Source organism: Nerophis ophidion, linkage group LG14 (genome assembly GCF_033978795.1).
Source record: "Nerophis ophidion isolate RoL-2023_Sa linkage group LG14, RoL_Noph_v1.0, whole genome shotgun sequence".
In the NCBI taxonomy this organism is placed as follows: domain Eukaryota; kingdom Metazoa; phylum Chordata; class Actinopteri; order Syngnathiformes; family Syngnathidae; genus Nerophis; species Nerophis ophidion.
The window spans coordinates 26,617,942-26,882,941 of NC_084624.1; the positions used below are offsets into that span (position 1 = coordinate 26,617,942).

At 40.9% G+C, this 265,000-nt stretch overlaps 5 protein-coding genes and 3 long non-coding RNA genes across 15 annotated transcripts in view; 4 read left to right on the forward strand and 4 right to left on the reverse strand.

Annotated features, from left to right (window-relative positions):
- Positions 1–25,136: 25,136 nt before the first annotated feature.
- On the forward strand, positions 25,137–30,299 carry LOC133568379 (insulin-like growth factor-binding protein 1). 2 transcript variants are annotated; one of them, XM_061920278.1, is made up of 4 exons: positions 27,100–29,101; positions 29,196–29,314; positions 29,381–29,509; positions 29,589–30,299. In XM_061920278.1, the coding sequence occupies exons 1-4, from the start codon at positions 28,765–28,767 to the stop codon at positions 29,712–29,714; spliced, it is 711 nt and encodes a 236-aa protein (XP_061776262.1). In that variant the 5' UTR covers positions 27,100–28,764; the 3' UTR covers positions 29,715–30,299. The 2 variants fall into 2 exon arrangements, with proteins under 2 accessions (XP_061776261.1, XP_061776262.1); XM_061920277.1 differs by having other exon boundaries at positions 25,137–29,101; positions 29,196–29,509.
- A 150-nt stretch (positions 30,300–30,449) lies between these two features.
- Positions 30,450–41,138, forward strand: LOC133568381 (uncharacterized). The gene is made up of 4 exons (XR_009809583.1): positions 30,450–31,295; positions 34,626–34,647; positions 34,766–34,923; positions 39,578–41,138. It is a non-coding gene; the product is annotated as an uncharacterized LOC133568381 (long non-coding RNA).
- On the reverse strand, positions 30,541–57,607 carry LOC133568378 (insulin-like growth factor-binding protein 3). Its single transcript, XM_061920275.1, has 4 exons — positions 57,084–57,607; positions 52,354–52,583; positions 39,562–39,681; positions 30,541–34,895 (listed from the first exon to the last, which is right to left on the reverse strand). Exons 1-4 carry the CDS (start codon positions 57,469–57,471, stop codon positions 34,770–34,772), a joined length of 864 nt encoding a protein of 287 aa, XP_061776259.1. The 5' UTR covers positions 57,472–57,607; the 3' UTR covers positions 30,541–34,769.
- Positions 57,608–86,097: 28,490 nt separating this feature from the next.
- LOC133568383 (tensin-3-like) lies at positions 86,098–171,976 on the reverse strand. Its single transcript, XM_061920279.1, has 27 exons — positions 171,709–171,976; positions 143,908–144,075; positions 143,687–143,737; positions 141,152–141,274; positions 139,032–139,096; positions 138,101–138,184; positions 135,368–135,480; positions 133,590–133,650; positions 133,428–133,503; positions 133,224–133,353; positions 132,974–133,039; positions 126,999–127,100; positions 113,869–115,017; positions 111,263–111,417; positions 111,048–111,180; positions 102,380–102,466; positions 101,252–101,369; positions 100,648–101,171; positions 100,477–100,563; positions 100,271–100,402; positions 98,740–98,835; positions 93,217–93,294; positions 93,041–93,118; positions 92,791–92,959; positions 92,656–92,724; positions 87,170–87,199; positions 86,098–87,102 (listed from the first exon to the last, which is right to left on the reverse strand). Exons 1-27 carry the CDS (start codon positions 171,721–171,723, stop codon positions 86,958–86,960), a joined length of 4,104 nt encoding a protein of 1,367 aa, XP_061776263.1. The 5' UTR covers positions 171,724–171,976; the 3' UTR covers positions 86,098–86,957.
- LOC133568384 (uncharacterized) lies at positions 115,907–151,573 on the forward strand. The gene is made up of 7 exons (XR_009809584.1): positions 115,907–116,003; positions 116,112–116,260; positions 138,586–138,685; positions 143,729–143,795; positions 143,877–143,910; positions 150,827–150,973; positions 151,494–151,573. It is a non-coding gene; the product is annotated as an uncharacterized LOC133568384 (long non-coding RNA).
- An 8,432-nt stretch (positions 171,977–180,408) lies between the features above and the next one.
- LOC133568385 (uncharacterized) lies at positions 180,409–183,038 on the reverse strand. Of its 7 annotated transcripts, XR_009809590.1 has the most exons (9): positions 182,903–183,038; positions 182,581–182,705; positions 182,261–182,398; positions 182,029–182,122; positions 181,862–181,930; positions 181,420–181,666; positions 181,129–181,315; positions 180,915–181,042; positions 180,409–180,808 (listed from the first exon to the last, which is right to left on the reverse strand). It is a non-coding gene; the product is annotated as an uncharacterized LOC133568385 (long non-coding RNA). The 7 variants fall into 7 exon arrangements; XR_009809589.1 differs by having other exon boundaries at positions 182,029–182,398; XR_009809591.1 differs by lacking the exons at positions 181,862–181,930; positions 182,029–182,122.
- Positions 183,039–194,176: 11,138 nt separating this feature from the next.
- On the reverse strand, positions 194,177–223,936 carry LOC133568386 (desmoplakin-B-like). Its single transcript, XM_061920280.1, has 24 exons — positions 223,558–223,936; positions 221,455–221,539; positions 221,176–221,294; positions 220,298–220,445; positions 213,427–213,552; positions 213,253–213,312; positions 213,005–213,172; positions 212,824–212,928; positions 209,895–209,990; positions 209,692–209,817; positions 209,361–209,519; positions 209,114–209,268; positions 205,693–205,819; positions 205,427–205,613; positions 205,153–205,343; positions 204,874–205,055; positions 204,658–204,796; positions 203,257–203,450; positions 203,008–203,170; positions 202,826–202,909; positions 202,633–202,740; positions 200,261–200,359; positions 198,370–200,184; positions 194,177–197,843 (listed from the first exon to the last, which is right to left on the reverse strand). The coding sequence occupies exons 1-24, from the start codon at positions 223,818–223,820 to the stop codon at positions 194,646–194,648; spliced, it is 8,097 nt and encodes a 2,698-aa protein (XP_061776264.1). The 5' UTR covers positions 223,821–223,936; the 3' UTR covers positions 194,177–194,645.
- A 37,484-nt stretch (positions 223,937–261,420) lies between these two features.
- Positions 261,421–265,000, forward strand: part of LOC133568389 (solute carrier family 22 member 23-like) — a 102,899-nt gene continuing 99,319 nt past the window's right edge. The window contains exon 1 of the mRNA XM_061920282.1: positions 261,421–262,275. Within this exon, the coding sequence (XP_061776266.1) occupies positions 261,580–262,275 (696 nt within the window). The 5' untranslated portion in view covers positions 261,421–261,579. The remainder of the gene's footprint in view (positions 262,276–265,000) is intronic.

Below are 265,000 nucleotides of genomic sequence, written 5' to 3' on the forward strand. Positions count from 1 at the left end.
GAGGACATTTCTGCACGGTTTGTTCAACAAAGTGCATGAACGTGACAGAATAAAAATAAAAAAAGTCTATTTACTCTTAAATACATACATTTAACATTAATACCCTTTTTTCAGGTAAACAGAGATTTGATTGGCTGCTGCCTTGTCGTTGGCCTGCACAGATGATGTCAATCACTAATCAAACTTGACCGGAAACAAAGCAGCCACCTTTCAGTAGGATTGTTGAGGCCTCCATTATGGACATTCACCAGTCACATGTGAGTTTTTATTTTTTTGCAAGCCTTCTGTTATACTTTTGTGACCATTCACAATCAGCTTGGCATATTGAAGCTGCAGTATGAAAAAATATTTGATAAGTTAGGCCATTATTTGGTGAAGCAAGGATATGGCAGCTGGCCAGCCTAAAATACGGTGGCTAATAAAGAAAATGTCATCTTACGCTGAGTGATATAAAAATAAGAATACAAGTGTCCTTACTAATTCTTATACCCCTAATAAAAGGTTTAGTTCTCTCTGCAGTTGAGTAAATATTAGTTAATGAGGAAATATTTTACAGTATTTTAAGAAGTAAGCATTTATAGCATGTACCATATTTTTTGGACTATAAGGCACACTTAAAATCCTTTCACGTTCTCAAAACTTGACACTGTGCCTTATAACCCGGTGCGCCTAATATACGGAATCATTTTAGTTGTGTTTACCAACCTCAAAGCTATTTTATTTGGTACATGGTGTAATGATAAGTGTGACCAGTAGACGGCAGTCACACATAAGAGATACGTTTAGAGTACAATATGATGGCAATCACACATAAGAGATACGTGTAGACTGCAATAGGACTCAACTAAACAACACCAAAATGTTATATGTTCCATTGGAAAATATAGAGCATTACACACAGCGTTCAAAAATCTCTCTAAATATTTTAGTACGACTTTGGTAAGCTATGAAACCGCACCGCTTGATGGATTGAACTGTGCTTCAATATAGGAGTATTATTATGGTGTGTGTACAAGGTAAGACATATTATCTGGCGTTTTGTTTCGCAATATTATACAACAGCAACTTTTCTTACCTTCTGGTACCTGCTGATCTGTAATTGGGATCTGCATAAAACCTGAACATTTGCACTCGTCCGCCTCTGTAGTCTGTGGTGACACTGTAGTCGATAAGCTTCTTCTTTTTCTCTATCTTCTTATTATGGGACATTCATTCTCCGCTGTTGCCATTTCTAATATTAAGTACTGTAAAGTTGTAACTTATATCTGTCAGTAAACTCGCCATGTAAGTGTTAAAACATACTGGTGTCGTGAGTTTACATTATTCACCCGAAGAACTTTAGTTATTAGAGCGTTCCGGTTGGACACATTTCCGACCTTGTTGTTGCACTAGTGAGCCACGGATGAGGAGAAGCTGATCCGTTATTGATTGAAGTAAAGTCTGAATGTCATTAAAACAGTTAGCTCCATCTTTTGACACTTCTTCCACTAGCGTCCTTGCACGCTACACTGCTACACCAAAGATGACGGGGAGAAGACGCTGTCGAAGGTGAGCCACGTAAATAAGACGCATCCTGTAGCAACTTTCAGAAAGCGACTTGAAGATGATCTGTAAAACATAATCCATGCAACATTTTGACCAGAGAACCACCATTACATGTTATGTAGACCACAAGGAAGTGTTTTATATGTAAAAAAAAATTACCCCTTTAATGCGCCTTGTAATCCAGTGCACCCTATGGTACGGAAAATACGGTATATTAATTTCGTGCTGATGAACAAATATGCTCATTAGTGTCTCGGTGAACTAGTAAACAGAAATACAAAAGCAATTATTTGTTACTGTGGCTTTAATTTCAACAAAGTATCAACAGGTTTCAAACCTGGCGACCATCCAGGAAGAATCTGAGTGGGAGGAAGCGGCTGAAAGCGACCAAATTCCAGAAGAAAGTGACAAAAGAGAGATGCCAGGCGGTGAGAGGGAGGAAGACGTTGAAGGTGTTGTTCCGCCGAGGGGCCGAAGGCTCAGTCGACTGTTCCTGGACAGCTCGCAAAATGTTCAATGTGGCAGGAGTCATCTTGAACACGCATCTCTTCACGACTTTGAGTTTGATGACAACAGCCGAGCAAGTTTGAGCAGCACAAAAGCAAGTACTCGCACACGGAAACGTCGCAAGGAGCACGTCAGAACATCACGGAGGAGGAAGACAATGACATTTGTGAGTTTTCACTGCTTTATCAAGCTTTATTTTCAATTAGTAAAGTATCAAATCACATCTGTCAAAAATTATTCCCATAGAAATGCGATTAATCTGTTCCAAAATAAAAATATGGCCTTCATTAGAATGAATTAACATTTTTTTAAACCCTCGTAAATAAGTTAACCACTGTTATCTTTGACAGATAATTACTGCTTGGGAAGCGAGTCACCTCACCTTGAGACCTAAAATGTTTTCATTTTGAAATATTTGTAAATGTCATGTGAGCAGAGTTGGATAGTAAGACACTACATATACTCTGTTCTATAAAGTAACTTTCTGTATGTATTGTGCTTGTCACTGTAGTTTTAAATGAAACATACTTTTTACTTTGTTTTATTCCGATCGCTATATATTTTAAGTGGCTGTCAAAATTAATGAGTTAGCTCATGTGATTAATCACAAACATTATTGCATTAATAATGTACACACTGGGATTAATCATGCCATTCGTTTTGCCCGTACAAGCCCTTTTACCCTAACCGCTATACCTTGGTCCCCAAACTTTTTGACTCATAACATTTTGCGCATTTGGTCATGTTAGAGCCTTATTCCAAAACTTAATAAATTTGTTTTGTTCACAAAATTCTATAGACAAATACCCCATAATGGAAAAGTAAAACACTTTTTTTTTTTTGTTGTTGTGGGGTTTTTTTTCAAATTGATTAAACAATTAAAAAATCGCCAATCTTAGGGGGCTTCACGGTGGAAGAGGGTTTAGTGCGTCTGCCTCACAATATGAAGGTCCTAAGTAGTCCTGGGTTCAGTCCCGGGCTCGGGATCTTTCTGTGTGGAGTTTGCATTTCCTCCCCGTGAATGCGTGGGTTCTCTCCGGGTACTCCGGCTTCCTCCCACTTTCAAAGTTGATTGGCAACACTAAATTGGCCCTGGAGTGTGAATGTTGTCTATCTGTGTTGGCCCTGCGATGAGGTGGCGACTTGTCCAGGGTGTCCTCTGCCTTCCGCCCGATTGTAGCTGAGATAGGCACCAGCGACCCTTAAGGGAACAAGTGGTAGAAAAATGGATGGATGGATGGCCAATCTTAGGGCACCACTCATCACCAGGCCAATACCATCCCTATAGTGAATCATGGTGGTGGCAGCATCATGCTGTGGGGATGTTTTTCAGTGACAGGGACTGGCAGACTACTCAGGATAGAGGAAATATGAATGCAGGAATGTACAGAGACATACTGGATGAAAACTAACGCTTCTCATCCAAACTGATGGATTTTGAGAGGTGCTGCAAAGAGGAATGGCCGAAACTGCCCAAAGATAGGTGTGCCAAGCTTGTCGCATCGTATTCAAAAAGACTTGAGGCTGTAGTTGCAGCCAAAGGTGCATCAACTAACATTTGCAAAATAAAAAAAACAACTCATATTGTCATTATTGGGTATTGTGTGTGGAATTTTGAGGACACAAATAAATGTATTCCATTTTGGAATAAGGCTGTAACATACTGTAACAAAATGTAGATGCGCTGTACATAAACTATGATTTGACTAACCAGCTAAACAAGACAGATTGGGAAAAATAGAAATTTACATTTTTGTGTGTGTGTGTGTATGTATATATACATATATGTGTATCTATGTATATACACTATGTTGCCAGAAGTATTTGGCCACCTGCCTTGACTTACATTTGAACTTGAAGTGCCATCCCATTCCTAACACATAGGGTTCAATATGATGTCGGTCCATCTTTTGCAGTAATTACAGCTTCAACTCTTCTTGGAAGGCTGTCCACAAGGTTGTGGAGTGTGTTTATAGGAATTTTTGAACATTCTTACAAAAGTGCATTGGTGAGGTCACTGATGTTAGTGGAGAAGACCTGACTCTCCCCAGAGTCAAAATTGACAGGTGTGTGTTAATCGGCTGTTAAAAAATGTGTGCCGTAAATTAAATTAACTTTGACAGCCCTAATATACGTATGTGTATGTATGTGTGTGTACATGTATGTGTACATGTGTACATATTTATGTATATGTGTTTATATTTGTATGTATGTGTAGGATTATATGTGAACATATTCATTTATATGTGTGTATATATGTATTTATGGACAGTATGTGTACGTATAGGTATATATGTGTACATATTAATGTATGTGTGTATATATGTATATGTATAAATGTATATACATGTATATCTGTATGTATATATGTGTACATATATTTATATATGTGTACGTATATATGTATGTATGTGTACCTAGATGTATATGTGTACATATTTATGTATGTGTATGTATGAATGTGTACGTATATGTATGTGTGTGTATGTATATATTTGTGTGTATACATGTATGTGTGTACGAATGTGTATACATGTGTGCGTATATATATGTACATATTTGTGTATATGTATATTTGTGTGCATATTTGTGCGTGCGTGTGTGTGTGTGTCCATCCATCCATCCATCCATCCATCCATCCATCCATCCATCCATCCATCTTCTTCCGCTTATCCGTGGTCGGGTCGCGGGGGCAGCAGCCCAAGCAGGGAAGCTCAGACCTTCTTCTCCCCAGCCACTTCTTCCAGCTCTTCCCGGGGGATCCCGTGGCGTTCCCAGGCCAGCCAGGGAACATAGTCTTCCCAATATGTCCTGGGTCTTCCCCGTGGCCTCCTACCAATGGGACGTGCCCTAAACACCTAGAATATATAACAATTTGGACCAAGCTATATTTCTAACAAAGACAAATCCGTATTTCTATTTGATTTTCCAGAACAAAAATGTTAAAAGAAATTCAAAAGACTTTGAAATAAGATTTAAATTTAATTCTAAAGATGTTCTAAATTTGACAGAATAGTTTTTTGAATTTTAATCATAAGTTTGAAGAAATATTTCACAAATATTCTTCGTCGAAAAAACAGAAGCTAAAATGAAGAATTAAATTAAAATGTATTTATTATTCTTTACAATAAAAAAATGAATTTTCTTGAACGTTGATTTAAATTGTCAGGAAAGAAGAGGAAGGAATTTAAAAGGTAAAAAGGTATATGTGTTGAAAAATCCTAATAATTTTTAAAGTTTTATTTTTTCTCTAAAATTGTCTTTCTAAAAGTTATAAGAAACAAAGTAAAAAAATAAATCAATTTATTTAAACAAGTGAAGACCAAGTCTTTAAAATATTTTCTTGGATTTTCAAATTCTATTTGAGTTTTGTCTGTCTTAGAATTTAAAATGTAGAGCATAGCGAGACCAGCTTGCTAGTAAATAAATACAATTAAAAAAAAATAGAGGCAGCTCACTGGTAAGTGCTGCTATTTGAGCTATGTTTAGAATAGGCCAGCGGGCTACTCATCTGGTCTTTACGGGCTACCTGGTTCCCACGGGCACCGCGTTGGTGACCCCTGCTGTGGACCATATACATTGGCGGGCCGAGTTTGGGGACCCCGACGCTATACGGTCAGTGGTCAGATCAATGCATACTTCATTACAAAAATGAGTGAGGAGACTGGTGTGCTTGCTGGTAAATTTCACTCCAAAATACAGCCTGAAAGAAGTTTAGATAAAACTTTTTTTTTCTTTCTTTTAATGATTGTCAAACAAATGACATGCATTTGAGTAAAACATAAACAAATGTTCCTGGATGACACTCGGACAATAAAATTGAATTTCTGTACAAATATTGGGGTGCATTGTAATTATGCATTGTAATTAATCAAGTATTTAATCACCTGTGATTATTCATGATTAATCCAAATTCCAAAATGTGATTAATCTGCTTAAAAAATATTAATTTGACAGCCCTAATTTATTTATAATCCATTGATTTGCTTTTTGGAATGACTCATTCCTTTAAATCCTTAGAGATTTCTTCTACCGGCACCAATCTAGCAAGCTCTAGTGAGGTTTTGACTCTGTTTCAACAATCAAACGGAACCTGGTAGTCACAATACAGCACTCCTTCTACACACTGTAAAAAGTCACCTGACGTCAGATGATGCGGCACAACTATTACCTTGTAAACAAGTGAAATGATCGTTTATATTCCGCGCTGTCATTTGTGTCAGTAGAAACTACTAGGCCAGTCTGCACTCAATGCTGACGAGCTGTTGCATCAAACTCTATTTTACAAATAATCTTAGGTCTTAAAAAAACTATAATTGTGACGGGGCGCCAAAAAAAAAAACAGTTTGTTAGTTTTAAAGCAAGTAAATATGTTAAGTCTGTTTTCATCAATCTTTTGTTTTGTTTTTGCAGAATGACTTCCCCCAGTGGCTGCGTGACTTGATGGTCAACATAGAGGAGGCCAAAACTCATCGGCTGGTGATTGAGTGACGTGAGCAACCTTATTCCAATCTCTTTTCTTCATCTCCTTAAATATCATTGACAATGTGAAATATGTTTAGCCTTAAGTCTCTGATCCAAAAATCAATTCTATCACAATAAATTTGGTCCCCATGTGTAAAGGTATGTGTAAAGATGACCTTTTCGTTTCTGTTCTTATGAACTCTGGGGCTGAGACTCTTGATGCATGATTGGACAACATAGTAAGGACCAACACTGATTTGTCTTTTTGCCACTATAAATTTTCTAAATATTTATTTGTGGTCTATTTATTTTAACATAATTAATATTTTTGCCTAAATCTACTATAGTAAAGCATAGTGTCTTCTTTTTTTGGCAACCAACTTTTTTATGTTTGAATCTATAAAGCAATAATATATACAAATGTCAATTTGATTTAGTTAATAAAAAAACAAGTCTGAAATTGAATGCAAAGTAACTATTAAATGATTATTTGTGATCTGCTTGAATGATTTATGAGGAATAACTGCAGTTATCTGGCCAAACTGCATAGGTTTAGTCTGTACAACCGTATTAATGACAACGACTGTCTGTTTTATAACCCAATTATGTTCAGTTTTATTTGTCATTGCTTTTTGTACTTGTTTAACATGCGAGCAGTGGTGATTATAGCGTTAATGGGCTCCTTGACAAAGCCACCTTCTGCGTTTGAATGCATAAAAAACACCAAATAGAAAAAGACAAACTGCTCTTCTTCAACTTGAACACAAACATCTATACCAGGCCTGGGCAATTATTTTTACTCAGAGGGCCAAATTTAGAGGAAAAAATGTGTCTGGGTGCCGGTATCTCTATTTTTAGGAACACCAATACAAAACCTCACAATTTTGTCTGATTGTATGCTAAAAAGACATACCACCCTAAAAACGGAATGGATTTGTACATTTTTTTACTGACTGAAACACCCAGACTGTACATGAAAATAAAGAATGTGGGATTTACAACATTAAATATGAACAGTAAAACACTGAATATTGACAACATAATAAACCCCACACCCACTCTTGATCACATATTTTACAATCAAGCAAAACGCAACAAAAATGCAACTAACAGAGCGAAATATGAATGTGAAGGGTAAAAAGAAACACCTACAATCTGTTATATCTGATACATCACTTAGCTTTACAACTTTGTTGCAAAAATCTCTGACACCCGCGTTTCAGGCTGGCCGCTCTGGAAACACTCTGGAGGCAAGGATTAGTGATTTTGAAGTAGCTAAAACACTGTCGATTGTGGATGAACATTAGTAGCTAACTAGCTAGCCACGTCTTAAAGCACCTCTTCCTGTGGGCGTTTCAGTGTTATAACTTCACCTTTATCTTTAGTTTTTAAGCCAAAAATCGTCCATTCACCCTTTTCTGGCTACACACCTTGTCTTCCTGTAAGTATTCCGTGGTTGTGCGCTGCCGAACATGCTCCTGCACTTGTAAAACCTGCAATGTCACGACGTGTAAAAAAAAAAAAGGCGAACCAGTACTTTTCAATCAGAGTATAGTATCGTTTTTGATTCATTATTACTGCGGTACTATATTAGTACCGGTATACCGTACAAAACTGCATAACCTGTCGTGTCAAAAATTCTGCCTGTACAAAAATATTTATGTTCAGTTACATATTTAACAGTGTTTATTATTGTTGTTGTAATTTTTGTAATGATGACGGTATTTTCCGCACCATAAGGCGCGCATGAAAACCTCAAATTTTCTCAAAAGCTGACAGTGCGCCTTATAATCCGGTGCGCCTTAAATATGGACCCATATTGAGCCACAACAGGTCTCACAACTACGGTAAGCAACCATCGACTTCATTTTCCCCCGGAGAAGAAGCGTGTTTCTTCTACGGTAAGCAGCCGCCGACATCATTTTCCCCCGTAGAAGAAGAAGCATGCAGTGCATGCTGGGATATATGACTGCGGAAGGCGTGCCGTTTCTGTGTGTTTATGTGAAGACCCCAAAATGGCTCCTATTAAGAGACACGCTTATGACGCAGAGTTTAAACCCAAGGCGATCAGTCACGAATAGAGCAGCAACGAGAGAATTTAACATTAACAGCAGTGACACTGACTCGTTTAATGACGACTTCGACGAGACCCCCAACTGTTTAATTCGAACACTGAAGAAGAAGAATTTGAGGGATTCGTGAATGAGAAATAACTAGGGGTGTAACGGTACACAAAAATTTCGGTTCGGTAGGTACCTCGGTTCAGAGGTCATGGTTCGGTTCATTTTCGGTACAGTAAGAAAAAAACAAAATATACATTTTTTGATTACTTATTTAACAAATTTGCTAAATCTTCCACCAAAAATAATTTTCTTAGTGGAATATTTGATGTGAAGTAATCGGGAACTTGGATAGGTCAATAATTCATAATAACATTGATTTTGATTCAATATTATGTTTTAAACAATGACAGTTTGAAAGAAAAAAAAACAGATTTGTTTTATTAGTCAACGTTGCAAGTTTTTCTAAATTACATTTAACCTTTAAGATTTTTTATTTCACTTTTGTTTATGTTTTTATTTATTTTAATAGTATTTTTAGAAAGTGCCTTGGGCCTTTAAAACATTAGCTGTGGGCCGCAAATGGCCTCCGGGGCACACTTTTGAAACCCCTGCTATAGATAATAAAAAATTAAATCTGATTAATCAAAGGATAAAAAGCAGAGCCTGGCGACGCATGCGCGTTTATCATAACTCTCTGGCTCTCTCTGTCTCTGCCCCTCCCTCACGAATGTTAACGCTGTGTGCGCCACTTTTTTTTTTTTTTTAACCCCTTCTTAACCTGAACGTACATTAAAAATACACACAACCATAACTTAAAATGCCGGACATTCGAGGCATTTAAGAAACTCCACCTGGACAGCTCCGCAGAGAGGACATATCCCGTGAAAAGAGGAGGTGTGGTCAGTCTATCATAGCCCAGTCGTTGCTAGCATGCCGTGTGTTGTTGTTTTTTTGATTGATTGAAACTTTTATTAGTAGGTTGCACAGTACAGTACATATTCCGTACAATTAACCACTAAATGGTAACACCCCAAAAAGTATTTCAACTTGTTTAAGTCGGGGTCCACGTAAGTTAATTCATGGTGCCTCGGTGTGCATTGTTTACACTACGTGCGGTGCGCTACTTATATGTCCGTGTCGTTCGGTTCACCTGCGAACCGAACCGAAACCCCCGTACCGAAACGGTTCAATACAAATACACGTACCGTTACACCCCGAGGAATAACATAATAAAGTGAACTTTACATATTTATTTTGTGTGTTGTGTTGTGTGACATTATCGTTTGAGCAACGTTGAGTTATTGATATATTATTGCTTTGCAGTATTTCGAGTGTTACTATATTGTGATTGCACTAACGTTTGATTTACCGTAACAGTATCAGACTGCTTTTTAAGTGTTTATTGAATCGGGGAAAATAATAAAACAGCTGTTTATTCATTTTGGGAGTGAACAGAGTTGTCAGAACGCTGGTTTGTAAACTATTAATTAAGTTTGACTGACCTATCTGACTGTTTTGTTGACATTCCCTTTAGCGCAGCTCCATCTAAAGGATGCATAACGTAACCCCAGCCTCTACTGTAGCATCTATTCTATGCGCCTTATAATGCGGTGCGCCTTATATATGAACAAAGTTTTAAAATAGGCCATTCATTGACGGTACGGTACTTCATTAGTATTAAATATTTTAATCGACAAATTTGTGTCTATATTTTAAGTATATTTTATCTTTAGGGCTATTTAAGACCAGGAATGCGAAACGCTTTTTCCTTTTTTCTAATTGCGACAAACGGATAATATATATTTAAAGACAAAATTTTGTGTTAGAAGTGACAAAGTATACTAGTTTTAGTAAATAGTTTAAAAATGTTAGCTTCTTCTCATTACATTCCGATTTTTTTTGCACTCTTCTTCTTACATATTTAATGTTGTTTTTTGTTTTTTTTAATGTTAATTACAACTTTTTACATTTGAGCAGACATATTAGGCATATTTGTACAAAGTATTGGTATAGGATCTGTATCGCCGGTACTAGCCTAAATTTTACTCAGTATCAGATCGGGAAGTAAGTGAGTGGTATCGCACATCACTAATTATAATTTAGAGACAGTGGTGTTGTCCTGTAACTAATAACTTTCCAATTGTAGTTACTTATTATATTAAAACTACATTTTTAGAGGACAAAGCTGAGATGTGCTTAGTTTTTTAAGTTTAAAAAGAAGTGAACCATAAAATGTAAATAACCTATAACATTAATTTGAATAAGAAACTATAGTGCATGTTGATTTTTTTTGTTCTTTACATTAGAGGTGTCTAAAGTGTTACCGACAGGTTGTTTTTTAGTGGCTTGCGACACCTTTTACAGACCAAATAAACATGTTTTTAATGAAAAAACAAACAAACAAACTGAACAAGCTGAAAACTAAAATGGCCGTTGACCTGTTCGTCTTCTACATGGTGTGTAATGAACATATGTACACACCTTGCAAGATATGGTAAGATTCTGAGTGGACAAAAGCTTTGATGTAATAATGATACTAACATTATTAAGAATAATTGATTAAACTGTATTGTATTGGTTTTTGTTACGTTTTGTTGTCTGGACCCCAAGATGCACAACTGGCAGGCAGGTGCCGAAAAGATTCCTTTATTAGGAAAAAAATGGCAACACAAAAGAAAATGATGTGCAGCAGGATAGTGCACCCATGAAAAACAGCTGTATGATAAGAGCAAAGGTGCAAAGCAAAATGATCCAGTCTCAAAAAACATCCTGATTGGAAATCAGGGACAGATGACAAATCCTGTGCTCACACCAGTGGAATGATGGAAAATGGAGGCAAGCAGGAAGTGGTATGAAAAATAAGGGTGCTGGACAGGAAATAATACAAGAACCTAATAATAGTCATGTGGGATAATGACAGGTTTTAGGATCTTGAATGTACAAAAAAGTACAAAATGGTCCCTACAGTCTTCAACTTTTCTGTATGTGGCCCTCGCTGGAAAAAGTTTAGACAGGCCTGCTCGCCACAATTGCTGTTTTAAAAAGCCAAAGTTTTGTTCTCGTGCCAAGCACAAATAAATATTAGGGCTATCAAAGTTACTGCGATAACTATAAGTTAACTATAAGGTCCTTTAATTCTGCTAATCTTTTAACGTTGATTAGCGTGCATGCAACCTGAATCATTTTTTACTCTCAGGCCATTCCGTAGCTTGAGGAAATGTCATGGCGTCATTTAGCGAGCAGAAATGCACAAAGAAAGAGGGACATTCTGGAAATCTCAGATTCAAAGCCATTGGAGCAAAAGCCTGCTGGTGTGTTGTGCTGCTTGTAGAAAGGAGGAGCTTCACGTCCATGTTTGGATTACAGTTTATTAAATGAATAGATTGTAACCGTAAATGCTTTAGTAAAATGGAATAAAAGCTCAGCAGAAAAAAAGACTGTAGACAGGAAGTCTCGAGTCACTTTTATCTGAGTCAAAACATGTCAAAACACCTTCTCATATCAATCACACACTTCCGTTTTCACAATTACAACGCTACACTTCACATCAGGTCAAAACAATGAAGAATCATCTTTCATTTCGATCACCCTTTGCCAAATATGTTTTGGAATGTAATCTGTGATATTTCTAACTCAATAAATGTTCTATGGCAAATTGAAATGAGTCCTCAATTACAGAATGTTGAACAGGCTGAATATTACATTTTATTAATAAATAGAGAAGGTTAAAACATGGTCATGCAGAGATATGAATTCTATTAACTTGTACAACATGTAATGTACGGATTATCAGAAGCATTTATTCGGGTAGAAATAGCACAGATTAAATTACCAAATGTCATTGACAATCAAACCATGATCGTGGAAATCCCGGCTTTGTGTTTTTAATGTGTTAAATTGGTATCTAAACGTGGAAGTGTAGCTCCTTTTCTGAATGCAAGTGCTTCTAGAGCAGGAATACAAATTCTGAATTCCTACAAAATACAAAATCTGGCAACGTGCGCTGTTTAGAAAATATTTCATTAAGCAAACTAATAGTCAAGTCATGGTATTATTACCTTAGAAAAGTCTAGGTTAAACTTATTGACGAAAAATTATACATCTGTTGTTGATCGTGAATATTTTAAATTAAATATGAAGAAACTGTGATTAAGCACGATTAAATATTTGAATCGTTTGATAGACCTCAAAAATATGAATCCTTTATTTTCCTCCCTCCTTCAATAATTGCCCAAGGAGGGGTCAACAAAATGAGAAACTGAATTGCAACTGCCAGTGCCCTCTGGTGGGCCAATAGGATACTTCGGTTGTACTCAAGTTCGAATTTTGCGGTTTTGTTTTGTGGTGAATATAACTGAATCCCTCAAAAGTAGTCGAGTAACTAATTACTTTTCAATTACAGTAAGTGATACAATCAAAACTTCACGATGAAGGTGAGTTAGGTCTCATTTTACAACCCTAACCCCCCCCCCCCCCCCCCCCCCCCCAATCAGGGTGCCCGCTTAAGAATAATGCCCTAAGGAATTGCCAATGTAACGCAAACAAAAAAAACAATGTGATTGTATTTACTGTAAGTTCTACTCAAGTTAGAACGTTAGTGAGTTGTGTCTCAATTTAAAAGTGTAAAAAGAAACTAATGTGCGAATCGATACTACATCTTTATGCCTTTATGTCGATCCTTAAATCAAGATAGCCATACTTTTGATACTTAAGTTCCGGGGTGTCAAAACTTTTTCCACCAAAGACTGCACACTAAAAAGTCAAAGTATGTAGGGCCATATTGATATTTTTTATTAAAAAAAAAAAAAAGATAAATACTGATATTGTGTTAGTTAGATACTATTGGTGACTAAGTATATTATCAATTATTAGTAAGAATATTTCAGCTTTTTCTAAGTACATATTTTTGCTCTTTTTTTCTTAGTTTTTTTTCCCCAAGTAAGAACAGATTAAAATTAATATGATTGTAGCTGAGATAGGCGCCAGCGCCCCCCGCGACCCCGAAAGGGAATAAGCGGTAGAAAATGGATGGATGGATGGATGATTGTGTAACTACATAACCTAATGTGTCAAAAATTCTGCCTGTACGACAATATTAATGTTAATGTTAAGTCAACAAAAGCACCTTGAAGATTCTAGCAGGAACTCTCATTCAACTCTTTTTCGATTACGCTTGCACTTTCTGGTACCCCAGCACCTCCAAAACCCTCAAATCTAGATTCCAAACATCCCAGAACAAGCTAGTCCGGTTACTTTTAGACTTCCACCCCAGATCACACCTCACTCCAACCCACTTCTCCAAAGTGGGCTGGCTCAGGGTAAGGGACAGAGTAAAACAACTTGCACTGAGCCTAGTCTATAAAATCCGCTACACCTCCCTGATACCGAAGTACATGTCAAACTACTTCCTTAACGACTTAATGACTGCCATAACCACAACACCAGGGGGAGCTCCACAACCACGTTAAACCCAGATTCCGATCTAACAAAGGTCTTAACTCATTCTCTTTCTATGCCACATCAATGTGGAAAGTACTCCCAACAGGTATAAACGTAAGTGCATCTCTATATTCCTTCAAATCCACTCTAAAACATAACCTCCAGGCAACTTCAACCCTTTACTAATACCCTCCTCCATTCACATCCCATGTCCCCAGATTATAAATAACCTAATGTAAAAAATCAAATGTACTTCTAATGTATATACTTGTTCTTATGCTATCTGAACTCACTATGTTCTCTGCTCGCTGTACATATCCTACCAAGAAAGACCTACACTGTTTCAAAGTCCATTTCTCTGTTGATGCAATTGTTGATGACTGAAGTACTGATATCAACCAAAGCTCCTCATCCCACCCCCCGTATTGTAAATAATGTAAATAATTCAATGTATATACTATGATGATTAACCTGTGTGATGACTGTATTATGCTGATAGTATATATTTGTACCATGAATTGATTAACGTGGACCCCGACTTAAACAATTTGAAAAACTTATTCGGTTGTTACCATTTAGTGGTCAATTGTACAAAATATGTACTGAACTGCGCAATCTACTAATAAAAGTATTAATCAATCAATCAAAAAAGTTACACAGGCTTGTGATTTTTCTGTCTATAATCGGAAATCCGTCTCTTTTTATCTCTTTTTAAAATATATTTTTTTTAATTCCGACCTACAATGTGTGTTTAAATATTTATCCGTCTCTTTGTCATACTTGCCAACAACTACGGTTTTCCCGTAATGAGCACGGTTTTTGATAATCCATTTTGGTTTATGGCTGCAGTGGTAAAAACTACGGTTTCCCATTAAAACTTATTGACTTGAAAATCAAAGCTACATAGTGAAACAAATCCACGGGCATGGAACAAAACATACGGGAAACATCAATGATGATTGGTTGGTTTACATATAAGAACATTCATGATTGGTTAGTTGGTTTACTATGATGAGTCACAATTGGTTAAGATTAGGGCAAAACATTACAGACAGACCAATCAGAGGCAAGATAGGGCGGGTCATGGAACCAGGAAGGAAAATACCTGCCAACAACTATGGCAGTAGTTCTCGAACTTTTTTTGTCATCCCCCACTTTGGACAAGGGGGAGTTTTCAAGCCCCACCTGCCCCCATCGCCCGAACAGAACGCTAATGCCAAACTTAACATTTTCAAATTAATTGAACATCAAATAACATCAAGTTATATACATTCAAACTCAATAACATAAAATAACATCAAGTTCAATAATAAAATAACTGTGCAGCTGTGGTATAACTTTCATCAAGTTCAATAATAAATTGAATCAAGTTCAATAAGTGAAAAAAAAAAGTGACGTGAATTGTGAAGTGAATTATATTTATATAGCGCTTTTTCTCAAGTGACTCAAAGCGCTTTACATAGTGAAACCCAATATCTAAGTTACATTCAAACCAGTGTGGGTGGCAGTGGAAGCAGGTGGGTAAAGTGTCTTGCCCAAGGACACAACGGCAGTGACTAGGTTGGCTGAAGTGGGAATCGAACCTGCAACCCTCAAGTTGCTGGCACGGCCACTGTACCAACCGAGCTAAACCGGTTGGTAGAGTTATAAAGGGTTATAACTTGCATCAACTTCAATAATAAATCACATAAAAGTGCCACTTTGCAATCTTTGCAATTAAAAAGAAGAGGAGCTATGCATTTGAAAATCCTCGCACAGTGACTCGCCATTCACAAAGCGGACGTATATGTGATGAACAGGCAGTCTTTATTGCTGTCAGTAGCTTTGTCCACTTGTAAAGCTAAACGACTTTTTTTTTTAATTTGTCTACGAGTTGTTCCTCAAGATCACTTGCAATGTCGCATATACGTCTCGCAACTGTGTCGGTGGGACAGCTTTTAATTTTGCTGCGCTTGTCTCGTCAAGCATGACTGACACCGTGTCTATTGCAGCGGGGAGAATGAGCTGCTCAGCAATTGTGTGTGGTTTTTTGCATTGTGCAATTATGTATGCAACTCTAGATGAAGCCATTTGAGCGTTACTGTTTACTGATGCAGCTTTTACCATGCGCTTCTCCTGTTGACGGTACTCTGCCAGTCTTCTTTGAAAGAAATCAAGTGGCTTATTGACGTGATTGGGGTGTGTGGTCTCGAGGTGTCTCTTTAATTTGTTGGGTCTCATGCTGTCTGCTGCTAGCGGTTTTAGACACAGAACACACAGGGGTCTCTCCTCTGCCCCCACCACCGCTGCCGTGAATCCAAGAGCAAGATACCCTTCATCATATTTCCTTTTCAGTAGGCTTTTTGGATGATTAGGCCCGTCAGATTTTTGTTTCTCTGCAGGCGCTGGCTCTGGCTCGACGACCTTTGAGGTGCGAGTCATAAATTTATCCATTTTGTGTAATTGTGGTCCACACATTAGCCTGCTACCCATCCGCGCGAAAGTTTGTTCCGCTTAGCCCCGGCCCCATTAGTCACTGTTGCTATGTCTGTCAAACTTTCGCGCCTACCTAGAAATGTATAGCCTACAGGAAAAATAAGTAATTTACATTTATTTACAAAGCGTATTTCACAGACAGAATCACAAAGTATTTACAGTGTGTATAGAAAATGAAAGCATGGTAAAAAAAATAATCTAAGAATATAATAGAAAAAAAAAACATTAAAGTGAAATTTCCTCTCGTTCCTCGTGCCCCACCTGTCATGTCTCTATTCCCCACCAGTGGGACGCGCCCCACACTTTGAGAAATGCTGAACTACGGTTTTCCCGTAATGAGTACGTTTTTTGATAATCCATTCTGGTTTACAGCTGCAGTGGTAAAAGCTATGGTTTTCCATTAAAGATTATTGACCTAAAAATCAAAGCTAGTAGTGAAGCAACTCCACGGGCATGGGACAAAATATACATGAAACATCAATGATGATTGGTTGGTTTACATATAAGAACATTCATGATTGGTTAGTTGGTTTACTATGATGAGTCATGATTGGTTAAGATTAGGGCAACATATTACAGACTGACCAATCAGAGGCAAGACAGGGCGGGTCATGGAACCAGGAAGGAAAATCACAACAGACATCCCAAATGACATCCCAAATGACGAGAGAGTCGTAGAAGAGAAGAAGGAATATTCAAGTGGTCGATTTATATACCGTATATTACCAAGTTAACGCCCTTGAGCAAATAACCGCCCATGTCCTAATAGCCGCCCGGGGTCTGAGCCCATTTTGTGAATTAAACGCCTATTCCTAATAATAGCCCATGTATAGCGGCACACAACAACTGATGGACGGGAATACTATAAGGGGGAAGAAGAACAGAAAGTTTGACTTAAAGTTCAAGCTAGCGGTTGTGAAGTATGCGGAGCAGAATTCTGGTTTGGCAGCGACCAGGCAGTTCAACGTTGACCCAAAACATGTACGCGAATGGAAACAAAAAAAGGGAGAACTACTATCTCAGTCGGTAATCGTTGGAAAACGGGCTCGCTTATCTGGCGGAGGTAGGAAGAAAGTGAGCGACGGGCTTGATGCTAATTTGTGTCAGTGGATACATCACCTTCAGGAACTGAACCACCGTGTGTCCCGCAAAATGATCTGCATTAAGGCCAAGGAGTTGTATGTCACAGCGAGTGACACGAGAGACACTGAAGTGGTGTTTGGTGCAACGAGTGGCTGGCTTAATCGATTCCTGCGTCGGAACAACTTTACCCTCAGGAGGAGAACAACTGTTGCACTGTGGCAGATCCTCTCTGAGCTGCCACCTTATCGTGGTAGAGGAGTTTGCGTGTCCCAATTATCCTAGGAGCTATATTGTCCGGGGGCTTTATGCCCCCTGGTAGGGTCTCCCAAGGCAAACAGGTTCTAGGTGAGGGATCAGACAAAGAGCAGTTCGAAGACCTCTATGAAGAAGACAAAACATGGACCCAGATTTCCCTCGCCCGGACGCGGGTCACCGGGGCCCCCCTCTGGAGCCAGGCCCAGAGGTGGGGCACGATGGCGAGCGCCTGGTGGCCGGGCCTGTTCCCATGGGGCCCGGCCGGGCACAGCCCGAAGAGGCAACGTGGGTCACCCCTCCAATGTGCTCACCACCCATAGCAGGGGCCATAGAGGTCGGGTGCAATGTGAGCTGGGCGGCAGCTGAAGGCAGGGCACTTGGCGGTCCGATCCTCGGCTACAGAAGCTAGCTCTTGGGACGTGGAACGTCACCTCACTGGGGGGGAAAGAGCCTGAGCTAGTGCGCGAAGTGGAGAAGTTCCGGCTGGATATAGTTGGACTCACTTCGACGCACAGCAAGGGCTCTGGAACCACTTCTCTCGAGAGGGACTGGACCCTCTTCCACTCTGGCGTTGCTGACAGTGAGAGGCGACGGGCTGGGGTGGCAATTCTGGTTTCCCCCCGGCTTAAAGCCTGCACGTTGGAGTTCAACCCAGTGGATGAAAGGGTAGCCTCCCTCCGCCTTCGGGTGGGGGTACGGGTCCTAACTGTTGTTTGTGCTTACGCACCAAACAGCAGTTCAGAGTACCCACCCTTTTCGGGTACACTCGAGGGAGTACTGGAAAGTGCTCCCCCGAGTGATTCCCTTGTCCTACTGGGGGACTTCAACGCTCATGTTGGCAACGACAGTGAAACCTAGAGAGGCGTGATTGGGAAGAATGGCCGCCCGGATCTGAACCTGAGTGGTGTTTTGTTATTGGACTTTTGTGCTAGTCACAATTTGGCCATTACAAACACCATGTTCAAACATAAGGGTGTCCATATGTGCACTTGGCACCAGGACACCCTAGGCCGCAGTTCCATGATCGACTTTGTAGTTGTGTCATCGGATTTGCGGCCTTATGTTTTGGACACTCGGGTGAAGAGAGGGGCGGAGCTTTCTACCGATCACCACCTGGTGGTGAGTTGGCTGCGATGGTGGGGGAGGATGCCGGACAGACCTGGGAGGCCCAAACGCATTGTGAGGGTCTGCTGGGAATGTCTGGCAGAGTCTCCTGTCAGACAAAGTTTCAATTCCCACCTCCGGAAGAACTTCGAACATGTCACGAGGGAGGTGCTGGACATTGAGTCCGAGTGGACCATGTTCCGCGCCTCTATTGTCGAGGCGGCTGATCGGAGCTGTGGCCGCAAGGTAGTTGGTGCCTGTCGGGGCGGAAATCCTAAAACCCCTTGGTGGACAGCAGCGGTGAGGGATGCCGTCAAGCTGAAGAAGGAGTCCTATTGGGTCCTTTTGGCTCATAGGACTCCGGAGGCAGTGGATAGGTACCGACAGGCCAAGCGGTGTGCGGCTTCAGCGGTCGCTGAGGCAAAAACTCGAACATGGGAGGAGTTCGGGGAAGCCACGGAAAATGACTTCCGGACGGCTTCGAAACGATTCTGGACCACCGTCCGCCGCCTCAGGAAGGGGAAGCAGTGCACTATCAACACCGTGTATGGTGCGGATGGTGTTCTGCTGACCTCAACTGCGAATGTTGTGGATAGGTGGAAGGAATACTTCGAAGACCTCTTCAATCCCACCAACACGTCTTCCTATGAGGAAGCAGTGCCTGGGGAATCTGTGGTGGACTCTCCTATTTCCGGGGCTGAGGTCGCTGAGGTAGTTAAAAAGCTCCTCGGCGGCAAGGCCCCGGGGCTGGACGAGACCCGCCCGGAGTTCCTTAAGGCTCTGGATGCTGTGGGGCTGTCTTGGTTGACAAGACTCTGCAGCATCGCGTGGACATCGGGGGCGGTACCTCTGGATTGGCAGACCGGGGTGGTGGCTCCTCTCATTAAGAAGGGGGACCGGAGGGTGTGTTCCAACTATCGTGGGATCACACTCCTCAGCCTTCCCGGTAAGGTTTATTCAGGTGTACTGGAGAGGGGGCTACGCCGGATATTCGAACCTCAGATTCAGGAGGAACAGTGTGGTTTTCGTCCTGGTCGTGGAACCGTGGACCAGCTCTATACTCTCGGCAGGGTTCTTGAGGGTGCATGGGAGTTTGCCCAACCAGTCTACATGTGCTTTGTGGACTTGGAGAAGGCATTCGACCGTGTCCCTCGGGAAGTCCTGTGGGGAGTGCTCAGAGAGTATGGTGTACCGGACTGTCTTATTGTGGCAGTCCGCTCCCTGTATGATCAGTGTCAGAGCTTGGTCCGCATTGCTGGCAGTAAGTCGGACACGTTTCCAGTGAGGGTTGGACTCCGCCAAGGCTGTCCATTGTCACCGATTCTGTTCATAACTTTTATGGACAGAATTTCTAGACGCAGCCAAGGCGTTGAGGGGCTCCGGTTTGGTGGCCACGGGATTAGATCTCCGCTTTTTGCAGATGATGTAGTCCTGATGGCTTCATCTGGCCGGGATCTTCAGCTCTCACTGGATCGGTTTGCAGCCGAGTGTGAAGCGACCGGAATGAGAATCAGCACCTCCAAGTCCGAGTCCATGGTTCTCGCCCGGAAAAGAGTGGAGTGCCATCTACGGGTTGGGGAGGAGACCCTGCCCCAAGTGGAGGACTTCAAGTACCTAGGAGTCTTGTTCACGAGTGAGGGAAGAGTGGATCATGAGATCGACAGGCGGATCGGTGCGGCGTCTTCAGTAATGCGGACATTGTACCGATCCGTTGTGGTGAAGAAGGAGCTGAGCCGGAAGGCAAAGCTCTCAATTTACCGGTCGATCTACGTTCCCATCCTCACCTATGGTCATGAGCTTTGGGTCATGACCGAAAGGATAAGATCACGGGTACAAGCGTCCGAAATGAGTTTCCTCCGCCGTGTGGCGGGGCTCTCCCTTAGAGATAGGGTGAGAAGCTCTGCCATCCTGGAGGAACTCAAAGTAAAGCCGCTGCTCCTCCACATCGAGAGGAGGCAGATGAGGTGGTTTGGGCATCTGGTCAGGATGCCACCCGAACGCCTCCCTAGGGAGGTGTTTAGGGCACGTCCAACCGGTAGGAGGCCACGGGGAAGACACAGGACACGTTGGGAAGACTGTCTCCCGGCTGGCCTGGGAACGCCTCGGGATCCCCCGGGGAGAGCTAGACGAAGTGGCTGGGAAAAGGGAAGTCTGGGTTTCCCTGCTTAGGCTGTTGCCCCCGCGACCCGACCTCGGATAAGCGGAAGAAGATGGATGGATGGAAAAATAAGTAATTTACATTTATTTATAAAGCGTGTTTGACAGACAGAATCACAAAGTATTTACAGTGTGTATAGAAAATGAAAGCATAGTAAAAAAAATTATCTAAGAATATAATAGAAAAAAAAACATTAAAGTGAAATTCCCTCTCGTTCCTCGTGCCCCACCTGTCATGTCTCTATTCCCCACCAGTGGGACGCGCCCCACACTTTGAGAAACGCTGAACTACGGTTTTCCCGTAATGAGTACGTTTTTTGATAATCCATTCTGGTTTACAGCTGCAGTGGTAAAAACTATGGTTTTCCATTAAAGATTATTGACCTAAAAATCAAAGCTAGTAGTGAAGCAACTCCACGGGCATGGGACAAAATATACATGAAACATCAATCATGATTGGTTGGTTTACGTATAAGAACATTCATGATTGGTTAGTTGGTTTACTATGATGAGTCATGAATGGTTAAGATTAGGGCAATATATTACAGACTGACCAATCAGAGGCAAGATAGGGCGGGTCATGGAACCAGGAAAGAAAATCACAACAGACATCCCAAATGACATCCCAAATGACGAGAGAGTCGTAAAAGAGAAGAAGGAATATTCAAGTGGTCGATTTATATACCGTATATTACCAAGTTAACGCCCTTGAGCAAATAACCGCCCATGTCTTAATAGCCGCCCGGGGTCTGAGCCCATTTTGTGAATTAAACGCCTATTCCTAATAACAGCCCATGTATAGCGGCACACAACAACTGATGGACGGGAATACTATAAGGGGGAAGAAGAACAGAAAGTTTGACTTAAAGTTCTAGCTAGCGGTTGTGAAGTATGCGGAGCAGAATTCTGGTTTGGCAGCGACCAGGCAGTTTAACGTTGACCCAAAACATGTACGCGAATGGAAACAAAAAAAGGGTTAACTACTATCTCAGTCGGTAATCGATGGAAAACGGGCTCGCTTATCTGGCGGAGGTAGGAAGGAAGTGAGCGACGAGCTTGATGCTAATTTGTGTCAGTGGATACATCACCTTCAGGAACTGAACCACCGTGTGTCCCGCAAAATGATCTGCATTAAGGCCAAGGAGTTGTATGTCACAGCGAGTGACACGAGAGACACTGAGGTGGTGTTTGGTGCAACGAGTGGCTGGCTTAATCGATTCCTGCGTCGGAACAACTTTACCCTCAGGAGGAGAACAACTGTTGCACAGAAGGACGCTCCCGTCGAGAAGATTGTCAACATCCTCGTTTTCTCTACTAAACAGACAAGAAAATCCAGCCCAAGAATATCATCGCCATGGATGAAACAGCCGTCTGGTTTGACATGGTTGGTTTTAGTACGGTCAATGAGAGGGGTGCCCGCTCCATCTGCCTCAAAACCACCGGCCACGAGAAGGCATGCGTCACGGTGGCTCTTGCAGCCAAAGCAGACGGGACAAAGCTGAAGCCTTACATTGTGTTTAAAGGTGCTGTCCGTGATGTAAAGGCTATGCAGAGCATCCCCGGGGTGATCATAGTTTCCTCCAAGAATGGCTGGTTTAATGATGACCTGACAAAGGATTGGCTCCAGAGGGCAGTGGGGAAATTTCACTTAGGACCGAGGCTACTTGCATGGGACTCGTACCGATGCCATATCAGCGAAGCCACGAAGGCAGAGCTCAAAAGGGGCTTCAACCTTACAATAGCTGTTATATCTGGAGGTTGCACAAAGTACCTGCAGGCCCCCGATGTTGTGTGGAATGGTCCTTTCAAAGCGCAGCTCCGTGACTACAATGATAACTGGATGGCTGGTGATAAAGACAAGACCTACACCAAGTCAGGGAACCTGAGAGCCCCTTCCCGCCGCCTCCTGGTCGACTGGGTCCTGGGACCCTGGGATGCTCTGGATCGGGACACTCTGATCAACTCATTCAAGGTAGGCTGGCTGGCTGTGTGTATGTGTGTGTGTGCGTGTGTTGCAAACAGTAGCCATGGCTGATTGTTGCTTTCTGGTATCCTACAAGGTGTGTGGGCTGACGGTGGCAGCTGATGGGAGTGAGGACCAGCTCCTTTACTGCCTCAACGAGGGACAGCCATGTCAGGCAGGCAGAGAGATACTGTTGAGGGATAGACAGCAGGGTGCTGCTGTGGTTCAGGAAGAGGAGAGTGATGAGGAACAGCAGTTCCTCAATGAACTTGTGATTGAAGAGGAGGATGATGATGAGGGGGGTGAGGGACAGGAGGGGGAGGAAGAGGAGGAGGAAGAAGGGGAGGAGGAGGATGATGAGTGGGTTTGAGTGTTCATTAGGGGTTGCGTTTGCTGCAGTATTATTGTTTTGATGGTTTTATAGAGAACTTGTTACCATAATTTTATTTTTCCTGTATGCTGCTTTATTTAAAACTTGGAATATTGTCGCCTTTATTTTATTTAAGTGACACTATTATTGTTCTGTTTTGATGGTGGGTTTTATACTTGAGTACTTGGTACCATAATTTTATTTTTCCCGATAGGCTGCTTTATTTAAAAACGTTATTTATTTTCAGTTGTTAGGAACTGGTCAAGGGGGGACCCTGGGATGCAGAGACGGGAGGCAAATTTGAATAACAAAAGGGAATACATTTAATCAGTCCAAAAAGTGCAACAAAAAGCGATGGGGCAGAAAATGCACACCATGAAAACTAAATGAAGCCAGTTCCTCAGAGGTTGGCAGTGGAAAAGCCGGGACACACTAGCGCGCTGGGAAAAAGTCTCCACTGCCTCAGGGAGGCTAGAAAACAAAATACAACAAGGTTAGGAAATACCAGAATAAGGAAAGTCAACATACCGGTCTGACGGGGCGAAGCGGGTACATGCACGTAGGAGGTGCAGGATAAAACATTAACCGACAAGGACCAGTTGTGGGTGACGAGCTTATATACTCCTCGGTCGAAAATGGTTGCAGGTGTGTCTAGTGTCCGCCCCTCGCTGGAGGCTGACGAGCTGAGGAAACAAATCACAACAAAAAAGAAGGCAGGGAAATAAAAACCTCACATTCAGTATTGGTATTCTATTTGACAATTGTTGCAATTTACTGCTATGTTGAGGCCTTGTTGATCATTTGTCTTTTGATAGTCTTGTTTTTTTTGTTTGTATGTTTACAATAGCTTTTACATTTAAAGTTTTTTATACGAAAAAAAAATACTGGACAGTAACCATTGCAACCAAATAATGGCCTGGTGCAGCCTGGTGCAAAAATAAATAAAAGCCTTGTGCAAATAACCGCCTGCTTCTTTTAAACGCCCGTCTCCAAATATGATTTTGTGAAATAAACGCCTGGGCTACTATTTGGTAATATACGGTATTTTAAAAAACTAGTGGAAGATGGCAAAGGGATTGTTTTCCTAAGATTTTTCTTTTAGTGATGTAGACCAGTGGTCCCCAACCACCGGGCCACAGAAGAATTTTTTATTAAAAAAAAAATATATATATATATATATTATTTTATTAAATCAACATAAAAAACACAATATACACTTACAAATAGTGCACCAACCACAAAAAACTCCATTTTTCATGACAAAAACGTCCCCTTTTCATGACAAAGAAGAAAAAACGAAAAAAAAAGGACACCCGGGACAAATTATTAAGCGTTGACCGGTCCGCGGATACAAAAAGGTTGGGGACCACTGATGTAGACGACATCCAGGAAACACACAATGCGTATACTTGGCCACATTTGGACAAATGTATGCGTCTGGATGAAACAATGCCCAACACATTCGTTTTATTTGTTTAAGCCCATATCAAAACTGATCTCGACATGGAAGACGTGAAATACACATTTAAGAACACACATAGTTGTGACAGACATGTGATGACTTTTGCTACAGTATAGCCTAAATGCTACATTTAATTTTTATTGCCGTTTTAGAAAAAGACATTTTGTCCATTATTTCTACTGTTTATATTTTGACATTGAATTGTTGAATCATTTTGAAACAAACATGACTGCAATATATTTATTTCATGCTGTAAATCACAAATGGCCGTTCAGATTAAGGAAGTTGGCTAATAGAATAAACATTTTTGTACTCTTTATGATTTTTGCATTTGGAGTAGTTAGACGTGGAGAGGGAGTCAAAAAGACCAGAAATTGGCTATACAATCCAAGGCATAGTCCACTAAAGCAAAGTTCGGTCCTTGGCCCTGCACTCTTCAGCATCCACATGCTGCCGCTAGGTGACATCATACGCAAATACGGTGTTAGCTTTCACTGTTATGCTGATGCCCCTAAAGCTGACCAACACGCCGGACTGTAGTCAGCTGGAGGCGTGTCTTGATGAAATTAAACAATGGATGTCCGCTAACTTTTTGCCACTCAACGCCAAGAAAACAGAAATGCTGATTGTTGGTCCTGCTAAACACCGACTTCTATTTAATATTACAACTTTAACATTTGACAACCAAACAATTAAACAAGGCGACTCGGTAAAGAATCTGGGTATTATCTTTGACCCAACTCTCTCGTTTAAGTCACACATTAAGAATTTTACTAAAACTGCCTTCTTTCATCTCCGTAATATCGCTAAAATTTGCTCCATTTTGTCCACTAGTGACGCCGAGATCATTATCCATGGGTTTGTTACGTCTTGTCTCGATTACTGTAACGTATTATTACAGGCTGCTAGACTCTTGACAAGAACAAAAATGTTTGATCATATTACGCCTGTACTGGCTCACCTGCACTGGCTTTCTGTGAACTTGAGATGTGACTTTAAGGTTTTACTACTTACGCATAAAATACTACACGGTCTAGCTCCAGCCTATCTTGCCGATTGTATTGTACCATATGTCCCGGCAAGAAATCTGCGTTCAAAAGACTCTTATTAGTGATTCCCAGAGCCCAAAAAAAGTTTGCGGGCTATAGAGCGTTTTCCATTCAGGCTCCAGTACTCTGGTAACAGTTCGAGATGCTACCTCACTAGAAGCATTTAAGTCTCATCTTAAAACTCATTTGTATACTCCAGCCTTTAAATAGACCCCCTTTTTAGACCAGTTTATCTGCCGTTTCTTTTCTTTTTCTCCTCTGTCCCCCTCTCCCTTGTGGAGGAGGGGAACGCAGGTCCGGTGGCCATGGATGAAGTACTGGCTGTCCAGAGTCAGGACCCAGGATGGACCGCTTGTCCAGAGTCGGAACCCAGAATGGACCGCTCGCCTGTGTATCGGTTGGGCACATCTCTACGCTGCTGATCCGCCTCCGCTTGGGATGGTTTTCTGCTGGCTCCACTTTGGACGGGACTCTCGCTACTATATTGGATCCACTTTGGACTGGACTCTTACCGTTTTGTTTGATCCACTATGGATTGGACTTTCACAATATCATGTTAGACCCGCTCGACATCCATTGCTTTCGGTCCACTCCAAGGTTTCTCATAGTCATCATTGTCACTGTCACTGACGTCCCACTGGGGTGAGTTTTTCCTTGCCCTTATGTGGGCTCTACCGAGGATGTCGTTTTGGTTTGTGCAGCCCTTTGAGACACTTGTGATTTAGGGCTATTTATATAAACATTGATTGATTAATTGAAACAAAAACTAAAGAGCAAGCTGCTCAGAAATTTTCCCGGAAGGCTCATGTCAGAGCCATCCAAGCAAAAATGCTCAAGTAATGGGTAAATAACTTAATGAATCATCTGTGGCTGTGAAGTAAACACTATCCATCCATCCATCCATTTTATACCTCTTGTCCCTTTCTAGTAAGGTTGTAAGTACTGTATAGAGTATGCTTACCCATGTGTTCCTGTGGATGTGAACACAAGTCGTAATTACTGTAGTGACTAAATAACATAGTGACTGAAACACACATAGTAATTCATTTGGATGAATGGGGTATGTATTTATGTAAACTCTGTGGATCATTTGTCAATTCTTTAAACACTAAAACACATTTAAATGGTGCCTTTTTTTTTTTGGGGTGCAAATTTTTGCATGTTCAATTGCTGAAAAACCAGGAGCTTCGGGGGCAGGGCTTTGATTACTGTTTGGTACACTCTTGGCATTCTCTCGATGAGCTTCAAGCACACCTGTGAAGTGAAAACCATTTCAGGTGACGACCTCTTGAAGCTCATCGAGAGAATGCCAAGAGTGTGCAAAGCAGTAATCAGAGCAAAGGGTGGCTATTTTGAAGAAACAACAATATAAAACATATTTTCAGTTATTTCACCTTTTTTTTGTTAAGTACATAACTCCACATGTGTTCATTCATAGCTTTGATGCCTTCAGTGACAATATACAATGTAGTGAAGTGAATTATATTTATATAGCGCTTTTCTCTAGTGACTCAAAGCGCTTTGCATAGTGAAACCCAATATCTAAGTTACATTTAAACCAGTGTGGGTGGCAGTGGGAGCAGGTGGGTAAAGTGTCTTGCCCACGGACACAACGGCAGTGACTAGGATGGCGGAAGCGGGAACCGAACCTGCAACCCTCAAGTTGCTGGCACTCTATCAACCGAGCTATACTGCCCCAATGTAAATAGTGATGAAAATAAAGAAAACTCATTAAATGAGAAGGTGTGTCCAAACCTTTGGCCTTTACTGTATATTTGCACAACATATCGGCTCGGTATCGCCAATACCAACCTGAATTTCACTTGGGATCGGAAAGAAAATCAAAACTGAATCAGTGTAAAACAAACTGACCGTCATATCAACTTGAATTTAAGACAAAGGTGCATATATGTGTCTCCTTTTGGAATAAGTGTCACCCAAGATAGTTTGTTTTCAAAATGTCATGGTTTTTGGCAGCTCTGTACATCAAAATATACACAAAGCAATTGGAAAGAGGTTATCTTGTAGTGTTTGGTCCACCAGGTCAGCAATGATTCAGCGGGTCAGTGGGACCTGTGTCGCCAGCAGTGGTCCAAAATTTAGTTCAGTCATCTACCTGGCTTCAAGCCTTGTCCTGCTTTAGCCCTCTCAAGGTCCAAAATAACTGGACTATCTCACTACTTTATTGATATCATGTCTGAAAGGGACAACATGGTTTAGTTCATATTGAACACATGTTTACACCGGCTTGGAAAAGAGACCGGGGTTCAAAGCACGAGTGTTGTTTGTGCGTCTGACTGTATCAAGGTGTGTGCCACTTACCACAAATACTACACCGAAGGAAGCGACCAATTACTGATGGCTTTCTTCAGACAAACATGTTATGATCCTACTAGCTGGAGGGGGAGAGTTATGCAATGCATGGCCTTGTTTATCTCCCGGCCTGATAAGATGAGCCGTCACCAAGGAGACGGAAGGAACAAATAAGGTTTTGGGTGTCAAAACAGGATAAAAACGCTGATTAGTGGCGAAACAACCTTTTGATCGTGATGAACACATGTTCTTAACAAGACCCGAGCATCACAGATGAGTCAGTGGCCGCCCTAAACAAGCTTGTTTTGCTCGCCAATCGTTTTGTTCCAAAGTCAATATTGACGGCAGACCTTGTGAACCCGCAGCCGCGCACGTCAAGCGGGGTCAATACTGTTTACCGCGGCTTTGTCACAAATATTTTATACGTGTAGGCGTCCTGTCAATCAGTAACGCCCTCCGCGGAGGCATAAATAGGACTGCACGCCGGGGAGACCGGCAGAGAAAGAAACCCAAAGATGTGTGGATTACACCAGAAGATGCTGCCATTGCTGGCTTTGATGGCGGCGGCGGCCATGTCGTCCCCGGTGCTTGGACCGGAGCCCATCCGCTGCGCCCCATGCACTCAGGAGAAACTGAACGAGTGTCCCGCCGTCCCCGCCGACTGCAGGCAGGTGCTGAGGGAGCCCGGCTGTGGCTGCTGCATGGCGTGCGCCCTAGAGAGAGGGAACTCCTGTGGGGTGCACACGGCCCACTGCGCTGAGGGCCTGCGCTGCACGCCCAGACCTGGGGAAGCCAGGCCTCTGCACGCTCTGACACGGGGCCTGGGGGTCTGCACTGAGGAGCTGGCCCAAGGTAGTCTCGGCATACTATAATAATAGTAAAAATAAATATATTTAATAATAATGCCATTTAAAGTGCGTTACAAATCAAATGTTTTATTATTCAGAGGACACTGAAGGGGTCTCGGACCACAGCTCTTTGCAGTACCTTCTCGGGGACACAGCCGAGCCCCAGGAGAGCTTCAAAGCCAAAGTGAACGCCATTCGGAACAAGCTGGTGCAGCAGGTGAGAGGACAAAAAAAAAATATATATTTTACCTTCCCGTCACTAACTTGCCCGCTTTCTCCACAGGGCCCTTGCCACATCGAGCTCCATGCCGCCCTGGAGGTCATAGCCAGCGCCCAGCAGAACATGGGGGAAAAGTTCACCACCTTCTACCTCCCAAACTGTGATAAGCACGGCTTCTACAAGGCCAAGCAGGTAATGCCCCGGTCCCCGACCCCACTTTCATCACCGAGAACGTTGAATTGAGCTCTATCCAATCTTCCTCCGTCCTCAGTGTGAGTCATCGCTGGTCGGACCACCCGCTCGCTGCTGGTGCGTCTCCTCCTGGAACGGGAAGGTCATCCCAGGAGCCAGCGAGCTCCCCGGTGACGCCGAATGTCACCAGGAAGTCACCCACTAACACGTTCATGCAGGAATTGTAAATTATTTTATGTACGAAGATTTATTTATTCATTCCTTGTATATTCTCAACAGATTTTTAAGTTTTGCTGTTTTTCCCCTGTTCAATTGTAAATAGGGCAGCACTGTCTACATTTGTATTCCTGACTAAATAACTCCATTCCTCACAAACCACAGCTCCACGGTCCTGCCAAGCCCATTTCAGGGTTTTTTTTTTTCTTTCTTTCTTTCAAATGTGGATCGCGGCGGTGCACGCCACCACCAAACAACACAGCCGCTCATTCATGCAACATGTTGACATTGTCTGAAAGCATCTTCATTTCCTCAATGGGGGATACTTTGAGCACCGCAAGTATGTGCACGTTGGCCAAACGCAAACAAATCAAGGCTCATCCGAGCTGCCTGCCAGCTTCTTCTGACATGGCCTCTTCTTACATTTGTCTACCTCAGATCACCTCTACAGTTGTTGTTTTTTTACTTTTTCCAACATATATTCTATTTATTATTATTATTTACTCTTGTGTATCTGATGTTTTCTGTGTTCCATTGTTTGTTTGAATGTATAATATAAACTACTGTGCAAACATTTCGGGCCAGTGTTGTTTTTCCACCATTTTCTCTATCAGAATCCAATCAGAACACAAACATATCCAACTACTCAGCAGTGCCATTTGTAGGATACAACTATTTTGCCTGCATAGTCATTTTATGTAAAAAAAAAATACTACTTTTGCTCTTTTACTTCACAGTTCAGCCATACATTGTGTATGATAATGTAACTTTTAACCCCCATGAATATGTGAACATATACAACTACAAAATAGAAATCATTTTATAGTGCCTTTATTATGCAAAATACTTTTGAGGCCTGCATTTTAATGTACATACAAACTTACCTTAAAGGAGGGCTTACCACATTTGTCAAAACATATACTGTATATACATTACGGGCCATTCCACTAAATCGGTCTATTTTTCTTTTTTTTTGACAAAGTGTCCAGCACGTTGATTCAAATGGCATATTTAAAACATGGAACACTGGGGCATGTCCATGCTTCCTACAATTAAAAACAATTTAAATCCTTCCTTTTTTTTCACATATTTGTGTCCCTCCTTATCACAACTACTTTTGAGGATTTTTTTTCCTTATTTTTAAGGTTACAATTCACTTTCAATGTGTCCCTGGGCCAAACTGGCCACTCTGTCCTGTTACCCCCTCTGAAAAATGTCACATGGTCTGCCGTTGCGTCATTTGAAAGGGCAAAAGTAAGTCCACTCTTATTTTTATCTGTATGTCCATCCATTTTCTACTGCTTATTCCCTTTGGGGTTGCGGGTTTATCTGTATGTATGTAATGTATATGTATGTCAATGATATTTCATGCATGATTTTAAAATATGTTCTTGTGTTTATATTTCAGAATTTTTTGGTTGAAGAACTATAATGTGCTTTGTGTGCTGTGACGTATTGTTCATAGTTTGCTGATTGTGTGCTAAAAACTAACTCATTAAAAACAAACCGTTACTTTCAGTCCTGCTACTCCCTCTGAAAAGTCACACGGTCCACAGGAAATTGTACAAAAGTAAGTTAACTTTGTTATTTATCAGTATATTGAATATTTCAACAATGACTTTAGCTAACACTCACAATGTCATATGACTACAATTCATGGATTTGCCGATTTTTTTCCTACAAACGTACTCCTATTACTTACAGTCCTGTTACTCGTCATTGGAACAAAAGTACTGTATTCTTCGGACCTTAAGGCGCACTTAAAATCCTTTAGTCACGACCTCGAAGCAAATTTATTTGGTACATGGTGTAATAAGTGTGACCAGTAAAAGGCAGCCACACATAAGAGATACATAATGTATGGACTACAGGTTGAAGCCTGTTTGATAAATGTACACACAGTGCTCAAAAATCTGTCAAGATGTTTTAGTACCACTTTGGTGTAGTACGAAACCGCACCGCTTGAAGGAACGCGTAACATTATAGCTACCATAGTCAGACATACTGTGCTTCAACATACGAGCAGTATTATATTGTCTGTATAAGCACCTCAAAATGGCACCTATTAGGAAAAAAATATTGTTAGCTATATTATGCAAAAGCAACATTTTTTACCTATAGGTTCCTGCTGATGTGTATTTGGGATCTGCATAAGTCCCAAAAATCTGTGCACATCCGCCACATCAGATGACTTTAGCTAACACTCACAATGTCATGTGACTATAATTCATGTTTTTTTGCAGATTTTTTTGCAAAAACTTACTCGTGTTATTTTCAGTCCTGTTACTTGTCATCAGAACAAAAGTACTGTATTGTTCGGACCTTAAGGCGCACTTTAAAAATCACTGTGTGCCTCATAACTCGGTGCACCTAATCTACATATTAATTCTGGTTATGACCTCTAAGTTATTTTATTTGGTACATGGTGTAATAAGTGTGACCAGTAAAAGGCAGCCACACATAAGAGATACAGAATGTGTGGACTGCAGGTTGAAGCCTGTTCGATAAAGGATGCTAGCAAGTGCAGCATTGTACACACAGAGCTCAAAAATCTGTCAAGATGTTTTAGTACGACTTTGGTAAACCATGAAGCTGCACCGCTTGATGGAATGCGTAGCATTATAGCTACCATAGTCAGACCCACTGTGCTTCAACATACGCGTATTAATATGGTGTCTAAGGACCCGAAAATGACACCTATTAGGAAAAAAATATTATTCGCAATATTATGCAAAACCCAACATTTCTTACCTATTGGTTCCTGCTGATGTGTATTTGGAATATGCATAAATCCCGAAAATCTGTGCACATCCGCCATTGTAGCTTGCGCCGTAGTCAAAAGGCTGCTCCTTTTTCTCTATCCTCTTGTTGTGGGGAATTCATCCTCCGCTGACGCCATTTCTAATATAAAGTAGCATACAGTTGTAATGTACATCTATGAGTAGACTCGCAACGGAAGCGCTAAAAACTACAACAAAGATGCAGAAGATGAGAAGACGTAGTCTTAGCATGTAAATAAGACCACCCACAAAACGGCACATCCTGAAAATTTTGACCAAGGAACCACCATTACATGTTATATAGACCACAAGGAAGTGTTTTCCATGAAGAAAACATAATCATAATATGACCCCTTTAATGCGCCTTGTAATCTGGCACGTGTTTTGTATGAAAAAAGACCCTTTCATTGTTCCGGTGTGCCTTATGTTCCAAAACACACGGTAGTCTGAAACGGGCTAATACACATTTTAAGTACCATTATTTTTGGACCATAGGGCACACCGGATTAAAAGGTACAATATTGAACGGGTCTATTCAGGTCTTTTTTTTTTATACAAAAGGTGCACCGTATTATAAGGCGCTTTAAAGGGGTCATATTATGAGTTTTTTCTAAATGTAAAACACTTCCTTGTGGTCTACATAACATGTGATGGTGGTTCTTTGGTCCAATTTTTTTACAGATCATCTTCAAGTCGCTTTCTGACAGTCGCTTCAGGATGCACCGTTGTGTGGGCGGTCTTATTTACATGGCTCACCTGCGACATTGTCTTCTCCCCGTCATCTTTGTTGTAGCGGTGTAGCGTGCAAGGACGGGAGTGGAAGACGTGTCGAAAGATGGCGCTAACTGTTTTAATGACATTCAGACTTTACTTCAATCAATAACAGACCAGCATCTTCTCATCCGTGGCTCACTAGTGCAATAACAGCGCCGGAAATGTGTCCCGTGAAAATCCGTCCGACCGTAACTCTCTAATAACTCTAATAATGCTTTCATAGCGAGTTTACTGACAGATATACTGTCAGTAAGAACTTTACACTACTTTATATTAGAAATCGCAACAGCAGAGGATGAATGCCCCACAACAAGAAGATAGTGAAAAAGGAGAAGCTTATCGATGACAGGGCGGTATAGCTCGGTTGGTAGAGTGGCCATGCCAGCAACTTGAGGGTTGCAGGTTCGATCCCCACTTCCGCCATCCTAGTCACTGCCGTTGTGTCCTTCGGCAGGACACTTTACCCACCTGCTCCCAGTGCCACCCACACTGGTTTAAATGTAACTTAGATATTGGGTTTCACTATGTAAAGCGCTTTGAGTCACTAGAGAAAAAAAGCGCTATATAAATATAATTCACTTCACTTCACTTCACTTCACAGTACTTATACACACACCATAGTAATACTTGTATCTCTGACTACGGGAGCTGTAATGGGCCGACAATCCATCAAGTGGTGCTGCTTCAAAGTCTTACTAAAACATTTTGAGGGATTTTTGAGCGCCGTGCATAATGTTCTTTATTTTCAGTGGACCATTTAAAGTTTTGGTGTTTACTGGCGTCATATTGCAGTCTACACGTATCTCTTACGTGATTGCCATCTATTGGTCACACTTATTACACCATATACCAAATACAATTGCTTCGAGGTCGGTAAGCACAACCAGAATTATTCCGCACCGGGTTATAAGGTGCACTGTTAATTTTTGAGAAAATTTAAGGATTTTAAGTGCGCCTTACTATATAAAAAAATACGGTAATTTATTTTAAGAGTTGTAATAAGTCAATAGAACTGATTTGGTCTAATGGCCCGTTAAATCTAACATAATAAAACACACACGAGACATGAAATTCTTACAAACATTAATGTCTTTGTTGAGAAATGGATGAATAAATGTCTTTTTACTTCCATGATGACCCAGAAAAAATGCACCCGTGACCCTTTTCGGGTCCTGAAGCCACAACTTGGGAACACCCACCTGACTGATGATGATGACGATGATGTATTTCTGTGTTTAAGGAAGCAAACCTTGAAAGCATAAACAAAGTTATGCCTACACTGAGAGAATGCATGTCTATAATAATAATAATAATGAAGTGCATCTCTCTTTCTCTCTCTCTCTCAGCTTTCGAGATCAATTACTCGAGGTGAGTCTTTGTCAGGAGAGTTTTTGAAGAATCCATCGTCTTTTCAACAAGCCGAACCGTCTTGACCCATCTCCTGATATCCTCAGCGTCTCTGGTTGTTTACGGATCTTGTTTACAGGCTCCTATTGGCTCTCTGAGTGGTAATGCCGGGCGACTCCTCGCTCCCTCCCATCGAAACCTGGCAGAGGCTGCCCGAATTTGTCCACGCACCAACAGAAGCCTCGCTTTCTGCCCTTGGACGGACGGCACTGCGAGTGAAGAGGAGGGACAGGAAAGGTGAATGTGCAGCATTATGGGAGCACTTTAGTCAATGAAGGAGAACGGCGATAGTTAGGCGGCATTAATGGGCAGATTGTGCCCGAGTGGACGCAGCCTTGGTATTTTCAGCTACTTTTATGGTCTGCCTCCTGTTACGCACACATATAGAGGCCTTAAAGGTAAACAGAAACCTGCTCAAATATTTGCTTAGGGACGTTCGTGAACAACTGAGAACCGAGATCTATTTTCAGGAGCCGGTGGCAGCACGAATCATCTGTTGCTGATTATACCCCACAGCTCCAAATTATGGGTACTACAAATGACTTACAGAGTCTGCGTGGAGAAACCCGAGGGCTGTTATTTTACTGCCAATTTTACTAAAGGTCAACCTCCGCTGGAGTAAAACGTGCAGCCGCCGTGTCCAAGGGCGCTGATCGGCATCCCGTATAATCCCTGGTTCGTAGCGCATGCATCGCGTCAAGAAGTGTTTTGCAGACCGGTGGACGCTATTAAGGGGTGGCCCGGCTCCACATGTCCAAATCAGGCTGGCCCACATGAAAAGTCAGCCACTCCTTGAAGCGCCCCGAGGGCTGTAGAACAGTCCTCTGCGTACGCTCGAGGTAAACAAAGACAATGAGGCTGGCGTTCGCGTGGCTGCTCATGCCATGATTGCGGGTCAAAGGAGAACGCGGCCATTAAGCAGGAGGCTATGCAATACGTGGGGCCTTAAGTGCCTCCATATGAACGCGTCAGAGCCGCTCATTTATTACAGAGGGACGCGAGAGGAGGAGGAGGAGGGGGTAGATGGCTGCCGCTCTATTTCTGGGCCCTCACTTCTGAAAAGTCCAGCAATTATGGGGCGAGTACGTCGGGTGCCGGCGGCCACCTTGACGTCTGTCTCGCTGGAAAAGGTTCCCCGGCGTCGGCAGGGCCACTGAGGGTTTGGGCCCTGTGGTTTGGTGTCTCCAGTGCCAATGTGGCTCGGGGTCTACCTCACTCAGTGCGGCGGTGCAATGATGAGGCTCTAATAACTACCGATGACTACAGGAGGGCAGATTCACGTCTATAATTGGTGCTGCTGCAGTTTGACTCACTGCGCTCTCAATCTTTATTCATGCGGCGTGCACTCAGCGAGACGCCAACGCTTCCTTGTGAGAATACTCAAACATGTTTTGAGACGCTGTTCGATAAAAACAAAGAGGAGGAGCGGACATGTTACAATATTTCTGGTCATTTCTATGCACTGCTTTCTTCTCCAGGGTTTCCGTGTGGCATTAATAGATATAAAATTGATTTTTCAAAAATCAAGGCATTAAATGGTATTGAAAAGCCTCAAAAGTGACGTCCGTGTTTTTAAGAGTGAGCTTAAGACCCGCCTTTTTGATTTGGCTTTTACCTAATATTAATTATTTTGATTTTTATCTTATTAGTTATGAACATTTTTTTTTTACCTCTATTAGGGTTGTCTCGATACCAATATATTTGTACCAGTACCAAAATGTACCGTATTTTTCGGAGAATAAGTCGCACATGCCGAAAATGCATAATAAAGAAGGAAAAAAACATATATAAGTCGCACTGGAGTATAAGTCACACTTTTTGGGGGAAAATGTATTTGATAAAATCCAACACCAAGAATAGACATTTGAAAGGCAATTTAAAATAAATAAAGAATAGTGAACAACAGGCTGAATAAGTGTACGTTATATGACGCATAAATAACAACAGGCTGAATAAATGTACGTTATATGAGGCATAAATAACCAACTGAGAAGGTGCCTGGTATGTTAACGTAACATATTATTGCAGGAGTCATTCAAATAACTATAACATATAGAACATGCTATACGTTTACCAAACAATCCGTCACTCCTAATTTGCTAAATCTGATGCAATCTTATGTCTAGTCTCTTACGTGAATGAGCTAAATAAAATTATTTGATATTTTACGGTAATGTGTTAATAATTTCACGCATAAGTCGCTCCTGAGTATAAGTCGCACCCCCGGCCAAACTATGAAAAAAACTGCGACTTATAGTCCAAAAATACGGGTATTTTGATACTTTTTGATACTTTTCTAAATAAAGTGGACCACAAAAAATTGCATTATTGGCTTTATTTTAATAAAAAATCTTATTGTACATTAAACATATGTTTCTTATTGCAATCAAAGAACAATTTTGTCCTTAAATGAAATAGTGAACAAACGAGACAACTTGTCTTTTAGTAGTAAGTAAACAAACAAAGGCTCTTAATTAGTCTGCAAAAGTATGCAGTAATATATTGTCATTTATCATTCTATTATTTTGTCAATATTATAAAGGACAAGCTGTAAAAATTGTATTATTAATCTACTTGTTCATCCATCCATCCATTTTCTCCCGCTTATTCAAAGTCGGCTCGCGGGGGCAGCAGCCTAAGCAGGGAAGCCCAGACTTCCCTCTCCCCGGCCACTTCGTCCAGCTCCTCCCGGGGGATCCCGAGGCCTTCCCAGGCCAGCCGGGAGAGATAGTCTTCCCAATGTGTCCTGGGTCTTCCACGTGGCCTCCTACTGGTCGGATGTGCCCGAAACACCTCCCGAGGGAGGCGTTCGGGTGGCATCCTGACCAGATGCCCGAACCACCTCATCTGGCTCCTCTCGATGTGGAGGAGCAGCGGCTTTACTTTGAGCTCCTCCCGGATGGGAGAATTTATTTGTTCATTTACCTTGAATATCCGCTTATTTTCCGTTTCAACATGTTCTATCTGCACTTATGTTAAAATGTAATAATCCCTTATTCTTCTTTTGTTTGATACTTTACATTAGTTTTGGATGATACCAAAAATTTAGGTATCGATCCATTACCAATTAGTTAAAGAATCATACATTGGTCACAATTTAAGTTCTCGTGTGTCCAGGGACTTATTTCCTGGGTTTATGAATATATTTTGTGACAATAAAAAATATTGATGCAATCATAGTAGTATCGACTAGATACACTCTTCTACTTGGTATCATTTCAGGGGATGTCAGGTGTAGATCCACCCATGGCATTTGTTTACATTGTGACGCCGGTGTGCTATTGTATCCCCTTATGATGTGTAGTGAAGCATGTTTAGCTATTCCTTGTCCTGCAGGGATGATTAGTGGGAGGATTAGTGATTTAGAAGTAGCTAAAACACTGCTGATTGCGGATTGACAATAGCCGCTAACTAGCTAGCCATGTTTTAAAGCACCTCTGCCTGAGGGCGTATCAGTGTTATAACTTAACCTTCATTGATAGCTTTTAAGCCAAAATGCATCCGTTCTCCCTTTTCTGTCTACACACTGTGTCTGCTTGTAAGTACTCCTGCTGAACATGCTCCTCTGCTCGTAAAACCTGCAATGTCACAACGTGGCAACGTGCCGTTATTCCTATTTAAAAAACGGTGTTACAGCTGCTGTTTATTAATTTCATTTGTATATTTTTTATTTATTTGATTTTTTTTTTTCATTTTTGTAATCTTCATATGTTTTATTTGTATTTTATCCTGTATCTCTACTCATGGTTCTTACTATTTTACAAGTTTTATTATTTTTACTTTCCAACCTTCTTCAGAGGGAGCCATCTGGGGTTATCGGCCATGCTGTGGGGGCGCTTTGTGTCAGAGACCTGCTGCAGATGGCTCCTGTGATAGTGTTTACTCACCTGTCTCCACTGTACTCATTCATATTGTTGCATATATGTGTGTTTGTGTTTGGTATCTGTGTCCGTGCGTGCGTATCTGATAAGGGTGGATATTCATCGGGGTATTCTTTTCAACTTTGTAAGGATCTGTAAAGCCTACTCAGTGGCCTAGTGGTTAGAGTGTCCGCCCTGAGATCGGTAGGTTGTGAGTTCAAACCCCGGCCGAGTCATACCAAAGACTATAAAAAAATGGGACCCATTGCCTCCCTGCTTGGCACTCAGCATCAAAGGTTGGAATTGGGGGTTAAATCGCCATAAATGATTCCTGGGCGTGGCACCGCTGCTGCCCACTGCTCCCCTCACTTCCCAGGGGGTGAACAAGGGGATGGGTCAAATGCAGAGGACAAATTTCACCACACCTAGTGTGTGTGTGACAATTATTGGTACTTTAACTTTGCGTTGCATTTCTTTAATGTATGAAAATCGCTTTATAAATATATTTATTGATTTAAAAAAATAATTAGATTGCAATTGGTAACAAAAAAGACAACAAAACAAACCACCCAACCCAGTATTTCCAATTTGGGGGGGAAAAGTGCAATTCACGATGTTCAATATTTACTGAATATTTTCTAAGAAATATTGAGTCTACTTTATTGTTTGTTTACCTATTTAGGATATTTAGGTGACCTTCCAATTACAAAAGTTAAAATATTGCAGTAATTAAATGTACTTTTATTGCGTTTAAAAGGTTTACTCGCTTTATTAGTACATTTTAGGATTACATGTGTGCTTAATTTGGCTAACCTTTCAACTATTCTACATTATTATTGCTAAATGCTTATAAGTTTGTCCAAGCAGCCAATTGTATGCTTTTTAAATATAGATAATAACCATCTGCAGTCGGACATGGGCATTAAAAATGTTTTAAATTGCATTAAAAAGCATTCAATTAGATTTGGTGATACCTGCAGAAACCCTGTTCTCTAAATGTACTTTTGTGCTGTACCTGTTTTTTCTTATAGAAGCCCTTCTTGTCACAGTTTGGTATGCGGAAACCACGGGGGTTGAGGGTGTCTGTAATCTTCAGGCTGCTGAGAATGCTCTCGATCTCTCGCCGACAGGGACCCTGCACAACAGATAAGCATTTACTGTATCTTCTCTCAACATTGTCACAGATATGCCGATTAAGTGGCTGTATCTGATCTTTGTTGTGTATACATGTGTGGTGTTTCCAAGCGACCCGTAGCTGCTATGGCTGTGTTTACATTTACTAAATATGCAAAGCAACCACAGTCCATGTCGACAACTGCTGTCAACATTAGGCAGTGACAAAACAAATTTGTACACCTCCATGTAATGTAAACCAGAATATATCATATTTGGATGATATTTCATTGCCTGGTCACCTCAAAACCATGTTGCTTGGATTCACATGACGTCACATCCTGATGGTTAAATACTGTAGTCAAGCCAGCGCCTGTTCTCAATGGGTACTAGGCGCCATTTAGCCGTTCTTAAAAAAAATTGCCCTATGCTTGCCTTCTTTTCGGCTTTACGAACCGTACGAATCGCGAAAAGGATAAACGTAACGTATTTTCGGGACTACAGGGCGCACCAGATTATAAGGCGTACTGTCGATGAATGGTCTAGTTTCGATCTTTTTTTCATATATAAGGTGCACCGGATTATAGGGCGCATTAAAGGAGTCGAATGAAAAACACTTTTTTGTGGTCTACATAACATATAGTGGTGGTTCTTTGGTCAAAATGTTGCATAGATTTTTTTACAGATCATCTTCAAGTCGCTTTCTGACAGTCGTTTTATGATGCGCCTTTTTGTTGGAGGTCTTACCTAGGTGTCTCACCTTCGATAGCGTCTTCTCCCCGTCATCTTTGTTGTAGCGGTGTAGCGTGCAAGGACGGGAGTGGAAGAAGTGTCAAAAGATGGAGCTAACTGTTTTAATGACATTAAGACTTTACTTAGGGCCAGATCTGGCCCACGGGCCTTGAGTTTGACACCTGTGGTCTACACAAATGTGTCGGAGTACATGTGACAACGGGACTAAAATCAAATATGGTGAAGATCCAGCAATTGTTGGTTTGTTCAATGGATGTGCTCGTTGTGGTAGTTTGTTTACATGAACGCGTCCTCGCAAGACGCGTAGTTGAATCATGAAATGCAACCTCACCCGAAAAAAAACTATGCATATTTATCCGGGAGAGTCCTGATACCAACTTTCTTGACTTAGCCCCACAGAAAGAAGTTGTAGACCTCCATCCTTTTTCAAGTTTCCGTCTGTTTTGTCGTGTAGAAGGACGCCTGCAGCACAAAGTAGTTCAATATGTATGGGGAAACTCCACCGACAAATGATCCTAAATATCACTCGACAAATATGTTTTTTTTTTGGATGAAGTGTAATGATCTATTCCATCGAGTAATTAGATTTTTTTTCTCGTATCTGCTTTTTGCAGGAAGATCTAGGCTCTTTGCGTACTCAGATAGTTGTGGAGAGCACTGCTTGCTGCACAGTAACCATACTGGTTTGATTGACAACCGTTTTTTTTTCCATTTCTGGGAAGTAGTCGCGTGACGTGGGTGGAGTTGGGGGGGTGGTGGCGGTGGCTGGGACCATAAGGTTCTCTTTGGCTGGCTTGACTTGGCTGACGTGGAAGGTAGGATGGGCACAGAGCGACCTAGGTAGACGTAGGCGTACTGCTGCAGGGCCGATGACCTTGGCGATTGGGAAGGGGCCCACAAATCTTGGCGCCAATTTCTTGGAGGGGACCTTGAGGTGCAGGTCTTTGGCGGATAGCCATACTCTCTTTCCTGGCCGGTAATCAGGGGATGGACGGCGCTTTCGGTTGACTGCTTTGTTGGCCCAATCTCCTTGGCGAGCGAGCACTTTTCGGGCCGCGAGCCAGATGCGACGGCATCTGCGCACCAGGGCATGGGCTGACGGCACGGAAACCTCTGGCTCAGAGTCTGGGCCACCTTGCAGAACAGGTGCAACTTCTGCTCACTCAAATGACCAGGCCCGGTCCCGCACCCCCTGTGCCCGAGCCGCAGCAAGCCACTATCATTCAGGTACCCCCCACCATTCATAGTGGAGTGGGAGTCCGATTGGCCCCTCCTGAACGCTTTGCAGGCGAACCCAGACAATGTAAAGAATTCATCATAGACTGCGAGATGCATTTTGAATTTTAGCCCCACGCACCGATTGTGCTTAAGTGTCGTTCATTATCTCCTATCTGGCTGGGAGAGCAAGGAAGTGGGCCCTGGCCGAGTGGTCCAGGGGCTCTCACATATGCAGCTCACTCAGAGACTTCACAGAGACTCTCCAAAAGACTTTTGACCCTGTCTCTTCCGAGCGAGAGAGCTCAGCAGGATTCGTCAGGAGAGAGAATCAGCTTCAGATTACGCAATTCGTTTTCGAACCCTGGCTGCAGAGAGCGGATGGAACTCTACAGCACTCCACGACGTCTTCGTCAAGGGACTGGCCGGCCCTGTTCTGGATCGACTCCCACCCATAGACCTACCTGCAAACCTGGACGACCTCATCGCCCTCGCCATCCGGACAGACCAACGACTACGGGAGTTCAAGTTTCTCCAAGGAAGACGTCCGGATCAAGATCACCAGTCGCAGTTTTCCCTCATTGCTAGTTATGCTCCAGGTACTCAACCAACAGTACGGCTTCCCCATCCCCTGCCTGAGAGCAGAGACAATCCCATGCAGTTGGGCCGGGCACGACTACCTCTGGCAGAGCGCCAGCGTCGCTTCAAGGAGGGGCGATGTTTCTATTGCGGGGAGGTGGGGCATCTCGTGGTCGCCTGCCTTTCCAAGCCAACCCAGGTGAGGGATCCAAATCCGGCCTCAAGTGCTACCTCGCGTGCCTCGACACCAATTAAGGTAACCAATGAGTCAATTAGTATAGTATTAGATGTTTTAATTGACTCTGGGGCCGATGATAGCTTGATGGACTGGGGTTTAGCCAAGAAATTGGGAGTAAAAATAAGGGTCTTCACACCACCCCTTAAGGCTAGCGCTCTTAATGGTAGCGCTTTAATCACGATCACCCATATCACAGAACCCGTAGCCATAGACATTGATAACCACCACGAACTATTGAACTTTTTTTGGTTTTACTCACCAGCATGCACCCTGGTACTGGGACATCCATGGCTCGTTTACCACAACCCCCACATAGACTGGCCCATAGGCAAAATCAAGGGCTGGGAAAGGAACTGCGTGGGGAAGTGTATGAGGGTTAGTGCTCCAGCAAGAACCACCACGAATATCAACTCTGTTTCTGCTCATTTTGCGTCAGAACTACAGCTCCCAGATTTGACTTTCGTACCTGATGTGCAAACATCCAGCGATCCATGTCCACAGCCATTGCCATGTTTTTTTGTACCCTTTTTGTCAGGTAAGATTAGTTGTTTAGCATTGCCTCCCTTGGACCACCTTTTGTTATATTTTTCATATTGTTATATTCGCACCCCTTTTCCCTCTGCAGCTGGAGCGTTTTGAGTTCAATGAGATTTTGTTAGTTTAGAGGTTAGGTAAGCTCTGCTTTTGATAACCTGTTTAGTTTCTCCCTTTTTGGACCCTTTGTTTGAAATATATATTTGTTTTCAAACTACTGCATCTGTGTGCAGAGTCCTGTTCAAATCATGACAAGTTGAATAGACTGCAAAGACAAAATACTTCATTTTCGAACTGAGAAACTTAGTATTTATTTTGCAAATTATCATTCAGTTAGAATTTAATGGCAGCAACACATTGCAAAAAAGTTGTCACAGGGGATTTTTTACCACTGTTACATGGCCTTTCCTTTGAACAACATTCAGTAAACATTTGGGAACAGAGGAAAATAGTTTTTTAAGCTTTTCAGGTTGAATTCTTTCCCATTCTTGCTTGATGTACAGCCCAAGTTGTTCAACAGTCCGGGGTCTCCGTTGTGGTATTTTAGGGTTCATAATGCGCCACACATTTTCAATAGGAGACAGGTCTGGACTACAGGCAGGCCAGTCTAGTACCTGCACTCTTTTACGATGAAGCCACACTGTTGTAACACGTTCAGAATGTGGCTTGGCATTGTCTTGCTGAAATAAGCAGGGGTGTCCATGAAAACACATTGCTTGGATGGCAACATATGTTGCTCCAAAACCTGTATGGATCTTTCAGCATTAATGGTGCCTTCACAGATGTGTAAGTTACCCATGCCTTGGGTGCTAATATACTCCCATACCATCACAGATGCTGGCTTTTCAACTTTGCGCCTACAACAGTCCGGATGGTTATTTTCCTCTTTGGTCCGGAGAACACGACGTCCACAGTTTCCAAGAACAATTTGAAATATGGACTCGTCAGACCACAGAACACTTTTCCACTTTGCATCAGTCCATCTTGGATGAGCTCAAGCCCAATGAAGCCGGTGGCGTTTGTTGATAAATGGCTTTCGCTTTGCATAGTAGAGTTTTACCTTCCACTTACAGATGTAGCGACCAATTGTAGTTACTGACAGTGGTTCCCTTAAGTGTTCCTGAGCCCATGTGGTGATATCCTTTAGACACTGATGTCGGTTTTTGATGCAGTGTCGCCTGAGGAATGAAAGGTCACGGGCATTCAAAGTTACGTGCAGGGATTTCTCCAGATTCTCTGAACTATTTTGATGATACTACTGACTGTAGATGGTGAAATCCCTAAATTCCTTGCAATAGCTCATTGAGAAACTAAACTGTTCGACAATTTGCTCACGCATTTGTTCACAAAGTGGTGACCCTCCCCCATCCTTGTTTGTGAATGACTGAGCATTTTATTTAAGCTGCTTTTTTGCCCAATCATGGGACCCACCTGTTCCCAATTAGCCTCTTCACCTGTGGGATGTTCCAAATATGTTTGATGAGCATTTTTCAACTTTCTCAGTCTTTTTTGCCACTTGTGCCAGCTTCTTTAAAACATGTTGCAGGCATAAAATTCCAAATGAGCTAATATTTGCAAAAAATAACAAAGTTTCTTATTTTGATTGTGAAGTATCTTGTCTTTGCAGTGCATTCAATTGAATATAAGTTGAAAATGATTTGCAAATTATTGTATTCTGTTTTTATTTACCATTTACACAACGTGCCAACTTCACTGGTTTTGTGTTTTGTACTATATAATGACCATATTGAATGGTCTGTGCACTTAAAGGACATGTTTAAGTGTCGGAGCACTTGTAACTATACTATATTTAGACCATATTTAATGGTCTGTGAATGTCTAAAGCAGTCGTTCTCAAACTTTTTCACCAGGTACAACCTTAGAAAAAACTTGGCTTTCTAAGTGTGACCATAATGACCAACATTAAAATACAGTAGCGTAGTAGGTTTATGTTTTCAATAAAACAAGGCAGAGGTTTCATTTAACAGGTCAATTTAATGTTTTGGGAATAGTCAGATTACATGCAAATTGAGCAGTAACACTTTGTTTTAATATAAAAAAATAGAACACTGTACTATAATCAAGTGATTTTTTTGGCGTACTACTAGATGAAGCCACAGTTTGAGAATCACTAGTCTAGACCAGTGGTTCTCAAATGGGGGTACGCGTACCCCTGGGGGTACTTGAAGGTATGCCAAGGGGTACGTGAGATTTTTTTAAATATTATAAAAATGGCAACAATTACCACAAATCCTTTATAAATATATTTATTGAATAATACTTCAACAAAATATGAATGTAACTTCATAAACTGTGAAAATAAATGCAACAATGCATTATTCAATGTTGACAGCTAGATTTTTTGTGGACATGTTCCATAAATATTGATGTTAAAGAATTCTATTTTTGTGAATAAATGTTTAGAATTAAGTTCACGAATCCAGATGGATCTCTATTACAATCTCCAAAGAGGGCACTTTAAGTTGATGATTACTTCTATGTGTAGAAATCTTTATTTATAATTGAATCACTTGTTTCTTTTTCAACAAGTTTTTAGTTATTTTTATATATTTTTTTCCAAATATTTCAAGAAAGACCACTACAAATGAGCAATATTTTGTACTGTTATACAATTTAATAAATCAGAAACTGATGACATAGTGCTGTATTTTACTTCTTTATCTCTTTTTTTCAACCAAAAATGCTGTGCTCTGATTAGGGGGTACTTGAATTAAAAAAATGTTCACAGGGGGTACATCACTGAAAAAAGGTTGAGAACCACTAGTCTAGACCATATTTAATGGTCTCTGCACTCAGTGTACTATATTTTGACCATATTTATCCATCCATCCATCCATCATCTTCCGCTTATCCGAGGTCGGGTCGCGGGGGCAACAGCCTAAGCAGGGAAACCCAGACTTCCCTCTCCCCAGCCACTTCGTCTAGCTCTTCCCGGGGTATCCCGAGGCGTTCCCAGGCCAGCCGGGAGACATAGTCTTCCCAACGTGTCCTGGGTCTTCCCCGTGGCCTCCTACCGGTTGGACGTGCCCTAAACACCTCCCTAGGGAGGCGTTCGGGTGGCATCCTGACCAGATGCCCGAACCACCTCATCTGGCTCTTCTCGATGTGAAGGAGCAGCGGCTTTACGTTGAGTCCCTCCCGGATGGCAGAGCTTCTCACCCTATCTCTAAGGGAGAGCCCCGCCACACGGCGGAGGAAACTCATTTCGGCCGCTTGTACCCGTGATCTTATCCTTTCGGTCATGACCCAAAGCTCATGACCATAGGGGAGGATGGGAACGTAGATCGACCGGTAAATTGAGAGCTTTGCCTTCCGGCTCAGCTCCTTCTTCACCACAACGGATCGGTACAACGTCCGCATTACTGAAGACACCGCACCGATCCGCCTGTCGATCTCACGATCCACTCTTCCCTCACTCGTGAACAAGACTCCTAGGTACTTGAAGTCCTCCACTTGGGGCAGGGTCTCCTCCCCAACCCGGAGATGGCACTCCACCCTTTTCCGGGCGAGAACCATGGACTCGGACTTGGAGGTGCTGATTCTCATTCCGGTCGCTTCACACTCTGCTGCGAACCGATCCAGCGAGAGCTGAATATCCCGGTCAGATGAAGCCATCAGGACCACATCATCTGCAAAAAGCAGAGACCTAATCCTGCGGTTACCAAACCGGAACCCCTCAACGCCTTGACTGCGCCTAGAAATTCTGTCCATAAAAGTTATGAACAGAATCGGTGACAAAGGACAGCCTTGGCGGAGTCCAACCCTCACTGGAAATGTGTTCGACTTACTGCCGGCAATGCGAACCAAGCTCTGGCACTGATCGTACAGGGAACGGACCGCCACAATAAGACAGTCCGATACCCCATACTCTCTGAGCACTCCCCACAGGACTTCCCGAGGGACACGGTCGAATGCCTTCTCCAAGTCCACAAAGCACATGTAGACTGGTTGGGCAAACTCCCATGCACCCTCAAGAACCCTGCCGAGAGTATAGAGCTGGTCCACAGTTCCACGACCAGGACGAAAACCACACTGTTCCTCCTGAATCCGAGGTTCGACTATCCGACGTAGCCTCCTCTCCAGTACACCTGAATAAACCTTACCGGGAAGGCTGAGGAGTGTGATCCCACGATAGTTGGAACACACCCTCCGGTCCCCCTTCTTAAAGAGAGGAACCACCACCCCGGTCTGCCAATCCAGAGGTACCGCCCGCGATGTCCACGCGATGCTGCAAAGTCTTGTCAACCAAGACAGCCCCACAGCATCCAGAGCCTTAAGGAACTCCGGGCGGATCTCGTCCACCCCTGGGGCCTTGCCACCGAGGAGCTTTTTAACTACCTCAGCGACCTCAGCCCCAGAAATAGGAGAGTCCACCACAGATTCCCCAGGCACTGCTTCCTCATAGGAAGACGTGTTGGTGGGATTGAGGAGGTCTTCGAAGTATTCCTTCCACCTATCCACAACATCCGCAGTCGAGGTCAGCAGAAAAACCATCCGCACCATACACGGTGTTGATAGTGCACTGCTTCCCCTTCCTGAGGCGGCGGACGGTGGTCCAGAATCGCTTCGAAGCCGTCCGGAAGTTGTTTTCCATGGCTTCCCCGAACTCTTCCCATGTCCGAGTTTTTGCCTCCGCGACCGCTGAAGCTGCACACCGCTTGGCCTGTCGGTACCTGTCCACTGCCTCCGGAGTCCTATGAGCCAAAAGGACCCGATAGGACTCCTTCTTCAGCTTGACGGCATCCCTCACCGCTGGTGTCCACCAACGGGTTTTAGGATTGCCGCCCCGACAGGCACCAACTACCTTGCGGCCACAGCTCCGATCTGCCGCCTCGACAATAGAGGTGCGGAACATGGTCCACTCGGACTCAATGTCCAGCACCTCCCTCGTGACATGTTCAAAGTTCTTCCGGAGGTGGGAATTGAAACTTTGTCTGACAGGAGACTCTGCCAGACGTTCCCAGCAGACCCTCACAATGCGTTTGGGCCTCCCAGGTCTGTCCGGCATCCTCCCCCACCATCGCAGCCCACTCACCACCAGGTGGTGATCGGTAGAAAGCTCCGCCCCTCTCTTCACCCGAGTGTCCAAAACATGAGGCCGCAAATCCGATGACACAACTACAAAGTCGATCATGGAACTGCGGCCTAGGGTGTCCTGGTGCCCAGTGCACATATGGACACCCTTATGTTTGAACATGGTGTTTGTTATCGACAAACTGTGACGAGCACAAAAGTCCAATAACAAAACACCACTCGGGTTCAGATCCGGGCGGCCATTCTTCCCAATCACGCCTCTCCAGGTTTCACTGTCGTTGCCAACGTGAGCGTTGAAGTCTCCCAGTAGGACAAGGGAATCACCCGGGGGAGCACTTTCCAGTACTCCCTCGAGTGTTCCCAAAAAGGGTGGGTACTCTGAACTGCTGTTTGGTGCATAAGCACAAACAACAGTCAGGACCCGTCCCCCCACCCGAAGGCGGAGGGAGGCTACCCTTTCGTCCACCGGGTTGAACTCCAACGTACAGGCTTTGCGCCGGGGGGAAACAAGAATTGCCACCCCAGCCCGTCGCCTCTCACTGCCGGCAACGCCAGAGTGGAAGAGGGTCCAATCCCTCTCGAGAGAAGTGGTTCCAGAGCCCTTGCTGTGCGTCGAAGTGAGTCCGACTATATCCAGCCGGAATTTCTCGACTTCGCGCACTAGCTCAGGCTCTTTCCCCCCCCAGTGACGTGACGTTCCACGTCCCAAGAGCTAGCTTCTGTAGCCGAGGATCGGACCGCCAAGTGCCCTGCCTTCGGCTGCCGCCCAGCTCACAATGCACCCGACCTCTATGGCCCCTGCTATGGGTGGTGAGCCCATTGGAGGGGTGACCCACGTTGCCTCTTCGGGCTGTGCCCGGCCGGGCACCATGGGAACAGGCCCGGCCACCAGGCGCTCGCCATCGTGTCCCACCTCCGGGCCTGGCTCCAGAGGGGGGCCCCGGTGTCCCGCGTCCGGGCGAGGGAAATCTGGGTCCATGATTTTTCATCTTCATAAAGGTCTTCGAGCTGCTCTTTGTCTGATCCCTCACCTAGAACCTGTTTGCCTTGGGAGACCCTACCAGGGGGCTTTATGCCCCCGGACAACATAGCTCCTAGGATCATTGGGACAAGCAAACTCCTCTACCACGATAAGGTTGCAGCTCAGAGAGGAGTGACCATATTTAATGTTCTGCAAACCTCTAATGGACTATACTTACATCATATCTAATGGTCTGTCCAACTTTAGACAATATTTAATGGTGTTTGCGCCTAATATACTATATTGAGATCACATTTTTTTAGGCCATATTTAGTAGTCTGTACACCTAACGTGCTACAACACAGGTGTGAAACTCAAGGCCCGGGGGCCAGATCTGGCTTGCAAAAGCCTTAAAATACTATGCATCAATAAAGTTATCTTTTTTTTACTAAATGTATTTGTTCTATTTTGACTTATCTTGCATATCTTTTAAACTATTATCTAATAATGCAACAAATATAATACTGTAGCATACGTTTCAACCGTTTTTTTAATAAAAATAAATATGATAACAATAAATATCTGAATTATGATTTCAAAACAAGTTTTTTGTAAAACTGACAATATATTTTATGGTCAAAAACTGGCAGCTCAGTTGCCAGAATTTTACTGTAAAAAAAAAAAATAGTACCGATTTTTCATCTTCATTTCATCAAACCATCGGAAATTATACGGCGAAATTGTGGCAACTGAGCTGCCAGTTTTTTTGTTACTGCAAAAAACTGAAAAGTTGTTTTTTTTAGTGTATGTAAAAAAAATAAAATATTAATCAAATGGATAGGTAAATGTATAATAATATCATTTATTTATTTATACTCATAAATTATTATGCACCGTTACAAGCGGCTCTTTGATGGCAGCCATAACTGTGATGTGGCCCTCAATGAAAACAAGTTTGACACTTCTCCTTTACTAGAGTTAGATAAAGATAAGAAGATAAGACCTTCTGGAGGAAAGTTTTGTGGTCAAATGAAACAAAAATTGAGCTATTTGGTCACAATACCCAGCAATATCCCAGGAACACCACCCCTACCGTCAAGCATGGTAGTAGTAGTATTACATTCTGGGCCTGTTTTTCTGCTAATGGTGCTTTACAGAGAGTAAATGAGACAAGGAAAAAGGAAGATTACCTCCAAATTCTTCAGGACAACCTAAAATCATCAGCCTGGAGGTTAGGTCTTGGGCGCAGTTGGGTGTTTCAACAGGACCATTACCCCAAGCACACGTCAAAAGTGGTAAAGGAATGGCTAAATCAGGCTAGAATTAAGGTTTTAGAATGGCCTCCCCAAAGTCCTGACTTAAACCCCATTGAGAACATGTGGACAATGCTGAGGAAATAAATCCATGTCTGAAAACCAACAAATTTAGCTGAACTGCACCAATTTTGTCAAGAAAATTGGTCAAAAATTCAACCAGAAGCTTGCGGAAGGCTATCAAAAGGGCCTTATTGACCCGCATGAGCCTTGTCGACTCATGCGGGTCAGCAACCCGCATGAGGCTCTCTAGAGCCGCCCTATTGGCTCCTAGGAGCCTTTTCAAAAATTTATAAAAATGGAAAAAAGATGAGGGGGAAAAAGTATATTTTTAGTTTTGATATGGTTTCTGTAGCAGGACAAACATGACGCAAACCTTCCTAAGTGTTCCCACTGTTTATATTAAACATGCTTCACTGATCCGGGTATTTGGCAAGCGCCATTTTGTCTTACTAAATTCGGCGAGTTTGTTTACATGTAAAACGTTCTCCGACACTGCCTATAGAAAGACGTGTTTTATGCCAGTCCTTCTTTGTCTCATTTAGTCCACCAAACATTTTATGTTGTGTGTGAATAAACAAACATGAGCTTTGTTATATTATTGACTTGTGTGGAGTGGTAATCAGGCATATTTGGTCACTGCATTACTGCAAGTTAATCAATGCTAACATGCTATTTAGGCTTGCCGAATGTACATATTGCATCATCATGCCTTGTTTGTAGGTAAATTTAAGTCGATTTAATTTCCTTTACTTTCAGCATTGTCTCTGTATATTTTATGTATATTTTCATGTCTCATGACACATTATCTTTATGTAATATTGTCTGAATTTCTGATAGTTGTTTGTTTGCCAAGTTGTTCCAGACCACAGCAAACTGTACCCAGCTTGCAAATAATTTAAAAAGTTCATTAGAAGAAAACAGATTGCAGTTTCCTTTAACTTGGACCGACACATCTACACCTTTGCCCATTCTAAGCCAGTATTTTCCAGGAGTTATCTCACCCTCTGAGAAGCCTCCGTTTTACTAATGTTTCCCAATTTTGTAATAATGTGTAAAATAAATATTAGATTGCAAAATTTCTGTCAACGAAGATTAGTGTCATACCTGCGACACATACAGTAAACATTTTGATAGTAGGCTATTAAAGCTGATATAGACGCTTAAGTTGCCTTCGTTATAACACTTAAACAAGGCTTTTAATTTGTAAATTTGGTCCAACATGACTCAATATTTTGAGTTGGCGACCCCCAAGTTAGACCATATGAAATGGTCTGGGCTTTCTCTGTAGTTTTGATTTGAAGCGAATGTTTTTTAAATGTGAGCACTACATTATCAGGGTTGTTTTGGGCAGACATACACGTGCATACATCATGGATTAGGTTATTTGAGTACCGTAAGGTTCACATTGACGGGGCAGACAGCTGAGCTTCATCCACCTTTGTAGACATTCCGATTGTATCACTTGCACCATTTGACATTACTTGCCCTGTGATTGACTTATGACCATTTCAGGGTGTAGTCCACCTTGCGCCTGAAGTCAGCTGGGATAGGCTCGAGCTCCCCGCAGGATTAGCGGAATAGGACATTGATGGATGATTGGTTGCATGTGGGATTGGGGGAAGCTTAAAGGCTGAGCCAAAAAGGCTTGTCTTAAAGTCCAAGCACTCCGCTCGCTAATCAAAGCGTCCATGCAGCCAAAGCCCGGCAGTAGTAGTGGCCAAAGAAGGGATGAAAATAGTAGCAGGGCTTCCCAACAGCCACTCACACCAACCAATCCATCATCCGTTGGCTCTTGCTGCAGCCGGCACGCGGACGCCTTGTGGCCAAACAACCGCCTGACCCAGGTCAACCGCAGGGCCACGGTCCCTGCTCGTTGCCGCCGTGCCATTCTATTGGTCGCAAGGTCTGCCAACCGTCAGCAACGGTTCCCCCCAAAGCATTTCATCACCCGCAGGAAGAGAAAAACACCAAAAGCTCAGAGAGAAGGGAAAACATTCCAACTGTGTGCTCCGGAGGAAGGAAAATATTGGTCGTGGTACTTACATACTCAGGCTCCGGTTTGATCTCCAGGGAGAAGTTCTGTTGGTCTGTCATGAGTGGTCCCGGAACCTCCATTTTAAAGCTTCTTGTTCTCTTTTGCTGCTCCCGCCGGAGGATTTCGGCCTTGGCGGAATGGAGGAAGGGGTGAAGTGGAGGTCTCAGGGGTGCCACCGGTCTGTGGGTCTTCTGGAAGCCGGTGGAGTTACGCTCCTCGTCCACAGTCTCAATCATTTCTGTCCGGAACATGTGGTTTGGTCATTGTGCGGCTTTTTCAGGAACATGCTTGCTGGACATGCACAAATATATACAAAGGGTGGAGAATAGATGCATCTCAAAAGTTCTATATTTAGATTATATTAAATGGTCCGTGCACCTCTAATGTACCGTATTTAGATCATATTTAATGATCTGGGCTGCACAGTGGTCGCGTGGTTAGCATGTCAGCCTCTCAGTCTGGGGAGCATAAACCTAATGAGGACAAGCATTATAGAAAATGGATGAATGTTTTCAACAGTCTGTGTACTGTATTTAGACAATATGGAATGGTCTGCACACCTCTAGACCACATTTACCCTCCAATGCAATGTTGGATTAGATTTATATGGCGCATTTCTAGACACTCCAAGCACTTTACAGTGACAACTCATTCATTCACTCCACATTCACACGTGGTGGTGGTAAGCTACATTTGAAGCCACAGCTACCCTGGGGTAGACTGACAGAAACGTGGCCAGCAATTTGTGCCTACGGCCTCTCCGACCACCAACAGACATTCCTTCATGTTTATACACCAGTGTCATGCTCAAAGACACAACAGCAGTGAATAGGATGGTGGAAGCTGGATTCGTTCCATCTGAGCTACGCCGCCCACCTTTACTGATCATATAAGTTGATCTGTGCACCTGAAATGTACTACACTTACACCATATTCAAAGGTCTGTTTACCTTTAGACCAGGGGTCGACAACCTCTTTGGCTGAGAGTGCCATGAAAGCCAAATATTTTAAAAAGTATTTCCGTGAGAGCCATATAATATTTTTTTTAAGACTGAATACAACTAAAGGCGGGCATTTTTAAGTAAGACCAACATTTTTAGAGTATAATAAGTCTCTTATTCTTTTTAATAACATTGTTATTCTTAAGCTAACCAACAGTAAATAAAATACTTCTTACCATTAATGCGAATTCTTGATTTATCTGCGAGCCAGGTGCAGTCATCAAAAGAGCCACATCTGGCTCTAGAGCCATAGGTTCTCTACCCCTGCTCTAGACCATATTTAAAGGTCCGCACTCCTCCAATGCACTACTTTTAGATCATATTTATTGATCCTTGCACTTCCAACGTGCTGGATTTCAACAATGTTAATGGTATGTGCCTCTCTAATCATACATTGTGGTCTGTTCACCTCTGATGTACTACAGTTAGATCATATCTATTAATGTGTGTACCTTTGATGTTCTCTATTAAAACCATATAGAATGATCCATACACCTTTTCTCCACATGTATTGATCTGTGCGCCTGTAATGTACTACATTTAGACCATTTTCAGGGTTCTGGACACCTGTAGACCACATTTAATGATCTGTGCACCTTTAATGTACAACATTTGGATCATATTTATTGATCTTTGCACCTCTAATTTACTGTATTTCAACAATATTGAATTGTCTTGTGTCCCTAATGACATGTGTAACTTTAATATCAGGGCATTTAGACCATAATAAATGGCCTGTACACCGAACTGTGCATCTGTACTGTACTGCAATCAGATCACAGTCTATGGTCTGTGCCTTTCTAGATCTTATGTAATGGTCTGTGCACCTCTAATGTGCTAAATTTAGGTCACATGTATTGATCTGTGCAACTCTAATGGGGTATACTCAGTATCTGAAATTCTAGACCAGGAGTAGGGAACCTATGGCTCTGGAGCCAAATATGGCTCTTTTGATGAATGCATCTGGCTCTCGGATAAATCCCAGCTGGGAAAATGAAATAATTCCACAGGTAATCAGTGTCAAAAATAACGTTCAAATTATAAAACATTCTCATGCATTTTAATCCATCCAACCGTTTCCTACCGCACCTGTTAAAGAAGTGGCATTAAAGGTAAAAGTATTTGATCTATTATTGGTTAGCTTCAGAATAACAATGTTATTAAAAAGAATAATAGACTTATTATTCTCTACAAATGTTGGTCTTATTTAAAAATGCACGCATTTAGTTGTATTCAGTGTTAAAAAAAATATTATATGGCTCTACAGAAATACATTTTAAAATATTTGGCTTTCATGGCACTCTCAGCCAAAAAAGTTCCCGACCCCTGTTCTAGACATATTGAAAGGTCTGTATAACCTACCAGATTTAGATCACATTGATTCCTCCTTGCGCCTCTAATGGACTACATTTAGATCATATTGATTGATTGATAGTTTGTGGTCTGTGCCTTTTCTAGATCATATGTAATGGTCTGTGCACCTTTAATGTGCTATATTTTGGTCACATGTATTGATTTGTGCAACTTGGTCTCTGAAATTCTAGACCAGGGGTGTCAAACTCATTTTAGATCGGGGGCCACATGGAGAAAAATCTACTCCCAAGTGGGCCAGACTGGTAAAGTCATGGCACGATAACTTAAAAATAAAGACAACTTCAGATTGTTTTCTTTTTTTTAAAAAATACAACAAGCACATTCTGAAAATGTACAAATCATAATGTTTTTGGGTTTTTTTTTTTACACTTACATGTTGTGGTTAATAGTATTCTTCTATCTGTTGTTATTTATACTTTCTGAATAAAGGATGTGCTAATGTTCATCAGTCAAGACTATATAAATGGGACCCATTACCTCCCTGCTTGGCACTTAGCATCAAGGGTTGGTATTGGGGGTTAAATCCCCGAAAATGCTTCCCGGGCGCGGCCACCGCTGCTGCCCACTGCTCCCCTCACCTCCCAGAGGGTGATCAAGGGTGATGGGTCAAATGCAAAGAATAATTTTTCCACACCTAGTGTGTGTGTGAGACAATAATGGGTACTTTAACTCATTGGTGTTCATTTTCAATCTATCAAGATACGAAGAATAATATCAAAATCAAAATGATGGGTCAAATGCAGAGAATAATTTTGCCACATCTAGTGTGTGTGTGACAATCATTGGTGCTTTAACTTTAACTTAATGCATTGTTATTTATGTAAGTTGCTAATTTTCTTCGACTGGCACACTAACATGTGGTTTATTTTATTTGTTTTACATATTTAGCATCATCTACAAAGATACAAAAAATTGCTATTGCGACATCTAGTGGACACATTTGGAACAGCACTTTCTTTCATTCAAAAATTTCGGCTCTTTTTTATACTTAGAAAACTCGGCCCACGGGCATTACGTTTGATACCCCTGTTCTAGACCAGTGTTTTTCAACCTTTTTTGAGCCAAGGCACATTTTGGGTGTTGAAAAAATGCGGAGGCACACCACCAGCAGAAATCACTAAAAAATGAAACTCAGTTGACAGTAAAAAGTTGCAATTTTTTGGATATGACTTTAAATCATAACCAAGCATGCATGACTATAGCTCTTGTCTCAAAGTAGGTGTACTGTCACCACCTGTCATAACCGTGATTTATTTGGACTTTTTTTTATTATTTTCATTTGTGTAGTGTTTTAGATCATGTCTTGTGCTCCTATTTTGGTGGCTTTTTCTCTTTTTTTTGGTATTTTCCTGTAGCAGTTTCATGTCTTCCTTTGAGCGATATTTCCCACATATACTTTGTTTTAGCAATCAAGAATATTTCAATAGATTTTAATCCTTCTTTGTGGGGACATTGTTGATTGCCATGTCATGTTCGGATGTACTTTGTGAACGCCATCTCTGCTCCACAGTAAGTCTTTGCTGTCGTCCAGCATTCTGTTTTAGTTCACTTTGTAGCCAGTTCAGTTTTAGTTCCGTTCTGCATAGCTTCAAAGCCTTTTATTAGGGGCACTCACCTTTTGTTTATTTTTGGTTTAAGCATTAGACACCTTTTTACCTGCACACTGCCTCCCGCTGTTTACGACATCTACAAAACAATTAGCTACCTGCTGCCACCTACTGATATGGAAGAGTATTACACGGTTACTCTGCCGATTTTTAGACAGCACCGACATTCAACAACAACACATAATTTGCAAACTTCAATTACCCATATAGGTGAAATTAGATAATCTCCCACGACACACCAGCCGCGGCACAGTGGTTGAAAAACACAGTTCTAGACCATATTGGACGGTTTGTATAAAGTACCAGATCATATTTATTCTTCCTTGCACCATTAATGGACTACTTTTAAATCATATTGATTCTCCCCTGCGCCTCTAATGGACTACATTTAGATCATGTGTATTGATTGGTCTGTGCACATGGAATGTACTGTGCTGTATTTAGCTCGCCTTTAATGGTCGGTGCTGCACTATATTTCGATCATACGTAATGGCTGGTGCACATCAACACCATATTTACTGGTTTGTGTTTATTTCGATCATATTCAGCGGTCCGCGCACCTCTAATGAACTATATTTAGAAGATATTTGTGAAGACCCTCCTACCTCCAACACTCAATTAGAAGCTTATAAAGGTCCACTATGAGCCATAAAGACAACTCTGTGCTCATTTGTGTGCAGTTCCACAGCCCTCAATGCAGTCTACTGTGTGGATCACGCATGCAAATTCCAGGTGCACACATCACCTATTGCCTACCTGGAAGGTCATTGACAGGGGGCGATTGTCTCTCCGCGAGTCTTTTGCTCGTCGTCGTCGTCGTGGCGTTCGCGCAAATCCCGCGTCCCTCCAGCAGAGCCTGCAGCGGTCGCGTCTCGCCGGGCTGATGCTGGCAGGAGAGCCGGGAGCCGCATCTGCCGGTGTATACGCCGCAAGGCTGGCCGAAGCTGAGCGCGCACGTCAGGCAGCAGCCGCAGCCCGGCTCGCGGACCTTCTCGGCGCAGTCCTTGGGCAAAGGCTTGCAGGACAGACGCGCGTTCTCGTCGCAGGGCTCGCACCTGATCACCGGACCCAGCGCACCTGACCCACGGCTGAACGACGCCAGGACAAAATAAGTCATGCAAAGTGCGCGGAAGATCGAATCCATGATGGCGTGTAATAATCCTGCGCTGTGGGGACTTCTTCGTCTTCTTCTCTCATTCACGTAAAGCCACCGGACAAAACATGTGAATATATAGACCCTGGGACTTAGTCACTCCCCTCGCACTACTTCTGCTCCGCTGATGAATGACCTCCACTCTCGCACCACACCTTATCACAGTGGTTCTCAACCTTTTTTCAGTCACGCACCCCCTGGGAACATTTTTTTATTTCAAGTACCCCCTAATCAGAGCAAAGCATTTTTGGTTGAAAAAAAGAGATAAAGAAGTAAAATACAGCACTATGTCATCAGTTTCTTATTTATTAAAGGCCTACTGAAATGAGGTTTTATTATTTAAACGGGGATGGCAGGTCCATTCTGTGTCATACTTGATCATTTCGCGATATTGCCATATTTTTGCTGAAAGGATTCAGTAGAGAAAATCGACGATAAAGTTTTGGTCGCTCTTAAAAAAGCCCTGCCTGACGTCACGGATTGTCGGACTCCCCACATCCACCCATTGATTACAATCATGGACGCCAGCAGCACGAGCGATTCCGACCGAGAAAATTAGAATTTCCCCATTTATTTGAGCGAGGATGAAAGATTTGTGTTTGAGGATATTGATAGCGACGGACTATCCATCCATCCATTTTCTACCGCTTATTCCCTTTCGGGGTCGCGGGGGGCGCTGGCGCCTATCTCAGCTACAATCGGGCGGAAGGCGGGGTACACCCTGGACAAGTCGCCACCTCATCGCAGGGCCAACACAGATAGACAGACAACATTCACACTCACATTCACACACTAGGGCCAATTTAGTGTTGCCAATCGACGGACTAGAAAAAAAAAAAAAAAAAAGCGACAACTCCATGGGGCCGGTAGTGTGAGCGTTTCAGATGTAATTAGACACATGTACTAGGATAATTCTGGAAGATCCCTTATCTGCTTATTGTTTTAATAGTGTTTTAGTGACATTTTAAAGGCCTACTGAAACCCACTACTACCCACCACGCAGTCTGATAGTTTATATATCAATGATGAAATATTAACATTGCAACACATGCCAATACGGCCTTTTTAGTTTACTAAATTGCAATTTTAAATTTCCTGGGAGTTTTTTCTTGAAAACGTCGTGTAATGATGACGTGTATGCGTGACGTCACAGGTTTTTAGGAAGTATGAGTGCTACACACACACATAGCTAAATGTCGTCTGCTTTAACGGCATAATTACACAGTATTTTGGAGATCTGTGTTGCTGAATATTTTGCAATTTGTTCAATTAATATTGGAGAAGTAAAAGTAGAAAGACTGAGTTGGGAAGCTTTATCCTTTAGCCACACAAACACACGGTGATTCCTTGTTTAAAATTCGCGGAGTTGAAACTTTACTATGGATCCCAACCACTTGTCAACCAGCAGGTTTCGGTGAGAACATTGTTGTTAAAAAGTCGGCACTTACCGTATATCAGCTAAGCTTGCGCCTCCCGTACAGCTGCCGCCGACTTCCCCGAGACACTGCGCGTCAACACCCTGCTGTGGACGTACACTTCCGACTATCAGGTACTGTTAAACTCACTAAAACACTAGCAATACAATAGAAAAATAAAGGGATTTCCCAGAATTATCCTAGTAAATGTGTCTAAAAACCTATGAATCCGTCTCAATTCAACGCGATTGCAATCGTGTTTTTTTTTCTTTATTGTTTTTTTTCTTCTTTTTTTTTCTAGTCCGTCGCTATCAATATCCTCAAACACGAATCTTTCATCCTCGCTCAAATTAATGAGGAAATTGTCGTTATCTCGGTCCGAATAGCACTTTTTGTTGGAGGCTCTCATTAAAAACAATGTGAATATGTGAGGAGCTCCCACACGTGAGACGTCATCATCTGCGACTTCCGGTAGAGGCAGGGCTTTTCTCCAGTTGCGAACTTTATCGTGGATGTTCTCTACTAAATCCTTTCAGCAAAAATATGGCAATATCGCGAAATGATCAAGTATGACACATAGAATGGACCTGATATCCCCGTTTGAATAAGAAAATCTCATTTCAGTAGGCCTGTAAAGATAGTAAAGTAAAGATTGTAAAGACATACCTTCGAGGTCGGATGGCTGCGTTGAACACACTGTGTCTCAGAGAGAAGACGAGGAGCGAAGCTCACAGCTGCTGCAGAACGACGAATAATCCATGAATGTCTTCGGTAAGATATATATCACAATTTCCCCATCCAAAAACATGCTAGTTGACGTAGACAAAACATGTTCGCTTGACCGCTCTGCTTTCACAACAAACAAAGAAACAACGGCTGTGTCTCGGTGCTAAAGACAGCTGGAATCCACCGCTTACCACCAACAGCATTGTTCTTTATAGTCTCCATTATTAAATGAAGAAATTGCAAAAGATTCAGCAACACAGATGTCCAAAATACTGTACAATTATGCGGTTAAAGCAGACTACTTTTAGCTGTGTGTGTGCACAGCGCTAATATTTCCTCATAGTCCGTGACGTCACGCGTACACGTCATCATTCCGCAACGTTTTCAACAAGAAACTCCCGGGAAATTTAAAATTGCAATTTACTAAACTAAAAAGGCTGTATTGGCATGTGTTGCAATGTTAATATTTCATCATTGATATATAAACTATCAGACTGCGTGGTCGGTAGTAGTGGGTTTCAGTAGGCCTTTAAATTGTATAACAGTGCAAAATATTGCTCATTTGTAGTGGTCTTTCTTGAAGTATTTGGAAATAAAATATATAAAAATAACTAAAAACTTGTTAAAAAATACTGTGTTGGGATGGCAACTTGTCCAGGGTATACGCCGCCTTCCGCCCGATTGTAGCTGAGATAGGCACCAGCGCTCCCCGGCGACCCCAAAAGGAATAAGTGGTAGAAATGGATGGATGGATAAAGATTTCTGCACATAGAAGTAATCATCAACTTCAAGTGCCCTCTTTGGGGATTGTAATAGAGATCCATCTGGATTCATCAACTTAATTCGAAACATTTCTTCACAAAAAAAAAACCTTTAACATCAATATTTATGGAACATGTCCACAAAAAATCAAGCTGTCAACACTGAATATTGCATTGTTGTATTTTTTTTCACAGTTTATGAACTTACATTCATATTTTGTTGAAGTATTATTCAATAAATATATTTATAAAGGATTTTTGAATTATGGCTATTTTTAGAATATTTAAAAAAAATCTCAAGTACCCCTTGGCATACCTTCAAGTACCCCCAGGGGTACGCGTACCCCCATTTGAGAACCACTGCCTTATCACCTCATTCAATTGTTGTCCCCATACCAATATTTTGGTACCGGTATCGATACTTTTTGGTACTTTTCTAAATAAAGGGAAGCACAAAAAAGATGGCATTATTGGCTTTATTTTAACAAAAAATCTTGGGGTACATTTGAACCTGTGGTTCTTAACCCGGGTTCGATCGAACCCGAGGGGTTCAGTCAGTCGGCCTCAGGGGTTCAACGAAGCCTCTGTCCAAACCTGACTAAATAACAAGTTCAATGTTTTATTATTATAATCAAATGACAGCAATAATTTCCATGAGATTATTTTCTAATATAAGTGTTTTGGCTTACTTACAATGACAAAAAACAACAACATTGTTTTTCATGAGTGTACAAGGTGGGGTTGGAAATAATTTGTACCCTTTTCAGATATCGCATTTAGGTCCCACTAAAACATTCACATGTTGCACAATGAGATGTAAACATGGGATCATGTGTACATTCCTTTAACTTTCTGTTTGTAAAATATATCTAATATAATATAGTAACATCATTAAATTAAGAAAAAACATTTTATTTTTCACTAAAGAAGGGTTCGGTGAATGCGCATATGAAACTGGCGGGGTTCGGTACCTCCAACAAGGTTAAGAACCACTTATTTAAACATATGTTTATTATTGCAATTTAGTCCTTCTTAAATAAAATAGTGCACATACTATTCCCGGACGCGGCCACCGCTGCTGCTCACTGCTCCCCTCACCTCCCAGGGGGTGATCAAGGGTGATGGGTCAAATGCAGAGAATAGTTTCACCACACCTAGTGGGTGCGAGACAATCATTATGTCAATCATATTTGATTATTTCCAATGATTTCAATCTACTTGGACTCCATCTATTATGAGATTAGTTATTTTTGCAGCGCACTTGTGTCGACTAAGTGTTAAAGATCATGTCATCGAGACCATTTCCCTGAAAAAACACAACACAAATAGTTTAAAACAGAGGTGTCAAAGTTGTTTTCACTGAGGGCCACATCGTAGTTATGTTTGGCCCCAGAGGGCCGCTTCTAACAATGTATTATTATTATAATAATAATACACTAATAATAATAAAAATAATATTGATAATAATAATAATACACTGTGGCCCCTAATATTACACAATTTTATTACATGCATTTTATTAGTAGACTTTTTTTAAAACTAAAGTGTAAAAAAATATGGTAAGTTGCAATCATTTCACTTTGAAATTTAGTGTACAGTCGTGGTCAAAAGTTTACATACACTTGTAAAAAAACACAATGTCATGGCTGTATTGAGTTTATAAGATTTCTACAACTCTTGTTTTTGTGATAGAGTGATTAGAGCACATACTTGCTGGTCACAAAAAACATTCATGAAGTTCGATTATTTTATAAATTTATTATGGGTCTACTGAAAATGTGACCAAATCTGCTGGGTCAAAAGTATACATACAGCAATGTTAGTATTTGGTTACATGTCCCTTGGCAAGTTTCATTGCAATAAGGCGCTTTTGGTAGCCATCCACAAGCTTCTGGTTGAATTTTTGACCACTCCTTTTGACAAAATTGGTGCAGTTGTGCTAAATTTGTTGGTTTTCTGACATGGACTTGTTTCTTCAGCATTGTCCACACATGTAAATTAGGAGTTTGGGAAGGTTATCTAAAACCGTAGATCTAGCCGGATTTAGCCATTCCTTTACCACTTTTGACGTGTGTTCATGATCATTGTCCTGTTGGAACACCCAACTGCGCCCAAGACCCAACCTCTGGGCTGATGTTTTTAGGTTGTCCTGAAGAATTGGAGGTAATCCTCCTTTTTCTTTGTCCAACTTAGTCTCTGTAAAGCACCAGTTCCATTGGCAGCAAAACAGGCCCAGAACATAATACTACCATCACCATGCTTGACGGTAGGAATGGTGTCCCTGGGATTAAAGGCTTTTCTCCTCCAAACATACTGCTGGGTATTGTGGCCAAACAGCTCTATTTTTGTTTCATCTGACCACAGAACTTTCCTCCAGAATGTCTTCTCTTTGTCCATGTGATGTCAGATGAAACAAAAATATTCACCATCGAATTAATCATTTTTGGTAACTCAAGGCAGCCATGACATTATGTTCTATACAATTGTATGTATGTAAACTTTTGACCACGACTATATGTACACATAACACATGTTTTAAACCACAGGTGTCAAACTCAAGGCCCGGGGGCCAGATGTTGTTCTCCATTTCATTTTATTTCGCCCCGGAAAGCCTGGAAATATGTATCAATAAAGTACTAAAACTTTTCTTACTAAATGTATTTCTTTCTATTTTGGGAGAAAAACAATATATGTACTTAATGTAATCGCAAATTATGTTAATTTAAATGTCTAATGATGCAAAAGTATATTATCAAACATTCAAACCATTTTCTAAATATAAATTAATACTAATAATAATGATTTCAAAGCAAGTTATCCATCAAATTGTGCAATGTAAAAGTAGAAATACATTTCATGGTAAAATTGTGCAATTTACTGTGTTTTTTACAGCATTTTTCTATAAATAAATAAAACAGTACATTTTTTACTTTGCACCTGACCTGCCAGTTGGTTTTTTTTTTTATGGCAAATCAACAACTGTAGATTTTTCAGTGTATTACTTTAAATGCCAAAAACGGCACCACAGTTTATTAAAGAAAAAAAAATTATTGTTTTTTTTTTCATTTAGAATTTAATGCAGTAAAAAACACAGTAACTTTCACACGTTTACCATTAAATCTATTTCTAGTTTTACATTGCCCAATTTGATGGATAACTTGCTTTGAAATCATTATTATTAGTATTTATTTCTATTTAAAAACATTTTTTGAATATTGTATCATATATTTTTGCATAATTAGACAATAATTAAGTTAACATAATTTGTGATTACATGGAGTACATAGGCCCTGCGATGAGGTGGTGACTTGTCCAGGGTGTACCCTGCCTTCCACCCGAATGCAGCTGAGATAGGCTCCTGCGACCCTGAACAGGACAAGCGGTAGAAAACGGATGGATGGAGTACATTTTTTTTTTTCAAAAGTAGTGTCAAAGCGCTTTGAGTTCCTTGAAGGTAGAAAAGCGCTATACAAGTACAACCAATGTATTATTTATTTAAATCATTTACTGTGATTATTCATGATGAATCAAAATGCGAAAGTGCGAATAATGTGATCAAAAAGTCCTGGGTCTCCGTTGCGGTATTTTAGGCTTCATAATACGCCACACATTTTCAACCGGAGACAGGTCTGGACTATAGGCAGGCCAGTCTAGTACCCGCACTCTTCTCCTATGAAGTCACGCTGTTGTAATACATGGCTTGACATTGTCTTGCTGAAATAAGCAGGGGCGTCCATGAAAAAGACGTTGCTTGGATGGCAACATATGTTGCTCCAAAACTTGTATGTACCTTTCAGCATTAATGGTGCCTTCACATATGTGTAAGTTACCCATGCCTTGGGCACTAATACACCCCAATAACATCACAGATGCTGGCTGTTGAACTTTGCGCCTAAAATATACCGGAGGGTTCTTTTCCTCTTTGATCACGAGGACACGACATCTACAGTTTCCAAAAACAATTTGAAATATGGATTCGTCAGACCTCTGTACACTTTTCCACTTTGCATCAGTCCATCTTAGATGAGTTCAGGCCCAGCGAAGCCGGCAACGTTTCTGGGTGTTTTTGATAAATGGCTTTCGCTTTGCAGAGTAGAGTTTTAACTTGCACTTACAGATGTAGCGACTAACTGTAGTTACTGACAGTGGTTTTGTGAAGTGTTCCTGAGCCCATGTGGTGATATCCTTTACACTCTGATGTCAGTTTTTGATGCAGTACCGCCTGAGGGATCGAAGGTCACGGGTATTCACTGTTCGTTTTCGGCCTTGCTGTGATTTCGCCAGATTCTCTGAACCTTTTGATGATATTACAGGCTGTAGATGACGAAACCCTAAATTCCTTGCAATAGCTTGTTGAGAAATGTTCTTAAACTGTTAGACAATTTGCTCACGCATTTGTTCACAAAGCGGTGACCCTCTCCCCATCCTTGTTTGTGAATTTGTTTGAGCATTTCATGGAAGCTGCTTTTATCCCAGTCATGACACCCACCTGTTCCCAATTAGCCTGTTCAACTGTGGGATGTTCCAAATAAGTGCTTGATGAGCATTCCTCAACTTCCTCAGTCTTTTTGCCACTTGTGCTAGCTTTTTTGAGACATGTTGCTGGCATAAAATTCCAAATGAGCTAATATTTGCAAAAAAATATCAACATTTCAAACATTAAATATCTTGTCTTTGCTGTCTATTCAATTGAATATAGGTTGAAAAGGATTTGCAAATCATTGTATTCTGTTTTTATTTACCATTAACACAACATGCCAACTTTCCTGGTTTTGGGTTTTGTATTTGTCTTCAATGTCATTTATTTAGTAAGATATACTTGTTGGCATTTAATGTGAATTTGGATGTTAGATTGGCAACACTCCAACTTCTATTGGGCCTTTTTTGCGACAGCACCTCGTCACTTCTTAACAGCTTATGTTAAACGAAGCCTCCTAACCAGGAGGTTCCGCAGCACGGTTGGAATGCCAGATATTTGTTTCATATTCCGGAAGAGATTTCCCTCAGAGGGGGGTCTTTGAGCCACCTGCACATTTTCAGCATAGCAGCTGTAGCCAGTTAGCATCGGGCCACTTCTTGCAGGAATGTCATCCTGCTGAGCAGCCACTCAATAAAGAGAGTGTGTGGAGATTTCTTGGCGCACAGAAAAATGACTGTACATGTGTTTAACATAACCTTGCTGTCAGAGCAGTTGGCACTTTTTAATCTGGAGACATTTTTTGTGTGTGTGTGTTTTTCGCACTATTTGGCCAGACAAGTAAAGCTAAATACAACCTCGCTATTGGACACATGCCAGTCTCAATAAACCACATAGGGCCCTGGGTAATAACGCCTTTTTATACAAACTTTTTACATCCAGCATTTAAGTATTGTTTTACCCTAATGACGTGTTAATGATACAGCTGGATTGTGCAAGAGAGAATACACCAATAACTGCAAGCCTAATAACAATGGAGGTCGGCAATGGCAGGGGGGAAATTAGTTAATAATAATAATAATATTAACAGTTAATGTGATTTTCTTTAATGGGTCACATAATTCATTGTTGTTATAGCAACAATTTTAGTGTATACAGTGATAGTTGTAAAGTAAAACTAGCCTTTATTTGCCTGTGCCAATAAAAAAAGGACAGGTACCAAATGGGTATTTTTGTAGGTACTGAGTCACTCACCCAACTTGGGCGAGCACTCGTCCGTCTCCGCAAACGAGAATTACGCACGTCCTTACCTGGTAGCTTTCTCTCCAACGTCCGCTCACTTCCCAACAAGATGGGTGAGCTAGCGGTGCTATTGAGAAAAAAAAAGGACTTTTCCTCATCTTGTGTTCTGTGCTTCGCGGAAACGTGGCTGAGCGCGAGTGTCCCAGACAGGCTGTTCTACTGGAGGGCTTTCATCTTCTCCGCGCGGACCGAGACCCGGGGCTCTCCGGCAAAACAAGAGGCGGTGGAGTCTGCTTCTTCATCAACAACAACTGGCGGACAGACGTGACGGTAATAACCCAACACTTTCTCCTGCTCTGGAATACATTTTCATTCACTGTAAGTCCTTTTACTCACCGCGTGAAATCATTTCATTCATACTAGTGGATGCCTACAGTACATACCGCCCAACGCACGCGTGCAGGCCAGATCTTACATGTGAAACGGTCTTTTCCGGACTCTCTTGTTATCATGCTTGGTGACTTTAACAAGGGAAATTTGAGCCAGGAATTACCCAAGTATTGGCACATTATTAAATGCCTGACCAGAGAGGAGAACACTTTGGATCACTGTTACACCACAAGCAAGGCATACCATGCAGTCCCACGTGCTGCTCTCGGACTACCAGATCACGTGATGGTGCACTTAATCCCTTCATATAGTCATAGACTGAAACTGGCTAAACTTGTTATGAAGACCATTAAGACGTACACCGCTGAGGCTGTGGGGGAGCTGCGCGCATGTTTGGAAACGGCAGACCGGGAGGCAATTTAAGGGGACACAGACAATCTGGACGAGTATATGGACACTGTGACATCATACGTACAGTTCAATAATGCGCGCATCATTCCAACGCGCACCAGGGCTTGTTATGACAACAACAAGCCCTGGTTTACACCCAAGCTCCCAAAGCTGCACAAGAAGTAGGACACTTTGACTACAGAGAAGCAAAGTACCACTACAACAGGGAAGTGGAGAAAGCTAAATCTGTGTACTTTAACCGTCTACAGGAACAGTTCAGCTCCAATGACTCTGCGACCGTGTGGAGAGGACGAAGGGCCCTTAAGAACTATAAGCCCAAAGCCTCACAGGCCCTGAATGACCTGACTCTCGCTCAGGGCCTCAAGACACATTACTGTCGTCATGAACGGCCTTTAGCTCATTAAAGCTCAGCTCCCCCCACCATCACCCCTTCACCAACTCCAGCACTTCATTAAAGGACTCCAAGAACATCACAGGACTTCATCAAAGGCCCTCTCCATCTGAGAGGAGGATGTATATGGGCAGGTCTTGAAGCTGAACACGCAGAAGGCCCCCAGGCCGGATGGTGTCTCCACCTCCATCTTGAGACACTGCGTGGATCAGCTGGCTCCTGTCTTCACTGACATTTTTGACACATCTCTGGAGCTATGCCGCGTGCTGTCCTGCTTCAAGAGCTCCACCATTGTCCCTGTCCCCAAGAAAGCACGGATCACAGGACTTAATGACTACAGGCCGGTGGCGCTGACGTCTGTGGTCATGAAGTCCTTTGAGCGCTTGGTCCTGCCCCACCTCAAGGACATCACCGGCCCCCTCCTGGACCCACTGCAGTTCGCCTACAGAGCCAACAGGTCTGTGGATGATGCTTTGAACCTGGCCCTCCACTTCATCCTGGAGCATCTGGACTCCCCAGGAACCTACGCCAGGATCCTATTTGTGGACTTTGCTCTGCCTTCAACACAATTCTCCCTGGACTGCTACGAGACAAGTTCTACCAGCTCAGCGTGTCCGACTCCCTCTGCAGTTGGATCAATGACTTCCTGACGGACTGAAGACAGCACTTGCAGCTGGGGAATATTGTCTCGGACAGTTGAACCACAAACACGGGTACTCCTCAGGGCTGTGTACTTTCCTCCTGGCTCTTCTCTCTTTATACAAACTGCTGCACCACCAGTCACCAGTCTGCTGCTCAAGTTTGCCGACGACACTACCCTCATCGAGCTCATGTCGGATGGCGACGAATCCACCTACAGGAGAGAGGTGGACCGGCTGGCATCCTGGTGCAGCCTCAACAACCTGGAGCTGAACGCCCAGAAAACAGTGGAGATGATCTTGGACTTCAGGAAAGTCAAAGCCCCAACATCCCTCCTCACCCTGATTGACTCTCCCACGCTCGTCTCCATTGTGGACTCCATGCGTTTCTTGGGAACCACCATCACCCAGGACCTCAAGTGGGAGCTGACCATCAGCTCCCTCATCAAGAAGGCCCAGCAGAGGATGTACTTCCTGCGGCAGCTGAATAAACCTAAGGTGCCGACCGAGATGCTGGTGCAGTTCTACTCAGCCATCATCGAGTCCATCCTCACCTCCATCACCGTGTGGTTCTCCGGCGCCACAGTCCGGGACACGCATCGACTGCAGCGGATCGTACGCGCTGCTGAGAAGGTGATTGGCTGCAAACTTCCATCCCTCCAGGACCTGTTCTCCTCCAGGACAAGGAGACGTGTGGGTCGGATCACAGCTGACTCCTCTCACCCTGGACACAAACTATTCTCCTCTCTCCCCTCAGGTAGGAGACTATGGTCCATCCAGACCCACACCTCCAGCTGCCTGAACAGTTGTTTCCCCTTGGCCATCAGGCACATGAACAATTACAAGATCTCATAGCTCAGTTACAGCTCATCTTATTACCTATTCTGTGTTATGTCTTTTATGTTGCACGATTGCACCAAGTAAAATTCCTAGTTTGTGAATCTGTTCTCAAACAATGGCCTTTAAAACTATCCTGATTCTGATTCAGTACAGCCCAAAAGTTTGGGACACACCTTCTCCTCATTCAGTGCGTTTTCTTTATTTTCTTGACTATTTACATGGTAGATTGTCACTGAAAGCATCAAAACTATGAATGAACACATGTACAGTCATGTACTTAACAAAAAAAGGTGAAATGATTAAAACCATGTTTCATATTCTGGTTTCTTCAAAATAGCCAGACTTTGCTTCAAGAGGTTGTCACCTGAAGTGGTTTTCTTTCACAAGTGTGTTTGAAGCTCATCGAGAGAATGCCAAGAGTGTGCAAAGCAGTAATCCAAGCAAAGGGTGTCCTAGAACCGATTTTACAGTACTTGGTACATGGTGTGTTGATAAAAGTGACCAGTAGATGGCAGTCATACATAGAAGATACGTGTAGACTGCAATATGACGGCAGTAAAAAATACCAAAACTTTAAATGTTCCATTGAAAATATAGAACATTACAGACAGCGCTCAAAAATCTGTGCAAAGGATTTTAGTACGACTGTGGTAAGCTATGAAGCCGCACCACTTGATGGATTGTCGGCGCATTAAACATACGAGTATTATTATGGTGTGTGTATGAGGACCGCAAAATTGCACCTATTAGCAGACATTATCGGGTGTTTTGTTTCGCAATGTAGAATAGAATAGAATTAAAAGTATTTTATTGATCCCTGGGGGAAATTCAGTATTGATATCAGTATTGCAATATTATGCAAAACCAACTTTTCTTACCTTCTGGTACCTGCTGAAGAGTATTTGGGATCTGCATAAGTCCTGACAATGTGCGCGTGTCTGAAATTGTAGACTGTGCGCAGTAGTCATAAGCTTCTTCTTTTTTTACTATCTTTTTTGTTACGGGACATTCATCTTCCGCGGTTGCCATTTCTAATATAAAGTAGTGTAAAGTTCTTACTTATCTGTCAGTAGACTAGCTATCAAAGTGCTAAAAGCTGTAGTGAGTTTACATAATTCGCCAAAGGAACTTTAGTTATTAGAGTTCCGGTTGGACAGTTTTTCATGTTGTTGTTGCACTAGTGAGCCACTGATGAGGAGATGCTGCTCTGTTATTGATTGAAGTAAAGTCTGAATGTCATTAAAACATTTAGCTCCATCTCTTGACACTTCTTCCACTAGCGTCCTTGCACGTTACACCGCTACAACAAAGATGACGAGGAGAAGACGTTGTCGAAGGTGAGCCACGTAAATAAGACCGCCCACAAAACTGTGCATCCTGAAGCGACTTGAAGATAATCTGTAAAACAATCTATGCAACATTTTGACCAAAGAACCACCATTACATGTTATGTAGACCACAAGGAAGTGTTTTACACTTGGAAAAAAAAAAAAGACCCCTTTAATGCGCCCTATAACTTGTTGCGCCTTTTGTATGAAAATAGACCTGACTAGACCCGCTCGTCTGCAGTGCGCCTTTTAATCTGGTGCGCTCTATGTTCCAGAAAATACAGTATATTAGTTTTAACCAACTTCACTGTATGAGTTGTTATTTCTTCCTCAAATTGATGCATTGAATGCAGAATTTTAGTCTATGAGCTGGATGTAAGTTTGCTGGAGTGTGTGAATTTATCTGACACATCTGGTAAATTCACTGTCCCCCCCCCCCACTCCCACCCTTTATGTAGGTGATACATTCGAGCGTGATTGACTGCATGCTAATGACTCTAATAATACGTGAATCATCATACCCATTTAGTCATGGTTTGGCCATTTAATCATGTTGTCGCAGGCCCAACATTATCTGGTGATTGTTATACAACAAAAAGGAGCAATGGCCAACTTCCAGAGGTCAGTTCAATATTTTCCTGGGTGGGTTGGGGGGGTTCTGCGCCATTTCTGGCAAATAGCCCCCTCAAGCCTCCTGTCTAGGTGGTCCAAGGAAGAAATTAGGGCTCAGCAAAGTAGTGGACTGAGAGAGACGAACTGGTTGCGTTCGCCAATGACGGATTGCTGAGTGGGCTGCAAGTGGCGCCGCTCGCACCGGGCCTTATACCACCCCCACCAACATCACTTCCTGTGTGTATTTCTCCGTCTGGAGCTCTTTTCTAACACGTTTTCACACATGTATGGACGTACTCCGCCAGTAGCTGGTGCGGCGAAACGCACACAAAGTAGCCCTTTCAGTGCTGCATTTATTAGTACAGTACGTCTGCAGCAACGCTACACTTGGAAATGTACAGTAAGCGAGTGCGTGTCCGGTATGGTGACGGACACGTCATTAGTCGTGGTGCACAAAGACTAAATGAGACCTTATTATAACGCTGTATTTGTTTTACAAGCGCTGGTGGTCTGTGGTTGTTTAATGTGCTTGTGTGCGGGTGGGGTTATCACTGCTCAACGTCAATAGCAGTCAGTATAAACCTTTTCTACATATCTGTGGCTGCAGTAGACATAACGGGGTGTGATACCCTGGACAGAAAAAAATAGTTTATTCTATGTAATATAATACACCAAAATATAATATATTAGCAGTTACTACCCCATAGTTCAGGGGTCGGCAACCCAAAATGCTGAAATAGCCATATTGGACAAAAAATACAAAACAAAATCTGTCTGGAGCCACAAAAAAAAAATTAAAAGCCTTACAGTCGTGGTCAAAAGTTTACATACACTTTTAAAGAAAATGTCATGGCTGTCATGGTGGTGGTAGTATTATGCTGCCAATGGAACTGGTGCTTTACAGAGAGTAAATGGGACAATGAAAAAGGGTTACCTCCAAATTCTTCAGGACATGTTAGACCCGCTCGACATCCATTGCTTTCGGTCCCCTAGAGGAGGGGGGTTGCCCACATTTGAGGTCCTCTCCAAGGTTTCTCATAGTCATCATTGTCACTGGCGTCCCACTGGGTGTGAGTTTTCCTTGCCCTTATGTGGGTTCTTCCGAGGATGTCGTAGTCATAGTGGTTTGTACAGTCCTTTGAGACATTTGTGATTTAGGGCTATATAAATAAACATTGATTGATTGATTGATTGATTGATTGATTGATTGATTGAGGACAACCTAAAATAATCAGCCCAGAGGTTGGGACTTGGGCGCAGTCGGGTGTTCCAACAGCACAATGACCCCAAACACACGTCAAAAGTGGTCAAGGAATGGCTGAATCAGGCTAGAATTAAGATTTTAGAATGGGCTTCCCGAAATCCTGACTTAAATGTGTGGACAATGCTGAAGAAACAAGTCCATGTCAGAACACCAACAAATTTAGCTGAACTGCACCAATTTTGTCAAGGGGAGTAGTCAAAAATTCAACCAGAAGCTTGTGGATGGCTACCAAAAGTGCCTTATTGCAGTGAAACTTGCCATGGGACATGTGAGCAAATAGAATAGAATAGAATTGAATATATTTTTGTTGTCATTATTGCAATGAACAGGTTCAAAGAACAACGAAATTGGAGCAGATCCCTTAAGGTGCATGTACAATATAGTAATATAAATAGTAAAAAAAAGATAGAGATGAGAGATGTATCCATGTATATGTATGTATATCCACACAGATGCATATATGCATGCATATGAATATATATACACATACATATAACATTATTGCACATTGTTGTCCGAAAAAATTTTTTAAACATTACACATGAGGACATGATGGACATATTGTGCTCACTCAGTGTCTGTTTAATGCTACTATGGCTCTTGGGTAAAAGCTGTTTTTTAGTCTATTGGTGCTCGCTTTTAGCACCCTGTAGCGTCTGCCTGAGGGTAGCAGTTCCAGGTGGCTGTGCCCAGGGTGGAATGGGTCTTTCAGGATGCTCTGTGCTTTCCTGAGACAGTGGGAGCTGTACAGGTCAGCCTATTAACATACATTTACTATTAACTACTATTAACTTAAATACTATCAACATTATATTATATAACATTATATTATTAACATTAACTATTAACATTGCTGCATGTATACTTTTGACCCAGCAGATTTGGTCACATTTTTAGTAGACCCATAATAAATTCATAAAAGAACCAAACTTCATGAAGGTTTTCTGTGACCAAGTATGTGCTCCAATCACTCTATCACAAAAAATAAGAGTTGTAGAAATTATTGGAAACTCAAAACAGCCATGACATTATGTTCTTTACAAGTGTATGTAAACTTTTGACCATGACTGTTTGTCTTATGAAGAAGGCAACACAGGATGCAAGTGTCTATATTAGCTACAATAGCCTACTGTCAAAGGCTGACGCAATTAGTAAAATTGAGGCTTCTCACAGGCTGCGATAAGTTTGGGAAATTACTGGCTCAGAATGGCCAAAGGTATATGTGTCCAAGTTAAGTTAAATGAAACTGCAGGCTGTCCTCTTCTAATGGATTTATTACAATCTTTGCAAGCTGGGTAACATATGTTGTGGTCTGGAACAACATGGCACACAAAAAACTATGAGAAATGCAGCCAATATTACAAACAGATAATGTGTCATGAGACATGCACATAAAAATTAAATAAACAGAGGACATAAGTAGAGGAAATTAAATGAGCTCAAATATAGCATTGTGGTAAAAGAACATGTCAAATAAATGTTACACAACATCCACACAAAAAATGAATAGTATAAATTGAAGAGCAGAAAAATAAATAAATAAATACTTTAAAAAAAAAAAAAAAAAAATAAATAAATATATATATATATATATATATATATATATATATATATATATATATATAATGCATATATATTATGCATACGTTGTATGCACAATTTCAATGTGGATTTCCTATTGAAAAAAAAAAGGTTATGGCAGGCAGATTTTAAAAATGTTGTCTAAAATTCACATTTAGGCTATATTGTGTGTTTCATCCGGATTAACTGACCAAACTTATCGATACGTTACTCCATTACGGAAATAAACAGCCGCAGCCCGAGCTGGGTTAGTGTTTGGTGGTATTTGACACCGAAAGCTATGATATGTCAGAATTCACTAATAACACGGTTAAAAAAATATTTTTCAAAGCCCACATCAAGTCACCCCTCAGATTAAAGGTTTTGAGGAGACCGTTTTATTTATGTTATTCATTTGTCAACCTGCACTCAATGGGGTGAAGTTAAGACCAAAAACATATTTTTGTCTGTCTTGCTACACCTTTAACTAGGAGGCTTGTGTGTATACTGTATGTATGTATTTAAATACATTTATGTGTATACATCTATATCAATCAATCAATCAATGTTTACTTATATAGCCCTAAATCACTAGTGTCTCAAAGGGCTGCACAAACCACTACGACATATATATATATGTATATATATATATATATATATATATGTATATATATATATATATATATATATATATATATATATATATATATATGTATATATATATATATATATGTGTGTGTGTGTGTGTTTATACATATTTGTATATATTTATGTGTATATATTTATATATATGAATTTATATATATATATATATATGTATATGTATATGTATATATATATATATATATAAATGTATACATATTATATGTACATATACGTATGTATATATATATTTGTATATGTTTACGTGTATATATGTGTATATACTATATGTATGTATATGTATATCTTTATTCATATATATGAACGTATATGTAAGTTTGTGTATGTATGTATATATATATATATATGAATGTGTATGTGGATGTGTATATGTATATATATATATGTATATATATATATGTATATATATATATATATATATATATATATATATATATATATATATATATATATATATACATATATATATATACACACACACACAAAGGTGGGTAGTAACGCGCTACATTTACTCCGTTACATCTACTTGAGTAACTTTTGGGATAAATTGTACTTTTAAGAGTAGTTTTTATGCAACATACTTTTACTTTTACTTGAGTATATTTATAAAAAAGAAACGCTACTTTTACTCCGCTCCATTTATCTACAATCAGCTCGTTACTCGCTACTTTTTTTAAATCGATCTGTTAATGCACGTTTTGTTTGTTTTGATTTTGTCGGACACGCATTCAAAGTAGGAACTACGCATGCTTGCGTTTCACCAATCAAATGCAGTCACTGGTGACGTTGGACCAATCAAACAAAACCAGGCGGTCACGTGACCGTCACACGTCGAATCCGACCTAAAAAAGTTGAAAAACTTATTGGGGTTTTACCATTTAGTGGTCAATTGTGCAGAATATGTACTGCACTGTGCAATCTACTAATAAAAGTTTCAATCAATCAATCAAAAGTGTAAAGGAAAAAAGACACTTTTTATTTCAACCGTACTTCACGTCACAAGCCTAAAGACTGATCGCACAGTTCCTGTCTTCACAATAAAAGCGCCGTTCCATCGCGCCAGCGCAAACAAGCAAGCAAGCTACGGAGTTTGCCGCCAATGTATTTCTTGTAAAGTGTATAAAAACGAATATGGAAGCTGGACAAATAAGATGCCAAAAACCAACAACTTTTCTTGTGGTATTAGACAGAAAAGAGGAACTTTTTTTCTCCTCCATTTGAAAATGTGGACATTATCAGCACTATACGTCTGATTCCAATCAATGCAAGTCATCAGAATCAGGTAATACACCAACTTATATTCTTGTCTTCATGAAAAATAGGAATCTATATGTTAAACATGCATGTATATTCATTAAAACACCTTTAACATTTCAACAAAAACGGCAAAATAAAAAACTATAAATTATATACTGTATATATATATATATATATATATATATATATATATATATATATATATATATATATATATATATATATATATATATATGCATATATATATATATATATATATATATGCATATATATATATATGATATGTGTGTGTATGTATATATGAGGTAGATCACCTCGACTTGGTCATTTATTAAGTAATAGATTAATGTTGAAAAACTTATTGGGGTGTTACCATTTAGTGGTCAATTGTAGGGAATATGTACTGTACTGTGCAATCTACAAATACAAGTTTCAATCAATCAATCAATAAATGCCTACATAGCTTATGGTGCTGTTAAGTTATTGTGGCTCAATTTGCCTTAATTTTTTATTTTAATGTATTATTATTTAATATATATTATTGTTTTAGTTGCTTAAGAGATATTCCTGGCTATGAATAGGCTCATTGCTATTGTTATGTTTTTGTGCATTATCTGTCGCCGTAATTATTAACTCCTCTCTGAGCTGCTACCTTACCGTGGTAGAGGAGTTTGCGTGTCCCAATGATCCTAGGAGCTATGTTGTCTGGGGGGTTTTCATGCCCCCTGGTAGGGTCTCCCAAGACAAACAGGTCCTAGGTGAGTGATCAGACAAAGAGCAGCTCAAAGACTTCTATGGAATTACAACAAAATGAACTCAGATTTCCCTCGCCCGGACACGGGTCACCGGGGCCCCGCTCTGAAGCCAGGCCCGGAGTTGGGGCACGATGGCGAGCGCCTGGTGGCCGGGCCTGTCCCCATGGGGCCCGGCCGGGCACAGCCCGAAGAGGCAACGTGGGTCATCCCTCCAATGGGCTCACCACTCATAGGAGGGGCCATAGAGGTCGGGTGCATTGTGAGCTGGGCGGCAGCCGAAGGCAGGGCACTTGGCGGTCCGATCCTCGGCTACAGAAGCTAGGTCTTGGGACGTGGAACGTCACCTCACTGGGGGGAAGGAGCCTGAGCTAGTCCGCGAGGTAGTGAAGTTCCGGCTGGATATAGTCTGACTCACCTCGACGCACAGCAAGGGCTCTGGAACCAGTTCTCTCGAGAGGGACTGGACCCTCTTCCACTCTGGTGTTGCTGGAAGTGAGAGGCGACGGGCTGGGGTGGCAATTCTCGTTGCCCCCCGGCTCAAAGCCTGCACGTTTGAGTTCAACCAAGTGGACGAGAGGGTAGCTTCCCTTCGCCTTCGGGTGGGGGGACGGGTCCTAACTGTTGTTTGTGCTTATGCACCAAACAGCAGTTCAGAATACCCACCCTTTTTGGGTACACTCGAGGGAGTACTGGAAAGTGCCCCCCCGGGTGATTCCCTTGTCCTACTGGGGGACTTCAACGCTCATGTTGGCAACGACAGTGAAACCTGGAGAGGCGTGATTGGGAAGAATGGTCGCCCGGATCTAAACCCGAGTGGTGTTTTGTTATTGGACTTTTGTGCTCGTCACGGATGGTCCATAACAAACACCATGTTCAAACATAAGGGTGTCCATATGTGCACTTGGTACCAGGACACCCTAGGCCGCAGTTCCATGATCGACGTTGTAGTTGTGTCATCGGATTTGCGGCCTCATCTTCTGGACACTCGGGTGAAGAGAGGGGCGGAGCTTTCTACCGATCACCACCTGGTGGTGAGTTGGCTGCGATGGTGGGGGAGGATGCCGGACAGACCTTGCAGGCCCAAACGCATTGTGAGGGTCTGCTGGGAACGTCTGGCAGAGTCTCCTGTCAGAGAGAGTTTCAATTCACACCTCCGGGAGAACTTTGAACATGTCACGAGGGAGGTGCGGGACATTGAGTCCGAGTGGACCATGTTCCGAACCTCTATTGTCGAGGCGGCTAATTGGAGCTGTGGCTGCAAGGTTGTTGGTGCCTGTCGTGGCGGTAATCCCAGAACCCGTTGGTGGACACCAGCAGTGAGGGATGCCGTCAAGCTGAAGAAGGAGTCCTATCGGGTTCTTTTGGCTCATAGGACTCCGGAGGCAGTGGACGGGTACCGACGGGCCAAGCGGTGTGCAGCTTTAGCGGTCGCGGGGGCAAAAACTCGGACATGGGAAGAGCTCGGGGAAGCCATGGAAAACGACTTCCGGACAGCTTCGAAGCGATTCTGGACCACCATACACCGCCTCAGGAAGGGGAAGCCGTGCACTATCAACACCGTGTATGGTGCGGATGGTGTTCTGCTGACTTCGACTACGGATGTTGTGGATCGGTGGAGGGAATACTTCGAAGACCTCCTCAATCCAACCAACACGTCTTCCTTTGAGGAAGCGGTGCCTGGGGAATCTGTGGTGGACTCTCCTATTTCTGGGGCTGAGGTCGCTGAGGTAGTTAAAAAGCTCCTCAGCGGCAAGGCCCCGGGGGTGGATGAGATCCGCCCGGTGTTCCTTAAGGCTCTGGATGCTGTGGGGCTGTCTTGGTTGAACATATACTCTCGGCAGGGTTCTTGAGGGTGCATGGGAGTTTGCCCAACCAGTCTACATGTGCTTTGTGGACTTGGAGAAGGCATTCGACCGTGTCCCTCGGGAAGTCCTGTGGGGAATGCTCAGAGAGTATGGTGTACCGGACTGTCTTATTGTGGCAGTCCGCTCCCTGTATGATCAGTGTCAGAGCTTGGTCCGCATTGCTGGCAGTAAGTCGGACACGTTTCCAGTGAGGGTTGGACTCCGCCAAGGCTGTCCTTTGTCACCGATTCTGTTCATAACTTTTATGGACAGAATTTCTAGACGCAGCCAAGGCGTTGAGGGGCTCCGGTTTGGTGGCCACGGGATTAGATCTCCGCTTTTTGCAGATGATGTAGTCCTGATGGCTTCATCTGGCCGGGATCTTCAGCTCTCACTGGATCGGTTCGCAGCCGAGTGTGAAGCGACCGGAATGAGAATCAGCACCTCCAAGTCCGAGTCCATGGTTCTCGCCCGGAAAAGGGTAGAGTGCCATCTCCGGGTTGGGGAGGAGACCCTGCCCCAAGTGGAGGACTTCAAGTACCTAGGAGTCTTGTTCACGAGTGGGGGAAGAGTGGATCGTGAGATCGACAGGCGGATCGGTGCGGCGTCTACAGTAATGCGGACGTTGTATCGATCCGTTGTGGTGAAGAAGGAGCTGAGCCGGAAGGCAAAGCTCTCAATTTACCGGTCGATCTACGTTCCCATCCTCACCTATGGTCATGAGCTCTGGGTCATGACCGGAAGGATAAGATCACGGGTACAAGCGGCCGAAATGAGTTTCCTCCGCCGGGTGGCGGGGCTCTCCCTTAGAGATAGGGTGAGAAGTTCTGCCATCCGGGAGGAGCTCAACGTAAAGCGGATAAGCGGAAGATGATGGATGGATGGATGGATGGACGTAATTATTAAACGAACAGGTTACTCATCAGTTACTCAGTACTTGAGTAGTTTTTTCACAACATACTTTTTACTTTTACTCAAGTAAATATTTGGATGACTACTCCTTACTTTTACTTGAGTAATAAATCTCTAAAGTAACAGTAATCTTACTTGAGTACAATTTCTGGCTACTCTACCAACCTCTGTATACACATACACACATATATATATATATATATATATATATAATATATATATATATATATATATATATATATATACACACACACATGTATATATTGGGGCTGCAACTAACGATTAATTTGATAATAGATTAATCTGTGGATTATTACTTCGATTAATAATCGGATAAAAGAGACAAACTACATTTCTAACATTTCCAATACTTTATTTAAAAAACAGCATACTGGCACCATGTCCTTTCAACTTGCCAAATAAAACAAGGCAAGTGTTACAAAAATGTTTTTGTTTTTTTTATAAAGTGCACCGTTGTCCTGCACAATAGCAATAATTTTGCTTAGGGGAATTTCAAACCTTGCTATTACCTATTCCAACCATTCTGCAATGTTGGATGCTGAATGTCTTTCCTCTAGTGGCATGGTGGTCATTGGGGCCCGAAATCTGTCCTAAAGAAGACGCCGGACAATGTGGGGGTGTATCACCTCCCCCACACAAAGTAAAGCTAAGTGGTAGCTGGTTAATTAACTTATAGTTAAAAAGGTAAGTTTGGGTAATAATAATAAATAGTCTATAGTCTAAAAGTCTAAGGGTAACCTCGGGGGTTAGCTCCTCCTGTGTGCTGAGGCTAAAGTTGGTAAGTGTACCATCGGTAATTCCTGGCTGGGATGGGTGGGAATAGGAACATGAATAATTGATCATTGTGAGTGTTGACCAATCAGCTCTCCTCGGTCCGACCAACAAATAGTCAATTAGTTAATAAAAAAAAAGTACCAATAAGTACAACAAATTTGAATAATTGAAGAGAGAAAAAATGTCAATCTGATAATGAAAAAGAAAAAAAAAGATTGGATGGATACTATTAAAAACACTATTAAGAAAAGTTAATTGCATATCATTTATTAAAATTATGCTTTATCTTTTTGTCTTCATCCAATTATTCATCATTTATATTTTTTATTATTCAATTCTAGCTAGTCAGGACGATTCGTCCACCCATTTATTTTTCTTTTGTTTTTCGTTATCCAATTAGAATTTTTTCTCTCTTCAATCATTCCAATTTGTTGTATTTATTTATTTTTTTTTTTTAATTAACTAATTGACTAATTGTTGGTCAGACCGAGGACAGCTGATTGGTCAACAGTCACAGTGATTAATTATTCATGTTCCTATTCCCACCCATCCCAGCCAGGAATTACCGATGGTACACTTACCAACTTTAGCCTCAGCACACAGGAGGAGCTAACCCCCGAAATTACCCTTAGACTTTTGGACTATAGACTATTTATTATTATTATTATTACCCATACATACCTTTTTAACTATAAGTTAATTAACCAGCTACCACTTAGCTTTATTTTGTGTGGGGGAGGTGATACACCCCCACATTGTCCAGCATCCCCACTCCCCTTATTCTTTGGCAAGCCGATCGACCTGACTGGCATTGAACCCAGGATCCTTTGATTGGGAGCTAGCTGTTTAACCACTCAGCTATTCTTGGTCTTCTTAAGGACAGATTTCGGGCCCCAATGACATATTCAATTGATAACCTGTCTCAGTAAACTATGATACAAAACAATAGCTTTCCTAGTTACCAATCAACTTGCCTGGGATTTGAACACAGTGCCCTTTGATTGGGAGTTAGGAGCTTTAACCATTCAGCTATCCCTGGTCTTCTTTAGACAAGATTTTGGGCCCCAATGACATATTTAATCGCAAACCTGTCTCAGTGAGCTATAATATAAAACATTTACTCTTGCTACCGGAGTTTTCATAGTTACCAGTGAACCTGGCAGGGATTTGAGCCTTGCACTCTTGGATTGGGAGTTAGCTGCTTTACCATTCAGCTATCCTTGGATGTCTTAGAAAGAGATTTCGGGCCCCAATGACATATTTATTTGCGAATCTGTCTCAGTAAACAATGAGACAAAATATTTACTCTTGCCCCTGGAGCTTTCATAGTTACCAATGGACCTGGGTGGGATTTGAAGCCAGACCCCTTTGATTTGTAGATGGCTGCTTGAACTACTCAGCTACCCTTGTACTGCATACAGACAAATTTCGGGCCCCAATGACATATTTAATTGCGAACCTGTTGTGGTAATCTATGATATAAAATACTACCTCATCCGGCTGGAGATTTCCTAGTTATGGATGGTCATGACTGGGATTTGAACCCTGTACCCTTTGATTGGGAGGTAGCTGCTTCCACTACTTAGCTATCCTTGGCCCACTGAAAGTGAGATTTCAGGCCCCAATAACATATTTAATTGCAAACCGTTCACGGTAAACTATGATATAAAACTGTGACTGGAGATTCCCAAGTTACCGATGGATGGACCTGACCGATGAACTCCCTTCCCTTTGATTGGAAGATAGCTGCTTTAACCACTCGGCTTGAGAACCGGTTACACTAAACCACAATGATAGTGAAACAGAACACTTGCTCTTTACCAGAGGTGGGTAGTAACGCGTTAGATTTACTTGAGTAACTTTTGGGATAAATTGTACTTCTACGAGTAGTTTTTATGCAACATACTTTTACTTTTACTTGAGTATATTTATAGATAAAAAACGCTACTTTTACTCCGTTCCATTTATCTACATTCAGCTTGTTACTCGCTACTTGTTTTAATCGATCTATTAATGTTTGTTTTGGTTAATGACAGAGCTTCAAAGTAGAATCTACGCATGCCTGCGTTTCACCAATCACATGCAGTCACTGGTGACGTTGGACCAATCAAACAGAGCCAGGCGGTCACATGACCCAACTTAAACAAGTTGAAAAACGTATTGGGGTGTTACCATTTAGTGGTCAATTGTACGGAATATGTACTGTACTGTGCAATCTAATAATAAAAGTTTCAATCAATCAATCAATCAATCAATCAAAAGTGTAAAGGAAAAAAGACACTTTTTATTTCAATCTTACGTCCCGTCAAAAGCCTAAAGACTGATCACACAGTTCCTGTCTTCACAATAAAAGTGCCGCTCCATCGCGCCTGCGCTAACAAAATAAGAGTCTCCGAAATCCAGCACTGACAAGCGAGCAAGCCACGGAGTTTGCCGCCAATGTATTTCTTGTAAAGTGTATAAAAACGAATATGGAAGCTGGACAGATGAGATGCCAAAAACCAACGACTTTCATGTGGTATTAGACAGAAAAGAGGAACTTTTTTTCTCCTCCATTTGAAAACGTGGATGTCTGATTCCAATCAATGCAAGTCATCAGAATCAGGTAATACACCAACTTATATTCTTGTCTTCATGAAATATAGGAATCTATATGTTAAACATGCATGTATATTCATTAAAACACCTTCAACATGTGAACAAAAACGGCAAAATAAATAAATTTAAATTATATACTGTATATATATATATAAATGTATGTATATATATATATATATATATATATATATATATATATATATATATATATGTATAATATGTGTGTGTATAAATAATTTGTGTGTGTATATATGATATGTGTGTGTATAAATGATATGTGTATGTTTATGTATATGTATATATGAGGTAGATCACCTCGACTTGGTCATTTACTAAGTAATTGATAAACGTTGAAAAACTTATTGGGGTGTTACCATTTAGTGGTCAATTGTACGGAATATGTACTGTACTGTACAATCTACTAATACAAGTTTTAATCAATCAATCAATCAATCAATCAATCAATCAATCAATCAAATCAATGAATGCCTACTGAGGCTATGGTGCTGTTAAGTTATTGTGGCTCAATGTGCCATTTTTTTTAATTTTATTTTAATGTACTATTATTTAATATATATTATTGTTTTAGTTGCTTAAGAGATATTCCTGGCTCTGAATTTCCTTATTGCTATTTTTATGTTTTTTGTGCATTATTTGTTGCCGTAATCAGGTTACTCATCAGTTACTCAGTACTTGAGTAGTTTTTTCACAACATACTTTTTACTTTTGCTCAAGTAAATATTTGGGTGACTACTCCTTACTTCTACTTGAGTAATACATCTCTAAAGTAACAGTACTCTTACTTGAGTACAATTTCTGGCTACTCTACCCACCTCTGTACATATATATATATATATATATATATATATATATATATATATATATATATATTACGGGTGTGGGGAAAAATCGATTCGAATATGAATCGCTATTCTCACGTTGTGCGATTCAGAATCGATTCTCTCTTTTTTTTTTTTAATCAATTTAAAAAAATTTTATTTTTTATTTTTAGTAATCCAACAAACCAATACACAGCAATACCATAACAATGCAATCCAATTCCAAAACCAAACTTGACCTAGCAACACTCAGAACTGCAATAAACAGAGCAATTGAGAAGACACAAACACGACACAGAACAAACCAAAAGTAGTGAAACAAAAATGATTATCAACAACAGTATTAATATTAGTTATAATTTCAGCATAGCAGTGATTAAAAATCCCTCATTGACATTATCATTAGACATTTGTAAAAATAAAAATAAAAAAGAACAATAGTGTCACAGTGTCTCATAAGCTTGACAACACACTGTGTCCAATGTTTTCACAAAGATAAAATAAGTCTTTTTTTTTTCTTTTATTAGTTAAAACTAATTTACACTATTGCAATCAGTTGATAAAACATTGTCCTTTACAATAATAAAAAAGCTTTTTTAAATAAATCTACTACTTTGCTAGCATGTCAGCAGACTGGGGTAGATCCTGCTGAAATTCTATGTATTGAATGAATACAGAATCGTTTTGAATAGGAAAAATATCGTTTTTGAATCGAGAATCGCGTTGAGTCGAAAAAATCGATAGATATCGAATCGCGACCCCAAGAATCGATATTGAATCGAATCGTGGGACACCCAAAGATTCGCAGCCTTAACATATTTATATACATATGTATGTATGTGTATATATTAGGGCTGGGCAACGATAAAAAATTTCAATCGAAGTTAATCGCACTATTTCTCCGATTAATCGCGATTAACTGCATTGTATATGCAAAGCCCAATAATGAATTCAAAAGTAGTGTGTAGTGCACCTTTATTGGAATATTCTCCCACATGAACAAAAGCGCCAAAACATTTGTCGTGCAAACACAATTTAAATCAGTTCTTGTTAAACAGTAGCAGTTAAATAGCATATTTTATGAAAAATCAACTCAAAAAATGTTAATACAAACATTTAAGCTTATTGCCACTGCCAGGGTATTTAAGTTATCCTGTTTGTTATGGAAAATAAATATAATCTACATACAAATCTCTGAGCCACAATCATAACATCTGAACAGGCAATTTCTGAGGTAACAGCAGAAACATTTTTTTTATCAGGGATCTTATGTTTAAAAAACCTGTATTATAGGTAGTGGGCTGTTTTAAGGAATTTTTGATTAAATTATCCGTAGTAGCAATATTAATAATGTTGTGTTTATTCTGCGTAGTGCACTTAAGACAATCATGACCATATCTAGGAATTGATATAATGGGAATGTTCCGATTGTTTGCTTGGTGCTTTGATAAACTGAACGCATCATATACATGGTACTATATTGTGATGTAATGAGCCAGGGAAAAAAAGAACTACCCTACCCAGCATGCAACAGGAGTGACGAACATGCGCGGTAGCCCGGTATAGGTTGTGTGTCGCCATGACGGCATCTTGTATGTTGTGATATGCACGCTCTGAAAGCAAATGTTAAGAACTCAGCCAACATGCCTGGTCTGCATTATTGATAAATAGACAGACAACACATATACTCCGCTGCTTCACAGGCCGCTGGATGTAGCCGGCAAAGTATTCCCATACTAGCTAGCCGGTCTAGCAAGCATGCGTCATTCAGTCCAAAACGGCCCGATCTATCCACATCCAGAATTGTCTGGCGGTCGTAAGTGATCCCGGAGTGACCACGCTGTAAGCCAGCCATGAAATTTGCAGAATTGTCCGGTATTTTTGCCAAATGTTCCATCTTTACCAAGAGCCCCTCGACGCCGAGCCCGTCCGGGCGTCGCCATCTTGCTAAGAAAAAGCGTTAACAAAATAAAAGCATGTAAACAACATACGCAAATGTGCGATAAAATAATTGTCGGCGTTAATAGATTGATGAGTTAACTCGTAATTAACGCATTAATTTGCCCACCCCTAGTATATATATATTTGTGTGTGTGTGTATATATATGTATGTATGTATGTATGTTAGTATGATCACATTTTCATGAAAATAAGTGTTTTTCTGCACCGTTTTATTCACCCTAAATGAAATTGCTCATTAGCAACACCCAATCCTCTATTCGCTGTCTCAACCTGACCCAAACTGCAGACCGACCCACAATTCCTCCCGCGAGTTGCGCCGCTATCCCAGAAGGCAATTTGTTTTTATTTTATTGTCCTAGCCCCATTGGGTGGACTCTAACATTAGTTCTGCCTGGGAGGAAATAGATGCCCCCTGTAATTAAAAGTGCAGGAATAAGTTTGCCTCCTATTATCTGCAAACTGGAATTCTGCTATTTATTTGTTCAGTCACAGACTTACTGTACTTCCTTTACAGTCTAGCCAGGAATGTCAACACGGTATTTAAGACTTGTAAAATAAATCCCTTGTCTATTTGTCTAGCCATTACTGCTCCAGAGTCATTAATCTGCTGGTAAATACACAAACTATGTGATGTATAGTCAAGGCTGACATGTTCTCCTATAATCTAACAATGTCCTCCGTCTTTCTCATGACTGTTTTATTTGGAATAACAGAGGAAGGTGAGCGTTACAAGTCGCCACACCTGCAGGTCTTCACTTCCTTCCTTCCTGCCCTCCCCGGGAATTCTTCACTTTCACCACCTGCAGAAGGACACTAGAGAAGAGGTGGAGGAGCTCATTCCACTTCCCCTCCCTATTATTCTCTGCTAGGATCGTTAAGAGCTGAACCTGCCCAGGCTTGTGCTGAGCAGTTAAGTGCACCTTGTTTATGTCAGCCTCTAGTGGCAGCAACCTGAACTGCAGTAAACAGTCATAAAAATGTACAAAAATAACCAATATGGGGTATAAGTGTTTCTTATTGTTTATTTACAGAACACACATAACAAAAATAAAATTAAAAAAAACGTTCATTATAGAAATAATAAGATATGACATGCGTGAACACTGGTCCAGTATACATGAGGTACGGATACACATGGCCTTTTTTGTTAGCATTGCGGTAAAAGAACATGGCAAATAAATGTTACACAACATCCACACAAAAAATGGATAATATAGCTTCAAGAGCAAGTTTTAATGCATAATATACAAACGAATATGGGAGGAATGGTTCTTTATTTGTGCAATTGCAAGTGTAGGACACGCCTCAACTAGAGGACGCAATACAGGACTAAACAGCGAAAGGGGAAGACATTGATAATTAATTGTTATGAAGTGATTAAAAAGGGCTAGTTCAGAAGTTGCCATTAAATATTAAATAAGATTTAATGTTTTTTAAAATTTGCTCACACAAATGTATTTGAAGTTATTTTGCAACCAGCTCATGTCAGGGAAGAAATAGACAAATATAATAGTATATATTAAGGGGTTTACTTAAAATTATTATTTTCAGTTTTTTTTTGCCCTTTTTTTTATGTCTCTCGCACACTTTCTTTAAAAGTGATCACATTACAATACAACTTAATAAAAGGAAGACTTATATGTGTAGGTATAGGCTTAAAAAAATATAATTTTATGTTGCATAGATCAAATATGCTCGGCGAGTGTCCTATGGAAGCAAATTATACACACTTAGCAAGAGGAGAATTGTTCAGATGAATCAACAACGTGAATGTGAATGCCTTTGCAGTGTAAATGAAGGCATACAAGTTCCCTGCTATTTCCAGTTCTTTGTCTCTCCAGGTGAGGGAGGGGCCGCTTACTTACTCTTTTGGGAGCCAATCATCACCTTGGACACAAAATTGACGATGGCGCTGGCCGGCTGCTCGGGGTCATGTTCTGCAAAGAGGTGACACACGTTGTCCATGGAAGTGCCGCTTTTCCTGGCCACGAACCCAAAAATCCTGTGTTCAAGCACGGAAACTTGTAAGTAGCAGCTTTGACATTTACGTTTTTCATCATTTTACTTACTTTGCTGATGGACAGCCATCTTTTTTCCACCTATCAATGAAAAAAAGGCCAGATATTTTTAATCATGAAGCACATTTGCACAAAGTAATGAATCCAGTCCTACATTATCGGGAAAAGCGTTATGCATCATAGGGAGATGTGTTTGTAATACTTTCGTCATACTTCAATAAAGTAACCATCACTTGCAGTTTTACCCTGCTGGAAAATAATTAAATGGAAATGCGCTACAAGTTACCTTGGAGAGCTTCCTACAGATTTTCTCCCGCAATCCCAATCAATAGTGTGGAGTATGGTTGCCCCGATACCAATATTTTGGTACCTGTACTAAAATGTATTTAGATACTTTTCCAAATAACGGGGCCCACAAAAAAATGTAATCATAGGCTTTATTTTAACAAAAAATCTTACGGTACATTAAACATGTTTCTTATTGCAATTTTGTCCTTAAATAAAATAGTGAACCTACTAGACAACTTGTCTTTTATTATTAAGAAAGGAAACAAAAGCTCCTAATTTACTTAGCTGCTGAAGTATGCAGTAACGTATTGTGTCATTTATCATTCTATTATTTTGTCAACATTATTAAGTACAAGTGCTAGAAAATGTTCTTGTTCGTGTTCATTTACTGTTAATATCTGCTTACTTTCTCTTTTAACATGTTCTATCTACACTTCTGTTAAAATGTCCATCCATCCATCCATTTTCTACCGCTTATTCCCTTTCGGGGTCGCGGGGGGCGCTGGCGCCTATCTCAGCTACAATCGGGCGGAAGGCGGGGTACACCCTGGACAAGTCGCCACCTCATCGCAGGGCCAACACAGATAGACAGACAACATTCACACTCACATTCACACACTAGGGCCAATTTAGTGTTGCCAATCAACCTATCCCCAGGTGCATGTCTTTGGAAGTGGGAGGAAGCCGGAGTACCCGGAGGGAACCCACGCATTCACGGGGAGAACATGCAAACTCCACACAGAAAGATCCCGAGCCTGGATTTGAACCCAGGACTGCAGGACCTTCGTATTGTGAGGCAGACGCACTAACCCCTCTGCCACCGTGAAGCCTTAATCACTTATTCTTCTGTTGTTTGGATGCTTTACATTAGTTTTGGATGATACCACAAATGTAGGTATCGATCCGATACCAAGTAGTAGATTTTGAGACGATAAAAAATATTGATGTAATCATAGTAGCATCGACTACATACGCCCCTGTAGTTGGTGGTATCATTACAGTGGATGTCAGGTGTAGATCCACCCATGGCATTAGATTACATTGTGACGCCGGTGAGCTATTGTATCCTCCTACGGTGTGTAGCGAAGCATGTTTAGCTATTCCTCGTCCTGCAGGGATGATACTTGTAAGAAACGTACTTTATTTGTCACCATGTTGGCGAGGATTAGTCACTTAGAAGTAGCTCGAACACTGCAGACTGCGGCTGAACGTTAGCCGCCAGCTAGCCATGTCTTAAAGCACCTCTTCCTGAGGGCGTTTCAGTGTTATAACTTCATCTTTATCTTTTCTGTCCACACACAGTGTCTGCTTGTAAGTACGCTGTGATTATGCATTGCCAAACATGCTCCTCTGCTCGTAAAACTAGCAATGTCCCGACGTGACGACGACGTGCCGTCATGCCCATAAAAAAAAAGGCGGGGGGTGGTACTTTTTAGAGGCGTTATAGTACCTAATATGATTCGTTAGTACCGCGGTGCTACACTAGTACCGGTATACCGTACAGCCCAGGGTGGAGTTTCGGTCATTTTTGAGGTTTTACAAAGTAAAAGTTAAAGTACCAATGATTGTCACACACACACTAGGTGTGGTGAAATGTGTCCTCTGCATTTGACCCATTCCCTTTCCCCCCCTGGGAGGCGAGGGGAGCAGTGGTGCCGCACCCGGGAATCATTTATGGTGATCTAACCCCCAATTCCAACCTTTGATGCTGAGTGCCAAGCAGGGAGGTAATGGGTCTCATTTTTATACTCTTTGGTATGACTCAGCCGGGATTTGAACGCACGACCTACCGATCTCAGAGCAGACACACTAACCACTAGGCCACTGAGTAGGTCATAGATACAACATAAAGGTAAAGATTAAAGGTCAAGGAATCATAACACATTTATTTTTAACAGTTTGCAGTTTTTCTCAGATCATCTCCTTGTGGCGGAAATATGTTTGGCTCAGCTCTTTTGGGTTGAAAATTATTTGCAAATCATTGTATTCCGTTTATATTTACATCCAACACAATTTCCCAACTCTCATGGAAACGGGGTTTGTACCTGAAGCAAAATGTTATTAGTTAGTACATCCAGCCGTGAATGCGTGGGTTCCCTCCGGGTACTCCGGCTTCCTCCCACTTCCAAAGACATGCACCTGGGGATAGGTTGATTGGCAACACTAAATTGGCCCTAGTGTGTGAATGTGAGTGTGAGTGTTGTCTGTCTATCTGTGTTGGCCCTGCGATGAGGTGGCGACTTGTCCAGGGTGTACCCCGCCTTCCGCCCGATTGTAGCTGAGATAGGCGCCAGCGACCCCGAAAGGGAATAAGCGGTAGGAAATGGATGGATGGCATCCAGCAGCCCTCCGCGAAGTTTCATGAGAAAGTGTTGCGTGTTCTGTGCATGATCCGGCTAACTTACATCTCGGAGAACCCAAAAGTCAAATTAATAGGTCTAAAGTTTTACTAAATCTTTTGCATCTGGGTAGAGTGTCTACCCTGAGATCGGTAGGTCGTGAGTTCAAATCCCGGCTGAGTCATACCAAAGACCATAAAAATGGGACCCATTACCTCCCTGCTTGGCACTAAGGTTTGGAATTGGGGGTTAAATCACCATAAATGATTCCCGGGCGCGGCACCGCTGCTGCCCACTGCTCCCCTCACCTCCCAGGAGGGTGATCAAGGGTGATAGGTCAAATGCAGAGAATAATTTCGCCACACCTAGTGTGTGTGACAATCATTGGTACTTTAACTTTTTAAGCCACGTACTATGTTTTACCATGGAAAAAAGTACTGCAACAAATACTTCATGCTGTTAATTGTGTCCTTATTAGGCCTCTGCCATAAACAATTTATGCAGGTGTGATTATGGCAATAGGTCACTTCATTTGCTGATTATCAATGTTGTTGTGTTGGTGTTTTGAAAGATCTTACAGATACAAACATACTTTGTTTCTGTTATAATTTAATTCAGTGGTGAGTCAACATGCCCTTTAAATTTGGTTTAGAGGCTGTGACCATTTAAAATCCCATTAAGATGATTGCTAATTTAGTATCCCTTCCAATGCCCACATGATGACAGATTTACGGCCCTCTTTCTGAAACAACCAAACGATTTAGGGTTATTTTGTAGTAGAACCGTTCCCCTTAAGATTTATTGTCTAAAAAAACATAACTTTTTTCATATTTTTGGGGTTTTCTTTACTTTTTTAACTAATGCTGAAGAAGCATGGCAGTCTTGGATTTGGCTTCACTGCATTAGGAGATATTGAACATGTTTTCTTCGCCCCTTGAACCTACCAACCCTTTTTTTTTTTTTATCTTTAAAAAAAAAAACTTTGGACATTATCTGGATTATAAACACATGACAATGGACCACATTAAACTGAACTGAATTGTAATTGTTTTCAATGTAGGGTAGACTCTTTGTTTATTGTTCATACGTAGTGACGCCGTTGAGCTACGGTGTGTATTGAAGCATGTTTAGCTATTCCTCGTCCTGCAGGGATGATACTCGTAAGAAACGTACTTTATATGTCGCCCTGGAGGCGAAGATTAGTGATTTTGAAGTAGCTAAAACACTGCCAACTGCGGCTGGACTTTAGCCGCGAGCTAGAAAGCCATGCCTTTAGAGTTATAACTTCACCTTTATCGTCAGTTTTTAAGGCAAAACGCATCCGTTCTTCCTTTTCTGTCTACACACTGTGTCTTTTTGTAATTACTCTGTGATTGTGCGCTGCCGAAAATGGTCCTCTGCTCGGTAAACCAACAATGACACAATGGACAACGAAAGGGGGTGGGAGACAAGGTACTTTTTAGAGGCGGTATAGTACCGAATATGATTCATTAGTATCGCGGTACTATACCAATTGTATACCGTACAACCCTATCCTGGACGAGTTGCCACCTCATCCAGTGTTTCCCCCAGGAAATTTGTTAGTTAAGGTGGTGTCTCTCCAGGGGGAAGGGGGTGCGTGGGTGTTAGGAACAGCATAACTCGGCCTGTCGCCATCACGTCTCCATCTCATCGTTGCCATCACAGCCTGGGTGGGGGGGGGCAATGAACTATGGTGACATCGGTCGGCTTCGGCGCGTGAGAAAGCCTACAATTTTTGGTGTATTTTTCCGCTTCATATGCTGAATGCCAATATACTTAGTGAATTAGGATATTGATAGTGAAGGACTAGAAAAAAAAAAAGAAAAAAAATCGACGCCTCTGGGCGGCGGCAGTGTGAGCGTTTCAGATGTAATTAGACACATTTACTGGGATAATTCTGGAAGATCCCTTATCTGCTTATTGTTTTAATAGTGTTTTAGTGAGATTTTAAAGATTGTAAAGACATTCCTCGAGGTCCGATGGCTGTGGTGAAAACGAAGTGTCTCAGAGAGAAACCGAGGAGCCAAGCTCACAGCTGCCTTTTAAACAGCTGCTGCAGGACGAAGAATAATCCAATGATTTCTACGGTATGATATATATCACAATTTCCCCATCCAAAAACATGCTGGTAGACGTAGAGAAAACATGTTCGCTTGACCGCTCTGTGTTGAAGCTTTACAACAAACAAAGAAGTGTCTCGGTGCTAAAGACAGCTGCAATCCGCCGCTTTCCACCAACAGCATTGTTCTTTATAGTCTCCATTATTAAATTAACAAATTGCAAAATATTCAGCAACACAGATGTCCAAAATACTGTGTGATTACGCCATGAACAGAGACAACTTTTAGCAGTGTTTGGTGCAACGCTAATATTTCCTTACAGTCCATGACGTCACGCGTACGCGTCATCATTCCGCGACGTTTTCAACAAGAAACTCGCGGGAAATTTAAAATTGCAATTTAGTAAACTAAAAAGGCCGTATTGGCATGTGTTGCAATGTTAATATTTCATCATTGATATATAAACTATCAGACTGTGTGGTCGGTAATAGTGGGTTTCAGTAGGCCTTTAAATGATTAATTATAAATGTAATATTTGTATAGTTGGAGTGTAACAATGACTTTCTAAATACGTTTTTCTACATTACTAGAGCCCTCTAGACATGAAGTAGCACCCACATAGTCACCTTTACAAGCCACAGACTTCAAAGCGTGATGTGGCGTGGAATGATTGTATTATAAAAACTCACTAGTTCTAGCGTGTTACACAAGTAATAATATAGACCAAAAAGGGGCCACAAACAATCTTCCACAAAAAGCCTGGTCCTTACAACATTATTGTGTTGACTCTCATTGTATTATGCAGTGATTTGTTTGATGTTGTGCTTACTTTCTATCTTGAGGGTCCAAAGCGCAAAATATGACAGTGTTGACGTTGTAATGCCTCCTGAAGAAAAGTCTAGAAAGCAGATAAAATATGTTAGGTGTTGTAAAAAGGATTGTTTTGTGTGTGCATGACACCTACTTCCTCTGGTTGTCAGTGAGGGTGATTCCCTGTAAGGACACCTTGAAATGGACCACCGTGGAAGTTGGAGGGGGGTTGGAGCCCAAGGTCATACCGGTGGCCTTCTGCACTGCCTGGACCCCCGTCAGGGACTCCATGTCCACCGAGCCCAGGTACCACACGTTACAAGCTGCGCGCACAGACATAATAGTTGTTTACATTTCCTTCACATGCAGTCACTGAATCCAAGTGTTCTTAGTACGTCCATTACCTGCTCCTTGTTTGAGCAGCTCTGCAGCAGAGTTGGTGACGGATTGTGGCGTGTTCTCCACAATGTCCTCGAGAGGATCTAAAGCAGTCATTTCAAACAAGTCAGACATAAATAATCAACAGTTGAAGCTAAAAAAAAACAAAAACTACAACAATTTAAAATTTCAAAGTTTTTACCTCTGTCTGGAATGATGAGTTTACAAGGTAGAGCCAAGGGAGTAATTGAATGTTGGCAAACTAGCGCAGTTAAACTTCCTGTTAAAAAACAACAACAACAGCATTTTGCTTAAAAAATTACATTGTTTTTTTATACAGTATTTAGAACTCAAGCTACAATAATCTCTTTTAGTCGTGTATTGTATCAATTACCGTACTTTCTGGACCATAGGACGCACCGGATTAAAAGGCGCACTGCCGATGAGCAGGTCTATTCAGGATTTTTTTTTTCATACAAAAGGCGCACCGGATTATGAAGCTCATTAAAGTTATTATGATTTTTTCTTAATGTAAAACACTTGTGGTCTACATAACATGTAATGGTGGTTCGTTGGTCAAAATGTTGCACAGATTATGTTTTACAGATCATTTACAAGTCGCTTCCGGATGCGCCGTTTTGTGGGTGGTCTTATTTACGTGGCTCACTTATGACAGCGTCTTTTCCCCGTAATCTTTGTTGGAGCGATGTAGTGTGCAAGGACAGGAGCGAAAGAAGTGTCAAAAGATGGAACTAACTGTTTTAATGACGTTTAGACTTTACTTCAATCAATAACGGAGCAGCATCTCCTCATCCGTGGCTCACTAGTGCAATAACGCTGGATATGTCCCCCGTGAAAAAACGTCCAACCGGAACTCTGAATAATGTAAACTCACTGCATCGGTATGTTTTAGCACTTCCATAGCAAGATATAAGTTAAAACTTAACGCTACTTTATATTAAAAATGGAAACAGTGGAAGATGAATGACCCATAATAAGAAAATAGTGAAAAATAAGTGTATCGACTATGGTATCGTCACAGACTACAGTGGCTGACTTGCACACATTTTCAGAAAATATGCAGTTCTCAAATACAAACCCCGTTTCCATATGAGTTGGGAAATTGTGCTAGATGTAAATATAAACGAAATACAATGATTTGCAAATCCTTTTCAACCCATATTCAATTGAATGCACTACAAAGAACAGATATTTGATGTTCAAACTCATTACCTTTATTTTTTTTCTTGCAAAAAATAATTAACTTAGAATTTCATGGCTGCAACACGTACCAAAGTACAAACCCCGTTTACGTATTAGTTGGGAAATTGTGTTAGAAGTAAATATAAACGGATTACAACAATTTGCAAATCATTTTCAACCCATATTCAGTTGAATATGCTACAAAAACAACATGTTTGATGTTCAAACTGATAAACATTTTTTTTTTGCAAATAATCATTAACTTTAGAATTTGATGCCAGCAACATGTGCCAAAAAAGTTGGGAAAGGTGGCAATAAATAATGATAAAGTTGAGGAATGCTCATCAAACACTTATTTGGAACATGCCACAGGTGAGCAGGCTAATTGGGAACAGGCGGGTGCCATGATTGGGTATAAAAACAGCTTCCCAAAAAATGCTCAGTCTTTTACAAGAAAGGATGAGGCGAGGTACACCCCTTTGTCCACAACTGCGTGAGCAAATAGTCAAACAGTTTAAGAACAACATTTCTCAAAGTGCAATTGCAAGAAATTTAGGGATTTCAACATCTACAGTCCATAATATCATCAAAAGGTTCAGAGAATCTGGAGAAATCACTCCATGTAAGCGGCATGGCCGGAAACCAACATTAAATGACCGTGACCTTCGATCCCTCAGACGGCACTTTATCAAAACCCGACATCAATCTCTAAAGGATATCACAACATGGACTCAGGAACACTTCAGAAAACCACTGTAACTAAATACAGATCGTCGCTACATCTGTAAGTGCAAGTTAAAGCTCTACTATGCAAAGCGAAAGCCATTTATCAACAACATCAAGAAACACCGCCGGCTTCTCTGGGCCCGAGATCATCTAAGATGGACTGATGCAAAGTGGAAAAGTGTTCTGTGGTCTGACGAGTCCACATTTCAAATTATTTTGGGAAATATTCGACATCGTGTCATCCGGACCAAAGGGGAAGCGAACCATCCAGACTGTTATCGAGGCAAAGTTCAAAAGCACATTACACATCTGTGAAGGCACCATTAATGCTGAAAGGTACATACAGGTTTTGGAACAACATATGTTGCCATCTAAGCAACGTCTTTTTCATGGATGCCCCCGCTTATTTCAGCAAGACAATGCCAAGCCACATTCAGCACGTGCTACAAAAGCGTGGCTTCCTAAATAAAGAGTGCAGGTACTTTCCCGGTCCGCCTGCAGTCCAGACCTGGTTCCCATCGAAAATGTGTGGTGCATTATGAAGCGTAAAATACGACAGCGGAGACCCCAGACTGTTGAACGACTGAAGCTCTACATAAAACAAGAATGGTAAAAAATTCCACTTTCAAAGCTTCAACAATTAGTTTCCTCAGTTCCCAAACATTTATTGAGTGTTGTTAAAAGAAAATGTGATGTAACACAGTGGTGAACATGCCCTCACCCAACTACTTTGGCACGTTTTGCAGCCATGAAATTCTAAGTTAATTATTATTTGCAAAAAAAAATAACGTTTATGAGTTTGAACATCAAATATCTTGTGTCTTTAGTGCATTCAACTGAATATGGGTTGAAAATGGTTTGCAAATCATTGTATTCCGTTTATATTTACATCTAACACAATTTCCCAACTCATATGGAAACGGGGTTTGTAGTTGGGAAAGGGCATGTTCACCACTGTGATACATCACCTTTTCTTTTAACAACACTCAATAAACATTTGGGAACTGAGGAAACTAATTGTTGATGCTAAACATTGGAATTATTTCCCATTCTTGTTTTATGTAGAGCTTCAGCTGGGGTCTCCGCTGTCGTATTTTACGCTTCATAATGCGTCACACATTTCCGATGGGAGACAGGTCTGGACTGCAGGCGGGCCAGGAAAGTACCCGCACTCTTTTTTACGAAGCCACGCTGTTGTAACACGTGCTGAATGTGGCTTGGCATTGTCTTGCTGAAATAAGCAGGGGCGTCCATGATAACGTTGCTTGGATGGCAACATATATTGCTCCAAAACCTGTATGTACCTTTCGGCATTAATGGTGCCTTCACAGATGAGTAAGTTACCCATGCCTTGGGCACTAATGCACCCCCATACCATCACAGATACTGGCTTTTGAACTTTACGTCGATAACAGTCTGGATGGTTCACTTCCCCTGTGGTCCGGATGACACGATGTCGAATATTTCCCCCCAAAATTTGAAATGTGGACTCGTCAGAAGCGTTTCTGGATGTTGTTGATAAATGGCTTTCACTTCGCATAGTAGATCTTTAACTTGCACTTACAGATGTAGCAAAGAACTGTATTTAGTGACCGTGGTTTTCTGAAGTGTTCCTGAGCCCATGTGGTGATATCCTTTAGAGATTGATGTCGGTTTTTGATACAGTGCCGTCTGAGGAATCGAAGGTCACGGTCATTCCATGTTGGTTTCCGGCCATGCCGCTTACGTGGAGTGATTTCTCTAGATTCTCTGAACCTTTTGATGCTATTATGGACCGTAGATGTTGAAATCCCTAAATTTCTTGCAATTGCACTTTGAGAAACGTTGTTCTTAAACTGTTTGACTATTTTCTCACGCAGTTGTGGACGAAGGGGTGTACCTCGCCCCATCCTTTCTTGTGAAAGACTGAGAATTTTTGGGGAAGCTGTTTTTATACCCAATAATGGCACCCATCCATCCATCCATCCATTTTCTACCGCTTATTCCCTTTCGGGGTCGCGGGGGGCGCTGGCGCCTATCTCAGCTACAATCGGGCGGAAGGCGGGGTACACCCTGGACAAGTCGCCACCTCATCGCAGGGCCAACACAGATAGACAGACAACATTCACACTCACATTCACACACTAGGGCCAATTTAGTGTTGCCAATCAACCTATCCCCAGGTGCATGTCTTTGGAAGTGGGAGGAAGCCGGAGTACCCGGAGGGAACCCACGCATTCACGGGGAGAACATGCAAACTCCACACAGAAAGATCCCGAGCCTGGATTTGAACCCAGGACTGCAGGAACTTCGTATTGTGAGGCAGACGCACTAACCCCTCTGCCACCGTGAAGCCCATAATGGCGCCCACCTGTTCACAATTAGCCTGCACACCTGTGGGATGTTCCAAATAAGTGTATCAATATTTATTGCCACCTTTCCCAACTTCTTTGTTACGTGTTGATGGCATCAAATTCTAAAGTTAATGATTATTTGCAAAAAAAAAATGTTTATCAGTTTGAACATCCAACATGTTGTTTCTGTGGCATATTCAACTGAATATGAGTTGAAAATGATTTGCAAGTTATTGTATTCCGTTTATATTTACATCCAACACAATTTCCTAACTCATTTGGAAACGGGCTTCGTACACATCAGCAGGTACCAGAAGGTAAGAAAAGTTGGTTTTGCATAATATAGTGAAACAAAACGCCAAATAATATGTCTGCTAATGGGTGCCGTTTTGCGGTCTTTTTACACACCATAGTAATACTTGCATCTCTGACTACATTAGCTGTAATGGGCCGACAATCCATCAAGCAGTGCAGCTTCAATGTCATACTAAAACATTTTGACAGGGTTCTGGGTGCCGTGTGTAATGTTATTTATTTTCAATTAAACATTTAAAGTTTTGGTGTTTTGGCGTCATATTGCAGTCTATGTGTGACTACCATCTACTGGTCAGACTTATCATTACACCATGTCCTAAATAAAATTGCTTCGACGTCGGTCTGCACAACCAGAATTATTCCGTACATTAGGCGCACTGTCGATTTTAGAGAAAATGAAAGGATTTTAAGTGCGCCTTATAGTCCGGAAAATAGGGTAGTATAATTTGGCTTTAAGAAAACACAGTTTATCTCGATCAATTGCTGAAAGCCAACAAAATAAAACACTTCCTTTGCAATAAATATAATTGGCCCAAATTGAGCATCTGGGTAATTTTAAATTCCCGCTTTCTGAGCATACACATTTTTAATTGATTTTTGTTTATAATTTGTTACAGTCTTAGGCCATATTTTTTTAACAGTACTTAAAAAAACATGAAACTAGAATGTCACTGAGAAGTACGTAGACCTCCAATGAGGCAGTAAAAAAAAAAGAAAATTGTAATGTACAGTATTTATGTTTGTTTGATAGTTGGCAGGCTACTTACAGGTCAATGGTGGATGACAGACAGGTTGTGCCACTATGGAAATAAATTCCTGTACCGTACTTCTATCCATATTCTCATCAAACTGTATTTGGTTCTTCATTGGCCGTTGAACCACTCCTCCACAAAGTCAGTCAGAATAGTTTTTGTATTTCTTATGTAATTGGGCTAATTTTGTATGCATGATTCTGTTAACTCTTTTACAATGTCTAAATGCCTACTGTTTGCCATTGATGTTGCAGTACACGAGAACAAATATTTCTCATTTGGGTTTTGAGAAAGGTTTGAGTGGTTGTAAGAGTTACTCAAAACCAAAAGAGGGCAGTATTGCACATGAAGTCCGTAGTTTGAATCCCAAATGACGTCACTGTTTAAGCCACTCACCAAAATAGGGCTCATTGGGGCAACCCTTAAAGCGAACCCCCTTCTGTGTGCACTCAATCAGGAAGTGGCGTACCAGCTCATTAGAAAGATCTCCGCCTGTCACACAAATACAAAACAAAGATAATTAATTCATCAACAATAGTCAGTGGTCTGTTTTAGAAGAACTGGCCCATTCAACGTAGGCATTTGCAGTAAAAACAAATGCTCTGAACAGACCGCCCGCGTACATTTCCCGGCCTTGAAAGACACTCAAAGTTATTCCCGCTCATGAGATGAATGAGATTATGATTCCACTGAGGTGCCTTGGAGAGGGGAGGGAGGAGCTGAGGAATGTCTCGACACAAAGGCTTAGAGAAAGACCCGCTCCTTAAGATGGGTTGGGTTTCACACTATTAAGGAACCACAATGGGCTAAGCTGAAAGTGCGGAGGGGGCAGACCGTGTCATGATGTCACCACAGGTGCCTTTGGACCGCCAAAGGATGGAGGCAACAAAGGGACAGGTGTGGTGGGGTTCAAATGAGCGGTTGCCAAAAAGTATGTCGGTTCATTTTGCGCTTGTATGTGCTGTTAGGAATGAAGCTTGCAAAAAGGTCATGCGCATTCCTGGTGACCCCACAATGGTGCAAACATATACAGCACCCAGTCCTGTGTTTAGCACTAGAACATTTTCAGAGAATCTTTGACTCAATGTCTTTCTTTCCGAAAATAACCCTTCTCAACAATAACAATCAGTCTTCTATTATCCCTCTCTATGTGGGACAGGGAGCTTCCCAGGAGAAGGCCTTGGCATGGTAGCGGACCTCGGACTGATCACATCCTTTGTTTTCAGGGTTTAAACATGAGCTGTTCTTCTTAGACTATCGGGCAAAAGTGGTCTGTTTGACTTCCTTGCAATGACAAGAAGAGACGTACAGTGTGAGAAAGCCAGACTCTCAGCTTGCAGTGTGCAGCTGAGTAAAGTGGACTTTAACGCTAGATGAGGCAAGGGGACTGATTCCCAGGATTGCCCTGCGACCAGGAGACTGAGCAAAGGTAACTTAATTGGGAGTTTACAAAGCACACCACTTGTTTGCTTGTTTAGAGAAATTGCAATTTTTTTAGGGGCAGTGTGTCAAATGTGGGAGCTTAACCTAGTTCACGTTTGAGACTAGAAACTGTGAGAAACCCTTTAACAACTGACCGGCTCCAAAACGAACCCTACAAAGCTGATTTACTACCTCAGTCTGCTAGAAGGATCAGAGAGAGTCCATATTATCAGGGGGATTATGCTCTCTTGGAATGGCATGGAAGCTCCATTTAATAATTCACAGCGTGTAAAGCGCAGCAAAAAGTAGCGGTTTATAGTCCAGAGTTTACTTTACAATCCGTAGCTGACCATCCCAAATTGAGCCAAACCCCGGCCCAGAATTTCCAGGCTCCAAGCTAGCTTGGCTAAGCGAACAACCTCACCCAGACACAAAACACAGAGTATATATGTGCAGGAAATCCCGAAGAACCTGAACAATAGGGCTTTCCTGCTGCATTCCATACCTTTCTTGGTCTGCTGGAGAACTGAAGGTGGAGGTGTGGCCACCTTCATTGCCAGCCCGTAGGCCCCCCTGAAGGAATGGCTGTCCCGCACAATGAAGCAGCCTGGCTCCTTGTCCTTTAGGACTGAAATGGCTTTGAGAAAGAAACATGATGATTTTGAGTTTGCTTTGACGAACAAACCTGACTCAGACTAATATTGAGCTTACCTTGGTCTCTTGATATGTCAGGCTTGTACCAGAATTTGGATGTGTCCTGGACAAATTTAACAGTAACCTGCTTGCTGGTAAGTACATCTGCAAGACAAACGAGCCAATTGTGAATTTAGAGGGCTGGTCAAGCCATGGTGCCTCCTTAAGGCAATGAGTTCAAGATCTCACCTGGCAGAAGTGAGCCTGTTTCTTGCAAATGAGCAGACAGATCTGGCAAGACGTTAGGGAAGGGGATACTCAGCGAGCTCCCACTGTGCGGACTTGAGAACCCACTCAGCGCCGGAGAGGCTGTTCGCAGCGAATGCTCCCCGTCGGAAGCTCTTTTCTTTTCAGGCAGATGTGGGGTTTGCGAATGGAGGAGCTGCGAGTGATTCCCATCCAAAGAGTTGAGTATATCCCTTTCCATACCACCGTTTCCTAGCAGAGACAAGGTGGCAGCCAGACAATCCGAACCATAACCTCGACCAGAGTCCTCTTGCTCTTCAAAACTTTGGGCTGGACTGCGGCTCAGGGCATAGCGATCCATACGGCTTCGCTGGCTGCTACGTGGCGAGCTATGGGCATTAGGCGCTGGGTGGACGTGATGGTGGCCATATTCCAGTGATGCAGAGCGCTGTGGGGATTTTTTGGCTGAAGAGACGTTGCTCAGCGAGGTGTGACAGTCACCCTGCCAGGCCTGGTTAACTAATGGACTTCAAATAGACAAGAGGCAGTCAATCCCTCTGATTACCCACATACATATTTTTACAAACTGGACTGGATGGAATTCTACCTGTCTGTCCTCTGATGGGAGAGAACAACTGAGGCAGAGTGAGCTGCATTTAGTGTCTTGTGGCAGTTGATAGTGGAATTTGACACATGATTTATCATTTCTGGATATCCCCGCAATTCTGTGAAAGGGACAAGAAAATTATCGAAAAATACAACAAAACAGCCATATAATTTGAAAATACTGGACTGAGAGAAGAGTCGTGGATTGAGTCCAATCAATATTGTGCTTTAAATGAAACCACAGGTCATTAATCTTCATCAAAGCAGCTACCAATTACTTCGCTCACAAATCAGATTCAATTGAGCTGTCTGACATCATTACATAAGAGCTAAAGTGTTCCAAGCATCTAAAGCATTTGATTTTCTTGTTGAGACGCTGGTTTCTTCTTGTTCCTATTTCCCACTGTGTACACAGACACTCTCAAGAGGGGGGCAAAAACGTTGTTCTTTGTGTCATGCTTCCTGGCCCACAGTAACCATGGTGATGAGTCAGTACTGAATGTAGCCGAGATCTAGCCTGGATGCCTAGTTTTAAGAGGCACAGCGGGGGTACAATCGGTTCCCAGGCCTTACGAAGCTAAGGAGTAACAGCTATAGGCCGTAAATGGCAACGAGTCAACCATGCGGTGAAGTTGAGTCAAGTTGAAAAACAAGTTGGATTCATGGCAATATCATCTGTCTGTTTGTGGCTACTTGTAGATTTATGATTTTGCCGCGACGAGTGCACTGGCAGACAGTCTCTAAAACACAATCAAGGGATAATCTTTGAAGTCCACAAATGCGTGTGTCCCTTCCTATCGCTGAGAATAATCTGGTAAAGCAGAGTGTCTTGCACCACAAAAACCAAAAGGATATATTTAAATAATCACACTTGTATAGTCTGAAGAGGTTTTAAAATTAAGCAGACGTTCACTAAAACCCAAATGTAGGACGCAAAGATTGGTCTATAGATCTTGCAAATTTACTTTTTTTTTGGTTTTCAGTCATTCTCACTCTCCTAAAACCATAATTGTAAATGACCTCTTTGTAAAAACTTGTCTGAGGAAATGGTGGAGCACAACGTGTCGTCACAGAGCAGACATAATAGATTAAATCATGCACTAATCACGAGTACAAGAGTCAAATTTACCATGGTCTCTTCTGTCCGCTCCAAAAGACTGCATGCGAAGACATGGTGTTTGCTGGAAGGCATTAGTGAATTCCGACATATTTTTCACTATAAAACAAACAAAACAAAGCACATTTAACAAATTACCTAACTATACATGCAGCGGAAACTACAGAACATATTCACTAGGGGTGCAAAAGTTAATCGGTACAAACCGATAACCAATTTTTACTTTAGAGGTATACCATACCATACCATACCAACTTTATTTATAAAGCCCTTTAAAAACAACCACAGTTGAAGAACAAAGGGCTGTACACCACGAAGAAATAAAGGCAAAGGACAGACTAAAAAAATAACATTTAAAACAGAAGTAAAAAACACATTGAAATAGCAAATACAAATTACCCTAAGAACAATATGTTGGATAAAAAGCAGTTAAAAAGTTAAAAACAGTTTAAAAAAAAGTTAAAAACAGTTTAAAGTCTCATGCTGGGTTAAAAGCCAGTGAATAAAAATGGGTTTTAAGAAGTCTTAAAAATTGCCAAAGGAGGGGCATGTCTCACATGGAGAGGGAGATCGTTCCAGAGTTTGGGACCCGCAACAGAGAAGGATCTGTCCCCTCTGAGCTTGCGCTTTGATTTGGGGACCTCCAGGATCAGCTGATCAGCTGACCTGAGGGACCGGGTTGGGGGCATTTAGGTGGAGCAGCTCAGAGAAGTAAGGTTGGGCAAGACCATGTAAGGATTTAAAAACGAGTAAGATAATTTTAAAATGGACTCTAAAAGACACAGGCAGACAGTGGAGGGAGGCTAAAACAGGTGAAATGTGCTCTCTTTTTCTTGTGTTTGTTAAAAGTCGGGCATCTGCATTTTGGGCCAGCTGCAGACGTGAGAGAGAGGATTGATTAATACCAAAATACAAAGAGTTCCATTAATCCAGCCGAGATGTAATAAAGGCATGGATTACTGTCTCAAACTGTTGCCTAGAAAGGAGGTTTTTAACCTTGGCCAGCCTACCTAATTAAAAAAAGCTGGCTTTCACCACTGTGCCAATCTGACGGTCCAATTTAAAATCACTGTCAATTCAAAAGCCCAGGTTGGTGACGATAGGCTTAATGTGCAAAGTCAAGGGGCCAAAGTCAACCAGGGGGAGCTCCCAGGTACCACTAGGTCCAAACACTATCACTTCTGTCTTCTTTTCATTGAAATTTAAGAAATTTAGCGCTATCCAGGCCTTGATATCTTCAAGGCAAGCAAGTAGTGGCTGCATTGAAGAGGCATGATTTCTCTTTAACGGAAAAAAAAATTGTGTGTCATCGGTATAACAATGAAAACAAATATCATGCTTTCTTAGGATTGAGCCCAGAGGAAGTAAATAAATAGAAAAGAGCAGTGGTCCTAAAACTGAGCCTTGTGGGACCCCACATGTCAACGGAGCAACAGAGGACTCAAAACCAGCAACATGTACAGAGAAAGTCCTGTTAGTCAAATATGACTTCAGCCAACTCAAAGCAGTACCACAGATGCCTACTTGATGCTGTAGGCGGCTAATTAAAATATTATGTACCACCGTATCAAATGATGCTGTTAGATCCAGCTTATAAATGGGTCTAAAATGGGCCAAAACTGAACTGTCAAGAACAGGTGTCTTTAAAAGCGGTTGAACCACGGTGTGTTTAAAACTGGTAAGAACTACACCAGAAAACAGACTGCTATTTAAAATGTTAAGAACAGGCTGCCCTATGCAAGAATACACTTCCTTAAAAAATGTAGGAGGGACAGCATCATGGGGGGCTTCATATGATTCGTTAATTCTTCTAACTGCCGCAAAGTCACTTGCTCAAACTGATTAAAAACAGCAAAGTTAAACGGGACATAAGGATCAGAAGTCGGAACATACATGAGAGCCCTTGTTGTGGCAATCTTATCAATAAAATACTCTAAAAAGGCATTGCACAATTCAGAAGAGGGTTCAAAGCATGTAGTCTGAGGGGCATTAAGAACAGAGTCAATGGTTTTGAATAAAACATGAGGGTCAAAACCATTGGAGGCAATAATGTTTGCCAAATGTTCTCTTTTTTCCTTTTTTACTGTGCTCTGATATTGATGCAAACTGTCCTTTTAAAATCTGGAGTGACACCTGAAGCTTGTCCTTCTACCACCTGCTTTCAGCTTTGCGGCACTATCTTCTGATCGCACGGGTTCTCTCATTAAACCAGGGTTCTGATTTAGTTTTGGCCTTTTTGATTTTTAAAAGAGCCACGGAGTTTAAGGCAGTCTCACAGGTGGAGTCAAACAATGCACTAAGTTTCTCAGTGTCAGAAAAAAACAGTCAGAGGTTAAAAAACCTTGGTTAAAACCAATAATAAACTGACCAGCAGTGGAAGGGTTAAAAACTCGGCAGAGACGCGCAGGAGCGCGCGCTTCAGCTGTCAGGCGGTTAAAACTGGCCTCAAATATGACAAGCATATGGTCTGACAGCACATTGTCATAAATGTCCAAGTAAGACACAGGTAGACTATATGACAGGACAAGATCAAGCGTGTGACCACGTCCATGTGTGGGGCCAAACACAAACTGTGTCAAATTGAAAGAGTCTATAAGGGTGGAATGCCATCTCCGGGTTGGGGAGGAGACCCTGCCCTAAGTGGAGGAGTTCAAGTACCTAGGAGTCTTGTTCACGAGTGAGGGAAGAGTGGATCGTGAGATCGACAGGCGCATCGGTGCGGCGTCTTCAGTAATGCGGACGTTGTACTGATCCGTTGTGGTGAAGAAGGAGTTGAGCCGGAAGGCAAAGCTCTCAATTTACCGGTCGATCTACGTTCCCATCCTCACCTATGGTCATGAGCTTTGGGTCATGACCGAAAGGATAAGATCACGGGTACAAGCGGCTGAAATGAGTTTCCTCCGCCGTGTGGCGGGGCTCTCCCTTTGAAATAGAGTGAGAAGCTCTGCCATCCGGGAGGAGCTCAAAGTAAAGCCGCTGCTCCTCCACATCGAGAGGAGCCAGATGAGGTGGTTCGGGCATCTGGTCAGGGTGCCACCCGAACGCCTCCCTAGGGAGGTGTTTAGGGCACGTCCAACCACGAGGGAAGACCCAGGACACGTTGGGAAGACTATGTCTCCCAGCTGGCCTGGGAACGCCTCGGGATGCCCCGGGAAGAGCGAGACGAAGTGGCTTAGGCTGCTGCCCCCGCGACCCAACCTCGGATAAGCAGAAGAAGATGGATGGATGGATGGATATAAGTGTTAAAAAATCCTTCACCAGTGGCTTGTCTGGACAGCATACGTGGATATTAAAATCTCCAACAATGAGGACACGATCATAGCGGGGCATAATTTCTGCTAAAAAGTCCAAAAAGTAATTGATGAAGTCCTTATTGTATTAGGGCAGGCGGTAAATGACACCGCACTGCACCGCGTCAGCGCGACACACTTCCAATAAAGTAATTTCAAAGCTTTCGAAAAATGACGAAGGAAAGCATTGCTAACATCTGTAGTCATTTTTATAGTGTCGCCGTTCCTCCTCCACGGCCTGAAGTACGAGGAGAGTTAAAATAGCAACAGTCTGCCGGAAGAAGTTCGGAGAAAACACTAGACTCACCGGCACCGAGCCACGTCTCAGTTATGCACAGGAAGTCCAGACAGTGCAACTCGAAAAAAATCCCTGAGTGGGAACGTTTTGTTCGCCACTGATCTGGCGTTTACCAGACCAATTCTGGCAGGAGATGAGACCGGCGTGGCAGAACACCGGGTATCCCGGCACAGCAACTTTAAATTCGAAGGAGTCACCCCACGTTGGCTGCACCGTGCTGTACAGGTGCCGGTGCGGCGAGTGCAGGGTCTCTCATCGGGGCCAATTTCCGGGACAGGGTAACCCGATGGAGCCACGGACGGCCAGAAAGCAACAAGGGAACACATTAGTCCATTTCCCGTCCGGGCAGCGCTGGAAGAGCACGGCAACAGTACTCTCTTCTTTACCCGCCGGCCTCTACGGGTGCCGCGGCGACGCTTCCGCGGAAAGCTCAGGCCTGGAAACCAGAAGAGGTGAGCTGGTATACCTGACAGCAACGGGGGCACTTCATTTGGACCACCAAAATCAAAAGAAAAAATATTTTTGATAGGTGGTCGAAAAAACAACAATTCTTGGCAAACATACACCAGCAGAGACTCGAACTGTTTAGTGCAGCAGGACAAAATCAACAAAAACTGAAAGGCGACTGATAGCAGTAGACGGCCAGCCACACATGACGGTGCCATCTTGGACATAAGATTATGTGATGACATAATACGAGAACAACATTGTTATTTGCGACTGATGACAGAGCAACATGTCAGACAGCACCGAAAGAGTTTAAAAACAATGCACCCCGCAATATCAAAACTAAAGTGTGGTTAATGTTTGGAAAAAAAAGAAAGAAAGAATGGTCAGTTGGAATAAAGTATGGCCATATGTAACTTTTGGAAAATGGCAGCGATTAAGTAGCGGCAGCACGACTTATTGTGACGCCCACCTGTTGTGATGGCATGGAGACACTCAAACCGGCAATGAGGGATCTAGTGATGCTAATGCTAGTAGAGCTACCAACTGGCAAGACAAATACACTGATTTGAAAGACTTTTAGCCCTAACTTAGCCACAACTCTACGAGGTTAGTACTAGGGCTGGGTGATATTGCCTTTATTTAATATCGCGATATTTTTAGGCCATATCGCGATATACGATATATATTACAATATTTTTCCTTAGCCTTGAATGAACACTTGATGCATATAATCACAGCAGTATGATGTATCTATGTGTCTACATAAAAAAAATCTTCTTCATACTGCATTAATATATGCTACTTTTAAACTTTCATGCAGAGAGGGAAATCACAACTAAGTCAATTTACAAAAAAGTGTATTTATTAAAGTTATTAAGCAATGGCACAAACATTCAAGTCATTTCCAAAACATAAAGTGCAAGATTGTCAGAGACATTTTAAGTGTCAAATAAAAATGAGTTGCATAATAGGAAATCAAATAGTATTCGTCCTTCACTATGTGGTATGTTACTAAGGTTATGAAATTCTCTTCATACTCTAGCGCAGGGGTCACCAAGGCTGTGCCCGCGGGCACCAGGTAGCCCGTAGGGACCAGATGAGTAGCCCGCTGGCCTGTTTTAAAAATAGCTCAAATAGCAGCACTTAGCTGTGAGCTGCCTCTATTTTTTAAATGTTATTTATTTACTAGCAAGCTGGTCTCGCTTTGCTAGACATTATTAATTCTATGAGAGACAAAACTCAAATAGAATTTGAAAATCTAAGAAAATATTTTAAAGACTTGGTCTTCGCTTGTTTTAATAAATTCATTTATTTTTTTACATTGCTTCTTATAACTTTCAGAAAGACAATTTTAGAGAAAAAATACAACCTTAAAAATGATTTTAGGATTTTCAAACACATACCTTTTTACCTTTTAAATTCCTTCCTCCTCTTTCCTGACAATTTAAATCAATGTTCAAGTATGTTTTTGTTTTTATTGTAAAGAATAATAAATACATTTTAATTTGATTCTTCATTTTAGCTTCTGTTTTTTCAACGAAGAATATTTGTGAAATATTTCTTCAAACTTATGATTAAAATAAAAAAAATATGTTCTGGCAAATCTAGAAAATCTGTAGAATCAAATTAAAATTTTATTTCACAGTCTTTTGAATTTCTTTTAAAATTTTTGTTCTGGAAAATCTAGAAGAAATAATGATGTGTCTTTGTTAGAAATATGGCTTGGTCCAATTTGTTATATATTCTAACATAGTGCAGATAGAATTTTAACCTATTTAAAAACTATTTTTTTAATTTTTTCAAAAAGATTTGAATTAGCTAGTTTTTCTCTTAATTTTTGTCGGTTGAATTTTGAATTTTAAAGAGTCAAAATTGAAGATAAACTATGTTTCAAAATTAAATTTTCATTTTTTGTGTGTTTTCTCCTCTTTTAAATTGTTCAATTAAGTGTTTTTTTCATCATTCATTCTCTACAAAAAACCTTCCATAAAAGAGAAAAAATGTACGACAGAATGACAGACAGAAATACCCAATTTTTTTTATACATATAGATTTATTTATTAAAGGTAAATTGAGCAAATTGGCTATTTCTGGCAATTTATTTAAGTGTGTATCAACAGGGGCACCGCTAGGGATTTTGGGCCCCATGAAAATAATCTTTACAGGGCCCCCAACACATAATTTCATATAATTTCATCATCATTAGGGGCCTCTCGGGGCCCCCCTCCATCATGGGCCCCTAGAATCCGTCTCCTTTACCCCCCCTTTTCGGCGCCCCTGTGTATCAAACTGGTAGCCCTTCGCATTAATCAGTACCCAAGAAGTATCTCTTCGTTTCAAAGAGATTGGTGACCCCTGCTCTAGCGAGTGACTTTACAAATGATGCTACATATTAGCAGTAATGCTTCTTTTTATACCAACGCTTTTTCCCCCCACACTTGACAAATTACGGTTGTCTGTTCGACATATTCCCACTTGAAACCGAATCACCGCCAGACGATGGAAACCCTGCTGTTTTTATTGGGAATTAAGTCTTCCTTCATTTGTTACCAGATCCGCATTATCTTTTTCTCATACGGCTACGTTAGCAGCTAACGTTAGCCACGCCGCTACCTCTCTGCTCTGCGAGGGCGTGCATGTGACGTGTGACGTGACAGTTGTGACGTATGTAAGAATGTGCGCCTGCTTGTCTGCGAGAAGGAGACACAGGAAAGAACAAGGAGAGCCTGAATGTACGCCCACAGCTAAAAGTCCTGCGTGAAAACGTATACTCGAATATTACGATATAGTCATTTTCTGTATCGCACAGAGACAAACCCTGTTCTAGTTAGTACTATTCGTACCGGTTTCTAATTAGGTCGGTCCTCCTGGACCGTAAAGATTCTGGGCGAATGATACTATATTGATATTTTTTGACCGTCAAAATTATGACACACGTTCGGCTGTCGCTGCATACACATAACCAATCAGCTTTGATTAATTACAAATAAGAAGCAACGTAACACACAAGTTTGTAGCACAACAATTCATCCTTAAAAGTCCCTCAAGTCACGCACGCTAACAAGACTTTCAAGTGAACGCCAATTCAAGGGGAACTGCACCTTTTTTGGGAATTATGCCCATTGCTCACAATCATTATGAAAGACATGAGGACTGATGTAGGTTTTTTAATGCATTCGAAACAGTAAATAAAGTGTTTGAGCTTCTACACTGAAGCTGCTCTTTAGTTTACATCAGGGGTGTCAAACTCATTTTAGATCGGGGGCCACATGGAGAAAAATCTACTCCCAAGCGGGCTGGACTGGTAAAATCACGGCACGATAACTTATAAATAAAGACAACTTCAGATTTACTCTGTTTAAAAATTAAGGTTTTTTATTTTTTTACACTTTCATGCAATAGTATTGCATCTTTTTTTGTACTTTCTGAATAATATATGCGATAATGTTCATCAGTCAACTCACTGGTGTTAATTTTCAAACCATCAAGATAAAAAAAAATAATATCAGAATCAAATTGCAGGATGTAGGCTCCGGCACTCCCCGCGACCCCAAACCGGACAAGCGGTAGTAAATGGATGTATGGAAATTGCATGATGTTATTTATGTAGTTTGCTCATTTTCGTCGACTGGTGCACTAACATCATGTGGTTTATTGTTTTTTACATATGTAGCATCATCTACCAAGAATTGCTATTTCGACATCTAGTGGACACATTTAGAACAACAGTATCTTTCATTCAAAAATTTTGGCTCATTACTATACTTAGCAAACTCATCCTGCGTGCTTGATGCGGCCTACGGCCCGTACGTTTGACACCCCTGGTTTACATGGTGGCGCCTAATTGTATCTTGCACTTGTGTTACTGCGGTGTTATAACATCTACTTGCTTGCATGCATTTTTCTGTATTTAATTGTTGATACTAGAGCAAACAACAATAAATACCTGGTGGCTTTTCCAAAAGTGTTTTATTTACATTTTCTTTTCTTTAAGTTTATGTAGTACAATGCCTTGAAGTTGATACTTCTACAATTTGCTCATAATTGATGCAGACACCACCTGTTTTGTATGTGTATATTTATAATATGAACACATGACATTGTTCTGACATGATACATTTCATTTTCTTTTCACCATGCAAAGCTTCCATCTGCATCAAATTGCATCTTATCGCATTGAATCGTAATGTTTTAAAAAGTGTTGTTAGTAAATCATATTGTAATTGATGTATTGAGATTCATATAAAATCGCCATTTAAGGTACAGATGCGCACTTCTAATATTTACACATCATTTAATCATTTTGATTTAGGTTCTGATACAAATGTAGATCAACAGGAACCAAGTACATATGTTATGATAGACTTCCTGTTAACGTGTTTCTGGCAAGTCCAGTTGACATTTGCGCTACACTGGAATTCTGGCCCCCCTAGGTGGATGGATTAACTAAATTGACTCTCCTATCTGGGCCTTAAAACTCCTAATCGTTCTTAACAAACCAAATAAACAGGGAGAAGTTCCACTGGTTGGTTTGTCAGAAGCATGTGGGTATGTCCCTACCTCCAATCTACACCACTCTTGGATTATCAAAGCAGTCTTTTTGACTGTCTTTTACACACAAGAACAGTCAATTGCGGCTCACCATAGGGTGTAGGGGGAGATATAGGGAAGGCTGGTGTTGGTGGAGTGACGTCACACCCGGCTTCAACTCCGCTGTCCGTGTCTGGTCCCTGTCCCTTGTAGTCAATACTGTCGCTCCTGCACAACATTGTAAGCTGCAAAAAAAACAAAAACGAGACACATTGTTTGGAACCGCAAAGAACAGGGTGAGATGCAAAGATATGGTGTTAAGTTTACCTGAGACTGTGGCACACAGTGGGAGTACACCCTCTGGCTACTGTACTCTGGTGCCACCCAACCTGAGCTACAGAAGCTTGGGAGATCCGTGACATCACTTCCATGACGGCTGAGAGACCGTGTGACCTCCCCATGACCTTCAATGGACTGGACAGCTAGGCATAAACAGATGGAAATAAGCGGCGATGACCAACTATATAATAAAGCTTTAATCCTTCATCAAATATGGTTGAGCAGTACAGTGACAGAAAATCAGATACTCTTTGCAAATGAGTAAACGGGCCATGAAATTGATGATTTTCAGGTTGGTTTCTCAAAGATTGTTGCCATGTTCTGAGAGGACAGCTGAGGAATGCTGCGGATCTACCTGGTGGTCTAGGGAGTGCAGAGTTTTTGTGTGTGGGGGTAGGGGGCACACTAAGTGTCAGTGTAACTACCCTGAAGAGTGCCACCACTCAGCACCAGGGTGTTAATTTGAGCCCTCCCAGTGGGCTACGGACCTTCTCAACCCTGTAGAATGCTAATGATGCTGTAGCGCTAATATAAGGGATCATTAATCACGCTGTTTGCTGTCATTCGTACCAGATGGTGGTCACTTGGTCCTTTCGTAGCTGGTTAGAGGTTTTTTTTCCATTGTTATTCTTTGTTTCCCGCTTAATTGTATTACAGTGTAATGGTATAAAGTTGACCAGCCTAGGGCATACTCAGCCTCTCGCCCAAAGTCAGCTGGGATAGGCTCAAGCTTACCCACGACTCTAGTGAGCCTAAACGGCAGAAAAATTGATCGATGGATAGTATAAAGTTGTGTTTTGAATTGTGTGCCCTACATGGCTGCAACAAACTGTCGTTGATGAAAATAAATAAATGATAAATGGGTTGTACTTGTATAGCGCTTTTCTACCTTCAAGGTACTCAAAGCGCTTTGACACTACTTCCACATTTACCCATTCACACACACATTCACACACTGATGGAGGGAGCTGCCATGCAAGGCGCCAACCAGTACCCATCAGGAGCAAGGGTGAAGTGTCTTGCTCAGGACACAACGGACGTGACGAGGTTGGTACTAGGTGGGATTTGAACCAGGGCCCCTCGGGTTGCGCACGGCCACTCTCCCACTGCGCCACGCCGTCCCAAAATGAGCAACTAGGCTTTAATCTGGCTCATTTACAGTCTGTGCAGCAGATTTTTTGTAGATTTTTTCAGGACAGTGCACATTAACGAACAAACTAGCGAGGGACTATTTCCACAAAGATCTCACTTAAAAATTGTGTTCACCATGAGGGCATGGAAACAGGAGTTCATAACATCTCGATATATTTTCTACCATTCGTTGAATTGATTATCGTGACTTTACCCAAGTTAGCACTCAGGCGATGAAGTTATCATGTCAGTATCTGCACTATTAGGACAACACAAAAATATGTGTGGGAAAAGTCATTAAAAGTCCAATGATGGTTTGATTGCTATACACTAATAGCCAAATACATACATGATAAAAGACAACAAAAAAACTTCCTAGAGGTTGTTTTCGAAATAAGCTTTGGCCTTAAGCCTTTTCCTCCTCAAAGAGAGTCTTTGGTGTAGCTGATATGCACAGACAGGTATGACTTGGAATCAAATGGAAAAATATTTGCCTTCAGGCCCACAGTTCCTGCTTTGGAAATTCCTCAGGCCAGCCATCATCCCCCCGTCCTTGCAAACCACAAATACATAGTGGAGTGTGATTCACACATGACCAGATGGATGACTGCCTTTCTCTCTGCCTCATTAGTCTTCAGCTAAAAACACAGACTGAGTGCTTTGCTGCTGTCAATGACTATTTGCGATGTTAAGAGACTGAAACCCAATAACCCTGATGTTTTTCTAGGTCTTAATGGCCGTAATTTAAAGAAGATGTCATCTGTGATCTTTCTGGCATTGTCAACATTGCGGGTAACGACATTGAGTCAGGCTGAGAGTTGTTAGCTAAGTCGGACAGACAGTTATGTATGTAGTGTGTTATGCAGATTATGGGGTTTTGCGAATCAATATAAATCAAACTGCACAGCCATAGGTAGTGACAACAGACAACAGGAGTTTGTTGAACGAGAATCAAATTGATGTTGAATACACATCTTGGCAGTTTGCTCACCTTTTTTGGATTTATATTACATCGGTTAAACTGGATAGAATTTTGAAGAAAGTATTTCAAAAAATGGCCGAGAAAAAGCTTAAGTACATTGAACATTTTCTTTTCAACTACCTGTATTGGTGTGGCTTAATATTATTACTCTTTAATGTGTAGAATCTGTTTATAAATTCTTTGTTCAAACAGGTCTGCCCCCCTCTCCTCATGTGATGTGCTGATCCTCTTTCAGATAGCTACTATATACGAACAAGCCTCAACAGCCTGAAAACCTGCGAAACATACTGAAAACATCTGAAAAGCTGGCAACAACCCTGCTATTTCTACCAGTTAAACACACCAGGTGGGGAGACAGGGGGAAAAGAGAAAGCCGCTCACTTTACTTTGCAGTGGAGAAAAATACGCTAATGTTGGGTTATTGTAAAGTTCAATGAACTGCTACTTCTACCACAGCAACACTTTTTTTGACATGTCTTACCTGTCTGCTGTGTGTTTTTGTCACTGAATCTGACATCGATGCCGTTTGAGCATTTGGAAGTTGAGTCATTTACGTGGTTGCCACCGTTCCTCTTCATGGACCCGCTTTGGCCGCAGCGAGACAAGAACGCGGGATCCAGGTCCATTATGAGCTGGTTGAGTTGGTCTATGGAGTTGTCAATGTCAATTGTCAGAGATTTGAACTCCTCATCCCTTTTGTTATTGTTATTGTTGATCGATGCCTGTTCTTTATGAGGAGTTGTACTTCTCAAAGAAGTGGAGTCCTGCTGCTCCATGGACAAGCCATCTTTAGGTGAACGACTCCCTTTTTTGTTACCTGGGTACCTTTGCGTCTCATTTCCTTCCTCAGGCATGTAGATGAGCTGTTGCGCAGCAACCATCTGCTGTTGGCGGACCCATGAATGTGTGGAGTAGCTTCCCTGTCTGTAGACGTGCTGCTTTGGCACAGAAGTGCTACTTGGGTTGGAAGTGATCACCGAGTTGCTCCTTGAGCCAAGATGGACCCTTCTGGCTTCACCATAATGTCTCTCATAGTCCTCTATGGCAGAAGGTACAGGGTGGTGAACATGGGTCTGGCTTTGTTGCTCCTCTCCTCCAGGACTACCAAAGCCATCAGAGAGGAGGGAGTTCTGGCTGCTCTTATGGCAGGATGATGACAATGTTCCAAAGCTGTCCACACTATGCAGGTCATGCCCTGTAATGACTTCATCATCCAGGATGTCAGTCTCTCTCTCTTGAGAACGGGGATCACCGTTAATGTGCACTTGCGCTGGGACTATCTGATGGATGGCCACTGGTGGGGCTGGATCCTCCATCTCCTCCAGCGAGGGGTCTTCAACTCCAAATCCGCTTAACAGCCGTTTGAGCTGAACTTTCTCCTGCTGGCTGGGACCCTTGTTGGAGTGGATGGTTGCAGAGGTGACAGTAATGGACGTAGGTGTGGGTCTGTCCACCAAAAGGGAGGTGCTTGACAGGCCAGAATCGCTGCTGACCGAAAGGGCGTGGTCGCTGTGGTCAGGACTGGATGTAGCTGAGGTAGTGCAGGCCCCTCGACCCAGCGTTGCCTCTCCTCTGTTGGGGTTACTCTTGGTAGACGGTTTGTCCTGACTTAGGTATTGAGCGCGAGGTGCTGTAAACAAAAAAAAACATAAATCTTAGACATCATCAGATTTGTTATTTTTGCAAAGATATAATGACAATATAAGTACTCTCGTATATCTTGGTCCATCTGTTTGTTGCTGAGCTGGATACTTTATAGAAGATGAAATAATGTACATACTGGAAGTACCGATTGATTTCATAGTTACTCAAATGCACCATAACCCAAATCCAACCACATTCTAAGACAAGGTTGAATGGTGATTTGTTTTCGTATTCTAAGCTGTTAATTGTCAACCAAATTCTGTCTTTTTGTAATTACCAGTACAAGTTACTTCCAATTGCATGCTGTCGCCATAACAACTCCTTGCCTCCCATTAGGCATCTAACATAGTATGTGGCGGGACACACACCGTAATCTTTATGCTCAGGTTATGTAACAGACCTCCAGTGTCTTCTCCTTGTGTGTAGTCGGCTAAATCAGTCAGACGACTCTGGTCTTTAGAATTTTGACCCCTACATTCCTCACCCTGCTGTGATCAAGCCACCCTTCTCCCTGCAGACTGCCCCTTGACCCCGGCATATGTCCAAACAACCGCTTTAATCCTGGACCCGCACGGGAAAACAACCAGAGGTCAGTTGTTTGAGGCCAGCCCGAGTCACATTCATCACGGCGAAGACGATAACCTTGGGTTAAAACCAGAAGAACTATGTTCCAGGTTTCTTTCTGGTTCCCCAGAGGCGTATCTGGTGCTTTTCTCTAAAACTCCCGCATTAAGTTCAAGCCTTTTCATTCACACCCTGACCAGAGGATCTAAATACCAGACACGCATGATAATGTTATCCCTCCTCCACCTTCGTCTCCTCCTCCTGCTGCTTCTCAAAAAGCTCCTGTATGTATGACTTACCCCCCATTTGCACAAACCCACCAGTGGAACGTGCATCCAGCCGGCTCAGGCCTTCCACCCGGAGCGTTCCAGTAAAATCCCCCTCGTAACATTCCTCTCGGCGAGCTAGGTGAAAGCTGCTTTATAGACAGATGTTTCCCCTCCCTGCTGCCCTATGTCTCCCCTGTCATTGTGCCCTCTTCCTCCCATAAACTCCTACCTTTATCGCCACATCCAGGTAAACACACAAGAGAATCCACATCTCCAAGGAAGCCAGGAGGAGCGCAGGCCATGCACAGGCACGGAGGCGGACATGGCTTTTTCCCGCCGGATAACGTTCAGGGTCAAATCACTGGAGATCGAGTGAGTTCTCTCTCTGTTGAGAAGGTGAGAGTGTTTGCACTCCACACAAGAAGTGCAATTGGGGGGGGCTTACAATCGCCAAATAAGGGCAGAGGAATGTAAACACGTTAGGCGGAGTTTAGAGGACGGAGGCGGGCTGGGGAAAGGCAGTAACCTGACCGCTTGCCCTGCAATGGGGGACTACCCCACCAGGGAGAAGACGAAGAAAAGAAAGAAAGAAAGAAAAAAATGTTGCCGAGTAAAGGAACAGAGAATGAAAACAACATTCCTTGCACCTCCAAATTGTTCACTTTTTAGTCAAAAACAGTCTTTCTACAACAGCAGCTTAGTTGTTTTCTCTTTCCTCCCAAGTGTCATTCAATCACATTCCTGCCATAGAAACCGATGTGACCAAGCTCAATTACGGGGTTTCATAATTTTACCTTAAAGACTGGCTTCAAACAAACCCATGAAAGCATTACAGCAAGTAGTCCAAACTCTTTGTTGATTGCTGTCATGATGTCGGTTGATGAATAATCTACCAGGGATATTTTAAAGCAACCCAGCCCTCAAATTGGAGGCGATCTGGTCATGTACCACTATGCAATTACAAAAAAAACAACATCCTTTAGTTGTAAATTCCTAAAATGCCCACATCCCGTGTGCTAAAATCGTCACTCGGAAATATAATGGTGCTTTTACTGCTGCCCACTTAGAAAATATGCACACAAAACCGTGGAACCTAACTCACTCTTAAAGTAGTAAAATTTATATCCAACCAACATTTGGTGGGGAAAAATGTCTGAAATGTTGGCCGTGGTACACACATTTACATAATCTCTTTGAGCAATTTTTGAAGTTGTGGGTAAATGAGGATTGTTGGTTGAATTGCTTTATTAAATATGCTTATGGACCTCTCACATTTCTATTCTCGTTGAAAAATAATAGATGGGGTAGCTTAATGTTTTCTAACATTACGCAAAAATATGTTTATATACCGTATTTTCCAGATCATAGGATGCACCGGATTATAAGGCGCACTGCCAACGTACGGTCTGTTTTCGATCCTTTTTCATATATCAGGCGCACCGGATTATAAGACGTATTAAAGGAGTCATATTATTATAATTATTTTTCTAAATGTAAAACACTTCGTTGTGGTCTATATAACATGTAATGGTGGTTATTTGGTCAAAACGTTGCATAGACTACGTTTTACAGATCATCTTCAAGTCGTTTTCTGACAGTTGCGTCAGGATGCACCATTTTGTGGGCGGTCTTATTTACGTGGCTCACCATTGGCAGCGTTTTCTCCCATTCATCTTTGTTGTAGCAGTGTAGCGTGCAGGGACAGGAGTGGAAGAGGTATCAAAAGATGGAGCTAACTGTTTTAATGACATTCAGACCTTAATCAATAACGGAGCAGCATCTTCTCATCCGGAAACAACAACGCCGGAAATGTGTCCCATGAAAAAACGTCAGACCGGAATGCCCTTATAACTAAAGTTCCTTGGTTGAATAATGTAAACTCACTACACTTGTATGTTTTAGCGCATTCATGGAGAGTTTGCTGACAGATAAAATAAATAACTTTTAATGATAAATAAATGATAAATGGGTTGTACTTGTATAGCGCTTTTCTACCTTCAACGTACTCAAAGCGCTTTGACACTAATTCCACATTTACCCATTCACGCACACATTCACACACTGATGGAGGGAGCTGCCATGCAAGGCGCTAACCAACACTCATCAGGAGCAAGGGTGAAGTGTCTTGCTCAGGACACAACGGACATGACGAGGTTGGTACTAGGTGGGGATTAAACCAGGGACCCTCGGGTTGCGCATGGCCAATCTCCCACTGCGCCACGCCGTCCCTTTACACTACTTTATATTAGAAATGGCAAACACGGAGGATGAATGTCCCATAAAAAGACAGTAGAGAAAAAGAAGCGTATCAACTACGGTGTCTACACGGACTACAAAGGCGAAAGCCCGCACATTTTCAGGACTTGCGCAAATCCCAACTACAGATCAGGAGGTACCAGAAGGTAAGAAAAGTTGCTTTTGCATATTATTGAAAAACAAAACACCAGGTAATGTCTTACCTTATACACACACCGTAATCATAATCGTATTCTTAATCAGACAATCCTTTAAGCGGTGCGGCGTCATAGCTTACCAAAGTCGTACTAAAACATTTTTATAGATTTGTGAACGCAGTGTGTAATGTTCTATATTTTCAATGAAATATATAACATGTTGGTATCGTTTACTTGAGACATATTGCCATCATAGTGCAGTCTGCACGTATCTCTTATGTTTGACTACTCTGGTCACACTTATCACATACCATGTACCAAATAAAATTGATTTGAGGTAGTCTGTAAGCAAAAACAGAATTATTCCATACATTGGGTGCACCGAGTTATAAGGCCCACTGTCGAGTTTTGAGAAAAAATATATTTTAAGTACACCTTATAGTCCGGAAAATACAGTACTTATCATTGAAAACAAGTATTTGATCATCTCAACTCCTATGTGGTTATAATATATCCAGTTAATTTTATACATGGTGCATATATAAGTATGAATAGAGCAGATGGGATAGGGTCAATTCCACCCGACTTTAATGAGGACAAGCAGTATTGAAAATAAATGACTGAGAGAGTAATTTACATAGGGGCATCAAATTATCGCATTAATTGCGATTACTAATTACTTTCATACTTCGCACATTATGTTACGGTCTATGGATGCCAGCGAGTTGCCTTGCCCGATTCTTGAATTTGACGGAGAGCAACAACAGTGATATGTAGCCACAGCCAAAAAGAGCATATTTAAATAGTGGGTATAGGATGAATTATACCCAAAAAATATTGTACAATATTGACAATAAAAGTAAATATGTATCAGAAGTCTGTTTATAGTTTTTATACAATAAGTATTAGGGCTGCGAATCTTTGGGTGTCCCACGATTCGATTCAATATCGATTCTTGGGGTCATGATTCGATAATATATCGATTTTTTTCGATTCGATTCTCGATTCAAAAATGATTTTTTTCCAATTCAAAACGATATTTTTCCGATTCAAAACAATTCTGTATTCATTCAATACATAGGATTTCAGCAGGATCTACCCCAGTCTGCTGACATGCTAGCAGAGTAGTAGATTTAAAAAAAAAATAGCTTTTATAATTGTAAAGGACAATATTTTATCAACTGACTGCAATAATGTAAATTTGTTTTAACTATTAAACGAACCAAAAATATGACTTATTTGATCTTTGTGAAAATATTGGACACAGTGTGTTGTCAAGCTTATGAGATGCGATGCAAGTGTAAGCCACTGTGACACTATTGTTCTTTTTTTTTTTTTTTTTTTATAAATTTCTAATGATAATGTCAATGAGGGTTTTTTAATCACTGCTATGCTGAAAATATAACTAATATTGGTACTGTTGTTGATAATATTCATTTTTGTTTCACTACTTTTGGTTTGTTCTGTGATGTGTTCGTGTCTCCTCAATTGCTCTGTTTATTGCAGTTCTGAGTGTTGCTGGGTCAGGTTTGGTTTGGAATTGGATTGCATTGTCATGGTATTGCTGTGTAGTGGTTTGTTGGATTGATAAAAAAAATAATAATAAAATAAAAAATATATTTTTTAAAATGAGAATCGATTCTGAATCGCACAACGTATTTGAATCGATTTTTTCCCACACCCCTAGTAAGTATGAATGTTGCCTTTTTTTTAGCATAGAGGAAACAATTATTTATTTTTTTTGGCATGACACCACTTCCACTTTAAGATGACTAAATGCTATTACGACCAGTACCACCGGTTTATATGGTGTTGGATGAGTGCTACAGTTTTGTACACTTTTGAGGGGTTTCAATGTGCAGTAGTGTGCAAGTGTGTTTCTGTATAGTATCTCCAGCCGTGTCCATGTGAAGACATAAATCACGATATTTTGAGAGGTGAAGTCGGACTAAGTAAGACATCACTGAAGGCCTAAGTGAGAAACGCACAGCCCCCCACTGTTATATAGTATGTCATGATTAAGTGCTTAAATTGGCCATAGTTAATGTAAACTTGTTAACTACAGGTAGTCCCCATTAATATTGTCACATGTTTACAATTTTGTCTATACAAACTAGGGTATAGACAGGGTACTATACCGTCTCTAAAAAGTACCGGTTCCTCTCCCTATGCCGTCGTCATGTCATAACATTGCTGGTTTTATGAGCAGAGGAGCATGTTTGGCAGCGCACTATCACGTAGTACTTCCAAGCAGACACTGTGTGTGGACAGAAAAGGGAGAATGGACGCATTTTGGCTTAAGAACTAAAGATAAAGGTGAAATTATAACACTGAAACGCACTCAGGAAGAGGTGCTAGCTAGCTAGCGGCTAAAGTCCATCCGCAGTCTGCAGTGTTTTAGTGACTTCTAAATCACTAATCCTCACCTCCATGGCGACATATAAAGTAATTTTCTTACAAGTATCATCCCTCCAGGACGAGGATTGCTAAACATGCGTCACTACACACCATAGCTCACCAGCGTCACTGCTAATAATGCCGTTCCTGAATGTAAACATACGCCATGTACAATAGCGTAGTAGTGGTACTACTATGATTACATCGATATTTTTTAGCATCACAAAAATCTTCTTTCGTTTTTTTAACATTTATGTTTATAAACTCAGGAAGTATGTCCCTGGACACATTAGGACTTTGAATATGACCAATGTATGATCCTGTAACTACTTGGTATCAAATAGATACCCAAATGTGTTGTATCATTCCAAACTAATGTAAAGCATCCAAAAAGAAGAATTGAAGTCATTATTACATTTTAATAGAAGTGTAGATAGAACATGTTGAAAGAGAAAAGTAAGCAGATATTAACAGTACATGAACAAGTAGATTAATAATTAATTTTCTACCATTTGTCCTTAATAATGTTGACAACATAATAGAATGATAAATGACACAATATGTTACTTCATACGTTAGCAGACTAATTAGGAGCCTTTGTTTGCTTACTTTCCACTAAAAGACAAGTTTTCTAGTATGTTCACTATTTTATTTAAGGACAAACATGCAATAAGAAACATGTTTAATGTACCACTAGATTTTTTGTTAAAATAAGGCCAATAATGCCATGTTTGTGGTCCCCTTTATTTAGTACCAAAAAGTATTGAAATACATTTAGGTACCGGTACCAAAATAATGGTATCGGGACAACACTAATACACACAGTTGTATATTTTTGACTATGTAACGATGGGCATTACATTTGTTTTAAGTTGCATGAAAAAGCGCTCAATTAGATTTGCTGCTACCTGCAGAAACTATGTTATATGACAAATATGTATGGTTATCCAGTGACTGATAAGGGAGAGAAAAAATGCACCTATTAAGTATTTTTCCTTTAATAACCAACTTCCAAACGTTTCCAGCTGTTCTCTACAAAAGTGGTGGTTTGTCTCTTTACACCCTTTTTTTTGGTCTGCCTTTAAATCCTACTCTTATTTCACACATAGGAATAAACACACACTGCCACTGATTGGTCGGGGGGAATTCATTGAAGTAAATTAGTTTTTTTCCCCCCTCCCTACACACAGCATCTTAGCACATTTGTGGCAAACGTTTTTTAGGCTTCCTCAGGTCGACCGGCTTATGGGGAAGAAGGGTTTCGCCGCGTCTACCGGGCTGGTGGGAAGAAGATGCAGAATTCCCACAAAGCTCCACTCGGATGTCGTGTTTACATGACAATGCAGGGTTGTAAATATCCCACATGAATGCTTCAGAATCAAGCAGACGGAGAAAAATCGCATCTTTGCATTAAGGAGTTCCCTTTTTTTTTTTTTTATGTTTAAGTGAAAGCTACGTCAAAGCAGAACAGCTCACTTTCATAAAAAACATCCTGAGGAATCATGGGAAAGGGTGGATCTATGTGAGCGGCTCTATTCTGGGAGGCTGTTGTGAATTGCACGGTTGCGCGGAGAGCGGTGACCACAGCAAGGACAGCACGCCGCCGCCAATGGCGCTCACGAGGGGGGCACGATGGTTCAAGCGCGCCTATTCATTTGCTGCAATAAGAAATTCCCTGAGAACCAAGCAGTAGTCTATAACAGTGCAAACCATGGAGGATCATTTGAGCTGATTTTTTTTCCCACCGTAGTAAAAGTCAAGCGATTATTAAAGTACTTTGCATTTTGCATAGGTACAAATCCCAAAACCAGTGAAGTTGGTACGTTGTGTAAAGCGTAAATAAAAACAGAATACAATGATTTTTAAGTCCATTTCAACCTATATTCAATTGAATTGACTGCAAAGAAAATATATTTAACGTTCCAACTGGAAAACGTTTTCATTTTTTGCAAATATTAGCTCATTTGGAATTTGATGACTGCAAAATGTTTTCAAAAAGCTGGCAGGAGTGGCAAAAAAGACTGAGAAAGTTGAGGAATGCTCTTGAAATACATATTTAGAACGTCCCACAATGAACAGGCTAATTGGGAACAGGTGGGTGCCATGATTGGGAATAAATGCAGCAGTTTCCATTAAATGCTCAGTCATTCACAAACAAGGATGGGGCAAGGGTCACCACTTTGTGAACAAATGCATGAGCAAATTGTCAAACAGTTTAAGAACAACATTTCTCAAGGAGCTATTGCAAGGAATTTAGGGATTTCACCATCTACGGTCTGTAATATCATCAGAAGGTTCAGAGAATCTGGAGAAATCACTGCACGTAAGCAGCAAGGCTGAAAACCCTCAGGTGCTACTGCATTGAAAACCAACATCAGTGTGTAGAGGATATCACCGCATGGGCTCACGAACACTTCAGAAAACCACTGACGGTAACTACAGTTTGTCGCTGTAAGTGCAAGTTAAAACTCTACTATCCAAAGCGAAAGCCATTTATCAACAACACCCAAAAACACCGATGCAAAGTGTAAAAGTGTTCTGTGCTCTGACGAGTCCATATTACAAATTGTTTTTAGAAACTGTGGACAATGTGTCCTCCGGAACAAAGAGGAAAAGAACCATTCGGATTGTAATAGGCGCAAAGTTCAGAAGCCAGCATCTGTGATGGTATGGGGGTGTAGAAGTACCCAAGGCATGGATAACTTACACATCTGTGAAGGCACCATTAATGCTGAAAGGTACATACAAGTTTTAAAACAACACATGTTGCCACCCATGCAACGTTAGCATGGACACCCCTGCTTATTTCAGCAAGACATGGCTTCATAGTAAAAGAGTGCGGGTACTAGACTGGCCTGCCTGCTGTCCAGATCTGTCTCTGATTAAAAATGTGTGGAGCATTATGAAGCCTAAAATACCACAACAGAGACCCCGAACTGTTAAACAGCTGTACATCAAGCAAGAATGGGAAAGTATTCCACCTAAAAAGCTTCAAAAATTGGTCTCATCAGTTCCCAAACATTTACTGAGTGTTGTTAAAAGGAAAGGCCATGTAACACAGTGGTAATAATGCCCCTGTGATAACTTTTTTGCAATGTGTTGCAAGTTAATGACTATTTGTAAAAAAAAAAAAAAAAGTTTCTCAGTTCTAACATTAAGTATCTTGTCTTTGCTGTCTATTCAATTGAATATAAGTTGAAAAGAATTTGCAAATCTGTGTTTATTTACGAATTACAGAGTGCTAACTTGACTGAGTTTGGGTTTTGTAATTTGCAGTTGGCATAGGTATATTGAAACAACAATGGCATTTGAAAACCAAATTAGTAGGTTAGTGGTTGCAAAAAACCTCTGTAAGGTATAAATAACTTAACATTAGAGTTTTACCTTTTACGATGAAGACTTCTCCCAACATGTTGACCCTCAGAGGCTGCTAAACGAGGGACGAACCGAATAAGCTCATAGTGATTAGTTCGCTAGTCACTATTAGCTTTGAAGCTTAGAGGAACAATTAAACATTTTAATATTGTAACTGATTTGTGTACTAAAACTACATAATTAATTTGATTTGAAGGACCTGCATGAGTGATGAAGAATGATTATATTGCCAGAGGGCTGAAAAGCTACAAGACAATGTACTTTCACAATGCATTCTGGGATTCAGCAATTAATGCACTATATTGATACTAACTGTCCAATTTATACATAAAAAATATGAAAATAACCAATACATTTATTGAGTTCTAATGTGACAATGTTAGAAATAAATGATAAATAAGCGTTATTGTTAAAGTTGCTGGGATTATATTAGCCCATTGTTACTCATGTAATTGCATCACAATACTAGGTGATTACCTGTTATTAATGTCACGATTTTAACCGGAACTGTAAGGTAAAAATCTGCAATTCAAAATCTTCTGAAAAAATATGTTACCTTAAGTGTTGAAAATAGTAAACATAGTAAGATAAAAAATTATGAATATGTCAAGGCAGTGTGGTTTGCTGCTAACGCTAGATACTAGCCTCTAGTTAGCTAGTGACTCATCAAATGATATGCAAATGTTTTTTTTTATAATATTAGTTTTGTTCATATTTGTTTTTATACTTGCAACGTTTGTATGTGTTTAACCTTTTTTTTTTTTTTTTTACTTTTGTGACAGTTAAAGTAAAAAAAAAAGGTTCGGTCTGCGACAAAACTTGTATTAGATATGTTTGCCACGCAAAGATCCATCCATCCATCCATCCATCCAGCCATCCAATTTCTACCGCTTATTCTCTTTTGGGGTCGCTGTGGAGCGCTGGCGCCTGTATCAGCTACAATCGGGCGGAAAGCGGTGTACACCCTGGACAAGTCGTCACCTCATTGCAGGGCCACATAAATATGTTGTTTGTATATAGTAGTTGGCTTTACTGCAGCAGAATACACATTACTTGTATGTTTTTTTTACACATGTAATATACATGACAAATGCTAAAAATGTTGCTTGTAAACGTTGCCTAAACCAGGGGTGTCAAACGTAAGGCACGAGGGCCGGATCAGGCCCGCAAACAGGTTTTATCTGGCCCGCGGGATGGGTTTGCTAAGTATAAAAATGAGCCGAAATTTTTGAATGAAAGAAACTGCTGTTCTATTTGTGTCTACCAGATGTCATAATAGCAATTATTTGTATCAATGTAGATCAGGGGTCACCAACTCGGTGCCCGCTGGCACCGGGTAGCCCGTAAGGACGAGATGAGTCACCCGCTGGCCTGTTCTAAAAATAGCTCAAATAGCAGCACTTACCAGTGAGCTGCCTCTATTTTTAAAATTTTATTTATTTACAAGCAAGCTGGTCTCGCTTTGCTCGACATTAATTCTAAGAGAGACAAAACTCGAATAGAATTTGAAAATCCAAGAAAATATTTTAAATACTTGGTCTTCACTTGTTTAAATAAATGCATTTATTTTTTTTTAACTTTTCTTCTTATAACTTTTAGAAAGACAATTTTAGAGGAAAAATACAACCTTAAAAATGATTTTAGGATTTTTAAACACATATACCTTTTTACCTTTTAAATTCCTTCCTCTTCTTTCCTGACAATTTAAATCAATGTTCAAGTAAATGTATTTTTTTTATTGTAAAGAATAATAAATACATTTTAATTTAATTATTAATTTTAGTTTCAGTTTTTTCGACAAATAATATTTGTGAAATATTTCTTCAAACTTATTTTGATTAAAATTCCCCAAAAATATTCTGGCAAATGTAAAAAATCTGTAGAATCAAATTTAAATCTTATTTCAAAGTCTTTTGAATTTATTTTAACATTTTTGTTCTGGAAAATTTAGAAGAAATAATGATTTGTCGTTGTTAGAAATACACCTTGGTCCAATTTGTTATATATTCTAACAAAGTGCAGATTGGATTTTAACCTATTTAAAACATGTCATTAAAATTCTAAAATTAGTCTTAATCAGGAAAAATTAGTAATGATGTTCTATAAAAAATTTACCATTTTTTCAAAAAGATTCAAATTAACTAGTTTTTCTTTTCATATCTTTTGGTTGAATTTTGAATTTTAAAGAGTCGAAATTTAAGATAAACTACGTTTCAAAATTACATTTCCATTTTTTTCGTGTTTTCTCCTCTTTTAAACCGTTCAATTAAGTGTTTATTTCATCATTTATTCCCTACAAAAAAACTTCCATTAAAGGAAAACAAATGTACGACGGAATGACGGATAGAAATACCCATTTTTTATATATATATAGATTTATTTATTAGAGGTAAATTGAGCAAATTGGCTATTTCTGGCAATTTATTTAAGTGTGTATCAATCTGGTAGCCCTTCGCATTAATCAGTACCTAAGATGTAGCTCTTGGTTTCAAAAAGGTTGGTGACCCCTGATGTAGATGCTACATATGTAAAAAAACAACAACAAAAAAACACATGTTAGTAAATCAGTTGAGGAAAATGAGCAAACTACATAACATACTGTAATTTCATTTTTATATTTTTTTATCTTGATGGATTGAAAATTAAAGTATAAATAATGACAAATAAAGGTAGAATACTATTAACCGCAACATGTAAGTTAAAAAAAAAAAGTTAAACAAAGACAATAATCTGAAGTTGTCTTTATTTTTAAGTTATCGTGCCGTGACTTTACCAGTGCGTCCCACTTGGGAGTACATTTTTCTCCATCCCCCGATCTAAAATGACTTCGACACTTGAGGTCTAAACAGTTAACGTAAATTTCATGATTGCGAAACATTGACCCTGGAATGGATGAATGACATTTCCATTATTTAATATGGGCAAATTGTTTTCATAACACACTTAATGCAGTTTATATAGAACAGTACCTTCAACATCACACATGTTTTGGTAAGAGTCCCAGCGGGTGAGCGGGTCGGCGGTGTTGTAGTCCACAGTAACATCCACGCCATTCTGCCATCTGTCAGCACCTGAGCCCAAAAGAAACATCAACTTTAACAATGAGCACTTTTTAGTAGAACTCGGAGGAAGGCAACAAAATGCTGTCCAGTAATAACTTTCGAAATGTCTCAGTATGAATGTAAAAGTCATAATATCCAACTTTGTTCATATTCATGTCTTAAGGATATATCTCAAACCTATACGTGAAATGTGCATTTCTCATTTGCTTGGAGCCAGACAACCTGGTTCCTCGGACATGTAACGGCAGCCTATATTTACCCTGCTGACATGCACACGCATAAATCTCGTTATCTAACGCACTGTGGAAAAAAAAAGGGACTCATGCTATGTTCTAAAACCTTGTGCTATTAGTTTGAATTCAGTCTCAGCTAAGAATTAGAAGGCAGGGATTGAATGTAGAACAGTGTCGCTTGTCAATATGCTTACAATGACACGGTATATCCTGACAGAGCAAAACATTAGGCTGGCCTGCACCATCTAATTAAATACAATTCAAAATAACGTAATTGTTAATATTTGTTGTGTGTATTTAAAGACAAAGAATATTTTTCAGACTATAAGGCGCACTTAAAATCCTTTCATTTTCTTATAACCCGGTGCGGCTAATGTACGGAATAATTCTGGTTGTGCTTACCGACCTAAAAGCAATTTTATTTGGTACATGGTGTAATGATAAGTTTGACCAGTAGATGGCAGTCTCACATAAAACATACATGTAGACTGCAATATGATGCCAGTAAACAACACCAAAACTTTAAATGTTCCATTGAGAATATAGAACATTACACACGGCACTCAAAAAATTTCAAAATGTTTCAGTACGACTTTGAATCCGCACCGCTTAATGGATTGTCAGATCATTACAGCTACCGTAGTCAGAGATACAAGTATTACTATGGTGTGTGTATAATATGTGTGGAACATTTCCCTTGTGGATCATTAAAGTTTGTCTAAGTCTAAATCTAAGGACCGCAAAAAAGCACCCATTGCAGACACATTACCTGGCGTTTTGTTATGCAAAAGTAGGCAAAACCAACTTTTCTTACTGTCTGGTACCTGATGATCTGTTTTTGGGATCTGCATAAGTCCTGAAAATTAGCTCACGTCTGCCATTGTAGTCCGTGACGACAACGTAGTCGATAAGCTTCTTCTTTTTCTCTATCTTGTTATGTGGCATTTCTAATATAAAGTAGCATAAAGTTCTAACTTATATCTGTCAGTGGACTCGCTATGAAAGCAACAAAACATACCGGTGTAGTGAGTTTACATTATACACCCAAGGAACTTTAGTTTATAGAGAGTTCCAGTCTGACGTTTTTTCATGGGAAACATTTCCATTGTTGTTGTTGCACTTGTGAGCCACGGATGAGGAGATGCTGCACCGCTATTGATTTAAGTAAAGTCTGAATGTCATTAAAACATTTAGCTCCATCTTTTGACACTTCTTCCACTCCCGTCCTTGCACGCTACACCGCTACAACAAAGATGACGGGGAGAAGAAGCTGTCAAAGGTGAGCCACGTAAATAAGACGGACCACAAAATAGCGTATCATGAAGAGATTGTCAGAAAGCAACTTGAAGATGGTCTGTAAAATATAATCTATGCAACATTTTGACCAAAGAACCATAATTACAAACCCCATTTCCATATGAGTTGGGAAATTGTTAGATGTAAATATAAACGGAATACAATGATTAGCAAATCATTTTCAACCCATATTCAGTTGAATATGCTACAAAGAGAACATATTTGATGTTCAAACTGATAAACTTTTTTTTTTTTTTGGAAAATAATCATTAACTTTAGAATTTGATGCCAGCAACACGTGACAAATAAGTTGAGAAAGGTGGTAATAAATACTGATAAAGTTGAGGAATGCTCATCAAACACTTATTTGGAACATCCCACAGGTGTGCAGACTAATTGGGAACAGGTGGGTGCCATGATTGGGTATAAAAAGAGCTTCCCAAAAAATGCTCAGTCTTTCACAAGAAAGGATGGGGCGAGGTACACCCCTTTGTCCACAACTGCGTGAGTAAATAGTCAAACAGTTTAAGAACAACGTTTCTCAAAGTGCAATTGCAAGAAATTTAGGGATTTCAACATCAACGGTCCATAATATCATCAAAAGGTTCAGAGAATCTGGAGAAATCACACCACGTAAGCGGCATGTCCGGAAACCAACATTGAATGACCGTGACCTTCGATCCCTCAGACGGCACTGTATCAAAAACCGACATCAATCTCTAAAGGATATCACCACATGGGTTCAGGAACACTTCAGAAAACCACTGTCACTAAATACAGTTCGTCGCTACATCTGTAAGTGCAAGTTAAAGCTCTACTATGCAAAGCGAAAGCCATTTATCAACAACATCCAGAAACGCCTGATGCAAAGTGGAAAAGTGTTCTGTGGTCTGACGAGTCCACATTTCAAATTGTTTTTGGAAATATTCGACATTGTGTCATCTGGACCAAAGGGGAAGCGAACCATTCAGACTGTTATCGACGCAGAGTTCAAAAGCCAGCATCTGTGATGGTATGTGTGGTGCATTATGAAGCGTAAAATACGACAGTGGAGACCCCGGACTGTTGAACGACTGAAGCTCTACATAAAACAAGAATGGGAAAGAATTCCACTTTCAAAGCTTCAACAATTAGTTTCCTCAATTCCCAAATGCTTATTGAGTGTTGTTAAAAGAAAAGGTGATGTAACACAGTGGTGAACATGCCTTTTCCTAACTACTTTGGCACATGTTGCAGCCATGAAATTCTAAGTTGATTATTATTTGCAGAAAAAAAAAAAGTTTATGATTTTAAAGATCAAATATATTGTCTTTGTAGTGCATTCAATTGAATATGGCCTGAAAAGGATTTGCAAATCATTGTATTCCGTTTATATTTACATCTAACACAATTACCCAACTCATATGGAAACGGGGTTTGTACATGTTATGTAGACCACAAGGAAGTGTTTTACATTTATAAAAAAATCCTGACCCCTTTAATGCCCCTTATAATCCGGTGCGCCTTATGTATGAAAATAGACCTGAATAGACCCGCTCATCAGCAGTGCGCCTTTTAATCCGGTACGCCCTATGATCCGGAAAATACTGTAATAAAGATGAGCAAGTCTCTCGGTATGATAAAGATATAAAACTAACACAAAGGTCAGATTACAATGGCACTCGACAAGTGTGCAGATCTTTACCAAAACCTAATTTGGATCAATCAGTTCTATTTTTTGAGTCGTCTTTTTACAATCGGCAATATTCATTTACGACATTAATAATACAGTAAGTGGGGTTTTTCGCTGTTGATGGGTTCCAGACATGACCTCATTGAAAATAAATCATTAATTAAAATTAATAATAAAATAATACAATATTTTTCAACATTTGGAGACCCTCTGGACATGAAATGACACTCTTTAGTCACCTTTAAACGTTGTAGTCCAATATAGTGAGGATGCCTGAAACCGGGCCAATTAAGGGCCACAATACTGAACAGCATGCTGTGATTGGTTTGGCCTCCTCTAATGGCCAATACTTCTTTATTGTTGATGTTTTTAGTGCATTTAGTCATTTCATGCTAGAAATTGCTTAATTTAGGACCAAAAAAATTATAAAATATGAGTTTAAAAAAAATCCCCCAAAAATCTGCAATGTTTTGAAGCCGCAAAATTGTATGTATTAAATTTCAACCAATAATATTTTAATATTAAAATGTTAAAGGTAAAAATACAACTACACATTAACAAATTCACATTTTTTAACGTATAAAAATTAATTGGCATAAATCAATTACATGAAGTTAAAGATGTCTGATTAACGTGTAAAGTGCATGCATAGACTACATATTTCTTTCTTTCTTTGCACATGCAAAATGAAACTTAATTAATGTAGAATAATACAGATTAGGTACATTGTATCGAAATGTGATTTTTTTTTTTAATTAAATTAAAATCCACAGAATTCCTGTTTTTTAATCTGATTAAATATTGTAATTGTTTGACAACAATAATTTAAATCAATAATATATAATTGAAAATAAAATCTAAAAAAGTATACCTATATGCCAGCATTTTTAGTCTTAATAATACACAAGCACAAATCAAAACCTTTATGACAAATATAAAAGCTGATACAACATATCCTATACGTTAATACAACTTCTGTTATGGCTCTGATTGAATTGTGCAGGTGTGCCTAATATTGTGCCCAGAATGTAAACAACACAACACACGCACAATAACACAGTTTCCTGCTATCAAGGCTCTGGGAAAGCACATGCTGACCTTTTTTACCTCTGTCAGCACACACTTCTCACATTTGTCTCCCGTATAATCCCACATCTTGTCTCTCCCACGGGAGGCGAAAGGTGGGACAAAAATATGGCACGAGGGCCAAAATGTGTGTTGGAAAAAAGTGCCTGCTTTCCCCACGATACTCACAAGTACAATGAGGAGTTGAAGTTAATCGATGTAGAGATATTTTTTTTTTTTTCTCCACTTTTTAGGATGCCATTAAAGATGACAAAGATATACCTATAAGTGGTTATACTTGCAGAATCTTTGGCTACTTGGTTCAATATGAGCAATATAATGAATCAAATATGAATTACATACATACCTTGTTAATTTTATAACTCTGAAGGCCTGATTTGCTAAGATCCAAATATGTCGCACTAAACAGCGTGTGCAATCTATCAAATAGCGTGTAGTGGGCGTGTTGTGTGCAATCTACTAACAATGCGTGTGCAATTGAAAAGTGCTGCACAGCGCCCGATTTAAATGAGGATTTTGATTCTACTATACGGGGCATCGTGCCGGGGACACTTTCATTTACTGCACATTCATGTTATCATGCTCCTACCTACTTATGGCCTTTTGTTATCAAATAAACAGGAGACATCTAGCACTTATGGGAATTTTAAAACATAACCCAATGTGCATCCACAATGAAAGCCACTTTTTATATTTTTTAAATCACTGAAGGTGCATTAGAGCAGTGCTTTTCAAACAGTGGGGCGGGCCCCCTTGGGGGGGCGTGGTGTGATGCCTGGAGGGGCGCGTGTGACCTTTGGGAACATGTTTTTTTTTTTGCCCTACCAGAATGTGATGAAGCGCTTCACTGTAACCACAGTGGGGGACGAGGAAAGGCCGGGGTGTGGTTTCCTTTAATGTTAGTAAGCTTACAATGTTATGCAGAGGTATAGTTATAACATTTTTATAGACAAATTATGCTATTTATAGTCACAGGGGAGAGTGTGGGGGGGGCAGAAAATATTTTCTTCTTCTGAGGGGGTGTGTGACAGAAAATAATTGAGAAGCACTGTATTAGAGGGAGGCTAAACTACTGTGCTCAAGATGCAAAAAAATGCATACTAGGTTTTCACATAGGTTTTATTTTACATGATAGAGGTTAGGTTAGTAATATATATTCTGTGTGATTAAATGACACCAAAACGCAATGAAATTATTTTAACCAGCCCCTTAAGCCATCCAGCAGCTATGAAATTATAAAAGGATGTTGCTTTCGGATATTTCTAAATATGTAAAAACGTGCATTTATTAATTATTGTTGTTGTTTATTGTTTTGTTGTTGTTTTTTATATATATATTTTTTTTAATTAAAAAATCCAGCAATACATTTAAAACATACATTGGTGACTGTATTGCTCTGCAAACGCCTTCCTGTAGTTTTCATTTATATTAGTTTTACTGTTACAGTTAACTTCCACTACGATAGTTAAAGGAGTCATATATTTTTTTATACCTTATTTTGGTCTGTTTAACATTTAACAATGGTTCTTTTTTGCATACATTTTGCTGTAAAGACCTCAAGACTTCCTAAAATGCTGCCCGTTGCCGGTTTGTACCTGGAATTTTCTCTGGTCCCTCGGAGAAAACCAGCTCTACTTTGCCATAATCTGGAAATCTGTGATCTGAAATGTAGTACAAGAGCAACATGAGCATGCTAAAGGATACAGAATGTTCTGTTATGGAAAACGAGATCATTGCTTTCAAAGTGCCACAAAGCCTAAATTAAGTTCTCCTGGCGTAAGCACCAAGAAGAGCAGACGTCTTGATGCAAACAAGTTAGGACCTGTACTCTCCTGTGTTTTCTACCTTTGTTGGCGGCCTCCATATCATCTTTATCGAACATCAAGTTGTAGCCTCGCACTGCTCCTGTGTGGAACTGCAGCTGGAAAATAACCTCACGCTCGGAAGAAACCTCACTCTTGTGGTAACATTTAATCTAAAACGAGAATGAAACAAAAACAGAGTGAAGCTGAAAGTCAATACTGATGTCATTCTGTTTATTTTCCCTACCATAATGTCCCCTTTGAGGAGCTGGGCCGGCTCCAGGGTGACACAGATCCGCCCCCTGTGGCCTTGACCGATGTGACTGTCATGCAGAAGTTTAGAAAGTGAGTTTTCCTTCTAATTATAAACTCTGAATAAACATAAACAGAAAGTGTTGGTGCGACTTACTAAATTCCGGATGAATACACCACTTGCATTGCCTGGAAGACCTTGACGTACGGTCGGCATACTGGAAAAAAACATTGTAATATTTGTAATTTTTTCAATAAGTGGATGCATTAACAAAACCCAAAACCAGTGAAGTTGGCACATTGTGTAAATGGTAAATAAAAACATAATACAATCATTTGCAAATCCTTTTCAACTTATATTCAATTGAATAGACTGCAAAGACAAGATATTTAATGTTGGAGCTGAGAAACATCATTTTATTTTGCAAATAATCATTAACTTAGAATTTAATGGCAACACATTGCAAAAAAGTTATCACAGGGGCATTTTTACCACTTTGTTACATGGCCTTTTCTTTTAACAACACCCAGTAAATGTTTGGGAACTGAGGAGACTCATTTTTGAAGCTTTTCAGGTGGAATTCTTTCCTATTCTTGCTTGATGTACAGCTTAAGTTGTTCAACAATCCGGGGTTTCCGTTGTCGTATTTTAGGGAGACAGGTCTGGACTGCAGGCAAGCCAGTTTAGTACCTGCACTCTTTTACTATGAAGCCACGCTGTTGTAACATGTGTCTTGGCATTGTCTTGCTGAAATAAGCAGGGGCATCCATGATAACGTTGCTTGGATGGCAACATATGTTGCTCCAAAACCTGTATGTACCTTTCAGGTTTAATGGTGCCTTCACAGATGTGTAAGTTACCCATGCCTTGGGCACTAATACACCCCCATACCATCACAGATGCTAACTTTTAAACTTTGCACCTTTAACAATCCGGATGGTTCTTTTCCTCTTTGTTCCGGAGGACACTACGTCAACAGTTTCCAAAACCAATTTGAAATGTGGACTCGTCAGCCTACAGAAAACTTTCCCACTTTGCTTTTGTCCATTTTAGATGAGCTTGGGCTCAGCGAAGCCGGCGGCGTTTCTGGGTGCTGTTGATAATTGGCTTTCGCTTTGCAGAGTTTTAACTTGCACTTACAGATGTAGCGACGAACTGTAGTTTACAGACAGTGGTTTTCTGAAGTGTTCCTGTGCCCATGTGGTGATATCCTTTACACACCCATGTCGCTTTTTGAGGGATTAAAGGTCCGTAATATCATCGCTTACGTGCAGTGATTTCTCCATATTCTCTGAACCTTTTGATGATATTGCGAACCGTAGATGGTGAAATCCCTAAATTCCTCGCAATAGCTCGTTGAGAAATGTTGTTTTTAAACTGTTCAACAATTTGCTCACACATTTGTTCACAAAGTGGTGACCCTTGCCCCATTCTTGTTTGTGAATGACTGAGCATTTCATGAAAACTGCTTTCATACCAAATCATGGCACCCACTTGTTCCCAATTAGCCTGTTCACCTGTGGGATGTTCCAAATAAGTGTTTGCTGAGCATACCTCAACTTTCTCAGTCTTTTTGCCACTTGTGCCAACTTTTTAAAAACATTTTCCAAGCATCAAAATTCCAAATAAGCTAATATTTTCAAAAAATAACAATGTTCTCGGATCGAAGTCTATTCAATTGACTATAGATTGAAAAGGAGTTGCAAATCATTGGATTGTGTTTTTATTTACGCTTTACACAACGTACCAACTTCACTGGTTTTGGGTTTTGTACTAGGAGTCTTTCACGCAGGTGTACCAGGATAAAATACCCTTGCTTTAAAGGCCCTAAGAGTGTGCAAATAACGCTCCTTAAGTGCTGTGATGTGGTAGCGTCAAGACTAGAGTAGCTGCAGCTGTGTGTGGAGGTAGTGTAAACAATAATGACTTTGAACCTCCAGACGAGTCAAAGTTGGGGATTCCGTGGAGAATGATGCAGTGCAGGAACAAAGGCGAGGCGTTGATCTTCATGGATCCACTTAGAAGGCTGTTGAGGATCCAAACATACCTAAAAATGCAGATAAAAAAAGTAAGTTTGCAAAGATTCATTCCAATTATATGGGCTTTGTGACTAATAGTTCCCAAAATGACTTGGCAATAAACTGATATTAACAAAAACATGAATTCATCGTGATAGTAATGTAAAGTTTAAAAATAATTTTGGTAAAGTAGATGTGTTAGCATCATTGCTCGTGTTATTTGATGGTTTATTCAATTATTGTTGTTTAAATGTGCTATATAAATAAAGTGCATTGTATGGTTATGTTGACGTCAAAATTGACCATTTGGGCAGATGTGTTCATTGTGTTAGCAAAATATTAGCTTCTGTTAGCTTAGCTGGTCTGTAAATGACATGAATAAAATTATAAGATAGTCGTTAAAATGTCATTAGTTATGTGGGCTTTATGTGATTGATACTTTATATTTAAGTTGATTTTACAATATTGTCAGCTTGTTCAACAGTTTCCGTTGATAGCAATGTCAGAGTCAATATGCAAAACTTTACGGAAGTAGAGATGCAAAAAAGCAGCTTGTGCTTACGTAGCAACATTTACACGATGTAAAATAACAGAACAAAATTACACAACACGGGAAAAACGAATAAAGAAAAGTAAAGTATGCAGTATTTCTTTTTTTTTTACATTGTATGTTGTGCTATGTTAGGCTTAAGTATTATAACTATATTTTTAGCGTCCTTAAATTGTTGCATTAGTTATACTTGTGTCACCTTTACTTTATAGATGTTAAAGTTTTTTCACGGCTTTACCTTGAGGTACATATATTAGTTTTGTTTCCGTATTTGTTTTATTTCCTAGTTTTGCCATAAGTATGACCCTTTTACAATTGTGTTAGCCTATGAGCATCCTTTATTAACTACGTGACCATCAAGTACCATAACTGTAAGTAGCTTTATTACCTTCAAATTGGATTAAGATATGTTAGTTAATTTGGGAGTTTATTTGTTTTATTTGACAGTTTTGCTGCTAGCTTAGTATGACCCTTTTACAGTTGCGTTAGCCAATTGGCTAACTTTATGAACTATATCAGTGGTCCCCAACCACCGGGCTCGATTGGTACCGGGCTGCAGAACAATTTTTTATTAAACTTTTTATTAATTTTTTTATTAAATCAACATAAAAAACACAAGATAAACTTACAATCAGTGCACCAACCCATAAAACCTCCCTTTTTCATGACACAAACCTCCGTTTTTCGAGACAAAAAAAAAAAAGTTTATTTATTTGTTTTACTATTTGTTTTACTATATGTTTTTTATAATTGTGCTGGTACCACCATGAGCTACATGTGCTCATGTTAGTTGTATTAGCCTATTAACATCCTTTTTTAACTATATTGCATCTCGCTGCTGTGTTGGATCCGCTTTGGACTGGACTCTCGCGACTGTGTTGGATCCATTATAGATTGAACTTTCACAGTATCATGTTAGACCCGCTCGACATCCATTGCTTTCCTCCTCTCCAAGGTTCTCATAGTCATCATTGTCACCGATGTCCCACTGGGTGTGAGTTTTCCTTGCCCTTATGTGGGCCTACCGAGGATGTCGTAGTGGTTTGTGCAGCCCTTTGAGACACTAGTAATTTAGGGCTATATAAGTAAACATTGATTGATTGATTGATTGAAGTACCAACTAAGTAGGTTTGTTACCTTCAAAATAGATTAAAATGTTAGTTAATTTGGGAGTTTATTTGTTTTCTTTATTAACTTGGTTAACTCGCACAGATATTAAATTTAAAAACTGACCTCTATATTAACATTTTAATATATACGGAATGCATTTATATATTTTGTGCATCTAGACCACATTGAGAGAAAAAAAATGTGTCTCGGGGGGGCCATGGTGTATGTGTGTATAAATTATATGTACACATTTAGCTTTAAAAATCTACTGTACAGTATGTGTGTTTGGGGCCCTTTTTTTCAGGAACGCTAATACCAAAAGTCATTATGTCCGATAGAGTTCTAAAAACATTATGACAGACTACCTCAAAAAAACTTAATGGAATTTTACAGTTTTTTATTGAATGGGAGACCCAAAATGGACATTAAAATAAAAAAAGTGGGATTTACATTATTAACTGTGAACAATATAACATTGAATATTAACATATGAACGTTACTCCTCTTTTACTTCTCAGACCAGGCAAAACACAACAAAAATGTAAAAAAAATAGCCAAATATGAATGCAAAGTGTAATAAACACCTAAATATGATATAATCACATACAAATCTGCATCCACATCTGTTTCTGACACACGCATTTCAGGCTGGCTGCTCTGAAAACAAACCCTAACCACTGCTTTTTTCCTGGTCTGAGCTGCTGTGACGTAGATTACCGTAACAACTCGTATAACACCGAAAAGCGCAGATTTCAACCATTGAAATACGTTCTACAGTTCAAGACTTACGGTAATTTAAAAACAGCACTGCACATCAGTTTTGATGTTAAAGGTCTAAAAAAGAATATGTATAACGTCCGGCGGGCCGGATTGAAAATCTTAATGGGCCGCATGTGACCTGTGGGCCGTATTTTGCTCAGGTCTGATCTAGACTGTATAAATTGGAGTGGTATACATTAGAGTGTGCATGTGTTTTCTTGTTTTTTTACCGTTTCTGTGAAGGTGTCATCAGAGCAGACACCTTATCGTCGTAGTATTTCCTCATAGCAAAGCGGTCCAATGCCTGATCAGCACTTTAAAGGAAAAAGGGGAGGAAAGATATGAAACATTTCCAGCAATGATGACTCACGGGTGGTAAATTAAACTGCCGTGGTAATCAAAGTGGGTTAACCCTGACTTGTACAAGGCCGACACGGATACACATGCATACGCATGCATAATGGAGAAGAGTGAAAGTAAGCAGAGAGACAAGAGATTCCCGCAGAGAGGAAGAGAATGGCGGCTTTAAGTAAACAGGGAGGCGGGGAGAAGGCCAGAGAGAGGCCGTAGTGTGTGCACAACTCGGCCATTCAGGCACCCCTAAAACCAACAAGCGTGGGGGCCTTTTCACCCGAGACCTCATCGTCCCCCCTGCAAATCTATTCCATTGTAAATCTATTGTGTTCCTATCTCTTATTCTCTTTTTTTTTTTTAGTTCGCTTGTCTTTCACCTTTCCTCAGTGGGACGCAAACACATGAAGGCTTGCGTGTGCTGATGGGATCCACGGAGCCAAAAAAGCCTCCATGGAATACACGTGAGTGAACAAGAAGAAAAGATTTCAGGAAAGTGACACTGTGGCTTGCAGCTATTACAGGCACTACTACTCTTGAGCTGATTCATGAAACTTTACCCACGGTGATTCAACGCTTAAATTGTGTGGTTGGCCTTTTCCCCCTCTTTGTCAGGCTTTGAAACACCCTGACCTCAAATTACCAGAGGTAAATACACGAGACAAGGTGGAGAGTTGACTTATTTTGCAGTCCTCCCGATGAATCACGTCACTTTGTTGTGGTTTGTTCGCCGCAGACAGGGAGTGGGCAAACCATGACAAATGCTGACCAGAACATGCAGCAGACGTTTGCAGATAGACGAGCGCTTACCTGGCGGATACGTCGGTGAAATGGACAAACGATGAAATGACAACGCCGATTCGACCCTTGCCGCCCTAGGAAACAGGATGTCAGGAGATAATTAATCATACATAATAAGATACTTTAAAAGAAACTTGTTTCTACCTGGCAATGCTGGTTGAGGTCCGATTTGTTCCAATTTCCAAGCAATTATTCCCATAGAGTAGGTCAATATGTCTGTAAATAATGCCTGGGCAATTATTTGACCCGGGAGGCCAAATTTCGAGAAAAAATGTGTCTGGGGGCCGGTATATTTATTTTTAGGAACACTAATACAAAACCTCACAATAATGTCTGATTGAATGTTAAAAATGTTATGACAGACCGCCTTAAAAACTAAATGGAATTTAATTTTTTTTTACTGAATGACACCTAGAATGTACATAAAAATAAAGAATGTTGGATTTACAATGTTAACTATGAACAATTAAAACACTGAATATTGACGTCACACCCTCTCTCGATCGACATATTTTACAATGAAGCAAAATGTAACAAAAACGCAACAAACACAGCCAAATATGAAAACGAAGGGTGAAAAAAAATATAATTACTATCTGATACATCACTAAGCTTTAGAACTTTGTTGTAAAAATCTCCTTCCGTGTCCGTCCCTGACACCCACATTTTAGGCTGGCCGCTCTGGAAACACTCTTTGGACACGCTCCCTTGGTGCCTCGTCTGAGCTGCTGTGACTTAGATTACCATAGTAACTAATTAGATTACCATAGTAACTATTATGTTATGCAAAAGCACAGATTCCAACCATTGAAATACTTTCTATAGTTCAAGACTTACGGTCATTTGAAAACATCACTGCACATCATTAAGGCAGCTTCAGTTTCCATTTTAAAGATCTAAAAAATTATTTGGGAATGTCCGGCGGGCCAGATTGAAACACTTAACGGGCCTTAATTTTCCCAGGTCTGCTCTAAATGATAAACCCTATAAGTGGCTTGCTTTTTTTTGTGTATTTTTTCTTTGATGTCACCAAAGAAGGGTATTAGTGATGATAACCATAAAACAGGAAATTACACTTTCTGTGGCATTATGATGGGTCTGGCTGCTCAGTACAATTGAGCAATACAATTAATTCAATGTAAAGTACATACAATTAGGGATGGCTACCAAATTCGGTACTTCATTTTTACCAAATGTTGTCAGTTACCAGGTATTGATTCACGTCAAATGAAATTATGCCATATTTCGATACCTTTGTTGCACGTGACGGTTGCAGACTCAAACACTTGGCTGGCAGACATGCACTGAAGCAGCGGTCACAGCGGATTCGGCCGGAATGCCTCTGGGTAATGTTGTAAATTTCCATGCCAACAAAGCAAGTATGCCTGATAGAAAGCGCTCGGAGCTACAGTAATGCTTAAATTTTTAAAAAAGTGTATATGAGATTAGCCACAGACATGCTACCTTTTACCCTTAGCGATTTTACATGGCGTTTTTAACAGCTTTAAATTTGTTAATTAAAACTACAAAATAATCTGCGCGTTACAATCAACTCGCTCGTGTGTAATAAGAACAATACTTTCACTATAAACGCTTTTTAGGGTGCATCAAAAGAACATAATTGGCTTAATGGCAATGAATACCCTTGACACATCATTGCCCATACGCTAGCAACTACGTGCAAAGTCTACAATATAATGCTTGCAAATGAGACTCGGAAGTGTAAGAAAACAAAAAATAACAACTGGACAACTCACTGAACTATGCTAAATTAAAAATATATATTCTATCATTAAACAAATGAACATTTATTAAGCTGTGAACAAAAACGAAAGTACAGAAAATTGGTACCGTTGAGTACTGGTATCACTTCACATGTACCGGGAATTGGTATTGTATGGATTAATACGTGAAAGGTACCCATTCAATTTACATACATTATAATTTACCAGGTAGATGTAAATAAGCATGTGTCTCAAAGCAGCAGTACTTAAAACGATAAAACGGCACAAACCCTTTGGTTTACAAAGAGCAATTTGGACATTCACCAGTGTCGCAGAATGGTTTTAGTGGCGGTTCACCTTACTTCATCCGTACCAGCATTGTTTTAACTCGTTACAAGTTCTCACCCTGCAGTGTATAACGACCACGTGAAGCGGGTCAGCATTGAGCCAGCTCTCCATGGCTTTGCAAATGGTGCAGATCTTATCCAGAGGTGGGGCGTGCAGATCGGGCCAGCCTGTATCCAAAGTCTGAAAAACAACAGTGTGTGAACCCATTTTTAGTGCATGCAACAGAAGTAAGAAAATAAGACTGAATACTCTGAACCAGGGGTGCCCATTATGTCAATTGCGAGCTACTGGTCGATGGCGGAGGGTGTGTCATGCCGTGCTAATCGATGCACACTCCACGTAAGTCAACTTGAATCCGTCCCTGATCGTGTTGTTACACCCTCCATGATGTCTCCAAGGTACGGAAAACAGTCGGAAAAACGGAAAATAACAGAGCTGATTTGACTTGTGTGTGTAATGTGTTTGGGAAAATGGCGGATTGCTTCCCATTGTAACGTCACGGGTGAAAGGTCATTGCTCCGACAGCGAACAATTGAAAAGCATTTAAATCGCCAAATTCACCCTTTTAGAGTTCGGAAATCGGTTAAAAAAACATATGGTCTTTTTTTCTGCAACATCAAGGTATATATTGACGCTTACATAGGTCTGGTGATGATTTTCCCCTTTAAGACAGAGAAAAGACCTCCGTGTTTGGACACTATGTACTTATACGCTGCTCATTAGTGATTGTAATGTTACAAAATTCCATTGGGTTGAGTTTTTTTCTTGCCCTGATGTGGGATCTGAGTCGAGGATGTCATTGTGGCTTGTGCAGCCCTTTGAGACACTTGTGATTTCGGGCTATTTAAATAAACGTTGATTGCTTTGATTGATTGAAAATGTGGACTGTTACGTTCATGCCTTGATTGTCAAAGATGTTGTTAATGCAACCTGTGACATTCATATTAAAAAAAATATTTTGATAATCTGTACATTTCGTGTTGTACTTATGACTGTATGGGAACACATGTTCTGGACACATGTAAATATGCTGAAATAATTTGTATCCCCTTTTAACTTCATGTGTGATTAATGAAATGAGTCCCAATTCACAAGTTTGGTTGTAGATGATGCTACATATGTACAGAATAAACCACATTATGTTAGTACATCATTTGAGATAAATGAGTAAATTACATTAATAACATCCTGTCATTTGATTTTGATATTATTATTCATTTCATCTTTTGATTAAAAATGAATACCATCGGGAGCATTTAAAAACTCAATTCCACATATGAACAATATCACATCATTTATTCAGAATGTATAAATAACGATTAATGAAGATAGAATACTATTAACATCAACATGTAGGTGCAAAAAAAACAGATTTTTTTTTCACATTTTCAGAATGTGCTTGGTCTATTTTTAAACAAAAAAAACAATCAGAAGTTGTCTTTATATTTAAGTTATCATGCCATGATTTTACAGGTCTGGCCCACTTGGGAATATATTTTCCTCCATTGTTGTCCCTGAACTGAAATGTTTTTGACAAATGTTTGACAAGCCTGGCCCAGAGAAAGGAAACCGAGGGGTAACATGCTTCAGAATATCACAATACATTTTGCAATTTACGTTTCCCTCTGTGAACCGCAGCTCCCTAGTGTTGGCTGCGCTCATACACCAACTACACCAAGCTTGACTGTACGCCAGAAAATTATCATGCTACTATCTACTAATTACTAATAGAGGGTTGAACAACCCGTCATTATTAATTTTTATTGCTATACAAGCTGTACAATGGGGCTTCACGGTGGCAGAGGGGTTAGTGCGTCTGCCTCACAATACGAATGTCCTGAGTAGTCAGGGTTCAATCCCAGGATCGGATCTTTCTGTGTTGAGTTAGCATGTCCTCCCCGTGAATGCGTGGGTTCCCTCCGGGTACTCCGGCTTCCTCCCACTTCCAAAGACATGCACCTGGGGATAGGTTGATTGGCAACACTAAATTGGCCCTAGTGTGTGAATGTGAGTATGAATGTTTTCTGTCTATCCGTGTTGGCCCTGCGATGTGGTGGAGACTTGTTAAGGGTGTACCCCGCCTTCCGCCCGGTTGTAGCTGAGATAAGCACCAACGCCCCCGCGACCCCAAAGGGAATAAGCGGTAGAAAAAAATGTATGGATGGAAGCTGTACAAAGATTACTCTAAAATGTATCCAAATACACTCTTTGTGATATTGTCCTTGGAAGAGATGTACTGCTGTAACCTGCGAGCTATCAACCCGATAGCCAGCACTATTGAGGTTTTCAGGAAGTGAGGTTTACCAACGTACACATGGCCCAGCCACACCGGCTTTCCACTGTTACACTCACCCTCCTACACCTCAGTCACATCCGGGTCACTGCACCACAGTACCCCGATCTGGGTCACCGTCCACGCAGGTTAAAGTGGTGCCGTGACCCGGATGAGAGAGAGATTTAGGAGGGTGAGTGTAATGTGGAACAGAAAAAGCAAGGACTGAACCATGCAGGTTACACAATAGTGAATTGCTACATTGCAAAGGGTGTAACTCTGTGGAATACTATAACCTTTGTGAAGAAACAAAAACATACCTTCGGATTCATTTTTGACAGGTCGTGTCTTTTCTCTGACAGGTTTATAATCTGAGGAAAACAAGAAGTCAATTTGGCATTGATTCTGGATAACTAGCTAAAGTTACAGGTAAGGTCAGCCATGCCAAAAATCAATACCGCCAACATCCATGCAACAATGACATCAATAGTGTCTGCTCTTTGACGCCAGGCTACAGCAACAAAACGTCAACATCACTCACCAGGTAATTGTCTGCATGCTTTGACTTGAGCATTCGAGTAACATCCTTCAGGTTGTGAGCGTAGATCTCTTCCAGGCATCCCCGGGGGAAGGACACGGCAATGATGCGCTCTGTAATATAAGTCAGGTCCAGTTCGTATCCTTCCTCCATGTTGAATCTGGGTCCCTCCTGTGGAAGAAGAGGAAATATACTCGTTAGTCACCGACTTTTTGCTTCACACCATTTCCATTTGCGACAGGTGACTTGGCTCGAGTAAATATTTGACGGTCAAAGTCCTGCTCCCTTGTCATTGTGTCCCAATTTTCCTGCCGATATCTTTGGAAGCATGACCTCAATTCCAGATTGTGTCGTAGTGGGTGTGGTGTTTGCACAGTAACGGTCAACCGTTTAGAAAAACGAATAAGCAATGTATCAACATGTTTGTTTGGAGAGATTATAACCCCTATCGCTGCTGGAAAAACACACACTGAATTAGCGGCACAAGTTAGCAACAATATAGAATAGAGGAGTTCCAGTTGATAAAAACCATATGGTTAGAAAATAGAATACCCAGAGAAAACCCAAGCACACATACAAACTCCATGTTCCAACAAAGATACTAACTCTAGATATTTCATTCATGCAATTTGTGTTGGATGTAAATATAAACAGAATACAATGATTTGCAAATCCTTTTTAACCCATATTCAATTGAATGCACTACAAAACTCATAAACTTTATATATTTTTTTGCAAATAATAATTCACTTAGAATTTCATGGCTGCAACATGTGCCAAAGTAGTTGGGAAAGGGCATGTTCACCACTGTGTTACATCATCTTTTCTTTTAACTACACTCAATAAACGTTTGGGAACTGACGAAACTAATTTTTGAAGCTTTGAAAGCGGAATTCTTTCCCATTTTTGTTTTATGTAGAGCTTCAGTCGTTCAACATTCCGGGGTCTCCGCTGTCGTATTTTACGCTTCATAATGCGGGACACATTTTTGATGGGAGACAGGTCTGGACTGCAGGCGGGCCAGGAAAGTACCTGCACTCTTTTTTTAGGAAGCCACACTGTTGTAACACGTGCTGAATGTGGCTTGGGATTGTCTTGCTGAAATAAGCAGGGGCGTCCATGAAAAAGACGGCGCTTGGATGGCAGCATATGTTGTTCCAAAACCAACCTGTATGTACCTTTCAGCATTAATAGTACCTTCACAGATGTGTAGGTTACCCATGCCTTGGGCACTAATGCACCCCCATACCATCACAGATCCTGGCTTTTGAACTTTGCATCGATAAACATCTGGATGATCCGCTTCCCCTTTGGTCCGGATGACACGATGGCCAATATTTCAAAAAACAATTGGAAATGTGGATTCGTCAAACCACAGAACACTTTTCCACTTTGCATCAGTCCATCTTAGATGATCTCGGGCCCAGAGAAGCCGGCAGCGTTTCTGGATGTTGTTGATAAAGGGCTGTTTCTGGATGTTGTTGATAAATGGCTTTCGCTTTGCATAGTAGAGCTTTAACTTGCACTTACAGATGTAGCCACAAACTGTATTTAGTGACAGTGGGTTTCTGAAGTAGTCCCGAGCCCATGTGGTGATATCCTTTAGAGATTGATGTCGTTTTTTGATACAGTGCCAGCTGAGGGGATCGAAGGTCATTGTCATTCAATGTTGGTTTCCGGCCATGCCGTTTACGTGGAGTCATTTTTCCAGATTCTCTTAACCTTTTGATGATATTATGGACCGTTGATTTTGAAATCCCTAAATTTTGCACTTTGAGAAACGTTGTTCTTAAACTGTTTGATTATTTGCTCACGCAGTTGTGGACAAAGGGGTGTACCTCGCCCCATCCTTTCTTGTGAAAGACTGAGCATTTTTGGGAAGCTGTTTTTATACCCAATCATGGCACCCACCTGTTCCCAATTAGCCTGCACACCTGTGGGATGTTCCAAATAAGTGTTTGATGATTATTCCTCAACTTTATCATTATTTATTGCCACCTTTCCCAACTTCTATGTCACGTATTGCTTGCATCAAATTCTAAAGTTAATGATTATTTGCAAAAAAAAATGTTTATCAGTTCGAACATCAAATATATTGTCTTTGTAGCATATTCAAATGAATATGAGTAGAAAATGATTTGCAAATCATTGTATTCCGTTTATATTTACATGTAACACAATTTCCCAACTCATATGGAAACAGGGTTTGTACATAGAACAACAACAAAAAAAGGAGCACATTATATGTGTGTTTGAACATACCTTTTCATTCAATGTGTTTTCTTTATTTTTATGACTATTTACATTGTAGATTGTCACTGAAGGCATCAAAACTATGAATGAACAAATTGTTTTTGGAAATATTCGACATCGTTTCATCCGGACCAAAGGGGAAGCGAACCATCCAGACTGTTATCGACGCAAAGTTCAAAAACCAGGATCTGTGATGGTATGGGGGTGAATTAGTGCCCAAGACATGGGTAACTTACACATCTGTGAAGGCACAATTAATGGTGAAAGGTACATACAGATTTTGGAACAACAAATGCTGCCATCTAAGCACCGTCTTTTTCATGGACGCCCCTGCTTATTTCAGCAAGACAATGCCAAGCCACATTCAGCAAGTGTTACAACAGCTTGGATTCGTAAAAAAAGAGTGCGGGTACTTTCCTGGCCCGCCTGCAGTCCAGTCCTGTCTCCCATTGAAAATGTGTGGCGCATTACGAAGCGTAAAATACGACAGCGGAGACCCTGGACTGTTGAACGACTGAAGCTCTACATAAAACAAGTATTGGGAAAGAATTCGGCTTTCAAAGCTTCAACAATTAGTTTCCTCAGTTCCCAAACGTGTATTGAGTGTTGTTAAAAGAAAAGGTGATGTAATACAGTGGTGAACATGCCCTTTCCCAACTACTTTGGGACGTGTTGCAGCCATGAAATTCTAAGTTAATTATTATTTGCAAAAAAAAATAAAGTTTATGAGTTTCAATAGCCAGTATTTTGTCTTTGTAGTTCATTCAATTGAATATAGGTTGAAAAGGATTTGCAAATCATTGTATTTCGTTTATATTTACATCTAACACAATTTCCCAACTCATATTGAAACGGGGTTTGTATATATATATATATGTATATCTATATATATATATATATATATATACACACACATATATATATATCTATGTATATATATATATATATATATAGATATATATATATATATGGATATATCTATATAGATAGATATATATATATATATATATATATCTATATAGATATATCTATATATATATATATATCTATATATATATATATATATATATATATATATACATAGATATATCTATATATAGATATATCTATATATATATAGATATATACTAGGGCTGGGCGATATGGCCTTTTTTTAATGTCCTAATATTTTCAGGCCATATCGCAATACACAATATAAATCCCGATATTTTGCCTTAGCGTTGAATTAACACTTGATGCATATAATCACAGCAGTATGATGATTCTATGTGTCTACATTAAAACATTCTTATACTGCATTAATATAGGCTCATTTTAAACTTTCATGCAGAGAAGGAAATCTCAACTAAGTCAACTGACCAAAACTGTATTTATTAAACAGTTATTAAGCAATTGCACAAACGTTCATTTCATTTCCAAAAAGGGAAAGTGCAAGATTGTCAGAGACATTTTAAGTGTCAAATAAAAATGAGCTGTATAATAGGAAATCAAATAGTGTTCGTCCTTCGCTATGTGGTAGGTTACTACGGAAGTTATTAAATTCTGTTGTTGACTATTTTTCTCATACGTGTTGATCTGGAAATGTTTGCCTCGGCATTTTGATGGTGTGGGCGTGTGGCACCGAACGGAGATGTTGACATGCGGAATAAGCACTCTTCATTCTCTAGCAGGTGACTTTTCAAATGGTGCTACATATTAGCAGTAATGCTACTTTTTGTAGCAACACTTTTGGCCCACACTTGACAAATTACGGTTGTCTGTTCGACATATTCCCACTTGAAGCCAAACCACCGCCAGACGATGGACCCCGTGCTGTTTTTCTTGGGAATTAATTATTTTTTCATTTGTTACCAGACTCTTGTATAACATTACCCATGCTGCTACCTCTCTGCTCCGCGAGGGCGTAAACGTATGTGACTTATGACGTGACAGTATGTGACGTGTGTAAGAAGGTGCGCTCTTTGTCTATGAGAAGGAGGGACAGGAAAGAGCGAGAAGAGCCTGTAATGTAATGCCAGCAGCTAAAAGCAACTGCGTGTGAACGTATACTTGAATATCACGATATAGTAATTTTCTATATCGCACATAGACAAACCCGCGATATATCGTGTATATCGATATACTGTATATATATAAAACCAGACAGCACGGTGGAACAGGGGTTTGTGGATGTGCCACACAATACGAAGGTCCTGAGTTGTCCTGTGTTTAATCCCAGGCTCGGGATCTTTCTGTGTGGAGTTTGCATGTTCTCCCCGTGACTGCGTGGGTTCCCTCTGGGTACTCTGGCTTCCTCCCACCGCCAAAAACAGCACTTGAGGATAGGTTGATTGGCAACACTAAATTGGCCCTAGTGTGTGAATGTTGTCTGTCCGTCTGTGTTTGCCCTTCGATGAGATAGCGATTTGTCCAGGGTGTAAAACCACCTTCCACCCGAATGCAGCTGAGATAGGGTCCAGCGACCCCGAAATGGACAAGCGGTAGGAAATGGATGGATGGATGGATATATATAACACATTATAGTTAAAAGTAAACATTACTTAGATTAAAATAACAACATGCAATATGTAAAAAAAATTAAATGTTTCAATAAAAACAAGTACAGTGCCCAATAGGACTGGTTCCTCTATCCTTTAAAATGGACAAAAATTTCCCCAAACTGATCAGCTCAGGTAGCCTCAGGTAATTTTATAATTAATTCCATGACCATGAAGCAGCACATCTGAAGGCTTTTTTTGTGTTGTTTATTTTTTACTAAGACTCGTGTTGGCTCTAGGAATTAACACGCCAAAGAGTCCTGTGACCACAAACTGTAGCGCCTGGAGTCTCTACACATAAAATAATATAAAAAGGTGGGAACCAGCCCAAGAAAGGATTTATATAACAAAACCATCCATCAAAATCAAACTAAAAAAATCTGCGATCAGACAAAGATGGACAGTTTGCCATTGCATACGAGTGTATTTTGACAAAACAGTGCTGTGTAAGACAAAGCAACATGGAAAGCATGGCTCAGATGGAAACATCCAGAAACTTGAGGGTTCCTGGCATGAAGCTAGCTAGTAACTGCTGTTGTGTCCTTGGGCAAGACACTCAACCCACATTGCTCCCACCACCGCTCACACAGGTTAATAATACTAACTTTAAATCCTTTGTAACTTTACAAATGTTGTTTATAGAAAGATTCAACAATTTTGGTCCCAGTATTGATCCCTGGGGTTCACCGTAAAATATCTCTAACTCTGTTGATATATTTTCACCTCGCTTCACATATTGCTTCCTGTTGGTTAAGTAGCTTCCAATCCAGTTTAAGACATTATTATTTGAATTATATTATTATAGACCATCTTATTTGATTAAAGTGCAACCAACACTTTAGGCTAAATTAACTAGAGGAAACCTTTTCTGCTCACATTTTGAACATTTAAGCAATTTTCAGTAAAAGTACACTAACCAACATTTTAACAGTAGATTTACCTGCTAATTAAAGTTCCCCAACCTTACCATCTGTTCTCTGTCCTGGCATCGCCGCTGAAGGATAATGCTGAAGTGTGTGGAAGTATGAATGCCGCCTCATCCCTGTTGATGGTGTTGGTCCCTAGCTTCCTAATTTTTTGGAATGTTGTGTACATAGCTCCAGATCCATAGCTTGTATTTTCTTCTTTCTCATGAAATGACTTTTCCTTGACTGCCACTTGTCACCTCATGTATGGTTTCGGGTGTCAGTACCATGATCTGCTGTCACTCCCATTGTGTCGGCCGCGTCCATTGTGGCATTATAATTTTGCGCCATGTCGTTTGTCTGTGTTGGAGATTTTGCACTCGTGCTGTAGCTGAAAGTTTTTGTTGTGATTTACTGTATTGTCTTGTGGCGTTTGTTATGAACTTCCTCGACCGCTTAAGCTATCTGACATTTTTGTTTTGATGACACCACAGACGGCAGACAGACTTGAACAGCGATGAACGTATTTTTTGGTAAGAGTGCCAAACTTAATTTCTGCAGTTCTTAAATCCAACATTTTCCTTTTTCTGAAATAAATAAAATCTATCGATTTCCTTTTAAAACGATCTTGGATCGATACCTGTCTTCTGGAAGGCAAACTTGCCGAGCACAGATTTACGATTACTTATGATTATTTACGGAATTTGAGGAATATATACTGTATATATCAATATAACGATTACTCGTTACACCCCTAACATTCTGGTTGATATTGTTGTTCTTCAGACTGCAAAAACCTTGATACTGAACCAACAACACCTCTAATTGTTGCGGCCAAGTAATGTGCTCAGTTGTTTCAAGATGTGATTATTCAAAATATCAACATTGTCAATGCAGGAATGCAGAACATTGGTGTGAGACAATCCAACTGAAAAATCTTGCTGAACCCTTCAAATATTGTAATTCCAATTGTGCCAAGAAATAGAGCGGCTGTTGGTATCGTAGTAAAAAGTTACGACTAACAATAAATCATGAATTATTTGGCACCAGGAAGATTTTTTGACACCTTTGTAGGGATTTTGTCGAAAAAAAAAGTGCACAAACAGTTTTCCCGAATGAAGGCCAAAAGATATCATCATCCTTCACAAAGGCTCCTAAATTTTTTGCTGTGATTGAACTATTGAGAGTCACGAATGTTTCTGACAGTTGATTCTGAAATGACTGCAGGCTGCAGCCCAGCACTTTGAAGAGGAGGCGGGAGAGCCATAAAGCGGGAACGTTTCAGCCGAGGCTTAAACCGAGCCTCCCAGCGGAATGAAAGAGGCCATGTGTCTGAAGAGGTCGTCACTCGGGGAAAACAGAGCTGGGTGTTTGGTAAGTGTGTGTGTGTGTGAGTGTGGAAGCCTGGCCAAGAGGTCCTTAGGGATTGTTGAAACTAATGGTGGGGTTAGCTTATTTCCCTTGAGACTCTCAAGAAAAAACTGTTGACTAATGGGAAATTAATGAACAGGTTGGCCAGTACTTGGGGTCTGCATATCTCCAGGGCAGGGATGAGAAACGGGGGCTTTGTACTGTTTCGAATGTGTCAAAGTGCTTTGCTAACCAAAGATTAGATGAAAATCTAAGCAACACTTAACCTCTATGTGACCTAATGTTGTGAAAGTCTTAGTTTATTTGATGTTCCAATCAGAAAGGAGAAAAAATGCTTCACGTAGGAGTTAATCATGACTTAGCTTGAGTAGAAAGGTGACAAGTAGACCATCCAAATTGTAAACTTTCGCGCGTATTGTTTACTGAGAAATGTCGGGGTGGGGCAAAAAAAAAAGCATCTGCCTTGATGTGTCCACATAATTAAATTTTTTTTTTTTTCATGTACCAATGATGCACAAAGTAGTTGTCACGTGTGGGTCGCATTTTACTGCGGGATCGTTCCTCCAGTGCAAACATGGACACTCCGGACAACAACGTGAAGGTAAGATAATTTAATAACAAAACCACTGGTACAAAAACAGACAAAATACACAAAAGAAACGCGTGCCGAACGCACGGAAGCTAAAGCTAACACTAGCGCAGGTTCAGGAAACAAGAATAGCGTACGTGATTATTGCTTACCGCAAACAAGGGACCAAGACCGACTGACGGGACAAGGCAGGCTTAAATAAGGAAGTAATTAACAAAAACAGGTGTGTGTCTGGAACCCGCAGCAGGTGAAATTAATATGTTACCATGGTGACCAAACTGACTCACAAAGGTACACAAACAACAAAGGGAGGTCCAAACTAACAGAAAATAACTAAACTAAACATGATCCAGACTACGGATCATGACAGTAGTGTTTGTGCAATCCTGCATTCCTTAAGTGGTACCTCAACTTAAGAGTGTTTTTGGACAAGAGCTGACTCTTGGTCAATTGTTGTTTAATTGCAAGCAGAAATGTTTGGTTACAAGCATCGCCGCCATTAGTTGGCGTAGCAAACGTCAGAAGATCCGACTAAAACATTCAGTCTTACATGTCAGCATTAGCTTCTCGCTAGTGATCAACGGAACTTTGTTTTTCCAACCGTGGTTTGGATGGATTGATTGAAGCTTTTATTAGTAGATTGCACAGTTCAGTACATATTCCGTACAATTGACCACTAAATGGTAACACCCGAATAAGTTTTTCAACTTGTTTAAGTCGGGGTCCACGTTAATCAATTCATGGTAAGGATGGAAGTGAGTGTAAAGGACAGTGCTGTGAACAAGTGCATGATATATATTGATATTGGCTTTCGTCTGCACCATACTGAAGCAGAAGAAGTCCAACGTCAACCAAAATGTTAAAATAACTAAATGGCAGACATTTATCCATGAAAATAATGAGAAGCTGCTGATGGTGTGTGTGTGATGGAGCAGCAGCTCACAGGAAATACCGCAGAAGTCCACACTTCAAGGTGTACACTGTACATGATTATTATATTACTTTGTAAAGGCTATTTGTAGTACAAACGTTTGTACATTCTATTATATTGTGTTTGGAGAATGTGTCTTATTTAAAAGTTAGTTTTTCTTTTAAAAAGGCATCTTACATGTTAAAATGATTCTGTCTTGGGGGGGCTGAAATAAATTATATTCAATGCATTTCAATAGGTGGCGTTGATTTGAGATATATGTATTTTAAATTAAGAGCTTTGTCACTGAACCAATTAAGCTTGTAAGTTGAGTTAGAAAGACGCATCGGTTAATTTACAATGTTTTAAAGCAATAGGAGAATCACTTTTGGAATATTCTAAACTCCTGTGGTCCGTGAAAGAGTTGTGCATAGCTCAATGTCCCAAAGCAAATGTCTGGCTGTGATGTTTCAAACTACCGGAAACTGAATCAACAAGGAGTGTACTGCCAATCAAAAAATATCAAAACTATGTACACAACATTCCAAAACCTCCTAAGTTTATCACAGATAACTTAAAAATACATTTCCAACAGAAATGACTAATCTGCCAATTAGTGATATCAAAAACTAAGCCATACATTTGCATGTTTCAACTGGTGGCCTAACACTGATTTAAACCCCAGCCTTATCCGAGACCCCCTACTCCCATCCATCATTGGAGTCGACATGAACAACTTGCCCCAGCACGCACTAGAAGATAATTGCCCTTTAATTTGCTTTGTCTGCTTTTGTTTTGGTATGAGGCACAACATTATCTCACAAAGGCAGAAGAAGCTGTGTGCCAAGCAGCTAGAAAATCCTGAGGCCACCCATGGCACTTGTGGCGAGAGTTAGGATGGCGGAGGGTCGAGGACAGGCAGAACAAAGACAATTCGAGATCAGGTCTGCCGAGAACAAGCTCTGACAGGTTTATTAAGGCCAGGATGTTTGGGGGATTAGGGTGTGTCTGCACACCCCCACCAAATACCCCTGCAGGTAAGAGTTTGACTAGGCTGCATGGGTGCACAAGATGGCCCCCAAAAAGTTATATATATAGGTAAAATTTCCAGGAAGGGACGTATATAAAATATTTTAGTGTAGACATACCTCTACTAAGAAGAGCCACTCCCTTAACCTGGCCACTAACGTTATGGAATATTCCATACAAACAGCTTCGTGATCTAAAACAGGGATGTCAAACTCATTTTTATTGAGGGCCACATGGCAGTTATGGCCGCCATCAGAGGGCCGCTTGTAACAGCGAATAATGTATGAATTTGCCTCTGGATTTAATTACTAATGATATAGTTTTAAGTAGGCTGTCGATTTTACAGTAAAATCTTTATATTTACAAAATGTTACTGTAAAATACAGTGTTTGTTTTTTTTTTTTACAACATTTTACGGTAGATGGAAAAACGGTTTTGGGGGGCTTACGGAAAAAGCTGGCAGCTTACTTGCCAGAATTTTTGTGTTATTTGTACATTGTTTTTTACATCATTATATTGTAAATGGAAAAACAGTACAAGTTATTTATTTCATTCTGGCATCTTAGCTGCCACTTGTTCTACCGTAAAAACAAATGTACTGTCTTTCCATTTACAGTAATACACCGTTAAAAACAACAACCGTAGATCTTAAAGTCAAAAATTGGCAAATCAGTCAACAGAATTTTATTGAAAAACAAATTGTAGTTATTTTCAATTTACAGTAATATGCTGTAAAGAACAACGTAAAATGTATTGTCATTTTTATTATTTGATGGGTAGTTTGCTGTAAAGTTAAGCATTTTCATTAGGACAAAAACATGTTTGGAAAGAATGATAATCCACTGTAATATTTGTTGCAATATTGGATACTATTAAAGTTTAAAATGTATGCAATTTCAAGCAGTACATGTATTTTTTCTGTCAAAATTAAAAAAAACTATTACATTTAGTGAGAAAATACGAAGCACTTTATCAACACACATCATTTACTGGTGCTTGCGGGCCAGATAAAATGATGTCACGGGCCAGATCTGACCCCGGGCGTTGAGTTTGACACCAATAATCTAAAAGTTCCAATTCCACATCTTCAGAGATAACATTTAAATCCAGGCCTGATCGTGTGGACGATGGTCCCGCGGCTGTTTTTATTTTTGGACTCCATTGTGGTGACAAGAGTTGGCAGAAACCTTGCATACTTGTCAAAGAAAAGCTCTCCGCATAATGGGTTGAACCACGGGTATGTTTGTTTGTGTCTGAGTCTGCCGGTTGCTACACGTAGGGCTGTGTTTTCCATCGGCGATGTCAGTATGATCATCATCATCATCGTGCAGATTGATCGTACATTTTTGTGTAAATGACTCACGGAGACAGGAAAGACAAACTTAAGGAGCCAACAGATTGCTGTTCTACATCATCTATGCCTGGTACTGACTTTGTTTTGACCATTTAAGAAGCAGTTTTGGGCTTAGATCAGGGGTGGGCAAACTACACTAAACGTTGGTCCCTTTACTGCGGCCCGCCAGATATTAAAACAGAATTGAAATGTGAAATGATATGAAACTGTGTGATGTGTTATACTGCAAGTGTGTTCATGCTCGAAATAAACTTAAAGGGGAACATTATCACAAGACCTATGTAAGCGTCAATATATACCTTGATGGTGCAGAAAAAAGACCATCTATTTTTTTAACCGATACCCGAACTCTAAATGGGTGAATTTTGGCAAATTAAACGCCTTTCTGTTAATCGCGCTGGAGGCGATGACGTCAGAATGTGACGTCGCCGAAGTAACACACCTACCATTTTCATTTTCAACACATTACAAACACCAGGTCTCAGTTCTGTTATTTTCCGTTTTTTTTTTACTATTTTTTGGAACTTTGGAGACATCATGCCTCGTCGGTGTGATGTCGGAGGGTGTAACAACACTAACAGGGAGGGATTCAAGTTGCACCACTGGCCCGAAGATGCGAAAGTGTCTGCCGCCAGACCCCCATTGAATGTGCTAGAGTGTCTCCACATTTGACCAGCGATGCTAAGGCAGACATGGCACAGAGATGTATAGATAACATGCAAATGCATTTGCAACGATAGTCAACGAAATCACAAAGGTGAGTTTTGTTGATGTTGACTGCCAGCTAATCGATGCTAACATGCTATGCTAATCAATGCTAACATACTATTTACCGGCGGTGCTGAAGCAGACATGGCACAGAGATGTATGGATAACCTGTAGATGCATTTGCAACTATATTACGTTTCCTTCCACCTACATTTAATGCGAAAAAAAACACTTATCAATCGACGGATTTAAGTTGCTCCAGTGTCAAAAGATGCGAAAGTCCTGATCGTTTGGTCCGCACATTTTACCGGCGATGCTAACACAGCTATTCGGCCATGCTATGGCTATGAATAGCATCAATAGCTATTCGCTCAATAGCTTCAGTTTCTTCTACAATATTTTCATACTCCAACCATCTGTTTCAAAACATGCATAATCTGTTGAATCGCTTAAGTCGCTGAAATCCGAGTTTGAATCCGAGCTAATGTCACTATATCTTGCTGTGGTATTCCCATTGTTTGTTTACATTGGCAGCACTGTGTGACGTCACAGGGAAATGGCCAGTGTCTTCGCAGAGAGCTGAAAATAAGGCACTTTAAAGCTTTATTTAGGGATATTCCGAGACCGGTAAAATTTTGAAAAAAACTTCAAAAAATACAACAAGCTACTGGGAAATGATTAATCTGTTTAGGTCAGACAAAGATCGAATCGACGGAAAACTGAATAAATTTTTCTCTTTAGAATCATGAAAAACACCTAAAAATATAATGCGTTTTTTTTAGAATAATCACAGTTCTACAAGCTGGAAAAAAACACAAAGTACAGTACAGGCCAAAAAGTTAGAACACACCTTCTCATTCAATGTGTTTTCTTTATTTTTGTGACTATTTACATGTAGATTGTTACCTAAGGCATCAAAACTATGAATGAACACATGTGGAGTTATGTACTTAACAAAAAAAGGTGAAATAACTGAAAACATGTTTTATATTCTAGTTTCTTCAAAATAGCCACCCTTTGCTCTGAATACTGCTTTGCACACTCTTGGTATTCTCTTGATGAGCTTCAAGAGGTAGTCACCTGAAATGTTTATAACTTGCTTGAAGCTCATCGAGAGAATGCCAAGAGTGTGCAAAACAATAATCGGAGCAAAGGGTGGCTATTTCAAAGAGACTAGAATATAAAACATGTTTTCAGTTATTTCACCTTTTTGTGTTAAATACATAACTCCACATGTGTTCATTCCTAGTTTTGATGGCTTCAGTGACAATCTACAATGTAAATAATCATGAAAATAAAGAAAACGCATTGAATGCGGTTTGTCCAAACTTTTGGCCTGTCCTGTATATTTAAACTATATTCAAATGACAATGACATGGATATAATAATTTTGGAGCTGTCAAACAATTACATTTTTTAAATCATATTTATCATAGTAAATTTGTGTGCATAGTTTACATTAACTTGAAAAAAAAAGATCCAATCATTTGACACGGGTGCAAAATTTGCCGGAATGTCATCGATGAATATTTTCTAAATGTTTTACTTCAATGCACTACATTGATTTGTCAAAATCTTGCTAAAATTTTTATCTGAACTTCAGACAGGGTGTATTTTGAAGTGAAATTTGCCAGTGAACACACTAGTTGGGGTTTCCTTACTCATCTTTGCTAGGCTGCTAGTCTGCACCATATTGAAGCAGAATATGTGTAAAACCAGTCAAGAATGTTAAAATAATTACTAAATGGCGTACGTTTTTTTCCATGAAAATATGGAGAAGCTGCTGATGGTGTCTTTGACGGGGAAGCAGCACAAAAGAGATAAATGCTATATATTATTATTACTTACCAGAATTACTGTAGTTGTCTATCATATTGTTTTTCATACTGAATTTCTTATCTAAACAAATGCTTTTTAAAAGCATGTCACATGTAGAAATGGTGGCGTTTTAGGGGGCTAAGCAGGGAATAAATTGAATTCATTCGGAATACAAGATTTTTTCCAGAGGTCAATTAGTTCTTAAGGAAGAAGTTTTTAAATTGTTTTTTTGGTGTTGGTTTCTAAAGCCCATTGGGCAATGTGAGACATTTTAAGTCAACCTGACTTATGGGGTCAAACCTTGAGGTGTATTAAAGTACATGACAAACTAAAACACAATAAATCAGGCAAATAGTTTAGTATTTAGAGAATTTAGAAAAGTGTGTTAACATGAACGTTAGTGTACTGCAGAAAGTGTTGGTCTTACAACCAAAACAGCCAATCCTAAAAAACACAGGAAGTCTGCACTAAATTTAGACAGCGTCATGTCATTGTTCTACGAGCAGTGCTTGACCTTCTGGCTTTAGAATCCTGCTGTCACAGGAGTTCAAAACTAATAGCCACCTTTACAACTGTGATGCTACCTTCCCGCGTCCCTAATAGTTCAACACAGGGGTTGGCAACCCAAAATATTGAAAGAGCCATATTGGACTGAAAAAAATCAAAAGCCTTATTTAAATGTTGTAATGATGTGTCTATATTAGCTTTAATAGCCTACTATCAAAATGTCTACTGTATGTGTCGCAGGCTGACGCTAATCTTCATTGACAGTAATGTTGAAATCTAATATTTATTGTACACATTTTTACAATATTGGAAGACATTAGTAAATCAGAGGCTTCTTAGAAGGTGAGATCACTCTTCTAAATTACTGTCTTAGAATGGCCAAAGGTGTAGATGTGTGTGTCCAAGATAAAGGAAACGGCAGATTGTCTTCTTTTAATTGACTTATTAATATATTTGCAAGCTGGGTACAGTTTGCTGTGGTCTGGAACAACATGGCACACAAACACCTATCTGAAATGCAGCCACTATTCCATACAGATAATGTGTCATAAGACATGCAAATATAAATTAAATATACAGAGGACATACTGTAAGTAAAGGAAAGTCAATTATCTCAAATTTACCTACAAACGAGGCATAATGATGCAATATTTACCTACAGCTAACCTAAATAGTATGTTAACATCAATTAACTTGCAACAATGCAGTTACCAAATATGCCTGATTAGCACTCCACACAAGTCAGTAACATCAACAAAGCTCACGTTTGTTCATTCAGGCACAGCATAAAACATTGGGTGGACGAAATGAGACAAAGAAGGAGTGGTATAAAACACGTCTTTCTCTGGCAGCGTCGGAGAAAGTTGAACATGTAAACAAACTACAGTGAGTTCAAGGACTGCCTAAATTAGTTAGACAAAACGGCACTTGGCAAATAAGTGAAGCATTTTTCCTGCAAGCTGAACAACTGACATAAACAAAACCAGAAAAACTAAAGCAGAAAAGCCCACTAATTGGGTAACTTGGTATTTTGTTGATATTTTAACGCTGGAAGGCTAACATGTAGTTTTTGCTAATGTTAGCGTGCTAGCATACTTACATTAACATGCTAACTTTTTAGTTAAATTTACATTTTTTTCTATAATTAGACAGCCATACACCATACAGTCATATAAGTTAGTATGTGACACTTGTCAACTGTTAGCATGCTAGCACGCTAACATTAAAGTGCTAACTTTTTTTTGCAAATTTTACACCGTTTTCTATAATTCCACAGCCATACACCTTATGGTCATACACTGTAACATGGTATGTAAAACATGCTAACTGTTAACATGTTTTCGTTATCATGCTAGCATGCTAACATTAATGTGCTAGCTTTTTGAGGTAATTTTGCAACCGTTTACCCTAGAGTAATATAACTCTGTATGTGACACTTGTTAACTGTTAGTGTGCTTAGTTGGCATGCTAGCACGCTTACATTAAAGTGCTAACTTTTTATGCATTTTTTTACACTATTTACTCTAATTTTGCAGTCATAAACCTAACAGTCATATAACTTGGTATGTGAGAGCTGTTACCTGTTAGCATGCTAACATTTACAGAAAATGTTGGTCTTACAACCAATACAGCCAATCCTAAAAAACACAGGAAGTCTACACTAAATTCCCTAATAGTCCAACATGTGCCCTCCAGACTGCAGCGAAACACGTGCAAAGTGACATAACAAGAGAGGGACAAGGCCAGAGTTTGGTCCGACCTTTTCCGGTCGTGTCCTCATGGCTCTCATACTCGTGGCTGTAATGCCCTTTTCCTGCAAGCTGAACAACTGACATCAACAAAACCATAAAAACTAAAGCAGAAAAGGCCACTAATTGGGTGACTTGGTATTTTTAGAAAGTTTATGTGTTAACGCTGGAAGGCTAACATGTAGTTTTTACATTTTTTATGAAGGGGGGATGAAAAATAAATCAACAACTCCCAAAGTACACTCTATTTCCCATCTGTATCCTAAGGTCATGGTGGAATGTGTCTCAAAATGGATTACATTCCAACTCTCAATCCATGTTAATTTAATCGCTTACACATGTCAGCCAGGATTGTAAATGAGTGCTGTTGTTACATTGTTAGACACAGTACTTGGCCCAAGGGGGACATACAGTGCATCCGGAAAGTATTCACAGCGCTTCACATTTTGTTATGTTACAGCCTTATTCCAAATTTGAATATAATCATATTCGCCCTCAAAATTCTACACACAATATACCATAATTACAATGAAAAAAGTTTTGAGGTTTTTTTAATTTGCAAATTTATATACAGTGGGGCAAAAAAGTATTTAGTCAGCCACCGATTGAGCAAGTTCTCCTACTTAAAATGATGCACTGAAAGGGATGCACTCATCTGTCCTACAGCGAAACTATTTGAATAAAGCGGGGAATAGGTATGGGGAAAAAAATATATATATAAATTACAGTGGGGCAAAAAAGTATTGAGTCAGCCACCAATTGTGCAAGTTCTCTCACTTAAAATAATGACAGAGGTCTGTAATTTTCATCATAGGTACACTTCAACTGTGAGAGACAGAATGTGAAAAAAAAAAAATCCAGGAATTCACATTGTAGGAATTTTAAATGATTTATTTTTAAATTATGGTGGAAAATAAGTATTAGGTCAACCATTCAAAGCTCTCACTGATGGAAGGAGGTTTTGGCTCAAAATCTCACGATACATGGCCCCATTCATTCTTTCCTTAACACGGATCAATCGTCCTCTCCCCTTAGCAGAAAAACAGCCCCAAAGCATGATGCTTCCACCCCCATGCTTCACAATAGTTATGGTGTTCTTCGGATGCAACTCAGTATTCTTCTTCCTCCAAACACGACAAGTTGAGTTTATACCAAAAAGTCCTATTTTGATTTCATCTGACCACATGACATTCTCCCAATCCTCTGCTGTATAATCGATGTATCCATTTTGGTATAAACTCAACTCGTCGTGTTTGGAGGAAGAAGAATACTGAGTTGCATCCCAAGAACGCCATATCTACTGTGAAGCATGGGGGTGGAAACATCATGCTTTGGGGCTGTTTTTCTGCTAAGGGGACAGGACGATTGATCCGTGTTAAGGAAAGAATGAATGGGGCCATGTATCGTGACATTTTGAGCCAAAACCTCCTTCCATCAGTGAGAGCTTTGAATGGTTGACCAAATATTTATTTTCCACCATAATTTAAAAATAAAATCTTTAAAATTCCCTCAATGTGAATTCCTGGATTTTTTTTTTTTACATTCTGTTCCTCACAGTTGAAGTGTTCCTATGATGAAAATTACAGACCTCTGTCATCTTTTTAAGTGGGAGAACTTGCACAATCGGTGGCTGACTAAATACTTTTTTGCCCCACTGTATGATTGTTTTTTTATTAATATGTACAGCCTTTGCTCAATACTTATTGCAGCAATTACAGCTTCAAGTATTTAAAATGCGATGCCACAATATTGGCACACCTATCTTTGGCACACCATGATGCTGCCACCACCATGCTTCACTGTAGTGATGGTATCGGCCTGGTGATGAGCGGTGCCTGGTTTCCTCCAAACATGACACCTGGTATTCACGCCAAAGAGTTCAATGTTTGTCTCATCAGACCAGAGAATTTAGTTTCTCATGGTCTGAGAGTGTATCAGGTGCATTTTGGCAAACGTTTTACTAAGAAATGGCTTCCGTCTCCACTTTACTAAACAGACCAGATTGGTGGATTGCTCCAGAGATGGTTGTCCTTCTGGAAGGTTATCCTCTCTCCACAGAGGAATGCTTTAGATCTGACAGAGTGACCATTGGGTTCTTGTTCACCTCCCTGACTAGACTAAGATGAATGCTGCAATGTACAGAAACATCCTTCATGAAAACCAACGCTTCCCATCAAACCGGATGGAGCTTAAGAGGTGCTGCAAAGAAGAATGGGCGAAACTGCCCAAATATAGGTGTGCCAAGCTTGTGGCATTGTATTCAAAAAGACTTGAGGCTGTGATTGCTGCAAAAGGTACATAAACAAAGTATAGATAAGGGGTCGGCAACCCAAAACGTTGAAAGAGCCATATTGGATCGAAAATACAAAAAAACAAATCTGTCTGGAGCCGCAAAAAATGAAAAGCCATATATAAGTCTTGTAAATAAGACAACACATGATGTAAGTGTCTATATTAGCTATAATAGCCTATTGTCAAAATGACTATGTGTCGCAGGCTGAAGCAAATTTTCATTGACAGAAATGTTGAAATGTAATATTTATTCTACGCATTTTTACAACATTAAAAACCATTAGTAAATCAGAGGCTACTCAGAAGGTGAGATAACTCCTGGAAATTACTGGATTTTAATGGCCAAAGGTATAGATGTGTGTGTCCAAGTTAAAGGACACGGCAGGCTGTCTTCTTTTAATAGATTTATTACAATCTTTGGCAAGCTAGGTAATGTTTGCTGTGGTCTGGAACAACATGGCAAACAAACAACTATCTGAAATGCAACCAATATTACATACAGATAATTTGTCATGAGACATGCAAAACTAAAATATATACAAACTAAAATTAAACTAACTAAAAAATAAACAAAATTATATACAAAGAGGATAAAAGTTAAAAATATTAAATAAGCTCAAATATACCTACAAATGTGGCATAATGATGGAATATGTACATACATGTATATGTACATTGATATCCAAGATGGCGGCGCCCGGACGGGCTGCAACATCGCGGAGCTCTTGCTAAAGATGGAACATTTGGCAGAAATACCGGACAATTCTACAAACTTTATGGCTGGCTCACATCGTGGTCACTCCGTGATCACGTACGACCGCCAGACACTTCTGGATGTGGACATATCAGGCCGTTTTGGACTGATAGACGCGTGCGTGCTAGACGTGCTAACTAGCATGGGAATAATTTGGCGGCTACATCCAGCGGCCTGTGAAGCAGGGGAGTCTAGTAGCAGCGGGGGCCGTCTACGGAGCAGACGACAGCGGTGTGATCGGAAACGCGGATGCCGAGCGGGGCTTAAAACAAAGCAGAAGGCTAATCCCCACAGAACACCACTTCCCTCCATCCTGAAGACGGATTTAAATGGAAGATGCGAGACTATTGGTCTGGGTAAGGAGTCAGTTAAATTAGAACAAGTTTTGTCTGCTTTGAGTGTTTCAGAGTTGGACATGTGTTTTACTGAGGTGGCTAACTATGATGCGTGCAGTTTATCAAAGCAACAAACAAACAATCGGAAAATCCCCGTTACTGAGGTGGCTAACCATGATGCGTGCAGTTTATCAAAGCAACAATCAAACAATCGGAAAATTCCCGTCGTATCAATTCCTAGATATGGTCGTAATTATACTAAATGCACTGGGCATTATAAACACAACATTATTAATATTGCTACTACGGATAATTTGATCAAAAATTCCCTAAAACAGCCCACTACCTATAATATAGGTTTTTTAAACATAAGATCATTGTCTCCCAAAACGTTGTTAGTTAATGATATTATCAGAGACAACAATCTTAACGTCATCGGTCTCAGCGAAACCTGGCTTAAACCAAACGACTTTTTTGCGCTAAATGAGGCATGTCCTCCTAACTTTACACATGCGCATATTGCCCGTCCGCTTAAAAGGGGTGGGGGGGTATAATATACAACGAAAACTTTAACCTTAGTCCTAACATAAATAATAAATATAAATCATTTGAGGTGCTTACTATGAGGTCTGTCACACCGCTGCCTCTACACCTGGCTGTTATCTACCGCCCCCCAGGGCCCTGTTCGGACTTTATCAATGAATTCTCAGAGTTCGTTGCTGATCTAGTGACACACACCGATAATATAATCATAATGGGGGACTTTAATATCCATATGAATACCCCATCGGACCCACCGTGCGTAGCGCTCCAGACTATAATTGATAGCTGTGGTCTCACACAAATAATAAATGAACCCACGCATCGCAACGGTAATACGATAGACCTAGTGCTTGTCAGGGGTATCACCGTTTCCAAAGTTACGATACTCCCGTATACTAAAGTATTGTCCGATCATTACCTTATACAATTCGAGTTTAAGAAGCATGTTCGTCAAACTAATAATAATAATAACTGCTATAGCAGCGGCAACATTAATATCGCCACAACGACAACTCATGCTGACCTACTGCCCTCGGTAATGGCACCATTCCCAAAATATGTGGGCTCTATTGACAACCTAACTAACAACTTTAACGACGCCCTGCGCGAAACCATTGATAACATAGCACCGCTAAAGTTAAAAAAGGCTCCAAAAAAGTGCACCCCGTGGTTTACAGATGAAACTAGAGCTCAGAAATTATGTAGAAAGCTGGAACGCAAATGGCGCACGGCTAAACTTGAGGTGCACCATCTAGCATGGAGTGATAGTTTAATAACTTATAAACGCATGCTTACCTTAGCTAAAGCTAAATATTACTCAAATCTCATCCACCGTAATAAAAACGATCCTAAATTTTTGTTTACTACGGTAGCATCGCTAACCCAACAAGGGACCCCTTCCAGTAGCTCCACCCACTCAGCTGATGACTTTATGCAATTCTTTAGTAAGAAAATTGAAGTCATTAGAAAGGAGATTAAAGACAATGCGTCCCAGCTACAACTGGGTTCTATTAACACTGATACGATGGTATATACGGCGGATTCTGCCCTCCAAAATAGTTTCTCTCGTTTTGAGGAAATAACATTAGAGGAATTGTTACAACGTGTAAATGGAATAAAACAAACAACATGTTTACTTGACCCTCTTCCCGGGAAACTGATCAAGGAGCTCTTTGTATTATTAGGTCCATCAGTGCTAAACATTATAAACGTATCACTTTCCTCGGGCACTGTTCCCCTAGCATTCAAAAAAGCGGTTATTCATCCTCTTCTTAAAAGACCTAACCTCGATCCTGACCTCATGGTAAACTACCGACCGGTGTCTCACCTTCCCTTTATTTCAAAAATCCTCGAAAAAATTGTTGCGGAGCAGTTAAATGAACACTTAGCGTCTAACAATCTATGTGAAACCTTTCAATCCGGTTTCAGGGCAAATCACTCCACGGAGACAGCCCTCGCAAAAATTACTAATGATCTATTGCTAACGATGGATTCTGATGCGTCATCTATGTTGCTGCTCCTCGATCTTAGCACTGCTTTCGATACTGTCGATCATAATATTTTATTAGAACGTATCAAAACACGAATTGGTATGTCAGACTCAGCCCTGTTTTGGTTTAACTCTTATCTTACTGATAGGATGCAGTGTGTCTCCCATAACAATGTGACCTCGGACTACGTTAAGGTAACGTGTGGAGTTCCCCAGGGTTCGGTCCTTGGCCCTGCATTCTTCAGCATCTACACTCTGCCGCTAGGTGACATCATACGCAAATACGGTGTTAGCTTTCACTGTTATGCTGATGACACCCAACTCTACATGCCCCTAAAGCTGACCAACACGCCGGATTGTAGTCAGCTGGAGGCGTGTGTTAATGAAATTAAACAATGGGTGTCTGCTAACTTTTTGCAACTCAACGCCAAAAAAACAGAAATGCTGATTATCGGTCCTGCTAGACACCGAACTCTATTTAATAATACAACTCTAACATTTGACAACCAAACAATTAAACAAGGTGACACGGTAAAGAATCTGGGTATTATCTTCGACCCAACTCTCTCCTTTGAGGCACACATTAAAAGCGTTACTAAAACGGCCTTCTTTCATCTCCGTAATATCGCTAAAATTCGCTCCATTCTGTCCACTAAAGACGCTGAGATCATTATCCATGCGTTTGTTACGTCTCGCCTCGACTACTGTAACGTATTATTTTCGGGTCTCCCCATGTCTAGCATTAAAAGATTACAGTTGGTACAAAATGAGGCTGCTAGACTTTTGACAAGAACAAGAAAGTTTGATCACATTACGCCTGTACTGGCTCACCTGCACTGGCTTCCTGTGCACTTAAGATGTGACTTTAAGGTTTTACCACTTACGTATAAAATACTACACGGTCTAGCTCCATCCTATCTTGCCGATTGTATTTTACCATATGTCCCGGCAAGAAATCTGCGTTCAAAGTACTCCGGCTTATTAGTGATTCCCAAAGCCCAAAAAAAGTCTGCGGGCTATAGAGCGTTTTCCGTTCGGGCTCCAGTACTCTGGAATGCCCTCCCGGTAACAGTTCGAGATGCCACCTCAGTAGAAGCATTTAAGTCTCACCTTAAAACTCATTTGTATACTCTAGCCTTTAAATAGACTCCCTTTTTAGACCAGTTGATCTGCCGTTTCTTTTCTTTTTCTTCTATGTCCCACTCTCTCTTGTGGAGGGGGTCTGGTCCGATCCGCTGTCCATGTACTGCTTGCCTGTGTATCGGCTGGGGACATCTCTGCGCTGCTGATCCGCCTACGCTTGGGATGGTTTCCTGCTAGCTCCGCTGTGAACGGCACTCTCGCTGCTGTGTTGGATCCGCTTTGGACTGGACTCTCGCGACTGTGTTGGATCCATTATGGATTGAACTTTCACAGTATCATGTTAGACCCGCTCGACATCCATTGCTTTCCTCCTCTCCAAGGTTCTCATTGTCATCATTGTTACCGACGTCCCACTGGGTCATTATTGTCACCGATGTCCCACTGGGTGTGAATTTTCCTTGCCCTTATGTGGGCCTATCGAGGATGTCGTAGTGGTCTGTGCAGCCCTTTGAGACACTAGTGATTTAGGGCTATATATGTAAACATTGGTTGATTGATACAGCTAGCCTAAATAGCACGTTAGCATTGATTAGCTTGCAGTCATGCACTGACCAAATATGCCTGATTAGCACTCCAACAAGTCAATCACATCAACAAAGTGCACCTTTGTGCATTCATGCGCAGTATAAAACATTTGGTGTACAAAATGAGACAAAGAAGGAGTGGAACATTTTACATGTAAACAAACTGTTGCGTCACAGTCCACACTATGGTGAGATCAAAAACCGTCAAAATTAATAGGCCAAAGCGATGTTTACCTAATACTCTCATCAGTGAAGCATGCACACAAACATATTAAACAGTGGGCTTTCTAACAATTAGGAAGGTTTGTGTCATGTTTGTCCTCAATCAAAAAAAATACTAAAAACAAATATTTTTCCTCCATCTTTTTCCATTTTCAATCCTTTTAAAAAAAATGCTCCAGGAAGCCTGTAGGGCGGCACTAAAGAGCTGCGGGTTGCTGACCCCCGGTATGGACCAAAGAATGTTAGATTGTATTTATTTATTTTTAATACATTAGCAAAAAAAACAAAAACATTTTTACATTGTCATTAGGGGGTATTGTCTGAAGAATTTTGAGAACAAAAATTAACTTATTCCATTTTGGAATAGGACTGTAACATAAAAAAATGTGGATACTCTCCAGATGCACTTCATGTTGTTCATAGTCCTTTGACTTCTAAAATAGAAGCAACAAAAGCCAGTAATTGACACTTGAAAAATATGTTTCCTGTCTGGCTTGGTCTTTAATTATGGCGAATGTTTAAAGCAGTGGTGTCAAACATAAGGCCCATGTGCCGCATCAGGCCCGCAAACATGTTTTATCCGGCCCGTGAGATTTGATTGGTAAGTATAAAAATGAGCCAAATTTTTTGAACGAATACACCTCTGTTCTAAATGTGTTCACTTAGTGCTGGGCGTTATATCGATATACGCGATTTGTCGCGGGTTTGTCTTTGTGTGATATAGAAAATGACTATATCGTAATATTCGAGTATACGTTCTCACGCAGTTGCTTTTAGCTGCTGGCCTTACACATACTACTCCTTCTTGTGTCTCGTTCTCACAGACAGCGAGCACACATTCTTACACACGTCACATACTGTCACGTCATGCATCACATACGTGTACGCTCTCACGGAGCAGAGACGTAGCAGCGTGGCTAACGTTAGCTGTGATGCTAGGGGAGTGTTGCGAGGCATAATACGAGAGAAAGAAAGTGCGAATCTGGTAACAAATGAAGGAAGAATTAATTCCCAAGAAAAACAGCACAGGGTCCATCAACTGGCGGTGGTTCGGCTTCAAGTGGGAATATGTCGGATAGACAACTTTAATTTGTCATGTGTGGGGCACAAGTGTTGCTACCAAAAGTAACATTACGGCTAATATGTAGAATCGTTTGAAAAGTCACCTGCTAATAACTGTTTGATAAATACAGTTTTGGTAAATTGACTTAGTTGTGATTTCCCTCTCTGCATGAAAGTTTAAAATGAGCATATATTAATGCAGTATGAACAAGAATGTTTTAATGTAGACACAGAATCATCATACCGCTGTGATTATATGCATCAAGTGTTCATTCAAGGCTAAGGCAAAATACCGAGATATATATCGTATATCGCGATATGGCCTAAAAATATTGCGATATTAAAAAAAGGCTATATCGCCCAGCCCTATGTCCACTAGATGTCGCAATAGCAATTCTTTGTATCTCTGTAGATGATGCTACATATGTAAAAAAACAATAAACCACATGTTAGTACATCAGTGGAGGAAAATTAGCAAACTACATGTGCAACATATTGTAATTTGATTTTGATACTATTTTTCTATCTTGATGGATTGAAAATTAACACAAGTGAGTTGACTGATGAACATTATTACATAATTTATTCCATCCATCCATCTTCTTCCGCTTATCCGTGGTCGGGTCGCGGGGGCAGCAGCCTAAGCAGGGATGCCCAGACTTCCCTCTCTGCAGCCATTTTGTCGAGCTCTTCCCGGGGGATCCCGAGGCGTTCCCAGACCAGGCGGGTGACATAGTCTTCCCAACGTTTCCTGGGTCTTCCTTGTGGCCTCCTACTGGTCGGACGTGCCCTAAACACCTCCCTAAGGAGGCGTTCGGGTGGCATCCTGACCAGATGCCCGAACCACCTCATCTGGCTCCTCTCAATTTGGAGGAGCAGCGGCTTTACTTTGAGTTCCTCCCGGATGGCAGAGCTTCTCACCCTATCTCTAAGGGAGAGCCCCGCCACACGGCGGAGGAAACTCATTGCGGCCGCGTGTACCTGTGATCTTATCCTTTCCGTCATGACCCAAAGCTCATGACCATAGGTGAGGATGGGAACGTAGATCGACCGGAAAATTGAGAGCTTTGCCTTCCAGCTCAGCTCCTTCTTCACCACAACGGATCGGTAAAATGTCCGCATTACTGAAGACGCCGCACCGATCCGCCCTCCCAATCCACTCTTCCCCCACTCGTGAACAAGACTCCTAGGTATTTGAACTCCTCCACTAGGTGCAGGGTCTCCTCCCCAACCCGGAGATGGCACTCCACCCTTTTCTGAATGATTTATTCATAAAGTATAAACAACAATAAATTAAGATAGAATACTATTAACCGCAACATGTACAGTAAGTGTAAAAAAACAACAACATTATAATTTGTATATTTTCAGAATGTGCGCGTTCCATTTTTTAAACGAAGAAAACAATCTGAAGTTGTCTTTATTTTTAAGTTATCGTGCCGCGATTTGACCAGTCCGGGAGTAGATTTTTTTCCATGTGGTCTAAAATGAGTTTGACACCCCTGAACTACATAAATAACATCCTGTAATTTGATTTTGATATTTTTGTTTTATCTTGATGGATTGAAACTTAACACCAATGAGTTGACTGATGAATATTATCACATAATTTTTTCAGAAAGTATAAATAATGACAAATAAAGCTAGAATACTATCAACCGCAACATGTACAGTATGTGTAAACAAAACCCAACAACATTATTATTTGTACATTTTCGGAATGTGCGCTTTCCATTTTCTAAACAAAGAAAACAATCTGAAGTTGTCTTTATTTTTAAGTTATCGTGCCGTGATTTTATCAGTCCGACCCACTTGGGAATAGATTTTTCTACATGTGGCCCCCGATCTGAAATGAGTTTGACACCCCTGAACTACATAAATAACATCCTGTAATTTGATTTTGATATTTTTGTTTTAACTTGATGTATTGAAACTTAACACCAATGAGTTGACTGATGAACATTATCACATAATTTATTCAGAAAGTATAAATAATGACAAATAAAGTTAGAATACTATCAACCGCAACATGTACAGTAAGTGTAAACAAAACCCCCAACAACATTATGATTTGTATATTTTCAGAATATGCGTGTTCCATTTTTTGAAAGAAAACAATCTGAAGTTGTCTTTATTTTTAAGTTATCGTGCCGTGATTTTATCAGTCCGGCCCACATGGGAGTAGATTTTTCTCCATGTGGCCCCCCGATCTAAAATGAGTTTGACACCCCTGAAAATATAAATAACATCCTGTAATTTGATTTTTATATTTTTTCATCAAAATAGATTGAAACTTAACAACAATGAGTTGACTGATGAACAATATCACATAATTTATTCAGAAAGTATAAATAATGACAAATAAAGTTAGAATACTATTAACCGCAACATGTACAGTAAGTGTAAACAAAACCCAACAACAATATTATTTGTACATTTTCAGAATGCGCGCTTTCCATTTTTTAAACAAAGAAAACAATCTGAAGTTGCCTTTATTTTTAAGTTATCGTTTCATGATTTTATCAGTCTGACCCACTTGGGAGTAGATTTTTTTCCACGTGGCCCCTGATCTAAAATGAGTTTGACACTCCTGAACTACATAAATAACATCCTGCAATTTGATTTTGATGTTTTATTTTATCTTAACAGATTGAAATTTAACACCAATGAGTTGACTGATGAACATTATCACATAATTTTTTCAGAAAGTGTAAATAATGACAAATAAAGTTAGAATACTATTAACTGCAACATGTACAGTAAGTGTAAACAAAACCCATTAACATTATTATTTGTACATTTTCAGAATGCGCGCTTTCCATTTTTTAAACAAAGAAAACAATCTGAAGTTTCCTTTATTTTTAAGTTATCGTGCCGTGATGTTTTTCCATGTGGCCACCGATCTAAAATAAGTTTGACACCCCTGAACTACATAAAAAACATCCTGTAATTTGATTTTGATATTTTTTTTATCTTAACAGATTGAAACTTAACACCAATGAGTTGACTGATGAACATTATCACATTATTATTTAGAAAGTATAAATAATGACAAAGGTAGAATACCATTAACCGCAACATGTACAATAAGTGTAAACAAACCCGACAACATTATGATTTGTACATTTTCAGAATGCGCGCTTTCCATTTTCTAAACAAAGAAAACAATCTGAAGTTGCCTTTATTTTTAAGTTATCATGCAGTGATTTGACCAGTCTGGCCCACTTGGGAGAAGATTTTTCTCCATGTGGCCCCCGATCTAAAATGAGTTTGACACCCCTGGTTTAAAGGGAGCAGTTTGCTCAAAACTGACCGAAAGTAGACCGTTACGTGTCATTGAAGTGATGACCACCCTCGAACGCAACACAGCAGCTGTGTGCTCCATAAAAAGTTCACCACCAGTAAATCAAACCAAAAGTCCCCCCAAAAAGAGAGCCCTTGTTCCGACTTCAAATTGTCCACAATAATGGCAGCATATGTTTCACATTATGAGCAAGGAAGTGAGTCACAGAATGTTCAATAACCAGAATAGAAAACGTTGAAAGACTGCTGTGTCCTGGAAGAACACACCTCAGTGAGACACTGCCAAGGTAAACACTGAGACCCGAGCAAAGACCCAAGAAAAGACTCCACTGTGCTCACTTGTTGCGTGGAGTCCTGCGGGTAATGATTGACTGTGCGGGGCAAACAAGGAGGAAAGTTCAGCCTTACCTTGGCGGATAGCATGGAAGCAACTTGCGTGGCCGTCCTTTGTCAGTCAGGATGTCAAAGAGCCCTCAGCTCGTCAGTGAACTCGCTCATCCCAGCTCCTCTTTTGCATGAGCAAGATGGACCCCGAAGACCTCTTGAGTTTTCTTGCACAGAAGCGCCACTGCAGCACACTTCTTTCAGCAATCGGAGCTGCGCGCTGCAGCCGCCACAAGTCCGGGCTTGGATGGTCCTCCCACCGGTTGTACCTCCTCCCCCCTTCACCCAGCAGCCAGCCTCCTCTCCCCGGTTGTTCACACGCACACTTCCTCCAGACACCCCCCACAGGACGAGCCTCCCCCCATGTCCCACGCGTAGACTGCAACGTGCGTGGATTCACGGTAGTGCGCCCTCTAGCGCAGTCCTGCATCATTGCATCCAGTCGTATTTGTTAGTATTAGCCCAGTTGTTCTCAAATGGGGGTACGCGTACCCCTGCGGGTACTTGAAGGTATGCCAAGGGGTACGTAAGATTTTTAAAAAATATTCTAAAAATAGCAACAATACAAAAATCCTTTATACATATATGTTGTGTTTCTACTTTCTTCACTCATCTTCAATGAATACTCCAGTTGTATATAAAAGAAAGATGATGATTTATTTTAAGGATGGTTCAGTACAATGCCTCACAGCACCGGGAAACAAAACATCGGTAACTGTGGAAAATAGAACACAACTCCATCGCGCTTCTTTCTGTAAGTATAACGTCATTTCCTGGCGCGCATTGAACCGGAAGAGATCACGTGACGATAACACGGGCGAGCCTGCACTACCGTATATAACCTGTTGGAGGCACAAAACAACAACGGCAAGCCTCTTCCTCTTGATACACAGAAACAGCATTAATAACAATGAGATCACATTTACTCACCCCCCCCCCCCCCCCGATCTCATGACCATGAAACAGTGAAACACATTAGTTTCCAAAAAAGAATAATTTGAATTTGTCAATCTTGGCTCTTGTAGTAGGTTTTGTTAAGATGTCTGCAACCATGTCTTCTGACCAATGAAATTTTCCCTTCAGTGAGTGCCTCGCGAACGAAATGGTATTTGACATCAATATGTTTGGACCTCTGTCTATTAACTGGATTTTTGCTCAACAAAAGAGCCCCTTGATTGTCTCCATGAATTGTTGTACTATCGTACAAACATTTGTCCATGCCACTCAACAGTTGGGTGATGTAAATACTTTCTCGTGTAGTGGTGGATAAGCCAATATATTCAGCTTCACAAGTTGACAATGCAATTGTTGGTTGTTTCTTTGATTTCCAGGATATAGCTGGACCTTGTTTTGTTAGACCGAAACAATATCCACTAGTGCTGCGTCGGTCTTTCACTGATGATGCCCAGTCTGAATCGCTAAATGCAATACGTTTGAGGCCTTCCTCACTTTTCTTGAAACTTAGTTCAAAGTCATGTGTACCCTTCAGATACCTTAGCACATGTTTGGCAGCAACTAGATCCTGTGCTGTTGGCTTTGCCAATGTTTGTGATAACCTACCAACAATCCAGCTGATATCTGGTCTGGTGCAGGTCATGGCATAGATCAAACTACCAATGATTTCACGGTATTCGTTGGGGTTTACCACCTCGGTAGTGTCACACTCATTTTCATTTGTAGTGCTCAGTTCTACTTTCTGTTCAGAGGGAGTGCTTTTAGGTTTGCATTCTGACATGCCAAACCTTTCAAGCATCTTTTGTATGTACATCTTTTGATCCATTCTGATTTCATTCTGTTTCTGTTCAAAATGAATACCCAGGAAATAAGATATCTTACCCAGATCTTTTATGTTAAATTTGGCTTTCATTGCGTCTTTAAATTGCTCAAGTGCTTCTTTGCTACTTGCAGCAATGATCAGGTCGTCCACCCAGATGATAACAATGACTGTTTCATTTTCTGTTTGTTTTCGGTAGACACAATGATCAGATAGGTTTCTTTTGAAATTGTTTTGTTCTAAATAGTCATTTAGAAGTTTGTACCAATTTCTTCCTGATTGTTTTAGGCCATAGATTGATTTCTTCAACCTAAGTACTAGTATTTCACCTGTGTCCGATGTTTTATGAAAACTTTCTCGTTGATCCAGGTATATCTCTTAATCAATGGGGGCATGTAAATACGCCATTTTCACATCCATCTGGTGGACGGTGAGGTCATTTTGAACAGCTATTTGCATCAATGCACGCACAGAAGTAATGTCTGCAGTTGGTGCAAATGTTTCTTGATAATCTATACCTTCAGTTTGACTGTATCCTTTGGCAACATATCTAGCTTTGAAAAGCTGTCCTTTCTCTGTGTTTTCTTTGAGGGCATAAACCCACTTTCCGCCTATTGCATTTTTCCCTTTTGGTAATGTTGTTAGTTCAAATGTGTCATTTTCTTTGAGAGATGCCAACTCGTCTTTCATGGCTTTTTCCCAGCTGGCTGCCTCTGTTGACATCAGCGTGTCTTTATACGTCTGTAGGACTCCACACACTGCCCTGCAACAGTGATCAATAACGTCATGGCTTTCATTGGTATCATTAATGTTTGTTACATATTCCTCTAAGTATTTTGGAGGAACAATTTTCTCTCTCTTTGGGTAACGACCTCTTTGTTCTGTTCTAGTCTCTGTATTAGTTGTAGCATCATTTAACACCACATCTTCCTCTACTTCCAGAGTTTGTGTTTGGTTATCAACATCATTTTGAGCTACAGTTAGATTTTTGATGCTCACTGATTTTTCTGACACAGTGTCAGGTAATTTGGTTTCATTTCTTTCGCAATCTGGGATTTCCAAGTCATACGCATTTGTTTGTGTGTCTTTTTCTGCAGTGTTCTTTTTGGTGAATTTTACCAGTCTGTGTTTTGACACCTTTCTTGACTGTGGATCATAGACCAAGTATGCTGGACTATTTTTACTATAGCCCACAAATACTCCTTTCTCACACCTTGGTTCAAGTTTCTTGTGACTATGAGTGTATGCGTAACACCCCAATCCAAACACCCACATTTTTTAAATGTTGGGCTTCTTTCCAGTTAGCATGAAATACGGTGTGTCCTTTGTTCTGTCATTGTAACATCTGTTCCGAATGTGAGCGGCACTTTGAACAGCATAAGGCCATAATGTTTTTGGTAACTCTTTTTCTAGTAGCATACACCTTGCCATTTCAAACAGTGTTCGCCACTGTCTTTCAGCTGTACCGTTTTGATGAGGAGAATAAGGTGACGAGGTTTCATGTCTGATCCTTTTCTCTCTCAAAAGTGTTTGAAAATCGTTTCCAGTGAACTCAGTTCCATTATCTGAGCGTATACATTTTACTTTGCCATATGGGGAAACGTCTGCAATGAACTTCTCTGTCGCAAGGGTAGTTTCACTCTTATTCTTCAAGAAGTAAACAAATACTGCCCCTGAATAATCATCAGTAAATGAGACTGAATATTTATGCCCATCTAATCCAAGGTGGTCAATGGGGCCGACCAAGTCAGTGTGCACCAGCTCTAGGGGTGCACTAGCTTTGACATCAGGTAATTTGTTCCTAGTGTTAGTGAATTTTCCTTGTGTACAAATGTCACATTCTATCTTTGTATCTCCTGTAACTGTCATGCCTGTCACAACATTTTGAAGCTTCAACACATCATTCACATTGCAGTGCCTCAAGATCTCGTGCCATGTTTTCACATCACAACATAAATTCACTTTGTCTTTTGACATCATGTCATGCACAGAGTCATCATATGGTTTACGGTTTTGAGGTAGTACAGTCTCTCGTGTACTTCTACCTTTGAGGGTGTTTCCTTCTTTCGTGATGAGCCGGTTTTGTCCTTCTTCGAAGATCACTTGAACTCCATCAGTCGTGGCTGCTTTCACCGACATGAAGTCTTGTGGATAGATTGGGATGAACAAGGCGTTCTTCAGTGTGACGGGGACACTTCTCCCCTCTGTGTTGCGTAGAAGAATCACTGCATCGCCTCTCTTCGGCGCCACGTTGTTCTTCCTTGTTCCATCGGCCAATTCCATGTAGTGTTTGTTTGGGTTAAAAGTCTCATCAAATCGTGTGAATTTGCTCTTCTCAGTGATTATGTGTGACGTCGCCCCACAGTCCACCATCAGTCCATTTTGTTTGATGCCGTCTGGAAGCACCGAATGACTGGCTTGGAACACAAAGGAGGTGCCACTTTCCTTTGAATCTTCTTCTTTCTCCATAGTTTGTTTAGCAGAGTCAGGCTTGGTTTTTCTTCTGCACGTCTCGTCTGTATGTGTTGTGCTTCTGTGGTAGTTGCACCACTTTGGTGTTGTTTTGTGGGGAGAATTTCTCGCAAAATGTCCACGATTCCCACATCCATAACAGGTCGCTGACGCTATGTCCACTTTCATTACGTTGTCTAAATTTGGTTTGTGTTCAAATTTCTCTGTCTCTTCGTAGCTTCGTAGTTTGCTCTTAAACTCCACAAAAGTCACTTCATCGTTGCTCTGTGTCATGTGAATGACGAATGGTTTGTATGGTTCCGGTAGGCCCCGCCGAACCATAGCAATGCTCAACTCATCGCTTATTACTTGCTTTGTATTTCTTAAAGAAGTCACTATCTTTTCGGCTCTAATGATGTAGTCTGTAATAGTTTCTTCTGAGTTTTTCTTCAGGGAACACAATTCGTTGTACAGGGAAATAATTCTTGGCTTACCATCACTGGCATAATGGCACCGTAAAATTTGTAGTGCTTTGCGACCATCGTCAGCAGCGTCTCTCATCACCAACGACAGACTTTTGTCGTCAAGGAGCTGGATTAGATCTGCAAAACATTCTGCATTCTTCTCTGGGTCCACTTCACCAGAGGAAAGTATTGTGTCCTTTAAACCTTTAAGTCTCATGCGACCAAGAAATTTTACTTCCCAAAGTTCGTAGTTGTCCTCGTCTCCATCAAAGACCAGGCGCTGCCACTTCCTCCTGTTGCATGTCTGGGCCCATAACCTGTTGGGTTTCTTCTTTCTTCACTCATCTTCAATGAATACTCCAGTTGTATATAAATGAAAGATGATGATTTATTTTAAGGATGGTTCAGTACAATGCCTCACAGCACCGGGAAACAAAACATTGGTAACTGTGGAAAATAGAACACAACTCCATCGCGCTTCTTTCTGTAAGTATAACGTCGTTTCCTGGCGCGCATTGAACCGGAAGAGATCACGTGACGATAACACGGGCGAGCCTGCACTACCGTATATAACCTGTTGGAGGCACAAAACAACAACGGCAAGCCTCTCTCTCTTGATACACAAACAGCATTAATAACAATGAGATCACATTTACTCAACAATATATTTATTGAATAATACTTCAACAAAATATGAATGTAAGTTCATCAACAGTGAAAAGAAATGCAACAAAGCAATATTCAGTGTTGACAGCTAGATTTTTTTTTGGGACATCTTCCATAAATATAGATGTTAAATATTTCGTTTTTTGTGAAGAAATGTTTAGAATTAAAGGCCTACTGAAACCCACTACTACCCACCACGCAGTCTGATAGTTTATATATCAATGATGAAATATTAACATTGAAATACATGGCAATACGGCTTTTTTAGTTTACTAAATTACAATTTTAAATTTCCCAGGAGTTTCGTCTTGGAAACGTCGTGTAATTATGACGTGTACGCAAGACGTCACAGGTTTTTAGGAAGTATGAGCGCTGCGCACACACACAGCTAAAAGTTGTCTGCTTTAACGACATAATTACACCATATTTTGGAGATCTGTGTTGCTGAATCTTTTGCAATTTGTTCAATTAATATTGGAGAAGTCACAGTAGAAAGATGGAGTTGGGAAGCTTTTGCCACACAAACACACGGTGATTCCTTGTTTAAAATTCCTGGAGGTGAAACTTTCCTATGGATCTGAGCGCGGTCAAGCCAACATGGATCCCTACCAAATGTCAACCAGCAGGTTTCGGTGAGAAAATTGTGGTTAAAAAGTCAGTTCTTACCGGAGAAAGGCTGAGCTTGTGCCGTCCATAGCTGCCGTCGACTTCCCTGAGACACCGCGCGTCAAGAGACCCGTGGAGACACCCTTCCGACTATCAGGTACTATTTAACTCACTAAAAAACACTACCAACACAATCGAAAGATAAGGGATTTCCCACAATTAACCTAGTAAATGTGTCTGGAAACATTGGAATCCGTCCCAATGCAATCACGTTTTGTTTTTTTTAAACTTTTTTTTTGTTGTTTTTTGTAGTCCGTCACTATAAACATCCTCAAACACGAATCTTTCATCCTCGCTCAAATTAATGGGGAAATTGTCGTTTTCTCTGTCCGAATAGCACTTTTTGTTGGAGGCTCCCATTATAAACAATGTGAAGATGTGAGGAGCCATCAACATGGGACATCATCGTCTGCGACTTCCAGTAGAGACAGGGCATATTTCTCAGCACCGAAAGTTGCGAACTTTATCATAGATGTTCTCTACTAAATTCTTTCAGCAAAAATATGGCAATATCACCAAATGATCAAGTATGACACAAAGAATGGACCTGCTATCTCCATTTAAATAAGAAATTCTCATTTCAGTAGGCGTTTAAGTTGATGAATCCAGATGGATCTCTATTACAATCCCCAAAGAGGGCACTTTAAGTTGATGATTACTTCTATGTGTAGAAATGTTTATTTATAATTGAATCACTTGTTTATTTTTCAACAAGTTTTTATTTATTGTTATATATATTTTTTCAAATAGTTCAAGAAAGACCACTACAAATGAGCAACATTTTGCACTGTTATACAATTCAATAAATCAGAAACTGACGACATAGTGCTGTATTTTACTTCTTTATCTCCTTTTTTTGACCAAAAATGCTTTTCTCTGATTAGGGGGTAATTGAATTAAAAAATGTTCACAAGGGGTACATCACTGAAAAAAGTTTGAGAACCTGTATTAGCCTGTATCAGGAGTCGGCAACCCAAAACAGCCATCTTGGACCAAAAATACAACAACAAAAATCTGTCTGGAGCTGTAAAACTTTTGAATGTATTTTACAAGTGTCATGATGAAAGCAACTCATGACGTAAGTGTTTATATTAGCTATATTAGCATACTATCAAAATGACTTTAAAAGTCTTATATAACTGTTATAATGACGGCAACACATGACGTAAGTGTCTATATCAGCTTTATTAGCTTACTTTCAAAATGACTTTAAAAGTCATATATAATTAACTGTTATGACGGCAACACATGACGGAAGTGGCTATATTAGCCTACTATCAAAATTACTTTCCACTTTATTTTATTTATTTAGCCTTTATTTAACCAGGTAAAATCCCATTGAGATTAAAGATCTCTTTTCCAAGGGAGACCTGGCCAAGAGGGCAGCAGCACGGTTACAATAAAAACAGTAAACAACACATAAAACATCACATTTACAACATTAAAACTTGCTCACATCACACATGTGCATACAGACAAGGTAGACTGCAATCATTTCACAGAAGCTTTAAACTCATTCAATGTAACAAGGGTTTGAAGTTGAATATTCAATTGTAGGTTATTCCAAGCCTTCGGTGCAGAAAACCTAAATGCTTTCTTGCCCAGTTCAGTTCTTACTTTGGGGATGACAAATTGAAGAACATTCATTGAACGCAGATTGTGACTTCCTTGTTTTTTTATTAAAAGACAAGATAGATAAGATGGAGTGATACAAATAATGGTTTTGTAGATGAAAACATATTAATGATTGAGGCGTCGAGCACATAAAGATGTCCAGTTAACCATTGCGTATAAGACACAATGTTGAGTAAGGGGAGTGCAGTTGGTACAGTACTCCCTCGGATGTATCCAAAAAGGGTGTGTACTTTGAACTGCTGTTTGGTGCGTAAGCACAAACAACAGTCAGGACCCGTCCCCTCACCCAAAGGCGGAGGGAGGCTACCCTCTCATCCACTGGGTTGAACTCCAACGTGCAGGCATTGAGCCGGGGGGCAACAAAAATTGCCACCCCAGCCCCTCACCTCTCACTGCCGGCAATGCCAGAGTGGAAGAGAGTCCAGCCCCTCTCGGGAGAACTGGTTCCACAGCCCTTGCTGTGCGCCGAGGTGAGTCCGACTATATCCAGCCTGAACTCCCCTACCTCGCACACTAGCTCAGGCTCCTTCCCCGCAGCTACACAGTAAATTCTATAGTGTAAAATCAACACTTAAAGAGTTAAATTTAACACTACTCAAACGTCTATTTGGTCCTAACCTGAGCTCGTGTTAAATTTACTCTTTCCATAGTGTTACATTTATAGAGTTAAATGAACACTAAATAGAGTCAAAATTGTAACACTGTGGAGTGTCGTTCAACTTATTACTCTTGAGTAGTGTTGATAAATTACTCTTCTGTGGTGATAATTGTACACCAAGTTAAATGTATTTGCTCATTAACACTGCTTTGGTGTTGAAATAAAACTCTGATAAGGTTTGATAATACACTAATATGATGATTATTCACTCCCTTGCAGTAAAGAAAAAATTATTTAGTAAACAGTAAAAATGTGCTAAACATTGCAGTTTTTATTAAACCTCACACTATTTCTGAAAAAAAAAATGGTGCTCATTCTACTTGATTTACTCTTGTGCAGTGTCAAATTAAGTCTCACCAACCTTGTCTTGTAAATAGCAAGTGAGTGCAAAACACAGTAATACAATATCATACGTTTAGTAAGCTTTATTTATTTGTCAGGCAGGACAATCAACTTTAGGGACAGAATACATAAAGGGTGAACTTAGGTCTGCATGAAATGGCAATATGGGACAACATACAATGTGGAACATGATGTTCCATACGCCATTTGAACATCAAATGGTTTGGAGTAAGGCATGAATGTGTACATGTTGTGGAGCATGGTGTTGTATGATGTCGCAAACACAAAGTGTGCTTTAAACAGTTCATCAAATGCACCAAGAGAGGAGTATGACCTGCAAGGTACGGCATTCTTGTCGAGAATTATGAAGAACTCGTGGATTGTATTCTTCCTCACTCCAACAGCCAGGAGATAGGGTTGAGTGGTGGTAATAATGGTGTCAAGATGTTCTAAGATGCTTTATCCAGTCTATGGAGGGAAGAATAAAAAAATCGACACGGTTGTGGTTATATAATAGAAATGATTACATAAATTATTGTAAACTAAATATCCTTCATTAGAGAACATTACAAACCTTTTTGAAGACCACAAGATGCTTCTCAGCCCGGGATGCAGAAACTTCTCCTGGCCTCTTCCGACCTAGAGCAGTCGGTGGGATCAAGTGTAAGAGCAGCAAAATCGATGAGAGGTCGCTGTCCCAACCTGAAACAGAAAAAGTTTGATACCAACAATTTAATTTAATACACTGCTTTCTCATTTAAATGAATGTATCCTTACAAACATCTTACCAAAGTCAACGTTCACTTCAGCCCCATCCTCAGGAGGGTCAGCTGCCATCAGGCGTTCCTCAAGCTCAAAAATGGAGGGAAGCTTTCTGTATTGTTGGAAGATCTTCTTTTTGAATGTGGTTGACCACTTCTCCAGAAACTTGCACGATTAATCCTCTCCAAACATTAGAACAAAATCCTGTTCAACCTGTAGTGGGAAGTTAGTTACCAATTTTAAAATTACACAGTAAACGACAGTTAAAATGTGCAATAGTTTTACAACATTAATACAGAAAATGTTGAGATAATTACCAAGCCATTGAGGTCTTTAAAACGACGAAAATAAGATAGAATGTTGCTTGACTGCTGTTGGTCCAGGACCATGTTATGCCAATGGGCAAATGTCAGCTTTATCTTTTTGATGACCATGTCCACGTCAGCCGAATGTTTCATCAGTGACATCGCTTCCAAGACAGGACAATCTCCGGATGGAATTGGGTAACTCGTCCAACAGTTGGTCCTCCCGACTTGTCTTCATCAGATGGTCCTTCCGCCAAAGCTAAACAATATAGGGACATACGACTCATGACAATCACATACAGTTCAAAACACTTTGTCAGCTGAATGTGACCCAACTTTTATGAAAAAATGTTTGGCTATTGGCTGAAAAGCATTGCAACAAATGCAACAAAACCAATAAGTGCTCATATGACTATTCTATTCAATACGTTTTTCAAGAATAATATAGGATTACCTCCAAATGATGATCGCCTTTCTTTAGCACTGCATCTCTGAATAGTTTTAATTCTCCATAAAAATGTTACTTTAAGAGAATTGCAAAAATAGGCACCATTAGTCACAACATACTTTGGGAAAACTCAAAATAAAGACAATAACAACAATTAAGAGTATGTAACCCACATAGCCATTCTTGGAAAATGGGTCTCTGAGGTTGGGGAACAAGTTCACAATTCCTTGTGCATACATTTCCTTCACCTGTCTTGACCGAGATGTACTTAAAAAAAATCACATTCAAGTTTATTCGTCATACACACGTTTTATAAGATGAAGTGAAATGTTTATTATTTACTTTAGATTACTCTGAAACCTAAATAAGAACACCTGTGCCAATCAAAACCAATAAACAGCTTACCCATTCTTCTCCATCATCTCAGCTGCCAGTATATTCACCAATTTTCTTCTGCTCTGTTCTGTCAAGGACTTAGTTCGGTTGTATTCATTTATTATATATTTCTCCACCCGATTTCTTGGTAAGAATGGATTTCACCAGCTGAAATAAAAATATCAAACCAAAATATAAAACAGTTTAAGAAATCTATATTTAGTACAATACAATGTTAAAATCTGGACAGAACTTAAACATAGCCTTCATACGATGCAATTTACGATCATTGTTTGAACCATTTGAATCCTTGTTCAATAGAAAGCATTAGTGCCTGTATGAAGTCTTACTTGCATAGCTTCAGAGTCCAGCCTCTGACGCTTTCTGGTAGGCGTGTCTTCAAGGATGATTGTGTCTGAGTCGGATGAACAAACGGATGATTGTGACTTTTGAGAGGTTACCATGGAGACAGATTCTAACCACCATTGCAAAAAGGAGAAATAAGACATGTTGGACACAATTTGCTCATAAAACCACACCTAATCTAATGGAGAATATTGGTTTACTTTAAAAACAAAAGCTACTTAGCTTGATTATAAATAAAGATTTACCTCTTCTCAATATTGGAATAAAAATGTTAATATAGCTTACAAATTTAAAGCGGCAACAAACCTGTTTTGTATTTGATGGTTAGTACTCCAGTGGCTGGATCCTTCACAATTTCCTCAAAAACATCATCATCTATCTCAGTCCCTGAACTGTCAACAACTTTGACACCTTCATTTACAGCTGGGACACCGAATTTGGCAAATGCTAGGAAACAGAAAAAAAGCAGAAATTGACAGGTCATTTGATATATTTTTTAAATGAGTTTCAAATCAGTTATTTTGAAGCGAAACATACAGCCAAAGTTGAAAGGCCCAGTCAAAACAAATACCGTATACACAAATATAAGAAAAATGATCATTAGAAAAACCTAATGACTTGATACTCCTATATATAATTTCAAATATGGCTACCAAAAAAAGGGCCAACAAATGTGAAATTGCACACTCAATTCAAAAAACACATACAATTGAACATGATTTATGATACCTGTAATCTTATCTGCATATCTTCACGCTGGTAAACTAACAGGTGATTGTTTAGTAACCTCGCCATTACAATGTAGAAGCAAAAATATTTACACACACCTCATGATTTTGTGCTCTGGCCACCCACGCTCAATACTGCCTAGACCAGGGTTACTCACTATTTTTTACGCCACATCTCCAGAGCATAACTATGTACAATTTACATATTAAATATTCTATTTCATATAATGTTTGAAATTTTCCCACATCCCTCACAAAAACGAAGTCTGAGGTGGCTAACATTTTAGCTAGCATTCACTGGGTGACATTAGCCCTCTTAGAATACCATATTTTTTAGATACAAAACCGTACACAAATAGCTTCATTACATCAAAGGCCTCCGTCAGTCGTAACGACTATGGATACTGCGCCAGTCCAGAGGTCAAGTTTAAACTCAGCGACAACGCCTGCTGTGGCTGATGAGTCCGATGTGGGAGAGGCAAACACGGCCGCATTTACTGCAGATGTAGCTGGAAGGCGCAACTGCAGGAGTGCTTGTCTTCCGCTTGGTTCTTTTTTCATTGGCTGTGGCATGGATCTTTTCCTCGCCAGTCTTCAGCTGTTTGTGAAGGACACTGCGCCATTTGCTGCGGCCAGCCGCTACTTCTTCCCAATGTTCAGTGTTTATGTCCAGGGCTTTCATGTCCCGCTTGCAGATATCTTTGAAGCGCAGTTTCGGCCGGCCAACAGATCTCTTGCCAGAGGCAAGTTCGCCATACAGGATGTCCTTTGGGATACGTCCATCCTCCATACGGCCCACGTGGCCGAGCCAACGCAGCCTGCGTTGTCTGAGCAGCGTGAACATGGTAGGAAGACCAGCGCGTTGGAGGACTTGGGCATTCGTCACCTTGTCACTCCAATGGATGCCGAGGATGCGGCGAAGGCAGCGCATGTGGAAGGTGTTCAGTTTGCGCTCCTGTTTGGAGTATGTTGTCCATGTTTCGCTGCCGTAGAGAAGAGTGCTGACAATGCAGGCGTTGTACACTGCCATCTTGGTAGGAGTTGTCAGCTTCCGGTTCTCCCAGACGCGGGTTGTGAGGCGCCCTAGGGTTGTGGCAGCTTTGCCGATACGTTTGTTGATCTCACTATCAAGGGACAGATTGTCACTGATGGTGGATCCCAGGTAAGTAAATTGGTGTACTATTTTGAGTTGGTGCTTATCAATTGTGATGGCTGGTGGAGTGTCCACTTCCTGACTCAGCACATTGGTCTTGTTTAGGCTGATGGAAAGCCCAAAGTCTTTGCAGGCCTGGGAGAATCTGTCCATAAGGCACTGGAGTTCTGGTTCAGTGTGCGAAATGACGGCGGCATCATCCGCAAAGAGCAGGTCCCGGATGGTTGTCTCACGGACTTTGGTCCTTGCTTTAAGACGGGCTAGGTTGAAAAGTCGGCCGTCAGATCTTGTACGTAGATAAACCCCTTCTGTTGCAGTCCCAAAAGCATGTTTGATGAGCAGGGCAAAGAAGATACCGAAAAGGGTAGGAGCAAGGACGCAACCTTGTTTGACTCCGCTCTTAATGTGAAATGGGTTGGATATGCTACCCTCATACTGGATGGTTGCCTTCATGTCGTCATGGAAAGATCTAATGAGACTATGGAGCTTTGGAGGGCATCCAATCTTGGGTAGGATGCTGAAGAGCCCTTCTCTGCTAACCAGGTCGAAAGCCTTGGTCAGGTCAATGAAGGATATGTACAGGGGCTTCTGTTGTTCCCTGCATTTCTCCTGAAGTTGGCGTAGGGAGAATATCATGTCCACTGTAGAGCGCTTGGCGCGAAAGCCGCATTGAGATTCCGGGTAAACGCGCTCAGCAAGAGTCTGAAGGCGCACAAGCACGACACGGGCATAGAGTTTTCCTACTATATTCAAGAGGGAGATGCCCCTGTAATTGTTACAGTCGCTCCTGTCGCCCTTATTTTTGTAAAGGGTGACAATCTTGGCATCTCTCATGTCCTGCGGCACGGCTCCCTCTTTCCAGCACTGGCAGAGGACATCATGCAAAGGCTGCAGGAGGGTGTCTTTACAGCGCTTGATGAGATCTGGGGGGATGCCATCAGTACCAGGTGCTTTGCCAATCGCTAAGCTGTCGATCGCTTTGTGAAGTTCAGCAAGTGTTGGTTCAGCATCTAATTCCTCAATGATGGGCAGCTGTTCAATGGCATCAAGGGCTGAGGCGACTACAGTGTTCTCTCTGGAGTAGAGTTCTGAATAGTGCTCTACCCATCTGTCCAACTGCTTGCCCTTGTCAGTGATAACTTCCCCGCTGGTGGTCTTTAGGGGGGCTGTTTTGCTCTGTGTTGGGCCCAGAGCAGCCTTTATGCCCTCGTACATCCCTCTGATGTTACCTGAGGTAGCTGCAGACTGGATGGATTCACTGAGTTGTTGCCAGTATTCATTGGCACAATGTCTTGCAGTCTGTTGCACTTTGCTTCTTGTAATTCTCAGTGCTTGCAGGGACTTCTCATTCGGGGAGCGTTTGTATTCAGTAAGGGCAGCACGCTTTGCTTCAATGACAGGGGTCATCTCGCTGGACTTGGCAACAAACCAGTCGTTGTTTATGAAGATCTTCCTCCCAAATGTTGCAAGGGCTGTTTTCTGAATAGCCTCCCTGAGGTGGCCCCATTTCTCGGAGGCAGAGTAGTGCTGGTGTTCTTCAGACAGGATGTTGTTGAGGGACTTGGCAAACTCTTCTACTTTCTCTGGAAGATGCATGCTGGTGGAATCAATGCGGGGTTTGCCTTTCTGTTTGGAATTTTGAAAAATTTTTGGTTGTAGCTTGATCTTGCAACAGACAAGTGAATGGTCGGTGTCGCAGTCTGCGCTGTGGTAACTACGAGTAACGAGCACAAACTTGAGGTTGGCTTTTCGGATCAGGATCATGTCTAGCTGATGCCAATGCTTTGAGCGGGGATGGCGCCATGTCACCTTGTGCTGTGGTTTTCCCACATCCCTCACAAAAACGAAGTCTGAGGTGGCTAACATTTTAGCTAGCATTCACTGGGTGACATTAGCCCTCTTAGAATACCATATTTTTTAGATACAAAACCGTACACAAATAGCTTCATTACATATTGAGCAACAATATAAAGTAAATTCTGACATGATGCTACAAATTACAAATAATTGATTTAGTAAGAGAAGAGAAGCAACTTGCCACAGTCCTTAAACATTCAGAAAATGGCTTCCAGAACATTCTTCAGGGTGTGGACACGAGGAGGGGCTGGAGGACGTGGCTAATCAGAGTACCGCTAACACTGTCTCGTTCAACGATGGAAATCAACACCAACACTGGGGGGCGTTTTACTCCAGCTGTTGTTGTAATAACTCTGATAGATATAATGCATGTTAACACTGCATATTTAACACTGGGGATTTTACTGTGTAGGTGGCGTTCCACGTCCCATGAGCTTGCTTATGTAGCCGAGGATCAGACCGCCAAGTGCCCTGCCTTTGGCTGCCGCCCAGCTCACACTGCACGCGACCTCTATGGCCCATGCTATGAGTGGTGAGGCCAATGGAGGGGTGACCCACGTAGCCTCGCCATCGTGCCCCAACTCCGGGCCCGGCTCCAGAGGGGGGCACCGATGACCCGCGTCTGGGCGAGGGAAAACTCAGTCCCGATTGTTGCATTCCCATAGAAGTCTTCAAGCGGCTCTTTGTCTGATCCCTCACCTAGGAACTGTTTGTCTTGGGAGACCCTACCAGGAGGCATGAAAGCGCCCGGACAACATAGCTCCTACGATCATTGTGACACGCAAACTCCTCTACCACGATACGGTGGCAGTTCAGAGAGGAGAAAATGACTTTAAAAATCTTATATACCGTATTTCCTTGAATTAATTAATTTAAAACATCTTCTCACTCCTGCGCTTATCAAAGGTATGCGGTAAAAGTAAGCATGCGCTAATTATTTTAAAACCTCTTCTCACTCTGGCACTTACCAAAGGTATGCAGTAAAAATTTGAGTGTGATGTAAGCTTGGACCTTAAATCCTACTGAATAACTCTTAATCTTCTTCCCTTTATGCGATTTCAAATTACCGGTATTGAAATCAGCCTCCTTCATTTTGAAAATGATGACAGAAGAAGTGTCACTCGTGACGTCACGAGTCTGACCAGGCGGTAATACTAAGCATGCGCTCATTATTTTGCGAAGCGAGTTTGACCCGGCAGTAATTCAAGGCAGGCGCATACTATATGCCCTGCGGCAATTCAAAGAAATACGGTAAGTGTTATAATGAAAACAACACATGATGTAAGTGTCTATATTAACTATATTAGCCTACTATCAAAATGACTTTAAAAGTCTTATATTAGTGGTTCTCAACCTTTTTTCAGTGATGTACCCCCTGTGAACATTTTTTTAATTCAAGTACCCCCTAATCAGAGCAAAGCATTTTTGGTTGAAAAAAGAGATAAAGAAGTAAAATACAGCACTATGTCATCAGTTTCTGATTTATTAAATTGTATAACAGTGCAAAATATTGCTAATTTGTAGTGGTCTTTCTTGAACTATTCGGAAAAAAAGATATGAAAATAACTAAAAACTTGAAAAATAAACAAATGATTCAATTATAAATAAAGATTTCTACACATAGAAGTAATCATCAACTTAAAGTGCCCTCTTTGGGGATTGTAATAGAGATCCATCTGGATTCATGAACTTAATTCTAAACATTTCTTCACAAAAAAATAAATCTTTATAACATCAATATTTATAGAACATGTCCACAAAAATTCCAGCTGTCAACACTGAATATTGCATTGTTGCATTTCTTTTCACAGTTTATGAACTTACATTCATATTTTGTTGAAGTATTATTCAATAAATATATTTATAAAGGATTTTTGAATTGTTGCTATTTTTAGAATATTAAAAAAAAATCTCACGTACCCCTTGGCATACGTGAGATACCTTCTAGTACCCCCAGGGGTACACGTACCCCCATTTGAGAACCACTGCCTTAAGGAACTCCGGGCGGATCTCATCCACCCCCGGGGCCTTGCCAGCGAGGAGCTTTTTAACTATCTCAGCAACCTCAGCCCCAGAAATGGGAGAGCCCACCGCAGATTCCCCAGGCACTGCTTCCTCATAGGAAGACGTGTTGGTGGGATTGAGGAGGTCTTTGAAGTATTCCCTCCACTGCTTTCCCTTCCTGAGTTGGCGGATGGAGGTCCAGAATCGCTTCGAAGCCGTCCGGAAGTAGTTTTCCATGGCTTCCCCGAACTCCTCCCATGTCCGAGTTTTTGCCTCCGCGACCGCTGAAGCTGCACACCGCTTGGCCTGTCGGTACCTGTCCGCTGCCTCCGGAGGCCTATGAGCCAGAAGAACCCGATAGGACTCCTTCTTCAGCTTGACGGCATCCCTCACCACCGGTGTCCACCAACGGGTTCTAGGAATACCGCCACGACAGGCAACAACTACCTTGCGGCCACGGCTCCAATCAGCCGCCTCAACAATAGAGGTGCGGAACATGGTCCACTCGGACTCAATGTCCCTCGTGACATGTTCAAAGTTCTTCCGGAGGTGGGAATTGAAACTCTCTCTGACAGGAGACTCTGCCAGACGTTCCCAACAGACCTTCACAATGCATTTGGGCCTGCCAGGTCTGTCCAGCATCCACTCCCACCATCGCAGCCAACTCACCACCAGGTGGGGATCGGTAGAAAGCTTTGCCCCTCTCTTCACCCGAGTGTCCAAAACATAAGGCCGCAAATCCGATGACACAACTACAAAGTCGATCATGGAACTGCGGCCTAGGGTGTCCTTGTGCCAAGTTCACATAAGGGACACCCCTATGTTTGAACATGGTGTTCGTTATGGACAATCTGTGACGAGCACAAAAGTCCAATAACAAAAAAACATTCGGGTTCAGATCCGGGGGGGCCATTCTTCCCAATGACGCCTGCCCAAGTTTCACTGTCGTTGCCAACATAAGCGTTGAAGTCCCCCAGTAGGACAAGTGAATCACCCGGGGGAGCACTTTCCAGTACTCCCTCAAGTGTATCCAAAAAGGGTGGGTACTCTGAACTGCTGTTTGGTGCGTAAGCACAAACAACAGTCAGGACCCGTCCCCCAACCCGAAGGCGGAGGAAGCCTACCCTCTTGTCCACTGGGTTGAATTCCAACAAGCAGGCTTTGAGCCGGCCAACCCGTCGGCTCTCACTGCTGGCCACGCCAGAGTGGAAGAGAGTCCAGCCCCTCTCGAGAGAACTGGTTCCAGAGCCCTTGCTGTGCGTCGAGGTGAGTCCGACTATATCCAGCCGGAACTTCTCCACCTCGCGCATTAGCTCAGGCTCCTTCCCTCCCAGTGAGGTGACGTTCCACGTCCCAAGAGCTAGCTTCTGTAGCCGAGAAACGGACCACCAAGTGCCCTGCCTTCGGCTTCCGCCCAGCTCACGTCGCACCCGACCTCTTTGCCCCCTGCTATGGGTGGTGAGCCCATTGGAGGGGGGACCCACGTTGCCTCTTCGGGCTGTGCCCGGCTGGGCCCCATGGGAACAGGCGCTCGCCATCGTGCCCCACCTCCGGGCCTGGCTCCAGAGGGGGGCCCCGGTGACCCGCGCCCGGGGTAGGGAAATCTGGGGCCTTTTCTTGTTTTCTTCATAGAGGTCTTCGAGCTGCTCTTTGTCTGATCCCTCACCTGGGACCTGTTTGTCTTAGGAGACCCCACCAGGGGGCATAAAACCCCCGGACAACATAGCTCCTAGGATCATTGGGACACGCAAACTCCTCTACCAGGATAATGTGGCAGCTCAGAGAGGAGTATTCAGTGCAGGATGCAGTGCGTCTCCCATAACAATGTGACCTCAGACTATGTTAAGGTAACGTGTGGAGTTCCCCAGGGTTCGGTTCTTGGCCCTGCACTCTACAGCATCTACATGCTGCCTCTAGGTGACATCATACGCAAATACGGTGTTAGCTTTCACTGTTATGCTGATGACACCCAACTCTACATACCCCTAAAGCTGACCAACACGCCAGATTTTGGTCAGCTGGAGGCGTGTCCTAATGAAATTAAACAATGGATGTCCGCTAACTTTTTGCAACTCAACGCTAAGAAAACAGAAATGCTGATTATCGGTCCGGCTAGACACCGACATCTATTTAATAATACAACTTTAACATTTGACAACCAAACAATTACATAAGGTTACTCGGTAAAGAATTTGGGTATTATCTTCGACCCAACTCTCTCGTTTGAGTCACACATTAAGAGTGTGTTTCATCTCTGTAGTATCGCAAAAATTTGTTCCATTTTGTCCACTAGCAACACTGAGATCATTATTCATGCATTCGTTACGTCTCGCCTCGACTACTGTAACATATTATTTTCGGGTCTCCCCATGTCTAGCATTAAACGATTACAGTTGGTACAAAATGCGGCTGCTAGACTTTTGACAAGAACAAGAAAGTTTGATCATATTACGCCTATACTGTTTATACCTTGATATACATATATACCTATATATAGACCTTTACTGGCTCACCTGCACTGGCTTTCTGTGCACTTAAGATGTGACTCTAAGGTTTTACTACTTAAGTATAAAATACTACACAGTTTAGCTCCATCCTATCTTTCCGATTGTATTGTACCATATGTCCCGGCAAGAAATCTGCGTTCAAAGAACTCCGGCTTATTAGTAAATCACAGAGCCCCAAAAAAGTCTGTGGGCTATAGAGCGTTTCCAGTGAGTGTTGGACTCTGCCTAGGCTGCCCTTTGTCAACGATTCTGTTCATAACTTTTATGGACAGAATTTTTAGGCGCCGTCAAGGCGTTGAGAGGATCCGGTTTGGTGGCTGCAGGATTAGGTCTCTGCTTTTTGCAGATGATGTGGTCCTGATGTCTTCATCTGGCCAGGATCTTCAGCTCTCACTGGATCGGTTCATAGCCGAGTGTGAAGCAATTGGGATGAGAATCAGCACCTCCATGTCCGAGTACATGGTTCTCGCCCGTAAAAGGCTGGAGTGCCATCTACGGGTTGGGGAGGAGACCCTGCCCTAAGTGGAGGAGTTCAACAAGTACTTCGAAGTCTTTTTCCCGAGTTAGGGAAGAGTGGATTGTGAGATCAAACGACGAATCGGTGCGGCATCTTCAGTAATGCGGACGCTGTATCGATCCGTTGTGGTGAAGAAGGAGCTGAGCCGGAAGGCAAAGCTCTCAATTTACCGGTCGATCTACATTCCCATCCTCACCTATGGTCATGAGCTTTGGGTCATGACCGAAAGGACAAGATCACGGGTACAAGCTGTCGAAAATGAGTTTCCTCCGCCGGGTGGCGGGGCTCTCCCTTAGAGATAGGATGAGAAGCTCTGCCATCCGGGAGGCACTCAAAGTAAAGCTGCTGCTCCTTCACATCGAGAGGAGCCAGATGAGGTGGTTCGGGCATTTGGTCAGGATGCCACCCGAACGTAGGAGGCCACGGGGAAGACCCAGGACACGTTGGGAAGACTTTGTCACCCAGCTGGCCTGGGAACGCCTCGGGATCCCCCGGGAAGAGCTGGACAAAGTGGCTGGGGAGAGGAAAGTCTGGGCTTCCCTGCTTAGGCTGCTGCCCCCGCAACACGACCTCGGATAACTGGAAGAAGATGGATAAATGGATGGATGGATGGAAGTATACAAATGAGTTTTAAGATGGTACTTAAATACTTCTACTGAGGTAGCATCTCTAACTATTATCAGTAGGACATTCCAGAGTGCTGGAGCCTGAATAGAAAACCCTCTATAGCCCGCAGACTTTTTTGGGGCTCTGGGAATCACTCATAAGCCGGAGTTCTTTGAGCGCAGATTTCTTGCCGGGACATATGGTACAATACAATCGGAAAGATAGGATGGAGCTAGACCGTGTAGTATTTTATGCTTAAGTAGTAAAACCTTAAAGTCACATCTTAAGTGCACAGGAAGCCAGTGCATGTGAGCCAGTAAAGGTCTATATATAGGTATATATGTATATCACGGTATATACAGTATAGGCGTAATATGATCAAACTTTTGTTCTTGTCAAAAGTTTAGCAGCCGCATTTTGTACCAACTGTAATATTTTATTGCTAGACATAGGGAGACCAGAAAATAATACGTTACAGTAATCAAGACGAGATGTAACGAACGCATGAATAATGATCTCAGTGTTGCTAGTAGACAAAATGGAACGAATTTTAGCGATACTACGGAGATGAAAGAAAGAAGTTTTAGTAACACTCTTAATGTGTGACGCAAACGAGAGAGTTGCAGTTCTGAGTGTTGCTGGGTCAGGTTTGGTTTTGGAATTGGATTGCATTGTTATGGTATTGTGGGTATTTTTTTGTTGGATTGATAAAAAAAAAAAAAAATAGATTCTTAAAAAAAATTACAATCGATTATGAATCGCACAATGTGACAATCGCGATTCGTATTTGAATCAAATTTTTCCCACACCCCTAGCACTGATGGTCCTAATTTCACAAACAGTTCCTTGATAAGTTTCCCAGGAAGTGGGTCAAGTAAACATGTTTGTTTTATCCCATTTACACGCCGAATGAGTTCCTCTAATGTTATTACATCAAAAAGAGGGAGACTATTTTGGAGGGCAATATCAGTCATATATACATTCGTATCTGTGTTAATATAACCCAGTTGTAACTGGGATGCGTTGTCTTTCATGTCCTTTCTGATGAGTTCAATTTTCTTATTAAAGAAATTCATAAAGTCATCTGCCAAGTGGGTGCAGCTACTGGAGAATCCCTTGTTGGGTTAGCAATGCTACTGTAATGAACAAATATTTAGGATTGTTTTTGTTGAGGCGGATGAGATTTGAGTAGTAATTAAATATTTTTTTTATACATATATATGTATGTATATATATATATATATACAAAAATGTATGTGTGTGTGTATATACAGTATATATATGACTATATACATATATGTATATTTTATTTTCCTGAGGGAACTCTCCTGAAGGAATCAATAAAGTACTTACTATCCATCTATACATATTTATGCATATATATATGTTTACATATACATATATATATATATATAAATATATATATATATATATATGTATACACACACACAAACATATATACAAATGTGTATATACATTTATATATTAATGTTTTCTCTGATGATTTAAATAATTATTATTTGCCATCCATTTTCTATACTGCTTGTCGTCATTAGTGTCATTGTCAGCTGGAGGAGCCACCTATCGTAGTAACATTTGCAAATATTGGGTTGAATTTTTGAAGTATAACCAGTTTTCAGTCTGTAATTTGCATTCATTGGCAATTCTAAAACTGAGAATTAGCACCATCTAGAGGTGAAAATGTATGTTGTCCAGTAAATGTGTATTTTTTATCTAATTTATGAATTTAATGATGATCAATTTTTAATCACAATAAATAACGATGGCGCTTTAGTTGTGATTTAATTTTGTTAAAAATATAAATTGCACACTTATAAAAATATGTTTGAAATATATGATTTTTATTGACCTGTTATAACTAGCTGAACAAGTTAATTTATTGTATTTTTAACGGTTATTCAAATCATCACTATCATCCATTTTCAATACCGCTTGTACTCCTTTGGTCACAGTCAGCTGCCGACTGATATTAATATCTGCTCATCTTGAATTCAATGAATTAATGACAGTGATAATAGCTTTTTGACAACAACGTACTCCAACCATGTTTCAGCATGTAGTTTATTGGCAACATTGTTTGCAGTGTCAATTTTAAAATTGGAAGTTTGTGCCATCGAGACGTTACAAATGATGTTCTATAGTTTTTTGTTTCCCCTTCCCAACACTGCAAGTAAATGAATCCAAGAATGAAAATGGTAACAAAGCCTTTATTTTTCCATCACTTTTATGTGGTATTTAATATCAAGAGCATTTCTTTGTTTTGTTACTTATCAACACTTTTAGGTCGATCATGTATCTTTTTTTTGCTGAAGGATAAAACACATCAAGAGTCAAACTACAACAAACTGTTAGCAAGAAGTACATGAACACACCTTGTCAAATATAATGTTGTACTCTTTTTTTCTTTAAGCCATATATTAAAATGAGCTATTAGAAATATATTCTTTTCAGCAAGTTGGTGAATTACAGTATAGTAAGCAAACGTTTAATATATAAAAAAAACACCAGATCAAAACACTCATCAGAATACAGAACGCATTCAGTTCTCAAACATCCCAAATTTTGTATATACCAGATAAACCTTTAAAAAAAGCAAAATGTTAAAGTTGTAAATGCAAATCTAAAACTAGTACTGAAGAGTGGAGCACTTTGTGCACTAAGATTGAGAATTGGCGGTGTTGGATGTATAGCTGTAGCTGTAATTAGATGAATAATCCACACTGCCTCTTCTGGATCCACTTCTGGAACCAGCTCTGGAACCAGGTTTAGATCCTGGGTTAGACACATTGTAAGGGCTGCTGATTCCCTTTGAGGACACCGAAGAGGCCTGCATCATCTTCATACCGTTGCTCTCTTCTACCATGCTGTTATCCATGGCTTCTTTGTATGAGATTTTCAGTTTGGTCTTGGGGCAAGTCAAATTCTTCTGGTAGTTGCGTATATCCTGAAGCTTCTGGGCTCCAAGGCCATCCAGCCAACTTTTGCGAATGGCCTCTTCTATGGTAAGGCGTTTTCCAGTGTGAGGGTCTATCAGGCCTCCTGTCAGGTGCTGGAACTCCAGAAACCTTTGTCCAGCTTCATAAGGCAGCCACGTCTCCTTCACTGCCTCTGCTGCCGACATCTTTCTCTTCGTCTTAACATCCTCAAAACCACAAAAGGCTTTCTGTGCAGCCTTCAGCTTGTTAGCCATGGCTTCGTCAATTATGCAATGATGGACAGCCTCTTTTAGAGTTAGTCTCTGGCCAGTTGAAGGGTTGATGATTCCTCCTGTGCATGCCTGGGCCTCCAGGAGCCTCTGTGCTGTGAGGTTATCCAGTATCCCTCTTCTAACCGCTTCTGGAATGGTTATCTTCTCTAAAGTCTCTGTGTCAAATATGGCTGCCACTGGGCTCTGGTCGTCAAACATCTCCGGGGGAGAGACTGTGATAGAAATACTGTTAAAGCGTCTACGAACGGTTGGAGAGGACGGCGCAGCCTGGGTGGGACTGCTGCAGGTAACCATGTCGTCAACATTGCTGGCTGAGATTGTCATCTCGCTGCCGCTGCTTCTGCTGCTAATGAGGTCAGCAAACTGCGTCAAGGTTAACTTTCCAGACCGATACTGATCCAGGGAACTTTTGTCAATGACACCACCTTCCAGGCAGTTTTGAATGTCATACTGGATTCCTGTCTTCCTGTCGACTATCACCAAGCGTGTAGAGCCATCCGACCCCTTGATAGTGATTTCTTCCCACTCGCACTCCTGTTCTGACAAGTCTAGAAAAGTGTCATAGTCGATTAGCTCCTTATGATAAGCCTCCCTCACGGACATCTCAAGATTAGTGTCTGGGTCAACGATAACAACCCGCCTCTTGCGGAGGATATTGCTTCGGGTTTCTGATTTCTGAAGTTTGCTCTTGTCTTTAAGAGGCAAAAGTATAAGGCCGGTCTTGGGATCAGTTATGCACCTTTCCTTTAGCTGAATATATGTCAAGTTATCCTTAGTGTTAGGGTCAAAGAAGCCTTTCGTGTCATCGCCTTCATAGCTAAGGATCTCATTCATCTCCTGATCAAAATATCCCCTTTTATAAGCAACATCAACGTCAATACGGTGACTTTCCTTGGGGTCAATAATGCCACCACTGGCAATTTGGGCCTCAAGGAGACGGATTCCATGGCCTTTCTCGATGAGATCTTTCTCAATGGCTTGGAAAAGCGAGATTATGTTTCCTGTGTTTGGGTCTTTGTATCCAGTCACAGCCTTTTCTGCAGATAGCAACTTATTCTTAAACTCTTTTCCTACTAGGCCTCTCCTCGTGGCCTCCTCTACTGTCAAGAACACATTGTTTACCGGGTCCACAATGAATCCTGATGCAGCTTGGGCTTCAAGTAGCTCCAATGTGGTTCCCCTCATCAACAGACCTTCCTGCATTGCCTGATAAAAGGGCCATATTCTGTCATTGGTCTCATCGTAGATGCCTGCAATACAGGTGGATCCATACAGGTAAGACTTCAGCTTTTCCTCGATTTCACTGCTACTCAGCTGTCCCTGTTTAAGCTTTTGCAAATCAGTTTCATCAAGCAATTCAGATTTGATAAGCTCCGTCACAGAGACTTGTCCACGCAGACCCTTTACTGTCATTGGTTTCTCTGGGCCATGGAGCAGAAGTAAACCAGAGACAGGCTCCACTGTACACTTCCTCCTAAGGTTACCATAACTTGTCTTCTCATCTGTATCTGGATCCAGGTAGCAGGTGGGTTTCCGGTTCAAAGACCTGTACAGGTCCTCATCAATAAGATTACGATCCAAGGCTAGATCTTTTGGCAGGAACACACTCAGAACAGGGTCCAATATACCGCCAACAGACTCCTGGGCCTGCAGCAAGCGGAGCGCTGTTTCCTTGTCAATGCGACCTTGTTTACAAGCCTGGCCCACAGATAACACCTTACCCGTGTAAGGATCTTTGAAACCAACGCTTGCTGCTTCAGCTTTTACCAAGGCATCTCTGTCTTCTGTGTCCACGAGTCCCCTGGAGCAAGCGGTGTCCACGGGCATCTTATCATTAAAAGCTGGGTCTGTTATGTAGCCTGTTGCTGCCTGAGCCTCCAGGAGCATTAGTGAACTCTCTGGGGTGAGAAGGTTCTTGTTTTTGGCTTCAGTGAATGACATTTTCCCTTGAGAGCCTGTCATCATGCCCGCAATAATGCCTGTGCCCTTCAGGTTAACCTGGATGTCAACAGCTACCTCGTCCACTGTCTTTTTCCCCTGCAACAGCAGCTCAAGTGTCGCCTTGCTGATAATACCGCAGTCGCAAAGTTGGTGGGCTGTGACTTTGCGACGTACCCCATCAAAAACCAACTTAGATGGGTCGATTGTTGCCACTTTCATATCCGTCTGTGTCTGTCTATTCAACGTGCTCGGCCTTTTCTGCAACCTGTCTACCTCCCTTTGAAGCGCATCTCTCTTAAGAGCTAGCTCTGTTGCCTCCCTCTCAGAGATCAACAGCTTGCTCTTGTAGCGTTCCTCCACACTTCGAAGCTCTATCATCAACCTGTCAATTTCTTTCTTTAAACTCATCCTGTCTTGATCAGTCTTGGACCTGTCTGTCTCCCACTGCCGGAGGTGGGTCTCCTTTATCTCATATTGGCTCTTTAGGAGGGTGAAATCTTTGAGAACGCTGTTTTTCTCATCAACCAAGCGCTGTTTGTTGCGTAGCTCCGTCTCCAGAGAGTGTTTGGTGCGGGCAAGCTCATCCTCAAGGCGCTTCATGCGGTGTTTGTCTTGGTCCAGCAGTTTAAGCTTTGATAGCAAATCATCCCTCTGCAGCAGCAGCTCGCTGTATTTGCTTTGGGACTCGTGCACCATAATGGATGTCTGTGGAGAATAAAGAAAGCACACAGAGTATGTAAATACTGTATGCAAATGAAAGTTCATTTTTACAAATCTATCTACAGTGGACCCATGGAACTTGACCATATAACAAAACAGTGTTCATTCAAAAATATCAGGCACCGTTTAAGTATAGTATTTAAATGTTGGCAGAAGCTTGACTCCTAGAATTGATTAATTCATTACTCTCTGTCAAAATCATTTAAAATCTGAACAAATTCACTTTGTACAACCTACTAAAGTTCCATAGGTCCGCTGTAATTACAGTAAATTGTGTACAATTCAAATTAGTAACACAGGTCGCGAAATGACAGATGTAGTTCAGAGCACATGCAGATCTGACAAGAAAATAATTTTGAGCAAAATGTGAAGTTTTTTTACATAGATAGGCTGCTTTGAAACGAAGTTCAGTCTTAAACCTTTTAACTAGTCATGCAAAAGTAGACCAATTGTAGTATAAAACATGAGTGGAATTAAGTAGAGGGTGATCCTTCTGTACAATCAAAAATACCTCATAGGACTGCTTTTGGAATTTGTCTATTTCCACATTTAGTTTTTCCCTCTCCCTCGTCAGGTCGTTGATGAGAGCCTGGAGCTCCGCTGTCCTCTTGTTGCTATTCTGAAGCTGGACATGCAAGGCTGCGATTTGAGAGGCATTTTCTCCATCAACTGCATCTATGTTAAGCAGCAGGCCATCTCTTTCCTGCCTAAGGGCCCTCAACTCCTCTTCGAGCCTCAGCCTTTCCTTTGTCATGTTCTGTGTCAGTGTTTTCAGACGTTCTATTTCAATGGTGCATTCGTTAAGATGGCGACTTTTATCCTCAATTGTTTTGTACAGACTTTCATTGCGCTGGTTGAGCTCCAGAATCTGGACTTGATCTTGCTGGAGTTTCTGTTTCAATGATTTCAGCTCAGCTGTCACAGATGCCAACTCATCTTTGGTGTGTTTGTGATCCCTCAGGCTGTTGTCTAGAGCCTCCTGAAAGCCTCTGAGTTCTTTCTCATACTTCCTTCCAGAGTTTGAAGCTTCCACCTGAATGGATTTCAGGCTGGTAATGGTGGTGGTGTGTTCTCTGCAGGTTTGCGTTATCCTCTCTAACTCGGACTCCAGTCTCTTTCTGCGTGTGAACTCCTCTTGGTTCACCTTTTTCTGCTTCTCCAGCTCAGCTTCCATTGCATCCAGAGAGCACTGCAGGTCACGGATACGGCTCTGAAGCCGCACAGAACTCTGCTCAACCTTCATTTTCTCACTGGTCTGTTTCTCCAGCTCCACCCGGGTGATGCGGATCTCCTTTTCTGACATTTTAAGTGTCTTAATAGTCTCCATAAAGGAGACGTTCTTGGCCTTAAGCTCGGCCTCAGATTGCTTCAGGTTACTAATTTGCAACTCCAGAGCCCTCCTCTTCTTCCCTTCTTCATCAAGATCATGTGTAAGCATGCTGATTTGCCTCCCTTTTTCCTGAATATTTTTGTTGGCTTCCTTTAGTTTCAGCTCATCCTCTTCTCTCTGCTCGGTGATCATCCTAATTTTCAACTCTAGCTCATTCCGCATCCTTGTCTCTTGAGTCAGTGATGTCTTCTGCTGGTTTGATTCCATCTCTGCTCTGTTTTTCTGCTCTTCAGTGTGAGAAATAGACAATTTCAGTCTTCGCAGTTCATCTTCGAGCTCTCTCTTCTCGACGATAAGCTTGTCATACTGCTGCCTTAGCTCTGTTGAGTCCTGTTCTTTCTGTTGCGAGGCTTTCAGGATAGTGGTCTTGGTGACTTGGATGTTGGTCTCATGTGTCTGCTTAAGTTGATTGATCTCCTGGCTACACTGTGTTCTTACCTTTGAAATATCTGACTCTGCATTTCGGCGACGTGCCGCCTCCTCCTCCAGCAGTATCTTCAGCCTCTCAAGCTCACGTTCCTTGTCCTTCACCGTCTTTTCTAAGTCAATCTTTGCCCAATTAAGCTCTTCCAGTTCTTTCTGTCTACGCCGAACAGCCGCCTCATACTCTTCTTGTTGGCTTGTGTAGCGCTCTTCAGCCAGCCTTTTTTTTCTCTTTTCTTCTTCCAATTGATATTTAATGCGGTTGAGCTGCTCAGTAAGCTCTTGAATCTGCAACTGGGAACTGTCCAAGCTGTCCCTGGTCGTCGTTACTTGAATGGCAGTGGTTCTCTTCACTTCTTCCATAGAAAGGAGTTGGTCTTTTGACTGGCCGAGCTCCAGTTTGAGACGGGCCATGGCATCTTCTAGAGCACCGTTTTTCTGGTTGCGATCCTTAAGGTCACCCTTGAGGCGCCTCAGTTCTTCCTCCAACATCTCAATTCTGGTGTTCCGAATCTGTGGAGAGACAACTATTTTAGATCTATTTAACCCTATGCCTTGTATATGCAATAGTACTGTAGATGAATTTTACCTTCAATTCTTCCATGTTCTTCAACAACTCTCCAAGAAACTTGTAGTAATCACCTGAGCGTGTCAGTAGCTCAATGTACTGGGACTGGAGGTCAGAAGACTGATGGAAAAAAACTTCATTAGTGCTGCTGTTGATCATTAATCATGTTTATACATCCAGCACATTAGTAGTTGAATGTAATAAGGGAATTGTTTGAATAAATCAATGTACATTGTTTTATATTGTTGCATTTAATTATAAACTTTTTTTTAAAATGCAAAATATGTATACTGTGTTATTATAATCATAATCACCTAACCACCGTATTTTTCGGAATGTGAGTCGCAGTTTTTTCATAGTTTGGCCGGGGGTGCAACTTATACTAAGGAGGGACTTATGTGTGAAATTATTAACACATTACCGTAAAATATCAAATAATATTATTTAGCTCATTCACGTAAGAGACTAGACTTATAAGATTTCATTGGATTTAGCAATTAGGAGTGACAGATTGTTTGGTAAAACAAATACACATATGTTCTATATGTTATAGTTATTTGACTCTTACCATAACATGTTACGTTAACATACCAGGCAGCTTCTCAGCTGGTTATTGTTGCGTCATATAACGTATACTTATTCAGCCTGTTGTTCACTATTCTTTATATATTTTAAATTGCCTTTCAAATGTCTATTCTTGGTGTTGGGTTTTATGAAATAAATTTCCCCCAAAAATGCGACTTATACTCCAGTTCGACTTATATATGTTTTTTTCCTTCTTTATTATGCATTTTTTGCAGGTGTGACTTATACTCCAGAGCGACTTACACTCCAAAAAATACGGTAAAACAAATTATTTACTGATCATGACATTTTATTTAACAATACCCTGGTCTGTATTTTCTTGGTGTTGGTTCGCTATCAAAATACCCAGTATCACCTACCACCGATACACTGGCACAATCTAAAATCCAAAATGGCATGATAATTAACAGAATGGCTTTCAGTGTGAGCTCCAACCACAATCATATTATTGTGATAAAATACTACTTATATGACCTTTGATATCTTGTCTGAAGCCATATTGTACCGTATTTTTCAGAGTATAAGGCACACTTAAAATCCTTTCATTTTCTCAAAAATCGACAGTGCACCTTATAGCCCGGTGCGCCTAATGTACGAAATAATTCTTGTAGTGCTTACCGACCTCAAAGCAATTTTATTTGGTACATGGTGAAAAGATAAGTGTGACTAGTAGATGGCAGTCATACCTAAGAGATACATGTAGACTGCAATATGATGGCAGTAGGCAACACCAAAACTTAAAATGTCCCATTGAGAAAATAGAACATTAAACACGCCACTCAAAAATCTGACATATTATATTATGTATGTATTTTTAGTATGACTTCGGTAAGCTATGAAGCCGCACCGCTTGATGGATTGTCGGCGCATTGAACATACGAGTATTATTATGGTGCGTGTATAAGGCCTGCAAAATGGCACCTATTAGCAGACATATTACCTGGCATTTTGTTTCGCAATTTTATCGAAAACCAACTTTTTATACCTGATGTGTATTTGGGCTCTGCATAAGTCCAGAAAATGTGCGCGCGTCTGCCATGGTAGTCCGTGGGAACACTTTAGTCATAAGCTTCATCTTTTTCTCTACCTTCTTATGTGCCATTCTTCTTCCGCTGTTGCCATTTCTAATATAAAGTAACGTAAAGTTCTTACTTATATCTGTCAGTAGACTAGCTAAAAAAGTGCTAAAAACTGTAGTGAGTTTACATAATTCACCCAAGGAACTGTAGTTATTAAAGGGTTCCGGTCGGACGGTTTTTCACAGGAACCATTTCCGGCGTTGATGTTGCACTAGTGAGCCACGGATGAGAAGATGCTGCTTCAATATTGATTTAAGTAAAGTCTGAACGTCATTAAAACAGTTAGCTCCATCTTTTGACACTTCTTCTACTCCCGTCCTTGCACGCTACACCGCTACAACAAAGATGACGGGGAGAAGACGCTGTCGAAGGTGAGCCACGTAAATAAGACCACCCGCAAAACGGTGCATCCTGAAGCGACTGTGAGAAAGTGCCTTAAAGATGATCTGTAAGAAATAATCTATGCAACATTTTGACCAAAGAACCACCATTACTTGTTATGTAGACCACAAGGAAGTGTTCTACATTTTGAAAAAAATCATAATATGACCCCTCTAATGTGCCTTATAATCCGGTGCGCCTTTTGTATGAAAAAAGACGTGACTAGACCCACTCATCGGCAGTGCACTTTTTAATCTGGTGCGCCCTATGGTCCAAAAAATATGGTACATTTCTTGTATTGGATCTCATTTGATTGTGCAGGTGTGTCCAGTGAGTAATTTTTCCTACCTCTTGTCTGACAACAGAAGCAGGGGACTGCAACATGGTTCTCTTAATAGGAATATTCAGGAGCGTTTCCAGGCCGGAACTGTATGAAGCCAGCTGCAGCTCGTAGTCCTGAAAACACAGTCAGGAGGAGGAAGTCAATAATTTTGTTCATTTATTTAAAAAAAACAACACACACATATGAAGGCCGACCAACCTTTATGCAGGCAGCGCAGGTGTCCGCATCTTTGTGGACATCCTCAACTTTCTCCTTCTTTCCTTTAATTTCACCGTAAAGTGTCTATGTCATAAATAACAAGAGATTAGTTGTTATTTTCATGTAAAATTTTGTCCTCAAATTGATTGAAAAGGAAGGATTGACAGTGGATGTAAACATGCCTTCTGTTGGTTAAGGTGGTCCATGACAATCTGGATGTCACTGAGCTTAACACTCTGCAGGCCGTCCTGGCGCTTCCGGGCATTGTGTATCCACTGTTCCAAGGAAGTGCTGTTATGCTGGTAATGTTGCAGGTGCTTCTCATGCTTCTCCAGATCGAACAATCTGAAGAGGAACGAAGGAAGGAAGAAGGTTTTGTTTTTAGTCTTATTAGTAGAAGCAAAACAAAAAAAGTACCAGGACTATCCAACCTGTTGTCAATTTGGGTTTGTATGCGGCGCCAGCGGTCTGAGAGCTGAGACACTAGTTCTGCGTATTTGGACAAGTTCACATCGCACTTGTGGAAGGACTCAGAGACCTGACCGTTCCATTGAATTGCTTTGGCCAGCTCGGACTCCATAGTTGTCAGCAAGTCTCTTTTTTGGTCCAGTTCGATCTTCGATTGCTTTAGTGGAGAAAAAAAACAAACAGGATATGTTCAAATATTTCAGTTTGAATTTTTCGGACATTATATTGTACAACGTTACCTCAAATTACGACTCTTTTGAGATGCGAGCTCGTCTTTTTGTGATGTTTTAAGTTGCCAGCATAAAATTGGAATTATGTGCTTTTCTGTCGCTAGATGGCGTCATGAAAGCCACAATAAACCCCGTAAGATCCCCCCCCAAAACACCCTGTCTTTTAGTATTAGTTTATGGCTTAAGATCAAAATAACTTAGTGCCTGATTTACTAAGATCCTAATACCCAGCGTGGGCAATCTATAAAATAGCATATACTATTATTGAGTGTGTTGCGTGTGATCTGCTAACACTGAAAAGTGGTGCATTCGTGTTACTATGCTTGTATACCTGCAGATTTTTACTATGTTTTCAAACAATCAGCAGGCATGAAGCAGTCCTGCGGCGCACCTACAATGAAACCACTTTTTTTTTTTTTTACAGCATGAGGTGTGCTCATTGGAGAGAAGCCGCACTTACTCCACTCAAAATGCCAAAAAGTGCATAGTTGAATACGTTTTTTTCATATAGGAAATATCTTAATAATATAAATTATATGTAAAAAATACAACATGACACCAAAACGCAACAATTTAATTTGTTTTAATGAGCCCTTTGAGTCCTCTAGCAACTATAAAATTATGAAATTATTTTGCTGAATTGGCGATATGTCTAATATTTTTTATTGTTGACCGTCTAAAATGTTGATACACTCACGTATGACAGAGACTTTTCTTATGGTGCCGAATAAAACCCCAAAAAAGTGCTTGCTGACCAGTGATTAGTGTTGATAAATCACTTTGCGTGTGCTAAATAATTATATTTGCATCTTCTCCTCCGAGTGTTGTAGGCGTTTTGATGATCAGCATATATTTTGCATGTTTATGAATACAGAAACGCAAAATAGATTGCACGCCTTATTCTGCTCACTTAAAAGACACAATACACATTGGCACGCATAAAAAAAATCAGCTTTGCACCTGTTTTGGAAACCCTTTGGTTAAATTTACTGTAATTCATTTCAGTGGGTGGGACTGTTTTGAAATACGAAAGTTTTGAGTTATGAGCTCGGTCACCTAACTGAGGTACTACTGTATCTTTACACTTATGTAAAGTTTTACTGGAAATAAGTTTGGTATGGACTGTGTAAAAACCTTCAATGTGCTCTGATATTTCTCCACTTCTCGTGGATCCAGTGAAGTGGTCTCCTTCTCCATCAGCCGGGCCTCGTGGACTTTCACAATGTCCTCCGCTTGGAGCAGACTCTGAAGCAAGGCCTTCAGCGCTGACAATCTGTTGGGCGTCGGTTTGAATGGAAATGATGTGAGTTTGTATGATGCTTTTTTGGTTATAGCCAAAATAATAAGTACCGTTCGATGTAGGCTGTGTAGAGACCCTGCAGACCTCCCAGTTTCTGGCTGATGATATCCAGCTCGGAGCGGAGGAACCTGGCTTGCTCAGAGTCGGGAGGGATGCCTTCCAGTTGCTTTAGAATCCTTTCTCTTAGGCGCAAGTACTCATCGTGAATGGAATCCAGATCTTGGTGCACATCCTAGACATCAATATTATACAGCTAATTTAATACAAAACCTTCAAATTGTATTTGTCTGCACTTTAACATTGAAGTTGTACAATGCTAAGTGACATACTTGCAGATTTTGGATGTACACGAAGCATTCTTGCAGACTGTTTTCACCCGGGCAAAGATGAAGATGGCTCGTGAGTCCATACTCAGCGAGCTCCAGCCTATGTCGGACCTCCTGCAGGCTGCTAAGCAGTGAGATGTTGAGGGTGGGCAATTTGGGAGGTGCGGGTTTGCTTGGCTCCTGTTTGGTTTCAGCTTTATTAATGAAATAAGAAGAAAATCACTCAATGGTTGAAATAAGCATTGGGTAAATTGTGGTTCTTTAATTGGACACTCACGGGGAGTAGTCATCTGGATAACCATGGTATCATAATGGTTCTGGGCTCTATCAAAGTAACTCTGGATGGTGATCAAATCTTCTTCCCCGAAAAGGTCGGAACCTTGACTGTTGCGCAAGAACTCTTGGTAGTGGGTCTCCAGTGTTTTGATGATACTGCGGTACTCCTCAGGACGCATCTTAGACAGCTGCCCGACATAAAGACACACGAGGTGAGTGAACTGCAAACTGTTGCCTGCTGTTGCATATTTTAAAGTCGTGCGCTACCATAGACAAGGTGAGAGAGTTGATGTAGTTCATGTCTTTCAGGCAGTACTGCCATGAGATGAGACTCTTGATGTTGATGTAGAGCTGATTCCAGATCGCCATGATAGCTTCATAATACTTCTCATTCCTGTAGGGTAACACAAGTCGCTATAGATGAGACACTTGATAAGCTTGAAGCATAAGAACAGAATAATGAATTCACTTGTGCATTGACAGTTTTGCTGACAAAACAAAAGTAGTGTCAAGCCTGGTCCACCAATTTAAAACACCCTCAAAAAAAGGATATGATATGGATATGATAGACATGATAATCTACTTCAGGGGTGACAAATGCATTTTTATGGAGGGCCATATCACAATTATGGCTGTCCTGACAGGGGCCACATTTAACAGTGGATATATATGAACACAATGTATGATGTTTGTAAAAGTGTTTTCATGCATATTTGCTATGATAATGTAATAAAGATTGGGTCATTAGCATTAGCTATTATGCTAACACATGTGTGTTAGTATTATTAACTTACAATGGTATTGTGTTTGTAATGTTTCAGTTTTGTACATTCACCAAAACAAAATGTAGTCTGTTTAGCTGATCAGAGAGCTAGCTTCCACAGCAAATGGGTCCATGACGATGACTTCTGTTTTGTTTGATCTGCCGTTTTACTGCCGTGTTACATACACCGATTGGAAACAATTAGGTTATACTGTATAAATAAATATTTACAAAATCTTTCTGTGAAATTAAATCATATCACAACTTCTATATCTGCAGCTTACTGTCTGGTACGGCTAATATATAGAAAAATATGTATATTTTTTCTAAAATTTGTTGGGTACGCTCTTTGGTACGGAAAATATTGTAAGTCCTTTCTTAAAACTCTTTTATATTTGCTAGACTTTAATTAAACCCCTTTTAGACCAGTTGACCTGCCACTCTTCCTTTCTGTTCTGTCCCCACTGCTCCTGCATGAAAAGGATACCAAGTGGACACGGATAATCTCTGGAGAGGTACCAGTCTGGAAGAGGCCCTCACTGTGCCAGGTCGTAAACCGGTGGGGACTACACTTGTATGCATCAGTAGGTGACGTCTAACGACTTGTCCACATACAAGAAGACTCTCTATTGTCTTCCTGATAGACAGGACTTCATTATCATGAAGGTAATATTTAAATATCTGTACCCACTCGGCATCCATTGCAGCCAGTCACCCAGGTGGGGGAGTCCCCACATCTGCGGCCCCTTCCAATGTGCCAGTCTTTTCTTTTGTCAAGCTCTAAACATTTTTAAAACTGTAAATATTGAACTTATTACCAGCAAAGTAGTGTTCATCAAAGCTACACGCTACAAAGAGAGAAAATGGACTGTAAATCCAGGCGAGAAAAATCAACCAGCATGTAAAAGGATGTCTTCCATTTTAGGAGGGCTTCCAAAATAAAACCTTGCACTTAAGAAACATAATATTTTTATACATGGTGTGCTGCTTGTTTGTTTGTTTGTTTGAATAACCATGTTTCTTACAGGGCGCATCAATTTATCAGTACTTTTATTTAATTGACATTGTTTTTAAAATTTTACAAACGTTGTGTTTTGTTCTGGCTAACTTGACAGTGCAAAGCTTTGGGAAAGATAGGTAGAAACGTTTCGTAGGGTTCCAGTGCTGGCACAAAGATATGTTCACTTTTATTGAATTCCGTTCATGTAAAGATGGAGTTTGTTAATGTCTCTTTTGTGACACAAATGTTTTGCACTTTTCCTTTGTGGTTTATGTTGAAACAGTAGTTTAGCCTGTGCTGAAACGTTTTGATTAAATGATAAATGGGTTGTACTTGTATAGCGCTTTTCTACCTTCAAGGTACTCAAAGCGCTTTGACACTACTTCCACATTTACCCATTCACACACACATTCACACACTGATGGAGGGAGCTGCCATGCAAGGCGCCAACCAGCACCCATCAGGAGCAAGGGTGAAGTGTCTTGCTCAGGACACAACGGACGTGACGAGGTTGGTTCTAGGTGGGATTTGAACCAGGGACCCTCGGGTTGCGCACGGCCACTCTCCCACTGCACCACGCCGTCCCCAATAGAGTATGAAATTTAGTGTTTATTTAATATAAGTAATATTGTTTCACTGCCTAAAATTTAATTTAAGTGTTTTCCCCCCCCTTAATTTGTACATGGTAGCGAAAGTTAAAAGGAGTGTTAAAATGTTAAAAAGCCGGTTTGTTTTTATTATCATAAACAATCATACTGAGCATTTTTTCTCTCCCTATTTGTTTGGTGGAAAGTTGTACATCAATTTGAGATCAATAGAGCTGTTTCTAATTCTGACAATACTATTTGTAGTGTTGATGTAGCAAGCTACTTTTGCCGTGTAGCTTGAAGTGTAGCCTGCTTCAGTTCTCGGGAGATAGCTTCCTCCTTAGCTGAGCTACATTTAATCGAGAGGAACCCGTACTTTAGTTTTCTACAGTTTTCAAGTGGCTTGTCCATCATTACGTATTACACACGAGCTGTTTGATTGTAACGAGCATCTTAGTTGGAGTTTTGATTACCAAATTTGGATGTGTAAAATCGCTAAACTAACTAACGTTTAGCATATCCATTGTAAACCCAATGTAAATTAGCATCGAGCTGGCGCATTTTAAAAAGTGGAGCCTTACTGTACTTTTGTGCTTTGATGGCACAGACAATTGTAACATTACCTTAAGGCAACCCATCTCAGTCCGCTCTGAGTGTTTGTGTTAAGTGCCGGTATGCAACCGCACAAGATGTCACGTGCAACAAAGATTTTGAAATATGGCATTGTTTGATTTTACGTTAATTGATACTGTGAGAATGAGATATTTTTAATCCATACTCATGTTTAAAGCAGCTATTTTTTTTCCATGTAGTGTGTCCTCTTGTGACCTCCTTGCTTTTATCTCATGTCCGCTAGTAAACTCTATGTTTTGTCTTAAGGTCTCCTGTTTGTCCGCTCACAGACCTGTTTTGGCCAGTTCCTTATCTGTTTTGAAGAAGCAGCTGCGTTCCTTTCTGAGCGAGAGGGGCTGTTTTCGCTCTACATAAACTGACTCTTTTTGTTTGGATTTAGACCTCGCTTGCTGATGCTACGGTTGCATTGTAAGGGCTGGTCTCCTCAAGCTTCAGTAAAACTTGGTATTGTACCATTTTGTCCACGGGGTCCATTTACTCAACATATGTCATCCAAAATAATTTTGGATTGACCAGTGTGTTTTCTTCCATGAGAGGTCACGTGCAACAGTACCCGGTAGTACCGATAAACTTTGGTCAGTACCTATAAAAGTACCGAATTTGGTACCTATCCTTAGTTGTTATACATAATGATCAATTTAAATGACGGTATTGGACATAATATGTAGAATGGTAAGGCAACAATAACTGAAACATTTTTCTTACTTGTTGGCAAGCTCGATGCTGAGGGGGTTCGGTGGGGGTATCAGCAAACACACTGAGGGAATCATCATGTCCAGTCCTCCTGGCCCGGTCACAAGCCACTTGCTGCGCTGCGTGTTGTCCTTCAGTATGCCCTCATTGCCTTTCAAAATCCCTTTCTGTAACACAGCATGAAGTACTTAGAAGGCAGTCACTGGAAATATTATACACTAAAGTGCTTGTGTGGGGTAAAGCACTCAACAGAACCCACCTGGTCCTGCTTGAAGTCACACAAGGCCTCCACCATGATAGGATTGTTCACTGCTGTGGGTTCCTCTGGGTTGCGGGGCTTCAGTCTAACAATAGTCTTGGACTTGTTAACCAGACTTTGGACTTGTCTTTTATTCTCCATGATTCGTTCTTTCTCTTTCTAAAACAAAAATAGAGTCAAATTAATTGTTTTTTTCCCTGAATGCAAAAACACCACACCTTGCAAAACTGGTTGACCCACACAAGCAGACATGCAAACACATATACAAAATCTTTCAAGCATCAAATTTGTCCTAAATCCGCGAGGGAATTCCATATTAGCGAAACAATACCTCCAGGAGTTTCAGGAGCTCTTGCAGATTTTCCAGCGGAGTGTTCTTGTTGCAGGTGAACTTGGTCCGGATGCTCTCGTGGTCCTTTTTCAGCTTATCGTTGGTCTCGTTGGCCTCCTTAAAAAACTGCACAGAAAATTGGAGATTTGATGAAACTATAAACCATATGGGTTGCTTTTCCAAAAGCAGGAGAGGAAATTTACTTGGCTGTAGGCCGCATTCTCCTTCAAATGAACATGAATACACTTGGTGATCTGGAGAAGCCAGCTCCACTGTGTCTGTAAGGTGTCCATGTAGGCCTGAGGACATAGACATACACATGAATATAGCAGCAGATTGTCCAAGCAGGATAGTGGTTATGTGTGCTAAATGCTCAGAAAATGACAACACCATTTTGAAACTAAACCACAAATATAATACAATACATTACAATTAAAAGAAACAAATCTAATTACATTATTGTATTATTATTATATTATACTGTATTTTATTGTATACTTTTAAAAACAAATTTACAGTAAATGTATCTTTAATTTGAAAAATGATTAACTTTTTATTTATAATAATACTTAATCAATATTACAAACTACCAAACAAACAACACATATACAATACCCTTGTGAAATATAAATAAAACACAGATAAAATACAATCTATTACAATAAAAACAATAACATAATTATATGGATGCTTATTAGAAAAGCTTACAGATCACTTTGATCTGTAAATCGTGTAATATTTTGAACACATTTTAGTCACTTTTATTTGTTTTGTATGTCTTTTAATATGTAACACTTTAATATTTGTTGTCAAATGAAAAGTGCATTATAGATAAAAGTTTTTGTTGATTTTATTATATTTTATTCTTAGTATATTGTATTTTTCAAATCTAACAAATAAAATTGTCTTTTAAAACTTTTTAAACAGTAAACTATCAATCCCAATGACAAAAATAGACAGTGATTCAGACCAAAGCTGGAAATAGGACTTGAATAATGTCATCGGTTAAATATTGACTTAAGTACACATCTAAAAAAGTTTTTGTAAAAAAAAAAAAAAAAAAAAAGCTTGTGTACTATTTGAGTGGCTACTGTTGCCATACAGAATTGGTGCCAAAGTAAAAGCCCGGTTACAAAACATCGTTGCACTGCCACACAGAACAGACAAAAGACCGAGTAAACAGGCAGACAAGAAAAGATTTCAAAAGCAGACTTCTAACTTGGGGGTGTTACGATCTGATATTGATATCTGTCAGCAAAAAACAGATATCAGATGATATCTGCTTTTTATTTGAAATGCCAAATTTAAGCTCCGATCCAAGTAGTCGTGCAGCGTGTTTACTTATGTAAAGCTGGATAGCCATTCAACATTTAAATGCCCTTCAATAAGCACAACAGATAGGTCTTTTCTTGTATCTTAGTGAAGTAATTTACAAAAGGTTAGCATGATACGCTTTTACTGTTGGTTATTAGGAGCTAGCAGCTACACAATAGCTAAATACATAATAGCAAACAAGCTAAACATACTGTATGTAATAAGTGTCACTATTTGAACAATCTTGCCGTTTAAAATGGCATTTGTCAATATAAACAATTATCTACTTTTAGTTGCATATTAAAGTTTGGGTCATTCAACTTTCTGAGTCGTGAACTTAATGTAATGAACTATTGTGACCACTAGGTTGTGCCAAAAACAAATTACTAATCCACTTCAAGAACATACAGTGAAGCCGGAGAGTACTCACAGCGCTTCACTTTTGCCACATTTTGTTAAAATACAGCTTTACTCCAAAATGGAATAAAAATTTTTCCCCCTCAACATTCTACACACAATACCCTTTAAGGCTGATGTGACAATTTTTTTTTTTTTTTTTGCAATTAATCTTTAAAAAATATATATATACATGTACCTAGGTATTCACAGGTTTTGCTCAATACTTTGTTGATGCATTACAGCCTCAGGTCTTTTTGAATACGATGCCACAAGGTTGACACACCTATCTTTGCGCAGTTTTACCCATGACCCTATACAGAACCTCTAAAGCTCCATCAAGTTGGAGGGGAAGTGTTTTTTTTCATCCAGAATGTTTCTGTACATGGCTGCATTCATCTTAGTCTCGTCAGGGAGGTGACCAAAAACCCGATGGTCACTCTGTCAGATCTACAACATTCCTCTGTGGAGAGAGGAGAACCTTCCAGAAGGACAACCATCTCTGCAGCAAACCACCAATCAGGCCAGTATAGTATAGAGGCCAGACGGAAGCCTTTTTTAGTAAAAACTTTGCCAAAATGGGGATGTTTTCCAGTGGCAGAACAGGAAAAGTGGTCAGGACAGAGGGAAAGATAAATGCACCAATATACAGAGACACCCTGGATGAAAACCAACGCTTCCCATCCAATCTGATGAAGCCTGAGGGGTGCTGCAAAGAGGAATGGGCGAAACTGCCCAAGATAGGTGTGCCAAACTTCTTGCATCGTATTCAAAAAGACTTGAGGTTGTAATTTCTGCCAAAGGTACGTTAACAAAGTATAGAGCAAAGCCTGTGAATACTTATGCACAGTACATGTGATTTTTTTGTAAATGTTTTGAAAAAAAAAACTTTTCATATAGTCAGTATGGAGTATTGTGTGTAGACTTTTCCACAGTACATGAGGTTTTTTGTAAATGTTTTGAAAAAAAACAACTTTTCACATAGTCGTTATAGGGTATTGTGTGTAGACTTTTGAGGACAAAAATGAATGTATTCCATTTTGGCATAAGGCTGTAACATAATTAAATGTGGTAAAAGTGAAGCGATGTGAATACATTTTGGATACACCAATACCAACCATTGTCCTCTGGCTAATGTCACTTGATCATACCTTTTCTAACTTTCCACACTACAAATATTTTCAAGTATGTACTCTTATTTGTGTTGATATCCTAGCGGGTGGATATCGTATGAAAAATAATATATGGATCGGCCAATACTCTAAGCTCCAATATCCGTATTGTATCATAGTGAACAAGTTGTATTGGAAAGTAAAGTAATACAATTACCACGCCCTGCAATAAACAAATGATCTTTTTTCATAACAGCACCACCTGTTGGATTCGACTGGCATGTATTTCCCTACTGATAGGAAAACTTACTTCAATCTTATCCGAAGCTGCATGGTTATTACTCAGGAGACCGTCGGATTTCACTTTGAGCTTGTTTAGCTCTTTTTCCTTCTCTTCCAACTCTTTCATCAGCCTCTGTGCAAAAGAAAAAGAAGGTAAAGCACCCAAATGAAATGAGAAACTGAGAAGGATGAGAAGAGTTCCGTCGTACAGAGTAGCTCTCTTGCTTCTTGGGGATATACTGATCGATGTTTTTGTCTCCCCAGTCAAAGACCAGCTCCTCCTCCTCTCTCTCATTCACCCACATGATAGCGCGGGAAATCTCCTCGATGATGCTCTGCAGATCACGCAGTTGACTCACGCGGTTGTGGGACATTTTCTGAGAAGGTCAAGCAGCAGGTGAGTATTTGTTACAAAAAAATGAACTATTTTTAGTTTAAAAAATGGCATAGGTCCTACCTGCAGGCTGTCCCATTCTTGGTCCAAGATGTGCATGCTGGACTTATCGCCCCTCATGCCCTGATGAAAAGGATATATTGTATTGGTTTTTAAAATGCCTTCGAATCAATACCTCAATGAACCTCAAAACATTCACAAAAGAATGTTACAGAGACGAGGCTAGAGGACACGTACCAGATCGTCCCTGGCACGGTCTACTTCCTGGCTTCTTTGAATCGAGCTGTGGAATTTGTTGTGGCTCAGGATTTGTTTTTCGATGGTGACCGAGTCATCCCCCCATGGAGCCGTCTCGATCATGCGCTACAAGTACAGGAATACTGTTGTGTTAGTAATAAGTTGCTCAAAAAATAAGAAACACTCACTAAATGATGTTTATTGGCATTGCATAGATTCATAACAAATATATATACAGTACAAGCCAAACGTTTGGACACACCTTCTCATTTCAATGTGTTTTCTTTTTTTTCATGACTATTTACATTGTAGATTGGCACTGAATGCATCAAAACTATGACACCTGTGAAGTGAAAACCCTTTCAGGTGACTACCTCTTGAAGCTCGAGAGAATGCCAAGAGTGTGCAAAAAAGAAATCAGAGCAAAGGGTGTCTATTTTGAAGAAATTAGAAGATAAATCATGTTTTCAGTTGTTTCACCTTTTTTTGTTAAGTACGTAACTCCACATGAGTTCATTCATAGTTTTGATGCCTTCAGTGACAATCTACAATGTAAATTGTCATGAAAATAAAGAAAACCCATTGAATGAGGAGGTGTGTCCAAAGTTTTGGACTGTACTATATACATATATATACTATTTAAAAACGTCTTTACAAAGACAGTCATGATTGAATTACTCAGAAAGGACAATACTGACACCTATTTTCCCCTATTTATTTTTCCTGTAGAAAAAAGTCTGAATAAGATTTATAGTTGAGATCATGACTGGGCGTTTCATATGAAATTTTACTGTATTCAAATTTCCAGCCCCTTGCTGCTCTGTCACTGACAAGAATATGATGTCAAATTTCCCCAGACTGTCGCCCAACTAGAAAGGCAGTCATACTAAGTTTGATCCCCGGTTGTAGTAGTGTTAGAAATGTTTGCAAATGTATGTTGTAATTATCTCAAATAATTTTGTTTTCCACTAAAAATCGAACATTTTTGAATAATTTATTCACCACAAATTAGTTTTAGTACAAAACCTTAAATTTTCAAAGTTAAAAAGTACCAATGATTGTCACACACACTCCTGGTGTGGCGAAATTATTCTCTGCATTTGACCCTTCACCCTTGATCACCCCCTTAGGGGTGAGGGGAGCAGTGGGCAGCAGCGGTGCCACGCCCATGAATAATTTTTGGTGATTTAACCCCCAATTCCAACCCTTGATGCTGAATGCCAAGCAGGGAGGTAATGAGTCACATTTTTATAGTCTTTGGTATGACTCGGCCGGGGTTTGAACTCACAACCTACCGATCTCAGAGCGAACACTCTAATCCATGGTTGTCCAAAGAGCGGCCCGCGGGTAATTTTTTAACGGCCCTAAGCACATTCTAAAAATACGATCAAAAAAATTAAAAACTGAAAAAGTGGTATAAAAGATTAAACAGGTGAAATGTGACAAGAAAATGTTGCAATGTTTACTCCAATAACACAAAGCTGCCATGCAGGCAGCTATTTTCTTTAAAAAAAATGTCTTTAATAATCAAAATTAATGTGACATTAAATATTGCACTTTGAGATATTTTGGGGGGAAAATGTTGCATAATTTGTGTTTGCCACATAAAAAACAAAGTTCTTTTTTTTCTAAAGAAGGGCCTAATAAGAACAAACAAAAAACATAAACAACAATACAAGTTATAAATGACAGATGGATCTGAAGTTGATCTCAAGACGATTGCGTTTAAAGTAAACAGTAAAAATTTTTTGTTTATTTTTAATGAGTAGGACCCTTTTGGATCCCCAATAATTTTAGTGCGATTTTGTTTGTGTCATTGCTAAAAAAATAATAAATTAAAATCAATGGTGTTAAGTGTTGTCATTTTTAAGGCTCCAATTATTCTATAATCTCAAATATTCCACTTTAAAATTCTATTGGGGGAAACTATTACATACTTTGTATTTTTTCCCATAACAAAACAGGGTTTTCTTTGACAAAAAGGGCATACAACTTAAATCTTTAAAAACGTTATGTTGACAACTAGACCTAATGTTGATCTAGAGATGTAAACCTTGAATAACAATAATACAAAAATAATGACACATTTTAAATATTTTTTTGACCAAAATCCTTTGGGGTCCCTGGGATGAAGCCTGAGTGGAGGCCTAAATGTATACTTTTACACATATATTGTATTGGTTTTTGAAATAAAAACATATCAAAATGGCCCCCGCTTGCTTTGATTTTTCAGTGTGCGGACCTCAGTGGAAAAAGTTTTGACACCCCTGCTCTAACCACTAGGCCACTGAGTAGGTTAAATTTAATTCGAGTTTGATTAGCAAAAAACATGATAATTGCTTCACATAAACAAAAAATGGGAAAAAAAAAAATCAAATAAAATGTTGCTTACGGTCCCAATTTGTCCAGTGGCCCCCCTCGCTGAGATTTATACATGCAAACTAACAGGTGGCACCAAACGATTTCCCCCCAGGTTGCTTCCTGTCAGTCACACACGGCAGTGGACTGGGAGACATGCAGCCGGGTCACAGAAACACGCTTATCTCTATGATTTATTTTTAACTATTTCAACGTACCAGTTATTTCACTGACATGGACAAATGTTGACATTTTTTTGTCTTTGAAAGGGTGTTGAACACATGAGTTCATCTTATATTGAGGTCAATACCCTAATATTATCGCAGCTGCGCCAAAATGAGTGTGTTTGTATTATTTTCTACAAACTACAACCAAGACAATATATATATAAATTGTAACTATTACAATTTCATTATAATAATTGTGTATGTGTTTTTTGTATTCTGTGATGAGGTGGCGACTTGTCCAGGGTGTACACCGCCTTCCGCCCGATTGTAGCTGAGAGAGGCGCCAGCGCCCCCCGCAACCCCAAAAGGGAATAAGCGGTTGAAAATTAATGGATGGATGGGGTTTTTAGTATTTCTATCTCTGTATTATTATTTATTCTTAATTATTTTTCATTTGGTTTTGTTTTTAACATCGTAACCACCACTACCACAACTATTAGGCAAGTTTATTTATACAGCAGAATTCGTACACAAGGCAATTCAAAGTGCTTTACAGAAAATTAATGGAAGGCTAAAAATAATATAATAATACTAACAATATTCATTAATAAGAATAATATTCATCCTAATAATATTTTCCAACAGTGAGTGAGCTTTATTTACTTCAGCGGTGTCTAACTCATTTTAGCTCAGGAGCCGCATGGAAGAAAATCTGTGCACACGCGGGCCGGACGGGCTATTAGTGAAGTGCATTATATTTATATAGCGCTTTTCCTCAAGAGACTCAAAGTGCTTTATATTGTGAAACCCAGTATCTAAGTTACATTTTTTTAAACCAGTGTGGGTGGCACTAGGAGCAGGTGGGTAAAGTGTCTTGCCCAAGGACACAACGGCAGTGACTAGGATGGCAAAAGTTGGAGGGGAAGTGTTGTTTAAGCCATCCTAGTCATCATAGTCTATTAAAATCATGGCGTTAAAACTAAAAAATAAAGACAACTTCAGATTGTCTTCTTTGTCTTAAAAAAAAGAACAAACGCATTCGGAAAATATTATAATACAAATATAGAAAAAAATACTGGCAGCGGTAAAGTTTAGATCCATGAAGGAAAGAAGAAAGTAAATGAATATTTATAACTGCATAAATTCATATATGCCAAAAAATGTGTTTTGTTTTGTGTTATTATTATTTTGTTTAATTAAGTAACGTTTATGACAGCCTTTTTCCAAAACACAACATAAAATGTGAGATGTAACAGGATAATGCATACATTTATCATTTGTTTGCAAAACGCTTACAAAAAAGTCGGACCCCAAAAATGTACTGTGGGACCGCATTTTTATGACTTGATGGGGTCGGGACCCCATTTTGAAGATTCCCAGCGCCAACACTGATGGACCATTGGTGCATGCAAAACAGCAGCAGGCAGCTGTGGCCTGCGGGCCGGTTGTAATACTAATCAAATATCATCCCTTAGGCCATAGATCTTTCATTAGTGGGCCTTATCTGGCCCACGGGCATTAACTTTGAAACGTAGGATTTACTTTATAAAGTGTTATCAATAGAGGACTATATTCCAAACTAAACCTACACAGACTAAGATATGCTATTTCCCTCTATGTCCTGTAGGTGTCACCCTATCATCGTTTAAAGCCAAGCAGGAAACTATTCCAACTATGCCGCTCTTTGTTCAGCCATGCTCTTTTGATAAGAACAACCTCTGCCTGTCCCTGCACTTTACTCCCATTTTTTTCTTCACTCTCTCTTCTCTTTGGAGCTTTTGTTCGCACACCACACCCTTCTTCCAAGCTTATTCGGCTGAGGCCACACATGACGGCGCCTTTCACCAGTCTCACTGATGTGCGGCGATGGCGAAATGCACTCATTCGGATGGATCAGGTGCCATGTTAGCATTAGTAAATAGAATTTCAACTCCAGCATGTAAGCGCTGAGGGTTTTGATGACCGAGTGTAGGGGGGAAGCGGCCAAAAGGGTGTTTTCCCATAAGCATGTCAGAGCCCCCCTTCCCACATCTTCTTACTAAGTGGTGCAGTGTCACATTTCACACTCCTTCACTATTCTTTGGCCTCCCCTACACACTCTTCCCTCTCAGCCAATCTACCTTTTTTTCCTCCTTTCGTTGTCATTGTTTTATTTGCCAGCCTTTCTCACTGGCAGATCAAGTTTTGGCATTGAGCCAAGATGGTTTCAGTTAACAGAAGGTCAGAAGAAGTGATACGGTGAGCGTGCACCCTCCTCCACCTCTACCTCTGCCTTCTACACCCGCACAATGATTCTCACAGCGTGAGCAAGTTAAAGACTGCTATCAACATGTTGCAACAGCGGCATGCAAAAATAACACACGCCCTGATTAGTCTGTGGTGATTTACTGCATACTTTACTTCATAAGGCATTAAAAGGTGTAATATGCATGCCAGGCCAGTAGATGGCGATGTCATTTTGTAAAGAACCTTTGGTCCTCTCAGATCTTTTCTGAAATAATTTTCTGTTTGGGTTTCCTTACTTGGACAGAGTAGCAACATCGTAAACGTAGTTACTGAGGCTGCTGAAAAAAATTGATTTACACCCAAATTGCGATTTCTACTAATTCCGGTTCTGAATAAATTAATAATTTTCAAAAATCCATTTAAAAAAAAAAAAAATTGTTTTTGTTTTGTTTTTCAAGAATACATCTTTTAAAATATGTTTTTAAGCGTGCTTACTGGCTGTGTGTATAAGTCGTACGTCAAAACTCAAGACAAGCTTTTGTAACCTGCAACCTTTTTGGAATTTTTTTTTTTTATATAATGCTGAACAACAAATATTCTGTTTTCTAGACTATAAGCCACTTTCCCGATGCTTTATACCCTGCGGCTTATAAAGCGGTGCGGCTAATTCATAGATTTTTCTTCGCTAACGGCTATAATCTTTTGTGTCCAACAATTGGTTTTCATAAAATACAGACAGAGACACTGAAAATGTGTGTTATTGTCTGTGCTATAGCGCCTAATTTTGGACAAGTTTGCTCACCACAGGTGCTGCTGATTGAAAATGAACTTCCTGCTTCCTGTTTCGCGCCTTGAACCGGAAGTATATCCCCTTTCGTCAACTATACGTCTATAGCGTTTCTGCTCCAAAAGATTCTTCATTCATTACTTCAAGCAAAGTTTGTAAGTGTTACAATATAACTAACTCAATTCATACTTACTCAACTGTCCCAAGTGTAATGTCTGTAAAAGTATTTTATGCATATTGTCTGTGTTAGTTTAATCAACTTACAATGGCCTTATTTTTGTAATGTTTCAATTTCGTAAATTCACCGAAATTTAATTGTGGTGTCATTGAGTCTTTTTAACTGATTGTACAGATAGCTTCAACATTTAGCGAATCCAGCTGTTTTACTGCCTTGTGACAGGAACCATTTGGAAACAATTAACATATTAATATTAACAAAATATTTCGTGCTGGTTTGGGGTTCATGGTCGACTTAAATACCAGTGCACTTTCCATCCATCCATCCATCCATTTTTCTACCGCTTGTCCCTTTTTGGGGTTGCGGTGGGGTGCTGGAGCCTACCTCAGCTGCACTTGGGCAGAAGGCGGTGTACACCCTGGACAAGTTGCTATCTCATCACAGGGCCAAACCAGTGCACTTTATAGCCCGGAAATTATGGTAATATAACACAAGAATCGATTTAAATCGAGAATCGATTCCACATCGAATCGGAATCGAATTGTGAGTTGTTGCAAGTTTCATATACGCGCTACAACAGTGCACAACTTATACATACCTACTAGAAATGGGCTTTTTGTCTTTAAATAATCCTATTTGTGACGGTATCAGGAAACCTCTGAATGCCAGTGTAACATTGAGTATGAATATGGCAAAATTACACTTGAATTAACCTTAGCTAATGTTGTTGTGCTTCTTTAGACAGCAAACTAGGTGAGACTGACTCAACAGCGCCTCTGTTGGTTGCTCTCCGTTTCTGCCTCATTTAATGTGCATGTTACAATACAACAAAAATAATTCATTCTTACTAAACTTTATCATTTTCATATGTTTTCATATTCGGATACTTCAATGTGATGTAAACAAACATCCGAAACAACGCATTTCCTACTCACTGTTGTGTAAACGATGGTTTAAACAGTGCCTCTATCAAAGGGTACTCGAGATATAATGAAAATATGTTCATCTAAGAGGCATAAATGTGAAATAAATGAATTAATACTGATGTGTCAACATTATATTTGCTGAAATGTTATAACATTTCCAGTAGAACTGGAAAATAATATATTTCTAGATGGTGCATTTAAGATGGTAATGCCTCCGAAAGCGTCTCACCTTCTGCTGGGCAATCCAGGCCATGGCGTCGTGGAAGAATTTCCCTCCCTCCGTGGAGCTCAGACTGCCTTGGTTCGTTCGTCTAATGGTCATGGTCCCCATCAGTCGCTGCTGGAGGCCGGTATGCATGTGCTGCAGCTGGTCCACGCTGTATCGGGATTAAATGTGAGCGATGCTATGTTTAATTACCATATATATTCAATAAAGGCCAAAAGTTTGGATACGCCTTCTCATTCAACGCGGTTTCTTTATTTTTTTAATGACTATTTACATTGTAGATTGTCACTGAAGGCATCAAAACTGTGAAGGAACACATGTGGAGTTATGTACTTGAAAAAAAAAACAGTGAAATAACTGAAAAATGTTTTATATTCTAGTTTCTTCAAAATTAGAATACTGCTTTTTCACACGCTTGACATTCTCTCGATGAGTTTCAAGCACACATGTGAAGTGAAAGCCATTTTAGGTGACTACCTTTTGAAGCTCATCAAGAGAATGCCAAGAGAGTGCAAATCAATAATCAGAGCAAAGGGTGGCTGTTTTGAAGAAACTAGAACATAAAACATGTATTCAGTGATTTCACCTTTTTTTGTTAAGTACATAACTCCACATGTGTTCATTCATAGTAATGATGCCTTCAGTGACAATCTACAATGTAAATAGTCATGAAAATAAAGAAAACAAATTGAATGAGAGGCTGTGTCCAAACTTTTGACCTGTACTGTTATCCTTCTGAGAACCAGAGTCTTATGCAGTGGAAATTAGTTTTTTGTATTTTTTTTACCCCCTGAAACTCTGACTAAAGACCATAAATAGATGTCCACTGAAGAGGACGCTGGTTTTCAGGAGGATGTGTCCTGTTAGGCTTTTTGGCTAACCTTTGGAAGACGTCGTTTTTTATGCGCATCTGCTGCAGTTCTATGCCGTACATCTTCAACTGATCGATGTGGTCGGCCGCCATCATCATCAGCTTTTCCGCCTCCATAGGTTGACCGCCCTGAGGGCACAGCAGCATTGAAAGTTCCTTAACTTTTAGGATTGTTTTGCACTTGTCCCGCCGCCATCATCATATTGGTATGTCAACAACTTATTTTTATCAAGCAAAGATGTGTTTGTTTCTATCACTTGGTGGTCAGTGCGGACGAGCGTCAACTTACACTTTGCATGATCATCTTGGCTCTGTGGAGGTACTCTTGACACTGCGCTGTCAGCTGCATGACTTTGTGCTGAATGGTCTGCACACTATGTGAGAAAGCAATAAATATTTCCAGCTTGTCAGTTCATTAAAATAGCCAAGGAGGCAAGAGCCAACTTTTTTTTTTGTATTGGAGACAGATTGTGTTTGCATGGCAGACTGTACTACGTAATGTCATGGAAAACAGGCTACAGCAGATAAGAAATTATCTTGAGAAACAAGAGTACAGTACATGACATTTGCGGCGCCCCTTCACATAACACATATAAAATGTAGACTATTTGTTAGCGAAAGTGTCTACCGATAACCTCAAATGATCAACAACTCTACTTAAAATATGTCCGCGTCGCTCGTTATTCATATTTGAAGCTGCCCTTTTCATCTTATTGGTGGTTACATTGCCTTAGCTAAATACTCATTTGAATGCGCCATTTTTTGAAAAATTACTTTCACCATCCAAATACTATAAATGCACATACTTTGTTATTATTGTCATATTTCTATTATTATGTTTTTCAGTCAGGATTGATATAACAGAGAAGTGTTTGTGCTGTCCAAACTTTTTTTTTTCTTTCACTGAGGGTCACATACTAAAAGATGAAACAATGCAAAGTGTAGGGGGGGGTTTGATCAATTTTGCACATTTTAAAGACGCTAAAAGCGATTCAGCGTACGTCAGTACATGCTAAGCTACTTCAGAAAACACTTGGCTTTCCAAGTATCACCTTAATGACCAACATTAAAATACAGTAGCGTACTACGCCTAAATATTCATTAAAAACAAGGCAGAGGTTTTATTTAACAAGCATTTTTTATATTTATGGCCACTGTCACGTGACACAATGTTTGAACAGTAACACTATATATGTATATATATATATATACATTTTTTTTAATTAATTTTATTTTGACTGATATTATGTACTTTTATTTATAAAACACATAAACAAATAACAAGATTAATTACACTTTCAAAATTGGAATAATCATGATTCATCACAGGTTATTACTCACTTGCATCATTTAAATTACAACAACTAAAAAAACAACAACATTTGGACACACAAAGTAACACATATATTTCAAAAAACAAACATTGTTATTTAAGTTTTTCAAAAGTAAAGAGTTGTTAGTGATATAAATAGTATACCTTATTATTGATCAATCAATCAATCAATATTTATTAATATAGCCCTAAATCACTAGTGTCTCAAAGGGCTGCAAAAAACCACAACGACATCCTCGGTAGAGCCCACATAAGGGCAAGGAAAACTCACCCCAGTGGGACGTTGGATTTCCTTTTATTTTTAGGGCGTGTCGAGGGCCAATAAAAAGAAAAATATTTGCGGGTTGAAAATGGCCCCCGGGCTGCACTTTGGACACCCCCGACTTAGGGTGTGTTCACAATTTTTCAGTGATGCAGGCTCTTTGTAATGTTTACTGAGCTGTGTGAGAACTTTCAAGTCAATCCTACTTACATGTTTTTTTTTTAATAAGTGTTTTTATTTTTTAATATACAATAGCACCTGTAAAACAGTATTGTGCAAGTTTTAGTGTAGAACAGTACTTACTAAATATTGTGTCATGGCCATAAAAATACATACATTTGCACTTTTAAACTTGACTTAATAAACGTTATCTCAGCTCATTCGATTAATCAGTTTTGATAATTGGGTGATTATATGCGGAATGCAACTCATGCAGTGGTTTGTACAGATAAATAAAGGTCATCATTTCATTTTATTTACTTTTAGGGGGGTAACAGAAAATAAATATCATAACAAATTCTGTAATTAGGACGCAATGCAAGATTATATTAAAAGTGAAATAAAGTAAGGTTTGTGGGAGAGATGTTGCGATAAGAGCGTCCTAAGGGACTAAGGAGGGGCGGATAAACATTTCCTCTGTTATGGTCTAGTTGTGTAATCGGATTAGCACTTAGATGGACATTTTTACGTACTTTCTATTATTATTGCCCGACAATAACAATATAGTGTTTAGCGCTTAAAATGGCGGTTGAAACAACAGGTGGTTGTGGAATTAAAAGGTAATAAAAAAGACTTACTTAACGACGCCTCCTCCGCCTCCTCCCATGCTAACTTGCATTTTCTGCCCGCCGCCACCGCCGCCGCCGCCGCCGTGCATGGAGGAGCGGGAGAAGGTGGAGGTGTAATTGTAGCCGACGTCCCCGGTGTGGTATTCCCCCGTCGGGAAGCCATTGCCTCCCACGAACACGCTGTCGTTCCGCAGGCTCGCAGACAAGTCCGGCCGGGAATTACTCCGCTGGCCCATGGAGGCCAGCCTGGAAGTGGAGCCGAACATGCTCATCTCAACCCGGGTTCGAACAGGAAAGCAGCACCCAGTTAATTCCCCCTATGTGCTCCTCTCGGCTCCCGGCTCTCGGCTCTCGGTGCGCACTCTTCGGACTGCTGTGTTTAGGCGGAAGCTGCTCGCTTTTGGATCTGAGTGGAAACCACACCTTTGACTGCGTGAGTGCGTGAAGCAAACACTCCTGCACCCTCTCACCCTCTCCCTTCTCTGCGCTCACATAACCATAACAACTTCAAAACTTTAATAGTTGGACCAAAATGTTTGCAACACAAACAAATCGAACACGTTTTGGGGAGATTCGGACTTGTTATGGTTTAAACCAGGGGTCACCAACGCGGTGCCCGCGGGCACCAGGTAGCCCGTAAGGACCAGATGAGTAGCCCGCTGGCCTGTTCTAAAAATAGCTCAAATAGCAGCACTTACCAGTGAGCTGCCTCTATTTTTTAAATTGTATTTATTTACTAGCAAGCTGGTCTCGCTTTGCTTGACATTGTTAATTCTAAGAGAGACAAAACTCAAATACAATATGAAAATCCAAGAAAATATTTTAAAGACTTGGTCCTCATTTGTTTAAATACATTAATTAATTTTTTTACTTTGCTTCTTATAACTTTCAGAAAGACAAATTTAGAGAAAAAATTAAACCTTAAAAATTATTTTAGGATTTTTAAACACTTATACCTTTTTACCTTTTAAATTCCTTCCTCTTCTTTCCTGACAATTTAAATCAATGTTCAATTATTATTATTATTTATTGTAAAGAATAATAAATACATTTGAATTTATTACTTCATTTCAGCTTCTGTTTTTTCGACAAAGAATATTTGTGAAATATTTCTTCGAACTTATGATTGAAATTTAAAAAAAATATTCTGGCAAATCTAAGAAATCTGTAGAATGAAATTTAAATCTTATTTCAAAGTCTTTTGAATTTCTTTTAAAATTTTAGTTTTGGAAAATCTAGAAGAAGTAATGATTTGTCGTTGTTAGAAATATAGCTTGGTCCAATTTGTTCTATATTCTAATAAAGTGCAGATTGGATTTTAACCTATTTAAAACATGTCATAAAAATTCTAAAAATAATCTTAGTCAGGAAAAATTACTAATGATGTTCCATAAATTCTTTTTTTAATTTTTTTTTAAAAAGATTCGAATCAGCTAGTTTTTCTCTTCATTTTTTTCGGTTGAATTTTGAATTTTAAAGAGTCGAAATTGAAGATAAACTATGTTTCAAAATTTAATTTTCATTTTTTTTTGTTTTAAATTGTTCAATTAAGTGTTTTTTTCATCATTTATTCTCTACAAAAAACCTTCCGCAAAAGGAAAAAAAATGTACGACGGAATGACAGACAGAAATACCCATTTTTATGTATATATATATATATATATATATATATATATATATATATATATATATATATATAGATGTATTTATTAAAGGTAAATTGAGCAAATTGGCTATTTCTGGCAATTTATTTAAGTGTGTATCAAACTGGTAGCCCTTCGCAATAATCAGTACCCAAGAAGTAGCTCTTGGTTTCAAAAAGGTTGGTGACCCCTGATGTAGATGCTACATATGTAAAAAAAAACAACAACAAAAAAACAACACATTACTAAAAAACTATAATAGTTGGAGCAAAAATGTTTGCAGCACAAACGATTGGGACTGCCTTAGGGAAGTGTTGACAAGTTGGGGGGCTGCTTATGAATAATAACATGTTAATAACTTTAATAACTGTGGGAAAAAAAAACATCCATCCATCTTCTTCTGCTCATCCGAGGTCGGGTCGCGGGGGCAGCAGCCTAAGCAGGGATGCCCAGACTTCCCTCTCCCCAGCCACTTCGTCTAGCTCTTCCCGGGGGATCCCGAGGCGTTCCCAGGCCAGCCGGGAGAGATAGTCTTCCCAACGTGTCCTGGGTCATCCCCGTGGCCTCCTACCGGTCGGACGTGCCCGAAATACCTCCCTAGGGAGGTGTTCGGGTGGCTTCCTGACCAGATGCCTGAACCAGCTCATCTGGCTCCTCTCGATGTGGAGGAGCAGCGTCTTTACTTTGAGCTCCTCCCGGATGACAGAGCTTCTCACCCTATCTCTAAGGGAGAGCCCCGCCACCCGGCGGAGGAAACTCATTTCGGCCGCTTGTACCCGTGAGCTTGTCCTTTCGGTCATGACCAAAAGCTCATGACCATAGGTGAGGATGGGAACGTAGATCGACTGATAAATTGAGAGCTTTGCTTTCCGGCTCAGCTCCTTCTTCACCACAACAGATCGATACAGGGTTCGCATTACTGAAGACGCCGCACCGATCCGCCTGTCGATTTCACGATCCACTCTTCCCTCACTCATGAACAAGACTCCGAGGTGCTTGAACTCCTCCACTTGGGGCAGGGTCTCCTCCCCAACCCGGAGATGGCACTCCACTCTTTTCCAGGCGAGAACCATGGACTCGGACTTGGAGGTGCTGATTCTCATCCCAGTTGCTTCACTCTCGGCTGCGAACCGATCCAGTGAGAGTTGAATAAAAAAAAATGTAGCACAAATAAACGGGTACAAGTTGTGGCATGAGTATGGCAAATACGTGGCTCCATTTATGATTAATAACACATTACTTACACGGTAATAACTTAGATAACAATAACAAAGATTTGTGTCAGCCTACAACACATAGTCATTTTGATAGTAGGCTATTATAGACACTTAAATCAGGAGTAAGTGTCTATATCATAAGCTTTAATTATAAAACTTATATTAGGCTTTTACTTTTTGGCGGCTCCAAACAGATTGGTTTTTTGTATTTTTGGGCTGCACGGTGGAAGAGGGGTTAGTGCGTCAGCCTCACAATACGAAAGTCCTGAGTAGTCCTGGGTTCAATCCCTGGCTTGGGATCTTTCTGTGTGGAGTTTGCATGTTCTCCCTGTGACTGCATGGTTTCTCTCCGGGTACTCCGGCTTCCTCCCACCTCCAAAGACATGCACCTGGGGATAGGTTGATTGGCAACACTAAATTGGCCCTAGTGTGTGAATGTGAGTGTGAATGTTGTCTGTCTCTCTGTGATGGCCCTGCCCCAAGTGGCGACTTGTCCAGGGTGTACGCCGCCTTCTGCCCGATTGTAGCTAAGATAGGCACAAGCGCCCCCCGCAACCCCAAAGGGAATAAGTGGTAGAAAATTGATGGATGGATGGTCCAATATGGCTGTTTTGACATATTGGGTTGCCGACCCCTGAGTTAGACCAAGATTATTTGCAGCCCAAACAAAGCGAGCTGGATGACATCCCTGGTCAGAAAATGTATTTTAGAATAACTTAAAAACCGTAACGACACAACATTCACTTGTCAACTAAAGCACATTATTTCCATTTTATACCTATGCAGGGAAAGGGCTAAGTTGCTCGTGTTGTCAAACAAGTAACACATTAATGCGGGTGAATCAATCATCAATACAACTTTGATAACATTTGTTAACACAATTAACCTATCTGCATCACATTGATCAGATTAATCACACTTTTGAATTTGGCTTAATCATGATTACCGTATTTTTCGGACTATAAGCCACACTTAAAATCCTTTCATTTTCTCCAAAATCTACAGTGCGTCTTCTAATCCTGTGCGCCTAATATACGGAATAATTGTGGTTGTGCTTACCGACCTCAACGCAATTTTATGTGTTACTTGGTGTAATGATAAGTGAGCCCTGCAGATGGTAGTCACACATAAGAGATTTGTGTAGACTGCAATATGATGGCAGTAAACAACACCAACATTTTAAATGTTCCATTGAGAATACAGAACATTACACACAGCACATAAAAAAAATGTGTCAAAATGTTTTAGTATGACTTTGAAGCCGCACCGCTTAATGGATTGTCGCCCATTAAGGCAACCGTAGTCAGAGATACAAGTATTACTGTGGTGTGTGTATAAGGACCGCAAAATGGCACCCATCAGCAGAGATATTATTTGCCGTTTTTTTTTCACAATATCATGCAAAACCAACTTTTCTTACCTTCTTGTAACTGCTGATCTGTATTTGAGATCTGCATAAGTCCTGAAAATTTGTGTAGTCCGTGCAGATGCCGTAGTCGATAAGCTTCTTCTTTTTCATTATTTTCTTGTTGTGGGACATTCACCCTCTGCTGTTGCCATTTCTAATATAAAGTAGCGTAAAGTTCTAACTTATATTTTGCTATGAAAGCGCTAAAAACTAGCAGTGTAGTGGGTTTACATAATTCACCCAAGGAACTTTAGGTATTAGAGAGTTTCGGTTGGAGGGTTTTTCATGGGACACATTTCCGGCGTTGTTGTTGCACTAGTGAGCCACGGATGAGAAGATGCTTCTCCGTTATTGATTGAAGTAAAGTCTGAATGTCATTAAAACAGTTAGCTCCATCTTTTGACACTTCTTCCACTTCCGTCCTTGCACGCTACACCGATACAACAAAGCTGACGGGGGGAAGACGCCGTCGAAGGAAAGCCACGTAAATAATACCACCCTCAAACGGTGCATCCTGAAGAGACTGTCAGAAAGTGACTTGAAGATGATCTGTAAGACATAATCCATGCAACATTTTGACCAAAGAACCAACCCTATATGTTATGTAGACCACAGGGAAGTGTTTTCCATTTGGAAAAAAATCATATGACTTCTTTAATGTGCCTTTATAATCCGGTGCGCCTTTTGTATGAAAAAAGTCCTGAATAGACCCGCTCATCGGCAGTGCGCCTTATAATCAGGTGCGCCCTATGGTCCAGGAAATACAGTAATCACTTAAATAAATGCATAAAACAAGGACAGCGTGGGTCAGTGGTAGAGCGTCTGTGCCAGCAACTTAAGGGTTCCAGGTTCAATACCAGTTTCGCCATCTTAGTCACTGCCGTTGTGTCCTTGGTCAAGACACTTCACCCACCTTGCTCCCAGTGCCCCTCACTGCTGGTGGTCGGAGGGGCCGTAGGCGCAAATTGGCAGCAACGCTTCCATCAGTTTATACCACAAATGTAGCTTACCACCATTCATGTGTGAATGTGGAGTGAATGAATGACGGGTTCTCTGTGAGGCGCTCGGAGTTTTGAGAAAAGCGCTATATTTAAATCTAATCCATTTATTGTAAAAAAAAAAAAGAGCCAAGTATTTGGACAGAAATGACCTTTAAATCTCATATAAATAATATACTACAAAAGTACCAAGATATATTTCTTTGTTCTGGCCCCAAAAAAATCACTTCATATTCTCTACTGCTTGCTAGTGTTACCATATCTGAGTTATTGTGCAGAAATATGGGGAAACAACTACAAATGTGCACTTCATTCCCTAACGGTGTGACAAAAAAGATCAATTAGAATAATACATTTATTGAATCAAAAATATTTAAATTCAATGACTCGGTACATTTGCAAACAGCTAAAATTATGCACAAAATAAACTATAACCAGCTAGCCAAGAATATACAACAGCTCTTCTCTACAAAAAAGGAAAATATAAGCTTGGAGGAAAATGTAATTTGAAACATTTGTATGCATGTACAACATTTAAAACCTTTAGCATATCAGTATGTGGAATTAAATGATGGAATGGGTTAAGGATGTCAAACAATGTACTGATATGATCCACTTAAAGAAGCTGTTCAAACTACAAGTGTTTATTTCAAATCTCATCCACCGTAATAAAAACGATCCTAAATTTTTGTTTAGTACGGTAGCATCGCTAACCCAACAAGGGACCCCTTCGATTAGCTCCACCCACTCGGCTGATGACTTTATGCAATTCTTTAGTAAGAAAATTGAAGTCATTAGAAAGGAGATTAAAGACAATGCGTCCCAGCTACAACGGGGTTCTATTAACACTGATACAATTGTATATATGGCAGATACTGCCCTCCAAAATAGTTTCTCTCGTTTTGAGGAAATAACATTAGAGGAATTGTTACAACGTGTAAATGGAATAAAACAAACAACATGTTTACTTGACCCTCTTCCTGGGAAACTGATCAAGGAGCTCTTTGTATTATTAGGTCCATCAGTGCTAAATATTATAAACTTATCACTTTCCTCGGGCACTGTTCCCCTAGCATTCAAAAAAGCGGTTATTCATCCTCTTCTTAAAAGACCTAACCTCGATCCTGACCTCATGGTAAACTACCGACCGGTGTCTCACTTTCCCTTTATTTCAAAAATCCTCGAAAAAATTGTTGCGGAGCAGTTAAATGAACACTTAGCGTCTAACAATCTATGTGAAACCTTTCAAACCGGTTTCAGGGCAAATCACTCCACAGAGACAGCCCTCGCAAAAATGACTAATGATCTATTGCTAACGATGGATTCTGATGCGTCATCTATGTTGCTGCTCCTCGATCTTAGCGCTGCTTTCGATACAGTCGATCATAATATTTTATTAGAACGTATCAAAACACGAATTGGTATGTCAGACTTAGCCCTGTCTTGGTTTAACTCTTATCTTACTGATAGGATGCAGTGTGTCTCCCATAACAATGTGACCTCGGACTACGTTAAGGTAACGTGTGGAGTTCCCCAGGGTTCGGTCCTTGGCCCTGCACTCTTCAGCATCTACATGCTGCCGCTAGGTGACATCATACGCAAATACGGTGTTAGCTTTCACTGTTAAGCTGATGACACCCAACTCTACATGTCCCTAAAGCTGACCAACACGCCGGATTGTAGTCAGCTGGAGGCGTGTTTTAATGAAATTAAACAATGGATGTCCGCTAACTTTTTGCAACTCAACGCCAAAAAAACGGAAATGCTTATTATCGGTCCTGCTAGACACCGACCTGTATTTAATAATACAACTCTAACATTTGACAACCAAACAATTAAACAAGGCGACACGGTAAAGAATCTGGGTGTTATCTTCGACCCAACTCTCTCCTTTGAGGCACACATTAAAAGCGTTACTAAAATGACCTTCTTTCATCTCCGTAATATCGCAAAAATTCGCTCCATTCTGTCCACTAAAGACGCTGAGATCATTATCCATGCGTTTGTTACGTCTCGCCTCGACTACTGTAACGTATTATTTTCGGGTCTCCCCATGTCTAGCATTAAAAGATTACAGTTGGTACAAAATGCGGCTGCTAGACTTTTGACAAGAACAAGAAAGTTTGATCACATTACGCCTGTACTGGCTCACCTGCACTGGCTTCCTGTGCACTTAAGATGTGACTTTAAGGTTTTACTACTTACGTATAAAATACTACACGGTCAAGCTCCATCCTATCTTGCCGATTGTATTGTACCATGTGTCCCGGCAAGAAATCTGCGTTCAAAGGACTCCAGCTTATTAGTGATTCCCTAAGCCCAAAAAAAGTCTGCGGGCTATAGAGCTTTTTCATTTCGGGCTCCAGTACTCTGGAATGCCCTCCCGGTAACAGTTTGAGATGCCACCACAGTAGAAGCATTTAAGTCTCACCTTAAAACTCATTTGTATACTCTAGCCTTTAAATAGACTCCCTTTTTAGACCAGTTGATCTGCCGTTTCTTTTCTTTTTCTCCTATGTCCCACTCTCCCTTGTGGAGGGGGTCCGGTCCGATCCGGTGGCCATGTACTGCTTGCCTGTGTATCGGCTGGGGACATCTCTGCGCTGCTGATCCGCCTCCGCTTGGGATGGTTTCCTGCTGGCTCCGCTGTGAACGGGACTCCCGCTGCTGTGTTGGATCCGCTTTGGACTGGACTCTCGCGACTGTGTTGGATCCATTATGGATTGAACTTTCACAGTATTATGTTAGACCCGCTCGACATCCATTGCTTTCCTCCTCTCCAAGGTTCTCATAGTCATCATTGTCACCGACGTCCCACTGGGTCATTATTGTCACCGATGTCCCACTGGGTGTGAGTTTTCCTTGCCCTTATGTGGGCCTACCGAGGATGTCGTGGTGGTTTGTGCAGCCCTTTGAGACACTAGTGATTTAGGGCTATATAAGTAAACATTGATTGATTGATTTACAAGAACAGGGATGATTTATGAGAAATTTGTTAATCTTATTGAAAATAAGATATTATTCATCTCATTATGTGAATCATAACTGACGTAACTTAACTCAATAACTGTTGTATTTAAAATAAATGGACGCAAATGATGTTCCAATGAACATGTTTTAGTACTGGAATGAGACAGAAATGGGGTAGGATTAAATAGACTCAGATTTTTTCTATTCCTTTTCGGACATGTAAAGTAAAATGAAAATATGTGATGTATCATATTGAAATGTTCAAACTCCACTTCAAACTTCATGTACGGTCAAAATAATGCGATAATATTTTGTGTTTAATCAAATGAGTTAACTATATATTGGCGGCCCCATCTAAAAAGCAACATTTTATTTTGAGGCCCCTCGTTACTTGCTAAATAAAACCTCTCCCTTGTTTTAATGAATACTTGGGCCTACTATGATACTGTACTTCAATGTTGGTCATTACGGTGGTACTTGGAGAGCCACGTGTTTTCTGAGGTGGTACTTGGTGGAAAAAAGTTTTAGGACCATTGGTATACAGTATTTGTATACATGTAGTAGGGTTGTCTCGATACCAATATTTTGGTACCGGTACCAAAATGTATTTTAATACTTTTCCAAATAAAGGGGACCACAAAAAATATACATTATTGGCTTTATTTTAACAAAAAGTCTTAGGGTACATTAAAAATATGTTTCTTATTGCAATCAAAGAACAATTTTGTCCTTAAATAAAATGGTGGACATACAAGACAACTTGTCTTTTAGTAGTAAGTAAACAAACAAAGGGTCCTAATTATTCTGCTGACGTATGCAGTTATTCTGCTGACGTATGCAGTAATATATTGTGTCATTTATCATTCTATTTTTTTTGTCCACGTTATAAAGGACAAGCTGTAAAAATGGATTATTGACATACTTGTTCATTTACTGTTAATATCTGCTAATTTTCTGTTTTGACATGTTCTATCTACACTTCTGTAAAAATGTAATAATCACTTATTCTTCTGTTTGATACGTTACATTAGCTTTACAAATTTAGACAGTGATCTGATACCAAGTAGTTACAGAATCATATTCAAAGTTCTCATGTGTCCAGGCACTTATTTCCTGAGTTTATGAATATAATATGAATTTTAAAAAAGAAAAAGAAATAAGATTTTGTGACAATAAAAAATATTGACATAATCATAGTAGTATGGACTAGATACGGTCTTGTACTTGGTATTATTACAGTGGATGTCAGGTGTAGATCCAACCATGGCATTTTTTGTTTACATTGTGACGCCGGTGAGCTATTGTATCCTCCTACAGTGTGTAGTAAAGCATGTTTAGCTATTTTTTGTCCTGCAGGGATGATACTTGTAAGAAACTTACTTATTGTCAACATGGGGGCGAGGATTAGTGATTTAGAAGTAGCTAAAACACTGCAGACTGCTGATGGATGTTAGCCGCTAGCTAGCTAACCATGTCTTTAAGCACCTCTTCCTGAGGGCTTTTCAGTGTTATGACTTCACCTTTATCGTTACTTTTTAAGCCAAAATGCGTCCATTCTCCCTTTTCTGTCTACACACTGTGTCTGTAAGTACTCCGTGATTGTGCACTGCTGAACATGCTCCTCTGCTCGTAAAACCAGCAATGTCAGAAAGTATAGTACCGTTTTTGATTTATTAGTACCACGATACTATACTAGTACAGTTATATCGTAGAACCCTAACATGTAGTATTTGATAAAAATGACTAGAAGATGAGGATTATACCCCATTTGTTGTATGGCCCTTCAGACATTAGCACTCAAAAAGTCGATAACGATGTGAAATGTTTTCCTTACAGATTAAAGCACGTCATTCAAAGTTGATGCAAACACACTTTTCCAGAGTGGTGACTTTTTGCTGACACCGATTAGAGAAACGAGAAACCACGTTCTATAGGGGGTGGGAAGATAGTGGAGGTTGCACAAAGAATGTGTCATCCCAGGTTCAACATTCTTGAGGTCACAAGCAGTTTGGTTTAAGAAAGTAGTGTTGAGAAACGAGCGAAATGTTTTTTTTGGTTTTTTTTTACATCTCACTGTGCACTCTCACGCTGCATAATTGCACCGTTTGCATGCAGCCACATGCAGGTAGGCGGGGCGAGGGAAGGGTGGGACCTCCGACTCATGCTGTCCCTGCAACAAAAAGCAGAGATAATTCACGCACTCGTGTGTCAACATGAACATGCATGCACAGAATCTCTTGTTGACGTAACGCAAAGTGCCCTCTGACCTCACTGCTGCTGATCTACTAAAGACAGACAGTGACGTCTCATAAAAGTGTGCAAACAAAGGAGGGAAACAGGAGGGAGACATGGCCCTGCATGAGAAGTCAACTCATAGGATTGGAAGGAAAATCAACAGCCGGAGGTGGAATTGTCTTTCCAACTTGTCTGGGCCTCAGCACAGTTTTGTGTTTGAACTACTAAGGAATAACGATGTCTGTCTCCCATAAACCACCAATACTTGAAAGGCCAGTCTCTTGCTGAACACACCCACCAAATGAGACACACCCAGCATTTTTTACTCACTAAACTCAGGTGTTTTTTTTTTTTTTATAGAAATCATTCCTTCCAAAGTTACGCCTGACTGAACATGTAGGAGCTCTCCCAAATGTGAAGTGTACAGCTGGCCAGTGAACTCTGCTGCATTTTTGACCATTCCGACGAGCGTTGCCGGGCAATAATGTACATTATGAGTTCAGTGGTGAAAGCTCGACTTTCCGGGTAATTTTCTCCTTGCAAGGCTGAAATCCGTGAATCCTGTGGAGGAGTCACATTATGAGGCATGCATGAGGGAGAAAGTAAAAGCTCAGAGCCATGGGGCTGTAAATAGTTAACATGGTTTGTTAAACACTGCATGTCACCTCTGTTCTTCACAGAAGAAAGGATTGTCCCACACTAGAGTTGTCCCGATACCAATATGTTGTTACCGGTACCGGTACAGAACTGTATTTCGATACTTTTCGATAACTTTCGATATTTTTCTAAATAAAGGGGACCACAAAAAAATGGCATTATTGGCTTTATTTTAACAAAACATAATAGAGTACCTTATACATGTTTCTTATTGCAATTTAGTTCTTAAATAAAATAGTGAGCATACTAGACAGCTTGTCTTTTAGTAGTAAGTAAACAAACAAAGGCTCCCAATTAGTCTGCTGACATATGCAGTAACACATTGTGTCATTTATCATTCTATTGTTTTGTCAACATTATGAGGGACATGCTGTAACAATTGATTATTAATCTACTCATTCATTTACTGTTAATAACAGTTTATTTTCTGTTTCAACATGTTCTATCTACACTTCTTTTAAAATGTAATCATTTATTCTTCTGTTGTTGTGATACTTTACATTAGTTTTGGATGATACAACAAATGTAAGTGTTGATCTGATACCAAGTAGTTACAGGATCATACATTTGTCATATTCAAAGTCCTCATGTGTCCAGGGATGTATTTCCTGAGTTTATAAATATGATATGAATTTTTTTAAAAAGGGAAAAATATTTTGTGATGATAAAAAATATCGATGTAATCATAGTAGTATCGACTAGATACACTATTGTAATTGGTATCATTACAGTGGATGTCAGGTGTAGATCCATCCATGGGATTTGTTTACATTGTGACCCCGGTGAGCTATTGTGTCCTCCTACGGTGTGTAGTGAAGCATGTTTAGCTATTCTTCGTCCTGCAGGGATGATACTTGTAAGAAACTTGCTTTATTTGGCGAGGATTAGTGATTTAGAAGTAGCTAAAACTCTGCAGACTGTGGATGGATGTTAGCTGCTAGCTAGCTAGCAATGTCTTAAAGTACTTCTTCCTGAAGGCGTTTCAGTGTTATAACTTCACCTTTATTGTTAGTTTTTAAGTTAAAATGCGTCCGTTCTCCTTTTTCTGTCTACACACTGTGTCTGCTTGTAAGTATTCTGTGATTGTGCGCTGCCAAACATGCTACTCTGCTCGTAAAACCAGCAATGTGCCGATATGATGTCATGCCCAGGAACCGGTACTGTTCAAACAGAGTATAGGACTGCTTTTGATTCATTAGTACCACGATACTATACTAGAGCCGGTGTACCGTACAACTCTGTCCCACACTGAGTCAGTTCGAGGTTTTTTCCTTGCCTCTGTCGTCAAAGTTCTTTACACGGGACCCATAATGAATATCACCTTTTTTGTCTTAATAACGATGGTACAATGTTGGATACTCTTGTTAAAAAATGCCAAAACATTACACTATAAGTGCCATGCTTGTTTTGGATGCCTCTGTTCACAGGGTTTGATATTCTGGAACTTTGTGACCTAAAAGCAAGGTGGAAGTTCTCATTTGGACATTAAAATCTCGCTTCCCCTCTGTTTCAGGCAATGAGGAAACACAAAAAAGGTTATTTTCCTGTAATCTTGGCATGTGCACAATAACACCGACGTGCAAAATGCGGTGTGACATGAATGCTGCTAAAAGCATTGATCAGTGTGTGCAGGTGTCCCTAATGTTGTGACCGGGTGATTCTGTATAATGTTTATGAAGTTAATTTTTTACCCTGTCTGGAAAAAGAATTGCGGCAACAACTTCAAAATAAATATTAAAACTGTGTACATTTTCAGTAGAAAAATCATGATACCTTTGTGGAGGGTAGGGCCTGGTTTCAGTTGCAATCAGGGAACCGCTCCAAAATCTTGCAGACACATACAAACAACAGGCTATAAAAGTGACTTTGAATCAAAAATTACATAACATTTACACCAAAACATATTTTAATGCATATTATCTAAACCACAATGAAGTCTTTTAAATATAAATGAAAATGTTCATTTATATAATCATCCATCCATCCATTTTCTACCGCTTGTTCCCTTTTTTTGAGGTGGCGGGGGGCGCTGGCGCCTATCTCAGCTACAATCGGGTGGAAGGCGGTGTACACCCTGGACAAGTCGCCACCTCATCTTAGGGCCAACACAGATAGACAGACAACATTCACACTCGCATTCACACACTAAAGCCAGTTTAGTGTTGCCAATCCACCTATCCCCAGGTGCATGTCTTTGGAGGTGGGAGGAAGCCGGAGTACCAGGAGGGAATCCACGCATTCACGGGGAGAACATGCAAACTCCACACAGAAAGATCCCGAGCCCGGGATTGAACCCTGACTACTCAGGACCTTCGTATTGTGAGGCAGACGCACTAACCCCTCTGCAACCATGAAGAACGTAAATTTGATTTATGGACTTAAAATAACAGTATTTATTTGACAGAAAAAAAAATTAAATAGCACAGGCAACGTGGTAGAGATGCATGTTTAGACAACTGTTCACCCTTTTCGTTTGGTAGTAAAAGAGTTAGTTTACACACAGATGACTCGCGATTAACCAGTTAAACAGGAGAGGACACACTAACCAGAATTCTGATGCAGATTATGCAAGGACACCACCCGCTCGACTCCTACATTTCACAATATGTGATGACTGGGACTGACACTACTCCGTAAGATGCCGGGATGTCATTTCCAGACACTGCTGAGTAGACTAAACAACAAAAATAATAATAAACTGACATTGACGCCATCTAGTTTATCAGCAGGCGCGTGTCCTCGCCAAAAATGTCTCAATCCTGACATCATTGCTTCTTTGCAGGACCACTGACGAATGTTGTTGAGGCCCACCGTGTCCAGGAAGCTTCCTTTTCACAGATGGCTGAGGGTGTTGAGGTCAGATTGTGTCTTTACGTTTGTTTCGCCTTGCCTGCAAAACAGACCAAGCAAAAATTCAACCCAGTTTTCACAAAATCTTCCTAGAAAAAAAATATTTTGGGAAACGCCTCAACCTAGATGTCAGAGGAATCAAAGTTCAAAGGTCAGATCACAAACTACACACATTAGTTGTTGTTCTTCTGTGCACGTCACAAAAATCTACACTATTAAAAAATGGGCGGGTCTTGAGAATATTGAACAGCCAAGATGGCTGAAGTGTCGCTGAGTTCAAAGTTGAATGGTGCAACCAACATCTCTAATCAATTGATTACGGTCTCCTATAGTTGCTTCAGAAGCAAATGTCCACCGCAGTCTCTAATTAGCACCAGGTCAAAAGCATTGGCATCAACATTCAAAAATTGAACGATTTGGTGCATTCGCAAACAGCTAAAATGTTGTACAAGGCAAACTATAACCTGCTACCCAAGAATGTACAACAATTTTTCTCAACTAAAGAGGAGAAATATAACCTTAGAGGAAAATCTAATTTAAAACATTTGTATGCATGTACAGCACTTAAAACCTTTAGTATATCCATATGTGGAATCAAACCATGGAATGGATTACCCAAATAAATTACGGGTAAACAAAGCACCAATATGATTCCGTTAAAGAGACTGTTCAAACTACAAGTGTTCACTAAGTACACAGAAGAAGAGTTTTGATGAACATCTTAAACTCTTCTTTTTTTTTTAAGATAAATATTATTTATGTATTTTATGTTTGTTTACTTACTATGTTATATTATTTATTTATTATTTGTTAATTCACTGTTTTGTTACAGAGAACAAGGAAATGGGATAAAATTGCTATGGTATGAAAAGGGGTAGGATTAAATAAACTCAGCTTTTTCCTACTCCTTTTCGGACGTGTTGTAATGAAACAACTGGACATGTGTGATGCATTACATTGTATCGTATGCATGTTCCAAACAAACTGAAACTGAACTGAACTGAACTTGTCGTCAAATGTGCAGTTGTTTCAATAATACAAACCCTGTTTCTATATGAGTTGGGAAATCGTGTTAGATGTAAATATAAACGAAATACAATGATTTGCAAATCCTTTTCAACCCATATTCAATTGACTGCACTACAAAGACAAGATATTTGATGTTTAAACTCAAACTTTATTTTTTTTTGCAAATAATAATGAACTTTTAATTTCATGGCTGCAACACGTGCCAAAGTAGTTGGGAAAGGGCATGTTCACCACTGTGTTACATCACCTTTTCTTTTAACAACACTCAATAAACGTTTGGGAACTGAGGAAACTAATTGTGGAAGTTTTGAAAGTGGAATTCTTTCCCATTCTTGTTTTATGTAGAGCTTCAGTCGTTCAACAGTCCGGGGTCTCCGCTGTCGTATTTTACGCTTCATAATGCGCCACACATTTTCGAAGGGAGACAGGTCTGGACTGCAGGCGGGCCAGGAAAGTACCCACACTCTTTTTTTATGAAGCCACGCTGTTATAACACGTGCTGAATGTGGCTTGTCATTGTCTTGCTGAAATTAGCAGGGGCGTCCATGAAAAAGACGTCGCTTAAATGGCGGCATATGTTGTTCCAAAACCTTTCAGCATTAATGGGGCCCTTCACAGATGTGTAAGTTACCCATGCCTTGGGCACTAATGCACCCCCATACCATCACAGATGCTGGCTTTTGAACTTTGCGTCGATAACAGTCTGGATGTTTCGCTTCCCTTTTGTTCCGGATGACACAATGTCGAATATTTCAAAAAACAATTTGAAATGTGGACTCGTCAGACCACAGAACACTTTTCCACTTTGCATCAGTCCATCTTAGATGATATGGGGCCCAGAGAAGCCGGCAGCATTTCTGGATGTTGTTGATAAATGGCTTTCGCTTTGCATAGTGGAGCTTTAACTTGCACTTACAGATGTAGCGACCAACTGTATTTAGTGACAGTGGTTTTCTGAAGTGTTCCTGAGCCCATGTGGTGATATCCTTTAGAGATTGATGTCGGTTTTTGATACAGTGCGGTCTGAGGGATCGAAGGTCACAGGCTTACGTGGAGTGATTTCTCCTGACTTCCTGAACCTTTTGATGATATTATGGACCATAGATGTTGAAATCCCTAAATTTTTTGCAATTGAACTTTGAGAAACGTTGTTCTTAAACTGTTTGACTATTTGCTCACGCAGTTGTGGACAAAGAGGTGTACCTCGCCCCATCCTTTCTTGTGAAAGACTGAGCCTTTTTTGGGAAGCTGTTTTTATACCCAATCATGGCTTCCCACCTGTTCCCAATTATCCTGCACACCTGTGGGATGTTCCAAATAAGTGTTTGATGAGCATTCCTCAACTTTATCATTATTTATTGCCACCTTTCCCAACTTCTTTGTCACGTGTTGCTGGCATCAAATCCAATCCAATCCACTTTATTTATATAGCACATTTAAACAACAATAACGTTTCCAAAGTACTGCACAGCCATGTTAAAAACAATATTAAAAAAACAATATTATGCTCCACCAATGACTGAATAAAAACAAAAAATACATTAATATAAAACCAATATAAAAAAACAATATAACAAAAAATATGATTAAAAACAATTTTAAAGGGTAAAATCAATTAAAACAGTAAAATAGAAATCAAAGTGTATAAAAAACACAGAGGACAACAGAGGACCACACAACTCACATAGTGTTAAAAGCCAAATAATAGAAGTGGGTCTTAAGACGAGACTTAAAACACTCCACCGTGGAAGCAGTTTGAACATGGAGGGGCAGAGTGTTCCAGAGCTTAGGGCCGACCACAGAGAAGGCCCTGTCTCCCCTGGTCTTAAGTCTGGTCAAATTCTAAAGTTAATGATTATTTGCACAAAAAAAAAAAAAGTTTATCAGTTTGAACATCAAATATGTTGTCTTTGTAGCATATTCAACTGAATATGGGTTGAAAATGATTTGCAAATCATTGTATTCCGTTTATATTTACATCTAACACAATTTCTCAACTCATAAAGAAATGGGGTTTGTAGAACGGCCATCTTTGTAGTAACGTTTTGCATTATCTGTAAGAAGATAAACAGTGCAGTCATAAAAGGGAGTTTTATTGCATAAGCCCACATACAAGCTATACAGTAGAGTCGCTGTTAACCCTTCAAAGTAATGGGCTTATGAAGTTAGGACCTGGACTTTGAATCCTAAGTGGTTTCCCTGCAGTGAACTCTCTCACAGTACACTACTAACAAACGTTTATTTTCCCAGCAGCTACTATACTCAGTCACAACCGACACACCTAATTTTTCCTCTGATCTTTTGTATGTTGCGCGCACACGAGTGTCGAGCCGGTTTGTGGTGTGCAGACGGTGCAGCACACACTCTCTCACAGGGTGACTCACTGGCTGGCACAGGGCGGCTCCTGACACACCTGAATTAGTGGCTCGGGTGGAGAACAATCCAGTTTTGAACAATAACAAACACTGCAGCGAGACCAAATGCAGGCATTACGCTTGACTGGTTTCTGTTGGGGCCCGGCCAACTAACCACCTTTTGTCTATACAGTAGAGGGAAGACGATTAATGTCTTGTTTTAATGATTTCTTGACTCCAACAGCCTGAAAAAGGAAATAACATTCAGATTAAAATGCATGACTTTTATTTAAAAATAAAAGTAATTTCATAAGACACAGAAATGCACTTCCATGCTTGAGAAGGCAGGAAAAGACAGGGCAGTTACTCCAACTTTTCTGCAGGGGGCACTCGTGTGTTAGAAAACAATCCTGAAAATCCCCACGCATGTTTGTTTATGAGCTTCTTCGTGTTGTATCGCACTTTACGAGCTCTCCGGCGTTGTTTTCTGCCTACTTCATACTTTGCACGGTCAGAGAAAAAAAAAAAATAGGTCACATGTGGTGGATTGAGGCTTTATAAAAAACGACATGAATAAACGTTGACCTGTAGTGACACATAATAACGGGAAGGGTGCAGCATTGCAGAAAAAACATGAACACCCTGGTAGGCTGCTGTCACGTGGTCAGTTTGTAAGAAATACAACGTAATGAAAAATAATGATGATAATACATGTTTTTAATTATTATTATGATATCAATAGTTATGATGTATATAATCACTATAATGATAAACATTATCATTATACAATTTACGTTAATGATTGATTATTTTAAAAAAAATAGTTTTTGAAGGGGAAGAGATTTATTCTAATAATAAAAATAATGATTAAAATTATAATAATAATACATCTTAATATTTTGATTAGAAATCTGTTCCCCATTCCAAAATATTAGCATTTTGCATTCCGATTTGTTTTTACCCTGTAAATGAATGTTCAGTTCAAGGTGTAATAAAAGGTAAACACAACTCATCCTTTCATTGACAGTAGCTTTAATTAGTGCAAATATGTCTTATATATATATATATATATATATATATATATATATATATAATCTAAACACTACTCGTTTTACTCGTTTTATACCACATAAACTTCAAAATAGACACTGAACGGCAGCAAAAGCACACACTCAAGCTACGTCCATCCATCCATTTCCTACCGCTTGTCCTTTTCGGGGTCGCACAGGGTGCTGAAGCCTATCTCAGCTGCAATCGGGTATGTTTTATAAAAACTAAGTATTCATAAAACTTTACTTGTTACCTAACATCCATCCATCCATTTTCTACCGCTTATTCCCTATGGGGTCGCAAGGGGCGCTGGTGCCTATCTCAGCTACAATGGGGCAGAAGGCGGTGCACACCCTGGAGAAGTCGCCACCTCTTCGCAGGGCCAACACAGATAGACAGACAACATTCACACTCACATTCACACATTAGGGCCGATTTAGTGTTAACTAACAATGTAATTATATTGCAAGACAAGACTGAAGGCTCAGTTTAAAAACAATATAAATTGTTGGTTGGATGTGTGGTTTCATTTTGGATGTCCGCTGTGTTTTTAACTGACATAAAATAATGTGGAAATATTTATTTCTTCAAGACACACATTTTGTCAATTGTGTTTAGCGTGTGTGTAAGTATATATATGTATATATATATATATATATATATATATATATATATATATATATATATATACATATACAGATATATATATATATATATATATATATATATATATCTGTATATGTATATTTGTATATGTATGTATCTATGTGTGTATGTATATATACATATATATCTATGTATCTATATCTAACTATATATATATATATATATATATATATATATATATATATGTACATATATATATTTATATATATATATGTACATATATATATATATCTATATGTACATATACGGGCTTCACGGTGGCAGAGGGGTTAGTGCGTCTGTCTCACAATACGAAGGTCCTGAGTAGTCAGGGTTCAATCCCGGGCTCGGGATCTTTCTGCGTGGAGTTTGCATGTCCTCCCCGTGACTGCGTGGGTTCCCTCCGGGTACTCCGGCTTCCTTCCACTTCCAAAGACATGCACCTGGGGATAGGTTGATTGGCAACACTAAAAAAAATTGGCCGTAGTGTGTGAATGTGAGTGTGAATGTTGTCTGTCTATCTGTGTTGGCTCTGCGATGAGGTGGCGACTTGTCCAGGGTGTACACCGCCTTCCGCCCGATTGTAGCTGAGATAGGCACCAGCGTCCCCGGTCACCCCAGAGGGAAGAAGTGGTGGAAATGGATGGATGGATGGATGTACGTATACAAACCCTGTTTCCATATGAGTTGGGAAATTGTGTTAGATGTAAATATAAACAGAATACAATGATTTGCAAATCATTTCCAACCCATATTCAATTGAATATGCTACAAAGACAACATATTTGAAGTTAAAACTGATAAACATTTTTTTTTGCAAATAATCATTAACTTTAGAATTTGATGCCAGCAACACGTGACAAAGAAGTTGGGAAAGGTGGCAATAAATACTGATAAAGTTGAGGAATGCTCATCCAACATTTATTTGGAACATCCCACAGGTGAGCAGTCTAATTGGGTGCCATGATTGGGTTTAAAAACAGCTTCCATGCAATGCTAAGTAATTCACAAACAAGGATTGGGCGAGGGTCACCAATTTGTAAGCAAATTGTCGAACAGTTTTAAAACAACATTTTTCAACAAGCTATTGCAAGGAATTTAGGGATTTTACCATTTACGGTCCGTAAAATCATCAAAAGGTTCAGAGAATCTGGAGAAATCACTGCACCTAAGCAATGATATTACGGACCTTTGATCCCCCAGGCGGTACTGCATCAAAAACCGACATCAGTGTGTAAAGGATATCACCACAAGGGCTCAGGAACACTTCATAAAACCACTGTCAGTAACTACACTAGGTCGCTACATCTGTAAGGGCAAATTGATACTCTACTATGCAAAACAAAAGGCATTTATCAACAACACCCAGGAACACCGCCAGCTTCGCTGCGCCCGAGATCATCAAAAATGGACTGATGCAAAGTGGAAAAGTGTTTTGTGGTCTGACGAGTCCACATTTCAAATTATATTTGGAAACTGTGGACGTGGTGTCCTCTGGAACAAAGAGGAAAATAACCATCCGGATTGTTATAGTCGCAAAGTTCAAAAGCCAGCATCTGTGATGGTATGGGGATGTATTAGTGCCCAACGCATGGGTAACTTACACATCTGTGAAGGCACCATTAATGCTGAATGGTCCATACAGGTTTTGGAGCAACATATATTGTCATCCAAGTAACGTTATCATGGACGCGCCTGCTAATTTCAACAAGACAATGCCAAGCCACATACAGCATGTGTTACAACAGCGTGGCTTCGTAAAAAAAGAGTGCGGGTACTTTCCTGGCCCGCCTGCAGTCCAGACCTGTCTCCCATCGAAAATGTGTGGCGCATTATGAAGCGTAAAATACGACAGGGGAGACCCCGGACTGTTGAAAGACTGAAGCTCTACATAAAACAAGAATGGGAAATAATTCCACTTTCAAAACTTCAACAATTAGTTTCCTCAGTTCCCAAACGTTTATTGAGTGTTGTTAAAAGGAAAGGTGATGTAACACAGTGGTGAACATGCCCCTTCCCAACTACTTTGGCACGTGTTGCAGCCATGAAATTCTAAGTTAATTATAATTTGAAAAAAAAAAAAAAAATAGTCAATGAGTTTGAACATCAAATATTTTGTCTTTGTAGTGCAGTCCATTGAATATGGGTTAAAAAGGATATGCAAATTATTGTATTCCGTTTATATTTACATCTAACACAATTTCCCCAACTCATATGGAAACGGGGTCTATATATATATATATATATATATATATATATATATATATATATATATATATATATATATATATATATATATATATATATATATATATATATGCCCGAAGAGGCAACGTGGGTCACCCCTCCAATGGGCTCACCACCCATAGCAGGGGCCATAGAGGTGCAATGTGAGCTGGGCGGCAGCCGAAGGCAGGGCACTTGGCGGTCCGATCCTCGGCTACAGAAGCTAGCTCTTGGGACGTGGAACGTCACCTCATTGGGGGGGAAAGAGCCTGAGCTAGTGCGCGAAGTCGAGAAGTTCCGGCTGGATATAGTCGGACTCACTTCGACGCACAGCAAAGGCTCTGGAACCACTTCTCTCGAGAGGGACTGGACCCTCTTCCACTCTGGCGTTGCCGGCAGTGAGAGGCGACGGGCTGGGGTGGCAATTCTGGTTACCCCCCGGCTTAAAGCCTGCACGTTGGAGTTCAACCCAGTGGACGAATGGGTAGCCTCCCTCCGCCTTCGGGTGGTGGGACGGGTCCTGACTGTTGTCTGTGCTTACGCACCAAACAGCAGTTCAGAGTACCCACCCTTTTTGGGTACACTCGAGGGAGTACTGGAACGTGCTCCCCCTTGGTGATTCCCTTGTCCTACTGGGGGACTTCAACGCTCATGTTGGCAACGACAGTGAAACCTGGAGAGGCGTGATTGGGAAGAATGGCCGCCCGGATCTAAACCCGAGTGGTGTTTTGTTATTGGACTTTTGTGCTCGTCACAGTTTGTCCATAACAAACACCATGTTCAAACATAAGGGTCTCCATATGTGCACTTGGCACCAGGACACCCTAGGCCGCAGTTCCATGATCGACTTTGTAGTTGTGTCATCAGATTTGCGGCCTCATGTTTTGGACACTCGGGTGAAGAGAGGGGCGGAGCTTTCTACCGATCACCACCTGGTGGTGAGTTGGCTGCGATGGTGGGAGAGGATGCCGGACAGACCTGGCAGGCCCAAACGCATTGTGAGGGTCTGCTGGGAACGTCTGGCAGAGTCTCCTGTCAGAGAAAGTTTCAATTCCCACCTCCGGAAGAACTTCGAACATGTCACGAGGGAGGTGCTGGACATTGAGTCCGAGTGGACCATGTTCCGCACCTCTATTGTCGAGGCGGCTGATCAGAGCTGTGGCCGCAAGGTAGTTGGTGCCTGTCAGGGCGGCAATCCTAAAACCCCCTGGTGGATGCCGTCAAGCGGAAGAAGAAGAGGCGGTACCTCTGGATTGGGGCGGCGTGGCGCAGTGGTAGAGTGGCCGTGCGCAACCCGAGCGTCCCTGGTTCAAATCCCACCTAGTACCAACCTTGTTACGTCCGTTGTGTCCTGAGCAAGACACTTCACCCTTGCTCCTGATGGGTGCTGGTTGGCGCCTTGCATGGCAGCTCCTTCCATCAGTGTGTGAATGTGTGTGTGAATGGGTACATGTGGAAGTAGTGTCAAAGCACTTTGAGTACTTTGCAGGTAGAAAAGCGCTATACAAGTACAACCCATTTATTTATATTTATTTATCGGGTCCTTTTGGCTCATAGGACTCCGGAGGCAGGTACCGACAGGTCAAGCGGTGTGCGGCTTCAGCGGTCGCTGAGGCAAAAACTCGGACATGGGAGGAGTTCGGAGAAGCCATGGAAAACGACTTCCGGACGGCTTCGAAGCGATTCTGAACCACCGTCCGCCGCCTCAGGAAGGGGAAGCAGTACACTATCAACACTGTGTATGGTGCGGATGGTGTTCTACTGACCTCAACTGCGGATGTTGTGGATGTGTGGAAGGAATACTTGGAAGACTTCCTCAATCCCACCAACACGTCTTCCTATGAGGAAGCAGTGCCTGGGGAATCTGTGGCTGACTCTCCTATTTCTGGGGCTGAGGTCGCTGAGGTAGTTAAAAAGCTCCTCGGTGGCAAGGCCCCGGGGGTGGACGAGAACCGCCCGGAGTTCCTGAAGGCTCTGGATGCTGTGGGGCTGTCTTGGTTGACAAGACTCTGCAGCATCGCGTGGACATCGGGGGCGGTACCTCTGGATTGGCAGACCGGGTGGTGGTTCCTCTCTTTTCAGAAAGGGGACCGGAGGGTGTGTTCCAACTATCGTGGGATCTCACTCCTCAGCCTTACCGGTAAGGTTTATTAAGGTGTACTGGAGAGGAGTCTACGCCGGATAGTCAAACCTCGGATTCAGGAGGAACAGTGTGGTTTTCGTCCTGGTCGTGGAACTGTCGACCAGCTTTTTACTCTCGGCATGGTCCTTAAGGGTGCATGGGAGTTTGCCCAAACAGTCTACATGTGCTTTGTGGATTTGGAAAAGGCATTCGACCCGAGGAAGTCCTGTGGGGAATGCTCGGAGAGTATGGGGTAACGGACTATCTGATTGTGGCGGTCCGCTCCCTATATGATCAGTGTCAGAGCTTGGTCCGCATTGCCGGCAGTATGTCGGACCCGTTTCCAGTGAGGGTTGGACTCCGCCAAGGCTGCCCTTTGTCACTGATTCTGTTCAGAACTTTTAAGGACAGAATTTCTAGGCGCAGTCAGGGCGTTGAGGGTATTTGGTTTGGTGGCTGCATGATTATCAATCAATCAATCAATCAATGATTATTGATATAGCCTTAAATCACTAGTGTCTCAAAGGGCTGCACAAACCACAACGACATCCTCGGTAGAGCCCACATAAGGGCAAGGAAAACTCACACCCAGTGGGACGTCGGTGACAATGATGACTATGAGAAACCTTGGAGAGGACCGCATATGTGGCCGAAATTAGTTTCAACCGCCGGGTGGCGGGGCTCTCCCTTAGAGATAGGGTGAGAAGCTCTGTCATCCGAGAGGAGCTCAAACTAAAGCCGCTGCTCCTCTACATCGAGAGTAGCCAGATGAGGTGATTCGGGCATCTGGTCAGGATGCCACCCGAACGCCTCATTCAGGAGGTGTTTCGGGCACGTAGGAGGCCACGGAGAAGACCCAGGACATGTTGGGAAGACTATGTCTCCCAGCTGGCCTGGGAATGCCTCGAAGTGGCTGGGGAGAGGGAAGCCTGGGCTTCAATGCGACGCGACCTCAGATAAGCGGAAGAAGATGGATGGGTGGATGGTTTTATGTGTTTATATATATATATATATATATATATACAAATATATATATACATATACATATTAGGGCTGTGAATCTTTGGGTGTCCCACGATTCGATTCAATATCGATTCTTGGGGTCGCAGTTCGATTATAAATCGATTTTTTCGATTCAACGCGATTGTTGATTCAAAAACGATATTTTTAAGATTCAAAACGATTCTGTATTCATTCAATACATACGATTTCAGCAGGATCTACCCCAGTCTGCCGACATGCTAGCAGAGTAGTAGATTAAAACAATAATAATAATTATAATTGTAAAGGACAATGTTTTATCAACTGATTGCAATAATGTACTTTTGTTTTAACTATTAAACAAACCAAAAATATGACTTAGTTTATCTTTGTGAAAACATTGAACACAGTGTGTTGTCAAGCTTATGAGATGCGATGTAAGAGTAAGCCACTGTGACACTACTGTTCTTTTTTTTTTAATTTTTATGAATGTCTAATGATAATGTCAATGAGGGATTTTTAATCACTGCTATGCTGAAATTATAACTAATATTGATACTGTTGTTGATAATATTCCTTTTTTGTTTCACCACTTTTGGTTTGTTCTGTGTCGTGTTTGTGTCTCTTTTCAATTTCTCTGTTTATTGCAATTCTGAGTGTTGCTGGATCAGGTTTGGTTTTGGAATTGGATTGCATTGTTATGGTATTGCTGTGTATTGTTTTGTTGGATTGATTAAAAAAAAAAAACAAAAAAAAAAACGATTTTTTTAAAAATGAGAATCGATTCTGAATCGCACAACGTGAGAATCGCGATTCGTATTCGAATCGATTTTATCCCACACCCCTAATATACAGTGTATATATATATATATATATATATCTATAAATGTATATATATATATATATATATATATATATATATATATATATATATGTATAAATTTATTGGAAATTAATGCTAATTTCGCTGATCTTTTCATATATACATACATATATACACTTTTATTTGAAATTAATGCTAATTTTACTGATCTTTTCTCCCTTTATTTCTAAAACACCCATACGAAGAATAAGATTAATCACACTTTTGAATTTGGAATAATCATGATTAATCACAGGTTATTATTCACGTGCATAATTTTAATTAACTTTAAAAAAAAGTTTGGACAGAAAATGTCGGAAGGGAAGATGTTTTACTTAAATGTGCTACATTTCTTATTCAAAACTTGCTAACAATTTTATCTCAAGTACCATCTGGTTTGAATTTTAAAGTTAAATTTGCTGCAATGAGCTGCATGTCAAAAAAAGCTATCAGCGGCCTATCGATTCACGCTCCCGGGTCAAAAAAAATTATACCTCGAGTTTGGAAATGCTGATTTACATTTCAAACAAGGTACCCACTGTATAATGGCTATTACTTCATCATTTATATGAAATAGAGGTTGCTTGTTTTAACGGGCATATTCAGCCATCAAATAATTATCCCACTCCCGCTTGTAGTCGGGCACGAGTCTTACTGTCACAACCTATTCCCATTTAAAAAGTGATAAAGACGAAAACATAGGCTACCATTATTAGCGTCAGTGTGAAGTTACTCCCATTGTAGTTGTCTACATGCTAACTGGTCAGAAGACACAATGACAGGAACACACTTTAAAATAACTACTTGCACATAGGCCAGTGACAAAGTCAACTCTTTTTCTACACGACGTAGCTCCTATCAATGGGTATACCTCAAAAACACAACAGTCGGAGTCTCCTCACTCATCTTTGCACTGACGTATGATTTAACATGAGGGGACAATACACTTTTCAGGGAACCACCTACAGTTAAGTTAAAGGTGCATGTATAATAAAAATAAATGATGTGTATTTTTTCATTTTTACACGATTAATGGGATCATTTTTTGCGATTAATCACTGTGGAGGGGCGTGGTCGCGCGTCCCCTGCGGGCGGGGTGTGTGCAGGGCCGGCCATGAAGCAGCCAACAGGTGAGTGGATAATCTCAGCTGGAACGAGTTATCTAATCACCTGTTCCCTTTATTAGGAGGGCCGGAGACCATGAGGGGGTTTTCTTCGTGAGGACAGAGGAGATTGAGAGGCTGAAAAGCAGAGAGAGTGAACACTGTATAAAATAAACCCGATTGCCGAGAGTAAAAAAAGAGGGACTTTGGAAACGAATGTGAATGTAAAATAAAAACTGTTCTGTTAAAGACGCGCATATCAAGTGTTGTGGTCCCAGTGATCCGCTAGGAATCCGGAGGGGAAGAGGAAGACCTCCACAGTGGCGACCAACTACAAAGGACCAAGAAATTGTCGACCACAACACCCCTAGAGGCGCTCGGACGAGTGCTGGCTGAGGTATCGGCAGCGAGCCAACAGCAGACCCAACTACTGCAGGCCCTAATGGACAGAGCAAACTCAGGTACTGGGGCGTCGACCTCGATGCAACGCATGGGGGAGGGGGAGGACCCTCAAGCGTACCTGGATGTGTTCGAGGCCACAGCAACAGCGTGCAGGTGGCCGGAGGAGGAGTGGGGAATGAAACTGCCCCCACTCCTGGCGGGGGAGGCGCAGCGGGCGGCCCTGAGTCTCCCAGCGGCCACCCGGATGCAGTACCTGAACCCGCGCCGCGCCATACTGGATCGGGTTGGCAGCAGTCCAGAAGACCACCGGCGGAGGTTCCGCGCTCTGAGGTTGGGCCCAAATGACCGCCCATTCGTGCTGGCACAGCAACAGAGGGACGCGGACACCCGGTGGCTACAACAAAATGGGCAAGACAGTCAAATGTTCGAGTTGATTGTCCTCGAACAATTTATTGATGCCATCCCGACCAGGACCGCCACATGGGTGAGGTACCACCGCCCCCAGGACGTGATGATGGTGGTAAACTTGGCGGAGGACCACCTGGCTGTCCAGAAGGAGGCGACGGCAAAAGCGTCCGAAAGGCCTACACCAGCACCCCGTCGACGAGTCACACCGCCGGAAGGAACGTCCCTGGAGCAGCGCACCCGCACGGCCGAGCCACCCGGAACCAAGGAGCAGGTTCCCCACTCAGAAGAACAATACCAAAGCACACACACCCGCACCCATTCACGCACCCACAGATACACAACAAGGGGGGGGTCCACGGGGTCGTCTCATTTCCTCTGCTTGTGCATTGCAGGGTACCGGCGCTGGATATGGAGGGCTTCCCTCGCAGATGGCGCCTCGAACCCCAGGGCCGGTGTGCTGGGAGTGCGGCCAACCTGGGCATGTACGCCGGGAGTGCTCCATGATGGAGGTGGGGCAGGTGTTACAGGTTGTCGGGCCTCCAGCACCCGCCCCCGATTCAGGGGAGACATACTGTGTCCCGGTAAGGGTACAAGGGAGTGTATACCGGGCAATGGTGGATTCTGGCTGAAAACAGTCCATGATCCACCAAAACTTGGTTCGATCCGGGGTGTTGAGGCACGCAACACGGGGTAAAATTAGGTGTATTCATGGGGATGTGCACGAGTACCCGATTGTGCCAGTGGAAATTCAATATAAAGGCCAAAAGCATAGTGTCAAGGTTGCCGCCAGCGCGCACCTCGCGCACCCCATAATTTTAGGAACGAATTGGCCAGGGTTCAACCAGCTAGTAACGCAATGCGTGGGTATGCGTTCACGGGCTGTAGGAGAGGGGAGCATCCGCGTGGCTCTCAGTGGCGACGCAGTTTCATCCGGGACGGGTGAGCGGGAACCGGGGGGGGATGTGTGGGAGGCCCCCCCCGGTCCTCCGATGGCAACCTACGGAGGGTTTTCCCCTCGAGCAGTCCCGCGATGAAACCTTGCGCGCGGCCTGGGACCAGGTGGATTTCATCGACGGTCAGCTGGTGCGCCAGGGGAAAGCGCGGGTGTTCCCCCATTTTTCAATTGTTCGCGATAGGTTATACCGAGTGACCCGTGACACTCAGACCGGGGAGGAACACACCCAATTGTTGGTGCCAAAAGGACGCCGGGAAATGATTTTCCAGGCGGCCCATCTTAACCCGCTATCTGGCCACATGGGGTATGATAAAACACTTAATCGGGTCATGGTCCGATTCTATTGGCCAGGCCTCCGGGCAGACGTGCGCCGGTGGTGCGTGGCCTGTCCGGACTGCCAGCTGGTGAACCCGGCGGCCATCCCGAAGCCCCCCTTGCGCCCATTACAACTCATAGAGGTCCCGTTCGAAAGAATTGGGATGGACCTCATCGGACCATTTTCTCCGAGCACACGGGGATACCGCTTTGTGTTAGTCCTGGTGGATTACGCAACGCGGTATCCCGAAGCAGTGCCGTTGCGCTCCATCTCAGCCAAGAGTGTGGCGCAAGCACTCTTCACGGTCATTTCCCGGGTCGGGATCCCGAAAGAGATCCTGACCGACCAGGGCACGTCCTTCATGTCACGCACGATAAAAGAACTATACGAGTTACTGCGAATCACGGCCATCCGCACCAGCGTTTATCATCCCCAAACGGATGGGCTGGTGGAGCGTTTGAATAAAACGCTAAAAACCATGATCCGTAAGTTCATGCACGAGGACAAGCACAATTGGGATAAGTGGTTGGAGCCCCTAATGTTTGCGATGCGGGAGGCACCCCAGACCTCCCTAGGTTTTACACCTTTCGAGCTACTATATGGCCGGAGGCCTCGCGGAGTGCTGGACATCATTAAGGAAAGCTGGGAGGAAAGTCCAAGCTCCAGCAAAAACTAAATTAAATACGTCATGGACATGCGGGCAAAACTCCACCAGGTGGCGCACTTATCACGTATAAATTTGCTCCATGCCCAAGAGCGTCAACAGCGCACGTACAACAAAGGGGCCCAACTGCGCAAATTTGCACCGGGAGAAAAGGTGCTTGTATTGCTCCCAACCTCAAGCTCCAAATTACTTGCAAAGTGGCAAGGACCCTTTGAGGTCACACGGCAAGTAGGTGATGTTGATTATGAGGTTTGGCGCTCCGACCGACGCAGAGACACGCAGATTTATCATCTGAACTTGCTGAAGGCATGGAGGGAGGCCCAGCCTGTCTCCATGGTGACAGTAGTGAGAGAGGAGAAGGAGCTGGGCCCTGAGATCCCGCACTCTGGCCCGCACCCTCATCTTCTCTGTGACAAACAGCTCACGGGGGCGCAGAAGGAAGATGTTGCCAAGTTGCAGCGGAGCTTCTCTGACGTGTTCTCCGCGTGGCCCGGACGAACGAATCTCATACAACATCACATTGAGACCAGCCCGAGGATTACGGTGGGATCTCGGCCATATCGGCTGCCCGAACACAAACGCAAAGTAGTTCGGGAAGAATTAAAAAACATGCTTGAGATGGGGGTAATAGAAGAATCCCACAGTGCCTGGTGTAGCCCCATCGTCTTAGTAGGGAAGAAGGATGGGATTATACGGTTCTGTGTGGATTACCGCAAGGTGAATGCGGTATCACGTTTTGACGCGTACCCAATGCCCCGGGTCGACGAGCTCCTGGATCGGCTAGGCGCTGCTCGTTTTTTTTCGACACTGGATTTGACCAAGGGCTACTGGCAGATTCCCTTGTCGCCAGAGTCCCGAGGAAAAACGTCCTTTTCCACTCCGGACGGGTTGTACCAATTTGTGACACTTCCGTTCGGCTTGTTCGGTGCCCCCGCCACGTTCCAGCGCCTCATGGACCGGGTGCTGCGACCCCATGCGGCGTACGCGGCTGCATACTTGGATGATGTCATCATTCACAGTGGCAGCTGGGAACAGCACATGCGGCAGGTGGGGACAGTGCTCGAGTCCCTGAGGCGGGCGGGGCTCACCGCCAACCCGGCCAAGTGCGCAATTGGGCGGAGGGAAGTACAGTACCTGGGGTACCACTTGGGGGGGGGAAGGCTGCAGCCACAAGTCGACAAGACGGCGGCGATCGCGGCCTGTCCACCCCCCAAGACGAAAAAAGAGGTGAGGCAGTTTTTGGGACTGGCGGGCTACTACCGCCGGTTCATTCCCCGGTTCGCGGACCTGACCAGCCCACTGACTGACCTCACCCGAAAGGGTGCCCCGGAGCTGGTCCAGTGGACGGAGCAGTGCCAGCGGGGGTTCGAGGAGGTAAAAACAGCACTCTGCGAGGAACCGGTACTGCACATGCCAAACTTTGATATTCCCTTCTGTCTGCAGGCGGACGCGTCGAGCCGGGGACTGGGGCCTGTGCTGACCCAGCAGGTGGGGGGCGTCGACCGCCCCGTGCTGTACATCAGCCGGAAGTTGTCTGACCGGGAGGCGAGGTACAGCACCGTAGAGAGGGAGTGTCTCGCCATCCGGTGGTCGATCGGGGCCCTCCGCTATTACCTGCTGGGGCGGGCCTTCAGTCTCTGCTCGGACCACAAACCTCTGCAGTGGCTCCACCGAATGAAGGACGCCAATGCGCGGATCACCCGGTGGTACCTCGCACTGCAACCCTACAACTTCCGGGTGGTCCACAGGCCGGGCGCGCGGATGGCCGTGGCCGACTTCCTCTCCCGCCCCACTGTGGGGGGTGGGGGGAGTTGCTGCGGCCGGACGGGAGTCCGGCCTGAGTCTGGCGGTGGAGGCCTGTGGAGGGGCGTGGTCGCCCGTCCCCCGCGGGCGGGGTGTGTGCAGGGCCGGCCATGAAGCAGCCAACAGGTGAGTGGATAATCTCAGCTGGAACGAGTTATCTAATCAACTGTTCCCTTTATTAGCAGGGCCGGAGACCATGAGGGGGTTTTCTTCGTGAGGACAGAGGAGAGTGAGAGGCTGAAAAGCAGAGAGAGTGAACACTGTATAAAATAAACCCGATTGCCGAGAACAAAAAAAGAGGGACTTTGGAAACGAATGTGAATGTAAAATAAAACTGTTCTGTTAAAGACGCGCGTATCAAGTGTTGTGGTCCCAGTGATCCGCTAGGAATCCGGAGGGGAAGAGGAAGACCTCCACAATCACATACATCCGGAAAGTATTCACAGTGCTTCACTTTTTCCACATTTTGTTATGTTACAGCCTTATTCCAAAATGAAATAAATACATTTGTCCTCAAAATTCTACAGACAATACCCCATAATGACAATATGAACATGTTTATGAAAACAAACAAAATAATCACATGTACATAAGTATTCAAAGCCTGTGCTCATTGCTTTGTTGATGGACCTTTAGCAGCAATTAAACCCTTAGTCTTATTGAAAACGATGTCAAAAGCTTGGCACTCCAATATTTGGACAGTTGTCCACATTCCTCTTTGCAACATCTCTCAAGCTCCATTGGGTTAGGTGAGAAGTGTTGGTTTTAATCCACAATGTCTCTGTACATTGCTGCATTCAGTTTAGTGTAGTTAGGGAGGAGACCAAGAATCCAATTGCAGCATCATAATGTAGGGATGTTTTTCAGCCGCAGGAATTGGTAAACTACTCAGGATGGAGGGAAAGATGAATGCAGCAATGTACAGAGACATCCTGGATGAAAGCCAATGCTTTCCATCAAATCTGATGGAGCTTGAGAAGAATGGGTAAAACTGCTCAGAGAAAGGTGTACAAAACATCGTGTTCAAAAAGACTTGAGGCTGTGATTGCTGCCAAAGGTGCATCAACAAAGTATTGAGCAAAGGCTGTGAATACTTATGTGCATGTGACTTTTTAGTGTTTTATTTTTACCCAAAAAATCGCAAAATAAAAAAAAATAATAATAAACAATTATATTAATTTAAAATTAGGCTGTGAAATAACACAATGTAGGAAAAGTGAATACTTTTTGGATGCACTGTACATGCACTTGATCGTTGCGGCCCGCCTTGGCAAAAAAAAAAGCTGCCACACTTTTATGTAAAAACAACTTAAAGTACCATGCTGTAATTTATTGTAGCACAACGTCTGACACTGTTTTTAACTTTTATTTCCAATGTTATGCTAACAACAGGCCTGACCAATTCCAAAACTTATTCCTCCTCGTGCACACACGTCTGTCTCCGTGCTACAGTCCTAGACACACAACAACAATTCCTCATTCACCACCAGTCACCTTTCGGGCACGCATATTCACCATCATGGAAACTCTGAACATCAATAACACATGAACATGAACATTAACACCAGCAGATTGTTACAGTATGGATGGCAATATATAGTCGGGTGTCAACTTTTTTTTTTTTTTAGAATGAATCGCGATTCTTAATGAATTAAAAAACATTTAAAATGTATGTTTATCTGTCCTGTACAGCCACTCAGGGAAATCCAATAGTTGATGTGGATGCCCAAACCTGCTGTACAGATTTATTTTAGAGATTTACTTTATCAAACAGAACCAGTTTTCTTATCAGTAAAATAGAAATTAGTCTCAGCTGTTTATCTATTATTTTATGGAGGAATGTAGTTAGTCATAGAACTGGTGCCCAATGTTATTAAAAAGTATTGATTTTGAATCGTTACATCCAAGAATCGCAGAGGCAGCATGTTTGCGATGTGAATGTACTCTATTACAGTGTTTTTCAACCGCTGTGCCGTGGCACACGAGTGTGCCGCGAATTCAGTCTTGTGTGCCGTGGTAGATGATCTAATTTCACCTATTTGGTTTAAAAATATTTTTTGCAAACCAGTAATTATAGTCTGCAAATGATGTGTTGTTGTTGAGTGTCTGTACTGTCTAGAGTTTGGCAGAGTAAAGCTAATTGCTATGTAGATGTCGGAAACAGCGGGAGGCAGCAAGCAGGTAAAAAGGTAACTAATGTTTAAACAAAAAAATAACAAAAGGTGAGTGCCCCTAAGAAAAGTCATTGAAGCTTAGGGAAGGCTATGCAGAACAAAACTAAAACTATACTGGCTGCAATGTATACAAAAACAAAATGCTGGATGACAGCAAAGACTTACTGTGGATCAAAGACTGCATCCACAATGTACATCTGAACAAGACATGACAATCAACAATATCCCCACAAAGAAGATTAAATACAACTGAAATATTGATTGCTAAAACAAAGTAGATGCGGGGAAATATCGCTCAAAGAAAGACATATAATTGCTAAAGGAAAATACCAAAAAAAGAGAAAAAGCCACCAAAATGGGAGCGCAAGACAATAACTAAAACACTAAACACAGGAAAACACCAAAAATCTCAAAATAAATCAGAGCGTGATGTGACAGGTGTTGACAGTACACCCCTTATGTGGGCTCTACCGAGGATGTTGTTGTGGTTTGTGTTGTGGTTTGTGCAGCCCTTTGAGACACTAGTGATTTAGGGCTATATAAATAATCATTGATTGTTTGATTGATATTTTGGGACAAGAGCTATATTGATGGTTATGGTTCAAAATGATATCCAACAATTGCGACAACGACTTTTTACCGTCAACTGAGTTTTGTTTTTTAATGATTTCTGCTGGTGGTGTGCCTCCGGATTTTATTCAACGCAAAAAATGTGCCTTGGCTCAAAAAAGGTTGAAAAACACAGCTCTATCATATCTGAGATATACCCGTAGACAGCGATGTAAAAAATGTGCAATATGCAAATATTATGAGGACAGGGAGGGCTTTCAAGGAGAGAAAGACTAAGCAGCACAAAGCAAGAAGTAAATACTCTCTAAACACCAGTACAGTCTTCAATATCACCAGAAAATGATTATATGTTTAAAGCAAAGTTGTTCTAATAAAGCAAAAGTCACTAAAAGGATTGTACTGAAACTTGGACAATTCTCAACAATGAGCAGCAACAATTTAAAATTAGAGTAAAACAACATATATAAAAATTGTATGTTAATACTAATAAATAATACAGATTTGTTTTTAAAAGTGGGTTTCATGGTGGCAGAGAGGTTAGTGCGTATGCCTCACAATACGAAGGTCCTGAGTAGTCCTGGGTTCAATCCCGGGCTCGGGATCTTTCTGTGTGGAGTTTGCATGTTCTCCCCGTGAATGCGTGGTTTCCCTCCGGGTACTCTGGCTTCTTCCCACTTCCAAAGACATGCACCTAGGGATAGGTTGATTGGCAACACTAAATTGACCCTAGTGTGTGAATGTGAGTGTGAATGTTGTCTGTCTATCTGTGTTGGCCCTGCGATGAGGTAGCGACTTGTCCAGGGTGTACACTGCCTTCCGCCCGATTGTAGCTGAGATAGGCACCAGCGCCCCCCGCAACCACAAAGGGAATAAGCGGTAGAAAATGGATGGATGGATATGCATCATTGCAGATTATGCTAATTGTATGATGTCATATTGACCACGCCCCCGCCTCCACAGGTAGGAGGTTTATATACAAACGTATACATTTAAAAAAAAAAACATATCCTGATATATGTTGGTATCGGGATGTAAACAAATACCTATATTGGGATTAGGGCTGGGCGATATATTGATATATACGATATATCACGGGTTTGTCTCTGTGCGATATAGAAAATGACTATATCGTAATATTCGAGTACGTTCTCACGCAGGACTTTTAGCTGTGGGCGTGCCCTTCAGGCTCTCCTCGCTCTTTCCTGTGTCTCCTTCTCGCAGACAAGCAGGCGCACATTCTTACATACGTCACAAACTGTCAAGTCATACGTCACATACACGTCCTCGCAGAGCAGAGAGGTAGCGGCGTGGCCAACGTTAGATTAGATTAGATAGTACTTTATTTACGTTATTTACATTAGCTGCTAACGTAGCCGTACGAGAGAAAGATGCTGCGGATCTGGTTGGAAATGAAGGAAGAATTAATTCCCAATAAATACAGCAGGGTTTCCATCGTTTGGCGGTGGTTCGGCTTCAAGTGGGAATATGTCGAACAGACAACCGTAATTTGTCAAGTGTGTGGGGGAAGCGTTGCTATAAAAAGTAGCATTAATGCTAATATGTAGCATCATTTGAAAAGTCACTCGCTAGAGAATGAAGAGAATTTCATAACCTTAGTAACATACCACATAGTGAAGGACGAATACTACAAACCCCGTTTCCATAGGAGTTGGGAAATTGTGTTAGATGAAAATATTAACGGAATACAATGATTTGCAATTACTTTTCAAACCATATTCAATTGAATGCACTACAAAGACAAGATATTTGATGTTCAAACTCAGAAACTTATTTTTTTTGTGCAAATAATAATTATCTTAGAATTAAATGGCTGCAACACGTGCCAAAGTAGTTGGGAAAGGGCATGTTCACCACTGTGTTACATCACCTTTTCTTTTAACAACACTCAAAAAATGTTTGGGAACTGAGGAGACACATTTTTGAAGCTTTTCAGGTGGAATTATTTCCCATTCTTACTTGATGTACAGCGTAATTGTTCAACAGTCCGGGGTCTCTGTTGTCGTATTTTAGGCTTCAAAATTTTCAGTGGGAGACAGGTCTGGACTACAGGCAGGCCAGTGTAGTACCCGGACTCTTTTACTATGAAGCCACACTGTTGTAACACGTGGTGTGGCATTGTCTTGCTGAAATAAGCAGGGGCGTCCATGATAACATTGCTTGAATGGCAATATATGTTGCTCCAAAACTTGTATGTACCTTTCAGCATTAATGGTGCCTTCACAGATGTGTAAGTTACCCATGCCTTGGGTACTAATTCACCCCCGTACCATCACAGATGCTGCCTTTTGAACTTCGCGCCTATGACAATCCGGATGGTTCTTTTCCTCTTTGTTCCAGAGGACACAAATGTCCATAGTTTCCAAAAACAATTTGAAATGTGGACTCGTCAGACCACAGAACACTTTTCCACTTTGCATCAGTCCATCTTAGATGATCTTGGGCCCAGAGAAGCCAGCGGCTTTTCTGGATGTTGTTGATAAATGACTTTTGCTTTGCATAGTAGAGCTTTAACTTGCACTGACAGATGTAGCGACGAACTGTATTGAGTGACAGTGGTTTTTTGAAGTCTTCCTGAGTCCATGTGGTGATATCCTTTAGAGCAGGGGTCGGGAACCTTTTTTGCTGAGAGAGCCATGAAAGCGAAATATTTAAAAATGTGTTTTCTTGAGAGCCATATAATATTTTTTTCAACACTGAATACAACTAAATGCGTGCATTTTTAAGTAATTATAAGTATAATAAGTCTCTTATTCTTTTTGATAACATTGTTATTCTATCCATCCATTTCCTACCGCTTATTCCCTTTTGGGGTAGCGGGGGGCGCTGGCGCCTATCTCAGCTACAATCGGGCGGAAGGCGGGGTACACCCTGGACAAGTCGCCACCTCATCGCAGATTGTTATTCTAAAGTTAACCAATAATAAATATCATACTTCTTACCATTAATGCGACATCTTGGACAGGTGCAATAGAAAACGGATGGTTGGATTAAAATGCATGAGAATGTTTTATAATTTGAACTTTATTTTTAACACTGTGATTACCAGCGGAATTATTAATTACTTAATGTGTTAAGCAATGTCAGCTAAGATTTATCTGAGAGCCAGAAGCAGTCATCAAAAGAGCCGCATCTGGCTCTAGAGCCAAAGGTTCCCTACCCCTGCTTTAGAGATTGATGTCGGTTTTTGATACAGTGCCGTCAGAGGGATCGAAGGTCACGGTCATTCAATGTTGGTCTCCGGCCATGCCGCTTACGTGGAGTTATTTCTCCATATTCTCTGAACCTTTTGATGATATTATAGACCGTAGATATTGAAATCCCTAAATTTCGTGCAATTGCGCTTTGAGAAACGTTGTTTGTTAAACTATTTGCTCACGCAGTTGTGGACAAAGGGTGCACATTTTTTGGGAAGCTGTTTTTATACCCAATCATGGCACTCACATGTTCCCAATTAGCCTGCACACCTGTGGGATGTTCCAAATAAGTGTTTGATGAGCATTCCTCAACTTTATCAGTATTTATTGCCACCTTTCCCAACTTCTTTGTCACGTGTTGCTGGCATCAAATTCTAAAGTTAATGATTATTTGCAGAAAAATTAATGTTTTTCAGTTTGAACATCAAATATGTTGTCTTTGTAGCATATTCAACTGAATATGGGTTGAAAATGATTTGCAAATCATTGTATTCCGTTTATATGTATTTGATTTCCTATTATGCAGCTCATTTTTATTTGACACTTAAAATGTCTCTGACAATCTTGCAATGTATGTTTTGGAAAAAGACTTGAATTTTTGTGCCATTGCTTAATAACTTTAATAAATACACTTTTGGTCATTTGACTTATTTGTGATTGCCCTCTCTGCATGAAAGTTTAAAAGTAGCATATATTAAAGCTGTATGAAGAAGAATGTTTTAATGTAGACACATAGAATCATCATACTGCTGTGATTAAATGCATCAAGTGTTCATTCAAGGCCAAGGCAAAATATCGTAATATATATCGTATATCGCGATATGGGCTAAAAATATCGTGATATTTAAGAAAAAGGCAATATCGCCCAGCCCTAATTGGGATACATACTGTTCATATCTACCTAACTGCCATGAAGCCAACTACGCCGTTGTTCTGCAAGTAAATCAACTTTTAAAGAAAGACAGAGTTCCCGCATTTTTCTTTGTAGGTTGGCTCAAAAGGAGGAAGTCCTTGCGGCCATGTTGGGTGAATCCGCCTCCCAGGCCACTTTACGTGCAGGTGTGCTACCTGCCTCTCACTTCCGGGAATTGGTCTCGCCGCGTCCTCCGGCGCCAACGGGATGAACAGGCCGACTGTGGGGAGGTCGTCATATAGTCGGTGAGCCCGCTGCCGCATGCAGACAAGGACAGGGGGGGACGTGCTTCCCGACAGTAAACGGGGTGCGTCTCGTTTTCAGTCCACTTGGCGAGGCTCCCCGCTGGAGCTCCACGCATTGACGCATTGTGGAGCCGACAGGGTGGGGGGGAGAGGCGGAGGAGGAGGGGGAGGAGGTGGAGGGGGCGCGCACTGCAACCCCTCCTTCCCGGACACAACCGAGGAGGCATCCACCGGCGTATCCGCGATGGACGTGGTGCAGCTCGACACCGACGACCATCAACCGGAGAACGGCTTCGTGTCCCCCGATAGCACGTCGCCGCCGGTGCCCCTTACGCGCGTCGACGGCTCGGTTCTGCCCTTCCTCGGCGGCTTCGGGAAGTACCAGAAACAGCTGATTGTGCTGACTTGGATCCCGGCGCTCTTCATCGGATTCAGTCAGAACTCGGACAATTTCCTGCTCGCTCAGCCCAACAACACATGCATCCTGCCCCTCGCCAACACCACCGCCGCGGCTACGACTACTACAGCCGCCGCGAGCACCAGCACACCGGGCAGCAACGGGACGTGGGCCCGCTCCTGGGCGTCGGGGGTGGCCCAGAATGCGAGCGAGAGGGCGGGCGGCATCCACAACGACACGGGTGACAAACAGTGCATGTGCAATGCGTGGACCTTTGAGCTGCACACGGGGCTCGTAGAGAATGTGGTCACCAAGGTAAGACGCACATTCATTCATTCATTTGGCAATTTCAACAGGCACAAAGGGATGTCCGAGCCTTGGTCCACAGCTTGTAACCCTCCCACTTTCCACATGTTTTGGTCTCTTGGTGCCATCACACCCTCCTTTGTACTCCAGTCACTGTTTCTAATATTCAAACTACATTTGTCACTTTATAATTAAGCATGATAGCTGCAGGGGTGTCAAAGACACATGGTAGCTTGTAACTTTGACTCATATACAGTGGGGCAAAAAAGTATTTAGTCAGCCACCGATTGTGCAAGTTCTCCCACTCAAAGGCCTACTGAAATTAGATTTTCTTATTTAAACGGGGATAGCAGGTCCATTCTATGTGTCATACTTGATCATTTCGCGATATTGCCATATTTTTGCTGAAAGGATTTCGTAGAGAACATCCACGATAAAGTTCGTAACTTTTGGTGCTGACAAAAAAGCCCTGCCTTTACCGGAAGTCGCAGACGATGACGTCACAAGTGTGATGGCTCATCACATATTCACATTGATTTTAATGGGAGCCTCCAACAAAATGTTCTATTTGGACCGGGAAAACGACAATTTCCCCATTAATTTGAGCAAGGATGAAAGATTTGTGTTTGAGGATATTGATAGCGATAGAGTAGAAAAAAAAACAACGTGATTGCATTGGGACGGATTCAGATGTTTCTAGACACATTTACTAGGATAATTCTGTGAAATCCCTTATTTTATTGTGTTGCTAGTGTTTTAGTGAGTTTAACAGTACCTGATAGTCGGAAGGGTGTCTCCACGGGTGTCTTGACGCCAGTGTCTCAGGGGAGTCGACGCCAGCTATGTACGGCACAAGCTCAGCTAATCTCCGGTAAGAGGCGACTTTTTACCACAATTTTCTCACCGAAACCCGCTGGTTGACATTCCGTCGTGATTCATGTTCGCTTGACCGCGCTCTGATCCATAGTAAAGTTTCACCTCCAGGAATTTTAAACAAGCAATCACTGTGTGTTTGTGTGGCTAAAGGCTAAAGCTTCCCAACTCCATCTTTCTACTTCAACTTCTCCAATATTAATTGAACAAATTGCAAAAGATTCAGCAACACAGATCTCCAAAATACTGTGTAATTATGCGGTTAAAGCAGACGACTTTTAGCTGTGTATGTGTGCAGCGCTAATATTTCCTAAAAACCTGTGACGTCTTGCGTACACGACATCATTACACAACGTTTTCAAGACGAAACTCCCGGGAAATTTAAAATTGCAATTTAGTAAACTAAAAGGCCGTATTGGCATGTGTTGTAATGTTAATATTTCATCATTGATTTATAAACTATCAGACTACGTAGTGGGTTTCAGTGGGCGTTTAAAATGATGACAGAGGTCTGTAATTTTCATCATAGGTACACTTCAACTGTGAGAGACAGAGTGGAAAAAAATCCAGGAATTCACATTGTAGGAATTTTAAAGAATTTATTTGTAAATTTTGGTGGAAAATAAGTATTTGGTCAACCATTCAAAGCTCTCACTGATGGAAGGAGGTTTTGGCTCAAATTCTCACGATACATGGCCCCATTCATTCTTTCCTTAACACGGATCAATCGTCCTGTCCCCTTAGCACGAAAACAGCCCCAAAGCATGATGTTTCCACCCCCATGCTTCACAGTAGGTATGGTGTTCTTGGGCTGCAACTCAGTATTCTTCTTCCTCCATAGCGAGATATAAGTTATAATTTTACGCTACTTTATATTAGAAATGGCAACAGCAGAGGGTGAATGCTCCATAACAAGAAGATAGTGAAATAGAAGAAGCTTATCGACTACAGTGGCGGACTTGCGCAATTTTTCAGGACTTATGCAGATCTGAAATACACATTAGCAGGTACCAAAGGGTAAGAAACGTCGGTTTTACATAATATTGTGAAAAAAAACGCCAGATAATGTCTGATAATGGGTGCCATTTTGCGGTCCTTATACACACACTATAGTAATACCTGTATTTCTGACTACGGTAGCCGTAATGGGCTGACCATCCATCAAGCGGTGTGGCTTCAAAGTCAAACTAAAACATTTTGACCGATTTTTGAGTGCAGAGTGTAACGTTCTTTATTTCCAACGGAACATTCAAAGTTTTGGTGTTGTTAACTGGCGTCATATTGCAGTCTACACGTATCGCTTATGTGTGACTACCATCTACTGGTCACACTTATTACACCATGTACCAAATGAAATAACGTTGATGTTGATAAGCACAACCAGAATTATTCTGTACATTCGGCGCACTGTTGCTTTTAGAGAAAATGAAAAGATTTTAAGTACGCCTTATAGTTCGAAAAATACGGTATGCTTAATTGACTTGCTACTGTACTGTAAAATTCTGGTTATAGGCCTGGGTATATAGCCTTGGAATAAAATCTCAATTAGGGCTGGGCGATACGGACCGAAACTGATATCCCATTACTTTTAGGCCAAATAGCAATATACAACATACACTGATCTCTTAATATGTGGAAAGTGTTCAAGGTTGCGTAAGTGTTCTATGGCTAGATAATCAGTGTCGAGAGTACTCAGATAATTTTTGTTCTACATAGTGTTGCTTATTCTGAAGTAAATAGCTAGCCGTTACTATGTCAAAGCAGTTTTCGTTAACTTTGTTCATTAACGTTAGGTTTATAGCCTCACGCCTGTGACTGCGGTGAAGGCTGCTGGCTATTCAGTTTAAAGCTACTCTTCTTC

Bases quoted from the DNA above. Each gene is read 5' to 3' on its own strand.
- LOC133568379 (XM_061920277.1), top strand. From the start codon at position 28,765: ATGTGTGGATTACACCAGAAGATGCTGCCATTGCTGGCTTTGATGGCG. The intron at 29,102-29,195 runs GTAGTCTCGGCA...TTTATTATTCAG, and splicing joins CACTGAGGAGCTGGCCCAAG to AGGACACTGAAGGGGTCTCG. The intron at 29,510-29,588 runs GTAATGCCCCGG...CTCCGTCCTCAG, and splicing joins GCTTCTACAAGGCCAAGCAG to TGTGAGTCATCGCTGGTCGG.
- LOC133568378 (XM_061920275.1), bottom strand. From the start codon at position 57,471: ATGGATTCGATCTTCCGCGCACTTTGCATGACTTATTTTGTCCTGGCG. The intron at 52,584-57,083 runs GTAGGCAATAGG...TGTTCCGGACAG, and splicing joins CCCTGTCAATGACCTTCCAG to AAATGATTGAGACTGTGGAC. The intron at 39,682-52,353 runs GTAAGTACCACG...TCTGTTGTGCAG, and splicing joins TCAAACCGGAGCCTGAGTAT to GGTCCCTGTCGGCGAGAGAT.
- LOC133568383 (XM_061920279.1), bottom strand. The intron at 133,504-133,589 runs GTAAGTCGCACC...TCTGCATGACAG, and splicing joins GTGTATTCATCCGGAATTTA to TCACATCGGTCAAGGCCACA. The intron at 100,564-100,647 runs GTGAGATCTTGA...TTTGTCTTGCAG, and splicing joins AACAGGCTCACTTCTGCCAG to ATGTACTTACCAGCAAGCAG.
- LOC133568386 (XM_061920280.1), bottom strand. From the start codon at position 223,820: ATGAGCATGTTCGGCTCCACTTCCAGGCTGGCCTCCATGGGCCAGCGG. The intron at 212,929-213,004 runs GTACGACGGAAC...TCTTTTGCACAG, and splicing joins AGAAGCAAGAGAGCTACTCT to AGGCTGATGAAAGAGTTGGA. The intron at 209,818-209,894 runs GTAAATTTCCTC...TTTTCTGTGCAG, and splicing joins AGAATGCGGCCTACAGCCAA to TTTTTTAAGGAGGCCAACGA.